This window comes from Dicentrarchus labrax, unplaced genomic scaffold (genome assembly GCF_905237075.1).
Source record: "Dicentrarchus labrax unplaced genomic scaffold, dlabrax2021, whole genome shotgun sequence".
In the NCBI taxonomy this organism is placed as follows: domain Eukaryota; kingdom Metazoa; phylum Chordata; class Actinopteri; family Moronidae; genus Dicentrarchus; species Dicentrarchus labrax.
Genome location: NW_026136719.1, coordinates 31,240,346 through 31,528,703, shown reverse-complemented (window position 1 = coordinate 31,528,703; position 288,358 = coordinate 31,240,346). Strand labels below are relative to the sequence as shown.

The following is a 288,358-nucleotide window of genomic DNA, read 5'->3' as shown; positions in this document are numbered from 1 at the left end:
CAGTCAGCTCACCTGCAGACATTTTTGCAGTTTGTGTGACCTCCTGGATCTGGATTCCTCTGCTTTATACACAAAAGACAAAAGAAAAACCAGGGAAAAGAATGTGTAATTTCATAGTGTCCTGCTCAGAACGTGCATATGTGTTATCACTAAGCCAAACATGTCTGATTTTAGCCCCACGGAGCGCTAACCCGTGCGAGGCTATCTACCTGATGAGGAGGACATCACAAAAGGAGGGACGGCGAGATGGGGAGATCAACCGTCCCCGGCAGACGGACAGAGAGGAAGAGCGAGGCAAAGACGGAGAGAAGTTATAGATAATCTTTTTACTTGCTGTTGAGTAAACATACAGTGTTTGTTAAGTCTGTTGCCAGGGCCGAGCCAAGTGGCGAATGACGGATGCAACAGCGTTAGCTGGCTGATTAAAGCCCTATCTTCTTCAAAGTAGGGGGGATTTTCACTCTGACATTTAAAGAACAAACACAATGCTCAGTTGGGTGGCATATTTGCCTTTTGTTCCTTTTTAAGATAAAACTTCTGTCCATGTGGAAGTTTAAATCTTCTCGGGTAGCTGTTGTATCTGAGTGTTTTTCTTTATGTCTGGGCGGCTCAGCGCCTCTGCTCGCGTGCATGCGTTTCTATATAGTTCTTCATGGCTGTGTGTGTGTGTGTGTGTGTGTGTGTGTGTGTGTGTGTGTGTGCGTGCCCGTGTGTGTTCCCGCGCATAAACCCTCATTCAGATAGACCTCGGTCCAACTTCGGCGGTGGCCCGCGGCCACATGGAGTGGTCTGATAGAGCACTGGAGTCTACGGGAGTCACACACACTGCTGTCGTATGGCGGGGCCTCTCTTATCGGAGCCGCCAGCACGGTAAGCTAGGATTAGCATCTAGATCTGCGAAGACTGGACGTCAGCACAGGGGACAATGGTGACAGAAGAGAGGAGGTAGCAGGACGAGAAGATGGAGATAGGGGGTGGGGGGTGGGGGTTGGGGTGTGAGAGGAGATAGAGGGATGTCATACTCACCAGTAGAGCAAAGAGCAAAATGTCTGCCATCCTCCCACTCACTGGTACAAGCTCTGTAGAGCTCCTGCTCTTTTAATTGTTCCCATTTCTTTCACTTCTTTTGTCCCCGTGGACAGAGTGCACGAGAGCAGCATGTGCGTGTCCATGCCGAATTTTTTGGTGGTCTGATGTGGAGGATGTACTTCAAAACCACAGAAACATCACACTCATGGAGCAGGCTAAGTGGGCCCTGTTTTTGAAGTCTTTCTTTGAAATAAGCGAGGCAATCCCTTGGCCCAGGGATCATATTCTATTTACGTTCCCTTTGCCAACGACACAGGCGACGCTGGCCAAATTCACAAAAGAAGATCCACATTGGAAAATCCGGCTAATCCCTGATTGAAAGTTCATGTGTTGGCTTCGATGGATAAGCTCTGGCAGATTTTCCCAGGAAAGTGGAGTAAAGGAAAAAAAAAAAAGGCAACAAAACTGGGATCCTTTTTGGTTAAAAAGTGGAGTCAGTGTCAGTGGCAGTCGAGCAAGGCTCATGTCCGCTTGTCAAGAGCTGCCTTTCATGCTCGAGGCCGCAGTGAGTTCCCTCTTCTCGACCTGAAGGGAGAGGTTATGTCGTCGTCTTCAGAAGTGGTCGGGGTTGGTGGGTTGTTCCAAAGGTCGAGCTCAGACAAGGCAGCCAGGAATGACGCTACCTTGGTTTATTTACCTCTTCGTTTTCCTCCTTTTCTTTGTCCATTTATTGCATCCTCGATTTTGCATCTACTCCTTCCTCTCTCATGTTCCCAGTCTGTCTCTCTTTCTTTTTCCTCCATCCTTCCCTCCCTCCCTCCTTCCCTCCTTCCCTGGCTGCCTCTTCCCGTTCTGCCTCTCTCCTCTCTCTCTTCCAGGGGTGGTGGCTATGGCTAGAGAGCCTGCACAGATGGCAGGCCAGCTTGCCTTCAGGGGAAGGGCTCCACAGCTTAAACTTCCTCCATTTTTCCTCTTTTCTTCTGCTCTTTTCTTCAGCTCAAACTTTTGGCCTGCAACTTTTCACGTCTGGCGAGCCTTTATCTCGGCGTGCACGATGTGAGGGGGAAGGCAGGGTCCTCGAAGGGGGCGGGCTATCTCCAACGCCTGAGCTGTCCTCGGATCAATAGGGGCCATCAGTATCAGTGGAAACCCAACGGAGAGGCCAGTGAGAGTGTCAGCGGCGGCTCTGCGAGGCCATTGACTAGCCGATAATCTGACACTTGAAATTGTCACATTTCAAACCTAAATCCCATCATTCTGCAGAAAGCGATGCATCTTTCACTCTGAGTCGCGTTGATTGATAAATAGTACAGGCGCTGGCGAGGGCTTTCTGCTCAGATTCTCACATCCAGTGATTTTTGCTGCTTCTTAACTCACAAAAGCTTCACTTAGTCAGACAATGGCAGCATTAACAAGCACAAGTATTATCACAAGTCAGAGTTTCCTACTTTGTGTTAACAAGAATCCTCTAGATCAATGTCTTCCTGAGATGACCCTGTGATAATGGTAATATTACCTCTCGCTATCTCTCCACACATCATTTCACACTTGAGTCAATGTGAACAATGTTCCTCTAATGGCTTGCTATACTTAAAGCTGTCACCACCATAAGTGGTCTTGTTAGCAGTGGCCCCTTGCCTCTTCATGGGATCAGCCCAACAACTTGACCTGTGTCAAGTGATCACCTGATAGCCACCCCTCTGCTTTAGGCCTCCTCCCATTTGTCACAGCAGTACTCTCAGACCTCCTGACAATGTACAGCAAGTCATTTTAATTTAGTCCTACCTAAGATACTGTAATACTCCGCTAATTGTATGCAGAAAGACATTACGGAATATACAAAAGGTTGGTCAGATAGTGTAGTGGTTCCCAATATGGGTGCCCAATAAGGACAGGCCAAGGGTGCTGCAAGATTTGTTAACAATTTTTTACTCTACATATATTTTAGTAAAATTTCTTAAAATGAAGCAAATTTTACATTTGCACAGAATGAATGCACATTAACAAACTGCTAGCCTACATTTTCACTTAATGTTGACTTTAACTCATGTATGTCATATGAGACGTGTATTAGCTTTGAGGATGTGATAAAGGTACAATGTGTGGCAAACAGCATTACAAAGAAGTACTGTTGTGCTGCAGAGATTCCCTCTTTTTGTCAGTGAAAATTAAAATTGTGATGCAAAAGTGATCATTCTCACTAATGGTAAATCATATCGCAGTTGCAGTATTTGTCAAAATAATCGCAATATGATTCTTTTTTACCACATCGTGCAGCCCTAATATATATAAAGAGGTGTCTTATGTGTTTTAAAAAAAAAAGTTAGATAACCATCTAATAATTAAACACTGTAAAACAGTATGTTATTGGGGAGGGTCATCCAATGTCTATCCAGTAGTAAAAAAGAGAAACAATCTAAAAGAATCATGTGATGGATAAATTAAATGTAAGGGCATACATTTGATCCCTAATTGTTTTAAAAAGCAGGGGAAAAAACAAATTAATGTTTGTTCTCCTACTTGTCTCTAGTGCTATCTTACCACACAGATAGTTTTGGTTAATTTGTCCAGTTTTTGAGCTGTTTGTCCCAGTTTCTGCCTCCACTGCTGTACAATGGATTTGAGTGAAATTTCATTTGTGGTTCTTGCAGCATTGAAAAACAACATTTTAAAAACTGATTGGCAGCATGTCGGTCAACACACACACACACACACACACACACACACACACACACACACACACAATTTGGCTGAATTGACCGCATTAATATTAAAACTGAGTATTAGAACTCTAAAGCCATGCCTTGTTCTCTGAGAGCGAGGTGTTATTTCTGCTCTATAGATGGTTTTCTATTTCTTTTTTTTTTTTTTCAGAGCTGTTTTGATCAATACAGTAGCTGTGTAAAAATGGATGTTATGGGCTATTAGCTGTGGGGTGAATGTGAGAATAAAGCCCTGTAAAGGAAACCAACATATAAGGAGATTTAGTTTCAGCCGTCCTGTTTTTGCAGGGGAACATCTTAGGCCTAATAATAATAATAGTACTTTTTAGCAGTTTTCATTAATCTAACTGTGGTAGTGTTGTCATTATGCTGCAGATGAGGTTTTGTGTGAGAATTAACACTCACCTTGACCTGTGACTCGCACTCTCAATTACGCATAAAATTCTAATTATATAGAGAGATTATAACGTTTTTAAATATGATTGCAGCATTTAATACACTTTAAAAGTTGTACGTGCCGGTAGACTGGCTGTTTTTTTTTTTTTTAACACGGTTCCTAATTAAAGCTTAGAGAGGATTTGTCATCAGTGTGCTTCAAGCATGTCCTAATTCTCATTTTCATAAAACATCTGTGAAATAGTCTATATTTAACGCATGTGATGGTTATTTAATGCACTTTTTATGCTTGTCTCACGGACATCTTCATGTGCTGAGTATGTACCATCAGCACAGCCGAGGGACTCAAGCACCCTTTTCAAACATCGATGAGAGAAGAAAGGTATAGCGTGTGTGCTGATATATGAGAGAAAGGCAGACAGAGAGAGAGAGAGAGAGAGATAAAGGAAGAGACAGACAGGGACGGGAGAGGAAGGGGATGAAGGAGAGTTGAAAAATGATTCCGGACTTTGTCAGAGAAATCAATTGAGAAACACATAGACACGGGCAGCAAATTGGGTGATAAGGCCCCCGTGTCCTCCCCCTTCTTAACGAGAAGCACTGAAGCATGAGGGTAAATAAAAGAGACATCTCTCTCTTTCTATCTTTCTTCCGTTTTCTCTCTTACACATACTCCCATTCCTCTGGCTGTTCTGTTGCTCCCTCTTCTTGTCATTATCCGAGTCTGTTGGTTTCATTACATTCTTTTCCATCTCTTTCTCCCTGCGTATCGATACATTTATGCATGTTAATAACAGCTGACAGGATGACAGGACGCTGCTGTGATTCCAGTCGCTGCATGTGCACACATTGTGCATGTGTGTGCAAGGATATAATGTAATCTGAGAGGCCTATCCTCTGTTTCCAGGTTTGGGCGAGGGCGAGCAGAGGTTGTGGCGGCATATGCCCGTACTTTGTGTAGAACAATGCGAGCAGGCAGGCAGTCGGAGCTCGGAGGTATTCTGCAGGTGTCGCAGAGAAGGACCCTTCTGTAGCAGTGTGTCTTGGACCCGATCTCCACAAAGCTGCCTCTCCCTCTGCCAGATGGACCCATGCTTTTCCCCACACTCTTGCTCTCACAGCTAAGACCTAGGCTTTTCTCCCTCCTTTTTTTCTCCCCCCCCTACAAAAGAAAAGCGCTTTGGCTGAAAGAAAACCACAGCTGAATTTTATGGTGCCGCTTCTTTTGCCAAGCTGATTTTACAATTCAAAGGGACAGAGTGCATGGAAATGCTGTTTTCGAGCTGCGTCGTCGCTACGCCTTTTTAGATGCAAGTTTGCATTGGCAGATACGTTTGCCACACTAATATTTCCCTTCCCAGTGTGAAATCTTGATAATATCCGGAGTTGCGGAGAAACACAGCTCAGAGTATGTTTAGAGTGTGCTCGGAGCAGATCTTCTGGGGTGTAATTCCTACAAGGCCTCAATAAGGTGACAGCAGTGTCAGCGCTAAACGTGATCACACCGTCTATAGACATCATGAGCTGCACATCGGCGTGTGTTCGTTCAGTGGTGTGTTTGTATGTGCCAGCGAATATGCGCCAGCACACACTAAAATACTGGCACACATTCTTTGGCACATATATCACCAAGCACAAAATTCATTAAGTTTTAACAACGCCCTCCCCTTACCTTAAATAACTGAACGAGGTGCAACACAGCTTCAATCGCACGACCCCGATACAGCTACACCTCGCACTGAGCAGAGGGAGCACTCACTTACTCCGGGGACGGAATTAACATCCAATTTCCCACTTCTCATTACAATTCAATAAAAGCCAATCTGCTTTTACCTTTAGAGCACTGTTTTGGGTGGATGCTTTCAGGGGGCCCCACTCCACTCTGAGCCCAATTAAGAACATTTAAACATATTAAAATCTCCCAAGCTCTTCACTGTCCTGATTACTGCTTAAATATAATCTGCTTTTATATCCTCTCTCTGCCTCTTTGACTCATTTTTCCTCTAAAATTATATCCGTCAGTGATGATTTTTTTTTTTCCTCTAGAGGGGATTCAGGGTCAGGCGAGCAAGTATCTCTACCTTTCATGCAAAGATATTGAATTGCCAAGTGGAGAGTGAAGTCTGCCTGTCTCACACTTTCTCACACTTACTCTGCCTTTCCTTTACAATCAGCCACTTACTGCGCAGGACACTGATACACATTAACTTAACATCATTTAACATCCACCATCAGCATCTCGCCCTGTTATTCCTAGCCTTGATGAGGATATATAGTGTGTTTAGAGAGGTGCGTGGATGAATATTGATGTGTATAAATGTTTCTGCTAAAAAGGGCCCACAATCGCTCAGACGTTCTGTCACATCCATCACGGCAAATCCACTTTGCTCATCTCCATCACTAGTATGCCATCTGATGGGCATGGCTAAATGGGCCACGAGTCACATTCAAGTGTGGAGTCAAACTGAGTGCTCACACAAACGCATGTTAACCCCTTATTTACATGATACTGATAGTAGCTGTGGACATACTGTCATTTATTCAGCCCCTGAAAGCCTTCCTGATAATAGGCCTATTAAGCCTGTGCTGAGAAAATACAGGCTTGTTGTTCAAGTTTATCTTGTTTTAATGGCTTAATGAATTAGCAGGAAATAATTCTGTAATATACTTAATTCATGAAGCAAACATGCCCTATAGTGGTGTATTCCAGCAAAGACACATAATACTATGATTGAAAACCATGATTTTGTAGCCTTTATAAAAATATCTTCTTCTAGATCAACTCTTACTATCAAAAGGGAATTTTTTCCCACCTAATAATGCTAATTTCTCACCACAGATCGAGCCTAGGCCTACTGGTAAGCCAGCAGTGTTGGAGCAAACAAATCTGTCCACACACTATTAAATTCTATATTTTCCTCCGAGACTTTTCTTGTTTTGAATTTAAATCAGAATCAGAAATACTTTATTGATACCCAGGGGGAAATTGGTTGCGTCACAGTTGCCCAAGTTGCTAAGCAAAACATTATAAGAAATAGAAATTGTAATACAAATGTTAAAATATGTGCATTAAATTACAATATATAACAACAATATATATAGAAGATAGAAAAATAAAAAATAAGAGTAAAAATATGTACATCATATTAGAGTAGAATATATATAGATATAGAAAATAAGACATTCAAAATATGCAGAGTACAGTATATAACAGAAATGAATAAATGCCAATGATGAGTACTATAAATGCTGAGAACTAGAACCTGGATAGGTGTGCTAAAAAACAGTATACAGTATAATTGCAGTATTAATGACAGTAAACCAGTGTATTGCACATTTCAAGGGCACGTTTAATGACTAATGACTCAGTGTCTGACACTTTGGAATCCATAACTCGCCTAGCTACGAAGACTCAAGACTAGTTGCCACCATTATTGAGGTCCAGCAAAATATAGAGGAAAAGGCGCTAAGTCAGGACTTACTGTATGACAGTGAATAAAAACATTGTTTTTGTATGGTGGCTACGCATTTTTACAATTTGTCAATCACTAGAAAGGCAAACGTAAATGTTAAAAAATAACTGTTATTCACTGCAGAGGGGCTACAGAGCTGCATGCGGTTGCCTGTCCCTGTTCTAGATGTACTGTAGTGGTGAACTATAGTAGTTGGCAAACTGACGGTTAACATGCTAGCAAGCCAGAAACATGTTAGTGCGTGAGCTGGCAGTTTGCTCTGAGGATTACACATCATTTCATTCAGAATTGTTTACGGGGTTACGAAGTTCTTGTTAGCAAGCTGGTTGGCGCGTCTGCTATTGGGATAAAAAGTTTACCTAATTTATTAAAAAAGATGCATTTAACTATCTGAAAACTTTTCTTTGGTAGAGTTTATACAACTCCTAACAGAGAAGATTCTTTTGGATTCTATGGCGGTCTGTTCCCTCAAAGGTTAGCACTGTTGAGACGGCTTGCCATTGATCAGTGTCATCAATTTGCATGTCAGAGTAAATCTGAAAATGCGTACAATTTACTTCACCACGGTGATTCCAATAAAATGGAATGGACATTTTGACAACTCAGATGTAACTAATACCCTTCATTACGGTATTTTTTGTTCCATGCCCCTTGATTTGTGAAAGACAGTTTTATTGGTCCACCTGAATGGAATGGAGCCACCATTAATGTTGTTAGCAACAGCTGGGCTTTTCCTGCTATGACAAGACAAAATGTCGTCTGTAAAACAGGCCTATAGAGGAAGGTTTTGACTGTGTTTTCAGGTGCGAGGTGCAGATGTATTTTACGACACACGTTGGGAGAGATCCATAAATTACAATGAGTCCTTGTATAACACTAGCCCCATATGCATGGGGTTTTAGTTGACAAAGGATTTGAGGCTGTTTTATGTATTAAGATGAACATGTTGATTGCCTGTGTGCGTTCCCACTTAATGCCATTCACTGAAGTGTAAGTAAGCACACAGTGTGAGATTTCAGACAACAGTCTGGTGGCTGAAGAGGGGTGTATCTGCAAAATGTGCACATTGATGTGGATTGAGAAATCAAGGACATTATGATGTGGCTACAGCCTGTAAAATTTGAGCACAAAAAATAAAATGTGTACTTTTTTTTTAAAGTGACACAGATGAAATGAAAACAAATAGTTTTGGTCAAGATTACTTCTTAAACAGGGTGTTCAAAAGGTCACACTTACTGTACTGACAGATGCTGGGAAATGACCCATTATTGTAGCCCCAGTGAGACTAAAAAGAACATTCTGCAGGTACATCTGCTCACCTAAAGACAGCTGAACTCCAAATTATTCACAACGTGTAATTCAGAGCTGTGTGTAAGTCAGGCATGTAAAAAAGGCATCTTAAATTATCCCATGCAAACTCCAGCGTCTCATTAATATTACAGGGACTATTCTTTGACTTCATTTCATTTAATTTCTCCGTCTGAGTGGGGACAAACGTTGAAGCAGGGAGGAATTATAAGGTGTGCAAATCACATTTTCGGGTTCAGTGTACAAAAGAACTACTGAATTGTTTTAACCTTTCATTCTCCACTTCTTCCCCTGCCTCCTCTAAGCTTTTTGAAACTATATGTAATTTTTTTTCATGACATTCCTCTTTTATCTGGATTAATTTGTTCAGGCTTTCCAGGGTTAGACCAGGGCATGAAGACTATTTTTTTGACTGTTTTTTTCCCACAGCATACAGATCTATAATATGAAATGGGAAATTTCATATACAATTTAGATTTATGATATGTCTTTCTGTACATCTAGCAGTCAGAATTCTGTTGTCTCTGTCTACATAGACAACGAACTTCTTTGCATAAAGCCAATGAAATCATTTAACTTTAAACAGTATTACCATAAAGCAGTAATGGTAAGTAAATGGTAAATGGCTGCATTTATATAGCGCTTTTATCCAAATTGCCTTACAATTTGCCTCTCATTCACTCATTCTCACACTGGTGGCAGTAAGCTACAATACCAGGTGCTGGCCTGACCATCGGGGCCATTTAGGGTTCAGTCAGTGTCTTGCCCAAGGACACTTCAACACTGGGGATCGAACCGTCAACCCTGTGATTGGTGGATAAGCAGCAGCCGCCCCCGTAATGTTACTCTTCTATACTATACTAACGAGCAGACAGCATAACACAAGCCTCTGATTTTGATCCACAGCCAACGTCCATTTGCATGCTGTATAACTAGTTAGGTGTCAGCTGTAGCACATTAAACAGCTTACAAAATTCTAGTTGTATACCACTGGTATATTATTTTTCCAGCAAACAGACTCGTATCCATGCTTTATGTTGCCATGCCATTTTTCCAACAGCCCATTATTCCAGAACCGCAACAGTCCAAAAAATGTTCCATTGCACCAATAGTGTATAATCACCTGAATATAGAAATCTTTATGTTTTTGTTACCTTAGAATCAGATGTTTTTATCTACAGCCACGGGTCGCCTTCCATGGAGTCCACCACGTTTCTACAGTAGCCCAGAACGCTGGCTCTAGATAGGGCCTGTCATGTTTTCTGTTTTTTTTCAGTTTTGTTTCTACTACACACTTCACAGCCTGTTTTCATTCCCAGGTCGTCCAATACTGACGCAAGCAGTGTTCAGTTAGTTGCAATATGAAACTTCACCATTAGATGCCACTAAATCCTACACATTGGTTCTTTAATTAACGTACTTATTTAAACCCAAACAATTACATTTTCCTAAACCTAAACAAGTAGTTTTGGTACCTAAACCTAACCAAACTGTGACTGTTTCACGTTAACCATGTGTTTATTATTGTTACCATGATGACGAAGGTAAAAATAATGTCCAAAACTCCAGGGAGAGATTTTTTTCTGAGAAGCACGGCTTTAGGGCAGTGGGCTTTTGTTTTCAGGAAAACAGGCAGTCCAATGGAATATTTTTTTGGACTATTTGGACTTTGGAATTATGGGTTGTCAGATGAATGGGAAGACCCTGTTTTAACATGACAGCAAAATATGAACTGGTGTCTCAAAGTGTTAAAATAAATACTGCAGCAGTGAGTCTCGCCAAATTCTATAGGCAGCCAGAAGTAGTATCCACCAGCTCACAGGCAAGTTTTGGTATCAGAACCATGGGGTAGTCCCCTGGAGGCTAAGGAGAACTTTTGATGCCACACAGTAAAGTACCCTTTATAAACAATTTTGGAATTGTGCTGTAGATTCCCTTTCTGCGAACGAATACTTAGATTTGTGTTTATTTCGGATCATTTGTGGGAAATCAAAAATTTTTATTCAGTATAAGCAAGATCATTGAAAACAAAGCAATAAAAATGACCACAAAAGCCAATAAACTGACAAACGACTCCAAGGGGGCAGCTTGTGTCTAAACATTTTACTCATCATTATAAAAGGCTTTTATTTCCTTGTGGCTTTTACTCTATATATCAAGACCGGGGTCATTGGCTCTCACATTAAAGATTCATAAAACCAGTACTAGGGATATGGAGAATTTATGAAACACTCGCTCTGCCTGCTTATTACTGTAAAATTGCTGATATGCCAGTGGGTGACAGTATAAGAAAACTATGATACATTTTTCTGCATACAGACGCCACCGGAGATGCAAAAGAGTTGTGTGGAGCACTCGGTAATGGAGGGCATCAGAGTAAGCGGATAAGTATTTCGATGCTAATATCGCCAACCTGACGATCTCTCACATACAATACCAGTTTTGCACTCCCCTACCACCACCACTGTCTACGGAGGATCATTATGCATGGAAATGACTGGTGTCTGAGAGAGCTTGTTTAAACTGAGAGAAAACAGAGGCGAGGCTGTGCTGAGGAGAGATGGAAGGATGGAATAGATGAAAAGACTTAACTGTTTACTGTCAATGAGGTGAGATAAATCCAGAGCGATTTTGAAGGAGATGGCTATATGGATGAATGTAGGGAGGGAGGACGGGGGGGGGCAGATAAGTTAAATGACCTATATATATGTGTAGTCTTACTGTTTATAAAATGAAACTAATGGTGTCAGAGGTGGGATATTCTTTCTTCTCCTCAATATGGGAAATCTCTTCTTCTGTTCGTGTGAAGATGGCCTGATGGGGTGTGCGTGTGTCCATCTCTATGTACTCTTACACACTTGTGTGTCCGTGGATACTGTAGGTGTGTGTCCATCTTTGTTTCTGCATGTATTTGTGCCCATTGTGTGCAAGTGTGTGTGTGTGTGTGTGTAAAAATTAATCAAAGCGGGGGCGATGATGAACAGTTTCTGTAGAATTCTGTCAAAGGTTAAGAGCTAGTTATTTTTAAGAATGACATGAATCTCGGGGAGACAGTGATTGCCTAAATGACCACTGTAATTACCAATTACTTCTTGAAGCAGAGAATATATTCACGGCATGTAGCCAGCTAAATACAGACAGGCATTAGCCCATTTACGTACTAATGCACATAATTTAGATCCTGAAAAGGGCAGATGGGAACACAATGGAAGATATAATAGATACGGTCTAATATCATTCCAAAAAGAATATTCGATTCATAGGAGATGAATATTACTTTGTGTCAGATTGTTTTTCCATAAAACATTCAAAATATATTCCATCTTTCTTGCTCTTGTTCTTGCTTTTCTCCCTCCCTCTCGTTCCCTTTTGTATGCCGCCACCGCCATGCTGTGATCGTTAACGAAGGGTACTGCAAAGGAGACTTGTGTGGAGACACTTGCCTGTTTGGCAGCCTGTTATCCCCCCTTCTGCATTAAATGACAATGAGGGTCTTGACACATTTCACACAACTAGCCTGGCAACAGGCACTAGTTACCTGGCCTTGTCTGTGGCGCACAGTTCAGAAGTTAAACTTTCACAGTGACGCCCACAAACAACAAAAGGGGCGCGAATCAGAGAGAATCGACTTGATTTCTATCTGTCACCCAGCGACCGGAGACGGCGGAGACGAGGGAAGTCTAGGAGGAGACGGGGACGGGGGAGAACACAGGGAAGAGAGAAAAACAATGGCTGACAGGCCTGACTGGCGAAAGGATATTTACTAAATTAGACATAAACTGCAACGCTCTGCATCTCCGTCAAGGAACTTGTAAAGTCTCATAAATAAGTAAAGCAAAATGACAGAGACGGAGCACGCAAACAAAAGTGGTGTACAAAATCCGACTGCAAGTGTTGAGTGCATACTGTGTGCTTGGGATGTTTTTGGGTTTGGGATAATGAGTTGTCGTTTTGCCGCTCTTCTCCACTCAACAACAACCTTTTCCCCCCTCTCTCTTACACTACATATTGCTCTCTTCCTCTCCACCCTCGTTCCTAACTCTCACTCTGTCACCTCTGCTATTGTCAGTCTTGCGAGTCCCTCTTTGGCAGGATAATAGGGACACATATTTGCTCTCGACGTAATCTTGTCTGTGTTCTATCTGATAAATACTTGGAGGAGAAGCTGATTATTATAGTTGGCGGTGGGGATCAAAGGGAGACGCGCCGAGAGAGGGGCGAGTGTTTTGAATCCAAACTTTGAGCATATGACTTCACCCTCCTCCTCCTCATGCTCCCCTCGCCACACTGCTCACTCGTTGCAAAGTCATGTCCGCGCCGGCCGCGACCCGTTTGAAAAGGATTAGCTTATTCCATGTGGGGTTTTTCTTTAGCAAGTGCTGGCACTACATAGAAAGCAAATCCATAGGGGCCCTGGGATTCACATTGTAATGGTAGTAATAGCTATGGGGAAAAAACACACTCTCTGCCTCTGAGCCGTTTGAAAAGCTAGCCCTCTCTCCGCCAATATATTATCTCACACCCTTCATCCATACACAGCCCCATCACAGAATGTGTCAGGATTTAAAACGGGACAGGATATTTTTAAGTAGCAGAAACAAAGTGTGTTGACTGTTTATTTCTTTCACTTGCTTCCTGTCATCTCTTGCCAAAGCTGTTTAGCAGCAGCATTGTCACTCCTCTCTTCGCCACCGGCTCCATACTCTCACTTCTTCTTCCTCCTTTTTTTTCTTTATCTTTAAACAATACCTGCGTTTTACAGTAGCAGCACTTTTTTTTAGCTGTGTCTTTATTTTTCCCTCTCTTTTTTTTGGCATCATCACTTTTGTTGGCAGTTGTCTTCAATAGTTAATGCCTCAATGAAAAGGGGTGACAAACAGCAAACCATTGCAAAAGAGACGTTTATTTGTTGCATTTTGGGAGTGAATTTGTCTGTGTACACTATGTGCATTAACCCTATGTTAGATGCCCCTTGGCAAACAAAAGTCTACCGCAGTGATTGATATTAGTGATCGTATCAACCCATAAAGATCTAATGCAACATATGTGTCATACAAGAGATTTTCTTAGTGCCTTTCAAGGCCTTGATCTTGCATTTCCAGGCACTGGGCTGGGCCTTTTTTGTTATTTTTTAAATACTTTTGTTGAATGAAATAGCACATTTTTCTTCTTACAAATTGAAAGTGGAGTTCATAAGCAGTAAATACTCCTTTTATCTGTTCAACACACTTTTACGGTTACAGTTTTGTCTGGAATGACCAGTGGCATATTGTGGCTAATGTTAGAAAATATTCTCACTTGAAGTACTTGTGTTAATATTTTATGATATATTTACCATTTACAATTACATACAGGTAACAAAATAAAGGAAAAACCTGAATGAATGAGTGGAAACAAACCCAGATGCTTTCATACGAGGGTCACTAAATGGTTTGATGAGAATGAAAATATGTGAATCAACTTAACACCTACAGGAGACAGGAGAGGATTCAAGAGATTAGGAGGGTCGTGTCGGGTTTTCCTTCCTTTTCCTTTCCCTAAATAATCATCTCTCTGTATCATGTAATTGTTTCTTGTGGCTACAGTTGCCATATAGCAAAAGTTACATAGTTTTGCATCTGTAAACTTTACTCTTTCTTACAGAAAATTAGCATGTGAAACAAACGCTATCTAGGGGGATCTCTTGGACCAGATGACAAAACTGTCGGTGTTGTGCTCCGTCTGTGAGAACATTGTACTTCCTGCATCTCAGAACAAATTCCTTACTCTATAATTTAGTAGCAAGGCAGACTCACTCGCTCTTGTGTTCACTTTATCTTCAGATTAACTCAATAGCACAAAGAAATAAAATGTTTTTCCTAGCACCCGGAATGATGCGAGCCCTCTTGCACCCTTGAACCTTTTGCTCTGTGTTGCTAACAGCTTCATTTATGCATTTAAAACAGCAGACAACATGTCTCGTCTGATCGTAGCCTAAAGCCTTGTTTGTACAGGATTTGCCTTACAAGGGAAGGTGGACTAAAATGATAGTTACTACATTGTGTCATTTCAGTCCCCTGTGCAAAAAACTAAAACTGTTTGATGTACCAGCATCAGTAAAACTTCTGGGACACCATTTCCCAGTGACAATCAGTCACAAAGGTGAAGTGCAGGATTCTGTGGATCATTTCAAAATGTGTTTGCCTCCCAAAACAAATAAAAAAAATTGCCATGTCCTGCCTTATAAAAAAAACACATGCAATAAATTAGAAGGTTCATCAGCAACAGTTTTGATAATTGAGTGATCATTGTAGGAATTTTTAAAGCAAGAATTCTCTGGTTCTGCCTCATTAAAAATGTGAATATTTTCTGATTTTCCATTATCTTCTATTATACTTCATTAAATATATTTCAGGTTTAGATTTTTGGTAACAAAACATTTGGAAACATCACTTTTGGGACTTGTGAGGGACATTTCTCTCAAATCTTATAGACCAAATTATTTATTAAGAAAACAATAATCAGATTAATTAACAGCAGCCTTACTGTTGTTATCAAATCAGGTTACGAATGACACATCATACATTTAGATGTGATGACAATATCTTAATTGAGTAAACTGTTTGCCGACTGATTACAGAGACCTCATTAACCATTAATATCCCAGATGAAATGAGAAAATCCTAAAATATGACTCACACAGTCACAACAAATAAATTAATTAAAACACTAATATGGCATCGGATTGGTTAGTAGAAAATATCAATACTTTCTGCCCCTTTTGCCCATTTATAATAATCCAGTAGTTATCTGTGGTGCTGGCGATCTAGGATTTGAAGCTGAATATTTTTTATCTATGATACAAGAATGTCTAGTAGATGGATCTAAAGCGACCGGAAATTGAGTTAAAGATCTTTTTAGTACAAATCATCTAGAAATCAGTAAAAGTGAGAACACTGTTACCACCGGAGATAAGCGCGAGTACAAAATACTAACCCTGATATCCATGAGCACAGAAGTAAGTGGTGGCTGTGAAGCCATGGCATTTGAATGACACATTGATGGCCACGGCTCGTACGTGGCATGCCAAGAGTCCAGAAGATAGAACCAGTCTGGATCGGAGCGGGCCAAGAGCTTAGTGGGGAGTCCACAAACTGCTCAAAGCTGACATTTGTGCCTCCAGGAGGTACGCAAACAGGGATAGACAGACAGTCAGATCCAACTACCCTCCAACACCCCCCCGTTCCCCCCTCCCCCCAACCCACCCAGTTGTCTTCATCTCTCCATCAATCTCATTTAATTGTTTTTCCATTGGAGATGTTGTACATAAATAACTCACTGTACATTATTCCTACCTCCTCCGTTCTCTCCAGCAGAAGTGCCATTTTGAGAGCCGGCCCTGTCTTTGGCTGTCTGGGGGGACGGTGGGGAAACTGCTGATGTACTGTGGATCGTTTTTTCCTCCAATAGCGCTAGCGAGTTCATTTAATGGGCTCAGGTTCTTGTTAAATCACACAGACTGATTGCTTTTATGTACTACCGCACTGACTTTTCTATTTCCCCACAAAATATACAAAGTGTTTAAATATGGAGTAATATTGAGGGGTGAAAGTTGTGTCTGAATGTTAGAACAAGGACAACCATAAAATGAAATTCTCTGAGAAGAACAAAACGAATCACATGTATATTTGATGATAGCAACATATCTTCAAACCCCAAACTAATATCTTTTGTGAGTGCAGGACACAGGGAGTAATGAAAAGGATTACGTCTTACTCTGGATGCTCAAGGTTTCTGCCGTTACTTCCAGCCAATTCATAGAACATGAACAACACAATCAAAAACACTATGGCTCGTCTGCTACCAAGTGCTAACTACAGATGACAGTCAGGAGACAGTACTTAAGTATCTTAAGTATGTTAGGCAGTAGTTTTCTAACAACCATCTGTTATCAAGGAATAAGAAAAGCCCTCCTGTTGAAGCATCAAATTATCACTGATAATATACAGTACACTGATGTTCAAAGCTCTGAAATAAAAGCATTTGACACAGCCCCTGCTAATGCCACTCATCACTCTGAAACAGTATTAGCAAGACAAATGCAAGCCCTCCTCAAGAAAGAGCAGCTCTAATATTAATAATGTAAAGTAGGCTATATCTTTACCTACTTAAATATGGATGGACGTCATTAAGAATCATCCATCATCCATCACTGCTCAAAAGGTTTGACCATACCTCAGAGATGTATTTTTCCCGACAAACACAATGAAGTTTGAAAGCAGTCTGGAAAAGGGAAGGCACTTTCAAGAAATACTCGGCAGGTGATTGGATCTGTTTGTCACCGTCTATTATGAGCAAACTTCAACCAATCAGATCAATAAACCATATAACATAGTCGAAACTGTTGACGAAGTCAGGCGGGAGAAGACACAAACATATTTCCCATCAAGAAAAGTCTTCAGTGCCGTTCTTTGCTCTTCTTTCAATGACGACATACTCTGAAGTTCTGATAGAACTGCTAGCAGCATCTACGCTAATCTCTTTAGCAGCCACCATTGTTGTTTAACGTTGTTGTCTTCTTGATGCGTCACCCCGGTTGTGGTTTGGCCACAAGCACTTGAAGCCTGGCAAGATGGATCCTCGCATTTTGAGTCCAGCTGCCTAGCAAGGTTAGCGTTTCTGAAATAAGTTTAGATGAGAAATAGGCAATGCAGTTACAGAATCTTGATTCATATTTGATCAGCACTGCCTACTAACCCCTGCTTGCCATTACATAGAATGCATGTTCAAGGAATTTCCGTGTCGGCTTCACTTGACAGACCCGGAAGCTCCATTCATTATATATACTGTCAATGGTTGCAGCTGAAAATGTTTCAACTTGCATATCCCACATACAGAGGCAAGAGGAAAAAAACCTAAAGAATCAGAGTTCCTGGTGAGTTCTGAGATCAGTCGGAGGCTGAGCTATGTTACAAACACACAGATTTTCCATTAAGTTGCCTTTGAGTCAGTAAAGCTGTTTTTGTCAGGGGGCCCTATGTACAAAAATACATTTCAAATGAAGCCATACACAGTCATCATATCTCATATGACTGTGTGCTGCATGTAAAAGCCTAAGGTATGATCAGTATAGTTTATTTTCAAATTCAGTCCAATTCATTTCATAGTTAGTGAGAGGAATACTTAAACAGCAACAGAGCTGAAATAAATTCCTTATTCCACATCACCTACACTCTTTATTGCTCCTAATTCCTAGTCATTGTGCACTCATAGCATTGTGTATTTCCACTGTCCTGACTTAATACAGTCTAACTATGGACTCAGTGAGGGTTCAACAGAGTGGGATCTGTGTGATCAACAAAACTGTTCTGCATGGTGCCAACCAGCACTGATGACTTTCATAAGGATGCTTTCCAACAAAATTATGCAGTGCGCCATGAAAGTGGTATGCATCCGCTTTATCAAGGACTCTTTGTTTTATGCTGTTTTATGCTGTTGCTCGCCATGTGTCATTGACTTTAATGCCTTATAAATACCATTGATATATTAAATTGGTATTACGCTGCCATATTTTTATCATCTCTGAGCTTGTTTCTGGCACTTTTATATCAAGAGGGAATGAGGGAAAAGAAGAAAAGATGAAAAAGGCTCTGCCAGTTTTTTTCTTCTTTTTTTTTGGAGAAGGCTGATGGTGAGTTCTGTTCATTTCACTCAGGGCACTTTGTGTTGATAGCTTACTGTGCACATAAGAAGCGTGCGGTGCTAGAAATAATTGTTCTTTTCATGGTAAGAAAGGCCATATCAATTAAGGGTAAATAGTCTCCTTAGTTATTACAGTACAGCTCAGTGGTGTGCCGTCAATTGTACTCTGTTCCCCTGCTTTTTTTTCTCCACCGTCTGTGCACAAACTGTATTTAAGCCTTGTGATGTTGTTACCAGCATTTAACATGAAATGTACTCACAATATGTGCTTATTTGAGAGTCATGGTGTAATGGCCGCGTATGGAAAAGGAGGAGATGACAGTTTGTTCAAAGAAACGATTCATTTTCTACTTTTAACAATTCTTTGTGGATGGCATGCTTTAACCAATTACACAACAGTAACAGTTGGTCTCTCTATTGAAGGTTGAGTCTGGCTCTTTGTTTTTCATTTTGCTCTGAAGCTTAGGGGTACATACTGTAGGCCTATTATTCCTCATTGCCTGGGGAATTGATCTTGAAAGGAAACAGTCATTTTGTATAGAATATAAGCAGCGAGAAATCATCAGGGAATACAGGGATATGTTTGAAATATCCACAAGTAGGTTCCCTCATTAACATAATGCCAGTGTATTACGTTCTCAAACATTTGCTGCAAAAATAGATGTGTGTGTTACTACCTGGCAGATCATTTTTTTAATCTCTGCCTTTCACATTAAGGATGATAGTGTACATTTGTATCTTATGTATTTCATAATGCATATGCATCGCCACCATTCCTCAGGCCATTGTTTGATATGCTACAATATGTTTAATGCATGTGCAGAGTGCCTTAGCTAACGCCGTATCATAACTAAGACATCAGCAACCTGAACCAAACTCAACCCACTGTATAATTGAGTCTCAACAGACGTAACATTAAACAAGTTGAAACGATACAACTCATAGGGCAAATAAGCTCTCATCTAATTGTTAGATTTGGGTCATATATCAGTCAGAGCACTGATCTCAGGAGCAGTGAGATGATCATTATTACCTGTATTAATGGATGAAGAGGAGTGATAGTGTTTCATGATGGTAATGGCCTTTGACCCCACTTGTGCGTTCCTGTATGGAGCTGGATCAAGATGAGTGGTTTGACGGCCGAGAGTGGGAGGAGGAGAATCTGAGAGATAATTAGAGGACAGATAAAGAGAGTGGTTCCAAAATGCTATGTCATACAGTATGTCATTTTAGCTTTACTTTTAAGTTATGATTCATGAATCTTTCTGCAACAATTCAGTTTTCTTATTAGTGTCTATTTTGCACTGATTCTGATGCTTTACTTAGAATGACAATATGAAACTTTTGAAAAAAGAAATTATCTTACAAATAAGGAATTTACAGCTAATAAAACACACCCTTATTAAATTCAATACCACCTCAGTGTATTGAATTTAGTTTAGTTGGCTGGTGCAACCTTATTTGGTCCGTCATTTCTCAGTCAGTTGAGTGACTTTATGACTCTTCTTTAGCGGTGCTAATCTTATACCTCTTTTTCCACCAAGGCAGTTTGAGGGCCGGTCTGGAGCCAGTGCCTTATCTCAAACCAATTATTTGCCTTTTGACAGCCAAAGAACTGTCTCTCAGCCAGGAGAACTGGTTCCAGCGCAGCACCAACACTTTGCTGGTCTAGAACCAAGAACCACTCACAGCAGGGGCCTGCTATGCATTTATTAGCTGTTTAGCAAGCTATAAACATAACATTGAGCTAGCTGGCTAGCTAGCTGTTAGAGGGCTAACATTACTAACGTCAAACCTAACTGGTGTGAGAAATGTTTGCTTTTTTGGGTCTTGTAATGCAAAATAGTTAGCTAGCCGTAGCATAATCTTGGTAATAATAGCTGACGTTTGAGATGTATACAGTGACCTAATGACGTGACTCTATGGTGGCTCTCTAGTCTATGGAAAAGCAAACTGGTTCTTAGAAGGTTCTCAAGTTGAACCAACTCTGAACTGGCCCAAGCACAAGCACCAGCCCAGAACCAGCACTAAGTTCGCGTTGATTGAAAGGATGTATTGGACTGTCAATTAGCATTGGCCATATCCTATAAATCCCACTTGTGATTCCAATAGCTGCTGATTTGTTCAAAGTAAAAGTGTCAATACTACAGCAGAAGTATTAATGAAAAGAAAATGTTTAAAGTATTTCTACTATTTCCATTTTATAGTCCCATACACTTGTGCTGCGCTGCATTTCAGAGGTTATTATTACGCTGTTTACTCCATTACATTGATTTGACAACTGTTTTCAAGATATGATGCATTGTTATAGGTGAAACTACTGACCCTTTTATGACAGGACCCCCTGCAGTTTGCCTACTGGCCAAACAGGTCGGCGGTTGATGCAGTAAGCATAGGATCACACTACATACCGCAACATCCTGACACACCGGGGACATATGCAAAGATCCTGTATGTGGACTTCAGCTTGGCATTCAACACATCATCCCAGGGGTCCTGCTGCAGGTGAGGCTGCGGACAATTACAATATTGTATTAAAATGTTGGTATTGCGACAACCTTAGTTTTGAGTGAGTGTTTTTTACTTTTATATCATAAAATATATATTGGTAAAACAACAAACACTGCACACCTACCTGCCTTTTAAAGGTCTGTTAACTAATGACTCTCTTGGACCTTCTCCACACATATTTGGCGACATTAGATGCATACAGTATGTGAAAGATGAGGTAGAGTATTTTATACACAGTGGGACTGAAGTTCCAAGTGTCCAAGGGGAAAGAAGGTCAGGGATTAGAAGTGAACAAGACCTAGCTCTCATCACTACATTTCTGTCCAACTATTCATGCTGTAAGCATATGATTGACTGGTGCCAAGTCTGGCCTTATGCTTTTTGTCGTCGTGCCAGCTGCAACATCCCCTGGTAGGCCCCAAAATGATGCATCTTCTTTGATACATTCTTAAGTACACATCAGACACAGTCAAATATTAATCTGCCATGCTCGCCGGCCAAACAACATCTGTCTCAAAACATGAACTAACATTCCCAGTTTTTCTTTTTTGGCTCGCAAGAATGTGCCCCTCCAACTTCAGAACATCCATCTGCACAGCAATGCGTACGTTTGTGCATTTATTTACCAATTCATAAAAATTCAAATACTCAGAATAAAATGTAGCAAACACAAGAGCAACCATAAGCATGAAAACACATCAGATTTATTCTGCCTGCCTTGTTTACCGGTTCACGGAACACTGCATGCAAACAGAATGCAAATGCATTTGATTGAATCAGGTGATGCTGAGGTAATTGTATTTGGAGAAATGTCCAAGATTTTTTTTCATCATTATCAGTGGGGGGTTTTCTTTATGAAATCCATCTTAAACAAAAGCTATCATCACTCCCGAGCCTTGTGATCTTCCTTTGTCACATGCGGATGTGGATGCGTCTTTAATTTCCTTTCAATTAAAAGTAAATATACGCCTTTATTTTTTTCCCCCACTGTGAAATCCAAACAAGAGGAGTCAACATGAGCAGACAGGTGAGGAATATTCATTTATATCTGCCTGCCGTTTTTTCCTTTTTTTTCATTGTTGATGCTGATGATGTGATTCAACAGGCAACGCTGTGCCTGCATGCCTTCTATCAAACACACCCATGAGTTTGTAACCAAAAAAAAAGAAAAACCCCTCTCTGCCGGCTTGTCTTGTTCAGAGCTGGATGGGAAAGACAAACAAACACCAAACAAGTGCAACACAACACAAACTTTACTTCATCATTAAATGGCTGTTAATCCATGTCTCCTGTAGCTACAGTTGCTTTGATCAGAGCAAAATTGTCACAAAGACGCAGCTTTCTCCTTTCTTATTGTCGAGTTGCTCGTCATTGTAGATATAATGCAGTGACAGCAGTATTGCTTATTGACAGCCACTGCTGTGAATTAGTTTAAAACCCATGTTACTTTCCATCAGCCCAGTGTACTGGATGATATCTCTGATAATGGATAGGAAGGGTTTTTATGTTGTGAACAAAATCCCCTTATATGGGATTTACACAACATTATGCTAACAGTACTAATAGTAATATATCTATTAGCTACTAGCAGTGCCAGGCTGTAAAAGAGTATTGTGTAATGTGTTACTCTAATATAATGAGTTTTTAGTAATAGATTGAATAAAGTACAATAACTAATTACAGTAACTAATTACAGCAGCGCTTTGACATGTTTGGGTGTCTACATGTTTACTGTCTTACCAAGAGTTAGATGAAGGGTTGATATCAGTTCTGTACAGTCAGCCAAGACTGTTAGCTTGGTGCTAAGGGCCATTCAGTATCTCCAGAGTTGTCACATGTTGTGTCTTAATGGCTGGTTAGCTATAGGGGTTTGAGAAAACTTCAAAGGTTTTGTCATATTTTATCAATTCTTAAAAATACTACATAGATTTTTTGTGTTTAAACCGCTAGATAGCAGTGTTGTAAACGTAAACAGAGGGCAATGATTTTGGACGTTACAGCGGCTGTGATAAATACAAATGCAGATCCCATTGTTCTTCTTGCATAAATAAACATTGTTTAACTTACCGTGATACATAACTTTTCACTAGATTCTTACATGCAATACACAGCCCTTGTTAGCCACTTCAGGAATCACTGGGGTTCTGCTCAGCGTTGGAGGGTGTGTGACGAAACAGGTTAAGCTAGCGGTTGATGGCGGCAAATAGCCTTCTTCCAAACTCTAGGTAGACCCCTCATTAAACCGGGGTTCCCAAACTTTGCCATGCCTACGACAGGGGCCCCCCTTTTGTAAAATGTCAACCCCTTTAACAATACTACAGAAAACGTCTGAATATATTTCCATACTTTATTAATGCCATAATAATGTGTATAGGGGTATCTGGAAGGGACATGTGCCCATCGGGTCCTTTCCTTTTCAGAAACATGTCAATTTATGTATGATAGATATGTACTTAGAGTCAGTTAGAAGGATGGGCATGGCAAATAACATTTTGATTGTATTATTACCAATGATGTTTTATAATAATACATATAATATTAAGATAATAACTCAATATTATTTTTTTAAATATTTTTTTTTTTCTCCACCATAACCCAGCAAATTGTCTAAGGCATGGTGAATATTGTATTTCCATTCATCAGGTCACCAAAAACACAACTTCAAATGAATTGTGCCAATTGTGCTAATTCATTGAATTTATTATCATATTGACTCTTTTTATTTTATTACACAATGTTGACTTTTTTGTATTCTGTGTTCTGATTGTTTTTTTGTGTGTGTGTGTTCCTGCCCAGGGACAACAGATGCAAATTAGTTGTTAGCTAACTCTGCTGCAATTACTTTTAATTGTGTGCCGACCTTGCAAAAATAAACAAGTAAAGTTACAATAATAATAATATGTTGCTTTGGGTCTGCTCAATGTGTAAATAGGCAGTTTATGCTAACAACATTAGCCACAATAACTTAATAAGGTGATAATATATCAGTTCTGTGCTGCTGTGCTTAGTGTTCCACTACCCACAATTGGCAAAGAAAAAAATGAAAAGATTAATTATTATTAATGAACGTATCAAGGTTCATTTATTTGTTTGCCACACAGGGTTGCACAAATAAATATTGTAGTAAAAGTTGTATCCCTTTAATGCTACACCCACATAGAACAAATTAAAATTAGAATACAATAAAATAGATAAATTAAAATGAAAACAAAATAATATATACAGTTACTTATATACATACCTATACCAATATACACCCACAGAGCATGTTCAATGTCATTTTTTCTGTTGGCTTGGGGAGGATGGGTTGAGGAGTCTCACAGCCTGAGGAAAGAAGCTGCTGGTAAGTCTGCTGGTAAGGCAGCGGATACTTCTGTATCTCTGGCCAGATGGCAGCAGGGTGAGCAGGCTGTGGCTGGGTTGGGCACTGTCCTTTAGGATCCTTTGGGCTCTGCGCAACATCTCACCTCACTGATATCACTGATGCTGGGGTAGATAGGTACCAGTGATGTTCTGGGTAGTTTTTAATCACCTAGTTCAGAGTGCTCTTGTCTGGCCGTGCACATCCCATTCCAGTTTGTGATATTTCCAGTCAGGATACTTTATAGTAATTTAAGTTTACTTAAGAAATACAGTTGTTTCTAACTACTTAATAACTAAGTAATTTGCTAAGTATTGTAATTGCTTTTTAAATAGATTATTATTATTAATATTAACTAAATTATTCTAGACTATCAACCCCAACACTGACTACTGGTACAGTTACTGCTAGTATTATCATTGCTATTGATTAATCCTACCATAACCACTGCTAATACTACGTTGGGGTTAAAACTACTACTGCTCCTGCTGGAATTACTGCAACTACTAATATCTTTACTACAACAGTTCGATAGCAAGTACGTTTACTTTGGTTAAATCCCTTTTCACATTTAGCTTCCGTCACACAAACTGCATCCACGGTTGAAGCCGTAAGTAGAAAACAACAACGCTGTATTCAATTTTCTCATTTCACATGAGGAAGGACACTGGTTTACCTTAAGTAATACTGAGTCAAGGACTTGATTGAATTTCACTGATGTCATTACGAGGTCACATTTCAGTGTGTAATATGATATAAATTTAGTTATCCCACCCCTCCTCTCTGTCTCTCCCTGCCCTGTGCGGGGGGACTCTTATTTGTGCTTTTAAGCTAGCCTGGTTCCTTGTGCCCTGCACAACATGATGGATGGTCCCATCCTTTACAAATGTTTTATTGCATCTGTCATTAGCCAAAGGTGGCGCAGGCATACTGTAAGAATATGCACCGTGTGTGAACCCACCATGCTGCATGAAATCAGTTATATACGCACACACACACAATTCAATCTCTTCTCTCTCTCTTGTCCTTCTACAGGTATGCAGCCTTTTGTGCAGACACACTCAAAGCTATATGCCTTTAATCTCTACACTGTGCTCAGCCGCTGAGAGATGAGGGCTGCTCTATGCATTATAAAAGGTGAGGTATAATATATCTGGATTCACACAGATGTTCACCCCCTCTTTCTGCACTGGGCTTTCCCAACGGTTCTTTAATGGGGAACTCCACTGATTTTACACATGAATTTCAGTTCACTCATCATGGGGAGTCTTGCTCGGTCTGTGTAAAAAAACCAGTATAATGTCCTCTGTGGCTCTGTAGGAGCTTTATCGACTCTGAGAAAATAACCCAGATGATGTCATCAGCTTGAGCTTGAAGGCCACAAATTTATAACAGAAAGACAGCGTTATACACTGGGGGTGTGGAGTCTGAGAGACATGGAGGGTCCAACTAAAAGCTGCTATTTAGTTAAGCATTATGGGAAATGTAGGATCCAGTGTTTTTGGGGCTTTGAAGGTTTTAATGTTAGGATATCTCAGGCCTCTACTGCAATCATTTAAACCATTCAGTATTTTGCTCGCCACCCGTTTCTATGTAATTGCAATACTGAATTGTTGAAGAGCCCCTCCCATACAGAATGATTACTGTGTGCTGTATTAAGTAATGCATTGTGCATTGATTGTCACAAACACCCCAAAGGAACTCTTTATTTTATTGAGTCATTAGGTCCAATAAAAATGAACAGGACAAAGAGTCTACAGCCAACCTAGTGGCTCAGTGAAGCACTTCGGCACAGTGGATAGTGGTGGACTGACAATGTTATTCTTAGAGTCACGCTGCCAACATGGCTGTGTCAGAAAGGGACTATTAAATCATGGAAGCCTGGAGAACTTTGTTCCAGCCTCTACAGTCTTGGAACTGGTATCCAGTCCTCTTAACACATCCATGACCTTGATTCAGTGGGGTTAAAAATCACAGAGATAAAATAAATGCACCTTTACAGGTGCGGCTTTGGCTTTTGAGTTCACAAATCTAATCAAGCACTTAGACCGGCTTCATGTCCATCCAGAGGTCCATCCTGAGGTCACAGCAGTGGCCTTGTGAAAGACTAATAGACGTGTGAAAGGAGAAACAAGAGGCTGGCGAGAGAGATTTAGCTAATCAAGATGAGTTGGGGTGGCGGCTTGTCTTTCCTCTGCCAACCTTTTTCTCTCCCTCCCTGTCTTTCTGTCTCTCTAAGGCTGCTGCAGTAGCCCAAGGTGAGTTATAGAGTTACAGGAGCCGCCGCTTCTTCCTTGCTACTGTTTTGTTGTTTTGACCCTGCACCGTCTGAAGAATTTCTGAATAAGAGAGCCTGCTGTCCTGGGTGTTTTTCAGGGAGGCCTCATGCAAAATGAATAGGGGTGGCACACATTTTATTGAAGTTTGATTTAGGGGGGGGGGGGGGTGTAGAAATGGAGGACAGAGAGAGAAAGAAGAGACAGGAGAGAAAGAGAAGGATCTTGTCATAAATTATTTTACTCATATCCAGCCCTGCGATGTATGTTGGATTGGTAAATAATGCATTGTCCCGGCGCATAATTAGGACAACAACGCTATTCTTTTCCCTCACTCACGCTTTCACATAACTATGAAGCTCTTGTTTGATTCTTCCTCCTCTTTAATGGACACAGAGGCCACATGATTGATCTGTGAAAAAAGCTCACTAAATGGCCTTTAAGTGTTGCACACGCGAGCATCGCTCCCTTTTCTTTTCTTTTTTTAAAATTCATGTTCAGATCTAAATGATATAGGTTATCATGTGAATGCTCATTATCATTTAGACACCAAATAAGCGAAGGTAATGTCTCCTAGAACACAGGAGGCGCCCCAGTAATGTTTGTCGGCGGTGATGTACATGTACATTGGCTTTGCAGATTCATTACAACCCGAATGCTGCTGCCGTTGATTCTAACGCAATGTGACAAAATGCAAAGCGCCGTTAAAAGAAAGGCGGGAAAGAAAAGACAGGAAAGAAGAGGAGGTTATTATTTAATATATGTGTCTGGGTGTGTGTGTGTGTGTGTGTATGTATGTGTGTGCGTGTCCTCCTCTCTCGTCTTTCTTCGGCAGGAGATAACACCTTTTGGAGGAACTGCCTTGAAGCATTATCCCCTAGACAGGATACATGGCTAATCTTCGGCTTTGAGCCATTACGCTACATTTATCTGTGACCCCCTCTCTCTTTATATCATTACAGTTAAAGTCCATAAAAGTGTGTTTAGACAAAGATGAAGGCATTACCTGCTCAGAAACCCCAAGTGCTATTAGAGGCTTAGGCCCCTGCCGATGTGCACTGGATATTAAATATCCTTTATCTTAAACTCTCTCTCTCTCACAGCTCTCTGGGTAAGCTGATATCTCACCCTGCCCTGCCTTATATTGCCATAGGCGTAATAAATACACAGATATCAATGGGCCAAGTTTGTCCCGGTCTGAAACGATTATGTGAGGCATGCCTCCCCTTTATGTAGTGGGAGTAGCAGGAGAGCTTTTATTTATTTACACGGGGGAGGGAGGGAGGGAGGGAGGGTAAGGACAGACATAGTAACAAAGTCAGACAGAGTGGAGGAGCAGAGCAGGTTATCTGCTGAACTGAGGGGGCAGGCCGAACCACCCAGAGCTTGGGCGCACACACACATACACACACACATACACGCATGCAGACAGCTGACAAACACCCACGCACATTTATAAATGCACACTATATTCTGTGTCATAAAGAGATGCGCATACACACAGATTGCGTGTCATATCATGTGCTTGTCGTAATGACCCCACACACACACACACACACACACATATGCACAACTACCATCAGATGAGTATCTTAGAAAGGGAGGGACACAGGGTATGGTATCTCTACAGAGGACAAAGAGTTGACTTTATTGTCTTAAGGACATTTGTAATATACACCAAATCCTCCCCGGTTAATGTCATATTCTTTGAAAAGCACACTTCTCTCCAGGGCGGAGAAACTTGAGAACCGAGTCTTTAACCTGTGATGCTATCCAACTGGAGCACTTGAGACTGCATGGGGACCAAAGTTATCAGATTAAAAATAACATTAAGGTTTCTAGTTTTAGGGCAGTAAGATAGTGCACCTGGCTGATAACTCGAGTATACCATCGCTGTGGAATTCTTTATGTGGATGTGTCCCGTTTCCTACCAACAGATTGAATTTTTCCAACAGTGATTTGTAGCACACAAAAATGTTCCCCACATCATTCTTACCTTTAATTTGGGGAACACAGGACTGAAAAGAAAAGGTAAGATTAAAAGGCAATACACTGAAATGATGTATGAAAGACAAAACATCTACTTCTATAATTTTCTGTGTAAGCTCACGCATTGTCTTGGTGTCAAGACGCACAACTGTCCTCTTTGTTAGCTTTGGCACACGTTCATTACATGCACTCCTCAGATTGGCACACCTGTGCTACTGTACCTTGACTACTTCTTCTGTCTGCATGCTGCGTCCAGTTTGTGCTATGGCTGTCAAATGACAACCTTCAAATGTTGTCACACTAGGTGATGTGGCTGGCGTGTGTACATGTCATCTCTGTTGGCATAGCTCATGTTGAACACTGTCCAGAGCTTGCAGTTATGTGATGCTGTGCTTATACAGTAGGGGTGGCGGTGCTTTTAGCTAAGTGCTAACATCAGCATGCCAACATGTTCTCAATGGAAATGCCATAACATAGTGATTTTAAGCATTAATTAGCACTGAACTCATAGTACAGCTAAAGCTTACGGGGTGGTATTTATTTTTCAGGTATTTTCATTTGGTCATAAACTAAAGTATAGGTGAATTAAAAATTTGACCTGATGGTGGCGCTAGATGAAAAGTTAAGGAATCAACAAAGTTATTAAAGTTTACCCTGAGGGAGACATGAACATGTCTATACCAAATTAAAACTTTACAAAAAAAAATACTCTTATAGTTAGTCAATACTTATTGATACGATGGATGATGTATAACGTTAACAGTTTCTTAGAAATTAACTCACTACAAACTCGCTCCTCTTTCTCCGTTTCATGCCTCTCCTGTCGCTGCCTGAACCCGCCATGCCCACCAGAGTCCTGGTTGGAGCCGCTGGAAAAACGCTGGCCTTCATTGAGGCTTTTGAGCCCAGTTCAGCTGCTCCTTGGCAGTATTCCCTGCTGGGTCACCCGCTCCTACGGAATTTGATGATGTTCTTGTTTTTCTGTGACTGTTGACTAATGAAAAGTGTCTTGACTAAGACTCGTCACACTGACTTGCAGTTAAGTCGACAGGGCAGCCCTACAAATTATACAATAGATAGGCACTGTCTAGGGACCATGGATGTCTTTACCACATTTGGTAGAAATCCATCCGGTAGATGCTGAGATATATCACATTATAAGTGTGCTGAAATAGAGACTAATGTAATGTAATATAGTGTTTGAGATATTAGTGTAATTCATCATCTACTAAAAAGAATTACAGTAATACATACAATCTGTCATCCAACTAAGTGTAAAGGTAAAAGTGTTGCCTGCTCTGAATGACCACACTCGAAGGCCATGCAAAAAGCCAGCCGTCATAGCCTCGTGGCTGCATTTCACTGCCTCGCTGATCTCTCTCCAAGTATTCGAGTCTTTTCAGAATCTTTCTCGTCTCGACAAGATGAATCATACAAATGGAGATAGCAGTGCACACTTCAGGGCAGCCTCTCCTCGAAGGCATTCATATAAACATTAACAGTGAATGAAGTAATTGTGTGCAGAATGAAAGAGAGCTTTAGAGTGAAGTTCAAACCCTGCTTACTTTCATACTGACACACACCTGTCCAATGGCTGCTGTTGGAAAGAGGGTTGCAGCCAAAGCATACTGAGGAGTTCAATGTAGAAAGCTGTTGCAGAATGAATTCCTTTATTGTCCAAAGGAAATTCAAGTTGGATTCTGCCACTTGCTTGTCCTCCTGTATCGCTGCTTGCAGCTTTCTTGATATCATCTACCTGCAGAAGTGGAGAGACCTCACAGTTTCAGACCTTTTGCACCACAACTTCTTTTATTCCTTTTTAAAACGTATTATTTATTTTTTTTTATTAATAACACAACAATATTACTGTATGCCACCAGTTTTAGACGATTTATTGAAATGTTCCCAAACTGTTATTGTTAATAATAATTTATTAATTATTATGAACGTTCTGTCCTAAAGAACATTTAATTGACTTAATGTAGACCAAAGACACTGCACACACAAAAATCGAAATGTACAATTGTTGTCACAAAAAATACGCAATTCAAAAATGTGATCATAGACTGATGTTATTAGGATTTGGAGGAGATACTAAAAGTACAGCCCTGCCACTGAAATCTAACTAGAAGTTTTTCATCCAGGAAATAACGGAATTAAATCTTTACTGCTGTATCATCACTATTGATACAATTCATGATTTAATGCTTAAGGTAGCCAGCTACCCCAAGTTACAGCTGGTTCCCAGGGCGTTACAAAAGATAGGTTAACATTATTAATTGAAGGTAGCTAGCTAACGTTAGCTCAAAGGACCAGTTTGTAGGATTAAGTGGCTTCTGGCAGTATAGTTGCAGATTACAACCCCCTCGCCTCACACCATCCCGTTCCAAATGTGTAGGATAAACTAAAGTGGCCATGAAACACGCGAAAGGCCCTGTCTAGAGAGGTTTGTCCCTTCTGCAGAAACATGAGTTCCACATGGCGGACTCCTTAAAGAGGACCTGCTCCCTCTGTAGATAAAATCGGTTCAGTTCTTATTTTCAGGTGATTATGCACTAATGAAAACATACCTATGAATATTATATTCTATTTCTGCCAATAAAGCCTTTAAAATTCAAATTCAAATGAGCCGATACTTGGTTTGGTATCACCAGTGCCAGGGTTAACCCCAACCCTCTCTCTATATGGCTCTGGGTATAACATAGTCACTGACTGTGGTTCTCCAGAACCGCTCATCCTAACTACCTGACACTCGACACTGTTCTTCCTTGGGTCCTTAGCAGTACACTCACCAAGTGTGAAGTCGATGGGATGAGCAGTTGTCAATAAAATTGAAGGACAGACAGACATCTCTTCCATTTTAGTTAGATGGAGCAGCTTCAGACTGTTGCTAACTGCAGTCACATATCTTATCCAGGATCATTATGTAAATTCTGTTTTAGGGTGGGTGTTCATTATGCCATAACACTAAAACCACTGTCTTTCTTTCACTCTAATAAGGCTAACAAAGTAGACCCACTTTCTTCATGTTTCCCGTTCTTTTTTCTCTTTCTCTCTTGCGCTCACGTATGCTCCCACTCCCCGTCGTGCACCGAGTCACTTTCACAACTTTCATTACCTCTCTGAGGGCTGGCTGAGTTATCTGGCAGGGGAGACGGGTGTATATCTCCTAGCTATAACCCACCATCCCCAGAGTGTGGAGGTCAATGAGATTAACCTATAGCTCCTTTTTTCCTTCATTACACACTCCAAATTACACCCACTTACAGACGAGCGAAAGAAAGAGGGAATCATATATGGGCTGATATCTATTTAAAATCTAATCCCTTTGGGTGAATTGCTCAGCCTTTCCATTTCTCTTATGTTTCTGCCTATTGCCTCTGGGCTCCGCTGCGCCGTGGTGCGCTGCGGAGCCGTTCAGGAAGGTGCTATAACCTCGCCCCTGTTCGTATTAACTTTAGATTCATCTGCGCTAATATAGGAGACACTTAAGATTATAACTCCCTCTTTTCTGTTGTTATTGCTCAGTTAAACGTTACAGACTCACAGCCCATTGCTCCGTTGCCACGAAGCCAACTGCTCAACTTACTCTGATTATTTATTGTGGATTCCTTTGGTTGTACCTTGAGGCACATCATCTCTTTCGAAAAAAAAAAACCATCATCAGTGTCCAGGCTCTCTTTTTTCTTACTCAATTTGCCTTTCTGTGTTTAGTGATTTTGCAATTGCCAAAATAATTAATAGAAATGTATAGACTGTAGGGGGAGGCGTATTTGAGAGATATTTTTGTGTTTCCTCTCCGTGTAACTGAGGTTTGAACAGCCTTTGTTCCTGCATAGGCCACCACACATAGACATTTTATTATTGTTGACCTATTCTCTGTGTACATGTATTATAGCATGCAGTACATCTGACTCTCACAGCCTTTCACCACACCATTTGTTCTTCTGTTTAACTCCAGTGTGATGCATTAAAGGGCCCCATACTAATCAGATTTGATGATTTTGATTTTGAATGTGGCCCAGCGTAAGAATAATGTTCTTCATGATGTAATACATATACACTGTTGGGACAAAAAGGTAAACATGCGCTTTAAACAAGGTCTGGCAAACAGGCCTTTGATATGCAACGTTTCAAAGCGACGCGTGGCGGCTAACAGAGCTTTGACCAAATCATCCGTGGCCAAACTGCAGGTGCACTGGTCAACAAGTATTTCATATGTCATTGGCAGCAGTCTGGAAAATGACAGCATATACAAAACACAGGGAAACTGCTTAGATAAAGAGGAAGTTGAAGCTAACCAACAGGGATATGACAGATGTGCAGTACATAAACAGTGGATAAAGGAATGACAACTACTGCTAGCTGGTGTGTAACCTTGTGTATAATCCACCTTTGTTCTGCAGCTCTTGCAGGGATGATTCACATACTTCAAAGTCCATTTTCCAAGTGTTTACATTAATTTGTCTACCTCCTGTAGTTCAGTTAAAAGAATGCATTTGAGCATACTCACTGGCAGAACAGCCACAACACTGCACTCTGATTGGCTGATGGCACCAGCTCGTCTAATTCAAAGGAAACAAACCTGCTGACGGGAGGCTTTCCAGATCAAATGCTCTGAACTAGCTTGATTCAGTGTGGAGGTTCTTTAGTGGCCAAACCCAACTGTGATCAGGGGCTGATCTAGAGGGGTGCTAGAGTTTGGTGTCAAATACTGTCAAATTTAACACATTAATTAGGTGATTTAAAAAATAATACAGTTAATTTAGCGATCTGTTATGGCCACAATTACACTGAGGCTTAAATTCAATGAAGGCACACATATATTGCGGCATGGGACTCTCTGGCCACCCCATGAATATTTCTCTAGATCCACCCCTAGTTGTGCAGGTGTCTTGAATATACAGATGCAGTTTGTAAAAGCAATCCTTTTAATCTTAGAGCTATGCACTAATTGATATGTTCATCTTAAAATTATGAACTGAAGCAGTGTTTCCATTAATGGACTTATGTGTACGGTGAAAGGGGTCACTTGTAGTCGACCTAGCCACAGGGATATTTTGGCTCTACAGAGCATTTAGTGTATATCAGGTCATTGTTTTGGTTTTCCAGCCTGCAACTCTGCTCTTAACTCACTTAAAGCAAGCTGTACGCTACCTGCATAGTACCAAACAGCAGGCAGAAAATGTTAACAACTAGCTAGCGAAATACCTTCATCACTTCAACATGCTTATGTTGGTCTGTGTCTGTTGAATCTTTAAGAAAGCTGTAAGACGCTCGCCATATCAACCTTACAATAGGATAATATGTTATGTCAGCGTTGTGTTTATTAGGTTGAGCTGCCCCAGTAGCAGAAAAAAAGAAAATCAGATAATGCACCTTTCTCTCTTTGTGACCCCATTCTTAATATGCATTTGCATTTTTTTCAACTTAATGTGTTTGGATTCTGTAATTGCCTCTTTATATAGTAGTTTTAATTGTTACTGGTGGAGTCCGCCTTTCCCATTGGGAATTCAAATTGCTTACACATGCACAAGAGATTCAAAGGAAACAATGCATGGGAGTGACTGGATACAAACTGGAAGACAAAGCCAGCACAAGCACAAACAAAGTGACAGGATGCATCGTGGGTTTTTTTTTATTGTACCATAAACAGAAGTACTAACTGCTCTTCTTCTGTTGCATTTCAGACAGAGTAGCGGCTCAAGCCGTATTTGCTGCCACCAGTGGTCATTTTGTTTCAAATGGACCCCTTAGACCTCTAACTAGTAATCACCAGTGTCACCAGATCAACCAGAACTGAAATATAACTTTAAAGATCCCCCACAGACATGATCAGACATGTCAAATCAGTTTTTTTCAGCAAAAAAAGTTTAATTTCTACTTAAAATCCTTAAAAGACATCTTTCTACCTCATGAACAATTCCAGAATCTGTGAATATGCCACCCTTTAAAGTGTCCCAGCCACCCTCTTGCCACCCCATAAATATTTCTCTAGATCTGTCTCTGTCAAACTCTGCACATACATCATTCTGCACAGTGAAGCTCGTCCAACTGTAAGAGCAAGAAGAAAAACACATTTTTGAATGGAGGGGGATTTTAAATTGGACGTCTTGTATAAAAACAAGCCAAATTTGATTATGGGGACTTTTAACTAAGGGAAAGGGTTGTCATGAGCTGTGGCACCCTGCATACCTCGGCCTAAATTCATATTTTCAATTATGTTAGGCCCTAATCTATTCTTCCTCTAAGATGATAGTTTGAGGACCTAAAATAAATTTTTCACGTTGACCAAATATCTTGTCCTCCATCTGTCATCGCTTAACTTGCAGGGATTTTTCCACTGCTTTTACTGAATTAAATCCCCTGGGCTCCATGCTCTTTGGGGCCACTCATATTAAAGCTGCACCCACGTGTAGCATATATAGGACAGCAGCTTCCACTAACAGCACGTACAGTAATTATCATTAACGGTACAGTCAAGAGATCAACCCAAATCGGAAGATGCCGTGAAACAATAGGAAGCAACGTTCAATATTATCTTAACATTAGCGACCATGAGCAAATTTGTTTATCGGTGAGCACGTCTTTATCAGCCGGATGATAGCGTGACAGATAGAGCGTCATTGTGGTGGGTGTGACGGAGTAGGCAGCAACCCGGCTCATGTAACTTCCTGGTTATGAATAGCCTCTGTGGAAAGGTCAACGCCATGACAACCCTGTGATGGATGTCACTGACGTCCAATTAAATTCTTCTAAAAAAGGCGCCTTGGAGGCTCTTGTGTGTCCTTATTAAATATAAAACAGCTAAATCAAAAGTCTGAGGGCCTGCTTCTCTGCGCTTAATGCCGACTAGGACAACCAAGAGCATTTTTTATTCCTCAATTATTCATGTTTTTGATGAGGGGGTCAATAAGGGGAAGAGCACTCATTATGAATGTTTGGAGCTAAGCGCAAAGGTCACAACACACAAACACACACAAATACACATTTTTTCAGATATTTCTAACTTTTTTCCCCCGTCGCTCTTTCTCTCTGGATAAATAGGAGAGAGCAAAGAACAGTACTCCCGTGCTTTGAGGAATGCAAATATTTGTCGCCAGGTTGTTGAAGCTTTCTTTCTCTGATCTATCTCTCTTTCTCGTTTGGTCCCCCGCTCTTACTCACACACACACACACACACACACACACACACACACACACACACACACACACACACACACACACACACACACACACACACGCACACAAGCTGCTTTGAGGAAACTGGGACAGACAGTCAAGCCATGAATAAGAGGATGCACGTTTTTATTTGTGTACTATTTGGCCCTTTGAAACTTCCAGCACTTCCACTTGTGCACATGCATAGGCGGACACGCACATGCCCACACACTCGAATCGGCCATTCAACCTCAGTTTCCTTCCTTCGAGCCCAACAGTAAAAGTCCTCTCACTTTTTAAGCCTACCTTTGGTTGAACTTATACTTCTCTTTTTTTCCCATGTCTTGTGTATCCACTCTGAAATTATAGATGGGGATAATAATAATAATGTCATTTTGTACCGGAATCTTAGTCATTACCTGCAGTAAAGTGCTTCTAATTGATACCACCAGAGAGATAATGATTACAATGCCCTCCAGGAACATATTATTGCAATATTAACCTTTGTATATACTTTTATGCAGAAGACTCTGGCACATTAAGGGATCTCTAAATCTTACTTGTGCGCTGTAATGCCATTACAAAAGAATGGATACTCGGAGGTGTGCCCTTTTCCTGATTAAGTGTGTCCAGGGGTTTGCAGCCATCTCCCGGAGATGGATGACATGGGAGTGCAATTTCCAATGTCTCTCTCTTCTTTTACTGGCTAAAGCTTTCTTTCCTTCACATGCATCTCTTTATAGTTGTGCACTAGAGATAACCTTTTCCTAATTCCTCTGCGTGTGTGCATTAGCATCCAAGTGTGTTTGTGTTTATATGTGCATATGAATAGGTGTTTGCATGTCTTGACCGTCATATCTGCCCGTGCATGAGTCTGCTGATTTCTGTGAGCATCCCCAACATTTGACCGGCACTCGCACAGCTGCTGTGCCACACTCAGCTGGACTCCCCCCGAAACAAGACAGCATCCAAACCAAAGGCTATTTTTGGATACAGTGCCTTCACCACGATAATTGGCCCTCACTGAGGCCGTGACCCCTACCATCAACCACACTGCAACATTCCTCTCTTAATATTGCTGCATGGGGTACCGCTGTACATGTGAAATTTTGTGCCAAAGATAAAGAATGTATCCACTGCGTGATTCCTTAATACACAGTGGTTTGTGGCTGTTTGACCTGATATCTTTTTAAAAAAGCAAGAAAGGCAGCCCCAGTGAGCTGATTTGGAAGATGAAGCCCTATGAGCAGATAAAGGGACCTCTGCTTAAGAGAGCCTTAACGCAGCAAAGACCAGAGTACTGCTGACAGAGGGCAAATGAAAACAAATTAATTCAGTGAGGACTGTGGTTATATGTCTGTCTTTGTGTTGTTTTTTGTGTGTGTGTGTGTGTGTGTGTGTGTGTGTGTGTGTGTGTGTGTGAGTGGGCGGCATTGGTGCGTGTGTCTAACTCATGACACAGTCCAAAACGGCTTCTTAAGACCTGATGACACAGGACAGGAAATTGGGATATTTGAATACTCTGGAGACCTCTTGGCTTGGTCTCAAACAGACTCCCACCCCCGCACGACACCCACCTGCAGTAGCAGGCTTCAGCCTCTGGTGGGCATTGTGTAGAGCACAGGACTGACCCTGAGAGGATCACAGTGATGTAGACCTGGTGGAGGAGCTTCTTATCTATGTTGAGACACTGTAGGAGTTACCCCAGATGCAAGTGGTGGCACTTGACTGTATCATATATTCATGTGGCCTGTTTAAGGGATTAGAACAAAAATGCATGTCGTGGACATGAAAGACTTTTGTCATGAAGAGAAAGTAGATAAAAGCATTTCACCAAACTGCCATATAGAGACTGTCCTCTGTCCAATACAAGAAGAACAACACAATCAGTCATTTCACCATGTACTTCAAAACAACATATGTTCATGTTCAAGTGACAAAGCCCTCTAGCAGCCATAGGAATTATGATTATTGTCCCTAGGGGGTAAATGAAGCTTTCTGAATTGAACTGAGAGAGACAAAGGGTCACATTTTAATATGGAGTACTTGTTGGCCAAACAACACTACACATGGTCTTTTTGTCTTAGTTAAAACCTCCATGTGTAGAATGCTTAAGTGATTTTAGCATTGAAATAATTTAATTCTGTCTTGTTTTTTAAAACATTTTGAATAATCCCACTGAAAACTGGTTCGGTGTACTTGCTGCTTCCAGCTCATTCTCTCTGTCTTTCTTTAGTCGGACCTGTTGAGAGGATTGCTGACGGTGTCTTTTTTGATGGTGCTACCAGATGGCGCTGTTGTCCGAAATAGCTTAAATATCGGTAGTAGCTTAATATTGGTCCAGGACTTAAGAAATACTCCAAGTTTGAAGGATTTCCATTAGACCAGTGGTTTACAACCTTTTAGAGTTGCGCCCCGCCCAGAATAATCAGGTCGGTGTTTGGTGAATGTGGCATGTAGCGTAAAAGCGCTTTGAGTGGTTTGGAAGACTAGAAAGGCGCTATACAAGTACAGTCCATTTACCATATACAAAAATTGACTATATAGTCACCTGTGTTGAAAGTCTTTAATTCCATGCTGCTTTTTATTCTCCACAACCATTTGCATTAGTCGACTGTGAAAGGTGATAAACATGTCCTAAGAAAATGACTGCTGCTAGTCTAAGCAAGGAGTTTAAGCAACATGTGCATATTCAATATATGCATATTAAAGCACCATTATGTAACTTTTCTACTTTAAAATAACAGCTTTAAAATCATTTTGATTGGCTAAATGCCACTAAATGGCAAAAAGACCAAGTTAGCAACTAGCTGGTGAATACAGTGTAGGATTTAGCAGCCTAAAAACCAGCTATTTCCTTCAGGAGTTGGTAGAGACCAAAACAGAGGTAAAAAGAGAGAGAATATTGATCAGTAACATGACCAGTAAATGCTAATGTTGCTCTGTGTTTGCTCGATGTGTAAACAGGAAACTGTTAGCCATATCAACTTTACAAGGTAATAATATGTCAGTGTTGTGTTAACTGCCAGATGTGCTGCCCCCAAGTGGCTAAAAAATAAACAAATGCAGGTTTACAAACAATTATTGTAGCCATGACTGCTTTTATTTTAAAGAATATATATTTTTATTCACATTCCGCAGCAATTACAGGGCATTACAAACAACAATAACCCCACCCAACCCCCCTCCTACAACCTGTAACAACAGGGGAAAATAAATAAACAAATAATTAATTCAGAAGTAAACATATTACAAAGCCGTCACACATATGATACACAGTGTCACAACTAATTATGAGAGTGACATAACAAATAAGTAAGCCATGACGGTGTCTATATCTGTTTTAAATCAGACGCCAACTAGCCCAGCTGGACCCTTAGTAAATAAGATGTCAATTGACTGGAATCCTAAACACATAATAAAAAGTTATGGGCGCTGGTAGATAAACAAAGCTACCTTTGAGTCTGTTATCTTGTCCTGCTGCAAACCAGCTGTGAAAAGGAACTGGCTCTTTACTGGTGCTGCACATGACATACACAGGATAACCAGGTACAGATAATGGATGGATGAACCAGACAAACTTCCATTGCCTGGTTCACTTAAGCATTGTGTTTTGTCTATAGGAATATAGATTTTTTTTTGTCAGGAAGCAACACACATAAAGAATTGACAACTATGTAAAAAGGGGCTAAAGCAAACCTTGTCGAGTCTGGCTAACTTTGAGAAACCCAGGTTTCTGGAACAGTTGCCTCCTGAGCTACATTCAACTCACTAATTTGCTGTGTTTGTATTGCATGCCTAAAGACGCTTGTTATGTTTTCTTACATGCCTTTGTGCGTCATCAGGTCTAATCAGCAGAAATCTGCAGCAGTTTCAGTGAGACATAACCTTGAAATAGGTATGGATCCTTGACCTGCTTTGGGTCCAGTCGGGTCCTCTGGGTCTGTGCCTGAAGACCTTGACTGTACGGCTTTCACAACAGACTGACTGAGCACCACTGCTCCTTTTTCAGCATTACCATACTGCGCTACTGTGCCAAGCCAGTGACATGGTCAAGGGTACAACAGCTGTATTTATTGTGTCGGTGGTAGTGCCAGTAGCATTTGTCCAGCAGTGTTTACTCTCTGCTATATGTCCTCACCAGCTTCGCTCATCTTCGCCTCAGTTGAGCAAATGTACCTGTTTCTTATTTCCAAGGCTAGAAGATGGCCTGGAAAGATAAATAGTTGGCCAGGAATTTTTTTGTGTTTAGTATTCATCTCATAGTTGTAACACAAGGCCCACTTGTCCTTGAATGCTTGTTACAAATAACCCACATAATTCCCACAGGCTCAGAGATAATTCACTGATAATTTAAGGCACTAGTACTGTGTAGCATTTTCCCCTAACACACACAAAAAAATCCAGCACATTCCTTTGTTGTTCTCTCATTGTTTCCCTGCTGCTCCTGAGCTGACACTAACCTAGTAAAGCGTCTCTTTTGTTCTGAGTAACGGGAGACTGTTTCTGAAGTGTACACAGAGGTTAGTGTGACTGAGCCCTTTTGTGGTGTGGCAGCACCTTGCACTTTATCTGCCGTTTAGCTTCTCTTTTCACTGCCTGGCTGCATTATCTGCTGATTTAAGGAAGTGCTGCTGAATCAGGTCAAGGAGGTGCTGGCAATTGTCAGCAAGGTAAAAGGGGCCTTAAGCAGCAACGCTCGCAAGCTTTTAAAAAATGATTAAATTTACTCTGACACTGAAACCGTTTTTATTCCAATAATCAGACCTCGTATGAATGTAGCAATGAATATTCTCTCTTAATGCAGTTTCCCAGGACCTACAGTATGGTGGAGTATTTTTGTACTGGGGCACCATAAAGAGATTAATTTTAGTGGTAGTCTTCCCACCAGGGAGTCAATGTAATCCTACAGAGCATTAGAGAAAAGGAGACGAGGAGGAGGAGGAATGGCCAAGAAAGATGAGACAGATGAGCGTAGGAAAGGGAAAGTGAAGAAGAAAGGAAAGGAAAGGAGGAGAGTACAGGAGTGTATGGGAGAACACAGGGGGAGAGGAGTAATCACGTGTGTCCGGCGGAGGTCACCACTGGTCTGCAGGTTCTAATTATGTGCTAATAGCCACTGAGGAGGTCATTTGGAGCCATTAGCCAGCGCCTGTAGGTAGTTAACGGCCCACAGCATAACCCAGCCTCCTTAATGTTCCCTGCGAGGCCGTTAGCGCTCTGTCACCAGCCAGCTCGCTGCCTCGTTACTGCGATTAGAAACCAATTGATAGGTAATAGTAAAATATGATCGCACACTATCCTGGAAATATGGACTCTGGTGGAAAGGTGAGAGGACAAGAGACAGCGAGTGGTAGTGCATGAGAGCACCTACCCATTCCGGAGGGGAAAAGCAGACCCCGCTCTGGAGCTAAGGGGAACAGCTGACTGATGAATTGAAAAGTTGAGTCAAATCTGGACCTGCACTTAGATCCCCCAAAACATGAGAACGTTGTCACTGTGGGTGAGTTGAATACATGGTGGGGTGAGTCCTTGCGAAGATGAAGTATTTTACTGCTGGGCGGGTTAGTTTTAGAGCTTTGAGTGCTGTCCTAATTGTCAACTCATGGCTCTAACTAAGGAGGTAATCCATCATCAATAACTTTCTCATTTGGTGTCCTGCACTTTTGGCTCTGATTGGTTTTATGTTATCCGGGTACAATGAAGCAACACACATGTACGTGAGTAACCATCAGCTCCAGTTTGTACGTCAAATGTGTTACTTGATTTGGTTGTGTTGTTACTTTATTTGACTCACAGAGCTACGCAAATATCTTGTGATCTTTGAAAGGCCCAGAATGTCCAGTGTGTAGAATTTAGGTAGCAACTAGCGGAGTAGTTGCAGATCACAACCCCTTCGCCTCACCCTCCTGTTCCAAGCAGAGATGGGCAATAAATGATACATTGATTAATTTGAATTTTAGTTTTAAAACGATGCGAAAAACACCTAAGCAAAATATTCCTGCGTTATTGAAAATATAAAATATTGGACAGTAAGGCCCTTGTCCGTTCTGGGCTACCGTAGAAACACGACAAACTCCGTAGAAGAGGACCCGCTCTCTCTGTAGATAAAAACGTGTCATTTGAAAGGTAACAAAAACAATGAATGTTATTTACAGCTGATTATACACTGATGAAAACATACCTATGAATATTATATTCCATTTCTGACAACAGATCTCTTCTGGGGTTTTTAAAGAATGCTGGGTAATTATTATTTGCTTCGCGCTGTGACGAGAGGCACAAACTGGGGCTAAGTAAAGATATACGAACACGTCCACGAGCAGTTCTTTTTCCCTAAGTCATGGATGAAAGAGAAATCGAATCAGTATCAAAACAAGGATATTCTAGACCTACTATGCAGAACATTGTTCTTAATCAATTAGAGTCAGATGTTTTCATTTAGATTATTTCATTTCTGCTCTGGGCAGATGTTGATTCATATGATTTAAATTAAAATCACACTGGTTATAGGTCAAAGGCAGTATACTTCCTGCTGCTCCACATTCATCAAGCCCGGACAAGTTTGATCTTGAGTTTACGCTCTGTCCTGGCAAATAAAGAAATACAGCGCTTCCTGAAGAATCACAGATTTGTCCGTGATGAAATCTCCAGGCTGCGCTGTAAATATTTGCCCGTGCTGTATTTGTGTGAGCGTTTCATTAACGATCAGAGCTGACAAACATGCACACTCATTGACCCCAGCCATCGGGGGAGAGCCCGAGACAGTAGTGTGTGTTTAGTGTGTATTTGTTGAAAACGTAAATGCCTCACATGAGGGATTGATGTCACCAATGGAGGAGACGACTGCAGTGGAAATGAATCTGGTGTGGTAAACGTTTTCCATAGCCAGCGCTCCTGGCTCTTATTTAAGGCCCTGTCAGAACTTGAAAGTGTAATTGATACAAATTCTAAAGTTTAATTTTTAAAGTTTATAGTCACAGAGGGTTCAGGGCCTCAGATTGTTTAAAATTGCACTCACTCCCTTTTCATTAAAGCAGGATAGTCTGAAAACATTTGTTCATCAAAGGGTTGCTACAAATTAGACTTTGAGAAACTCAATTTGAAGTAAAGAAAAGCATTTCTTTTCCTCGGGGGGGAAGCCAAAGTCTCGGCTGTGTTTGCATTTAAATATAAACAGGGCACAATATCTGGCTTTAAAGATGCATGCAGTCATCATACAGACACAAACACGGAGACACAAGCTACACTTGCCATATGCACATACTCGCCCACGACTATATAATTTGGTAGTTTGCTCTAAACTGGTGCAGACAACAGCATGAAAACCTCGCTATCATGTTGCGCCCATGCTCTTAGATTGTTGTGTCTACACGCTAATAGTTGAAATTAGCAATAAGGCCTCTGGAGACACTGAGGAACAGGCTGGCATGTTGTAAATTCGGGTCTGCCGAGGGGGGAAGAGAGACAGAGAGTCAGATAGAGATGGCCAGAGCAGTGGAATAACATCTTAATCTATCTGAGAAGTGAACAGTGGCTGGTCTGTTTTTGGAGCACGCTGTCTTGGATGACTCCCAAGCAGAGGGGCAAGGAGCAGAGCCATCTTCAGCTGCTAGTCACTAACATGGCAGTAATAAGGCAGTGATGACCCTCCCAGGACTGCCGGCCAACACTCCCTCTGCCTCCTATCCCTTCAGCACAAACACACACACACACAAACACAGGCCGTGCACTTGAACAGATATGCAGTACAGCACCAAATTTTCTCTCTCTGTGATATATTGACTTCCCTTCCCGCTGACCAATTCCCATTCATCTTGAATGCAACTTAATAGCACGATGAAAAGCACAGCAAGACATGCAGTAGGTTAAAACTGCTACTGTATTATTGCGCTACATTGTATAAAGCAAAATTTGTATTATAGGTCCTTAAACTATCATTTTAGAGGAAGAATAGATTAGGGCCTAACATAATTAAATGCATGAACTTAGGCTGAGGTATGCACGGTGCAACAACTCACAACAGAACCCTTTCCCTCAGTTAAAAGTCCCCATAATCAAATTTGGCTTGTTTTCATACACATTTATGGTCAGAAATCTTTATTGACGTCCTATTCAAAGCCCCCGTCCACCCAGAATTCAGTGTTTCTTCTCATTCCTACAGTGTGCTGTTTGAATGCTGTCCATGCAGTTTGACACTAGAAGGATGTTTTCACATTCATCTGATGAAAGTGGAAAGTTTCTCTGTGCTCATTGAAAATCAGATTTTAAGGGGCGGGGCCTACCAGCATGATTTGTGACATCACCACAAATAGTTAGGAAGTCAATCCTGGTCCAGTATGTACAGTGTGATGTAGGAACTTGAAGCCACCAGTGCACATCCACTGAGAATGGACTTTGAAGTGAAGTAGGAGACATCTTGTGTCCAGCAGGAAAACGTAGAAATTAGAAAAATTTGCATATTCTGAGATTCTGGAATTTTTAATGCGGTAGAAGGATGTCTTTTTAAGGATTTTAATGTCGAAATTATACTTTTTTTAGCTGAAAAAACATATCAGACACACATTACTGTTTCAAGTAAACGTCTTAATTTTGTCTCGAGGGGATCTTTAAAGTGTGTGACATTAATTTACTCACTGAAGCATAATCAATGAGAGTAACACAGAAGCATGGGACTAGTCATCATAGTCTATAAGGCTTAATGCAAATGGAGAAGTAAAACAGCACTCAGGGCTAAGAGAATGAATGTGATGCCGTTGCACCTGTTGCAACAGACCTCTTCCTGTCTGTCTTGACTGTGCACATCACTCACATACAGTACTCTAAAATCAAAAATTCATTAATGTGCTTTCTCACAATTAGGTTACACCCTAAAGCACTTTAGGATTTAGACTTAGATTAAGTTTTATTAACATGTTAAACGGCAGATAAAGCTGCACACTTGCCACAAACACAAATAAATATCATTAGTTTGTATAAAACTGATGCTGAAAATCACTTATATCCCCTTACTGAGTATAAAGGTGGGTTAGCCATCATTAGAAGATTCATAAATATCAATTAGATTACCATAAAATGCACTTATATTTGTATTTTATCTCTGTATCCTTATGTAGCTTAAATTAGTTTCACTTACTCTTGCACACAAGTAGTTTTAAGCCACTGAGATCCGTGTTAGCCTGTACAACACAGCCTGTGCGTGGCTACTTACACATATATGGTGAGAGTACAACCCTCGGTGCCATGCATTGTTAGAAATTTGCATGCTTAAGTCCATATGGCAACTTCCTTTTGACCTGCTTTCCCATCCCAGATGCATTGTCAGGGCTGTCAGCCGATAAAGAATCACTTGACTTGCTATAACAAGTTCAAAAGGAGCTGATGACGCGCTGTTGATCCATGGAGAATCGGCAAAAGGAACACCCCTACTGCTTGCTGCTATCACTCCCATAGAGATAGCCATATTATTGATGGGGAATGGTTATGCTAATTTCTTTAGGGGAGGAAAAGTTTTTTTTTTATTTTGGAAAACGCTCAAAAAAAGAGAGAAGGAAAGAAAAAAAATTTCATACGCATCAAACTGAATTCCATATAACCATTTAAAGGAGCAGCATGAGAATCTGATTTTCATAGTGCATAATGAATGTGGGGTATCTTTTAAAGAGGGAGATGTGTTTTGTCTGGGAAGGGGAAGAAAGCAGATATTTAGGCTGTCTATTAACATCTCACCGAACACACACACACACACACACACACACACACACAAACACACACACACACACACACAGACTCAAAAGCATAAATATTATTAATATAGTATTATAATAGTATTATTATAAGAGCAAAAAGAAAAAAGATACAGATAATATTTAAACATCTTTTGTCTTAATATGCCTGAACATGACTTTCTTTACATGTGTAAAAATGCAAAAAAAGAGCAAACATTTTCTTTGAAAAGCAGTTTTTGATTAAAAAAAAGTTTTCTGCAATGCATTCAGATGTGATTGAAATAATAATCGTTCTAATATGCTGCAAGGTGCGGATTATTTTCACCCACAGATGGAGTGTCATGTGCTCTCTGTCAGAGTGACCATTCACATGTGTGTATCTGCCTCTCTCTCTCTCTCTCTCTCTCTCTCTCTCTGACACATACAGCATGGCACACTGAGGGGGGAGAGGATGATCAGTGTGTGTATGTGTGTTTGGGATTGTGGGTGGGGGTGGCGGGGGGGATTACGCAGGGGGCTGCTTCTATGAATATGACCCCGAGATATTCCATTGTGGGCCCATGTCCGGTTCTGAGGACATCTGATAGCATCTCAGTCAGTGGCATTAATGTGTCTCTCGGTTCGACATTTTGAATAATCGGAGCTGTCTGCCGTCATCCTGCCACTAGCTGTCAGCAGCACCGTCTGTCTGTCTGTCTGTCCGTCTTATCACACTCCTCTACTCATGCACTTACATTATAGAAAACAAGCTGTCCGTGCAAGAGAGCACTTGATACTTTTTTATTATTACCAAACCGTTCCCATAATTACCCCATAATCATTATATAATCCTATAACAAAGCCTCTATTGAAGCCCTGTCTTTTGTCAACGCTGGGACACTGAATCTATAATTGCATTATTCAGTCTCTTCCACCCCCCTATAGAAGCATAATATATCAAAACCATCCCGCAAGGAAGGTTTTAGTTGCAGGGAATGGTTCGGCCTATGCGGGACATCTTTTTGTCGTGTGTGTTTTTTTTTTACGCGTCGCAAAAAAAAAAAGTTGTGCCAACTTAAAGTTTAAGGCTCCTGCTGGAAATATCAAAAAAAAAAAAAAAAAAAAAAAGTATTTGCTTCTTTTGCAGACAGAGTGGGCTCTTTAAAAAAAATCTTCAGAGACGTGTGTAGAAATGCATCCATTCACAAACTGGACCAGTCGCATTATTGATATATCATATTTTCAAATAATTATGCTCATTCCCTATTGCGCTCCCAGGCAGTAAGAATAAATCGTCAATACACTGAGAAAAAAGAGGCAAAAGCGAGTCCCCGAGGAGCGGTTTTGCGTTTGTATGCATGGGGATTGGCAACACAACGGGGCTTATTTACATTAAATACGCCACAAGGTTACAGTGCAGATAGATGAGCGTCATTTTTATCACTCATTACTTCTCTTAAGCGGTGACTGACGCTCAGGACGCACAAGAGGCAACACTCATTTATCCTGGAGTTTTTTTAAGGCGAAGAGAAGAGGAAAGAGACTCGAAACAGTTCACTTGAAAGGTAAGGAATTCTACTTTTTGGAGTAATTTTGTGACCTGGGTGTCTTTACGCCGAGCCAGCGTTTAACGCACGGTGCCCGAGCGGCGAGGCTGTCTGTGTGTGAACGGTTATACAGGGGGCAGATTTCTTGAAATAAAAGAGTGTTTGTGGGCAGTTCAAGGTCAGAAACAAACTAAGGTGGCTGTGAATCGGCTTTTTTCTCTTGCCACGGCACCAGGGGGAATGTAACGACGAGGGGATTATTTCTTTAAACGAGGTTCTGTGCACCGCTGGGCTCACCAGCTGATTTTTTTTTATCCCCGTCAACGACGAATACCGCTAGACCCGGGCTGCATGCAGCCAGTCGGCTCTGCTCTCTACAATGGAGTGCCTTTTTAACGGTACAATGCATTTCACCTACCAGATAGGGGGAGTCCAAGCTGAAAGATGAAGGGAATATGCTGATGCCTGGCGATCGGCATCAATGCAAACGTTCACCTTTTAGCGGGCAGCCACAGGAAGGCAAGAAGAGAGACAAGTAATAAAGCCGTATTTTTTCGTTTCAAACTCAGGATGCGCGGCAGGGAGCAGCTGTAGGGACAGGATCGAGGAGTGGACAGTCTTTAACAGGTCCGAAGCGCACTTTTCAGCCACCCCCCGTCATCCGACAAGAATATGATCCGCTCAAATCATATGGACATGCCTCATTATTCAATGAACACTATCTCTCACAACGCATCGTTTACGCGCAGGAGTTAGCCGGCGCTTCGCCAAATTTAAAAGGTAAGAAGAAAGTGTGGAGCTTATAGCACACTAGTGGGGTTTTACTGGGGGGCTTGGAGTGTGTTACTCGCTGGGAAGTCAGTTTTTTGGGGGAGGATTGGGGTTGTTTGTGCGGGTGCATCGCAGCGGGGGCCCCTGATGTCTCCCCAATCATGATTAGAAAATAACAGTGCAATTATCCGTAGCGAGTGACGATCGTAAAAAAACGGCGACGAAATAGCAGCTGGGACCAAAAGACACAGGGCTGCGATGCTCGGCACCTTGCAACTCAACGCGCACACACTAAAAAACTATTTTTATTCCAGCGGAGAATAAACGATAAGTTTTGTTTACCGTTGCATGTTTTACTCTGCGCTGCTTATGCGTAAAAAGGCGTTCGGGACGCACGGCTTTTGCAATATTGCGCATGATACAGATCAGCGGCGCAGTGTGAGACTTTTCGAAAAGTCCAGCCGTGTTCCCGATAAAAGTGCACACACGGGAAACTTTCCACCGGCACTTGCTGCCGACCGAGTGCCGGGAAGGCGACTCAAGTTTACCGGTGCGTTTGCCACTATGTGTCAAAACTTGTGAGATGGAAGAAGAGCCGGTGAGACCTGCCATTTTGTGCAGTGATCGACCTCTCTTATGAATAAGCAGCCCCTGCACCGTGCTTTGAGGAGACGTTACGATGGCATTCAGACGAGGGGGGTAAATGTCATTATGTGGAGACGAACGCACACATTAGCAGCGGTGAAATTGACATTTTTGGGAACCGCGGTGTCACCTTTGCTGAGGTGGGGGGTGTGAGGGTTTTTTTTTTTTTCTTTAAGAGAGGGGGCAGAAAGTTAGGGCGAGTCGCTGAAAGGCTACAGGAGGCTGATAGACAGCCGTTCCCGTGGAAATATAAAATGACGGAGAGCCCATAAGCCGCTAATATTTTTTTCCAGGGGATGGAAGAGTTCGTGTGTGTGACATGTCATTGCACTCGTGCTCTCAGGAGTTTCCGCGTTATCCTCTTTTAATTTACCACAAGCTGTTTATTTTTAGGATATCCGAAAAGACCCAGCGCGTTTTCGTGCGCTAAAAAATCTCCAACCGGCTGCCCGAATTCCCACACCGAGGCTCACATGTCCGAATTTGCGCTTACATGATGGGGTAGTATTGAATTATCAGTAATATGTGGCAGGGATGAGGCTTGTAATCCCATTTAAAGCCTCTGTCTCACCCGCACGTCTTGGGTGGGGAGGACCTTTTCTTGGAAGTGGAGTTGACCCCTGAGTGATCTGACCTGGGTTATCCAGCCACTTCCAGCAGCCACCAAGCACTGCACAATGGCTGTGAAGACACATGTCATCCTTCTGAAAATACTCAACAATGTCCATCACGTTGTTTCCCACTGTTTCTCTAACCTTCCCTGAAGTTGTCTTGAGCCAAAAAAAAAAATATCTTGCCTCTTCCTCAGATTCATTGTGTAAGGGAAAGGGATAAATAGATGTACTGTGCGAGTTGAGATGCTGTCATTGTTTAATGGTATGCACAGGGCGGATATTATGTCTGAAATAGTGTCTGGGCGTAAACCCTTTTTGTCAGCTCCTTAGGTTCCCTTATTGGAGATGAAATAGCAAATGGATAACTGTCCCCGCTCCTCTGACAGTTGAGGCTGCCTCGCAGACCTGTTTGCCCTCGGTTGCACCTCTCTGCGCTGCTACAAGTTGAAGTGTTGTCATTCTCTCCGGGTGAAAATATTTGGGAAGAGACGCTGTGTTTAAGAAAAAGGCCTCGCTTTGCTGACTGGCCTGTTGGAGGAATTTATGGAGGGAATTTGGTGCCAAGGCCTCAGTGGTTTGTGTTGGCAATTTATTTCATATTCATTAGGCCTACTTGTTATTTTTTTTATATTTGTCTACTAGTCAGGTTACATTTTAATATTACATACTACCCACTGATGAATTATTGAATTAATTATCAGTGTTGTTGTCATTAAAATAATTATTCTTATAAAATATGCTGCATTATTTATCTTCACTTCATGGCAAGTCAAACAGATAAATTCACAACGTTTATGGATGGGATGTTTTATTTTGGAGTCAGTGTGAGATTTATTGCAGGAAAAAAAAAACACACACACACACAGAGCACAGCAAGGATTTTGACATTTTCTTATGGTGCAACTTTCTGACCGACGGAGCTCAAAATCTGCTCCTGGGAGCCAGTCTGTAGCAGTCGCCGCTGATCTTGTATTAGTTGCTCTCCCACCTGTGCCCGTGTCAGCGTTGCTAAGGGGGGGCCGCGGGCCGTGACTGACTGCGGCGATACACATCTCTCAGCTGAAAACGAGGGAGAAAGGAGTGATGAGGGAGACAGGGGGGAGAGAGAGGGAGAGGGAGAGAGCATGGCATGCAAAGGATGGCATCAAATCAGTCCTCTTTTCACCAGGCTGTCAGTCAGTCAGTCAGCCACTCGGTTCACCGTGGAGTAGACCCACTCGACTGAAGCCGCCGCGTTGTCAGTCCGACGCACGTTGAATTATTTGCACGTTGACATGTACACAATCAAGATTTAAAAAAAAAAAGAAAAAAAGAAAAGAAAAAACCACACACTTGTTTAACAAATGAAAGAGAGCAGCACGTGAGCTGGCGCCCCAGTGCCACCACAAAAACCCACAAACCCACAAATGGCCGCACAAATTACATAATCTAGCAGCACGGGAAGATGTGTGTGTATGATCGAAGGGACGACGCGTAATTTGAGTTATCCTGCGATACATACATCTGCAACCCAGTGCAGTCCACAGTCAGATAGGCAGCCTCATTGTGGCGAGTTGATCCCCTTCTCATGTAATTATAGGGGAGAGGGCTCCAGCTGTACAGGCTGCGAGGCCAGGGCTCCCAGTCCGCTGGGATCAGGGCGGTGGTGGGCAGGCCAGATCAGGCCAGCTCTGCTCATCAGCCAGCCATTAATTGATATGTGCAGTCATTGTGAAAGCAGGCCTCCCCCTCTCCTCCACCCCTCCCTCCGTTACCTACTGGGTAAAGGCTGTGGATACTGGCTGTGTCATTTCTTCATTTCCATTCTGGTTCTAATCTGCTCTGTCTTCTTCACACTGGCAACAGGGCAAGGCGGCAGCCTACATGTGCTCCTGCTCATCTGTGTATATGTGTGTGTGTGTGTGTGTGTGTGTGTGTGTGTGTGTGTGTGTGTCTGTGTCCCACAGGGGGTGAGGAGGGGTGTTGAAGGGGCTGTAACACACAGGCGTTAGTCTAGGTTGAGCCTTGTAGCTTCATGACCTTGATCTCCGGAGTTCAAGCCGGAGAGGGGAAGATGTTGGCGAGCTGGGCTCGCAGTAGCAGTTAGAGGCTAATAATGACAAGCACACACACACACACACACACACACACACACACACACACACACTCTCTCACAAGGGAAGGCATTGAATCGAATGTGGGATGTGCATTCAAGAAGAGGTCGCCCTGACCACAAAACATGGCCCGCTAGATTACACACATTAGATGGAAATCTCAAACGATGAGATTTTTATCACATTTGTTTGAATTTCTGTCATCGAAAATGTTAGATTAGATTTTTTTTTTGCCCCAGGGTGTGATGCCGATCTCATATAAGGACGAGCAATTATGATTTATTCCGCCGTGGTGATAAATCGAAAGGGGCATGAGTGACCTCAAAGTTTTATGAAGTTAGGGCCGCTGACCTTTCCTCATTATTAGGCCTTTACAGGATCTCATTTTGTGGAATGAATTTGTAAACTGATGACTGTCATTTCTTCATCCTTTACATGACGTGTTGATGTGCGAAAACCTGTTGTGTTCGAGTTATTTTTTAAAAATGCAACTTTAAACCAAACATGTCACTTTTCTTAGAAATTAGAAAGTAAAAGTGAAAGAATGTAAAGAAAGTGCTTTATCTCTGACTCGGTTATTGAATAATACAAAAAGCAATGGGAAATATGAAAGATGCCATTAGCCAGAAATGAATACGCTATCAATTAAAATCTAGCTGTATGAATGATCAGCTTTACTGAATCACTCTTTAAATGAGAGTTTATGTTCAGTTTCCCTGTTGTGTGCGTGCTGTGCTGCTCTGTGCGAATGCCTCATCCTTTACTTATGAGTTGGAGTGTATATTTTCCCCAGTAAGTTCTGCCCTGAGAGCTTGATAACGATTAGGGGTTGGAGGGTTAGAGGAGCAGTGGGGTGGATGGGTTGGGGTGGCGGCGGTTGTGGTGGGGGTAATCACGGACGTCATTTTGATCTAAGAATAAAGAGTGTAGGGCAGATGAGGTGCTGACAGATAGGCTCGACTCCGGCTCTCGAGTCCTTTCATGCCGGGGTGCCATCACAAGGAGCGTCTGCCTGTCTGGGCAGCCGGGGGGGAGATGGGGTGGGGAGGGGGTGAGGGCGGGTGAGGTCTAGATGGTAAGAGAGGAAAGGAAGAAATCGAAGTGGTCTCAGAGGGAGAGGTGGGAATGGAAGTGGGCGCGAGGAGGATCTATTTTTTTTTTTTTTCTTTTCACAACCTCCTCGCTGTTTTCGGTAGCAGACTTTGTTAACTGAGCCTGAGAGCGTGCGTGCACACAGGTCAGTGCGCGTGGGAGGTAGCATTTGTGACAGTTTTGCAACAGTGTGTATATCTGCACATACTGTGTGCGTGTGTGTTTTCAGTGCTAGTTGAGCCGCTCAGCCTTGAGAAAGTCCTGTGTCCAGGCGATGCTCTGGCCTTGCGCTCTCCCTCTGTGTCTGTCTGTGGAATCAGCTGGCACTCACATAACACCAACAAGGAATGTGTCCTGAAAAAATGTAAAACACCTTATCCTCACAACCCGTGATATTCCTCCTTTGTTTGCCCCCGGCTTCCCTGCTGAGCCCCCCTTGGCATTAAGGCATTATTGAGTTTGGCTTTTAGTTTGGTGTTTTTTTTTTCTTTCCTCGAAGTTCATTACCATTTTGGATTTAGGGATGCGTCATGCGATGTCAGGACCGCTTTCTCTTTTGATGTGTCGAACGTTGCTGCGTTTTTCGGCTGTGTCATTCCTGCAGACAACAGCTTAACACAAACGGGCAAGCACACATCAATCAGAGGTCCTGAAGCAGAGAATTGTTACTGCTTAACATTCAGTCACGCTCAGCTAAGGCTGTGGTAAATACCTCCAGTGTTGATGAGATGGAAGGTTATATGTGTGTGGGGCAGGTTATGTCTATTACCTACTTCACATACCATCGCCGGCCGCATCGCATGTCTTTTCTGCTCTTTAGCTGGTCTACCTCTTGGATGTGACCTCTGTAAACTTCCCGGACCTCTGCTAATGAGCGCACCAGAGTAAGCACAAGATGGAGGGAGGGAGAAGGGAGGGTGTGAGGATGCTGGAGAGAACTCCTGCACCTTTAATTATGATCAAGAGGTTTTCACCAAAGGATGGAGGCGTTGCAGTTCTGTTGCGCTCGTAAATCTGGCCCCGGATGCCGTATATTGTGTCGAACGATTACTGTACACCATTATAGTGCATATTCAACTGCCTCTCCAGCACCTGATTTGCATAATTGGATCTTTAATGAAACTTGCCTTGTGGAACAAAAAAATACAAAAAAGTGAGAGGAAATACAGTGGTTTGGCGTGAGGGCCGTGGGGGGAGGGGGTGTGGGTGTGGGTGTGGGTGGAGAAAATAACACGATGTAGATGAATGCCCCCTCAAATATTTATTGGACTCGGGGAAAGGTGGTGGTCGATGTATAAGGAAGACAGAGAGATAAAAGAGTAAAGTGGAGGGTGGGGGTGTGTGTGGCGGGGGGGGGGGGGGGTGACCTGTTCTGGCCCAGGCGCTCGCACATCAGCGGCAGTGCTACAAATAGGATGAGAAGTGACTGTGAAAGCTGTACATTCCCCGCCAGGTCTCGCGGGTTAAGACTACAATAGCGGGATATTCTCTAGCCCGGGGGGGATTTCAGCTCCTCTTCTGTCGACACTCATTGCACCAACTTGTTACTCAGGGAAGATGGCTCTTTTGTAGAGGAGCCGATTCTGCGCTCGCCTGGTGGAATTCCTCAGTCACAAATATTTTGACAATGCCTAATCAGGAGCTGTCGTCTTTTTTTTTCCTACACTTTTTCTAGAGGTGGTGGTTGGAGGGGGGGTTGCTTGGAGCTGTCTTGCAGTAACTGTGGTACATGTGATTTAGGAACTTCTGGTAATGATTTGTCTGATTCACAGCTTCTTTTTTTTTCCTCATGTGCTACCCCTAAAAGTTACCGTTCTCCTTCCCCCGCCACTTGTTTGTGGCTGTGGCGAGGCGTCCATCTAATTGCTTAATTAAATTCCAACGTGTCCTGTTTCCCCTCGGCCTTCAGGAGGTGAAGGTTAAACTCCTCCTAGTGCCACTTTCACGCCAACGCGAGGGCCGCCGATAATAATAGCGCGTTATTTTCCCCTGTCTCGCCGAAGGATTCGTCGCTTCAAAGTGACAGTGAGAGACGGATAAAAAAAAGGAGGAGAAAAAAACAAATTTTATTTAATCAACGTGTCATGAGAGAGACTATTAGGTAGCTCTCTCATTCCTGCCGTGAGTGCCCCTCCATTCAAAAGTGGGACAGCCAGTTGTTAATCGAGTGCTAATGTTAAAAAACAACCAAACGTTGATGGTGCGTTAAAGCATTTGTGTGCGCTCAGCTGCCTGCAAGCAGCGGTTTCTCTCTCTCTCTCTCTCTCTCTCTCTCTCTCTCTCTCTGTGTGTGTGTGTTTCCACTCTACATCCGTGGGAGTGGATCATGTGTCAAAGCGGTTTACAGGTGGCCTGCAGGGCAGCAGCTCTACAGAGAGGTGGAGGAAAGGCAGGCAAGGTTCAAGTACCTCAGAGGCTCTAACGGCGCTGAACTGAGCAATCCCAGCATCTGAGAGGACCCTTCAAAGGCCTCCTTATCACACTCCTCTCCACCATTTCACTCTTCCTCCTGCCGTCTCTCTGCCGCAGCCTCTCCATCCTCTCTCTCCCCGCTCTCGTCTCTGGTTTGTCCTATCTTATCGATTCTTTTTCTCTCTTATCCCCCCCCCACATCTGTACCATCCACTCAGGATTCTTTACCATCGCTGGACCTGTTGCCGAAAATGCCTTTAAGTTATTAACGATTATTTTTAGTCCTTCAAGCTGTGATCCTTTGCTCACACTTGTCCTTTAACTGGGTGGAATTAAAGAAGAGGAAATAATTCAGAGAGAGACAACTTTTCTGCCATTTCCAGTAATCAGCAGCCTAATAGTCAGATCAAGTAATACAAATAAATCAAATTTGTAAGATTTAAAAAGCGTTTTCTTTAACTTATTCTTATAAAACTCCTTTAGCTGACCTCGTGGTGGTCAGAACTGTGCATTTTCCTCCCAGTCAGGGCGGGATTGGAGCAAACATAAACCCTGTTTCAAGCAGGAAGCTGGTGAGATCTTTCTTTACAATCCTACAGGCGTCTCCTTTTAGCACAAGTGAATTAACTCCTGGAATTATCTCCAAGCTGGTTAGGATGATACCTGCTCACATATCTCAACTTTGTATTAAAAATCAGACAATGATGACGTCTATTCTGGCCTGACAAGATGCTGTTTTGATGGCTTCAATAGAGTTTCAGTGGTTTCACTGCTTTGAGACCTTTACACCTTGAGTCATTTGGGATGTTTTTGTTCTTCTAATTGGACAAATTTAAAAACTAAATTTGACAATTGGCAGTCAGAAAACATTCATATTAAGCCTACAAAGCACTGCATTCATGGAACGGTAGATCCAGAGAGAAAGGAGATAAATACACAGTAGGCAGAGTGATGACAGGACAGAGCGGGAGGAAACACTCAGAGAGAGACGCAGCGAGCAGAAGGGGAGAAGGAGTGAGACAGAGAGGAGGGATGATGTACTTAACGGTATCTGTAGGCTTCCTTCTGAACAAGCTGCTGCCACAGATCCTGGGAGCCCGCACTGATAAATTCGGTTTGATAAAAGTCACTGAAATGCCGGCCTGTCTGCACACCTCTATTAAGCGCTGGTACATTTGTCACAGCCAGTGGAAGTCAACCAAAGGGTTTTAATGTCACATCAGGCTGAATTAAAGACTCAATCGAAAGCCCTGAAAGGTTTAGGTTTTTATTTCAAGTGACAGAAGTGGTGGTACAGCTGTGGCTGGTGCTAAAGATTACCGGGCTCTAGTTGATCAAGGCAGTCGTTTTACATTTTATATTTGGCTATTGGGAATTTTGTGATTATTTGTTGCTCATTTTAGCCTGGATGCTCATTTTGTATCTGATGACTTTGAGCGAGGGAGGGGGGAGGGGGGCGGTGTGTGTATGTGTGTGTTGAGTGGGGGGTGAGGGGTGGTGGTTGGGATTGAGCTCATCTCAAGTCTGGCATTATGTTTTTCTAATTCATGTTTTTTAATCAAGAGAAATTAGATCTATGCTGCATTAATCATCAACCTTCCTTAATATAGCAAACTGAGGGAGCATTTAAAGAAGCCCGCATTTCAAAAACACACAACTTTCCCCCTGAGAAGCCCCTTAATACCACAGTACTGTTCTCCATTTATGCAAAAGTAAATAAGAAAACCCAAAAGGCAAATGAGCATTCCAGGCGTTTAAACACACAGCCTTCTGTAAACGCCTGGTGCAGCCGCGACCACATCTCCAAGGCATAGCTGCCATGAGACGCAAAGTCAGGGTTGCTACTGTGCTTTAAAAAAAAAAAAAAAAAAAGTAAATATATGTCTACTTGTTTATTCTTGCCTGTATTTGAGGACAGGGTATACAAAAAACAAGTCTTTTTTTATGCTTTTTATTTTCCGGAACATCATTACCGTAAGACAGCAAAAGGCCTCTGTTAAACATTGGAGAGTGTTAGACAATTTAGGGACTGTACACAAATTATTTGGGTAGGGAGGGGGTGCTAAATCTCTTATTCATTTTATGAAAAACTAAATACAAGACCCTTCCTCCCAATATCTCAAAACAATATATTTGTGTTTATTATGTCAAAATGGTGGAAATAGAGCCACTCTGTTTTTGATTATTAAAGAGCTGGTAAAAAAAAAAACTTGTTAAAGACCCAGAATGTGTGAACCAGGAACAGGTTACAGCTTTGTAGGTGCGAATATTACCTTCCCAAAACATGTCATTTTTTATGTTTTTTATTTTCCAGAACATTACCATAGGACAAGAAAAGGCCTCTGTTAAACATAAGATGGTTAGTCAATCTTAGGGACTGTACACATATTATTTATGGGGTGGCAACAATATTTTAATGTCACCACGGATTATAAATGATCAAAAATTGCTGAACTTGTGATGCCAAACTTCAACCATATGATAAGCTAAGTTTATACAAAACATTTAGCTTTACTGCACTTACTGTGCTTGCTGTTATGATGCAGAAAGGAACAATTGTGTAGGCTTCTGAAAAAATTAAACACTCTTTTCTTTCAGAAACCACCAATTATCACTACATGTATTGTGTTGCGCAAAACAAACATATTGGTTGTGCTAGCTGCAGCTCCTTACTGTTCTGCACCTAAACCAACCATCAGTCGCTGATGAAACCACTAATGATAAACGTGAACATAATGAAATTCATCCAAAATATTTGATCTTTCCTTTTCCTCATTGCGTCTCCTTTTTCTGTCCGTGCACACACACACGCACACACTCACAAACAATCAGTCGATCCCACCTGGTGTTTTATTTAATTAGGTAAAATACACATTACATGTACACGTGCATGCTTGTGTGTGTCTGTGCGAGTGCATTTGCTCGCCAAGAGCTGTCAGTCTTTCATGAACTACTTTAAAAAGTGTTGTTCAAGGTGGGAGCTAAATACTATTTATCTATTATTTATCTGCGTTATTACCGGGGTTGAATTTAAAAAGAGAGTTCTCAGACGTGGGAGAATTCCCCCGGCGCCTGGCTCCTTCCTTTAATACCTCTTTTTAAGTCATAAGATGCGCTGCCACCCCTGCTGAAAAAGAAACCTTTAACAGATCTCCCGCAATTTCCGACAGTTTTCTCAAATCATCTTTTTTATTTTTATTTTCAAAGGGCCTACCTCATCATCTTCTCTCCCTCCAGCCCACACCGCCCCCCTCCTCGTCTGCCTCTTCCTCTTTTGTTTTCGTCCTTGTCTTGTTTTTTTTAAATTATTATTATTCTTGATCGTGAGCTGCACTTGTTTTCTTCGGCTCAGAACTGCATTTTATCTCTTTTGTTGTGTCGTTCACACCAATCGTTGTAATGGGGAAAGAGTTAAGTGGAAGTGCCCGGGCCCTTGTTCGGCCTGTCTGTCGGCTGCTTTGGTAAACAGGACTGTCAGATCTGCACAGAGACAGAGGGGGGGGCGTTTGCATCCATGGTGTGGTTGATGACACTGATAGGCTCCAATGGTGGGAGTGAGTTCACCCGTTCACAATGTGTGTCCTAAAAACTGAGGGGGTCACTTCTACCCTTCTGTCACTCTATGACACCCATTAAAGAACTAATAGGGAAAGGACATGGAGGAATGAGTTTATTTCTCAGTTTGGACTGTGCAGTGTATAATGGTAACTCAGTGTTGTAACAGACATTTTGTGCCAAATCACAGGTAGTCACATGTTAAAGAATGGTTCAGGTTTATACAACTTGGATCTTATTTTGGTAGGTTTGGACATTTCTTTAAGCTTTTATAATTATATATTGTCCTCCCCAAAGAAATTGCTTAGATCTTGGAATGAGGTGACATTATGACAAAGGGGTGAACACATTCATGTTCCCCTTACGATGAATTATAATAACTTTAGATGGTGAACCTCTAATAAACATTATACCTTCTTAACACTGACATGTTAAGAACTTGGAAATATGTACCTAGGCACTGTTGGGCCTATCTGCTAGCCAGGCTGTAGCCTTTTAGCCTTGTTAAATCATAGAGGTCCAATATTTGTAAAACTTCCCTAGAGCCTAGAAAAGTTATTTTCATGTGTTGCTGTCAGTTTTCGTTGGAATGAATGAACCGACTTCTAGATCTCAGCAATTAGTTTCCTGAGTAAAATCTTACCGTAACCAATTGAAATAAAGGCCAAAATTATGAAAATGAGATCCAGGTTTTGATATTTATCCTTTCAGCCAGAACGTTAACCTGTCGGAGGAGTTGTTAAGTCGTTGCAATTGCCCGATGAAAAGCCACACACATCGTGAGCTCATTTTGTGTCAGAGCACAGTAACTTGTGCACTTATTGGCCTCTTCCTGTCCTGACGGAGCGCCTGCACACTTCACCCTCCCTGTGACCCCTTCAGCAGAACTTGCTCTGTCACAGGAAGTCCTTCAACTGTGCGCTCATATCCTCGCATGTCCCGCCTACGCGCCAACAGGACAATCTCATGGCAGAGCTGCTTCGTATTAGGGATCGGAGAGGTTTGCTCCACAAATCTGATGTTGAGGTAGAGTTTATTTCTCTCCCTCTCCCTCGTAGCCTCCGTCTCTCTGATTGCCGATCAGCCCCCGAGGGCTTTGAGGCGCTCTTGCTGGATCCCTGTGATTAGAGTAAATGGCCTCCCCTCTGCTCGCCGGAGATCAGGGTTGGTTTGCGGGGTGGGAGTGAGGTGGACTGAGTGAGGGCGAGGTGAACGGCGCAGAAGAACACTGAGGGTGAGGATGTGGAAATTGATGTGGAGGGGGAAGGCAAAGAATACAGAGAGTAAAAGTGGAGAAAAAAAATATCTTAAGTGTTGGTTTGACAGCTGGTCAGTGTGGAAGCCCATGGGTAACAGGATCCCATAATACCATGTTTGTATCATATCAGATTTACAGTAAAAAACGGCTTTTCAAATAAGGAAAAAAAATCATATCAGCCTCCTAGTGGTAATTTTAAATAGGGCATTTGGGATTTTTGTAGCTCCACAGTCTCCCGTAGCGTTACAAATGCTGTGTCCCACAAGAATCAAACATGCCAGCAAATACACCAATTTCAACATATAAGGTGCAGGTGGTTATTGTCAAATATTCCAATAAATACCAACTGATTGCTATCTTGGCAGTCATGTCTTTCTCTCAAAATAAAGGTGGCATCATACTCGAAGGAGTTTTTTCAGACTTCGGCTCAGGGGAGTTATGGTCCACACCAGAGGATGGATCTCCTCTCCAGGCAGTGTACTTAGCTCTGTGTGTTTTCTGGTATGTGGCCTGTAATAAAATGTAAGTCCTCAGGTGCTGAGTCCTCCATGTGTGAGTATGTGTGCCTCTGCCTGTACAAAGTGTGCTTTTCCTCAGTCTCTCTGACTCTACAGTGTGTGTCTGGTACCTGTGTGTGTGTGTGTGTGTGTGTGTGTGTGTGTGTGTGTGTGTGTGTGTGTCTATGTGTGTTGGTTACTGCTGGGAGGGGCATTTGATCCAGCCGTGGCTCGTGTTCGCGTGGAGCCCGGCGGAGAGCGGCGGAGGTCAGTCTCCTCCTCAACACCCCTTTTTCATCCAATTTCTGTGGCTGCGGGCGGCCGCTTGCCGTGCTTTTGTTGCCGGAGGTAATCTGTGAAGTGATCTTAATTATGGAGGTTCGGCCTGTTCCTCTCTTCCCCCCCACCTCTTCCTCCTCTCTCTCTCCCTCTCTTTTCATTCTTTCCCTCTCTCTGTCTTCCTCTCTGTACACGCTTTTAATCTAACAGCGTAGTTAGCTCGTAATGAGGGCGAGGGGAGCACGTGCGCTTCTGCTTACACATGCTGCGAGGCTTCGAGGAGGAGGAGGAGGAGGAGGATGAAGAGGGTGAGGAAGGATGGGAAGGGTGGAAAGACAAACGATTATACAGTTTCCATGACAGGTTTGTCAAGAAAATTATACGGCGGACCAGAAATCTGAAATTTATTTTGAATTCTGTCATACCCAAAACTGAGTGGTATGAAAAGTAGGGTTTGACTTCCTGTACCACAATAACAATAATAACAATATCAGTATTTCAGGTTCAAGCCCAAAAGGATAGACATGTAGTATGTATACAAATTTCATTGAGAAAGAATTAAATCTAATTGAGCTTGACAAGTGGACCTAAATATACACCTTCCAACTGAAAACATTACTTTTCAGTCGGTTTTGAATATAGAATATTGCAGATATACTGACGGATACAGTGTGTATCTGTATCCCTTTGTGTTTATAATTATATACAGTTTCCCTTTGTAGCTCTGACACCACACGTAACATTAAATGCAGAGATGAATCTGCTGCGTTTCTTCCCAGTGCATCCAGATCAGTGCAGCTTATTTATAAAAAAAAAAATGAAATAAGGAAATAAAAAAGTTGGTGTATTCCTTTGAGGAGCAGTGAGAACGGTTATGACGGGTGGGAGGAGGGGGATGTCGAGAGACCTGGAGGGAGGCAGGGAGGGAGCAAAGGGGAGCACTAAGGGGGGAGAGAGAGGGAGTTAGATGGGATCCATTACACATAAACAGCCTAGGCATTGATGAGATGATCCGACGAGGATTAGGCCGACAATCCTGATGGACACTGAAAAGGTGACCACACGGGGAGGGGCGTGTGCGTCTGTATGCACATGTGGAAATGTGTGTGTGTGTGTGTGTGTGTTGCTTGGAGCACAATATGCCGTATGGCCTCATTATGATACCCCCCCCCCGCCACCACCCATCCCCTCCTTCCATCGCTGCCGCCGTAGCTATTTAAGGTCACGCTGGGAGCCACTTCCAGGTCACAGCGAGGCCAAAGGGCAGCAGCTGGGGCACGGATGCCAATCAAGTCAGAGCCACGTCGCTTTGAGACGTTCTTGTTCTTCATGTGTGAAATGTGTTATGGTATCACTTAGCTGGTGTCAGTTGGTTCCTTGCCTTTTAATTCTTCTTGATGGCTTGCATTGGAATTTAGGGGTAGAATTAAGGATTTCAACATGCTTATTTCCCTCTGAACAACAGCTACAACTAATGCTGATACAAATAAAGCGACAGCTATTTTAATGATCAATAATTAAGGTATTTGTCAAGTAAAAATGCCAAACTTGCTGGGTTTAGTTTCTCAAATTTTAGAATTTGTTGCTTTTATGTGTTTTAAATAATTGTAGATTAAATGTCTTTGGGACTATTGGTCATAAAAAGCAGGCACTTTGAAGACATCAACTTTGGCCCTGGGAATTATTTGGGAGTATTCTTCACTTTTTATAGAAAAAAACTTAATAAATAAAAAAATCAATCAATCATAATAATCATAAGTTGACAATGAAATAATTTAGAGTTAACTTTATTAATGGATTTGTTGATTGTCTGAAATCTGCTACAATTCTGATGATTTGAAACAAAAATGCCCAAAAGTCGCTGATTCCAGCTCCTCAGACGTAATTATTTGCTTGCGTTCTGACGAGCAGTTTGAATATGCCAAGTTGGACTGTGGAAACTTGTGACCAAATGATTAATCGGTTGATAATCATGTAAAAATCATATACAAGATATTTCTTTGATTTATTCTAAAAATCATAGAGTTCTCATGGAAACAGGTAGCAAACTCTTTGTGTAGTTGTAGAGAAGAGAGGGAGTTTTTCTCTGTCTGTAAGGGAGTCTGTGACTTGTATGCAAGTGTGTGTGTGTGTGTGTGTGTGTGTGTGTGTGTGTGTGTGTGTGTGTGTGTTACAGTGAGGCTGCTAATTCCTTCAGGGTCAAGGGGAGGGGCCGGGGTTAAATGGTGTGACAGGGGAGGTCAACAGTGATTAGCTGCCATCTGAACTAATGGCTGGATGCTGAAGAGGAGAGGAGACAGGAAGAAGAAGAGAGAGAGAGGGGTTCTTGCATTTGGGTTGTTGAAATCATTGTGTGTGTGTGTGTGTGTCATTGTTTGTACTCGCTTGTGCTCACCCCCTCCCCTCCCCGCCATCCCCTCATTTCCTCATGTCCTTATATTATTAAAGGTTGCCTCCGTGCTTAAGTAAGGCAAAGCAGATGGCCCTTTTCATAAATCATGCTTATAAGATGATTATAGGCGTCGCCGCCCACCATTCTCCCCTTCACTTACGGTACAGTAGTGCTTACAGTTCTCCTCGAGGCCTGTTAATCTGGCTGTATTTTTAAAAGCACAAAGCCACTGTTGAAGCTAAACTCTGATTATTTCGGCGGCCAGGGTGAAGGAGACGCCACAGTTTGAACCCCTGAGAGGGCCAAAAAGCCCGCAAAAGGTGACACGTCAGGAAAAAGAAAAATGCAAAGATAAGATCCCTTGCCCTGCCTGTGCCGCCTCCTCTCTCTCCTCCAGACTCTCAGCGTTACCCCCCACTTGTTATGTTCCCGAGCTTGGCGCAAAGTTGCTCAGAACAGGATGTTAAATATATAGCACAGGGAGAGAGAGATGGAGAGGAAGAGAGATGGAAAAGGAGTAAAAGGAGGGGTGTGCGTGCACGGTTGTGTGTTGGATTATGTCTGTGCCGTTGCACTATTCCTTGATGTATGCACCATGTCAGGCAGTCATTGTCTCCTGGGTAAAGAATGATAGTTCAAATACCTAGCATCTCTCCCCTGGTGCTCCAAATGCTCGCCTTTGAAGTTTTTATAATCCATCTGTCATCTGCGAGCAGGGAGGGCACATGTTCTGTACCACTCAATTACCAAATTCTCTTTTTGCCAGCTACAATGAGACAGGAAGCAAATAATATGGGCGACCCTGAAAAAAAAAGAGAGAGAGGGGTGGGGGGGTATAGAAAGAGAGAAAGAGGGAGGAATTGCTTGAAATCCTGCGTTCCTGGCTTTCTCACGCACTTGATTGTGTCCCCTCGCTGCCTCTCATAACAGGAGAACAAAGCCTGTTTGTTGTGGGTGGAATGCCTAAAATGTTTCCTACTGTTACAATTATGAAGAATTTGATTGAATGTGTATTGTTTCAAGGGCTTGGTGATTTTGATCATTTTTTAAAGTGCCTTAGATTGTTATTCTGCTTCCCTACCAGCAATAATAACCTACTAGCAATAGTCACCTAATCAAATTCCATTTGATATAAACATTTAATTTGTTATAAGGGCTGGTGGATGTTGTGACTGGCTAGTGTGAGACAGGAAAAAAAAGTGTGTTTTGATTATACATTATTCATTACCAACACTTAAAGATGCATTCTGATAGGCTTTTTGTCAGCGGCTGGATGGAGAATCTAATGAAGTTTGCTGCAGTTCTTGGTGTAAAAATCGTCTTTAATTGGTGAGCGCTTTGTTGTGCGTCGCTTTAAAGCGGCGCTGAGGCGACCAGAGAAACTTCAGATAACCGTCTGAAAAATAACAACAGCAGCAGTTGCAAATTACGGCTCTGAAACATATTTCATTTACATACGCCACAGGCCCCTTTTAAGGCGTCTACCTTTTAATTCTTTTTCATATTTAACACTCAACACAAAACAATAAAAAGCCTCAGATCTCTGTGTCTGTATCCTCGTTTACATTGAAATATCCCCCCAGCCCGCCCCTCCTCAGCCCCCATCCACAAGCATCCTCACTGGGAAGGAGATGAAAAGATTGTTTTGAGAAACTCGAAAAGAAATTTGACATTCTTTGGTTGCTTCTGAAACTTCCAATATTCTGCCGTAATTGTTTCATACACGTTATATATCTTCATTTGGGGGGAATGGGGGAGATGAAGAACACGTCGGCCTCTTTCTTCCTGAATAAAAGGCAGCAGAACCCATCTGGTTGGGTGAAACACGGCTGGCCCTCTCGCGCTCATCGCTGAAATAATACTCCCTCTAATGACTCCCACATATTCTGAAATCTCCCTTTTGAAATTGGTCTTGGCAGATTATTTGCAGGTACTTGAGTTGCATCTGTTTGCAATTTTGCAAATGTGGAAGACTTTAATGCTGGGCAGGGGCGGGTAGCAGAGAAAAGTCTATTTTAATCCCTGGGATAACACCGGCTGCCAGTGTGAACGGGCCTGAGTAGCGGCCTGCACCTTAACCCGAATTGTGACTCGTCTTTAGCCAGGTGACAATATGTTTGTCTATACTGACGCTACGCTTTTCCTCATAGTTGCTGTCTAGACATTGGACTGGTGTTTGGTTTCCAGGGTAGTGTGTAAGCAGGTGGTCATACTGTGCACTAAGAATGCAAAAATATTCAAATAGAAGTGTAAATGCATTGGATCAAGTCATAACAGATGTGATGGAAAGTAACCAAGTACATTTCCTGAAGTACTGCATGTATGTAGCATTGTATGAGAATATTACCTCTAGTGCGCGGCATTACAGAGATTTTACTCCACTACATTGGTGTGACAGCTGTTATCACTGCTGTCGTATGAAATCCATGCATCTCCAAATTTGATTGTGATTTTAGATTTTTTAGAAAAACTAAAGGATTGAGTGTTCCTTCATGGATTAAGACGTTTCTCCTACTTCTGAAGTTGATTATTTAAACAATCCTTTCACACATGGACCCAACAGGCCTGTTTTTCACAGCTCATGAAAAGTCGACATTTTGGAGATACGTGCTTTTTCACAGGTTAGCGATGGAACTAGGATTTGAAATGAAAAAATGTGATCTGTTTATAACATAGAACCCAGTACTGCAGATTCAACTGTATATAAAGTAGTTAACATTGGCTTCCCTGTGACCAACTATAACCATAAAATGCTCCTTGGTCATTAATGCATAAGCAGGATTAATCTAAAGTATGCTAGTGTAATATTTAGAGGAGGAATCTTTCTGCTTCAAGTTCTTCAACTTTTGATACTTTCAGTACATTTTGCAGATAATACCAACACGCTTTAAGTAACATTTTCAATGCAGGACTTTTACTTGTAGGCTGCATGTGGCTCAGAAACCCCCTGGATGCCCAGGAGTCTGTCAGGTATTTGCATTGTCCGGTATAAAGTGCAGTGATCAGCGAAGCTAAACCAAAGCTGAAATGATTGTGACTTCAGTCCTTATTATTTCTACCATGTGGTGAGCAGCTGACCAGCTTAAGCCTCCCCAGTTTTTTTCACCCTCCCTCCCCCTTTTAAAACTGTAATAAGGTGCCCTATTGTCCTATGGCAGGGTGTACCGGGGCCACAGCCGAGCCCACCCGGCTGACTGTAATTGCATAGGTGGTTACAATTACATTAATTACATATTTCATCAACACTGTTTATCCAGCCGCACGGTAAATGAAGACGCCAAACTTTTAACTCTGTCTTTTGTTTTTGCATTTCTTGCCCCCCACCCCAACCCTTTCTCTTCCCTGCTTTTTTTTTTTTTTTTTTTGTGTGTGGTTGTTTTATTAGGAGCGAGGGGAGGGGAGGTGCCAGAGGAGGAATTATGCTGAAAGTGTATGCCTTGCAACTTTTCCCCTCCCTGTTGGAAATGTTTATTTGAACAGTAAGCTCATGATTTGAATATTTGTAATCCATGCTTAAATTTACAGGCCAGATGAACTTTTTGGCACAGAATGGCAACCATAAGTAGGATTTTGAGAAAAGCTTTACAAAATTTTAAGCCATGTGCAAGGCTTATATAATTTAGATGGGGGGAAATATGCACAAATAAAACAGGCTCTGTCTTATTTACTTTACACACGCAGAAAAAAACTGCATCATATGGCGCCTGACGTATATATGCGTTAGTTATGTCCTTCTGTCCACACTTTTAGAAAACAGAATCTAAAGCTAACAAGCAGTTGTCTGTGAATACTTGAAGGAATAAAATAGCTCCAGAGGCACAGGCACTTGAGTCGTTCTCCTGTGTTAGATGTAAATGAGTGTACTCCATATTGACTTGTGCTGGCGGGGATGCCACCCATATTGTAGGCTGGGAGGTGGGTGGGTCGCCCCGGCGAGTGGCAGAGAGTGATAGAAAGAGCGAGTGGGAGAGAGAGAGAGGTCGCTGAGGCGGCCAGAAAAAAGGAAGGCTTTCTTAAATGATGCTAATCAGTCCGGAGGGGCCTGGCCCTCTCTCCCTCATCAGCCTGCTGTAATTCAGATGTGCTGAGAACCTGGAATTAAATGTGTCACTGTGAGGCGTGTGCGTGCGTGCTCTTGTGTGTGTCAGCCTCTGTTTGCCTTGTGTCCACTTCTGTGTGTGTGTGTGTGCGCGCGCGGGGTGTTTAGGGGTTAAGTAGAACCAAATTAGTCGATGGGAGAACTAACAGCAGCAGTAGCTTTCTGTGTGGCTACTTCTTGGTGAATGTCAAGATGATTTAGCTGCTCTTCTGCTCGCCGTCTGTCTCTGAGCACTGGCCCTCCAATCACCGCTCCGAGCTGTCTGTTTTGTGGCCCTCCGTGCAACAAATGAATATTAAATCTGCACTGGAGCAACTTCACACACTGGCAAGAGGTTACAGTCTGAAATATGAGGACGGTGAAGCCCAGAAATCCTGCAAGGTAACAGCAGTAAACCGTCCTCTCCTGTAGCGTCTGCTGGTGGTGGACGAGGTGCTGTAGCTTCTTCTGCATTTATTTGGTCTGATTTCTGAATTTTATGGTCAAATCGGAGAAATTCCTTGGGGGACGCTCTTGACTTTTGCAGCTTCTGTACACACTTTTATATTTAGAATCGAAATCATGGAGCTCAACTCATACAGGCAACACCAGATGCCAATATTATACCTGAGTTTAAATACCAAAACAATACGTGTTTCAGAACAACAACAAAAAATCATTTTTCCAAGCAGCTGCACAAGAAATGGAAAAAAAATAGTCAAAATTCAGATTTAAATCAGGAAGTACCTGATCAAGAGGAGCATGAATCTGAGCCAGTTTTTGACACGCTTCCTTCTTTACCAAAAAGCTTATTGCAGTTCGATACCCGACTCTAGTGTTGATGAGCTCACAAAGGTGTCTGTGTTGTCTTTTGTTTTTTCTTTTTTTGCCATCGAAGGGTGTATGTGTGTATTCTTGCTAACATATTGTGTGTGTGTGTGTTGGGAGGGGTGTGCGGGGGTGCGAGTGCGCGTGTGTGCGCAGGGACGCCAGTTGGGCTAACAGCTGAATCATGGCTCAGCCGCTGCCCCTCGTAGTCCTTGGCAGTTAGCGGTGTGAAAAAGCCTTCTCTTTGAGGGCATTATATAGATTAATGTGCTGTGCCTCAGGCAGAGACACACACACCTCGCCAGGGAGGGATCCTGACCGTGTGTGTGCGTGCGTGTGTGTGTGTGCGTGTGTCTGAGTGTGTGTATTGTGAGCATTGGGGGGGTGTTAACAAGAGACTAGGGGAAGGTACCGTGAGTAAGCTGTGCGTGTGCGAGTGAGCAAAAGGGAGAGAGGCAGAGAAAGAGGCTTGGGTGGCATTTGGATTTATTCGTGGTGAATTTTTGAAATATGATATATTTTTAATGATTTTACACTTGTTTGCGGTGGAAAAGTTATTCAGTGATAATAGAAATTATGCAATAAATAACACATCTGATCATAAATAAGTAATGGCAGGGTGTGAAGTAAAAGATTTTACTTGTAGCCTGGGTTTCTAATGTGGCTCTACCTGTTTATTTCACCCAGAAATGTAGCTAAATTCACAGATATTAGAGTGCATCCTTGCTTTATGCTTGATTAAACTGTGAGTCTGTGGGTAAGAAACACACCGGAATACTTAAAAAATTGAGGTGAAATCACTTTTCACCTCATTTTTTAAAAGTATTCCAGCGTATTAAGCCTGCTGCTGGGTGTCTGCAGGGGCATCTGGGTAGTCGATAGCTTTCCATCAAGGTATTTTTATGTGAATCAGAGGGGTGTTTATGAGGCCCGGGTGACCTGAGAGGGGCAATCGTCTGGCCCCAGTGACTCACTCTCTTCTCCTTCTCTCTATCCCACACTGTCTCAACCTCGGAGCCCAATTAGCTCTTAGCTTAGCCGAGCCGAGATCAGGGTGTAGCCGAGCTGATATACAGTATCACAACAAACACACACAAACGCCACAGCTGCTGGAGACGGCAGATGCAAATGGAAAAGTACAACACCGCTCCAGCTGACGTTAAAGCGAAAACCTTGTAGGGGTAAACAGGATACTTTTAAGGCTTCTCCCTGTTTCTTTCGCTCCCTTGGGTTTCATGTTTACTCATATTTTTTTATGTTTCCCCTCTCCTCATTTTCCTCAATTTACCCCCTTTTACTGAGCAATATGGGGGGCGGGGGGGGTTTCCTTATCAGGATTTTAGCACATTCCATTCAAGGTTAGGCACATCTGTTGTTTTGTGCATGTGCTGGTGCGTGAAAGTGTGTGCATGTGACTATAAGTTCTGAGATTGCCCATGTGTGGTTTTTTTGGCCTCTGACATGTACTGTAGCTGTGTGTATACCTGCACATGTATGTACATATATGTCCATGTACATTTGAGTATGCTTGTCTGTGTGTGTACTCATGCAGCTCTCTCCAGCCAGCGGTCTAAATAACCTACTTTTGTCTGACAACGGCATCAAGTCGTGGAGGTGCACATATGCAGAAAGCTACTTGGAAAGGCCTCCTCGTAGCTGTCAGCTTTTATTATGCGCTGAGGTGTCATGTTTGTTAGGAAGCTGAGTGCAGATGGCAGAGTGGAAGAAATGGATCACTAATTTTAACAATGATTAATGAACAGAGATGGAAAATGAATTACATCGGACTATTGGAGGCAAGGAATATTTTCTCTGAAAATGTTAACTTCGGCTGCCAGGCAGCCGGCCGTGTTGTGGGAGTATATTGAGGAGGGGTAGGGAATGTGTGTGTATGTGCATATGTGTGTGTGTGTGTTTTCTTGTGTGTGTGTGCATGTGCACTAAGGTGCAATTTTCCCCCCGCATCTTTTGTAGAATCAACACTTCACTGCTCTTGCCTATTACTTTACTGTTCGCCTGCTTAAACACTGCCGGCTTTATACACATTGTTTTTCCCCCTATGTGTATTGCACTACCAGTTAAGGTACACACTCTTTAATAAGGTAAACACAGGAAAGGTTAGACTGTCTTAAAATGTTAGCTATTTCCATTACTCTGCGCTGTGCTTTGATATCAAATCATAGATGTAGCAGATTCGATCAAGTGTCAGCAGCTCTTGCTGTGGTATTCCACTCTGCTGGAACAATAACCTGTCTCTATCTGCCTTTGAATGTAGTTTGCAAGCTATTTTCATGACTCCATGTTTAATTTTAATCATGAAAACAGCAATAAAGTACAATTAGAAAATATTTTTCGGAATTTTTAAGGCAAAACAGGCCCTGCACCGTGTCCAGAAAACCAACGTAAGAGTTTTTTGATTGATTGATTGACAGACACCTCACCAACTGCATTTTGTCAGGTAAACATGACAGAGAGAATCAGTGTTTACCTTTCATACATCAGTATCACAATATTGTACGGCGGTATAAAAAGCAGACCTGACATTCCTCATTGCTTGTGATCTGAGAAGAGTTCCTTATAGTTTCTCACACTCTTTCTTTCTAAAAGACAACCTGTCTCTCTCTTTCCCCTCTCCACCCCACCCCCCCACCCCATGCCTGCCTGTATTTGTGTCTCTTTCAAGGTTTGACTGGTGGGCGGCTGGTGCAACATGGTTTAATAGGTAGATGTGAACTATTTTGAATTTAATTAAGGGCCTGATGGGAAATACGTAAAGGGAGAAAACAGAGCAACTTCTTGCAACATTGCGTGTTTGTGTATGTGTGTGTGTGTGCGAGGGAGACAGACCGAGAGAGAGAGAGAGAGAGAGAGAGAGAGAGAGAGAGATCTCAGGTTACGGCAGCATATGCTAAGCACTCAGAAAACATACACAATGCCTTTGGTGAACAAGGTAGTCGGTATGCCCTTGGGAGCCAATTTAGATTGTGACTTAAGGCAATGTCGTGGCTTTGTGTGTGTGTGTGTGTGTGTGTGTGTGTGTGTGTGTGAGTGTGTGTGTGTGTGTGTGTGTGTGTGTTCTCTGTATGTGAGTTGTGAGTTTTACTCTTGACGCTCCATTGAAACAGTAGTGGTGGGTAGGCCTGGGTGGCCCTCCTGCAGACCCTCCACATCTGTGTTCCTCCTCTCCCCCCCCACCGCCACTCCCCCTCCACCCGTTGCAGACTGAGCCAGCTTCTCCATGCCTGGCTGCCTCTTCACATCCAGAATAGTCATGAGGATTTGCTGGACTCCTTTGCCAGTCCAAAAAATTTTAAGTAATAATGTTTAACGAAACAGAGCGCCACCTGCAGAAAGACAAGAAAAGGTGTTGCTCACCCTGTGACTGACAGGTGATCTTTGGGTGGCGGCGTACAGAAACAACACGGCATCGAACGTTTAGCGCTAAAGATTGAAAGTAAATGTACAAAAACCAAGATCTTGCACATTACCGTCTAAGCAAACTCCTGCAGATTTAAGCAAACATTGGAAATGTCACAAAAAATGAAAGGTAAATCAGAAGCAGTTTAGTCAGCTGTGTAGAAATGGATAAATTAAGTTATTCAACAAAGAATAGCTATATAACTTTTTCAGGCTTTCCACCCTAATCGAGCGTGAAAACTTTCTGCAGGGTTTTGTAAATATCTGCTCTATAATTTTATAAATCATGACTGGTATTGAAAGTCAAAGCCGGTTGCTGTCAGTTTCTTTATGTCTCTCTGTCAGCTCAAATGCCACTCACTGAGTTACATGCTACTTTAAAGGGGAGTGGCAGTCTTTGACTTCACATACTTTGGGTTGGCTTGATTATTTTTCTGGCGTTAAGCGGCTGGGCTTCAAGGCTGGATCAGATAACATCCTCTGCTGTGCTGCGTAGGCTCCTCTCACAGTTTTTTGCTTATGAGAACAAAGCTTTTTTCAACATTGTATTTTAACTCTCAAACGATAAACCTTGCACATCTTGTCCCAGTATGATTCTCTCGTCTCGGACTGGATATTATAGTGTCAAATTAAAAAGTAATAATAATAAGAAAATGAAAACAGCAAAAGATTGATATACACAAGCAATTACAGTTCATATATTTGTTAGATTACTCAGGGATGTGTAAATGACATCACGTCCTCACAGGAAGTCCTGAAGAAAAACAAAGATGTGTGTGTGTGTGTGTTGGGGGGGGGAACAGTGCACAGTATTTTAATGGGTATTTCTCTTCTGTCTGTGTGGCACACTTGTCAAGCTTCAAATGTGGGTGACTGTGAATTTCCTGGTGTGTGTGCTTTGTTTACAGGCTCTTGTCGTCCCACCTTCTGTGGAGCTGTCGGCACTCTTCCTGACATCCGGCATTCGTTGGAGCGGCGGCAGTCGCGCAGGTACGATCACACCGATTGATCACGGGAAAAGGGGAGGATATTAAAGGTGCCTGTCACACTTACACACCCGCGCAAGCATCTTTTGTTTTCATTCAAATCTTTGTTTATCCGGGGAAAGTCAATTGAGCGTGCACTTGTTAAGCAGTGCCATGCTTCTTAGTCACACTGCTGAGACATTCGTAGCTCGGAGCTGCCCGTTACAGCGTCTGTTGGTGGGTCAGTGAGGGTTTCGCTCTGTAGTACCACAAAGTTATAGAAGAGTTACTCACAATCATAGCCCCCTTCTAGCAACACATCCTTCAGGCTTCCATTATACAATGCAGGAATGTATGCTCATATACATACACACAATATGGAAATATGACAACCTGGTCTCACTCCCAAGTCATCAACCACTGCTGTAGGTATCCCTCTAGTGCCATTTCTGGATGTGTCCACCATGGAAGACAGGTGACATAGTAAGAAGAGCCAGAAAGTCCCTATATGGGTGGGTGGGTGGCGCAAACAAACAGGAAAAGAAAACTCAAAGTAAATCATTTCTTTTAGAGGTCCAGAATGTAAGGTTTAGTGGCATCTAGAAGTGTTGTTGCAGATTGCAACTCCCTCGTAATGCATAAACAACACAAATGCCCCTATCTAGAGCCAGTATTTGGTTTGTCCCTTCTGGGCTACTGTAGAAACATAGCTGACTGCATGGAAGGTCTCTATAAAAACAGCTCATTCTAAGATAACAAAAACACAGTGATTCTTATTTTCAGGTGATTATACATTAATGAAAACATACCTATGAATATTATATTCTATTTCTGACAATAGATCCTCCTAAATGTTACACACTGGACTGTAACTCAGGTAACATAGTTACGTTAGGTAAGTTATGTTTTATTCATGTACTTAAGTTATGTCAGGTAAGTTACATCTTTCCTTAAACATAACCAAACTGCAACCCTTTCACAAAGTTAACCACACAAGCTTTATTTTGAACATCTAACTTAACATTACATATTTATTTATTATTTTATCTTTAAGGCGGAGGGCCACTGACCAAGCTGCAGTATTTAATGAGTTGGGAGTGAGAATGTGTTGAATATGACTCACTGATTGTATGCGCAGTGGGGTGGATGTAGGGTGAATGTCACCTTGTTGACCTGAACTTTGCAAGTGGATATGAACTGTGTTTGTCTAAGTGAACATGCCTCATCTACCTTGCATTAGCCCCTTTGCATCTCAGTTTTATCAAGCACAATTTGCAGACTTGCACCATTATTTGGAAATGTTTGCCTATGTTGTCAAGTTGGTAGTATTCTATATGTGGCAAACAGTGGTATAACATACTGTACAATATGTTAAAGATCCCATGAAATTGCTTCATGGTTTTTTGTGGTTTCACCTATTTTCACAATAGACATCATGTTGGGACATCCAATGGAATGTGATTAGACAGTTAAACAGCATTTGGGAAAAAGACTGCAAAGGTTTTTATCCTGGTGTTCAGGACACATATGTTTGCACCTCTGGTAGCAGAAAGACGGATATGTTGCTGATGGCACAAACTGACACCCAAATAGACACCTCTAACTCGTGTTACTGCTGCCAGTGCCAGTTAAGGTTGGAGCCTTTTTAAAGCTTTTTGTCGGAAACGAACCCAGTGTCAAATTTACCTTTCAAACCTGAATTCTTTTGAATCTACTATTGAATCTGATTATGTTTAGCTTTTAATATTTTCAAGTAACTACATTTATAAAAAAAAAAAAACTCAAAAACTCAGTTCAGACCTGTGATCACCCTATGTCAGCTGTAAAAGGTAACACTACAGTTTGCAGCGGCAGCCTAATTAATGTTGACAACCTGTAGCTACAACCTGAAAATGAGATGAGCAGCGGAAGATATGAAATGTTGATTAAATGTATCTGACACATTGAAATAACAGCTGTGGCCTACTTAGTTTTACAACCTTATTTTCACAAGCTACTTGCTCCAAATACTGCATGTCCAGATGCAGAACTATTGAGATGATAAGCGTAAAATATTAATTTGATATTCATTAAAGATTAACTGGGAAATTCTCCTGAAATTGACATGATAGTCAGCAAGACAATTCCTCTAAAATGTTTGTCATTTTGATTGCAAAAGTGACGGTCTTAGCAAACTGGTGTGTATTGGCAATGGAAAACAGTGTAAAATCATAACTGTTGAGACGATGTTGCCCCTACCTTGGTCACATGTCATTTTTCAGTAAATATCTCAGCTTTGTGAGCTATTGTAAGAACTTCAGGCATCCAACCCAAAGTGTCTGTTTCTGTCTTTCTCAGCTCTGATTGGTTGTTTTCATCCAGGTCCGGTTGATTCTTGCAAATCCCTTTAGGAACACTAAAACGAGCCAGAGGAACCAGATTTTTTCCACAGATGTCTGGCTCATATACTACTAGCACACAGTCAAAATTTTAGCAAATATGACAAAAAGTTATTTCTATAAAAGTTACCTACTGCAGCTTTAACACGATATCAGTATTACATTTTTAAATATGACAATTATCGTACATGGTGACACTCCTAATCCAGAGATATATCGACACATAAAGATGGATTTGGTTATTCTTTACATTTCTTATTACATCTAGCCTTCATTATACAGCAACAGCATGAACAAAGAAATACTTTCCCTCTACTCTAAATTTCCTAAACACTTAACACAGATTTTTGTTTTTAAAAACTATTGGCAGGGTTAGCATTAGCAGGTTAAAATGAAATAAACACAGTGATGGAGCTGCTCAGAGTTCTTCTTTGGTCACTTTTTGGATGATGCTAATCACCTAAGCTATTAGCACGCAAAACCGGACAGAGCTACGTAACATAAAATACATTTGGTGCCTTTTCATCACATGACATCATCAAATCAATGGGACACCCACGCCACAAACACACACACGTGCACCCGCCTGTCAAAAAGCCACAACGCCGTCAATTCCTCTCTATGGAGCTCAAGGAGACAATTAGCAAACAGAGGTGACATGGTAAACAGGTGCAAGCCATTATTCCTGGAGCTGGAGGAGCGTGGCCACCCCATCTCTCATGGTGATGGGCTGTTATAGTGTGTGTACTGTACGCGCGTGTCACTGAGTGATTGGAGATCATATGACAAGAACAAGTGAGGGATATGTCTGCTTTGTGGGGTTAGGATGCTTCATCCCGCCTAGTTGTCTGTAATCAGGTTGTTGCTGCTCATGCAACAGGAATAAGACTTTCTCACATTCGTCTTTGTCCCCCTTAAATCTAGACACGTATCTCAAACATTCCTCCTCTCCTCCTCTCTCCAATAACTACTCTTACCGCCCTCACTTCACTGTTTTATTTTAATTCGCAAAAGACCGTCATCCTGAGAGTTGGCTTCCTGAGAAACAGAGAAAGAGATGAGGGGGTCAAGCGGGTTTGTAGAAATTGATTGCTTGCAAAGTGCTAATCAATGGAAACCTTTTCTCTTGAAGCTGGAAAATTCGTGTTATAACATTTATTATAAGATTCAGAGCAGCGGGGTTTAAACATATATGGCAGCTGTCCTCTGAGGGACAAGCAGAGACAGCGGCCTGCATTCACACACGCCTCACTAAAGTGCAAAATGAAGACATATTTATCTGCTAATGTAACATTCAGATGATATCATTTTTGATCAGATTTCACACACACACACACACACACACACACACACACACACACACACACACACACACATACACACACACACTCCATACCTTAATGATAATAATATGATTCTACATTTCTCCAGTCGATCCGTGCCTCGGTGATGGTCTGTTGTTTTGAAACACATTTCGTCGGCTGTAGTTTTATTAATCAAATATAGCATGGGTGAGTCATGTCGTTTTGGCTTGTGTCATATCGGAGGTATGTGCCACAGATTTCCCTCATATTGGAAGCAGAGCTAACACATGCTCCCCTTGATGCATTCTCACACCATTTCTCACACAGAGCACTCACACACAAACTTGCAGATGCACACAAACACACACACACACCGATGACTTATATAGAAAGAGATTCGTAAACAGACCTGCTCATACATATACACAACCACACACGGATGAGCATTTACAGACACACACATAAGACGTTGACATACCAAAGCTGCTGCAGAAAAAAAGGGAAACGGCAGTTGGTTCCAATGAATGTGTATGTATAGCTGTGGTGTAAAAGTACATTTAGTTTGAGGTACTTTACTTGAATAGCTCCATTTTATGTCATTTACTTTTATTCCACTACTTATAATAGGTAAATATATTACTCCACTGCATTTATTTGACAGTTATAGTTAGTAGTTACTGTGCATATTATGATTTTACAGACAAAACACATGATCCGCATGTCAAATATCATTCATTTATATCGATTGAACTACTACATTTGTTAGGGAAGTTGAATGATCTCCACATTGACCAGCTACAACAGTTGTGTACACTGTATATTATGATATAACACTGACACTGACAGGGGTCATTCTGCAGCACGGTGTACACTTTTGAAACTATAAGTAGTAAAATGATCTTTTTTGATTTAAGAAAAATTCTGAATGCTTTTACTTGTAACAATGTATTTCTATATTGTGTTATTGCTGCTCAAATCTGAAGACTTCTTCCTCTCTTCTACCTCTGACCTATACAAAATAGAAATTCTAAACTTTGAAGCACGTTTTAAATGGTTTTACCCTATATAAAATATGTTTAGACACTATTATTATTGCCACATACCATCAATCTCTGATGTTTTTATTGTGCATTCCAGGAATGATTAAGAGTAAAATACTACTTTGATGTACCCACATAGCCTCAGCCTGGCTTCTATTTCTTTGCAGTGATTTCTTACATTTCCCAGAATGCCTTTTAATATACCCCAAAGAATGGTTCTGAACTTGTCTGAACTCTTGTCTGTAGGTAGTCAGATCATTTGTGGATTTGTGTTTGTGGTCACAGCTTTTACTGGAACACAGCTCTTCCTCTGGCTGCAATGCATTTTGGAATTTTGAGGCCGCTGACAGTGGGGAAACAGGTGTCACATTCACTTTCACTAAAATTGATTTCTTCCTTTACAACAAACAAAATGGGTTTAGACAGAATTCTTTTTTTTTTTATTATTCCGAGTGATGCACACCAAAACCTGTCATTGATATCACTGCTGGAAGTATCAAACTACAAACTGTAAGCTACACTCCATTTTAGGATGTGTTTTTTTTTCGGTAAGAAGACATAAAAAGAACAACATAAGGTGCAGGGGTGGTGGGTAGAGAGGGGTCAATTTTCCCACAGTTTCCTCCTCAGTGTTGTTGGGTTAAGATTGTCACTGCTGTGTGGTACTCTACCCCGCTGGTATAAATAAGACATGATTGGCATCACAGCAGAGGAGAAACTCTCTCTCTCTCTCTCTCTCTCTCTCACTCCGTCTCTCTCTTTATCTCTGTCTCTCTCTCTGACAGCCTTCATTTGCTGGAGGAGTGGCAGACTTGGTGGGAGTTAATGATTATAATTATTTCGCTTTTTTTATTTTTTTTTTTACATTGTGGGATAATTATTTAAGAGGTTCGTGTAGTCATTGTTGTAATCAGTAAAGAGAGATTACAGAAAATCCGCATGCCAACAGATGGCACTTCGCTGTTGTTGTTGCTTCATATTAAACCCAGTGCAGCACACTCGGTAGCAGGCAGGCAAGAGTGAGGGGACAATCAGAAAGGGGCCAAATTATAAAACAATTTGTCCTTCATCATAAATCAATTTATCATATCACTCCACCCCAGAGAAGAAAAGGAATCAGAAGTGGTTAGCGTCGTGTGTGTGTTCAATCCCAAACCAGCTATCCCACTAACACACTCATCTTCCCACAATGCTGGGGTTTTGGGGCATGATGGGAGTTGGTACAGAAAAGCCCTTCAACGCAACAAACAGTATTTGACCAGAGAGCCCCAACCCCATGACTTTATCTATTAGCACTGCAGTGCGCTGCCATGGTGGTTCACACGCAACCCAATTCACAAAGAAGGTCAGCGCTTGTTAGCTTCGCTCCTCTGGGACAGCGGCTGCCTCAACCACCTCCTGGCCTGCGAGCTGGTGCCACTTTCACTTTACGCCCACATTTGCATGTTATTTCTGTTTTTACCTCTATTTATGTATTTCTTGACAAGTGAGAGAGAAAGAGATAAATACAAAGTGAGGCGAGGGCACTTGCTATCCAGGGTCGGGGAGCAGGAGGAGCACCAAGGCCGCTGGCCTACATTCCTGACTAATTGTATAATTGGAAAAGCTCTCCAAATGAGCAAGCGAGCACCCCTCCCCACCCCCCTCAAACCCCCCTCACCGACCACCTCACCCCTACTCACTTAACACCCCCCCACCCACACACACACGCACGGCCTTCAAAGCAAATCACAAAAGAGCATTTTGGGAATAATAATAATTTCAAAAAGCGTCCATTATTAATCCCACACACCAGCATCCCTGGCAGCAGCAGCTAGGCTGGTTAGCAACCCCCCTCTCATTATGGCATACAGTAGTTAGCTATCTGTTGGTGTCGCACTGGTGTTAAATAAAGTTAAAAGGTGGGTAAACAATGAGGCCCATTGTTAACCTGTTAATGTACACACTATAATTTTATCATTTCCTTTACAGCACTCAAAGTACTAGCTGAGCAGAGCACAAACCCATTGAAACTGTCCAGATTGTCTGTCAAAGTATGAGGCTACAGAGTGAGTTTTTCTTAACATACTTTTCATACTTTTACACTCTTTTAATCTTTTAATAGTTAGTCACTAGGGGTAGCTTGTTTTTTTTTTTTTTTTTTCCAGGAAACAGCTCTTGAGCAATAGGTTAGGAATTTCATATCTTCATATTTTTTGACACACACATATTCTGGACTGTTACAATATAGATTCATTAAGAAAGATGGCAATCTGTTGCTTTTTCTTGGTCCAATAATTCCATTGTGTAGACCTGAGAGACATTTTATAATCTTATGGGATAAACCCTTAGTGACTAAATCTAGTATGATACAGAAATGGCTGCATCTCAAAAAGTATAATATCAAAGGCTTGGTAACATTGGATTCAGAACAACTTCAATTTCAGTAACTTGTGCTTTGGGGAAATCGGTTAAATGAATGTTGAACTTATTTATTTTCTTTATTTTTGCATTTTTAAAACAAATTATGCTTGGTCTACCAATTAAAGCATGATAAATATGTGGAATAAAAAATGCTGATTTGTTATGTACAGCCACATGTTTCCAGTAGATTTTGTGTTTCCATCTCAAACAGAAAAAACCTCTGCAATGCTTTTCCCTTAATATATGAAATATTGTTAATTGGGTTAATTCAAACTTTATTTCTTAAAGTACTCAATGAAAGATTTTTTCACACTTTGGAAAGTTCCTCCAGAGCTGCAGAAAGCATATTTCAACTGTTTATACTAGTCATGATGAGTAAACTGAATTTCATGTGTAAAATCGAGTTCGCTAATTTTGTGACCGCTGCAAATTTGATTGAAGAAGTACTCATGTAAACTTTTTTTTCATAAATAATATTATGCCAAATATGGGCTGACCTACCTGTGTGCTGTGTTGGCGCTCCTATTTTACTGTTAGTACTAGAGCTCATGGTCAAATTGGATTTCCTGATTTATGGCCCCTGCCACGCGCCGTTCATTTCCATGGCTACTGAGGGAGGGGGGGGGTTGGGTGGCAGGGGGTGCGAGGGGGAATGATTTCTGAGGTCGACAGTGGTGTCTAACAGGATTGCGGGGTGCCGTTAAAACGAAGCCGTTAATTAATGCTATTGATCAGCAAAAAATAGAGGCAAATGTGATTTGCATACAGCCAAAGTGATCAATGCATTAACCGATTTTTTTTTCTCCCCCCTTCTGAAATCTGATTTCCTGAGTTTTCAAAGTGAAAGAGAGAGAGTTCAGACTAATGTGGATCGATCGGGCTTCTCTCAGACAAGAATACAAAGCATTTTATTAGCCGGTGAAGGGTGAAACATACCAGGAGAGAAGACGCAGTTTGAAGTTGGGTTATGTATTTATGTCTCACTTCAACAAGGAGACAGAGAAGTGCCATCTTCTGCCTTTACATATCTGTTAAAACTATTATCGACATTGTCACACACCCCGCCTCCCATAGTGTACAGAAAACATGGTAATAAGGTGATATTTCTGCAGGGCCAAACTAAATCTGTTTTTTAAAAGGCAACAATGTAAAAAGAAAAAAGAAAAACATCAATGACAATAACAACAGGGGCATGAAAAAAAAAAAAACACAAGAGGTGTTAAAAAAGCAATATGTTGTTTTTTTTGCCTCCTTTCTCTCCCTCTCTGTCAAGAGCAGCTTATTATAGCGTATTGATTTATAAAGCTTTAAATGTGATCCTTCATGTCCAAGTCAAGGGCAGGGAGTGAAAGAGAAAGGGAGAAGAGAGGGGAGGGAGGGCAAAAGAAAGGGAGAGGGAGAAGGAAAGAAAGAAAGAAAGACAGACGAAGGCGAAGGGAAAAAGGCGTCTGGAGACGGATAGAGATAGAAAGAGAGCGTCCACGACATGGGGAAGTGACAGCAAGGCATTTTCAGAGCCGCTCTGGAACACAAAAGGGTAATTGTTTTAGCCCAGATGTTGCTTTCGCACAACAAGCAGGATACAATGTTCCTACTGAGCTGATGAGCCCAATCAGTGAAATGATTAAAAATTGATTTTGTCCCTGTAATTACAGTATGTAAACTACTTAGCCGGGATTGCAAAGGAAGTGATTTTCTAATTACGTATATACTCTGGTGTCTAATGATTGGTTTTTTGAAGTAATGAAGAGAGGGTCCTAACGACTCCACTGTGTTCTGTTGTTGAAGGGAGAAGGCTAGAGAAGGGGAGTTGGGGGGGTGGGTTGGCGGTGGTGGGTAGGTGGGGAGCATCGTTAGGGCAAGACAGCAGGCTTGGATACAAAAGGGGGATGAAAATTGAATTTTTGCCAGCCAGTGCTAGCACGCTAACACGGGGGCCCTGTGTTCGTTTGCATGGGATCTGGAAGCTAAATGGAGGCTGTGACTTCTCATGGGGGTCGCCAGGCCCTAACCAGCCCCGGCAATCTGGACCCTGCAATTATAACCTCAGGGGGGTTAGGGATTCAGGACATCACACATGCACAGGAGAATTAGCACTCGTGCTGGACTCAAGCACACAGACATATAGCGAGTCCCTTCTGCTCTGTATATGTTCCACCAAGCCTCACTTAAACAACTAACTTTTGATAGAAGCTGGCTCTTTAGGATTAGAGCCCCCGACTGAAGTAAACTCAGAAGGATCCAGCAGTTGGACCTGTGATCCTGTGATGGAATATGCACAGCAATGGTCTTATTTTAATATATTGTCATTTACATGGCTGTTAGTCTGAGCTGAATCTAACCACCTACTGGCTCCAGTGTTATATTTAGCATACAGACATGAGAGTGGTATCAATCATCTAATCTAACTCTTGCCAAGAAAGCAAACAAGCTTATTTCCCCAAATGTTGAACTATTCCCTTAAGTACTGAATTGAACCCTTGCCCATATCAATTTTGCAGCAACATCCTTACTTGGTCTCGTGTGACAAGCACCTGACAGTGGCTAATCTTAGCTAATATTAACATACTTCATACAAATGTAGCTGTGTAATTGGCATTACTGAGTCTCCTACTACATTATAGCATTCACCATTATTCCATAACATTGGCTGTTCAGCAAGTTATATAGGCTCTATGACAAAATGAAATCTCAAGTCAGCAAGTGGACCATGACTTTAGATTGCTGTTTTCAAGGCCAGGATAGAGCTTTAACTCCCTTACATAGGCGTACTTTAAAGGTCCAGTACGTAGGATTTATTGGCACTTCTTTTCCTAGGATGGCAAATAGTCTGGACCTGATATTCTCAGCCTAACCCTAACCAATCTCACTCATCATGCCTAAACCTAACCATCCCAAATAATCATTGTAACCAGTGCTAGCCAGTCAGAGGCAGAATAGGGTGGGTCATTCCTCTGCCGTCCTCGTAAAAGAAAATGACCATAGAAACATGGTGGGTCAACATGGCAGACTCAATCTAAGGTAACAAAAACACAATTCTTATATTCAGGTGATTATACACTAATAAAAACATACCTATGAATATTATATTCCATTTCTGACAATAGATCATCCTAAATGTTACACACTGTAAACCTCCTTTTCAAAATTGAGAAATTTAAAAATGGTCTGAAATTAGGAAACCAAGCAGCAGTACGTTCTAGAATTTTTGAACGTATTAGCATGCTCGCTGCCTCCCTCTACCACATATTTTGGGTGAAGAGTAAATAGGAAAGAGCATATATGTCACAATATAAATTTATTCAGTTTCACTTTCATTAGAATGTGGCTTAAACTGGTGTAAAAAAACAAAAAGATTATGTTTATATCCCCTTAATTTTTAACCAAAATAAGGATGGGTTTAATTTTTATTTTAGACTTGGAATGACATCAGGTAAAATCCTGACTGACCTCTGACAAACTATACATTGCTTGAAATGTTGCTTTCTGTGCCAACCTCTTTGGCATTCTCAGATCACTCTGACAACAGTTGGTTATTTTGTAACAGGACAGAAAAATATTTGTCCCCCATGTCTGTGTCTCTAGATGTGGTTCAGTATGACTCAGTCTAATTCTTAGATTTTGATAATAAACTCCAAGCAAAAGAGAGCAGAGCCCAGTTTCCCAATAATGATCGATCTTAGAAGTTAAGAGCGTTTTCTAAGAGTGTTTCTGCAATTGCTCTTAAATTTCTTGATATATTTCCCCAGGCAGTGCTTAGGAATGAGTGCATGTGCATGCCGCCAAGAGCTTCTTAATGTTGGCTGTCCGTGGTGCTGAAGATGATAGTGAATACACTATAAAGTAACTTCACATACATAACTGCCTGTATCCATCTTAAAAATGCATATACACAAAGTGTAAGTGTTACACAAAAAAAATGATTTACATATATGAAAACTAAATGTGCAGCAAACAGTTTACAGCTTTCAGCTTGCTGCCCAGGGTGGAACTAAGAAAGCCAACCGATTTTGCTGCTGCTCGAGGCAGACGTTCCTCTTAAGCTCATATGAAACCTAAAACAAAGCAGTGGTGCTTCCTGTAGGTTTCATAGATACAGTATGCAGGTCATATTGTGGATGTCATTTTCAGATAATTTCTGTATCAAACCTGCTGTATGTCAATGTAAGGCAAATAACATTTGGAGATGAAATGAAAAGAACCTCCAAGAATATCTATATATATCAGGAAAGTGGCGCTTCAGCCAAAACGCCAGAGGGGCATGATGATGACATAAATTGTGCAACAATCAATTGTTGATAGTATGTGTGTGTAAATGTAATGTAAAATTTAATTCAATCAGATGTCACTTAACAAAGAACATCAGTGCTCATAATAAAAGCCTTAAAAGGTGAACTAAAAAAAAGAAAAGTTAAAAGAAAACGTGCCATCTTTAGTTCCTCTTCTTAGAGTGGGTATGATCATTTTTAGAGTGTCTTCAGTCATGAGGCTTTTGGGAAATACCTCTTAAGCTTAAGAAGGTTCATAAGATGGATTCTTACGATCATCTTAGCATTAAGATGCTTTTGGGAAACTGGGGCCCGGGATAATGACTGAAATCAAGATTTCAAGAACAGTAACCATTTTAATTAAGGCGTGTCATTTTCAGGCCGGTGCACAAAAAGTGGGTGCATATTGAATCTGCTCGCTCATGTAGGAAAGCGTCTCTTTCTCTCTCCTAGTTTCTCCTCTGTTGCCCTCTCTTTCCCTGTCAACCACAACTTGATGGGGCGTCAGAGATGCAACCTTTGACTTGGGTTGTAAATAAGAATCAAGCGTCGAGTCCGGCGCACAGTGTTATTGTGGCGAGGCATGGAGACAACCAAGGAGTCACTCTATCAGACAGGGAATATAGAGATAAACTTACAGGGTCGCAGAGCACATAAAGAGCACATAAATCATATCACACAGAATGAGTCACTGCCTCAACCATGGCTGTGCTTCCTTCTCCTCTGCTCTTAACATATCCAACAAAGCCTGAACACATTTCCTTATCCTTATCTTCTGCTCAATATTCAATATTTAATTGTGACTTTGTTCATTTATTTTTTTTTAAGAATTCTTATGGAGAAATAAAAGGACCTGAGTTAAGCCTCTGATTATTGGGAGGGAAAGATCTGTGGTTTTTAGTTCCTTGGGAACATTAATAAGTGACAGAAAGCTAGATTAAGAAAGCTGGGATGCGGCTAGAAAGAAAAACGACAAAGCTTTGAAATGCTGCCAGTATCACCAACTGCACTCTTCTGACACAGCTGATTGTAAGAGAAGCCGATAGCGCAGACGGCGTAGGCCTTTAATAATTCATTTAGTTAGGCTATGATCTATCATTTTGTACCTTTTGACATGCGATATTGAAATTTAATATTGCATCAATACAAATGATATATTGCCAGTCGTCAGAAGAAAGGATGTGGATTGCAAAAAGATCTCTGCAAATGTCTTTTCACTCCTCTCTCTCTTCCCTCTCCAAAGCTTCATTGTACTCTAGTAGAAAGGCATAAGAGAAACATCTGTCTTTTTTCTCCCCCCTTTACTCCCGGCTTTGATATGTGTGTTTAAAAAAAATGACAACTTAAAATGCTCAGGGAGAAAGTCTCCTGCTCAAACCAGAGTCAAGAGAGGCTTGGAAAGAAAAAAAGAAGAAGAGGGGGGGTGGGTGAGAAGCAGACGGAACATGACAGCAGTGGCTGAGGGAGACGTCACACGTTGTCAAGGTCTTTGACATGACTCTTTAGTGCGGTGAAATCCCACAGGCGATATTCGGGCTGCGAGCGGAGCGTTAGGTGCTGGGAACCAAAGGCTGCTGTTGTGGTGTCAGTCTAGCCTGGCTCCCAGACTGCTTCATGTGTGCAGTCTGCTCAGCGAGATAGGGATGCATCGATAGCAACACTGGCTGATGTCAGTCTGAAGTAGATTATATGTGTCAGAGGATTTCCTCTCCACTAAATGCTGCTACCAAGGGAGACATGGCAAAAAAAATTTTTTAAAAAAATTCCTAATGCAAAATTTTCTGCATTTTCTGCCTTTTCACATATAGACGCTAAAACAGTTCAGATTTCCATCTTTTTAAAATAATGCCACACGAATAAAAGAAGCTAATATCAGTGCTGCTCAAGACAGGTCATCACACTGGATACAGTATTTGGTCTCAGACAGTTCAATATTTGCAGCACCGTTTATATTAAGTTAAGTTATCCTTTATTGATCCCCGTAGGGAAATTCGTTCTCTGCATTTAAGTGAGTAGCCACTGTGCGCCCGACGCCAGGGCACTGACAGGAGACTATAATATATATGTTTTTGATAATGGGAGAAAACAGAGATCTACAGAAATCCACACAAACACTGAAATCCAACAATCCAATCACATTCCCAGAAACGCTTAGATTCAGTGAATGGAAATATTCCATCACTTTTATTTTAACAAACCAAACTGGATTTTAAGTTGTAAGTCTGAATTTCGGGGAGAAGGAGCACAACTACCAATTTTGCGGGGATTAGCAGAAAAGTAATGTAACTAGTATTGTAGTAAATGCTGTTGGCAGGAAGTAAATAAATATTAATACTAATAATTATTATTATTCTTCTGAAAAGAGTAATGAGTTATAAATTACATTTGGTGAGGGATCACTTTCTTTATCATGAACCACAGTGAAAAGCTAACAGTTAGGTTTAAAGGAAGAGAAAGGTGTTTGCTAATCTATCATCTTGGCAGTTAAGAGAGAGAGAGCTGGCTAGCAACTACACTATGGTTAAGGTTAAGGAAAGGATATGGTTATGGTAGATAAACTAAAGTTAGGGTTAGGCAACTTAAACATGTGGTTAGTGTTAGGGAAAGATCATGGTTACGGTCAACTGTGAATCAGATCCACCACCTTGACCTCCACACCACCACTTTCCCCCTGTTAGGCACACTTCCTGTTTTGGCATTGAACGCTGGCATTGGAATGTAAACCTTAAAGGTCCAGTGTGTAACATTTAGGAGGATCTATTAGCAGAAATGTTTTTTTTTAGTGTATAATCACCTTAAAATAAGCATCTCTTCTATGGAGTCATGTTTCTACAGTCGCTCAGAATGTACAAACCAACATGGCTCTAAGTAGGGCCTTATGCATTTTTTGAGAGTTTTGCAGCCACCGGAAGGCTGAGCTGTATTCAGATGGTTGCAATCTGCAGTGTCATTGCTAGATGCCACTAAACCCCATATACTGGTCCTTTAAACAGCGTGGTTCAGACCCTGCTGGGCCCCTTTCAGGTTTGTTGTGTTGTGTCTAGGTGAAATTTGATTTGTTTCTCCCAGAAAAGCCACTGGGTTTACCAGTTTGAAAACCTGAAGCACAATCTACTGGCAGCCCAGAGAGTGGCGACATCCTCCGATCAGGTGCAGCAATGGTTAATGGATCACCTATATTATATTCAGATATATTCAGATCACCTATATATTTATTGTATTGCAGTTTTACCAAAATCACATTTAACTAACCTTTTAGAAAAAGGAGAAAATATATGTATGTATATATATCACATATAGCACTAGCAGTAAGGTTACGCTTTGGTGTTTTGAAGTCTGGTGACACCAAATAATCTTGCAAATGTAGTTTGGTTTCATCAGAGTTTGAAATGGCGTTTGACTGCATATATCCCTGCTGTATGCAAAGAAAAACATGAACTGAAGCTCTTCATGCTCTAGAGCTCAACTAAACTGCTGCAGACATGCTTGGTGTGAACGTATCCTAACACCGCTTCATCACCATCCACTGACTGCCCATGTCGCACTCATTGTAAAAAGAAAAAAATATGGCTTGTGATGGGCTTGATGATTACAGATGACGGCGTTGATGATGATAGTGATGCTGTCGTGGCAATAATGATTACAACAGTATAGAAGGTTGTCATGACGGTGATGCTCGAAATCATTCTTCACTAGTGAATTATTACATATTCAGCTAAGATGCACCTAACTTTTACAGCTCTGACGCGTTTCCTCTGTAGGTGCAAATATATTTCATCAGACAGATCAAAGTGAGTGTGTGTAATGTGTGTTTCGCCGTCGACTACGACATCTTTTCACGCAACTTTGTGGGTGAATCAGAGACGCTGACCTGTTATTATGTGTGTTTGTGCACACCCGTGTCACTCTTGTTCCAGAGAACGGATGAGTGTGTGCAGCTGTGTCATTAACACCACGTTTGTCTCCATATATTTGCATTTCTACCACTGATATACGGATGTCAATTAAACAGGGGAAGGAAAAAACAGTTTAGGTGACGATCCCTGCATGCATTTCTGCCCTATTTATAACAGCCCCTCCCTGATTTCCTCATGGCCTGCTCACAATAGTGTCAACAACACTTGACACTATTTCCCAGCGAGGCTGCCTGTTTCACGCACTGCATTTGCTTTGTTGATAGCACTCAAAAAGGATGTTTTATAAAAATGCGTAGTGTAAAAACAGCACATTGTTGCTAATTTCTTCATCTTCGTCTTCCAGGAATGTTGACCTTTAGCTGTGCCCTGACACTGCTCTGAACATCTAGGAAGTCTGCCATGGTTGTAGGTGTCTGGGTATGTTAACAGTGGGGAAGAAAGGCACAGTGAGAGAGAGAATTAGGTGCAGTTAGGAGGTGCCTTGGGTCGTGGTGTGCCTCCCCGCTCTCTGCCTTATGTCAAGGCTTTATTATTTCACGTGCCAAGGTCCTGACCTGATGTACCCGGGATCTGCCTTCCTCGCACTTTCCAGAAAGCAGATTTTGACACAACAGCTTGTTGAAAACCTGCGCAAATGCAAGACACCCCCAAAAATTGGAGCATCACTGACGGTTGCTATGCGAATGGTAGTGTTGAAAGAATTAATTGAACAGTGTACCAACAGAGATAATTGATTAATTGTTTAAGCCATTCATGGAAAAGTGAAAATTGCCAAGTGTTTCCTCTCCGTGGTTTTGAATTGAATATCTTTGTACTGTTGATTGGACAAAACTGGAAACTTTAAGACAAGGCATGTTTATTTGTGATTTTATCATAACCTTTAGAAACAACAAAAGAAAAATCTATTAAAAATAATAAAATACATTTTAATACATTATCTTGGGCTGTGGGAAATTTATAATTTCTTTTCCAATATCGCGTAAACCAAATAAGTAATTGATTATTTGAATTACTATTGAAAGATTTATCAAAACTGAAATGAATATATCATGAATGAATACACTCATTGCTGCAACCCTCTTGCATTGCTTGGTGAAATTGGGAATCAGTTGAAAAACCTTCCTGATGTCACTTTTCAAGAGGTTCCAAAGCTAATATGACTTTTTGATTACCCATAATATCGCACTTGGACAGGTTTTCTGCTTATTTTGGTGCATATTTCTCATTTTTTCTTGGTTGCTGCTTCGGGTTGTCTTTAAGTCTTTGCTTGCAAAATCTTTCTTACTATCTGGTTCCTTCCTTTCTTCCTCTTGCCTCAGGGGTGCGTTCGGCAGGTCAACACCTCAGCGGGTGGGTCGTTGTGGGCCAGGTGACCTTTGTCTGTCATTGTTTTGCTCCTCACACCTCACCCAGGGAGAAGGGGAAGGAGCTTAGTGCCTTACACCTGCCACTGGCTTTACTGTCATAGTGCGCTTGATTTTGGTGTGCCAAGGGCAGCAGAGAGGGTCCCAAATGATTTACATACATAGCCAACCAACAGTTGGTAGATATTAGACACCTTTGGAGAGCGAACACTGTGGGTACAGTGACTTGAACCTCTGATGGCCCTTGTGTTAGCTCTGAGCCACGCGCAACCATGTTGAAAAGAACCAAAACAAGCAGCTGCTATGTAGATAACCGTAACGAAAGTGACGTTAGATTCCAAATGCGATTTACACTCCTGCGCGCGAGATAAATCAAACGCACCTCAAGTGAATAAGGGGATGGAGATGAAATGAAATACCCAAATGCTGCCTCCACTGGGGCCTGATTGAGTTCAGGTGGCTGGAAAGTGTCTCACCCAGGGCTAGTTGTCAGTGAAGGATCTGCTGTCTTCTCATCTGTCTGTGCTGCAGGGCTAACTGGTGAACATCGGGTGTGTTGCTTTGACGGATGTTTGTGTGCCTCCTGTGTTGCGGGGGGACGGGCCGTTGACACACTTCATATTTCAAAGGCAAGGTCTGAGGAAGAAATGAAGATTGATGCGGAAAAATGGCGCGGCAACTCATCGCCCATTCGATACATATATTATCATTTACACATACGTGACACCTTTGAGCATGTCTGTGTATCTATATATACATATGCATGGGCGTGATCCAAGGCGCCACACATATTCACGTGGGGGTGAGTGGGGGGGTTTCCTCTGTTATTAGAGCCATGTGATATAATTGCATTTGATCTCCAAATAAACAGGGAATCAGTCCATCTCCTTGGTGGAGATGGCAGATGTGATGGACGAGCACATTAGCGGCGAGGACAACATTAGATTTGCTCAAAATTATTGATCTTTTGTTTGTGAGCCAAGTCGGCGATAAATAACAGTGCATGGGAGATGTGACTCATTATCACCGTGCCAAAAGCCCGACAGACCTCTGTCAAAACACACTCTCCTTCCCCCCTCTCTTCCTCCTTCCTTTCATCTCCGTCACTACAAACCAATTTAATCTGTTTTTAATCCTTCCCTCTTTTCTGTCGCCGGTGCCTTTAATGCGAGGCCTCACTGTCACTATCTGATTCCCTTAAAATTTTAATCCCGCACTGATAACCCTGTATTATTACATATTACACACACACACACAGGCGGCAGGACACTCACACATACATACACATATACACATGCAAATATGTACACACAGCGTTTAGTGGCTCTCTCAGTGTTTTTATTCCTTTTTACCTTCTTAGTGAAGAAAAAATCCTTTTATCACACAATGGGTAATTTATATCCATTACCAGCGTTTTCAATCCTTTTCAGCGCGGCTGTCACTGCCTTTGGCACACTCGTGATTAATGTGATCTAATAATAGTCTGCCATTATATTTCCTTTAGTAAAACATGTACCAACATCCTATTCAGCTCCACGAAATTCATTGCCCCTTAAAATATTTTTCCCCTTTTCGTTTGAAAGACAAGATTGCTGTTTTTTTTTTTTTCCCCTCCATCTCGTTGCCTCCCAGGAGGTGATTATTTGTTGGGGGGGTGAGGAGGGGTAGGACATGAGAATGATGAGAGGTGCCGTGATTCAAAGTGGTTTGTATGGATGCGTTTGTGTGTGTGTGTGTGTGTGTGTGTGTGTGTGTGTGTGTGTGTGTGTGTGTGTGTGTGTGTGTGCAGGTCGGTATCAGTGTGTGGTCCTCACACTGGTAGCGTAACATGGCCGCATTGTTGAGATTGAGAACAGTAGCTTACGTAAGCCTACACTGATTTCATTTTCACATTGTTTTGCACATTATTTTAGTTTTTCTTTTAATCAAAAAAAGTTATTTAGAAGGAAAAAACATACATTTTAATTGATAATATTTCAAGTCAGCCTGAGTTAGTCATAAAATTAGCTGTTAATGTTGTCCATAATCACAGATTTTAAAGACAGCTATATTTATATGGCTGCCCAAACCCCTGATCACAATTAAATCAATTTTCTTTCTTTTGTCTTTATCTCATTTTCTTCTTTTAGAGCAGGTAGTTTGAATGGGTGATAGAGAGGAAAGATGCTCCCCATGGAATGTGCATAGGATTAGGTGTGTGTGTGTGTGTGTGTGTGTGTGTGTTTGTGTGTGTTGCCGGGGAGGTGGTCCAGCAATGGGCTCTGTTCCCTCCCAGCCGGACAGCCTGAGCCAGTCTGCCACTCATGGGGCACGTTTCAGACGGGGCGGTGCCAACATCACACACACACACACACACACACACACACACACACACACACACACACACACACGCATGTATGAAGTCGTGCACACACACACACACACACAATCCTGGCTCCCTCCCACAAAGAGGGTTAACCCTTACTGGGTTCTTAGACTTGTATCCAGGATGAACAGGTGGTCCCACAAAACATGGGCATCCATTTCCTCATGACTTATCCCAGTGTGTGTGTGTGTGTGTGTGTGTGTGTGTGAGGAGGGAGGGGTAGACATGGGAGGAAGAAGAGATGAAAAAGAGCACACATGACTGTGGAGCTTTAGTACACCTTTTGTATGTGTGCTGGTTTTTGCATGGTACCAGGGTGCTGCTGTACGGAGCAGCTTGTGGAGGGTCCCGCCGCTGTGTGAAATTGACATCAGATGGCCGTCGTGACAAGAACAATATTACATCCAGCTTCCATTTAGCAAGGGACAGCTAATATATGTGTGCCGTTTGAACATTTGTTTGTGTGTGTGTTCCTCGGTACCTGACCCTGAGTCTGACCGCACCAAACACAGCTGTCAACACTTTACATCTATGTTGTTTTTCTCCCCTCCGTCCCTCTCTCTGCGTTTTTCCCCTCATTTTTTTTTCTCTTGAATCCCTCCATCCAGGATCCTTCCATTAAAGATAACTTGTATTGAGCCACATCTTATTCACTTCGGTCCGCCTTCCCCCTCCTGTCTCAAGTGATCCCTTCCCAGCAGAGAAAATCGAAGGTAAACCACTTCTAAGGCAAAAACTGTGCGCTCCACTTTGGATGTTTTAAATATCACCCTCTGACGGATGAGGAGATGCAGGGTTTTGATAGTTCCTTTGGTAAAACACGTCAAAATCACAAACTTACATTTGGCACCTGACCCCCTGCGATAATGTAAGTTACACTCTGCATCTGGCTGCTGTAACTCATAGCTGAGACCTTCTCTGCCTTTGATAACCGTAGTCTTTCATCTGGGAGGAAAACGCTCTGCTTTACTCCACTTGAATTTGTTCTTTTGTGATTTTTCTTGCGGCTCAGCCCCTCCGAACCTCAGACACATGTGAAATAGACGTTTTGGAAAATATGAGTAAGTAAGCAAAGAGAAAAGAGAGAAAAGCGGAGAGCAGAATGGAGCTGAGGAGATAAACATAAACAGAGCAGAGAGAAAGAAGGTTGTTCTCTGAGTCAGCAGGTTTTACTAAAGTCTGATTAAACGAGGTGGGAAACCGGTTGGGGTAGTAAATAACAGAGGTGTCAGAATGTTGCTTAATGACCTGGATATCTATTGCATGAAATATGTAGCTGCAGATCTAAGCAGGAGCTGTAGTTTTTTTTCTTTTGCCTTTAATGCCTTAATGTGCAGGGGGAGTTCAGATGTTTAAAACAGCTCGCTGTGAGTGGAAAGCAAGTTGGCTTTAAAGGCGTTCAGATAGGAATTTAACAGTATTAACACTATGTCTGTTCTTAAAATACTTTTTGAAGCATTAACCTGCAGCTGAAGGAGCATTTGTGAGAACTTTCACATAACTGATCAATCAAAACCCACCAGCATTCAGTGGATTTCAGTGTGTGGATGATGGTGGGTGCAGTCTTAAAATACTCCACAGTGTGATTTTATTATTATTCTTTATGTCAATCTGTACATACTGCTTCCTTTGCAAGGAGCTTCCATGGATGCTTTCTTTTCATCACTGATTTATTTTTTATTTTTAGATTTTTAGATTTTTTCTTCATCATTGAGGATAGAGACTGTTGTAAGCCGTAAAAATTGGTGATTTGTGCTTTTGGACTATATAAATAAACTAAACTTGACTTTTTATTTGGTCATCAGACATTTTAAACACATCATTTACTATGGATGACTAGTCAGAGTCATTGCAATAACTAATTATTTACTTTGCATTTTTTAATTTGCAATTTACTATGGATTTGTAACATTCAATATAGCGTGGGGCGGGCTAGTTATATAATATGATCATTTATTGACTTTCAATAAAGTCATTCAATTCATATCATATCATCATATTATCATTTATTAAATTTCAACTGTCCAAATGAATGTTTCAAAATTAATTATAAGTTACTCCAGTTTGTGATTTGCACGTGTGAAGAGCAATGAAAGCCATCTTATTGCATTGGACCAATTTGATCAATTTGACCATTTTATTTGGAATTTTTCACACACTTACCGTATTATATTGTGATATGGCAAATGTATGAAACAATATCAGTATCAGAAATATTCATCTGTATCATAAAGTTTATTTCAACCATATTGCTAGCCCTAACAACATGCAAACGTTTCAAATAAAAACAAATGTTGCCCTGCTAAGTGTAATATTGAAACTATGGAATATCAGACTTTTTATGCTAAATGTTAGTAAAAACGGCACGATTTGTTGTTTGGAGGCTTACATGTCATAGTAGCCTAATGTTAAAAGAATACTGGGCACAAATGATAAAATGGCCAATAACAAAAAAAAAAACACAAAAAAGTTAAAGAAATGTTGAAAGGCTTGGAGATGATGAATAAAAGTTGGTGGATGAGCAGCAGAGAGCTGGAGGTATTCAGAGGTTATTGCGGCGCAGTCAGCAGTGCAGCAGTGCAGCAGTCGATTCACCTTCCCCTCCTCTTTCCAGGGGGGGAAACCCCTTCCCGAGGAGGGGATGCTCGAAGCAAAGAGAGAAGGGGAGGGGAGGGAAGGGGAGCGGTGGTGGCGGTGAACTCAGCACTTTCCTTATCTCCTCCCTCTCTCTCTCTATCCCTCCCTCTCTCCCTGTCTGTCTCTCTCTCTCTCCCAGGGCTCCCTGATCAGTGCCGACCAGAAGCGAAGCTGAAGCTGAGGCTGGCTTAACGGGGCTAAGCACACCATCACGCTGTCTAAGAAACTACCCCCACCCACCGTCTGAGGTGACTAAGGGCTTTCAGGGAAGAGGAAGGGAGGGAGGGAGGGAGGGAAGTAGGGTGGGAGAGGGTGGCGAGAGGTTGAGAGTAAGGAAGGTGTAGGGGATAATAACTGTGGACACGTTCAGGTGTTTATTGGTGACAGTAGTCTTACATGAATGAGTGAAGCTCAAGTGGAGGAGAAAGGAAGAAAGGAGAGAAAAGAGGTCTGATGGGCCAGCTATCTACACTATGATGCAATCTGTGTGGAGTGGTGATGACGATAACTATGATGATGAGGATGATCATGATAATGAGACACTGATACACACACACACGCACACACACACAGCAGTTGGCTGGGACGTCCGTTGTATGTGGACGTACAGAGGGCCTGCATGGGCATATGAACAGATAATTCCTATTTAATCCCATCAGTTATCCGCCGTAGTAGCGTTACCCTGTCTGCCTTTACGTCCAAGCTGCCAGTCTCTTATCTCTTTTGTCATTCCTCTCTCCAGTGTCCAGACCAGAAGGTGTGTGCTGAGCACGGCCTAGGTTATGTAATATAGGTATGTGTGTGACTTGACCTGCGTTTGGGGTCCTCAGGTGTAGGGAGAGGGATTGCAAAAAGTGCAACTGAAGCCTAGCGAGGTGTGAGGAGGAGAATTTCGATTCTGAGAAAGCACTACAGCGTTGTCTGTCTGACAGACTGAAGTGGAGAACCCTGCAGGCCTGTGTGACCCAGGCCTGACGCTCTGGCGTGCTCCGAGGACGCGAGGTTAGTTCACCTTGCAGCTATTTCTTGTCCAGCTGTGGAAATGCCTTTGCCATCATATCAAGAATATCTAGCCAAGGTGTGGATGAACATGTCACATTTATCTGTTAATAGCAGGGCCTAATACTGTACATGCAGCCTTGGTAGTGATTTATTTCAGTTGATATTAAAAGTGGGGATTGACTGCGATGCCAGTTTGGCATCTTAATGCAGAAGCATGACAGAGTTAGTGAACTCTTCTCCGCTCACAGCACCTTCTCTCATCCTTTCCTTTGCCAAATTTGGACGCTGACACTAAATGGATCTGCCATAATTCAGATGTGAGTGGGAGGATATATATATATGCGTGTGTCTGTGTGTTAGTGTGTGTGCAGCTGTGTGTGGTTGTAAAGTGAGGCATTATGGCAAAAAAAAAGCCTGAATAATTTAGCACTCACATTATTTTCTAATGCCATTCTTTAGAATCTGACTGCGTCACTCTAACAAATGCGCATGTCGGAAAGTTCAGGGGATTTTGTAGGGCGCCTGTGAACAGTGAGTGATGGCAACCAGCCGACTCTCAGCTCCCTCTTGTCTACCAACAGCTCCATGTGAGCCGCGTGCACCATATTCCTTTCTCAAAACTAACGCCATGGCGAATCGAAACAAAAAGGCCACATATTTTATTTATGTGTCAAAAGTGCGGTGAAAGGAGGGTAAGGAAGGAGGGAGCGGGGCATATCACTCTATCTGTTGGTTGATATCATTCCATCCTTGCGGATCAATTCTCCCAGACAGAGGGAGATGAGAAAGGAGCAAGCACGAGGAGGGGGGTGGGAGGGAAGGAAGGAGAGCTGAAATGGTGGTCGTATTGATTTGTCAAAGAAATACAGCGTTGCGTGTTTTGCTTAAACGTCCACATAAACCTGAGCTGTCAGAGGTGGGCGGGCATATGCTGACATTTGGCCACATGGACATGGATTGTGGATTTTCTGCTTGGCTTAGCTGTACACAGTCTTACCCATCAACTTCTTGTAGAAACAAGTGCTGCCTGCTTGCTCAAAACTGTGCTTTGTGGTATACTTTGTCCCCAGTCTTATACAAAAAATCTCCCTTAATTAGTCACATAGCCCAATTGATTTAAACTTACAGTTTTGTGAGAAAAAAATCTTAACTCAAGAAGTCCACTTAGTAGCCTTCCCTGGAGCTTTCAATTGCATCTGGCAATATTCCCCAGCAGACTTTGCTTAGACATGGACTGTGGATTTTATGTTAGATGCTAAATTCTCTTTTATATGATCATGCTAGTAGCCTACTGTCACTATAAAAATGGTATACTAATGCTCAGTAGGCCTACATGATGCATGAGTATAGAGCACTGAGTAATGATCAAATTCCAAGAATCATGTTGCATTCCTGTAACACCTTCCTTTTCCACTCACTTTTCAAGCTTCAATGACAATCACAACTTGACAACAATCTAACCACCATATCCCTTACAATATCCAGGCCGTAAAACCATGATCCACCCTTAAGTCTGTTTTTTAAACATGGCCATGCATCTGCAGCTGCTCAGGCCTTTAAAATTCCTGAACAACCTTGGTAAGAGTGGAAAGAAAAACACACTGACGCTATATTTTACACATTTTGTTAAGATCTAACCTCAATTAAGACCACCCACGCAAATTTAGCTGATCATGGTGAAACACTCGCATCCAGAAACGACTAAGACAGCAACTTTGTGCCTAATTGGTTCAAGGAATTTGCCAGTGATCCTATCGTGTTTATCCAGTCCCAAAAGTCAGTCCGATATTTGACCATGGGGCAATAGAGAAAGGCCCTCTTCCACTCTGTGACTACATACCTGGCACAAGGACAAGAGTGGAGGGGGGAGATGAAATTAAAGAGCAGTTAAAGAAAACTGGAGAAAAGAGCAGAGAGTGTGCACAGGGCCATAAAAGGGATAGTTTAACCATTGATCGAGAGGAGTGGTGGAAATGGCAGCTGTAAATCAATTTTATCTTGGAGCAGCTAAAGAGTGTTTTCTAATGAGGTTAATGCCACATAATGGCTAAATTCCTCTGCTTAAAAGATGCCCTCAAGGTGGTGGCGAGAGATAGATGTCACCATGGAAAGCTTAACACCTCGCCATTCAACACCAAGCAGCAGAGGGATGCCTTTTTCTTTCAGGGAGACTGTATCCTAAATGATGTTAAACCTTCATTCATTAGAAGGTTTCAAAGGGTCATTATATTACCCAGAACACCTTTGTCTAGACAGCTTGTTTTACCAATACACAGATACATCTGTGGCTGAGATTGGGCATTTAGTAAACTATTCAGGTTATGTTGTCCACTTCCAACACAATGATAAGTTCCTCCCTGATCACATTTTAAAAAAACTGTATCAATCAAATTTGAACAACGATGGCAGGTCACCACCGAATACCACTCATCATCTCAGTGCTAGGCAGCAGGCAGGCTAGCATGTCAAACTGGAACAGGCTGGGTACTGCCACTGAAAGGACAAAATGACCCAGCACTAATAGATTATGAATCAAGTTGACCTCTGGCAAATACGAGTGTTTATGACATCATGGGGGATGAACAGTGTGACAGCAAGTACTGCATCTACACACAGTGTGTTTTCTCAAAAGTGCATTAGGGTTAAGCTAAAATGGTTTGTGAAGGCCAATATAGATTTTTCTTTGAGAGATACTGGTAGCCAATTTCTTGCCAATATTTTCATCCATCCATCTATTTAACAAAGTCAGCCTGGGTCTTGGTCAAGTCAAAGTGGCAACAGGCTAAGCAAAGTAGCCGTTGTCCTTGTTCTTGGACACATCATTCAAATCCCATTGGGATAGCCATTCCCAGATAAGATATTTAATCCCTCAAGTATGTTTTTGGTCTGTCTTCCCTGGGGATCTATTCCGATATGGATATACTTGGAATACCTCCACAACCTGATTAGATACCCAAAACAACCCAGCTGACTCTTTCTGAAACTCCTTCGGGACATCTGGCCTTCCCAGTCCGATGACATCAACATGCCACTGTCGGCAACAAACCTGAGGTCAGCAAAGTGGCATTGGCACTGTCAATGCTGAACTTAAAATGGACAATTTAGTCTATTAGGGCCCCATGCAGGTCTGAATAAAAAGAGCATCTGAATCTGCCTTTAGACCATTTGATCAAAACTTCAAATTAAAATCAAATTTTCTCAAAAACAAAAAGAAAACGATAACCCAGTCCTGACCAACGGGTAAAGCACTACTTTGTGCATTCAATGACAATGAATGTCAATGTTTTTTGTGTGTCTTGACCAGACACACATATAAAGTCTTTCAGTGAGTGCATACCAGCCTGAACAGTTGACAGTTGTGGAATTAAATGGGTGGGTGAGTTTTTGAAAAGCCAAGAATGTTGGTTCCAAACCAGAGCTTGTCCAAAGGTAATTACAGTGTGCAAAACACCAACATGATACAAGCAAACGTCAGCTACTGTTGCTTGGTCAGCCAGCATCTTTATTTTTACAGTTTCGTCTCTTGAATGTGCTCCTCTGCACCTTTTGCTGAGTTGGGATAGGGAGAAATAGGCAAAAGGAGAAAGCTCTGAGAGTCAACAACCAGTACAACCACAACCGATACGTGCAGGGATTCCCAAAGCATCCAGTATCAAGACTAATCACAAGTTAGCTAGCTAGCATGTCAGCAGACGCAGACGTGTTGAAATATTACATTACACAAATTACATTAGATAGTAATGGAAGCATAAGGAATCCTCTTTGTCTTCAGCGAGAGTGATCCGAGGAGTCTCTAAGCTGTAAACTAGACTCCACCATAAGGTTGTTGACGGAAAGCAGCTCGCAATCAGCAAGTGTCTCTTAGTGATGTGGAGACACTGTGGGTGCATTGCATTATGGCAGAGGCTTGGAGAACTTGGGCTTTATGAATTTCCAGTTCTCAACTCTGATATCTATCATATTGTTGGTGGATGTAGCACTGATGCAGGCTATTTAAATTTGTATTTAGTGCAACACTGACCATATATATCTGTCTAACCATATTGTGCTCATTCACAACCAACACCAGAATGGCAAACTGATGAAAAAGACTGAGGATATGCAGGAACATATTTAAGATAATGCTATCATATAACACAGTGCCTTTGATGTGTGTGTGTGTGTGTGTGTGTGAAAAGAAATTGAGTACAACCAGCGTGCAGCATGAAACTTAAGGAAAGTTCATCTCCACAGACCTCTAGCATTGATCACTGGGGCCCTAAAGCTATTATCATGATCTAATTAGGTTTAACATAAGTCTGTGTCACGGCCCGGTGCAAGGCTCCCTTGTCCCCAATTCCACACTTTCACAGCATCCCTATATAAAAATAGCACACATGTGCCACACATACATGCGGTGAATACTAATACTTTTTTTCTTCAGTTATTTTAATGTCAGACTGAGGTCTAAACAGGGGGAAATGATGCAATTCACAACAATGAACAAGTGTTGGGTAATCTCCCAAGTTTCTCTCTCACGTAGATGCATGTTAGTACAATCTATCAAAGAGAATTTGGTGTAATTTGTGAAAAAAAAAAAAATACAGCCTCTAGTTTAAAAATGATAATTTAGAAGAATCCTCTTTTCCCATACTTTACTGCACGTACAGGCATATTGTTACTCCAGGAAATACAAAAGCTTTGGCGAACTGGCTTCAGAGACATATCGAGGGGTGAGAACCAGAGGGGCGTAAGTGACATTTGACCAACTTTACAGGAGAGCTAAACCAAAAATAGACCACTGTTTTGTTTATTAAATTCAATCTTTCATATTACAACTTAATAAACATGGATGACAATATACTTAATGAAAAATATTATGACATGTTTAAAAAAACATTTTTTGTCGCCCCTTTAACCCCAAATAGTACAGTGTGTTCTGTGTTAGGTCTTTTGGTTCTTGATTAATAACACTGGATCGGTTTAGAATTCATATATGCCCTTTTGGCAGAGCTCATTGATTAGATTAGATTAGATTTTTACAGCTTTACATCTGATATGTTGTCTGTTTCTTTCTGTTCTGAAAATGGCTCATAATTGTAATGCAGCTTGAACACTAAACAGAATTTTAGCGAGTTCCCTTCCACTCTTCTCTCTCTGCATTCCTCTGAAAAAGTGTAGAAGGTGAAACATGCAGCCAGTGACCTAATAAGAAGACCTTTGAGGTTTGCCCATTAATACGGCTGTCAGAAATATTCTATAATAGAATATTATATATAATTTAATTTGTTTTATGTACCTTATATCTAGGCTGAGGTGCTTTAATACAGCTGTGAATTACCTACTCTGACACCTTATTCATTTTCAACACGATTAGCAGCAGTGGTGTGCATGGCTGGCGCAGTGGGTGGCTGTGGCCCAGTGCACACACTCATGGGCTCATTATGCCATCGCACAGGTGTAATGGAATGCCCCCCCCTCCACCACACACACACACACACACACACACTCACACACACACACGCAGACAGGCGCACATACGAGCCCTCGCATGTACAAACTCAAGAACATGAAAGCTTGCACACAGACTGAATACTGTGGGCCCTCTTGGCCTCTTCACAAAGCAACTTTTATTTTCAGTGTTGTACAATCCAGGCATCCGCCACCGTTTTATTATTTCAGGCCCAGGCTGAGGAACCATGCTTCAGTCCCCATATAAGGGAAGACAAGTCGGGAAAAAAAGGTGTTCAGAGGACTCCCCTCCCTCTCCACTACTCCTGTGTCCTCTGCTATTATGAATAGTGGCGGTAAGAGAGAAAAGCATATACTCCATTCGAATCTGTTCATGGTTCCTGAAGGACCACTCTCACCAGACGAGGGCCCTTTTTCTCCCCCCTCCCTCCCTCTTTTGATTGATATGTGAAATCCGTCTCTCTCCGCAGCTCTAAAGGCAGTCCCTGTGTGTGTCTGAAAGGTGCTCATTGTTGAGTCGAGACCACTTTGTCAAGAAACAATCCTGTTCCCAAGGAAGCTGAGAATGTCTTAAAAAAGATACAGGCCCTTATTGTGTACATTGGGGAACTTTAATTTTGTGTGTGAGGTCATTTTAATCCTGATGAATTTTTATAGTAGCGGTTGTAGTTCAATGGCTAGTCGCCCTAATGCTCTAAAGAAGGAGCAAAATAAAGGAAGAATGGGAAAGAATGAAAAACCCACCCACAGGCCTGTTGAAGAATCCTAAACTTAAAGTGTCACAGAGAGTGAGGAGGAAGGGTAGAGGCCTTTGTTTGTGGACACATTGGGATGTATTTAAGTTCTACAAAGGAGATTCCCTGAATGGAGGCTTGATTTCTGCTACAAGGTTTAAAAATGCGTGGTCTAAGGATAGATTTGCCACGGGATAAAGTTTGTGTAGGGTAATCTCTTAGGCTACAGAAGCTGATGTGAGCAAACCACCCAACATCGCCTCTGAACTGATGCCAAAGAGGAAAGGCAACGAGCTTCCGCGCAGGCATGCATCCATGACGCTGCTAATGGTATGATTGAGCATTCTTAATTGGCATATTGGATTTTTCCGACCCCATTTTTATCACATTTGACCTGGGTAAACTTTCACAGTGAAAGATTTGTCATGTCAGAGTCTTATTCTTTCTGATAATAGATGGCTAACCTCTCAGACTTCTTCTTTTGTGCAAACTAATGGTCCTGTTTGAGCAGCAGTTTGTCTTTTCATCTGAGCTGCGTGGCTGTTTTGTTGCCGGCTCGCCCTCTGGCCTCGTGTAGGTTTAGACTGGATGTGAGCCTATTAGGCGGACGAGTTGAAAAGTAAATACCAAGCAGCTGAAAATGTGATCGTTCGAACTGGATAAAGTCACTAGATTTTGTACATTATAGCAAATTAAGGCACTAGATAAACACATAACTTGTTTTCTTTTGTTGCATTTTTTTTTTTTTTTTTAAATGTGCCATCGCAGGAGGCTTGCTCATCACCATTGTGGCTAAATGGAAACTGGATCTTGTTTGAGAAACGGCAGGGTGAGACCAAACAGCGTGATTCATAATGGTTATTTATGTACCATGTAGCTGAGACTCAGCAGGGGGCAAAGGCATGGTCTTTACTAAGTACATCTCTTTCTGCTTAGTTTCTCCTCAGTTGGGCTCGCGGCCTGTCATCCTGATAAATGTTTTTCATATGGATACCGAAAATACATCATCTCGATGTTTTTGATCATCCCAAAAATAACGAGTGTAGGAGTCGGCGTTCTTGAGCAACGAAACGAGGTGCATTCAAACAAGTTTTGGCTGGTGCGTCAGACTGCACATAGTTTGGGTTACCTCTAGTTCCATCCTCATATTGCCTCCAAAATTTCAGCAGCCAGCAAACATACACATAAAAAACACCAGCACTGACACTTGTTCCCTCTCTTTCCTCTAACTGTCCTTTATTTCTTCCTCTGCTTCTCCCTCCCTCCCTCTTTTCCCTCTGTTCTGAGATGCAGAGTTCCAAGAGCGCGATGGTGCATTACTAAGGACACCTGCTCTGTTGATGTGGCCAGGCAGATTGACTGTGTGCTTGTGAGTGTGTGTTTGTGTGCAAGCGTGCATTTATTCATTCATCAATTTTTAGGCTGAGGCTGGGACCAAACCTATCAAAATGGTTCTAAAGTGAGTCTGTCCATTTCTGCACCAAATTATGCATAATGGGCTTTTAATTCACTGCCCTGCAACATAGCCCGAACAGTGCCCTTCTCAAGGTTTCTTTGTACAAAAATAGTAAGAAACTCAAAGCATGCAGTCGCAGTGTTAAATAGTGATTTATGATCAAAACACAAATTATATTAATGTTAGTAAAGATTGCATTTATGTAGTATTTTTCTATAAAATATCCTGCAATCATATTCATTTAGATCACCTTCAAATTAGAATTGAAAAGGGATTTATAGAGTGGACACTGTTCTTTCTGTGAAAACATTGATGGAGTTTGATAGCTTCAACCTCTGCTACATCCCTGAGACAGATGCTTTAACCTCTTGTATCCCCCTGAAAAAAAAAAAAAATCGTGGCACCTCCCTCCACTTGTCATTTCATTAATTCTTCTAAAAAGGGAGAAAGTCCTCTCTCCAGAGGGTAAAAATGAACAAAGGAGGGAGAGTTCAATGCCTCGGAGGGCACAATATGTTCTGTTACATTATACTGTACTTTCTCCTTTTGCTCCGGCAGGAGAAAAAGAATTCTGTTCCCATAAACCCCCACCCCGTGCCCTGTACCCCTGCCGCACCCCAACCGACATACAAAAAAATTCTTATTCACTTAGTATGTAGGTCACATTACAGTGATGTCTAGCTATTGGACATGGGCTTAGATAACTGTTTGTCGAGTATTAAATGCTTTCGCTGCCTCAGCAGCCTCTGCCACTGGTATTTCTCACACAGCTGTGCAACTGAAAGGAGGCAGCGCCGCAGCAAAAATCATGTCACATATATACACACATGCACACACACGCTTTCAACCTCTGACTTTCTTTGTGTACACTTTAAAAAAAAATTCTTGTTTGCATAAAACATTCACTTTTCTCATAGAAAAATGCCTTATGTGAAGTTGAAAACAGGTCCTGAAAGGGAGTTAAAGCAGCATCTGTAAATGAGGACTGTGCTGCGGTGAATGGGAGGTAAACCCATTGACCTGAGGTGCTAACTCAAGCAGATGAATCTTTGCTTTTCTTTCCTCTTATCCCTGTTTGCTTTGGGTGACCTTGCACACCAGCCTCGATGCAGTATGTTCACATAGCACAGGCCTAATGGCTTAGATAGGCCCCAGCGTGGCCAGTACTTTCCACTAAACAACACCCCTCCGCGCTCGACCCTTCCCTCCCCAATTGTACGCTCGCCGTTCACCACAACCGCCGCAAACCTCCGATTTGAAAATGGCCCGGCGGAGGTGCCGGCCAGAGAAGGAAATTGCACCTGCTTTTATACCAGCAGGATCCAGGTGAGGAGTGTTTCTGAGTGTTCACTTTAAAACAGAAAGGCAGGAGACAAGAGGGGGCACCTCGCTGCTGTACATTTTTGCCCTCTGTTGTCTTTGCATGAAATGAAAGATGCAAGAATGTGTGTGTGTGTGTGTGTGTGTGTGTGTGTGTGTGTGTGTGTGTGTGTGTGTGTTTGTGTGTGTGTTTGTGAGTTATCCTCCCCTCCCTCTGTCCTTTGTATGAAATGAGCCCAGATGGTGATTGATTTTTCAAGTGCTGACATCCCTGCTTGAGAAGCACCCCTCCTTTCTACATGCACGCGCACGCACACATACATACACACACACACACACACACACACACACACACACACGCACACAAACACACACCCAGACACACACTCTTCTTTGTGCCGAGCAAGTGAGGCACACTAACATCTCGGTGCCATCATCATCTTTGTGACTGCCAGCAACCACCATTGATTGACAAAAGTATGCATGCAAACAAACAGAAACACGCGCACACACAAGCACAAAACAAATAGATAGAACAGATAGAAGATAAACTATTAAAAATCGTAAAGAAAATATCCCTTGACTCAAAAACTGCAGAAACTATTACTTGATAAATTGTTTAGTTGACCGACAAAAATTATTCAACAGCCTTGAAAAATAATTTAGAGTATTTTTCAAGTAAGAACGGACTCTGACATCTTCTCTCTGTTTATATCGCTGTACGTTAAATAGATTGACCATTGTTGGCTGGACAAAACAAGTCTGGGCTCTGGGAAACTGTCATGGGCATTTTCCCGAACTTTCTGACATGTTTTAAAAACACTTTAACCGAGCAGTTCATCAATTAATCAAAGAGATAATTGCCAGATTAATCGACAGTGGAAATAATTGCTATTTGCAGCCCTATAGACTCAAAACACTGGCCTTTAAAACATTAAATATTAATCTTCTATGTTTGAAGAAGACAAAAGGAGACACAAGTCTTTTTTTATGATAGGCATTTACAATAAATTACATTTTATTGTAGCTTAAATGTGCAACAGCTGAATAAACTTCAGTTTCTGCTAGACCAAAGGGTGTGCAAAAGGTCAGGGAACGACCATGCGAAAGAAGAGAAAAAAACAACAAAAAAGATAGCAACTGGAGAGATTTTAGGGGAATCTTTCGACAGTGAAAGGCTGATAGAGAGACAGAGCGATGGAAGGCAGGGACAGGGGGAAGTGACAGAGAGCTGTGCACCACAGCAGCCCCATTGAGTTAAAGTGGCTGTGTGGCTAAATGATGTCATTGGCTAACTAGGCGTTCTCAGGCCATTGCCTCTGTTTGCGTGACTAAATACATACAATTAAGGCCTAGGCACTTCTCAATCTCTGTGAACTCATTGTTATCCCCGGGTTCAAGTGCACTGATAATGGGGGCCAGAGGAAAACAGGCGTAGCAGCGAGAGAGACAGAGAGCTGGTGGGTAAAATAGACATCTCATTATTAGTGGCATTCTCTTTCACCCCAACAGCGCTACTAAAGCCTTGCTCACTCATCTGTCCCCTTTTTTCTGCCTGTTTTCTCTTTTTCCCGTGGCTCTTTTTCTTTGTCTCACTTTTCTTTTTTTTTTGTACCTTTTTTCTGTGATTTGCAAACATTTTTTTCTTTTCCTCCTTTCGGTTTCTGTGTCTCTCACCACCGCTCAGCCGCTTTGTTATGTGAGGATGCTTTGTATAAGCGATGTTTGCTCCCGTACAGTGGGTCGCATTCACATAGGGGCTGAGCATGACACACACCTTTAACCAGTGCAGTCCCCCACACGCTCCCACCCCCCCCTTAATGTCGCCTCTAAATGCATCATTAGTCAGTTAGGCGGCTGTGAAAGTGGTAGGACAGTGGACGGGCAGACAAGCCAAGAGGAAATAACTTCTTCTAAAGCAAGGGAGATTGTGATTTTTTTCTATTTGTGGCTGAAAGCTTTAAGGGGTTAGCTACTGATGATGTTAAATTTCAGTTAATGACTGCACTGCACTGGGCCCTTATTATTTTTGACTTCAGTTTCTGCTTCTATTGACTGTAATTTGACCTGAAACTGAGTTTTTTAAATCTCAAACACAAAGAAACTACAAAATCACTCATAAAGGAAATAGCTAACCCCTCAGTGTAGTCCATCTAGAGCACTGGAGGTCACATTATGTTCCCCCTCCCATGACACACACACACACACACACACACACATACACACACAAACCAGATTGAGTGTAATCGTCTAAAGCGAGACTTCCCTGATGGCCCCGACACTTGACAGTGATGCCCTCAAGTCTCGGAGAAAACTCTGTAACTGGAGAACGATTGCTTCTGTCTGTCTTGAGTAACTGGATCACCATGCCGTCCTCCCTGCCCACAGGCACACACACACACACACACACACACACACACACACACACAATCACGGTTACACACTAACGCACACACAGACAGCACAAACACATAGATATCCTTTCACTGAGACACACACAGGCAGATTTACAGATAGATACTGCTAAGAGAGGAGCGGAAGTCAGCTCACACGCACACAGAAACTGCTGGCGCGCACGAGTGTGTCTGACAAGAGGTGTGTCTGAGGCGCGGTGCGTTCTCCTCCAGTCGTCGGCGGGGCGCGGCGGCGGTAGCCTAGGTAAATGGATCTTATTTAGCGACGCGTCAACACGTGTAAGGGGGCTTACGGCTCATTACTCTGGGCCCGATCCTCTCTGCTCACCCACTGATGGATGGCAGGGGCTGTTGGGAGGAGGAGGAGAAGGAGAGCAGGATGGACACCGACCCTTCCTGCCTCCCTTCCTCCCTCCTTGGCCCCTTGCTTTTTTGGTTCCCCTCCTCACTTCGCTCCGGCTACTTTTTCTTATCTTGCTATGAAACATAATTTTCGTTGTCAGGTATGATCAAATGAATGACTGAATTCAGTTTAACTGTTTCAGTTTCAGGGTCTGTGCAGGCTGGCTTACTGTTCACACACCGTTTTTTTTTGTTTATATGTGACTCAGATTGTGACCTTGTGAACGTCACAAATTAACTGGAATCTTCATATGTGATCCAAATCAGGTACAGGTCTGAAGTGTGAACAGTCATATCAGAATTCATGTAGCCTTGATGTTACTCTACATCTACGTTTGTCATGTGGGTCACTTCAGGACCGTGACCTGTTCACACTAGAATCTGATATGAAGCCACATTAAACAGATAATATGAGCAACAAACCAGAATTGAGCGTAAATGCTTGCAGTGTGTACGCAGCCGTTGTCATGACTATGAATACTGACGTCTAAGGATAGAGGTTGTCATAAATTGTACTCTGAGGCCAATTTTGTGGTTTAGGGCTGTTTAAATACAAATTGACTCTAGGGCTGTACGATATGGTAGAAAAGCATATTGTGATTTTTTTTGACAGATACTGTGATTGGCTACCTGTTGTGAACCAAATTGCCCCTTGGGGACATTAAAGACATTTCAATTCAATTCAATGTGATTCATGATTAGTGGGAATAATAATTTTTGTAATCGCAATTTTAATTTTCACCTTAAAAAACCTAAAGTTGAGATTTTTGGGGGTCTGTACCAAACAAACAAGATTTGTAGGCCAGGAAACTTCTGCAGCACTACAGTGCCTCATTATAACGCTGTTTGTCACACATTTTACATTTGATTCAGATATTGCACTTGGCCATATTGCGATTCATTTTACAGCCCTGCTTGACTCTGTTGAAGGGTTCGTGCTGAAACACAGCAGATTTTTCAGCCCTTTACTTGTAAATAAAATGATCAAATATGATCAAGACACAAGGTAACTGTTTGCCTTACTCTTCTTTGCTATTGGCAGTTTAATGCTAATTTTCCACAGATTAATACAAAAAGCCATCATAAACTCCAAAAGTCCACAAAATGAATCCACCCTGAGCATATATAGGTATAAAATGTGATTCCAGATCACCAACAAGAGGAAAGTGGCTCCCTAAATATTAATTACACGTTCCTCATGACCTTAAGATCCAACTAAAAATAAAAGATCAGGGTGTCCATGGGGTCTTTAAAAGTCTAAAATCCAATAATCTGAATATTAAGACAGGTCTCAAAAGTTTCTTGTAAAGTTGCATTTTCAGTCTCATTTTTAAATGTGTTTTGGGGAGAAATTTGCATTTATCATGCTGTAACAACTACAAAAAGAAACCGACATGGAACCAATACAGGTTTCCCTTCATATCCTTAGTACATTTTGAAAAGTATGACGTGAAACCAGAAACATTTCTTTGATAGATAAGTAGTGAGCGCAGAACCTTTTTTCCTGAATATCATTCAGTAGGAAACAAACACTGATGCACATTATAGTTAACTTTCACTCTCCATACCTGATGTTCTTTAGAGGTTTGGGGGTGTGTGATTGCCTCAGTAGGTGGTAAATTAGGTCAGGACTGCTGCTTTCAAGTTCTCTACCCTGTTTGAAACCAGTCTTCTGTATGTGGTGAACTTTTAAACCCTTACATTAGCTCCCTGACACCTAATTGTTACCAGCACACAAACGAGCACACAAACGTCTCAACCATGACACAGAGCTACCACACACACACATACACTCACACACACACACACACACATATACTGCTGCTTCCAAAGCACTGAGTCAAGTCCCTCTCTCTTAAGCTCGTAGAGCATTCCTCTCATTCATGGAAGCAGGGCCCTCCTAGTGAAGCGCTTAATTGGCTGCAGATTGCTCTTTAACCTCAGGGTTACACCGCGCACACACACAAACACGGTGTGTGCACGTATACAGAGGCAAGCACACATGCACACACACGTACCATTTGTGCAGGCTGTTAAAGTCTTAAGGGAAATGGAGTGTGGTTTTTACAACTCAGTGGGGAGGTCAAAGGTCAACAGATTTGTAACAATCTCCAAGGATCTGTCAGTCAAGGCTAAGATGCCAAGACAACTACCGCACACACACACACACACACACACACACACACACACACACACACACACACATATTTGGAAGAAACTCTGTTGTCTCAAAGTGCGTCTTTGCTGGTTTTCTTCTGCTACTTACTGTGTTCGGCTGAATTAGATAATAAATGGGAGAATTTTGAATACAGTCTGGTCAAACATGCTGGGTTGATCAGCTGCAGCCCACATGACTTCAGAGTTGGTTCACCCGGTTTTGGTCTTCCCAGTCACCTCTGTGCGTTTAGCCCAAATGGGACACCTCAGTCCCACAGCTATCTATTTTACCCCTCCGCCCCAACCGGGGTGGCTGTGACAGTCAGGTCCTTGAGTTCGCTGCCCGACGGGGTTATGAGCGTCTGTATGCCTACTGGGACAACTGTCCTCTTGTCTTACTGTCATTGAGATTAAACTCTGGCTTGAGAGGGAGGAATTTGTGGTTTTGCAGGCCTTGTGAAATTGGTCTCATCAGCGTTAAGAGAATTTTGAATCAGCATAATGCAGATTCTAGGCTTTGTTTGGACGTATAATTACATTCTGCATTTGTATAATAAAATGGTAATGGTATTGGACATTTCTGACATAATCATGTTCTTATTTACAATTTATTTATTTTATTTTTTTTACATTTTCCCGTTTCTGTACGCATGCATGCGTGGGTGTTTTATTCTCTTCTCTCACAACACCCTATTGTTTATGATACATGGTGCATATGCTTTTCTACATGACTCACTCTCCTCTTCCAAAGGAATTAAGATCTGTGTGTTTCTCTCCCCAAATTAGCTTTTACACTTTCATCCCGGCGCATGAAGTAACTTACTGCTAATATGATTGTGTTCGACGGGGAAAGAATGAGAGGGAGAGACAGAGGGGAAGGAACAAGAGGGGACATTAGTTATTTGAAGCAGTCAGCTAACATTTAAATGCTGTTTTCTTATCAGCGTATAACGGCTGAAAAAAACAACAACAACAAACAATTTACGACATTCAGACATCAGATTTAATGAACGATAGGTTGGGGGGAAAACAGTTAAGAATAATTTTTGAAAAGGAACAAAGGACCCTGGTAGAGACTCAGTATTGCCTGCCAGTCTTTCCATTGTACAGGCTTATGAATGATTAAGCTACTGTAGCAACAAGGGCAGATCACATTACAGACGCCATTTTGTTAGTTCCCCTTGCAATCTTTCATATCTCCACCAGTCGTTTACCAGGTTTATTCCAAACAGGATGATGGTGCTGTGTGTGTTTATGTGTGTAAGGTGGGGGTGGGGTGGGGGAGGGGGGGTGCAGGCAGGGTGGCATGCTCAGAGTCAATGCCACAAATTGTTGTTAGATGCAGGTCTCCGTCTGCCATGCGTTTTGGACAGGAAGGTAACGTGATTGGCTTTGTTCAGTCTTCCTGGCAGCCAACACCAGCTGACATCTGTTCCCTCCTAACCACTCAGACTTATCTCCATCAGGGAACACACACACACACACACACACACACACCCACACACACGTATACACGCATGCACACACTGTCACACAGAAACGACACGTGCACACACCAATTCACACGGTCGTGCACACAACCAGACTTGTGCTCGTGAGGAGGGGAAAAAAAAGCACACACAGGCGCTCACATACACACACTCGCACTTTTACGCACGTGGGCTAATTTTGTGATAATGGAGAGTTCAGTGTGCCAGTTGTATGTGGGTAGCAAATAAATGCATTCACATATGTGTAAAATACTAGAAAATGGACTATGAACAGATCGAAAAGCAATACAAAAACGTCATAATACACTATACAGACACACAAGTACAGTCTATATAAAGCCTGCCTGCATTGTCACACGTACAAAATCTACATTGTATTGAAATTATTCTGACAAAACCCCGACTGGCATTAGTCAGAAAAGAAGGGAGAAAGAGGCTGATTTGCTTATGCATTGAGGGCTGATTGTGGCGGCGTTGCAAATCTTATTGCATTGCTAATTTATATTATTGGCGGCTGAGTCCCTGGCACAGAGGCCTGGGCGTATATCTTAGACATGTGGAATCTGAAGGCAGAGTGGCATGAACACTTTCTGGGTAGACGAATTAGGAATTTCTGCCTCTCTAAAGCAAATAACCGTCTGCGAAACTTGCCGGTGTATAAAAGACGGCCTTTTTTTTCCTCCCCTCTGAGATGACAGGGGGAAAAAAAAGAAGAAGGGCGGGCGGAGAAAAAAGGACAGAGGTCTGCGTGTGAGAGGGGGAGGCTGTTAGAAATTAGCCCTCCACTCTGGGGTCCTGGGAAATGAATGTGACACGTCCAAATTTGGTGTTTTTGTTGCAATTACCAGAAAACACCAGATGAATTCTTTGCAAGCCATGTGTGCTGGTTTGTGTATGCATGAGTGTGTGTATGGTGAACGTGTACACATATGGATGTGTGAGCATGCATGTGCTTGCATGTTCATGTGTGTAGCCGTGTGTGTGCGTGTGTGTGTGAGCAGGTGGCGGGCATATTTGAAGATGACAGTAGGGGTCTGACCCATGCCAGGCCCAATAAAGCGGCCTTGTGATGGAGCTTATGTGACACACTATCCCTAGGGCTCTGAGGTCTTTCTCTCCCTCACACACATGTGCACAACACACACTCATACACACAGCGCCTCATTTCCCTAGCGGTGCTCCCCGTCAGATAGCGAAGGCAGCACTCTGATTGCTGCGGCTACGTGTGAGGCCTGTGTGTGGTCCTATGACGACACACCGTATACTCAGTGCTGGCGCTATTGATCCAAGTCGTCGCCTCTGCGTTTGGTACATCAACTCATATTTCCAGTTGTAACAGCCACCTACGTCTGTTTTGAGCGCTGCTTTCACTTGTAAAGTCGAAGCTGAATCATGTGGAGTCAAGCAGTGCTGTGCGTCACGCTAAGCAAGAAAACCACAGCAGAATACACAAAAGACTTGTATGCACAATCATACGATAATGAAATTTGAAAACGCCGTCTCTGAAAAGTTTAACCAGACTCATATTCTTGGTTTGGAGTTCAGAAATCGGCCGCTCTGGGTTGTTTCCACAAATCAATCATTTGATTGAGCGATACTTACCAAATTTTTCCTCTATATTATAATGCTTTTCATCTGTCTGCACATGCTAACCTTATGCTAACCTTTTCTAAAACCATAATCTGCTTCCTCTTCAACTGAGAACCAATGGAACATATCCTTGATTTTATCACTATAGCTTTAACTACTTTGCAACACTTGTCCCCAGAACTCAAACAGGTTTAAAATTGGGCCTGCTCCAAGTGTTGAACATGCTGTCTGTGAACACAGCCATAAGGCTAACATGAGGAAGGGAAGTTAGAGTGGATCCATCATAGATCAGCTTGACAGTAATGCTGTGAGGCAGACACAACTGCCTCGGAGACAGAGAAGAAAACAGGTTGGGTGTTACCTGTCAGACAGACAAAAATCTATCTCATCTCACAACTCTTACATTCTCTCTGATGCTCTGTCTCACTCTCTTCCCCTGTTGCGCAGTTTGGGAGTGTTTCATCATGGCAAGCTCAGAGGATTGGCTTTTTGTGAGTGTGCGGTTACATTAAATAGAGAGACCTCGACTTACAGGAGGTAGTTGTCAAGAGGACTGCTTTAGTCCCCAGAATACCTGTAAACTCATGTCACTAAACTGCTTAATGTACAGTACAACTACAAGGAGACAAGGAAAAATACCAAAAGATACAGAAATGTGGAGTGTGTCACAGGTCAGTGAAGTCAGGTTTCTTTGGACATTTTGTGGTGATTCTGGCAGCCCCTGTGGACAAAACAGGTAGTGTTTCTACCACCTTGTTTAATTTATTTCAAGAGGAATCTGACCTGATGTCAGGCTTTAAGAATACTATATAGAAATAGCCTCTTCTCGCTGATGGTCTTGTTTATTTGTGTAGGTAATATAGAGACATCAGCATGACATTAATTAATAACCAGTTGTAAACTCTTTGTAGTACCTTTAATATTAATGTGTTTTGTTGTCGTCTTTTTTTAATAAAATTCATAATTACTTTATCCTAGAGCCAGAACACATTTACCTGAGGATCTGGTTGCTGCATTGTCCAATTTAAGTCACCTAATCACCTAATTAACAATAATTATTGCTTTCTTTATATTTCAGTACACTCTCTGATACTGTAGTCATGATACATTTTTAAAGTTCTGCTTGTACAATAAGTCATGTTTGAGTTTTAAGGTAATTTGATTACTTGTTTTGAGCATTTGTTGTTTCAGTTGTTTCATTCACTTCATTACAATTTTGGTAATTTGGCCTGGATGAAATTTTTTCTGTGTTCATCAGTTGTCGAAGTTTTTGTATGGCCAGACTTGGCCTAATTTTCCTTTTTTCCCTCTTTCTAATTCTCTTACATTTGGTCAAGAGATTTGGCATTTTCCATCACCATTTGGCTAGCTTACATGAATTTGATTGTTGTTGTTGATTTCAAAGCTTCAAAGCTTTGTTTTTTTCAAAATTACTCAAACTCTTACTGAAAGTAAATTAAGTCTTGAAAGTGCCTTTAAAAAAGATGGGGAAAGAAAGAGTGGAGGAAGGACGGAACATTTTTTTCTGCTGATCTTGCCTTTCATTTTTGGCTACCAATTATTCCACATCTCATTTGCTACCAGTATAAACCAGACTGAAAACAAGTGACCTGGTGTATTTGCATACATTTTTTCAGCAGCGCAAGTTGCTCGAAAACAAGACCTGCAAGATAACATCAACTGACTGACTGTGTGTGGTATGCATGCATGCACGCATTGCTGTTGCAATCAGCCATTTTCTCATTATTCATTTTTAGATGGCTAAAACATGGCTTATGTTATTTCATACCCGAAACTCCGGGTTGAGCGCAATGTCAGATTTCTCCCTTGCTTCTTTCACTCATTGTCTGTAATGCTCATGCCCTTTGCTGCTGTTCATGTTGTCATGATGATAGGATTCTTTAGAAGGATTATCATGTTCTTTCAGCAGTTTATTTAATTGCAATATAAGTTGCTGTGTGTGGATTTTTGGGACCACTTGTCATAGGTTTAACACAACCTGTGAATTAGAGACATTTGTACTTCTACGTTTGTCTCCAAGCACTTCATATGGTAAAATAATGTTAATTTGAAATTTACCAAACTAATGAAGCCAAATGATGAGGGTGTGAATGTGAGGATCTCATGTGGCTAAAAAAAGATCTTGCCTGATTATGGCATTTACGGATCAATACACACTGTGTAGAGTAAACATCAGATGAGGAATAAAATCTGAGTATTCCACAAATAACAATTAGTAGTCATTGTTCCTGATAAGATGAAAGGTACCTGGTCACATGACATAAATCACCATTTCCATGGCGTATGATTGAAATAGAGGTAACACAGAGAGAAAGGGACAGGGAGAGACAAAGAGAGAGCAGCCAGACATTAGCAATCAGGTAACAATCTGGCATCTGTGTCACAGCAAAATGGGAGAGAACGTATCCAATCACAGCAAATATACATCTCAGATTGGAAATGTGTGTACAACCTATTTGTTATCTATTCTGATTTGCTTAAGTCTACATTTATATGTTATTTATAAAGGTTATACAATGAATTCCCTGGTACTAGATGTTGTACTAGAGCACAGCATCTCAGACTATTGGGCACTACGGCCAAACCAGTAATTTGCAGATAATCGTAAAACACACTTCCATCTTTGTTTGTCTTTCCAGTCTTTCCAACAATCACCAACACTGGTTTGGTCAAAGTTAGATGTAAATGGCAGCAGCATAGCTAATTCTTGGGTAAAATGTGCCTGTAAAGTATGTCAGCTAAAAGTGCATGTTTTTGCCACTGCGCAGGCTGTTATTCTAAATGTCTGACAACATTATGGAAAGGATTCCTACCTTTTGTTTAACCAGAAACAGCCGTTAGCCAGACCAGAAATTACTATTGTTCGCCACCTGACTCCATTGAAAAAAACGGTAATTTTACCTCAACATCATTGTAACATCATAATTACTCCACTATATCTTTACAGAGCAAGTAGTTGTTTGCTGCTATATTAAAACTTTATATCTCATATATATATATATATATATATATATATATATATATAACCTTTAAAGAAGAGCAGTGATTTGGGACTAATTGGCATCCAAAACCACAGAAATACCAATAAGTCATTGTCTGCTTTGTTTGTATTCTCTCTTTGTGTATCTCTCTTTTGCTTTCTGCTCCCCTTTTTCTCAATATCAATAAAATAATTCTTTAAACATAAATCCTATATTCATCTTTACTCAGTGTGTGGAAAGGGTAAAAGTAGAAACTAAAGCAGAGAGAAAGATAGGTAGTGTAGTGTAGAAGTTGTAAGAGAAACCCATGTCTGCTGCTTTGGCCCAGTTTGAATTGAACTCCGCTTTTCTTTTTTGATTTTCATTTTGTGCATAAAGCTCAGTCACTCAGCATGTTTAAAGTTATATTAGGATCTCTCAAGATCATTTCTTTTCTGTTCTTTTTTCCTCCTCTCCCTTTTTTTCCTGAAGGATTTATTCGCTTTAATTTATTAGAGTTCAGCAACTGGTAAGTGATCTTTAGAGTCAGCCTTGCACTCAGAGTATTTGGATAGTAATTTTACATTTTAATATTACGTAAAGACTTGCACAAAACCACAATTTGACACCTAAAAATGTTCAAGAAGGATTACAAAATGAGAACCACACTTTGCAACGTCTGAAACAAGCTCAAGGTGATAAAAGTATAAATGCCTATCGCTCTTTCTCCCCCTCTAAGCTCTCTCGGTGAAAAAGTGTGAACTAACAAGCGTCCAGCAGCTTGTAACACAAAGGGCCATCTACACATGTTATTCAAGAGAAGCAGTGGAGTCTGGCCAGGCACTGCTGTTAAAAAGAGTGAGGGAGAGGGGGAGAGTGAGTAAGCAAAGCTGTATAGTGATTTGCCATTTATAATTGGCCTGCAATGGTAGATGGTGGCTGGCTGGCAAGGACTGTTTTTTTTTTTTTTTTTTAAACACAATCTGTGCCTGCGGTCGGGGCGATGCATCGCTAATGACAGAAAGCCAGAGTGGTGTGGAAGCACAACAGTGCCTGGTGGCTACAAGGCCAGCACTCGCAAATATGTTCACAATCCGATTTCAGATAGATGATGTTTCATGGTGACGGATCATAGAATTGTGGGTGCTTTCTATTTCAAACGTTATTTTCACCAGTGAAAATTTGTGGGCAAAAGTCACGTTGCACGTTGAGCTCCTTGCTCTTTACCAGTAACACTCTGCTCATACTCCACACAGTTACACACAGTCTGACTGGGGGCTGCCCATTAAAAACACTGAGGCAGCTGGGGGTGAATGTCTTAGAGAAGCAACCCGAAATCAACATGCAGAAATACATTTTTGACAATAGAGGTCTTATCCAAAAGGGACCCGAGGACACTTAGAAATCGACCAGAGGATAATTACACCCAATTCAAAATGTGGTTGCGACCCCAACAGATGCGTGATACAGCCTTTTTCTATTTTAGACAGCCCTTTTCCAAACGGTTTGCAACAGTGACTTTTCAGATAGTTCAAACCGGATCGGACACAGTCGGGTTACTTTGTTACTTTTCTTGGGAGGACAGACTCAGCAGCACATGTCCTACAAATCAGGATCACAGTGTACACCCTTGCCTTAAAAAAAACGTTTTACTTTCCCTGCCATGAGTATGCTGCACCACATTATTAGAGCTGATAGTGAGACTGCTTGGATCCATTTGGATATTGTACATATTAACCGAAGATCCAAAGCCTGCATTGACTTGGTCATAAGTGGACTTGTGGCTTCCAGTTGGTGGTTGAGGTAGCTACCATGTTCAAGGCCACTCAGGCAGTATTTGTAGAGGGAGAGCAGAGTGTTCTTCCTGTAATTTCCCCACCCGTTTTTCCCAGTCTTTCAGTTTGGAGAATCAAACTAGCACCCATACACAAAACCTCCTGTCTAATCTCTAGATTACACCCCCCTCCCCCCACACTGCAGAGGAGGGACTCTTGGGCAGGAGGAGCAGGGCCCAGATGCCCAGCCATGGATAAGGTATTTTGATAAAGAGCCCTCACCACCACCACACCCCATCTCCTTCCCGATGCCTCCTCCATAAACAATGAAAAGTTAATGAAGAGGTAACTTAATGATGTAATGAATATAGCGGAGCCCAAGGTCAAAGCTGGCTACAGTCTGGGCACAAGACAGGGCCAGGTGATAACACATGGTTTTATATGCCTCTCTCTCTCACACTCACACACAATCACAGACACACACAGTCTAACAGATCTAAATATTATTAGTCAGCCGGCACTGAGAGAACAATCCCTGCTTTTGAATTGTTGTCTGCAGAAAAATGCTTTATAGCTTACATGTGTGCATCTGTAAATGGTAAATTGCTGCATTTATATAGTGCTTTTATCCAAAGCTCTTTACAAGATTTTTTTGCCCGCCCATTTACTGGCACACCGATGGCAGCAAGCTACCGCTCAAGGGTGCTGCTCTGACCAGGGGTTCAGTATCTTGTCCAAGGACACTTCGACATGTGGACAGGAGAAGGGTCGTCCAGAAGGAGGTGGTTTGATTCCCACCTCCTTCTGGACGACCCACTCTTGAGCCTTTTGTATTCTTTGTGTGCGATAGATGGGGGTACATGCACTTTTGTGTGTATGGATGGAGGGATAAGGGCGTTTGAAGTACTGTGGGTAGTAAAAGCAGAGGGGTGTTTATGCATGTTTTTAAGTTTCTCTGTGTACTTGCAGCTGTGTGTGTTTGTGGCTTTTGCATTCTTTCCTTTGTGCGTACAGTACACGTGTGTGTGTGTGTGTGTGTGTGTGTGTGTGTGTGTGTGTGTGTGTGGACTTGACAGCACAGGGACTTGTTCTGATGTTGAAGCTGGTGATTAAAAATTGAATAGGTTTGAAAGACACAGTAGAGAGTTTGGCGGAGCCAGGTACGATCGATAGAGCTCTGGTGAACGGCCACTACCCCTACTCGTTGGGCTGGAGAGCACTTGGGAATGTGTTTGTGTGTGTCTAGGGCAGAAAGTGTGCTAGGGTGTGTACGTTATGCCTTCAAATATTCAGTAAACCAATTACACTTTAAAAATACACTATTTTCCTCATAGCGCAGCATTTTGAGTTTTTTTTAGACCAGCTCCACCACACCAGAGATAAAAACAGCCACTATGAGACAGATGCTTACGCAAATCCAGACATTGTCTAACAGTAAAGAAAATGCCAAACCAACACATCCAAATGATTGGGAAAAAAAGCAGATGAATAAAATCATAATAAGAAGAGGCAAGGACAGGAGAAGGGAAGATGGTAAGAAAGGAAGGAGAGGATAGTTCTTAGCCCACGGCTTACCCAGCAGCCAGGTGCTCTCTGTCTTCGATCTGTTTGGCCTCCACTGGGCTAAAGAAGTGTCTACACCTCACTTTATCCCCTTATAGTCTCTCACACCACAACATATGGGGGAGGGGAGGAAGGGAGCAAGGGCTGAATGAAGAGGATGGAGAGGGAGGAAAGGCAAGGAAAGGAAAAGGATGGCAAGGAGGACAGAAGAAGGAATGGAGATGGATGAAGACATCTGATGCACACTGGGATTTTAGTTGTCATCAACTAGTCCTATCCTTCTAAAAAGTGGTTGATTAATGGTGGGAGATAGATTGCATTCTTTTCACCCAATAACTATGATCAAATCTTGTCAAAAAGGTCTCAAATACAACCAGGAAAGGGTTAACTTAATTGGACTAAACCCCCAGCAAGTTAGTGAATTAGAGACTCACAAGCCAGTCTAAACGTTTCACTCTACAGAGTGACAGGTTTTGTTGCTAAAGACCCAATTCAAAGGCAGCGATATGGTGGTGAAATGCAACTACTTTGCATTTAGAAATCCCCAGATGATTGGTGGGCGCTGGGATTTCCAATCGTCTGATCTCCATCAACTATGTCTAGGTTGGAGAAACTGTTAGACTGCAGTGACAACAAAATTGATTTCTTGTAGGGATGGTGGGAGTCTTTCCTTCTCTAAAAAACTCAAATTCTGTTTATTTATTATGGCAATATCAATTAAACTTCAATGCCAATGAACTCCATTGCAAATTGAAATGATCAACAGGCTAACTAACAAGCTTTGATAACTTACGGTCCAGTGGAAATGTGTTTTTTTTTTTGGTTCTACCTGTTAAACTCTAATGAGATTACCTGCTTTGGTCTATTTGGTCAGAGGCTATGTAAAATGTAGTACTGCGTCTAGGTATCACAGGGAATAGATGTAGCTTGTTGCAGCAGCACAGACATCACGCTGCTACAGTGAGTGTGCAGTCTAAAGGCCAGCATGGGTCATGCTGGTGGCTTCCTTTCAGAATAAAACAGTTTTGCAGATTCCTCCGTTCTCACTTGAATCCACAGGGAAAATAAGAATGTTTTTGCATATGCATTTCTCATCATGGTGATATTGCCAAGCTTTTAATACAGTGCAGCTTTCTCTGGTGGCAGTGTTAAGTCTTGTCTCCTCTCTGTGTATACATTTTCACAACCATTATGGTTGGTTTTGTGAAGAGATTATTTGCCTTTAAATTTTTGAAAGGCAAGAACATATTTTCTTTGTCATTTTTCCTTTTTAAGTACATGTTGCACATTGATTAGATGCAAGAATTGTTCACTGTCAGCCAACTTGCTCTGTTATTTCATGAATGAATGCTAACAAAGCTAAAAGGGCATTTAAGAACAATTCCTCCAACATGACATGAAAAAATGCAGACATCAGATCTGCACTTTAAGGCAGCACACAATGTAGCTTATGGGGATCAAGAGTAGTCCTTGAAGAACTTTCATGTTAAAAATGGGTAGTTCGCTATTTTTACTTCAGGAATTACCATTGCTTTACTCCCTAGATGTCAATGCAAGCCTAAAATGATTATTTTTGTGTTGTTCTGTCTAAACTTAATCAACTAAATTAAAAACAGCCATGTGATAAAATGTTTTCACGTGGGGTGCTTTTGGACAAATTGTTTTAAATTGAGGCAGTATGGTCCAGTAAGAATCTGGTTTGGGATTGCTATGGAAAGTTGGCTGACATTAAGAGTTAAAAGGTCATATTTCATGTTCCTGTGTAAATGAGACACGAGGGCACCAACAACCACTAGCCAGCATTAAAATATGGATGATCTTCACTACTGCAGCTTGTAGTCAGATAATTTGACCACAACCAGCTATCTACAGGTAATTAGATTTGAGATAATCAGGTTTTATTCCTATCTTTGTTCTGTATTAGAAAGTGGTACTTGAGGTGAGGGACTGACCTCTGACCTCCATAGGTCAGCTGTCTCAACCACAACATTGCTTATCTACAAGTAACGCAAGAAATATTTTATCTCCTAAAAATTACTGTATGTAATTATTTAGTATTGGCAAAACATTCTAGTGATCATCTAATCATTTCTTCCATCCAATCCAGTGAATATCTCCTCGTGGTCTACTAGCTTCCCGCTCTTTATGTCCGCTAAAAAAACTATCCGACGGTTGTAGCCCTGGCTCAGACCAAACCACACACCACTATTCCAGCTAAGATTTGTGCATCAAGTAAAGTTAAATAATTTATAGTTACATTACTTGCTGTGTTGTTCTTAGCTCTATATCATGGTATTTGTTCGTACAACATTTGCAAATGGTTAAATAGCTAAAACGTTTGCTTTGTTACCTTCCTTGTTAGGTCTTTTTTTTGTTACCTGTCTTGTTAGGTCATTTTGATCACTGACTCTAAATAATTATAACTCTTACTAGTTTTTTTTAACTGTGTTTGGATGCTTCATATGGACTTTGTTTATTTGATGACGTTTTATATTGTAACGTTTTAACCATTGACATATGTAAAGATGGACGACATGACAACTCTCCAAAAGTGAAGCCAAAACAAAAAAACATGTTAATATATTTAAATATATATATAAATCTTTTATATGTCGATGGTTTCAACATTTACTCTCTAGAATTGCAGTGTGGCCAACCCTTCCAATGTACCTCATTGATTCTTGGGCACTGTTTTTTTCCAGGATATGTATTAAAAAGGAAAGTTGTAGTCGAATGTCAGAAGGCACAAAATCCATTTCTTAAAGTGTTTTTGGTGGCTCAGCAGCTTGCAGCAGTGCAGCTTTATGCTCACAACCTTTGTCATGAGTCATTCTCTCCCTCTCACACGTTTTTCCTGTCAATCTCCTCTGTGTGCTAAAAGAAGAATATACTAAACTTAGCTTCCCCAAGGCAATCTGTGATCCATCTGATCTGCTGGACAGCAGGCATGGTAATGCACTGGCACTGTACGGCACTGTAAGACATTATATATATATTATATTATTATATCTGCTGTAAGTGTTTTATGAAGGTCAACGAATTGAATCAAAAATATTTCAACACTGACCTAGACTGTTTTGCATATTTTATATATTTTCACGGGTTGCATTCTCATTCTAAAACCCATAATGTAGCCTGAATGTGGGTTTAATATGCATTTATGGTTTGTGTTTATGAGGGACACTTTAACTAAAATCTTCATAAGACCTCACAGTGAAGATAAGATACACATGCACTTTCGCCTTCCTTCCAGTGTCCAACTGCAGTTGCAGTCACATGTACAAAGAACAACTAAGGCAAATCAGAAGTGCTGGGATGTGTGGAAACGTAGCTGCTAATGTGCTGACAGCTCACACCATGTTGGCCGTCCACATTTAAAACTCAAGTGCGGCCTCCTGTCTACCAAGTTATCAAATCCATTGCTTTATAAGGAAATGTTATACACTGTGAAACCACTGTAGAACATGATCATATGTCCACCACAAGAAATTTGCTCTAGAAATAGACAATCGCAAAATGCAAAGGCATGCTCAACACATGTGGGTTTCAATAGGATGCTTATATCGCACAGTTTGATCTTTGCATTGATAGCCTGCGAGAAGACGCCGGTGTATGTTGAGCGTTGTGTTAACTCCCGGTCATTTTGACAAGTGTAAACAGTCAATCTCCCCATCAAATTCCATTAAACCCTGTAAGAACACAAACACACACTCCAAAAAGAAGCCCCCAAGCAGCGGCATTAAACAAGTGCTCTCATTTGGACATAAATAGTGTGATCTTACTCTCATAAATCACTCTGAGATTGTACATTTGGCCCAGGCAAGGGCTTCAGGTTTGCACACCCCTTCTGTAAACAGGTTCTCTTTCAGCCTCTCACAACTTCAGTACGAGTCGGTAGACGTGTGAGACTCTGTTTGTGTGTGTATATGTGTGTGTGCAAGGTTACCGGGCTTGATCCATTTTAAAAAGAGTCTTGCTGTAATCAAAAATAATAACCGCTCAAAGCGTAAACTCTTCCAAAGCCCCCTCCGCACTCCCCCAACCTCCCCTTGAAGTATGAAATAATATTCTGTGTGTGGGCTCTGGCCGAACGCTGAGAACGCAAACATTTCACAATAAAGTTGTTTAAATAAAGGCCTTGGCATAGATGGCTGGGAGATAGAGGACATGCTGCGTTAATTACAAGCGCCCGTTAAAATAAACCGCCGGCATAAAATATGACTCTCTCCCTCTCCCATTCTTGGGGATTTGAACCTATAAAATGTCAGCGAGGTGTGTACCTCAGATGTGCTGTTTGGAGACCAAACACAACAGCAGCCCTTCTGGTTGGAGATTGGAAAAGAGAGATAGACAGACAAAGAAAGAGAAAGAAAGGGAAGGGGGGCAAGATCCGCAAAAAAACACAACAGAGCTCTACAATCAACAAAGAAAGCAGTGTTTACTCTGCATTTAAAGACTTATGAATTCTTCTCGCCCCCGCCTTGCCGTTGCGTGGCGTTAACTGAAAGGGAAAATAGCCCAGTTAAGCACTCGGTTTATTATTCTTCAAACTCTTGTCTGAAAAGTAATATGCTTTAAAGGCACAGTAAATGTACTGGTGCTCTCCCCTCTGTATCTGTTTCAGCCTTTCCCTTACCAAGCGGTATGTGTGTGTGTGTGTGTGTGTGTGTGTGTGTGTAAGTGAGTAAAGTTACATTGCAAAGAGAGAGGCAGAGAGATGGATTATTTTTCCTGAAGCGTGGACTTAAGTTTCTGCTCTCTGCTGCTGGGTGGCCCACTCCTCTTTAGCCGTGTTAACATAAGAATAGAGGGGTGGCCAGGGGGTGAGGGAGGGGTGGGGTAGCCGGGTAGCTGGTTTAAATTATTCTGCGCCTCCGCTGCTGCATAGCAGGAGCTGTTGTTATCCACTTAGAACATCAGACGATTTGTTCCTTCTCCCTCTCTCTTCTCTCCCTCTCTCAACCCTGTGGGCGTCTTTATTCGGGACCCTTTGTACCAGTGTTATGTTATAACGCCTGTCCCGGCCAGGGTGCTCCTCATTCCCTGCCACTTGTGGGCTTTTTCTCTGCTGCATTTTTGAAAATTCAGATAAAAATGTTTTTAAAAAACGCTTTGAGATCCATTTTTGCCTCGCAAAAGCTCCATATCTGGTTTTAACCCCTTAAAAAAGTCAGGGGTGGCAGGGTGATGTGTTTTACCTCCAACTGAGCTAAACTAATCAAGCCCCTTTTCCAGTGAAAGATTCTGCCCCTGTAAGGGTTACCTCAAAAATCTAAATATGAAATGTTAACTCTCCCTACCGCGGGCTGTCATCCAAGCTCAGTGACGAGTGCTGTGACGCTTGCAGGCCCAGATGAGGAATGCAGTTATGAGGAGATATTTGTATACATTCAGCCTGCGCCTTGGAAAGCGGAGATGGTGGTTGAGCACAGCTTAAAGACATCTGGATGCGATGAAATGCCATTTGTCTAAACAATCAAGAGTCTTACCAAAGCCACCCAACGTGCGCTGTGCTTTTAGTACATACTTGTGCAATGTGCTTCAACAGAAAGCGTTATTGACAAATATTTCATTGCGACAGCCTCATGAGATCTCAAAACGAGATTTTTTTTTCCTTTTGCATCATTCCAGCTCTCTGCTGTAAACATAAAGCATTTGTGACGGCTGTGTACTTGAGGATAGATGAGATGCGCTGAAGTTCATTTTGGAGGGGGGGGTGGGAATAAAGAGAGTCATAAAACCATGGTGGCATTTCATTATAAATAAGACTGAGGCAAATCAGTGAGATCGTAATCTAAATACTTAAATTTAATGCTCATTCTTCTTACTGAAAAAAAAAAGAAACATGGTGAATAATAACCGCTCATATTTTGCGGTTGACCACCGGCCATCACTGCAGCACAGCATTCGAGAGAGCTTAAATGAACGTGACTTTCGAAGGTACAATATAAACATGTTGGGAAGGATGTCCGTGCAGGCTGAAGACACAAAATCACAAGTCAAACACAAAGACAGAGAATGAGGCATCATCTGTCAAAAGAAATGCCACACCTATAGATTTATTTTCTCCTTAATTCCATTTAAACAAATGGTCTGGGCAGTCATGGCAGGCAGGGCTCTGACTATGCCAATGTGTGTGTGTGTGTGTGTGTGTGTGTGTGTGTGTGTGTGTGTGTGTGCGCATAGTGGTGGTGGTGGAAGTGAAGGGGGCAGGCAGACATGACTGGGATAATAAGCGTCATGGAATCTAATCAGATTTCTAAGAGGAATTGATTGTTGTGAGGCAGCCGGTGCAGGAGTGGGGTTGACAATAAGCTGAAATTTAAGTGTTAATTTTTATGCTAATCCTCTGGCATCTCTGTGTGATGCAATTTGGTCCAGCAGCCCCTCGACTTTGCGCCGCAGATATGAAATTGTCCCGTGCACAGAGAAAATGTCAGCTTGCCAGACCCTGAAAGCTCGTAATTTATTAGGTATGTTTCTATTAGTATGTGTCACAGTTGTTAGGGAGCCACATGCGCAGGCAGGCAGCCACACCACCTTGCTCTCTCCCTCCCTTCCCCTCGCTTTCTCTATATCTCACTCTTTCTATCCCTCTACCCCAACTTGTCTGATCCTCCTTTCTCCATCTTATTTTCTCCCCCGTGTTGCCATCCACTTTTTTTAGCACACATGCACAATCACGCACACACACACACACAATGGCACACACCATGCTTGTTCTTAAGATGGTCTCGGCTCAGTGGCTGCTACACTGGGGCCTTAATGTATTATCATATATCGGGTGGTCCTTGCCCCCTGGACAAAAGGCTATTTAATACAATTTAATGACATTCCCAAGATTGGGGGTGAAGGGGGGAGGAGGGGATAGAGGGATAGAGAGGAGAGAATAAAAGAGAGAGGGAGGGAAGGGGGAAAGAGAAGAATAAAAAAAGAAAGGCAGAGGCCCAGATGAAAATAGCATCTGTGTTTTTCATGGCTCACCCATGCAAACATTGCAGTGTAAAATGCGTGACTTTCCCTTCACGTCTGTCTCTACCTGCAGAATAAAATGTATTTGGGGGCTTGATAGGGCTAAGTATGAGCAAACTTTCAAAATCACTTTCATCTGGCCCTTGGCAGTTTGCCTAAGATGTTATAAGTTGTGGAGGAAATACTCCATTTTTTTTACTTACAAGAATGTAAATACTCCATTATACTGCTAGTAGAAGTCAGAGATCCTTAACCTTTAAGTGTTTAAGATATCAAACCTCATTTGATACTATTTATGGTCATTTTCTTCAGCAATAACCATATAATGCATTTACAATATATATATAGTATTTTTAATTGTGAACCACAATGTCTCCAAAAATGTATGTTCATATATTTACAAATTTGCAGCAAATTTGCTTCGCCACCAATTTTACATAACAAAATGCTCATGTAGCTCACCTGGTAAAGCTAAGCTATCATCCATATACCAAGGCTAAATCCTTGCTGCAGCAACCATGGATTTGATTCTGACTCTCTCTCTCTCTCTCTCTCTCTTTCACTTTCCTGTCACTCTTCAGCTGTCACTATTGATTAAAGGCAATAGAAGCCCCAATATACAACATAATCAATGAACACGTCTGCAAAGTCGAAAAATGCCCATATTGAATGCATCTATGAATCTATCTAGTTCTTCTGGATATCATGGAGGCGGCTCAATAGCGGGCACAAGTATGGTACCCAAAGACTTAATTCAGAGTCAGCAAGTTTAAAAGTAAACTTCTGTATGTATCAACTGCCCTTTATATTGCTCTGTTCACAGCCACCAGACTTCATTGACAAAAACACTAATTTTGCCTCACAGAGCAGCACTGCCTCAGTCAGTTAGTTTGTTGTCTTATTGTGTGACTTTAGTATGTTTAACCCTTTGAAACACTAAAGTCACACAAGCACTTTTATTAGAAGTACAATGGTGCAATGCTGTGCAATTTCTTTGTTATGTAACGTTATGTTTTGATTTCAAATTGGACATTAACGTAATAATTTTAATCCAAAATATGATCTTTTCTTAAACCTAACCCAGTGGTTTTTGGTGTTAACCTAACCAAACTGCAACCAAGGCCCTGTACTATGGAGGTCATAGTACAGGGCACATTTGTTGATACTCTCCAGTGGTCATATATGTTGTTTTGGGATTCATTGGCCTATTCAGCCAGTCAGGTATAAGGATGTGTTGGATGAACATAGTTCTCTGATACCAAATTCCTATGAGATCTAAGAATATAACATGGATTAGAAAAGAGGTTGCAAGTGAACATGCTTAATTTTCACAGTTTTAGCTATTTTATAGACTGTTGGGTAGTTAAGTCTATAACAATATGTATATATTTTTTCACTAATGATATCTTATCTAGGTAAAATATGAATCTCCAAAGTAACTAGTAAGTATAGTAGCTATCAAATAAATGTAGTAAAGCATACACAAGTACAGTATTTGAGTAAATGTACTTAGTTACTTTCCACCTACACCTGTTAGTGAGCAAATTACAATCCATTTAGGTAGAGATGTCATCAGTGAGGGATAACAGAAAAGAAAAAACAGGGATAAACAATGACTTTTCCAGTTTTTCAGCAGACACTTTTCCTGCATAGAATTCTATTTTCTTCTGTTTTATTCTATCTTTAGTCATCTCTCTCTTTATGTTTAAACACTGCTAAAATGGCTGTGCTCCCTGCTCATATGTTGAGTGGTACTAGAAAGCCAGTCAAAACTGTACTCAGTGGGCCCAGAAAACACACTGAAAGGTTTGGATGCAATTCACATATAGGTCAATTAAATGCAACAACATCTGCTCTCTCCCTACCATTTGCATATGGCATTCATATGTTAATGATGTCCCTTGTTTTTTTTTCTGCATGTGTGTGTGTGTGTGTGTGCATTTGTGTTTATGTGTGCTATTTGTTTCTCTCTGTGTGTATTTTTTTTCCTGTACTTCCTCCCCTCCTCCCATTCTCTTTGTATCGCCAAACAAAAAGAGATGCAGAAAATTTGGATTCATACTTCCCTTTTCGAAAAAAAAAAAAGCCAGATACGCCCGTCCTATTTTCACTTCCTCTCGTCTGACGATTAAAGGGGAGGTTAGACGAGTGCCACAGTTGTTCCATTGCAGTGCCCCTGATTTCAACAAGAAGCCCCTTTAACAGCAGAAAAGGCAAGGCCCTCTCTCTTCCCCAAGCAGCTTAATGCCTTATAAATCAATGATGACACAGATGGACTAGCGATAATCTATTTAGAATGCCTCACAGCAAATATTGTTGTGCAGATGATTAGACAGCCAGTTATTTTAACTCAGACCCCTAAACCCAATCTTCCGCTTATCATAATGCTCCTCAGATTTATAGTGGCAATTTGGGATTTGATATTTTTGTTATTTGAAATGAATTTGGCAACAAAGAGACATACAAAATGGTCAAAATCAAAAGTGAAATCAGGTTGTGCGGGGCAGTGTGTGTCTACATGTTAGTGCGTGTGTGTGTTTGTAAAGACAGTGTGTGTGTCTTGGGTGGCATGGGCAGCTTGAGAAACAAAAGACATGAAGAGGTGCTGGTGTCTGTGCCAAGGCCATAATGATAAGGCATGTTTCTTTAAAGCAGGAGGGGGTGGGGGGCAGACCTTTAGCAGAATTGTATCTCCAGGGCATTTTTGTGTGTGTGTGTGTGTGTGTGTGTGTGTGTGTGTGTGTGTGTGTGTTAGACAGTCTAGTGACACGAGGGGGGTTAATGGCAATCCAGGGTCTTTGCCCCTTTTCATGGTCGATGGGTCTCAATTTAGCGTGCAAGGGTGAGGAGGAGGAGGAAGAGAAGAAGAGGAGGAGGAGGAGGAGGAGGAGGAGGAGAAAAGAGCAGAGGAGGAGTGCAAAAATGAAGTGGAGGTTGTCAGACGTGGCAGCTGCTCGGAGGCCCTGATAAATATAAGCCCTTATTGATCGGTTGAAAATGAAAGATCCCCGAGTGGCGTGCAGTATTTAGCTTCTTGTCTGCCTCGCGTCAGCGGTGGCCTTGCCCTGGAGGGATAGATTTTCAGCTGTGCCTCCGGGCACCGCAGCGCGCTGGCTTTGATTTCATCTTTAACCTTTTTCGGCTGCGTTCCCTTGACCTCTGCTGCGTCGCACGCTGAATTTGTTAGATTTTCATCTTGACATCGACCCCCCCCTCCTCCCCTCCCACCTCATCTTTGTCTTCCTTTCCACCCATCACTGTCTTCTTCTTCATGCTGTATCCCCTGTCCGTCTTCCTCTCTGCCTCTCCAGGTCTATATTTCATTATCACCTCCTCTTCTAATCTTTCCCCTCCTCTGTTTCTCTCTCTAGGTGGCCATTCCAGCAAGCAGCAGTCAGTCAGGAGTGACAGTGAGAGGCCACTTGATCCTAACAGACAGGTTGCACTCCAGTATGCAGTTGGAGTGTTAAGGTAAGCTCACACACGATTCACACCTTAGCCTGTGGCAAAATGTCCCTCATCTTGAAGATTTTCCCATCTTTCCAAACCCTGTATGATATTTTCCTCTCACACTGTAATGATAAAAGAACAAGACACATACACACGAATAAACGCACACGTACACTCACACACTCCAACTGTTCGTCATTCACTCACCATTTAGTCTTATCCCCAAAGGCACTCTGTCTTAAACCAAAACACACACACACACGCACACAGAGACAGTCACACAGCTACAGTACACTGCTGCTATGTGCGCAGACAGAACTTGTAACAATCTGGATTGTGATAATCTATGATAATCATCCACCACATGCCACCTAAAAACGCACATGGGTGGCATTCAACACCCACACTGGCACATTGCTTCAGTGCATCTCGTCTCCCTCTGCCGCTCTCCCCAATGTCACTACCTCCAGCGTCAATGTCACCACTCTGCTCCTTATTTCTCTTTTATGTATGAGGAGGCTTGTGCTATAACACACGGCGGAGGGGGGAAAAAAGGAAGGAATCTTGAACAATTTATGTTTGGCATTAGTGTAATTGAATCCCACTCGTATATCAAAGTAAGAAAGTTGTGAGGTGTAGGTGATATAAATGCAAGGTAGGGATCCATGAAAACACAGATCTGTCCCTCCCCTTTTCCTTGTCTTCTGAACAATGTCTCCCATCTCTTTTTTTATTCTCTCCCTCTCTCCCCTCCTTTAGCTAGATGGACGATAAATTCCCAGCCAGAGAGCCAGCAACAGCTGTTGGCAGACAGGCCTGATATGAGAATAGCAGCATAGGATGAGCAGGCATTAAAAATTAATATGCTATTTAGCCTAGGTGTATTTTAGGTATTTGACATTTTCATGTCCGGGACAGACTAAATTTATTCATAGTACAGAAAAAAAATAAAAAAATAAAAAAAATAAGAAGAGAGGAATGGGTGTAGGGAGCGGGAGGAGGAGTGGTGGGGGTTGGGGGACAGAAAAGGGGATGCAGGGAACACTAAGTGACGGCCATTCTGATTTTATGGTCACCCTGTTTCACCTTGCCTCCCACCACAGCGATGAGTGGGGGGGGGTTTGACTACACCTTTTATTTCTGCTTCACAGTGGAATATGACAAGGCTGGTAGTAATAATCACACTACACATGGAAACTGATGTCCAGCATAACCTCTTTCCTTTTACGAAAGATTAGTGTATAGGAAAGCAGTACAGTAGCCGGGCTAACATTTAGATGTTGAAGAGATGTTGATACGACAACCTGTACAAGCGTTTAAAACCTGTGTAGTCCTCTCTCACTACACTACCCTGCACTGTTTTGATATCCATTACAACAACATTCAAAGCTGATTATATAATGTGTTTTCCACGTAACAGAAAAACAGCAGCATTGTTCTGTGTTCACTTGAAACAACCTATATCCCATTCTTAACCTCTTAAACAGCAGTTTAGCTAGAAATCATCACAAAGTCTGCTGATGTTGTATTTCTTAAGCTTTCAGACACAATTTCATGGCCTTTCTCGGTGGATGGAGTTGCTCAGTTGTCACAGAGATGGTTTAGTTGTTATCATGTGACCAACAGTAAGTGGTTACAGTCTCCCCCATAGGTTACTGTATTACCGTAGGCAAACCCGAAAGTTAGCTTTGCCCTGGTTCCTTCGACAAAAAGCCAATGGGATTTTTCCATTGGACTTTGGATTGCGGCAGGAAATAAGTGCTGAGGTGACTTTTATAGCGTAAATTGCCAGAAGTAAGAAAGTGTAAGTAGTGGGACTTTACACCACAAAACCTTTTTGGAAGGAGGTCGGGTAAATGGTTTTGTCAACCAAGCATGTGACTTTGACCCAGGAGACTGCAGTACCATTTTGTATTGCTTTCATGACCATGTTCTTTTCCTAACCCTAGCCAAGTCATTTTTATGCCCAACCAAACCTTAACTGTAGTCACGGCAGATCAGAAGATTGTCATATGAATCTGTTTTGTAACAGGTTTGGAAGCCCTGGTGAAAAGTGAGACCAGTACGAATTGTTATATAACGTAATGACAAACAACTTATTTTGTCTTTTAGGTTGTATAACTTGTGAAAAATAATTAGAAGTTTGTAAAATAGTTCAAGATGATTTATCAAGTCTTTGGAGAGTGGTCATTAGGACAACACTTTTCCCAGACTTCTCATTTTAATTTCAGGAGGACACCAAGTCAACACTTTATGTAAATTTGGGTTGACATTGAACCTCCTGCAAGTTGACAAAATGGTTGCTACTATGGGAACAGTCACTTTGACAGGTGACAGTAAATGTGTCAAAGAGCCGAGAGCCTAACACTTAAACTCGAATTTGGAGTCAGAGATTTGGATCAGTTTGGCTCTTTTTGAAAGTCAATAAAGCTTTAGAAAAAACCAAGATGTACACAGTTGAGTTGCATGTTGATGAGGAACAAAAAAAGAAATACTGTAGATTTAGAGTAGCAGTATCCAGTATTGTCATCTATCCAGATTAGAAACTTAAACGCCAGCTGTCATTACAGACAAAATACTGAGCAATGTAAACTTTACATTCTGTTCAATTATAAACATGATTAAATGCAATTCCACTGCAAAATACACCATACCCACAGAAATGTGTTAGAATTTGATCATAAATTGATACAATGCATTGTTATGTCATATATGTTCCCCTTCCAATGGCCCAGGATTAGAGAACTCCTCTACTGCCACTGAGCCACTGTTCCGCAGTCAAACACGAGACCCCTGGAGGTCCAGACAGCAAAAGTACAAGTCCCATGCTGAGCCATGCTAGGACAGTCCTCTCTCTTTATCACTCCCTCTCTCCGTCTCTCTCTCCCCCTCCCTCCATGGTGATTAATGGCTAATGCTGCTCTAGTACATCTCTATATCCCTCCTCATCCCTCCCTCGCTAATCGTTGTGAAATCTTAGACATGGCCTGGATTTGGCTTCCTGGAGAAAAAGGGGGGTTCGATTGGATTGGGGAGGGGACCAATTTCCACCTCCTTCAGCATCAATGTCTTCTGTTTTTTTCATTGTTGGCTGTCTTCTTCTTTAATAACCATTGTTTTCCTGTCTTCTTATACTGAACCTTAGTAATAGCACATTCTTTTTTTTTTTTTTTACCAAATTTAGTAATGGGAGAGCTTACAGTACCTGTCTTAGTATTACTTCAGAAAACTATTTTCTACAAATCACAATTCATGTCTTGTCTGTTTGGAGCAGCATGTAATGAATAGATTGTAAAATGTTTTCTCGTGAAACTACCACAACTCACTAGTCATTCAAAAATTATGACATCACGTAATGGAAGAAATACAGCTTGGCTCTGTGTGAGTTTGAATGGACTCCTGCCACATACTAATCTAGGGTATAGGACCGCAATAAGAGGAGCTCAAAGAATTTAAGTATTCCTGGCACCTGATTTATAACATATACTTGCAATCAAACTACATTCTGAGGGGCCAATCAGACAGAGACGCACTGCAACAGGCTTGACTGGTTCAAAAATGCCTTGGCAAACAGCTGGTGCACCTGTGGAGCGAACTGCATGTGCAACCGGGTGATCAAATATGATAAATGGGAAAAAAATGGATTCAGGCAGCCATCGAGTTCTTATCGTTGAGCTCTATCTCTATCAAAGACAAGTAACCCACATGAAACTATTACGATGATGCAACCCAACGCCGAAATGTTGAGGATATTTTAGCTTTTAAGCAAACCTAAAAGCCACTTAGAAATGCAATCTAAACTTTAAAACCTATGTTCGTGTTTGACTTGGCTTCTGTGCCACATCAAAAGCATGGAGGTGAGGGTGGATGGCTAGGCATACAAGAAGTGGACCACCTTGACCACAATCTTCCTTTAACACTGTTCAAGCAATTTAGTTGCCTAAAGTTGACCAAACTGTATACATAGAAATGGTAATTTTAATTCAGTATTCAGTATAATTTTACAAAAATACAGCATTTTAACTTAAGCCCATTTACAAGCTATTTCCAGAGCTTTTAACCATGATCCCTGTTTCTGTTCAAGGATGGGTTTAGATGTTGTGAATGTGAATGGCCTCCATGATCTTTCTCCGGTTGTCCACTTGCTCCTGGTCAATGACGTCAGTGAACAGTTGGAGAGACTCCATGACAACTCTAACCCCATGAGCCAACTCCCGTTTGCTGATGAAGATCCTAAGAGGCAGTTGAAAAGCTTCAGAAAAGCTAGTAGCAAACTGGAAATTTAGTTAAGGTTACTTTGTCAAAGTGCAGTTTTGATGGTCAAGAATGAAATTTGTCGTGATATTCAAGAGAAAACAAAATAATGGAAAGCCGGCTCATTAAAGGACCAGTGTGTAGGATTTAGTGGCATCTAGAAGTGAAGTTGTAAATTGCAACTGTGGTGGACACGACACTTAGATAGGGCGCAAGGCCCTATCTACAGCCAGTGTTTGGTTGGTCAAAACATGGCGGACTCTGTGGAAGGCAACTTGCAGCGTCTGTAGATAACAACGGCTCGTTCTTATTTTCAGGTGAGTATACACTAATGAAAACATACCTATGAATATTATATTCCATTTCTGACAATAGATCCTCCTAAATGTTACACACTGAACCTTTAAGTGAATGATGATCACAAGAAATCAGTAACAAAGGGTAGGACCACAAGCCGAGTATCAGCATTTTTTAAAACACATAAATAATGGAAGAAACAACTGTGAACTGTTCATTTTCTAGTTCCAAATTCAACATTGTGAACTACGAACATGAGCGAGTTCATTTGAATGCGTGTGAACTGAACTTTGAGCGAGCTCTTGTGAAGTGTGAACTTGCACAACACTGTGGATAAATAGATGAAAGGGCTGACATGACTAAAAACTGGATTCAAACCCACGTAATCACAACCACAGAGCGTGCACCTGTGCTCGCTCACCAACCAGCATGTAACAGTGTCACAACAGTGCAACATCAGTAACACTTCTCGTTGCCTTTATTTATACCTCTGGTTCAGCAATTACTCACCTTCCACCTCTTTCCTAATTGTACCATGCGTTTCTCTCTTTTTCACCTCTTTGTCTGCTAATTATTTCATTTCCTTTCCTCTTGTCTACTTCCACCCTCTCGCCTCTTTTTTTTCCGTCTCCGTTCCCTCCACACTTGGCAGCAACTTCCCGTCACCATACAGCGCAGTACTGTATATACACTGACTGTTATTACCTTGGGGAACGTTTAGCAGCTCTGTGTTTAACACCATATAACCTCCGCTACATCAGCAGCGGCAATAGAGAGAAAAACCTAGGAGGTGGAAACCAGAGACGGCTTGTGTTAGGCAAGTGTTCGACTGATCACCACAATAAAGACGACAAGCGAGAGAGAGAGAGGGAGAGGGAAAGGGGGCATGTGACAAGCCTGCTTTATTTCAACCTATTGGATGATCAGTGATTCTTAAGGGGAGGGATAATTTCTTGCGATATCTCTCACTACAAAGTAAACAGAAATCAAAGCACTTCACGCTCCGAGACAGAAGCACTATATGAAAGAAACTATCTTAACAGCCTCCTTCATTTCTGCTCTTTCTTCCTTCTGTACTTCCCATTGATTTCACGTAACTGGTGTTAAGTGAAACTATTTGAGAAGCAATGAATCCACTTGACTTCCTGTCTCGGAGGTAGGGGGTGATTGGCTCACAGTATGGTCAAATAAAGCTTCTGGTAAATCGACATGTGTTTTTATTATTCCTAATTATGTGATCAGACTTTGTTTGATATCCATTCAACAAATTGAAAGTTAAAGTGAGACATCAAGTTAAGTTTTCTCTTTTTTTTATTCCCTGCGAGTTGTTCACAGTTTGTGTGGCGGTGGTGAGGTTTTCAAAGTCTCACAATGGCCAATGTGCCTTTGAGTCTGCAGCCTCTTGGCAGATTACTGTCACTCCCTATCATTCAAACACCTCACCCTCCCCTGACTAACATATTGTACACATCAGCCCCCACTCCTTACTTCCCCGCTGCACCCCGCTCATTCCCTCTTCTCCCTGATGGGGATCTGTGGGCGTTGATGTCTGTCTCATAGGACTTTAGAGGGGTAGGGGTGCAACTTGACAGATAACACGACTACCAAAGGAGTCAAAACCTAGTCATGTCCATGTCCATCAACGTGTTTGTCCACGAGCACGGGGGGAGAAAAGTCTTTGCACGTACACCAAACATCGACAGCAGCTCAGGGAGAGACGTAGAGGGACTGTCAGGTGATTATAAAAAGAAAAAATAAAAGATTTAAAGAGTGTTCAGGGGGATTGGGCGCTCAGACAGGAGCCCGCACACACTCACACACACACACACATCTGCTCAGGGGTTTCTCTCTCCGTCCCATCATCCTCCCAGGATATCAGGTTGTAATTGATATATGGGCTTGGCTGTCTCTCCCCCACCTCACTCTCTTACGTGTGTGTGCGTGTGTGTGTGTGTGTGTTAAAGTCGACTTATCTAGATTTCACTCGTGATTCTCCGTATTGCCCTCTCTCTATGGGCTGACCCGCCACTTCCCCGTGCGGGATGGACAGAGATGGATGAGCGGATGAAAACAACCCCCCCCCAGAAAAAAGGAAGAAGAAGGTGCGTCATTGCACAATTCCACAAAAGGCCTAATGTGTTATCAAAGTAACTTCCAGCATATTAGTGACAAGAAGCCCAAACCCCCTCATATCCTTTGTCCCCCCCCCCCCCCCCTCCCCCCCAGCACCCGCCGCCTCCCTCTCTCCTTTGTGGCATTGCTCGCTCGCCTCGGCAAGCTTCCTGAATTAAACTGCCGGCTTCCTGTTCTTTTATATGCACGGCCACATCTGGGGCGCCCGCTCGCAGGGCCCCGCCGCTTAATAACAATCACCTTCCCTTTCACTCGGCCCTGATTGTTTCTAATTCGCCCTGACAGATAGTAGCTGACAAGCCGCCCGCGCCTCCCTCCCTCCGTGACCCGAGCTCACTCAGCACACTTATAAGGCCTGTCATTTTTAATATTTGATTTTCACTTCGTAAAAAGTTATGTGTTTTAGAGCTGCCACAACCACAGCCACCATCGCCTCCCCCCCAGACCCCCCCACCCCCACCCCCCCACCCCAATCTTATGATGAAATCAGTATTTAACTGAAACCATGTCGAATGGCCGTCCCTCCCTTCCCTTCTCCCTTCTTGGCCCTTTCACTTCATCCCTTTTTTTTTAAAGCCTCCTGCTCTCCATCCCTTCCTCCTCCCCTTTCATTAATTGTCTTTCTCTCTTTCTGCCTTCATCTTTTCCACCTTCTCCTTTCTTTCTGTCTCTTTCACTCAATCTCTTCCTTAGTTTATGAAGACAAAGCAAGCGGGAGAATGTAGCAGCGGGATTGTACAGACTCATATGTAAGCCAGTCTCTAACCCACAGTGAGCCACCTTTGCAGCCACAGTCATCCAGGCGTATACAGTACAAAGCCAGGCGGCTAAGAACAGAGCCGTGTGTATTGACAAATAACCGGCATCCACATCCGTCCGTCAGACATGCAGCTTACTGGCTTCCAGCGTTATTTGCTTTCCATTGATTCCCATTAAAGGTATATGGAGCCATGTAAAATGCATATTAGGTAGGCTGATCATTAAATGAAAGGATAGATTCATCGACAGCTTGACGGATGACATTTTGCAGAGCGATCCATATAGACCTTCAATAAAAACACAATTTGGAGCTTAAGACAAAGGGGGGCAAAAAGAAAAAGAAGGCATTTAAGATGGGGAATGATAGAAAGACGATGATTAAAAGATGGATTCGCAAATGGACAGAAGTATACTAAAGCCATCTTCACTACTGTTGTGCATTAACACAACACTGACACAATTTTATAAATCATTTTGACTGATGTTGATCACTGAAAGCTAGTAGAAATACAGCACCAAAGGGATTTTAAGTCAAAATGCACAGGTATTTGTGGCTCTTTTTCCTGCAATATCTTTTGTCTTTAAAGTCTACTTGTTGGTATTTTGACTTCATTTGACAGTTAATTTTAGAAAATAGACAAGACACATGGTTTGCATTTGGCCAAGAGTCAAACCTGTCATGTGCACTTTTTGTAGTGAGGTCAAAAGTAAGGTTGTCGAGAGTTTACCTCCCGTCATAGACCTGTAGTTAAAGGTCCAGTGTGTAACATATAGGAGGAGCTATTGGCAGAAATGGAATATAATATTCATAAGTAAGTTTTCATTAGTGTATAATCACCTGAATATAAGCATTGTTGTGTTTTTGTTACCTTAGAATGAGCTGTTGTTATCTACAGAGTACACCATGTTGAACCGTCCTGCGGCCGGTGTACTTTGTCCTACGCTTGTAATCAGTGAGCGAGGTGAGGATGTTGCAATCAGCAACTACACTGCTAGATGCCACTAAATCCTATACACGGAACCATATGCACCTTTAGTGACCTATACCCACAATTTTCATTCAATCATTGTTTTTGTTACCTAACGCTGTTATTGTTACTAAGCCTGCAACCCGCCACAAATCCGAGTTTAGTGGCAGTAAGCTTAATACCTTATTGTCAAACAGTTGAAATGAGCAAATGAAAGTGTTTTTTTTAGTTTTTAAGCATGAACATTAATTCAAATGAAGTTGCACGGTGTGACAAATGCAAAAATGTGTCTAGTTTATATTCTCTTTTAGAATGGCCAGCCATGTGATACACGTGATAAACTGACTCAACACACAAATTGGTGTAAAAAGTGCTCAGAATACTGCCCTGTAAAACCAATAAAACAGTGGGTTTCATGAGTGGTTGGCTGTGTAGCCAATCAAAATCTCACACAAGGGAGGCTGTCCCTGTTTGCGTTTCTAGCGCTATCAATAACTGGTCAATGCTTAGTGAGAAAAGATAAAGTTAGAGTTAGTGGCCACGATGAGCTGTTGAGGGGAGTGTTTGCTTTCCTGATTTAATTGTTGAGTCAAAGCAACAAAACTAAAGCTTAGTGCACCATGCTAGATGAGAACATTGCTTCTGTGTAAGCAGAAGTCCTCAGTAACGAGTAGCCCTATCACCAGACAACATTTTTTGCACCATGGTTTATTTGCCATGACCACAATCTTTTCCTAATCTTAATCATACCATCTGCAAATATTGTAGAAAGCGTGAATTTTAAATGTTGGCAATGGATAAAAAAAAAAGACAACCTTGTTACTGAACTTGGATGTTCTTATCTGGCAGTAGAGTTCGGCAGGACAATGTTTGCCAGTGGCTTCCAAAAGTGTTACAAATGATCTGTAACAAATATGACTTCCTCATCTTTAACTTTAAACAGGGAAAGATGGAAGGAAACAAGTGAATTTACTTGTAATTTTACAATGCAGGATTGTATAATGAAATTAAGGTTCTAATTCACTTTATGGTTAGTCGGGTTGTGTAAATTGTGGTTTGGGTGAAACTACTTTAGTGTATAGGGATTTAGGGGGCTGGCCTTTCTCCCCTGATTAGGTCTCTACTGTTCACTGTCAAGGGACAAAAGGTGCCCCCAAAATACTTGTGGTTAAAAGGATCCAACACTGCTGATATTTAAGCACTCAAAAAACTTCTGCGTCCAGGACAGTCACAAGGATGTATCTCATCTCCAAGTCCCTCCATATCACTATTCATCAAGGCAGTAATACAACAACAAACAAAATATCATCAGATCACTAAATCATCCACCAACTCTGCAAACACTCCTTTTTTTCCCTGTCATTGCAGTCAGCCTTGTGCACCCAAACATTGTCTAACAAACCCTCCCACCCCCTACCCCCCACCCACCCACCAAGACATACTATTTCGGGACCCCGAGGTGCCCGGGGCGCACCCACTGCCATTCTCCGTCTTTACCCAACGACAAAAACACAACTAATTGGAGTACCACTGCATGTTTTCACTAAAGGCACAATTTAATTACATTTGAGCTGGGAATGAGTATTTTGGGAATGTCTGTATGTTCATTCAAACAAATCGAGCGAATGAAAAGCAATATTTGTTTTGCTTTGATTAGCAAACGGGCAGGGTAATTTGTTAAGGAGAAAGAGTGAGGGCAGAAAATATTTAACCCCCAGCTTTCCAGTGGTGGGCCACTCTCACTCTGTTTCACTCACACACACACACACACACACACACACACACACACACACACACACACACACAGTTCATCCCCTCCCTAAACGTTTGTTCCCCTTCCATCCTAAACATTAATGAACTTATGCTCCTGGCTTTGACCTCCCTCTTCTGCTGCCTTTTTCTTGTTTCTTCCCCCTTTCTTTTTGTCTGCCTTTCTCTCTCCAAGATCCCCAGTCTCTGTCCTGTGGTCCTCCTGTTCATAAATCCTTTATTAATAACTCAGTGAATAATGTAAAGAGTATTGTTTTCTCCAAGGTTGTATTAATAAACATGAATGAATTTATTTGTCTTCACCAAAGCATGATTAATGCACATTAATGCCTGGATATTGCTCACTCTGCCCTGCATCACCAAGCACATATCACCCCCACCCTCATGCCGTCTCTCTCCCCAAAAAATAGGAAAAAAAAGACCTATCAACATTAAATATTTATGGCATAATATTAATGGTTTTGTAAAGAAAATAACAAGTTATTAATCCTCTGATTAACAACTGATTAACCTTTTTTATTAAACACGTGATCCGTGCATCATCGACTCAGGATATGTCGACTGACTGCGCTGCAGAATAATTATTTTTGTGTCTTTTCTAATTGCAAAAATCGCATGGCTGAACTATATGTGTGTGTATGTGTTTTCCTTTCTTTTGCCTTGACACATGCACAGATACGCCACTCGCACTTGTTCAAACAACACGAGATGTATGTAGCCCCGAGATTACAATAAGGGATAAAGGAAAGGGAGAAAATAAAACACACAAACATAACATAACTGGCACATTCTTTCACATGGAGGGGGGGAACAAGAGCAGCGCCTAAATTTAGCAGCAGATCTCTTTTAAAACAATGGGGTTTAATTCACATATCCGTTTATTCTGCAGTCACTGGCATGGGGTGGGAAAGTGGAGTGAAAACATGGCTGAAGGACAAAACATTTTCTCTCCTTTTTTGTGCCTCTGCTCATCTCAAAGCTATTGTCTGTGTATTTTTAGTTCTTGTCAACTGAAAGACAATTATGTTGTGTTTTCTGACATAATGGCACTGACTTCAGATTGGAGAAGACTGAATTAGACACAATTTGAATCTTTAGTTCAAATCCACCTAGTGTTTTATTTATTAATTTGTTTAGTAGTGTTCTAGAAACGCTTCTGTGTTGGTCCAGTCAAAAGTAAAAGTACTCATTATGCAGATTTATGTCATATAGTATTATTTTACTGATGTCTTACTGTGCAACATGTTTCAGTGTTGAGGTGGAGCTATTTTTAACTGGCTACTTTTAATCTGTAAGAATGTTTAAAAAAAAATTACAGCACCTACTTGCTGTCATCTTCAACCTTTGTTGGAACTGTGTTAAGCTCGCTGCATAGCTGTGCACCTACACACATTGTGTAAAGAGTTTATCATCTAAAATATATTTTTGTTCTGATTTGGCAGAACAGCGAAGGTAACATATGAGCGACAACAGAAGGTATCTCAACTTTATTTCTGATGCTTAGTCGGCGTTGTATTTATGCAATTTGTTAAACAATCAGACACATTAATGAATGTATTTTGACTTTTAGAGGGAGCTGTTTTAACATGTACAGTGCAGACAGTATGTATCCACATAGGTCTTATCTTGTCTTTGTGTAAAGGAAAGCAATACAGCTTCATTTCCTGCCACCTGATTGTCCTCACATTAACTCACCTCTTTAACTTAAGACACATCTCTGTTTGGAGGCCAGTTGTTTTGATGCTTTTCGTCCCATGCCGTATTTCTGATCCAAACTGGGTTTTCTTTGATTTTTTCCCCTTCCCCTTTCTTTTTTTTGCTCTCCCCTGCTGTTCTAACCATCAGCAGCAGGCTTCACCTTGTCTACTTCCTCTAAACCGTTGAACCTCGCACAGGTGACTTTCTCACCCTTTCTCTCTCTTTCTCAGATCTCACCATTAAAATGTCTCAGTTCTGCCTCCTAAAGAACACACCGTCTTTTCCTTCTCCTATTCTTTCTCTCTTTCGTCCTGTCTTTTAACTCGCGCCATCCTGGGAATCCACACAAACCAGCACCCAAACCGAAAAACAATTATCTTTGAACTTGCTTTTAGTGCTGTTTGTCCTAATTACAGATCATTGTATCCCTGTCAAGAATTTCTACTTTTATTGTACTGTTGCCCTGGATGCTGATCCTATTGAGGTTCAACCTTATTTTACTCTCCTGGAACTCCCCCTATAAGACCTGGATTCATCACACGTATTCCCCACGGGCTTTCCTCCTGTGCTAGCTTTCAGTTTTTTCTCTCTGTCTCTTACCAGCTCTGTCTGTTCATGCTGTCTTCGAAATTCCTCATTTTTTCTTTTTATGTTGTTGTTGAAGATATCATTTTCATGCTTCCATGCATCAAAAAAATCACCAATCATCAATTAGTCTGATCCCAAAATATGCAAGAAGGCATATGGCGTGGCCCAGTTTCTGAGAAGTGCCGGGTTCAGTTCTTGGTCATTCTGTGTGAATGAAAGAGTGTGTGTTTGTGTGCTTGTGTGTGTGTGTTCGTTCATTTACAAGTTGGATTTTCAGGGCCTCTTGGGAGTTGGAGGGTATTTAAAGTGCTGCTCACACAGAGGTGGACTTCACAGTAATTAAGAAAGCAGTAAAGGTGGTTAATTCTACTTTTCCGATCACTTTTTTAATCTTCTGTCCCTCTGTTCTTGAAACACACACACACGCACGCACACACAGAGCAGCAGGTACATGAGCCTTAAGCCTCTTATGACTCCTTGTCTCCATGCAGCGCAGACACAACACTGTGTCAGGGAGAGGTTTAGGCATGGTGCGGGCCTTCCTTAATTACTGGGGGATTGCTAAGCAGATACGACTGTGCTTTCACTGAAGTAGGTGCTGGGTCAGTGGCGGCCTATGGGATTAGCTGTGCACACTCGCTTCAGACAGAGAAAAAGTGAGAAACATGTTCCAAAAGAAGTTGAAGAGCTTCAGTAAAGTGCAAGACAACAGGATATGGTTATCGGAATGCACCATGCTACTGATTGATTGCCACTCATTTCCCATTTATCCAGTTTCCACATCCAAGTTTGGTATGAGAAGCACACTATATTTCTGCTATGAAAAGGGTCAATATGTTTAAAGGCCTGTGATCCAAAGTTGCTTCCAATATCTACAAAAACTTTCTGTCTGCAGTGCACACTGTAACACTTTTATTGGCTGTCGTAAAGAAACTCTTATGCACTTTGTGGGTATAGCAGCCTCTTATTTTCCAAGAGGCTTTTTGGATGTAAGACACACGGGACTTCATTATTTAAAAGAATAGTAGAGAGAGTGTGTGTGTGTGAGAGAGAGAGAGTGCTGTCACAGTACGCACAGATCCAGCACATGCTTCTGGAAACTTGAAACGTCGCAGTCAGAGGCCGTGTTGCCTGTGACTACTTGCTTATGACTGGCTTGCTGGTCTGTGGTGACCCGCCGCCCAGTCAGTTCTTCTTCTGCCTCCTTCCGAAACACACCACCTACCGGATAGCCAGTGTATTTTTAAAGATGAGAAGAAATAGGAAGATAAAAACACACATGCAATTTAATGGCGTGGTAGTTTTTAAAAAAGTAACATCACTTTCAGCCTCTGGGTGGGGCGGTCATGTTGAACCCTTTAGACAGCTCTCTCCACCGCCATCGACAAAGACCTAATGAGGGAACATCCCTTGGAGGTGTTAATCCCTCCTGCAGAGTTTTAACACATTGAGAATCTTGAGGTTCCTGGTGGACCAAAAGCATACTGCAAAACTTTATGTAGGTTTTTGTCTTCAACTTGTCACCATTTGTATGTAAAAACTTCAGTTGAGTCCTCGACCCTTAACCCAAACTTCAGATTTTTACTATACTCCTAAACCCCTAAGTTCAAGCTAAACAAGCTTAACCTTAACTTACCCTGACTCTAACACTAATAAGTCTAGCTCCCTGTGGAAGTGGGACATTTTTGCTTATACTTGAGTCATACCTCTTGAATTACACCTCCCCTCTAAGGAAGTAGAGAAAAAGAGGGTGAACACACACTTTTCTCATCTCTCTGGAGCACAGTGGTCTGTCACTCTGCTGTGCACACATTGGATTTGTCACTGAACAAATACAGAGACACGTCAAGCGCAGTCAAAACACTCCAAACCATCGCAAGTTTCGGTGGGAGGAAGACATTTTCGCCTCCTTGTCACCAGCGTGAGTTTGGACGTACCATCACAGGAGTTTCGGTGACAGCCCAGTGAAGGCTGCTTTGTTTGCCTAAGTCGTCTCCATTCCTTTTAATGAGCCATTATGGTTATGTTTTGTCTCAGTCGTGTTCGTTGGCTGGCTGAGTTTCTGAGACGGCAAGACAGAGGATAAATGGGTAGGGGGCGGTGGTGGTGGGGGGGAGGCCCCCTGTCTTCAAACCCCCTCGCAGTGTTTCAGGAAAGAGAAGCTATTGGAGACAGACATTGTCAATGAGGGAACAAATTTGAAAAAGTTTGTATTGTATTGAATTTTTATCAAAAACTGGATTCTTTCTGGAGCAGTTAATGTTGTCCACTTTTGATATTGGCTCCTTTTTTTATGACAATGCTGACACAGAAATCTTTAATCACAGCTATATTACACTGGTAAGATAAAAGTGAAACAATTTCAATCGCTCTTAGCTTCAAAGGAGGGTATTAGGTCTCTAACAATGCACCGAAAATGATGTATGGTGTAGGCTTATATAGTAATACTGCAGTAAAAATAAAGTTTGTGGTCGGGGTTAGGTTAGGTTCAAGTCTTTTTAACTTTGACGAAATATTGGCAACAAAGTTACAACTGGCCCTCAAAAACTTGTGCTGCCAAAAAGCAGTAGATAGCTCCCTCAACTCCTCACCTTAACGCTGATAACCTTTTCATCATCTGTCTTGTCGCTCTTAAATTTTTCCGAAATCAAAGCCTGAGTCTTGAAGCCAAACTCTCCATGATCTTCCTCCATATCCTCTTTATCCTCCTTTTCTTTTGTCTTCTCTGTTTGCCTGGAGGTGCGAGGAGCTTCCTCTCCACAGCACCTGGTAAACTGCAACAGAGCAGGATGGAAAGTGATGGGATGTTGATGGGGGGAAGATGAGGGGAGTTGGGTGGCTAAGCAGACACTGTGACAACCCACCTGTCAGCAGGTACTCAGTATAATTGGTAAACGAAGGCCGCGGGATAGTAGCGGGGCCCCTTCTCTTCTCTCTGTCTTCTGCTCTGTTCTTTGTTTGACAAGTATTTGAAGTCGCCAGGCAGTCGTTGGAAGCTCGCTCCTTCCTTGTTTGGTTCAGAGCAAGACAGAGGCCAACCAGGAGAAAAGAAAAAAGGAAAGAAGTGAAAAGAACACATGTTAAATATGAATCGCTATCCTGGTAAGTTCACTGACGGTGATTAGCCAAGGAGTGGACAGCTATGCCTGTATATTTCATTGTGGATTGTGAATGGATAAATGTGTGTTTCATCCATATTAGACCCTTCCTCCTTTCTCAATGCCAATTCCAGCCATCAGGCTCTGTTTGCCCTCTAATGAAACATATTCATCTTCATCGCGCTCTCTCGCGGCTCTCAAACTCACTTTACAGCATAGTCAATTAAACCCTTAGGGGCCACTCTGTGCGGAAAAGGATATATAATGCTTTGACATTTCAGTGAGTCCACATTAGGCCCACCCATAGAGCATTCTGCTTTGAGCTGGATGAGGAAGAGTCATAACCAAGCCTAGAGGTAGAGGAAAGCCAGTCAGAGGGATTGGGTCTCTTATAAGCTAGTTAGCTCTTTGGATTCAGTTACTTATGCTGATGTAATAGGGCAATTGTAAGCTGATACTGAAGTCTCTCTGTGACCCCTACACTGGCTCTTGTTCTCATATTAGGCTACCTAATATATACTTATGCGTATATACTGTAACGATAGACTAACTAATAAATAACTAAAATGGACTGAACTCAATAGAGGAGTGTATTAGTGTTGTGGATCACCATTTAGGCTTCTTTAATTTTCTGAATGTCCTTCTGGGTACTTTTGTTTTCTTCTGTCTTATCTACTGTAAATCTATGATTGTCTGCCTTGTTTGCTTGACTTGGTCCCTCCTAGACATTCATAGTCATCGGAACAACTGGGGTCAGCAGTGTAACGATGCAAAGCAAGTCTCATAACAAGCCTCCTGCTCCAGGGCTCTGTATGTTTGTGTGTGTGAGAGTGTGTCTCCTAGGCTCGTAGTTGATCCTGCATCTCGATGGCATGAAACAGCTTGACAGAGCCAGCTTCTCCTTGAGGCTCAACATCACCCTTTTCCCCCCTCATAACCCCTCTGACTTGGGGGCTCTTACTTGGATGTGTGTGTGTGTGTGTGTGTGTGTGTGTGTGTGTGAAGGAGCATACTTCACATGCTTATCATGAAGACAACTTCGTACCCAGTCAGGTCAAAAGTGTTTACTAGAGTCAGTGGTTTTGATTTCACTGTTTTATTTTGGCATCATATCACATTGAAGGATTTGTCATTTTAAGAGGATGATGATGACACAGTTTGTTTTCCTTCAAACCACAGATAAAAGTTTTACTTTGGTGTATTTTTTTATATTGACTTCAGTAAAATCTGTAAATACATAACATGGAATAATTTTGACCAAAAAATAGTCTTAATTCAAGGTCTAACTACAAGCATTTTCAAGAGCTTTCAACCACATCTTCCTCAGTGTACAGGCAGAACTGTTACGGGTCAAAGATCCAGGAGACTGTCCACATCCGACACCTTCAACATAGACAGTATCACTATGAATTCATGGTAATGATTCAACGACCTGTCCAACATTCAGTGCCAACCCTGCCTCATTTAAATGACGTTTACATGATACAAATTTGTTTTCCCAATTATGTTGTGAGAAAAGTAATCACTGCCAGGACCATGCTGGTTAGATTTAGGCAATAAAAGCACTTTAGTTAAAGTTAACAAAAGATATTGTTAACACAATAAACATGTTACTTTTGATTTTTCAGTATTTAAAAAATACAAGGATGTTTCTTTAATCTTAACTAAGTGCAGTGAGTGCCTAAATAAAATAATAAAAAATTGTTAATTCTTTGGTAACACTTTATAATAAGTACACACTATTAAGCATTAGTTAAGCATGAATAAATAATGAATTCATAATTTATAACGCATGAATACACATTAGTATGTAGTTTATAAACACAGTTAAAAATGTTTTATTCATCATTGATAAGCACATTAGTTATGGATTAGTAAATACTGAATTCATCATTTATAAAGCATGATTCTGCTGTAAATACTCATTACTATGTGGTTTATAATCACAGTTATAAATGTTTTACTCTTCATTGTACTGTACATTTCTGCATGCATTGTCAGCCTTTATATCTCATTTGTAAATGCTTAATAAGCCATAGATAGTGCTCACTTTAGATGAGCTCGTGCAAAATACTTAATTAACGAGTAGTAAGTGCTTTGTAACTGTGAATTCCTGCATTAATAACTGTTTATAGGCCAGCAGAATCATGCTTTATAAATGATGAATTCAGTATTTACTAATCCATAACTAATGTGCTTATCAATTATGAATAAAACATTTTTAACTGTGTTTATAAACTACATACTAATGTGTATTCATGCGTTATAAATTATGAATTCATTATTTATTCATGCTTAACTAATGCTTTATAGTGTTTACTCATTATAAAGTGTTACCAATTCGGTAGTTACTATGACTATCTAAGACCATCTTTGAACCAAACTACCACAGCTTAAACTCCCTGCGCACATAGACCTGTTGAAGGAAGATGACTCCCTAAAACAGAGCTTTTACTCAACCGTGACAGCACAACTAAAACCTGACATAAGAACAAGAGCTCCTGTACCACAGCCACTCAGGTCCTGTACCTATTCCTCAAGGTCTGGGAAAATAAGATCTTACCTCAGACCTCAAGGATGCTCTAATAGTGACCATATTCAAGAAGGGGGACGAGGCTAAATGTGGAAACTTCAGGGAAATCTCATTCCTGAACAACAGGAAAAGTTCTCTTGTGTTTCCTCGCAAAACCAACTACCTGCTACCACTGTCTGAGGAAGTACTCCCAGAATCGCAGTGTCGCTTCCGCCCATCCAGAGGCACAGCAGACATGATAGTCACAGCATGCCAAGTCCAGAAAAAAATCTACGAACAGAGGCAGCCTCTGTACATGGCCTTCAAACCGCACTGTCAAGGAGTGCCTGCCATGATAAGTCCATCAGAATGTTGAGGCTTCTGCATGACGGTGTGTCAGTCACAGTGCTCAGCTCTGAGTCTGAGCCATTTACTATGGAAACAGGGGTCAAACAGGGGTGCAACATCGCACCCACCCTGTTTGCTATCTTCATTGATGCCATAACTACACCTAATTGACAAAGAGCTGCCACAGGGAATCACAATCCTGTACAGAACTGAAAGCAGGCTTTAATAGGTTCAAGGCCAAACAAACACACAGAGCCTCAGTACATGGGCGACAACACCATGGTAGTCAAGTCTGCAGAAGCCTTTCAGGGCATCCTGTATGCCTTTGCCTTTAACATAAAAAATCAAGAAGACCTGCAAGATGACCCAGGTTCTACATCAACCTCCACCCAAGTAGCCATCTACCCAGCCCACCATTAGATGGATTTCTGCCATGCCACAGATACAAAGTGACGGCACTACAAGAGAGAGAGAGAGAAAGGCTCAACCACCACCACTCTCCCCCGCCCACACTACGCCAAAGTATGTGGATCACGGATTGGCCTCTGTAACATTTTAAGACCCACAAGTTGATGACCCAACAGAGAGGACATAGTTATACTCGCCTCAACTGACCACCAGTGATGTAGAAAAACAAATAAAATGCTTTGTCATTACCAATATGTTTAGCATCAAGTCAACATTTTGTAACTTGGTAGATAGGTTTATAAACAATGTTTCCCCGTTATGTTGATAAATTGTAATCCAGATGGCATTACATTTCATTTAGTAAATTAGTAGCGTAATTTCTGCGCATACCTCAAACCTTAACCCTAGTTTAGTTTCTGTAACCAGAATATTTTGCTAATTTGAACCATGGCATAATTAAAATGAATAGATATTTAGAAATGAAATTGCTCAAAAACTTTTGCAATAAACGTTAAAAAAAATGTTTTCGATGAATGTAACCTGGGGTTTTATAGAATCATCAATTAACAATAGCTGACAAAAGGGTTTTATGTTTTTTCTCATTCTTTGTGAGCTGTACCACAGAGGCCTGAGAATGGGATCATGTGGTGCCACCAGACTTTTATTAATCATAATGACCTGGCCGATTAAATCAAACCAATGCAGTTTTTATCCATTTTGGGAAGTCAAGCAATGTACTTGGAAGGTCTTAGAATTTCGGTTCATAGTTAAAACTCAAGAGGTGTCGTGACTTTTAGAAAAGTTTGAATATTTTTTTTTTCAATACCGGGATTCAAGCCATGGTTCTTAACTTTACTAATATTGCATTCCTTCAATTATGTCCAGCTGTCACGTCCAACGGATCAAGCTTTAAATTCATAGCAAGACGTCTCAGATTTCCTATTGAAATAGGGATAATACAGTTGTAATTTTGTCGAGGATACTAATGTCGACTGTTTTTTGGTGGACTGTACGTGATTCCTATTTGTTAATTGTGTTTGTTTCTATCAATAGATCTGTGTGAGTGAGTGTGTGTGTGTGTAAGATGGGTAAACTCTATTTGGTATGCCCAGCCACCAATATGTGGAACAACAATGCTAGGCTTCTATTGTCTTGTGCTGCTCTATAGGGGTTAGCTGGCACTGCATATGAACAGATGTGTTTCAAATCATTGTTGTTATTTACCAGTGATAGGCTAGAGCTAAAGAAAATGTCCCCCTGTTCTGATTTATTCATTCGGACAGTGGATTTATGCAGAGATTCTGAAAACCTGGATCTTTTCTGCACGGATAGACGGGCAGATTTATTATTCATGAAGCTAATGCATTGTTTCTGTTGCTTTATATCTCTTTTTTTGTTCTCTCATCCTGTTTTTTTCCTTCCCCCCCTTCCACTGGATGATGCACTGAATTCTCTCAGGCAAAGGTTGGCAGTTAAATGTCTGTGTTGAAATGAGAAGTTTGAAAGACGAAACGCTATCTCTGTATATATATGTGTGTGTGTGTAAACTGATTTAAATCGCTCTTTGAGCCCTACAGAATGGCGCTTTAAATGTTAAATGGGGGTTGAAGCCTGCCTGAACTAATTTGTAGGGCTTTGCACCGTGTTGACATTTAAATGTGATAAGAATAGCAAACTGTACCGCCGACCTATTTTGAAGATGCTTTCGGAATACATTCACATCATCTGCGGCCTATAATTAATAAAAAAAGACAGGCCTCCCTCGCTCCAGATTTGATTATAATACAACCTTATAAACACACCAGGGATAGATGAGAGGAGACGAAGAAGAAGAAGAACTAGGGGAGGGAAGAAAAGAGAAGAATTACAGGAATAAAAACAAGAGAAATGATGGGGGCAGGAATTAAGAGGGAGGTGGATTGCGAACACCTGGTCTTTGAGGCAGATTGCGTTGGCTGGCTGCTGTGCTATCACATTACTCTGATCCTGCCTCTCTTGTTTGTCAGAGAATTGAGGAGAGAGAGAGAGAGAGAGAGGCAGAGGGAAAGAGAGGGAGAGAGCGGGTGGCGGCGTTGGGGGGGCGGGGTCGGGGTCTGCAAAATCAGCATGCAAATAACACCACATTGTTAACTTAATCAGATACAGGGGGAGAAAATATGGAGAGGGATGGGAGGAGTGTGGCGGGGGTGAGGGGGAGAGTGGGGATTGCCAAGGAGGTGAGGCAGAAAGGAAGAAGGGTTTTTGCGGTGATGGGAGACGGCAGAGGGCGCGCAGATTATAACCACCCACACCCCAGCTCCACCTCCCACCACTGTCCACATCCAACACCCTGGGGCTGCTCTGGAACTCATGGAGGAGCTGCTTGTGTGTGTGTGTGTGTGTGTGTGTGTGTGTGTGTGTGTGTGGAGGGGGAATTTGAAAGAAACTGATGCCTCTTCAGTGCTCCATCAAGTGCCAGGTACAAGCAGTTAGCACCCGGCTAGTGAGCTAGCTCGTCTTGGCCAGACCGCCGGTCACAGACATTTTCATAATGCTACTGTAAATGTCAAGATATTTCTGTCATAAACAATAAAAGTGGCAAGGTCCAAGCAACCCTTAGCAACCACTTAGACACTCATGACAGCAGTTGTGTCTCTTATAAATATAAATCACTCCCCCCTAAAGGCCACAGCTTAACTGTTTTGGATTTTTAGTAATGTATTGTTTTAGATTAGCACCTAATCAGATGGAAGACAGCGTATCTCCCCTGCACAGTATTTCCATGTGTTTGTTTTGCATATTCTGATACATAGAATTAACAGGAGTCCAAGTGTATGCCCGTGTTTATGTGTAGTAGAGTGTAAAGGGACAGTTACAGGAGAGCCTCTTTTGTGTAAGTTTGAATACAGAAGGTTTGTGTGTGTCTCGAGGGAAAAAGTTCATACAGTGTGCTACGGAGAGGTCATTTTTCATTATAAACATTCACTGCCTTAATGAACTTAGCCCCCCCGCCGGAGCACGCACTTGCAGAAATGTGTGCGTGTGTATGTGCTGTGTCTTTTTAATGAGTGTGTGTACTGTAGCCTTTGTAGTGGAAGATAAGTCGGTGACGATGCTGAAGGTCAGGCAGGGCAGAGAAGAATGAGAGAAATGCAGTGTTGGCTGGGACAGACAGCTCTGAGCTGAAGCTCTGGTGTAGACAGATGCAAGGAATTCTGGGACATGGCCAGAGCATACCTGATACTGAGACTGATACAGACACACACACACGCACACACACACAGACTCTACTTGTGAGCATCTTTATTGGTTATTGACTAGATTTATTTAGCATAAAAGTCAATGTAAATAATCTTAATCATGAATCTTAACTTGCAGTAAGTGAGGGCTGGCAGACTGTCCTCGCTTCAAGTGTTGTGAGGACAAAATGTTCATACACACACAGACTTGGCTTTAGCTCTCGGCTCTAATTTTCTGTACTTTTTGCACATGTATGAATTGCGTGCATACATTTTTTTCGCTCTTGCAAGCGCCCACGTTTGTCTGCATGAGTTCTGCACTGACAGTACTCTGAACATATGTGTGTGTGTGTGTGTGTGTGTGTGTGTGTGTGTGTGTGTGTGTGTGTAACGGTGTGTTTTGTAGTCCGGTTCACAGAGAAGCCCGCAGAAAAAAAACACTCCTCTGAGGTTTCACCCAACTTCTCCTTCCTGCTTTAATCACGGCTGCTTTTCACCGAGGCGTTGGCATCGATGCCAAAGCTGCCTCACTGGCATGTCTCTTCCTCTCTCACTCTTTTTCCCCCTTATCCATCTTTCATTTCTTTTATTTCCCCCTGTAAACCTTTTCATCCTCCTCCACTCCTCCCAAACCCCATCTCTGATCTTAAGAGCAGTCACCACAGTGTTGTTCTGATAAAGCCTGATAGATAAACATGCTCTCTTATGTCCCTGAGGCCCTCCGCCCTCTCTCCCGAGAGCACACCCCTCCAAAGCACTTCCTCTGCTACAATTAGTCTGTAATAAATACACCCTGGCCTTAAAGTAGATAATGCTCTCTCTCTCACTTTGTCTCTCTTTCTTTCGTTTCATATTAAGTGCCACATTAGCTCGCCACACATATCTGACTTTGAGGTGAAAAGGAGAGAAACAAGACAGTGTGGTGTTGTTGTTTTTTTCGTTCTCTTCTTCCCTAGTCATGCCAAAAGCTCGTGAGAACAATAGTGGTTAAAACCCCACTAAGAGATATTGTAACATATGCAGAGAATCGCAAGCATTTCCACTCAAGTCTGAGCTGATGGCTTTGATAAGATTAGTTTGCTTTCTTAAACAGGAAGTGTGCTGCTTAAAGCAAAAAAAAAAAAAAAAAAAAAAACAGACACAGCATGGTTGCATAATAAGTTTAACTACTTCTCAGAGAGCTAAAGTTCCCTTCAAACTCTTCAGATTAACAAGAAAAAAGGGAAGAGACACTGAAAGTGGGAGAAGAGAGAGATAGAAAGGGGGGAGTTTATCAAAGTGATGGAATAAAGAGAGATTTAACACGGTCATATTAAAAAGACATGCAGCAGTTTCAATATTTAAAAATCCCATTTGCTTCGACAGAAGAGCTTTTTCATTCAAGAGCATATGGCAGCAGTACCTGTATCCAGCCTCTCTCTTATCTCCCTCAAAGACAAAGAGAAAGAAGGAGTAAAGGGGTGGAGGGGGGTTTGGGTGAGGGGGTGGGTGGGGGGTGTAGCTGAAGAAAAAGAGATACTTTCAAACAGACATTCAGACATTGAAGAATCATTCAATTATCGGCAGCATGATGTAAAATAATTACCTGACTCGCTTCCTGTAATGAGTGCTGCTAATTAGCCATAGACTTTTGTTTTAGTTGAAAAAAGAAGGAGAAAGTCCCAAACTCCCAACAGCAGAAAAGCTGTGAAAGGATATGTTGTATGTTGAGGTAGTACCTCATCCCCACACACACACACATACCCCACACACACACACACACACACACACACACACACACACACACACACACACACACACACACATTGTGTCTCTTTACCATAGGCTCACTTGGCTTGAAGGCACAATTTACCTCTCAATGTATGCACACACAGCTCGCAGTAAATAGTCGAGAGTCAAAAAAAGATCCTTCTTCTCTTAATTAGCTGTGTAACAATTAAAGTCTCCTCTTAGTAAATTGAACCTTTGTCTCCCTTGCCTCCCTAGTTTGATTTCAGCACCTGTCACAACAACCCCTCCCTTTACCACCACCGCCGCCACACACCCACCACTATTACCTCCACCGCCACCCCCCCTCGACTGTAGTCATTATGCAAAACTCTACCAGAATGCGCCCAGCATGAGCGGAAGAAAACAGCAATTATTTCTGATATTCTGTTATTTAGGCCGTATTGACATTCAACTACTTTCTCTTTCTCTCGGTTTGTCTCCTCCTCGCTGCCACCACCTGAGAAACGGAGTGAGACTGAACTCGACTTTGTTTTAGCCTCAATCTTGAATCTTGCATGTCATCACTGTAGTCACTCTGCAAGAGGCATAAAGGCAGCGCTGGCCCATAATGTGACCTACAGATTTGTGTGTGTGTGTGTGTGTGTGTGTTTGCTGCATTGACATGCAGCGCAGAGGGTGACCAGTGATGTAAGCTATGACAGATACACTGTGGTCATTGTCTCTCTGGCCTCTTTCTTCCCGCAGTCTAACCATGCGTGAGCGCTCTACACTGCCATGTTTGTTGTCTAACACACACACACACTCATACACACAGTATTGTGTCCCGGTTTTCTGACTGATTTGATAGGAAGAAGAGTTTAGTCACCAGACACAGCAGGTTTTTGAAAGTGCAAATTAAGAGTCATACTTGGTGGAAATAAAACCATAAATGGATTTGTATAGAACCTTATGAGCAGTAAAAAAAAACATGTCTAAATAGAAGCAATAAAAGTTGAATTCTGAGCCTGTAAAGATTACATTTAAGCTGTCATGAGCAAACAATGGATTACTGTATCTCTTATTGCCCATGCTAGGGCATGTGAAGGACCATGCTGGTGTTTTTTGCATTATTTACATCTATTAGGTTATACTGTTTAGTACCTTATGTAGTGATTCAGATTACTGCAGGTGTATCAAATGTCATTTTTCATATTCCTGGTAGCATTTGGTTTCAATTCATTTTACAATACTGTGGAAATGATTCAGTGTGCAAAGACTCAAAACTATGTCCCGTCTGTGCTCTGTTTTTGCCGCCATAACTGTATTGTTTAAGCAAATTTTTACAAGTGAATTTGTATTATGTAGGGAAATAATGCAACTAATGAAAAAAAAAACATAACTACAAAATTCAACTCTTGACTCAAGGACCACTGACAATCATTTTTAAGAATTTTCAGTGGCATTTCATGGTCTTCTTCATTGAATTGAGGTGCTATTTGTATGTATTTATGTATGTATGTATATATATTTTGTATCTGGGCAACATATTAAAAAAATATATATATATATATATATATATATATATAATATATATATTGATGCTTTCTGCTTTTAAAGGCTGACAATGAATGTTTCCCAAAAGGACAGTATCAGTAAACTGATAAATATCTGTTTAATACCTAATGTCATTGCCAGTTAAGTGGCACACAATACAGTAACAACTGAAGAAGCTGCAGTAGTTACAGTATTAAAGCAGCAAGTATAAGATGAGGCACATTCACTATCATTATCATGTCAATTACTCTAATTTTTATTTATTTTTTGGCTTTGGCTCCTGTCACTGTACTTCACTAAACAGAGGCTGCTTAACAAATGTTTGGCGCTATTAATCCCGCGCTCATCGCTGCGCTTTATTCGCTGCTGCAGGGGTCCGTCCACGCCGCTGTGACCACTATTGTAGCACACTCAGGAGGGGAGAGGTGCTCACAGATGTACATGCATACACACACACACACACACACACACACACACACACACACACACACACACACACACACACACACACACACACACACAGACACAGAGACATCTGCAGGTCACCATCATCATAGTGGGAATAATACCAGGGATGGTTATCATAAAGGGAAGCTTTGAGCTCCCGGCCGTCTTGGGAAGATGATTTGGCTGGCCCGGAACAATGAACTGTGGGAATCCGCTTGTCCTGCATTGATCTTCCTCCCATGGCATCCCCTGCAAGGCTGTCAGAGCGACGGACAGATAAAAAGAGCCACAACATTTTTCTTTCTCTCTCTCTCACTCCCTCCCGGTGTCTTTCTTTTCTCTCTGTCAGGAGGGCTCCCACTGATCAGCGGGGATGAGCTGAAAGTTGAACTACCTGTTGACAGGACCTCTTAAACAGCCCTCAATGACATATTGTGCAAGAGAAAGAGGGAGAGGCGCAGGCTCCTGTTCATTCATATTTCTCACTGATCTATTGAATCCGTGCTCTCATCAAATCCTTGCTCCACTGCTGTTATTTTCTCAACGTTAAAGCGGTGCAGGGGGTTATGTTAATCCAATGTTAGTCATACGTTTTAAATAAATGGATGCTCTGTGTTCATGTAAAAAAAAAAAAAAGCCTCTTTCTGTTTTTCCAGTGTTGTGTTTTAGAAGTTGTCTGCTACATGAGAATGCGACTGGTGTGTGATTGGTATTTTTGGCCAGGCAAATCAGGCTCTGGCTCTTTTCAAGCCACTGGAAAGACCTTCCCAATGATCCAAAATCCCTTTGCGAGAGGGGGGACAAGGCACATATTATATACAAAGTATTGTAAATATATATATATTTTTATTTTCACCCAAAATAAATGTTTACAGGGGCGTCGGAATTGGGGGAAAGGGGGATTGAGTATACAGGGCCCTAATGTGAGGACGGCCCACAAAAATACTATGAATAGACGTGGATGCAGGGAGGAGCCCATATAAAATGCCTATGTGCAGGGTCCAGAATTTTGTACTACGCCCCTTTGTTTGCTCATATTTGTAAGACAAAAATACCCATTTAAAGTGAAAACTAGATGGGGCCTGGTCTTGGCCATGTCTGTAAGTCAACATGTTTTTCCTCATTTAAGATAGAACAATCCACCTCTGAAGCCTCTTTTTGATAGTGCTGTTATGAGTTTTGATCAAGAGGCTCTAGGCATGGGATGGAGTTAGGATTGAATCTGGCAGGGCTTGTGTGACTGTCTTCCATGTGCAGTTCAGAGTGTTTTCGCCTCATTACAGAAAGTAATAATGCAGTGAAGTCAAAGAGCGGGAGAGAGAGAGAGAGAGAGAGAGAGAGAGAGAGAGAGAGAGAGAGAGAGAGGGAAGGAAAACAAGGCAGGTTTTTTATTGGATTAATTAGACGCCTTGCAAAGACCACCTGCAATAGAAACAAAACACAAGCCAGGAAGAAAAACTCATATCTGGGTCTGTTCTACCTACCAAAGCACTAACTCTAACTAAACCAACCTTTACCCAGAGGTAATTGATCTTTGGAATGACGAGGAAGCTCTGTTTGTACTTTGAAAACATACTTGCAGCTTTTGAATAGATCTGAATGTCCCTGGCGCTTGTGTAATCACAAAATATTTAGCATTCAACTCCCAGTACGGGTAACATATGGTAAATACCCACATTGTCCCTTCAACATCAGATTGCTAGCTGCACCCCCACTCGTCTCATTAATGATTTGGTGCAAATATGATGGAATTCAGCACATTGTGAATAATGATTGATTTGTTTAATGCAATGAATTTGTTCATTAGGACTTAATGAGGTATTGCTTTGTGATTAGTCGATGGGTTTTGTGTCGATACATGTCAAAATAACAAAGTAAAGTTCAACTAATGGCTTTTCGATCCTTTAGTTTCTCTCCATCTTGTCTTAAATGTCAGAGGAAAGTTTTATGACAAAACACAGGCCTGACAGTAAATTCAAGAAGTGGGCTCAGAAGTTTGCTTGAAATTGTTTATTTTAATACGAATGTATAATAGGTAGCCATTCCTAATATTGACACCGCGTTTCGTATACTTCAATAATTTATATGATTACAATTAGAGAGAAACACATATAAATCCCTTTTGCATTTATGATGCATAGTGCTATTGATAAGACAGAAATGAACTGAGCACATTCAGACGCTGACTGAAATACACTTCCATTGTGCTACAGATACCACTTATAATTAAGCTGAGGCTTGAAGAGAAAAAAGAGCAGAGAAGAAAAAATGCATTTCGAGAAACTGAGTGAAATCAGTTTCTGTGTGTGTGTGCATGAATGTGAGGATTTGGTGTGTTTACGGGTGCACGTGGTGCTTTGCTGAATATTAAACCACACACTATAAAGACAACAACTGAACCGTCGTGAGAAAATGCTAAAGGAAGTCTTTGTGGTTTTAGAGGTATCAGAAGAGCCAATAGTTTTAATGAGGCAGCAATGCTGCACATGCCAGGAAATGATAAGGTTATACAGGTTAGAATAACGGCAGATAGATACTGTACCAGTATCTAAAGCTACAGAGTGTTGTTCATATCGGAGGCTACACAGGCTGCACAGCCATGGCAGAGACAGTGACACATAAAAGGGACAAAGTGACACCAAGACTTTCCTTAATACAACTGGTAAGAATGACTAACCTGAGCCTTGATCTTCTAAAAGCATAGTACTTTTTTCTTCTTTCTTCTTCTTCTGTACATTTGATGGATATTTTGCAAAAGATTTGTAACAGTAACAGTTAGAATGATGTGATTTCTGTGGGCAGCCATTTGATAGTGCTGTGAGTTGCAACATACTCACCGTGTCTGTTAGAGGGCACGCGCATACTGAATTGTTGTCTCTAGTGAAAGGGTTGTGTTCGAGTGCATGTCTTTTCCTGTGTGTGTATGTGTTCCTACTTGTAAGCCACCCTCACATTCCCTTGCATGTGTGTTGATATGAGCAGAGGGGGGATGTCACATAAGAAATGTCCTTTTTAATCAGGGGAAAAAATATAAAATGACTCGGGAGCAAGGCAAGCATATTAATGTGCCTCATTTGCATACGCTCGTCAGCCAGGATACGTTTATAAAAAACACAAACTGGATTCGTCAGTTCATTTCACATTATTCCATTGTCTATCTGCCTTTGTTATATGTTAAAGATAAAGGCAGAAATCAAATTGAAGAAAAGGGCAAGCTGCTATCTCCCCAAATGAGCAACAGCTCATCAGCCTAGTTTAAATCACAGATTTCTATTCCAAAAGGCAGCCGCCTCTGTAAAAAGGGCCCATTCAAATAAGGTCTTCTCCGATATAAGCACGCCTGGTGATGGAAGCTGGGGTGTCACATAAATACAATTTAAAACCTAAGCCATTTAAAGCAGTCCAACAAAGTTTTATCTTTCCTAGCAATTCTCTCACAATATAATTCTCACAATAAATGTACACATATACAGTATGTATATATATTTTTCAAGTATAAACTTTTGTTATGTGGCTGTTACTGTGAGTTGCTTTATTTCTCAGATGAGTGTGGCATTATTCAAGTCACATGACAACATGATCATAAGATCTGTCGTAAATTTAAGTAGGCTTTGACGGAAGCATTTCTAGCTGTTACACATAAGCCTGCGGAACATAGCATGCTCATTATATTCTTAATGAATTCAATTGAATTGCTTAAGATACTTGTGGGGAGAAATAAGGAGAATTCAAAGGGCAGCCCACAAGTGTCACATTCCTTTAAACACAAGTGGAGACCGGTCACAGTGTCTAATTCATGTCCACAAGATAAGAATCCACCATCGACAGTGTGTTGGAGGGGCCAGTGGCTAAAAGAACAGGCACCCCTTATGTCTACCGACCTCCTACTGATGGGAGAGAGAGGGAAAAAGAGTGGAAAAATTCAAATGAATTAGAAAACAAATGAGCCACAATCGAGAGTCCCCCCAGCTTTAGAAACATACTGTAGGTGGAGAGAGGAAGAGAACGACAGAAGCAGAGCCTTAGTTGCCCTTCATGCCTGTAAAATGTATATTGAACATGTGTGCACATATTTAATGTGGGTGTGCCCCGTTGCTGCCAGATTGGGTCCATAAGCTGTCTAAAATGATTCCACTTTCTCTTAAAAGTGAACTCACCTAATGCCAGTGCTTTACACTGCCTCTCCATTAAAGGATTTTTTGATGATTAAAATCATGCGTTATAACACAGTGGCTGCCACTGTTACCGGGCAGCATACTAATCAGCTTAATGAGATATTATACAATATTTTGTTGACCAAAGCAGAACCGTGGTTATTGTTTCTGAAGGTTTGACCCCTGCCAGCAGCCAGAGGAAGTGTGCAGATAGATGTTTATACCTCTCCATCTGGAGAGCAGATGGATCTGCATTAAAACCAGTGTTATTCTTTTTTGTTATTTATTCACTGATGTTATACATATGAATACTTTCACTGACAGTACAACATTCTCAGAACATTGTGATATATTTCGGTAGCATTACAGCAGCCCAGGACTACAGCATTAGTCTGTGTCATACAGTTGGTAGAACAAATACCACAAAGTAACTGCTACCTGCTTATTCCTCTCAGACTTGAGGGTGTGTTTATCTGTTATCTACTTTTTTCATCAACCAATGCATCTTTGGCTGCATAGGGAACCCTTTCAACGCGACCAACTGTTCTTTTCTCCGTCCTAGAAACTGTCAAAGAGTTATGTAGAGAGAAGAAGACAGACAGAGAGAGAATTGGGGGAATAGAAAGAAGCAGAGGGAGAGCAAAGTGATTCACATCAAATGTAGTGCAGCTCTTTAATGGAATTTTGCGCCAAGACAAGTGTCGTGGCAACAAGATAAGAGTGTTGTGTTTACTGGAATAACCCCTTGGTTTTAAGTGCTATTGTTAATATCATAATTGTAGTATTGCGGTGGCTTCCCGACAATGCCGTTGCTCCGTTTCATTAAGGCGTGTAATTGGTGGAATTCTGATAGGATGGGCACAAGTAGCTTAATTATACACTGCTCACTGTGTTTACAGAGTAATTATTCCATCCAAAATGGTGTTACATTTTGAAAAAGTTCTAAGGAGTCACAGCATTTCTCCAGGCCCTTGGTGCTGACAATTCATGCAGTTCTCTGTGCATCAAAGACGTACGTTTTATTTCCCAGTACTGGGTGACACAACACAGGTGTTCCAGTAACACACTAGGCTAGAGCATGATGTGGTTTGATAATATTTGTAATCTGGAAAGCAAACACCAAGAGAACATCAACACCCACTATGGCATAGTATCTTTAAAATGCAATTTTTGTTTTCTAAAACCTTGTTAGGATTTATAATTCAATAGAAAAATATTAAATTATTTCTAATACGTATCCTTATTTCTGTCTGCTTTTACAGGATGGAGGACTCTAGTTTGTGTCTTGGTGTGTCGTCAGCGGTGCCCGACACTGATGCCCATCTGAGCAGTGCAGTGTTAAATGGCCGCTACCCCATCAGTCAAAAGCTTCATCAGCTTACTGCCCAGCTAGGACACGCCTTTCCTGACCTACACCGCCCACAACAGATCCCTGAAGAGAAAGCAGCCACGCCTTTGGACGAGAAGACCCACCACGCAGCCCTGGCCAGTCAACCTATTAGCAGTCAGATGGCCCTGCTAGCCAATCAGCTCAACCGAGATATTGATGCAGGGGCACTAAGTGGGTTGAACGGGCGTGTTGACCTGCAGCAGTTTCTCAATGGCCAGAACTTGGGCATCATGTCCCAGATGAATGATATAGAAGATGACGCCCGCAAGAATAGGAAGTATCCCTGTCCATTGTGTGGCAAGCGTTTCCGCTTTAACAGCATCCTGTCACTGCACATGCGCACACACACAGGAGAGAAGCCCTTCAAGTGCCCCTACTGTGACCACCGAGCGGCTCAAAAAGGCAACTTGAAGATCCACCTCCGGACCCACAAGTTGGGGAATCTTGGTAAGGGCCGCGGCCGTGTCAGAGAGGAGAATAGGCTGCTGCATGAGCTGGAGGAGAGGGCCATCCTGAGAGACAAGCAGATGAGAGGGAGCAGCAGTCTCCAGACAGCTCAAACACCCCATCTGGGCATCAGCAGCAGCAGCTCTAACACTCATCAGCAACAACTAGGCTCAGCCTGTGGCCTCCTTCCCCCCTCTGGCCTTGCCACTCCAGAGACTATTTCCCAGCCTTCTTCATCACCCAAGCCGGCTGGCACCCAGGATGAACAGTCCCTGAACCCAGCCACAGGGTTCCGCTGCACCTTCTGCAAAGGGAAGTTCAAGAAGCGTGAGGAGCTTGACCGCCACATCCGCATACTCCACAAGCCCTACAAATGTACTCTGTGTGAGTTTGCTGCATCCCATGAAGAAGAGCTGATAAGTCATGTGGAGAAGGCCCACATCACAGCTGAGACCACACAGGGCCAAGGTGCTGGTGGTGCCGGTGGCACGCAGATGGCCACTGAATTCCGCTGTGACGTGTGTGGCCAGGTATTCAGCCAAGCTTGGTTCCTCAAGGGTCACATGCGCAAGCACAAGGACTCCTTTGAACACTGCTGCCAAATCTGTGGCCGTCGCTTCAAGGAACCCTGGTTTCTCAAGAATCATATGAAGGTGCATCTCAACAAGCTGGCTATCAAGAGCAAGCCGCCCCAGCCTAGTGAGCAGGACATGGCTGCCGTCAACAGCATGAGCAATCTGGCTCAGGAAGCTCATGCCAACCTTTATTCCCGCTACATCTCCTGTCTACAGGGAGGCTTCCTTTCACCAGACAAACAAGGCCTGAGTGAGCAGCACCAAATGTTGGCTAAAGCAGGGATAGCAATGAAGGAAAAGGAGATGCTAGGGAAGCTGCTGGGACCCATGGCAGGAGGCATGGGCCATGGGCTGGGCGAAAATGAGAAGCGCTCACTCCTGGGTTGTCTCAACCTCGTGCCACCACTCAAATCGAGCTGCATGGAGCGCCTCCAGGCAGCTGCAAAAGTGGCTGAGATGGACTCCCTCAATAGCTACCAAGCCTGGCAGATAATGGCTCGTGGCATGGCTATGGACAGGGCTTTCATGCCGAAAGAGCAGCAACAGCACCAGCACCAGCACCATATACCTCCAGGGCAGGAAGATGAGATGGGTGGTGCTGGAGCCTTGGCTTCCTTCTCAAAGGATAAACAAGACTACTCCTTGATTGCTTCCAATGATAGCTCCAAGCAGAAGCAGCTCTCTGAAGCTTTGCAGGGATCCAAGGCTGCTGGCGGAGCCATGATGTCCATGAAGGAGGATGGAAGAGGCTTTGACAGTCACCGTGACTTAATGTCTCACCACGGTAATGCTGAGGCTCCTGGAGCCCTGGCAGGCTTGGGAAGCCCTAACATCGACTACAGCCTCTCCAGCCTCTCCAGCCTGAAGGAGAAGCCTTCAGAGTGCCCTGACTGTGGCCGTGTCTTCAGAACCTACCATCAGATGGTTGTCCACTCCCGCATCCATGGGAAAGACAGGAGAGGCATTGAGGAAGCGTTCCAGCAACAGGGTTTGGACGAGCGCCGTGGATCAGCAAGTGACCCCGAGTCCCAGTCCATCAGCCGCTCCACCACTCCTGGTTCATCCAACGTGACAGAAGAGAGCGGAGCAGGAGGAGGACACTCCCAGACGGGAAGCGTCCAGGATGACAGCCCTCATCCCTCCTCACCATCTTCAGGTAAGAAAAAAAAATTGACAATGAATGACAACCACTTGTATTATTTAGTCAGTTTATGGATAAAGGGATCAAAATGTATCGTGTTGACTTCCTTATACTTGGGAATTACATTTCCTTCTTTAATTCAGTGCTTTTCTCTTACTGTACTACAATTTTTACCTATATAGTTTCCACTAAGAATTACTTTAAGTATATGTTTGTGTATATATCAGTCTTTAAAATCTATCTCTTTAAAAGGGAATGAAAAATAACCCAAATACCCACTGATGAACCAGGGCCACACATTCCTCACATAACTCAAATGTCTTTGTTCAAATACTCACACACCCTCACAGAGTGGTTTGCTTTTATAGGATACTTTACACACACAAACACCCACACAGATACAGAGTATAATAAATACATACACATACGGAAGTATGTACACATTGCACCGTGTATGTCATTTAAACTCAGGTAAGGACAGGTATAAGCTGTCTTATTTGCAAGTTCCTTTTCTGGACATGGTAACAGTTGTCCCCTGACACTGCTGTGTTTTTGCTAGCACTCACATTAAGCCAAACAGAAGACTCCAGAGAACACAGTCCAGGAAGAGACCTTCACCATTGCATTCACATTTGCAGGTTAGCACTCTAGATCCCTGTGGAACATGAGTAAAGACTGGGAGCGTAGGGACGAACTCGTTTTAACCACAGCGATTAATAAATGTCTTTAATAAACACGTTAGAGACAACCATACCCCTCCCTTCCCCCTACCCAGCAAACACAGGCCGGCCGGGGCTAGATAAGTGTATGTTTAGTGGGATTAAGGGAGGCTCGTTGCTAATGATTACACAAGTTTTTAAAGGTAACTTTCGCTTGCTCCTCAGGGCACTATGCTGGCGTTAAGAAGCGCGTGCCGTAATTAGGTCACGACTATGCGATAATCAGTCGGTTTAAGCTAAACAAGGCACTAATTAAAGATATACATATAAAGCAGGTCAAAAAAATTGTGAACTTCATTTGCAAAAGCGAGGATGTGCTTTTAAGTCTTTTGAGAAAATATATAAATAAATAGAAATATAAATCAGAGTGGCTTAGCTTAAGGCTGTAAGCAACTTAATTCCACCAGTGGAGACGAAATTGTTTATTTATTCACAGAGGCATGAAGTCCTTATCATGCCCGTGTAGTGTGATGGGTTTGAACATGGGACAGGCTATGTTTATTTTAATCTAAGAAATAATAACAGACAACCCCCCACCCCAATTAGGAATTAATGAAAATGAGAGTGAGATAAAAACCTATTTTCTTTATAGAGACTATTAAACATAACACTTTCTCAACAGGGTGGGGGTGTAGCCGATGTAATTATCTTCTGAATTTTAATGCTGGAAGTTTCTCTCTCCATCTCTCTCTTTCTCTCTCTCTCTCTCTCTCTCTCTGTCTGTCTCTGCATCTCTCTCTCTGTCTGTCTCTTTTGACTCAAGCACTTTGAATCTGATGGGTTCAGCTTGTGGCGTTTCAACAATTTCAGAAGTACTGTATTAACATCCAGTGTTTGGTATACAAAAAAAAGGACAAGAAAAGCAAATTAAAATAATAACTGACAAATAAAACCAATAGTATTTACCACCAAATGCTAACAAAGCAAAGAGAAATGCATTAGATTTAGTTGAGTGGTTAAATCTAACCCCTAGGCACAATCTGTGGAGAAGGAGGGTATGATTAAAGACACAAATGTAAATACAAAAATAAATTAAAATAGTGTATCGGCAACTTTTCACAAGAAAAAAAAAAGGCTGCTGGTTCTCACAAGGCCTTGATGTTGCCCTTCCTGCTGCCTTTGTCTAACTGTTTGTGTGTTTGTGTGGTTTGTGTTCAGGTAGTGTGTTTCACCCTTAGCCGAGTGCTCAGTCAGAGGCTGCACTGCTTGATACATTGGCACTATTCAAGCTCTTTGTCAATCTGCCACTGTCATATCTGAAAGGCTGTCCTCACATTGTTATTGTAGAGCTTTGTGAGTGTATGTGCCAAAATCGGATGTCAAACGGGAGACTAACTGCTGGAGAGCATGGCAAAGGTGGAAATAGATTTGTAGGGAAGAATAGACTAAAATGATTAGGCGTCTGAACAGACTGAGGTGCGGTTTTACTGAAAAAAAAGAAATAATAATGTGAGAAGTAAACAGATTTGACAATTAAATATGCTGGTTTTGCTACTTCCTGTTTTTTAATCAGAAGTAGCGAAACCTGTCTTTCTTCACGGCTTACACAATGTGATTCACATTTGGAGCTCAGGGACTCTCAAATTAGAAACTTTGATGTGTGAGAAAAAAATGTGTCTGAGTCTCATGTGGAGAAAGGTGTCATGCTTCTCCTCTGCATGCATGTTTATTGTGTGCGTGTCTGGGTGTGTGTGTGTGTGGTCTGTGTGTATGTAGGGTGGTATATGCTTTACAGTATGTGTGCATATCACTCTCCTCTATAGTGAACAGGATGTGGCCACTGTACCATTGTCTTTATCTTAATATCTCAGGTTTTAAAAAGACAGGGCTTGTAATTCTCTCCAAGTGTGCGTGCACTCTCAGGCGTATGTGTGAGCCTCTGCCCCGCCACCTACCCACAGCAATTTTGAGTTAAACTTGAATTATAGTAATCAAAAATAACATCTCAACTGTGAAAGAAGGTCAACTTTTGCGCTTTTGTCTTTGAGACGGCACTTGTTTAAAAGCAATGAGTGAAAAAAGGGAGAAGTGAGGGGAAAAGAAGAGCAGAAAAACAAAGCCCTCTGTCAGAGATGTCCTTTGAAGACCTTCCTTATTACAATATAGCTCAGCAGCTAACCTTGAGCATACAGTTCTTTATTTCTTTACAACAAAGAGGTAATTACATTTATGCCCATCACCATCTTTTTTTTTTTTGTTTGGTTATCCTTGGGCTGACTTCACTTCAGTATTATTGTTTCCTGTGATGATCAGGCCTCAAAGAAGCTGTGTTGAGAGAAAACACACTGTGCAGCAGTGTACTCGTCACATTATGAAGGTTCAGCAACAGGTGGACTTGAATGCAACTTATCACATCCAATAGGCTCTGGTGCCTTGGAAAGCATTGGCTTTTTTTTTGCCAGCACTTACATGCAAATAACCCACCATTGAAAATTCTCATTTTGCACGATAGCGTCTCCCCATTCTGCTGCCACAGTACAGGCAAAATGCAGCTGAATGTGTAAAAAATAGGCTTTGCTGCACGCATGTAAGGCCTAAAGCAGCACAAGTCCTCCTTATGTGTACCTCCCCAACCTTCCCAATACGCCTAAACCCCACTCCCACCTCTTGGCTCCTGGCTGTAAAAGACTCTATACACTCCCCCTGGCTCTCTCTTTCTCTTTCTTTCTCTCCAGAGAATCCCCCATGTCTACATTTTTTTAAGAGGAACAGCGTTTTAACATGGCAAGGATTAGCCTGCATATCCCTGGTCTTTACCGCGGCTCAAACAAGCAGGCAAAATGCTCGCTCCATACAAATTGAAATTGGATTTGCCAACTTGACGCCTTAGGTTATAAAGCGTGGATATTCATCTAATTGCAACGGTACAATGGGGGCGTAATTACACATGCGGACAAACTGTTACAGTGTAATTACTGTGTCATTAACAGGAATAAAGTAGAGTTGAACAAAATCTACTATGAATATACATGGTGACAAACCTGATATTGCTAGCTATTCTCAGATCATTTTAGTGAATGAGTCATCAATACTGGCAATATTAATGAGAAGTTACCATTTATGGAATTTTATTGCTATTCTTTTATTATCTATGACTAAAAAATACTGAAGATATCTGTAGATCAACCAAAGCCAGAATACTAAGACAATGAATATACCTACATCCTAAATGAACACATTCTTGGCCAAAAAGAGTGTACCATTCAGGCCAGTTTATTCATATTCTGGATCGTTTTGAGACAATAAAATGCAATTATTAATGAACCAGGGGAGTACATACACACTATACTTTCAACTGAGGCAGAACTTAAATATCATAAACATACTGAGACCCTGGCCGGATTAAACTGATAGGTTGTGCCTTTATCAAGTACAGTGCACAAAGCGGACTATACATGCCCCAGAGAGTGACCTGTACTTCTGGTGGAGAAATACAATAAGGCAGCAGATTTTTGAGTGTCAGTTAGCTGGATGTAATAGAGGTAACTTTGTTAAGGAAAATGTACTTTGTGTCAGCAAAATAACTACAATACTAAAGGTGGTAAAACAAGATTTTGACACAGAAGCCTTCCACAAGACAGAGCCACAACCTCATAATGCAGGGCTCGTTTTAGATATTGTACTTAAGTGAAGCAAATTACTACAATCAACTTGCATGCAGTTATTCTTGGGCTTACAGGGCCACTGAGATTGCATACACATAGCAATCTTGATTCAACTTCTTTTAGTCTGGTAAAATGTCCTGAAGCCAAGCCTGCTCTGAATGCAGTCAGTCTCAGCTGCTGCTGAAGATCTATAATATTTGACAGTCCAGTCAAAATTACTTTTGAGCCTTTTCACTTTGCGGATAGTCTCCCCTTATCCCTTTAGGTTGGAAGGAGGGCTTGGCAATTCACACAGTGTGATCAACTCATTAAACTTATCTGGGTTGTTTTCAGTGCATTAGCTACAAACTGAGAAAATAAAGAAAATCAAGAATAAAGGAACAGACTATATCCTTATCTAGATTGGATGATTCGCCTAGCTGATGTTCTAAGTTCATGGTCATAAATGAATTACAAGTGTGTACAATGAAAAACTCACTTTGTTTCTCTGTAGTTATTTACAGTGGCAGCTGCCCTGGCCCTGGGGGCCCCGGGTTCACTGCATGGTGATTACTTTCTTCAGTTGCATTTTGGGACATTAGCTGTATAAGCTGAAACGGTAAGGTCCTCAGGGTGGCTGCTGCCTTTTAGAGGGTACCTGTGACAAAATCTACTTTTACCTTTAATATTTCAATCAATTACATCCATCTACATGCATATTCCTCAATTAATACTGTTTATTCAGATCAACACAAACTAACTGACACAGAGCAAACCAAGAGCAGTGTAATAGTCCACCACTGCTTGGTTTGTGGAGCTTTGGGCGGAATGGATTAAGGGAATGAGGGTGGCATGGCTCAATAGGGGCCCAGACCTCATTCCCCCTCCCCCCCTGGGGCCCCCGAGTAGATTAATCCGGCCCTGGTTATGTCTGTGAATAAAAAGATAAAAAAAAAAACCACACACACACATTTGTTATAAAAAAGTAAATCAGGTGCTAGACTGAGTAGAACAACTGAATATGCACTGAAATCTTAGTGAAATAACAGATCAGCCAGGGAGGATAAAGCTAGTTGTCAAAGTCAGCTCACTATAAAAATAATAATCTCTAGAATAGCTAACATATACCTCCTTACTGTATGCTACATTGCTCCTACAGCACCTCACACTGCAGCCAACACTTTGAAATGAGGCCAGTGTGTGTGTGCCATAATATATGAGTGTGAAACTATGTGCATTAAAAAATAATGAATTATGTCTCTCATTTTTTCCGTTTCTTCCCTCTGCATAAATTACTTTTTCTTTGTAATTGACATCCGTTCCTCTACTACTTCCCCCCTCGCACTATTCTTCTTTTCTCTATAATCAGAGAACTCACTGGTTACAAAACCTGAGCTTTCTACCCCCCACTCATTTGAAGGAGTCTGGCCTGTCATATCTGTATTTTTTATGTGTCACCAAACTTAAATAGACAGTCATTGTGTTACAGGCACATTCATTCCCCGAGCTGTATTTTTGTACAGTAGGTCAGGACTCTGGTGTCTGGTAAATGATAAAAGTTCTATTCAAACGCACTAATTGTCAGTGTGCTGCGCTGATTGACATGTCTCGGATAAATGCAGACTTAGTATTTTTGTACACGCTTGCACAATATAAAAGGCCAATTTATTTCTCTGTTCTTCTTTCTCTTATTTCTTGCACAGTTCATTTGATTTCTCTCTTCCTTTCTTGCTCTCTCCCTCTCTCTCCAAGCCAGTCTCTCAGACTCAATTTGTAAATATTACCCATGGTGGGAATTAGCCCAGGCTTTTTAGATATTTTAAAATTCCAATTTTATTCCGACGAGTGTGTTTGATCGAGGGAAGGACTGCGAGCCCCCGGTTTGCTCCTCAGTATTCCTGGGTGGCTATCAGTGGCTAGCCTTGTCCTTATGAAACATTTATCAGCCTGTTTTATGTCTTAATGATCACGTTAGGATTCCCCGCTTGGTTATGAAGCCGGGACAGGAAAAAAAAAAAAAAAAATGGACTGTTGAGAGAGCGAAGGAAAGGCGATGAGAAAATGACACGGGCAATCCAGAAGGGAGAGACTGAGTGGAGTGAGAAAAAGGGAGAGATGACAGGGCATCACATTCCTCAGTAAACAGCATCGCATTATGCCATCCACTCTTTTCAACTCCAAATCTTTGCCAAAACATAGCTTACCTTTCTCCTGGAACAAGCCTCCTTGGCTCTCTCACACACACACACACACAAACACACACACACACACACACACACACACACACACACACACACACACACACCCTCCCTCTTCTTCTGTCTTCCCCATTCCTTTTTATGTTTTTATAATTAAAACATAATATTTATCTTTCCATAACAGAAGGCTGCCTTACTCTGTCAGGTAGACTGTTTGCATATTAATATTCTTAATACATCAACAAGCTATCTTCTCCAGTGTCACTGCTAAAACTGAGCAAGAATAGAGAAAGAGAAGGTGACTCACAAATACGGCACTCTTACTACAGTTTTGAAATGCCGGGGAAACTTAACTTGACTGAACATGCAGGAGAAGAGACTCAAAAGTAGCGGGGAAAGCCTTAAAAAAAGAGAAAGCGGCAGAGGAAGAAAGACATAAATCAACATCACAGTCACAAGTTGTGCTGGTATTGGAAGTGTGTTTACCCAGTCTCAACCTCAGGATGCACATATGAATGCACAAATCCAAACTAAATAAGTGTCTGTTCCTCTTTCAGTCAAAACTACTAGGAGAAAAACTCCACACTTCACACTAAAATGTTTCTATTCTTTTGATTGTTTATGTGTGTGCTTAACGGAGGGAAGGAGGGATGGAGGGATGGAGGGGAGGGCAAAGCTGAATGAGGGTGAACGCCAAGTTCCTTTTCTCTGTCTGGTGACAGCTGTCTGACTCCATCAATGTGGGATTCCTGTGAAATGAGGCAGGGCTCTCGGTCAGAGAATGCAAATGGACGGCACTGGGTGGTGGGCGGCCGAGCCGAGCCGGGTCGGGCAGCAGAGGATGGGGCTGTGGAGCGGGGTGGTTGGTGGGGCGGCGGGGGGGGCAGGGGGGTGTTGTTTGAACAAGTTAACTTGGGCATGATTGGGGTTCCTCCTGTGTGTGAAAGAGCAAGAGAATACATTGACCTTTGTCTCATTAAAAATGGAGGGCCAGGCATGTGATACCATGACTGAGGAATCTCTTGCTTGCTCTTTTTTCTCCCCCTCATCCTCCCCATTTTTTTCCCCTTCTCCCTCTTTCTCTTTTCCTCTCTCTCTTTCCCCCCTCGCTCTGTCATTCTTCAATTTTTGCCGCCCTTCCTCCCCCCTCCCATCTCAATCTCCTCCTCTTAACCCCATTGACAGGTCACATAAAAAACCTTTTGTATCAACATCAGGGTGCTGACATGAGAGCAGAAAGCGACACGAAAAATGTGCTTCTTTCTTAGTTGTAGCTATCTGCTCATCACAAAAGAGACAGCGAGGGAGAGAGGGAGAGAGGGGGTGAGAGGGAGAGAGGGAGAAGGGAAAGGGGAGAAAGAGAGGGAGAAGCAAAAAGGGTGGAAAAGTGAGGGAGGGATTAAATCCAGGGATTAAGATCTCTGAGCTTTCGTTTTTTTTCACTCTCTCCCCCTGCCACATTCCAATTGTTCTTAAAATATTTGGCAATGTCAATTAGTAAGTGAGCAGAGCTAGCTGATGAACACAATTTTCCAGGCGACTGAGCACCCTATTGTTGTGGAGCGAACAGCAGATTTCTGAGGTCATTATCATTCCCTGTTAGCCGTGCCCAGCTGCTCTCCTCTTGGCTCCAGCCAAACTCTCCTCTCTCCTTTTTCCTCCTGCTCTTATACATCATCTCTCCTCTCCTCTCCTCTCCCCTCCTTTCCTCTCCTCTCCTCTCCTCTCCTCTCCCCCCGCTTCCTGCACCATGCTCACCAGTTCAGAGCTGGTTGATAGCAGGCAGCAACAGGGGGCCTTCAACAAGAGGAGGGATGGGAGGAGCTGGCTGGGGGAAAGAAGGGAGGAGTAGAGTGAGATGGATATAGCGCAAGAGTGGGGGAATACAGTAAAGGAAAATGAGTAGGGGGCGAGGGGGGGAAAAAAAACCCCAGAGAAGGGCATGGGGGCAAGCGGCGCGAAGGAGTGGGCAGGCTTGGATCAGGCGGCGACTGAACGCAAGAGGGAGCATGAAAAGAGTGAAAGAGGAAGGGAGGATAGAGAGATAAAGAGAAGATTATCAGATATTGTAGTTTAGACATGTAGTTTGAGAGATGATGCTTTAGAGATGGTGCCTTTGAAAGTGGAGAGCACAGACCGGAGAAAGGGAGGGGGAACCTTTCAGGAAAAAGCATTTATTTTAAAGGAGAGGCTTACTGATACCACTGACACTTTGCATAACGGTTATCAAACCTATTTGAGGTTTACAGTTACATGCTACATTGCATTTTACCCTTTTGTGCAGTACTTAGCGCAAGTGAATTAAAACACTTTGGCAGGAGTGCAGAGAAAAGTTGGTATAAACAATGTTATTGTACTTAGAAATGTTCTTTCTTTCAAAGAAAGACTAATGTCTACAGTGACCTCTATTAAAAACATCATACACTCTGTATTTAAGGCTATTTTCATTAAAGAAAAATGTTCTGCTAAAACATATTGCTGTACCTTATGAGATTTAAGATTAAAAACAAAACCCGCCTGCTGTTATACTTTTGTTGGAAAAAGCACAAAGCATCCAGGTATCTGCATCTAAACACCCAGAGCACTCTTTCTTTTTTCTGTATAAGAAATAATGAAAGATCCCTTTTAGTCAAAGTACAAAAAGGAGAAAAAAAAACACGATTGGAGGAAATCAAAAATCCTTGACTTTTTTGTACTTGCCAGTTGTACGGCTTACTGTAATGTGTTCCCAGAGGCTATTTTGCCTCCCACCTCTTCTCCCTCTTCTCCCTTCCACCTTATTGCAGCCCTAACACTACCAACACCTCCCAGCTATGGGTGCACTCCCTGCTCCCCACCACCATCTTTTCAGCAGAAGATTTACACATCTTGGAAAGCAGAAAACTTTTTTCTTTCAATCACTGTCATTCTATATAATGCAGCACGTTTATTATTTCTTTTTATTCTGAAGCTTTTAAGCTTGAACTTTTCTTGTTCCACTAAGTCAGAGTCCTGTGTTTGGTGAAAGAGATTCTGATTCTGATGATTTATTACAGTTTACAAGTGAGACATTTAAAAACCTTCCCCCGCCAAACTAGTAAACTAGTAAGCAATTAAAAAAATACTAATCTACCAGAAATCCACATACACACCAGCAGGATTCAGCCAGGACTCTTGACTACACGCTCAGTTCGTTTCTCTCGTCTCTCTTGTCCAACCTGTAGAAAGTTTGCGTAAGTTAACACTGGCTGGTAGTGGGTGTCTGGGTTCTTCTGAGTGTGTGTGTGTGTGTGTGTGTGTGTGTGTGTGTGTGTGTGTGTGTGAGAGAGAGAGAGAGAGAGAGAGAGAGAGAGAGAGAGAAGGAGGAGGAAGACAGCGAGAGAGAGAGAAGTGAAAAAGGGTGAGCGGCATCAAAGCGTTGCTCTCAGCTGCAGCTGCCAAGCTTCCTCGTCCCCAGTTAGCAGCCATCCAGCTGTCAGGCTGCGCGAAGAGGAAGAGAGGGGGGAAATCTCTCACCAGCCATATGGTCCCCAGTTCTGTCGGAGACACTCCACGCTCCGTGGGCAAATGGCAAACTCATATATCTAATCAACACTCTTAATATCCAGACCTGAGACCAAGGATATTTTCAGAGTCTTGCCTTTCAACAACATAGCAAAAGGGAGTATATGGAATATGACCAGGCACTTAGAGTATGTGTTTATGGTGTTATGTGAGCACTGCACACAGGTTACAGGGGTTACAGGGGAGTACTGTGTTTGTGAAGGCCTGTTTATGTTGATATTGCTGGGGTCATTCTTTCATTAAAAAAATAGTTTTCTAAAACAACTGGGTACTGTAGTTTTTGGCAACTATCTCTCAAACAGGAGTGAATAGTGTATTTGTTGGTGACTATTTTCAGCTTTGGATTAATACTTAAATTGGTGTTTATGAAAGCAGGTGGATTTTTGGCATAAAGTATAATACAAAAAATCTTTTGTTGTTTCTAACTGCAGTCTCCAGCTCCATCTGATTGGCCTTCTCTACTCATATACTAACACGTGTAACAAAGTGTCTTTAAGTAGGTGATTCAAGTATGTCATTTCCAGTAATAATGCCGTGGTAAAATGGTGGTTACTGTTGATGGGTTTGTTGTAGTCATCCTTGCTGCGATGTGACAGACAATCAGATGCTAACCCTCGAAAGAACTTGGAACGTCCATTTAACCTTCTGAGCAGTGCCCAGCTTTCCAGGACATTACAGATTACAATGCCAATGTAATAATACTTGGTTTGGGTTTTTCATTCTATTTGTCTACAATGAGAAAAATACAAAATTATTCCTCCAGCGGGATATTTTTTCTGGTATGGAACAAAAGATTCAATTTTCAATTCAATTTTATTTGTATAGCGCCAATTCATAACAGAAGTTATCTCAGGACACTTTTCAAATAGAGCAGGGCTAGACCGAACTCTTTATAACATTATTTACAGAGACCCAACAGTACCACCATGAGCAAGCACTTGGCGACAAGGGCAAGGAAAAACTGTCTGTTAAAAGGCAGAAACCTAGGACAGACCCTCCGGCTCCAGGTGGGTGGTCGTCTGTCTCGACCAGTTGGTGTAAGATCATGTTGATGTAATAGCACATAGACTTCCCTTATGAAACTAATTCTCTGAACGCTTGTCTGGTCTTCTTCCATGTGAAACATTACCATGACAGTAATACGCGTAGTGGATTGACTTGAGCCCTTCTTTTAGTTGAGCAGAAGCTGTTAGCTGTAGCACAGCTAGCCCCAGAGAGCATGGGCTTGAATATGGCTTTGTGCTGTATCTGTTAGCGGGATGCTACACCTGCTCATCTAATCCTGGCAGGCCTCTGCCTCCAGTCTCTCCGGCTGCAGAGTAACGGGCGCCTTATTGCACTGAATCATGGGGAGGTTTGTCGGTATTACAGCGACATTGCTGTGTAAAGCTTGGAAACAACCGTCGCCCCCTCCTCATCAGGACTGAAGAGCGCAAATCCCTCCCCAGTTCAGCAAACAGCTATTAGTGTATGGATGGAGCATGTAGCCTGCAGTGGAGGTTGTGGATGTAGTAATTGGTATGTGTGGGAGAGCAAGATAGACAGAGGCAAAGACAGAGAGTGTTGTGGAGGAAGAGAGACAGCGTGAGAAGGGGAAGTGGAGAGAGATTTAAATAGAATCAAGAGGTATGGACGGGGGGCAGCTGGGCTAAGACGGGAAGAAGGGGAGTTATCCAAGTCCCACAAATCTTTGCTCAACCCAACAACCTGAAGCAGAGGCCATTAAAGCAGGGAGAGCTGGGTGAGATAGCAACCTAGATGGATACGGTGGCAGCAATGGTTTGGAGGGACAGTAACTTTAATGGCCCCACTGGGTTTTTAATGAGTGTTGTGCCCCAAACAAAACGAGCTAATTAGTGTTATCATCCATATATCAGACCCTACACACACCCATGCGTTCTCAGGCAGACAAATACACAGTCTGCTGCACACACTCGCAAAAACACGCTCAAACTATTCAGAGCTTCTTTATTATTTTATTTACATGTTTCACATGTGACATTTCCACACATAAACTTAATAAAACTGCTATCAAAAGTAGAAATTGAAGCATCACTGTGTCACTTCATTCCTTTTTGAATTTGATTGTCTCAACCTATGCAGTCGCACTCTCTATTCACTTTCTATTTCATCCTGAAGTGAGACCCCCCTTCCCGCCACCCTCTTCCTCCTACACACAAACACAGACTTTCAAGCCCATAAGGCCGTGCCCTGTTTGTGAGAGGAGCGATTATGTCTACACTGGTTTAAAAGCAGGATAACAATGCCACGAACAGGCATTTGGAAAAACTGAAAAAAAAAGGGCTCAAGCCAATATCCCGGCATTTGGACTCAAGCCGCTGTTACCTGCGCATAAGCCGCGTGTTTGTCACGCCATCGCCTCTGGTTGACCACACCGCCCCACCAACCCCACACTTTATTTCTCTTGCACTAAGCCTATTATAAAATCAATAAACAATTGAGCTTTTTTTCCCAGTCCTTTTAAATCTTTTTCTCCTCTATATATCCTCTGAGATGAAGGGGAGGCATGCAGGCAGCGGCAGTGTGGAGAGCGCAGGGGGTAAAAGAAAAGGGTGAAGGAAAAAAAGGAGAAACAAATACAGCTCAGTAACCCCTTGCTTTCACAATCTTGAAGTCAAGTGTGTTTTTAACCAACTGACGTCCATGTCAGAGTTATTATCCAATTGCATCCAATCCAGCAATGAGCTTCCTAGACCTGGTTCTGACCCTCAGATCTATCATTTGCACACAGTCATGGGAAAGGGAGCACATGAGAGTGTGTACTAAAAGAAGCTTTGTGTACAGACAGAGAAATAATTTCCCTGCGTGATCTGACATTTGTGATGTGTATACACGGTTTGTTGTAACTCAGAATCAAATTTCCCATTCGTACTTTGACCCAATGCAACCAGATTTTCAACCGGTGCTCCATCTACTTTCATCACATCACTCTATATAACTTTTGGAGTTGGTGTGGTTATAGAAAGCTCATGGGAATGATTGAGGGATTTTTAATTGTCACATTCTCGAAATGTAATAACCCTTGAGTTGATAAAAATCAACAAACACCAACTCTGACAGCTGATTTTCAAATTAGGCATCAAAAAATGTTGCGTTTACAGATTTTAATTCCCTCTGTCAGTTTAAACTCATATTTCAAACTCAGCGGTGGGGAGATGACAATATAAACTTCTTTTTATTCCACCAGTCACAGAGAAGTTGGAAATTAGAATGTCTGCTACAAAGCTGTGCAACCCCCCCCCATCCTCCCTTCTTTTTTTTCTCCCCCGTTTTCCAACTTCTCACTTTGTTTACTCCTCGAGTCTTCTTGGAGTGCAGATACAGTAATTACCAGTGATCAAAAACAGCGCAGGTTTTTCTGCTGATGCTTTTGATGTATGCATGACATCGTGTGTCGCCACATCATCAGTAACACAGAAAGCAAGCAATTTGTGGGAAATAAGCTTTTGCCAAGTATGCTTTAGTAGATCCTTTGTAGAGAGGATACAGTATATTCCACAGATTGTGACTAAAAGTAATGATCATCTTTACAACAGCTGCAGATGATGATATATTGTCGCAGCAGTGTTTTATTAATGTAAGATGGTGCAGCCTATTTAAACATTCTTGCTCGGCTCGTTGTTCTCTAGGCGTCGGGCCTACACTCATCCACCATGCTTGCTGTATACAGTGGCCGGACTTTTGACTGCAACAGATTTCAGCAAGCTGTTGATTGCGTCATCTTGGACTTTAGTCTTCTAGAGAGCCTCCATCTTGGCTGACCCTTCTTTCAACATGCCTGCTATTGGCTGACCCCCTGCTTAACCAAGTTCTCATTGGCCAGCAACTCCGCCCCCCCTGCCTTGAGCCAAGCCTTGATTGGATGACTCAAAAGATCTCTGGAAAGCTCTCATCAGGATGGTATAAATGAGTATAGATGTGGACCATCGTGGTAAATCGTCCGCGCCTTCCCTGGCTGCCATTTGGTCCTCGGAGACGGGGCCGGCAATACACCCAGGGTGTGTCGATGCTGGACGAGCATTTGGCTATTCCCAGGGTTTGTCCCCCACAGAGACCCTGTGTGGGCCGCTGGTGGTGACTGTGCTTCAGGCAGCATGGTGTGGCCATGTGTGTCACATCCCCCCTTGTCATCCCACCAGACGGAGGGCTGCATCATGGCTACCGTCCTGTCACACTTGGATGATGCCTCTTCGCCTCAGAGTTTGACAGTGACTTGCCTTAGTGACAATTACCATCAGAACCAGCTTTCTTATCCACCTGGTTCAAAAGGTCTGTGTGCTGGAGATTGGCAGGCATTTAATTTTGCCTCTCCCACTGCTGTCATGCTGTGCCATTTATTTCACTGCTCCGTTTATGTTTCTCTCTGCTCTTCTTTGGTTATGGCATGTTAACCATTTAGTCCTTTTCACATCATGATATTTCTATGCATGTACAGATAGCAGACAACTGCAGTCCTGGTTTGCGGGGCCTCTTGCCACCATATCACACCTTTATTCACCAGGAGAGCTGGAGAGAAAGAAAGCCACTCTGTAAGCATCCGCGGTCCCTCCCTTTACTCCCTGTGTTTTGCTCCTTCTTCTCCTTATTTCCACTGGGAGGAACACTGACCTCATTTGTGAGGACAATAACCCCCTTGACTTTGGGGATTAAGACATGAAACCTTTGTGGATTAATTAGGTTCAGAGCTGAATTCATTTTGTCGCCATGGAAGGCAAAGAGAGAAAGAGGAAAGAGGAGGATATGGGCTGTAGGCTCCATTATGAATTTGCTGTTTGCCCAGATAGATATATTAAAAACAAATGTTGGGGCTGATCACATTTAAATCCTCCAACAGAATGGAACTGCATTTGTTCACTGGGCTAAGCATTAGCATGGGAAGTAACAGTAACACAAACTGTCAAATCACAGCAAGCATTATAGAGTCTTATACATCAGTGCTGACTTCAAACCAGGATTTTGCAAGCGTGGAGACAATGTTAGCCCGCTGAGCTTAACTCTTTGGCAAGGTTACGCATGCAAATATGGTTTGCCGGACTATCTTCAATCCGCAATGGGCTGGAGCCTGAATCTGTGCATTCACGCCTCTAGATCTACTCTTAAGCTTGTCACACATAATGTAGCAAGTAGCAGTCCTGACAATGCTGCAGGAATCACATTATCTCAGTTGTCGTGGAAACAAAGCAAAGTGTTTGTTTTCCAAGATGCGGTGCAATTGCAATTTAGACGGTTTACACCTATTGTGCTTTTTTTTCTTTTTTTCAGTCAAGAGCATATGTTGTTTGAATGTATCTTTAGCTCGCAAAAGGGGCTGTTAGTTAGATGTTTTGTTTACAAAATAACAAAGGTGTTTTTTTCACCAAAGGCACAACAGAAGATGTGTTAATGCATGTTTCATGTCATCTTGTGCTCGCTGTAAATAAAAGCGACTGTTGTCTTATTAGAGTAACACCTTCTGAATGCGACAGCCTCAGGTATAGCTCCCTTATGGACCAAGTGTTGAACATGTGCTTGATGAGATGCCTTCCTCACTTTCATTTACAGCTCTTCTAATGAACCTCCATCTCGTCATGTCTGCCGACTCCCTTATATTTTTTTATCTGCCCTCAAGTTAACATCGCCCGACGGCCCACACAGTGAGCATATGTTTATGTTGATGATAAGGTTGTTATAGCAAGTGAATGTCTCTCTTATCCTCTCGGTGTTGGCTTGTAAAGCATAAACCTCCGTGTGAGGATCTTAGACGGAGTCATTCCCAGGCCTAGATTAGGCCTCGGATTGCTGCACATAATACACGTGGAGATTCTTGATCTTCCTAAATCAGAAGGCACTTAAAGAATGGGTTTTACAAGAGCACACACTTCAAGGACATTCAAACAAACCTCATATGTAGATATAACACTGAGGACATTTAGGTCACGCAGTTCACAGTATCTTGCCTCACCTAATGTATTAACCAAGACCACAAAGGTTCCCTGGTTAAGACTTTCCTGAGACTTGAGTGTAGCCACATTTCAAGGTAACATCTTTTAACCCCTGGGCTGCCATCCAGCTCTGAAAAGTTAGCTCCTTCCCTCCTGAGGACACAGGTTTATCCTGGGCTTTCATAGAGAGAGACTCACATTCCTCCCCAGTGGTCCTCCTCATTCCTCCTATCCTCCGTCTTAAGACGTGGAGCTAAGTCGAGGCTAAGCCACAAGTCACCCTCATGGGGGGACGGATCGGCCAAATGCCACCTCTCCTGGCAGGGCTTGCAGGTAGGGTGTAATCGTGCCGGCACAGTACTCTCAGGACCAGAATCAGGTATTTCCTATTAGACACAGAGATGAGGAGTGGATTTTCAGGAGGAGGATGGGAAAGCTGTTTTGGTCAATCCTCCCTCCGTCTCAATACATCAGTCCTTTTCACTCATGCCTCTTTTGTCCCTCCTCCCTTGCCTCTTGATCCTTGAGCCCTTCCCCCTACTTGACATATTTCCTACCTGTTTTTGCTGGTACTTGACAAGACAGGATTTTGTCTTCCCTGGCATCCCCTCTTTTCATCTTTTGGAGAGAAGGGCAAAAAGAGGATGAGGGATTGAAAGTTTGTGGAGGAAAGTTTTTGGAGGACGTTTCTGGATTATGTTCACAAGGCACAAGCTGCTCACAGTGTGAACATGGCACGTTGTCAATGAGATCTATTTCCATGACGATTATTTTTATACTCCAACAATCAGGGAGCCGACAGCACAGTACCACAGGAGGAAAAAAAAAGTCTTTCTTCCAATTCGATACACCCTCTGTAACATTTTAGCTGTAAATACTAACAAAGCCATGAGGGAGAAGATAATGACAAGATATCAACCTTCTTCTGGCGTCACAAATTCCCATTCTAGTTTAACTAAGTGTCCTGTTGAGTTGTCAAGTGCACCGAACCTCGGGCTGCGTACGTCTTCTGATCGGATGCTCTCCACTGCTCAGTGTTGCGGTAAATGCAACATCTGATGGCTTTCTGAAATCCAGCGTGTTGGACAGGTGAGATGCTGCAGCGAGCGTCACTTTTGAGATGCGAGTTAGCACCATGTCACCCATCCCCATCTGTAAGCTTTCAAGATTGCATGTTCGGTGTGTGCGCGTATGTGTGTGAGCGCATGGTTTCGGGGAAGTAATTCAAACTGATTTTTATACACTGTGTGTCCAAGAATTGTAATGAAAACTCTTGTAAAAAAAGAACATTTGTACAGTCTATCAAGAATATGGCAACTAAACAACTGATTTGGAATTCACTGCCATATTCAGTGTCACTATTTGACTTGGTGTTTGGCAGACTAAAACAGGGTGCAGATTGAGAGACAGTGTCACAGGGAGAAGGAAATGTCTTGCCTCCTTCATCTGCCATTTAGATTGCTTCCATTTATTGCTTTCCTAAGCCTTCCCCTGTTATTCAGACCTGAAAGAAACGATCCGTCACATTCACCTCCTACTTTACATGAAGTCAATGACAACTGACAGGACATGTCAGATGCGTCAGTACATCTCAATGCGTGTATATGACTCCTCTCCCAAAGTCTTGCGTGCTCAGTGGGCTGTTGGAGGGCTTTCTGCAAGACAGAAGGGCTTGGCTGCAGAGTGGGGCGAGAGCCAGCCATCTTGATGATTTTTTCGGGGTGCATCACCATCTCTCTGGCGGTGCCAAGTGTGCACCAAGGCCATGCCATTCACTGTAGAGAGTGTGTGATAGGGGCACGCCATCTCCCATCTCTTCCAGACATCTCTCCGTCTCTGAAACAAAGATGAATCTGGTTGCCACATTAAAGACAAACGCTGTGATTTCTGCGAGCAATAGAATTGTAATTCAGTGAAGCTGTAATGAATGCAGTGAAATGGTTGTCTAGTGAAACATTTTGTGAACTCGATTAGAGGTGCTAAACCATTTATTTGTGAAGTCTGTTATTGCAGACATAATTTGTGGTGGCAGCACAGTTTACCTAATTTTATTTATGTATTCCCTTGGTCAATGTTGTTTCTAAATGAATGTGAGATTTTCGTCTTATTGTCGAGCACTAATGCCGGGATGTAGTTTGTAACAAAAAGAGAGTTACACGCGACTGTCTGCTGTGTATTAACTAATCCATTCAGGTTACTGTTCCCATGAATACTAGTCAAATAAAAACATGCATAGATTTAAATAAGTGCAAATTAAGCTGTCTGCTCAAATTTCCCATATTGATAAATTGTCCAAAAAAACCAAATCTTAATTTAAAATGTCTTACATGAACAGCTTTGTTCTCCTATGCTTTGAGCTGTAAAGCACATGCAAAGCTTACAGTATTTCACCTCTTTTTTTCCTCTTTTTCTCTCCTCCTCCTTCCCCCTCTCCCCAGTCTAAATTAACGCCACATAACACCGATCGATGGATCCCTGCTAATCGCGTTAGACGTTTTGTTTTAAAATACCAGCGCCCAGCTGGTGACTCCTAGCACTCATCTGTTTGTCTCTGTCTCTCTTTCTCCCTTCTCCTTTCTCCCTCTCTCTGTTGCTCATTTTCTACCTCTGTCCATCCATCCCCTCCCTCCCTTCCTCCCCTCCCTCCTTTTCTCTCTCTGCATCTCTATCGCTCCACAGTGTGTTTGCTTTACAGGCTGGAGGGAAGGGTGGGTGCAAATTTGGCCCACATCCTAGGTATCACATATCTGACCATATTTCAAGCCCAAATGAAGCATGTTAAAAAAAAAATCCCTTTTTCGCTTTAAAGGTCAGACATTAGTGCTGGTAAAAATTGATCTGTGGATTTATGAATTTAGCCCTGTTGTTGGGGCTCCTTTGTAATGGAAGATTCAGTGGGGGAAGCTTAACATTGCATTGTTTTGCTTTGACAACGCAGCCACGAGAGCCCGTGCAGCTGTTCCCCATGCTCACAATGGCAGATTAATTAACACAATCATGTGGCGCTGGCTCGGGCTCAACAGCCAGGTCTGCTCAGGGATAGATAGGTAAATCCTATACATGCATTTCCAGACTACCACTGAACATTCTTGTGATGCCGCGCCATAACTAGATAGATTTGGTCGCTGACTGGTCAGCTGTAGGCATATAAAATTAAGGTTGAACAGGGGGATCTGTCGCTAATTGCACTGATGTTGATGTCTGTTGTTGAAATTGTGGTGCGTGTGTGTGTGTGTGTGTGTGTGTGTGTGTGTGTGTGTGTGTGTGTGTGTGTATGTGTGTTTTCAGATATTTTCTTTAATGCAATTGGAATGATTTAAATGTATCTGTGTGCGTTTGTGGCATCTGTAAGTGGCTGGGTAGGAGTGTGTGCCTATTTGTCTGCTGAACTAACAGTATGCCAATAAACCTGTGTGCATACATATGTGTTTCTGTCAGTATAGGTGTGTATGTGTGTGCGTGTATTCCTGCTAGACACCCATCATCAGCCGGTCTAAAGCCGTTGCCATTAGACAGAGCCCCTCTAATTAAGATTCTGCCGGTCGACCCGTCTCTCTTACTTACTTAGTTCCCTGACATTTTAAACTGTCTATTATGCCGCCTGGCTTTCAGGTGCAATGCTGTGTAAATGGCAAGTCAAAAAATTATGTATCTTTTACATACAGTTATCCATCAGGGACGGGGAGGAGGTGGTGGGTGACGGATCGGACCCGGTGTTTAAATTATTACCGGACTCTGTGATCTTTCCCGATTGATCATATCACTTTGCGTCCTCCCGTCACTCTATTAGCACCTTTCTTTCTTCCTCACCAATACTTCCCTCCCCTCGTTCTCCTCCTCTCCCCCTTCACTCTTGTTATTTTTAATATTTCATCACATTCTACCACACACAAACACACACCTCTCCTCACTGTTTTGCATGAACATGACCGCAGTTTGTCAATATTTTACCCTTGGCCCATCCCCTGTGTTGATATAATGATCACTTAACAGTCAAGAGTAAGGCGAGGAGGAAATTAGGGCGTCGGCAGCAGAGAGGACAACAACACTGAAGCAATTATGTTTCTTTCAGCCCAAGCATTCTCACGTTAATGAAATCCCTTATCGTAAGGGGAAGAGGAAGGTGGGGAGGGGAGGACAGGTGCACGAAATGTACGTCGTTCATTTATCTTATTCTCTGAAATGAACGGAAGGAGCGGCGAGAATAATGTAGAGATAAAGTCCGGGCAACAAGTGTGTGTAGTATTTTTTTTTTTTTTTTTTTTTTCATATCGCTGGCCCTGCATTTTGCAATGACAGAGGAAGAAAAGGGAGATGAGTTTGTGAAGCCGATGAATGAGAGAGGAGGAGGAGGGGAGGGGAGAAGGGAGGGCATGGTGTATCACACGTTAGCATCTTCCTAAAGGACAAATCGAAGACACTCCCCATGCTAACATTTGCAGTATTTACCTTCCTGCAAAATGTCTGCCCTTTTCCTTTATAGATGAGATCAGTCACAGTCTTAGAAAGACACAGAGATCCAACTGAAGACCTTATGACAAAATGGGAGTGATCAGGGTCTGTATAATGAGTTTTTTTGTCTGTGGCTGACTAAGGACTTGTAGCAGAAATGGTAGGACAGGGTAGTTTTCTCACTTCAGCTGAAACCTATTGCGGAACTTAAGAGTGGTGAGCCACTTCCTCTGTGTGGCCTAAGAATGTTTTTATTCATTTTTTACTTTACCTTTATTTACCCAGATAAGTCAGTTGAGAACCAAGACTCATTTACAATTATAACCTGACCAAGAGGCAGCGACAGGAGGCCAGCAACCATTAAATCATAGATACAGCTAAACAATAGCCTTATAGACAAAATTAGAACATTGAACAGAGATCAGAGAAGCCAAATTCAAAAGCAGGTACAGTCATCAGGAACTAATGCTTGTCATGTGTTATTAAAGGAGGGTAACGGAATGAAGGTGTGCAGTTTTAGCATCTTTCACAACTTCTTCCAGTTGCTAGAAGTGGCAAACTAGAATGAGTAACAGCTAAATGATGTGCAGACTTTACCAATGACCATACCAATGAACTGCAAGAATGTGAAATTCCAAAACATTATTGTACATTTTACAATCTAATACAAACCTTGGATAGCCTGTATATTTTTCAGCAGCAATTAATTTGTGTGTGTGACTCATGGTCAAGTGCATACTTTAAAGTATTTTTAGGGACTGTGCATGAAAACAGGTGTGGAGCGAATTTTCCGTGGAATCCGCAGAGGGACAGAGATGATCTCACCGCTAGGATACTTTTGGGATGACAATTCATAAATAAATAAATGCCCCAGTCCTTGTTAGCTGCTGCTATTAGTAGTGTTGGGCTGCAATGACACTAATGTCTGCTTTGGGCTGCTGTGCTTGGCTTCTTTCTGTCTCTCCTGTAAAAGAAGGCTATCTGATTGGAAACAGATCTGGGGCACTGGGGGGGCTTGCCCCAGCTCGTTGGATTTAATGACCCATTTCCTCAGCTGCCTCGTGCCACAAGCAGTTAAACGACAGTCAAGGTGCCCAGAGGTTCCCTACCATGGGACCGGGGGGAGTACAGAGTACACTTGCTGTAGAGACAGAGTGAGTAATAGAGAGCGACATACCCCGGCTACCAGGCAGCAAATCAAAGCCCATTTCCCCAGCAGGAAGTTAACTAGCACCCACCACAGTCACGAGTGAGATGTTCAGTGCATTCCAGGAGTTATTCTGTAATCTAGTGTTGGAATTTACTTCTTTTGGTGTAGCCATGCTTTAAACAGCCACCAGAGAAAGTGGATACACTTGTTGCATATCATCCAGTGCGTGTAGAGGAGCTTGGCCAACAGCAAGTTTTTTGCAGTCAATAAACTCAAGGACTGCATGGCATTATTGTCTACTGAGGCTATTCCCAGTGAGGACATGCTTTTTCTATGACAGATTTATCCTAGTCCTGATCAATGGAAATTAATAGGAATGTTTCCCAAAAGCATCTTAAGGTTAAGATGATCTTAAATCCATTTTTACCAATCTTCTTAAGCTCAAGAGATGTTTCCCAAAAGCATTGTAAGAGAACTCCAGTCTTTTCTAGTCTCTCTTAAGTGTATACTTTTCTCATGAAAACTGATGTTCTTTGTTAAGTGATGTTTGATGTAAAATGAGTGATGTTTGAAGTTACCAGAAAATAAGTAAAAAACTAAACTAACACACACAAATTAATTCAACCATAGATTTATGCCTCTGATCTGTCAGGACCTGTCATCATCGTCTTCCTCTCCCTCGTCTATTTCATATCTCTTCTTGCTGAAATGCCACTTTGACATATTTTCAGATTCCATATTTTCTCTTTTATATTTATTGATGGTGTGAATGTTGTTTGCCACGTGCTTATGGGTCTAATACAGAACTGATGAAAGTATGACATTCACAATAGATGACGTCCCTGGGAATACTTGTAGAAAACACCTAAGATTGACTGTTATCGTGAGACGTGATTTACTCCGACATAGTGAGAAAGCTATATAAATGAGACTTCCATTTTAATCAGTACTACTGCTGCATATTGCCTCTGGTCACTAGTGGCAGCACTGAGCACACTGCGTTGGGTGAGGAAGACATGTGCCATCTTCGAGTACATCATGTTTTTCTTTCCTTATGATTTAGCATCTGCCTTTTGATTTTTTTTTAAATGCGTGTGACTGAAATGTTCGGGTTATCTCTGACAATGTGGCAGTTCAACTCGTATGGCTGTTGGACATCATCTGTACAGAAGCCCTTGTTCTTTCAAACCTGACATTTATCATTGATTTTTTTGAAAGTTAAATGAGCCAGAAATCACTTAATGTGGGAATTTGGCCAGCACCATACAGCCCTGGACCCGCACACTGACACAGTGTGTGTCTTAGAGTTGTGCAAATGATGTGAGCCTTACTCTCCACTGATCTTGTCTCACATAACATTAAAAGAGACTCCGCCAATTTAGCATTGCACTCCTGTAACACTGTTGGACTCACAATGGACAATTAAACAAAAAAAAGGATCACAATCGATGCAGCAGAACTACAGATATAATCTTTTTTATTCTATGCATCATTTTTCTTGTCAAACCTTCACTACCCACAATGCAACTGGACTGCCAACAGTTTGATTTTAGATTTGGTTGTGTTATGCTAGCAGCAGCTACTGCAGCCTTCGAGCAGCAAGCTTCAAGCAGAGATGAGGAGTGGGCTAAAGAGATCTGGTAACCTGACTTGGTTTTAACTCCACACCCACAAGGTTTTGGGGATTTTCAAACTTGTAGGCCTCTGTCCCAACCTGCATTTTTACATATGTGATCATCCCTGAGACCTGTAAATAAACTTTGATATGTAAAACTGGTGGATTCCCCTTTAAATGTGCCATAAGGAGTTTTTCAGATTCCCCTTGAAACCCATTAAATGAGGTGGTGGAAACTGCTTTTGGCCATTGGGGCCGCCAAAATCAACACAAAATGTTCCTTGTAGGGGCTTTAACATCTGAGTTGATCATGCAAAACATGATGTTGCATTGGGAGAAGTTCCAAGCAGCTATGATAAAGAACAATGATGACAGTTGCCGAATGTTTGACACATTCTGCATTTGGATTCATCATGTAGAATTTTGTTACTAAAATGTCCCTGCAGGCTCTTAAAAAACAAAACAAAAAAACAACTTTGCAAGAGAAAACAACACAATGCAGTTAAATAGACAACAGATTATATTTATATGACCTCCTTTTGTTTAGGGCAATAATGTTCCATTTATAACAATGAGCCCACTTGACCTTCTCTACAAGTACAGCGACAGTGCTCGAGACCCTGAGGAGAGACCTAAAACGGCCATCAAACTTCCACCACTAAAAACTTGAGCACGCTCTGCCCTATCAAGCTAATGATCAATTATTAATATCCACAATCCTCAGCCTTGATGTGGCTGCTTGGATATAGAAAGCAGGCAATTATGTGCTACTCTCTTATTTGGGTTTTGGCCGCCTCCATCTCCGGCCTGCCTCTCCCTCTCCATGCGTTGAGCTCCCCTATAAATATATAACAGATAGTTCCTCTTAGCACACCACAAGTTCTTATTAGGGCCCTCTCATTGCAGATATCCAGATCCAGATTAATTTGTAATTAGTCTTGAGTTGTTGAGCCTCTGAAAGATAAAGGATTCCAACTCCCATTCTATTCGCCCCAAACACTGACGATCACTTAAAAAGAACAAACGCTCTCGTGCTTGATAAAAATAGCTTAAGCTCGGACTTATTTGTTTGGCGACAAATGCCAGACACATATGTCTGAATGGCTTGGGTGATGCTAAAGCAGAGAATAAATGAGTTGGTCTATAATAAAACTTGTCATTGTGTCTCTCTGCGTGTTTGTTTGTGGGAAAAAAGGGGGGAAAAATTGCTTAACAATTCATCAGCGCAGCACAGGCAGCCCTGGCGTTTTCTCGGCGCAAGACGTCACCGCGAAAGCGTAAACTAAAAAAACAAGAAGGAGAATTAAAAAGCTATCTGTTTTACTTCTTTTTTTCTACAATGTAATTCTCTTTCCAGGAGGCACCCCCTCGGCGGGTTTCTTTCAGGCTTCCCATTAATTTGCCTCCAAATTTCATACATCCCTCCACAGATAAAAAAAAAGATAAATGGGATATAGACATATGGGCTTTTTTTTAGGCAGTGTGTGTGTGAGAGTGTGTAAAAAATACTGGAATAGTTTTTAGTCATTTAAGAGGACAGGGGGTGTAGAGGCAAGGGGGGGGGCGAGGGTGGGCTGGGGTGGGGGGCTTCAGTCTATTAATAGTTGAGTCATCAGTGCCTCAATGTTCTGAAATGGCAAATTGTTAGATCCCCAATGGTGATTATTACTTGCTGTCAATGACCTTCATAACAAATTAAAATTATGCGACTGGGACAGAGCGTGCTCTTTAATAGGCGTTATGCATGGGATTGTGTGTGTGCACGCATTACTTTGTGCATGTAGATGTGTGTGTGTGTGTGTGTGTGTGTGTGTGTGTTTGCGTGCGGGTGGCCAGAGGGTGAAGGCCTCTAGCATTTAAAAAGTCCCCTCCCCTTGCTAAAATTGGGGGCTTTCTCTCATTTATTCTTAAAGTGTGGCGCTATCGCTTGTGGTCATTGTCTCATGTCCATACACAAACACACACGCACACACATGCACACACTCGGGCGAGATGTTTGCAGCTACAGTATAAATCTTTTTATTTCATTTTCCGAGACACTGGACAAGTTCATAGAAGAGGAAAACGGGACACGTCCTTGGTCCCTGGATTTACTGCCTGACCACACTATGGCGGGAGCAATAGTCTCTCTTTCTCAGCCACAAACACACACACACACACACACACACACACACACACACACACACACACACACACACACACACAGTATGTATGCATGACGTGAAGCAGATTTACCCACTTTAGCTCCCCCTCCACTGTGGCCTTGTTAAAAGTGCTCATCGCCCCTTGTGGTAATATATGTCTTTAAGTGCACATTTATGCTCCTGAGCTATTGATCACTGCATATTCCCCACCCGATAATTACTCCACCTTAATATGCACCCTTAATGAGGCTTAATTGATTCATTTTCATTGATGAAGAATAACGCCACTAATGGCTGTGGTGTGCAGAGCATCGATGCCACGTACAGTATAGACTCCGACCAGTGCCAGGTGGATGGAGGGTGGGATAGAAGCCGTGTCGCTGGGTTTGATGATTGGCCTATTGTGCTTGCTGTTGATTTAGCATGCACGGGAATGAATAGAAAATCAATGGCAGCTTAGGGAGGAGTTCTACTTTATTAAAGGGGCAGTGCAACAGGGTGGCTGTCATCTGTAGGTGACTGTCCATACGTACAGTAGCTGGAGAGGAATTAGGGCTTTTGCTCGTTCCGTTCCCTTTCCTTTCTTCTGCTTATATCCTGTCATGTCCTATCCCCTTTTTCTCTTTCGTCCCTTTCCTCTTTTCACTTTTCTTTTAAAGTAATTGTATTAGTGTTGCTTCCTACTATTTCCTTCTTTCATTTACTTCCTTTGGTTTATTTTCCTTTCTGTTGTTTTCTCCTTTTCCATTCCTTCCCTTTCTTCCTTTCTCATCTTCTCACCTTTTCTAAACTTCTTACATTTGTCTTTTTTTCCTCTCCCATCTTTTCTTTTTGTTCCACTATCCTGTCATGTCCTATCATCGTTTTCCTTTTCTCCTCTTTTCTAATTTTCCCATCCTTTTTCCTTCCGCTTCCTATTGTTTGATTGCCTTGTTTTTGTCCTTTTCCATTGATTGGTTGGTTCCTTACTCCTCATTTCCTTTTCTTTTCCAATATCCTGTAATGTCCTTTCCGCCTTTCCTTCATTTCTTTTTTCCCTCTCTTCACCTTTCCACTTAAGTCCTTTCCCTTCATTTTCTTGCGTTTCTCTATCCATAGAAAGCCAGCAGTATCCCAGTAAAGAGACAGCGACCTAGTCATCCTTCACTAATGGTAACCACACCACTTCCTGCCAACACAGACTGAGAGGGGGCATGATGAATATACACCCTGATTATTATAGCACTACACACACAAGCACACGCACACACACATTGGCAAGTGTGTGTGTATACAAACACACAAACACATTAGTAATTGCTCTTGTCTTCGTGTCCTAAAAGACACCCACCTCTGTCCCCATCTGCCTTTTGTGCTCTCATGCATACGTGCAGACAGTGGTGGACAACACACATAAACGTACACACACACACACACACACACATATGCACACATATGCACACACACACACACACACACACACACACACACTCATACACCCTCAAGCATCATCCACAGCCTCTCAACGGGGCTATGATCACCCTGCTAGAATGATAAAGTTAGTGAGACATCAGTGCTCCCTCAGACATTTGTATGTGCATGTGTGTGTCTGTGTGTGTTTGTGTGTGTGTATGTCTTTTTCCAATGCTCTTTGAAGCCTGAAACAGACTTGAGGAGGGGGGGGAACAAAGGTGGGCCGGTGCCAGGGAGAAACTTATGGCACCATTCCTCTTCCCCTAGCTGGGCAGAGGCATAGCCTTTACTGAGGGAGAGAGCCACCTTCTGTCAGTCTGTGAGGGGGGAGGAGGGGAGAAAGAGGGGTGTGTGTGTGTGTGGGGGGGGGGATGAGAGCGAGAGAAGTGGAAAGAGAGGAATGGAGGGGGGCGAGAGCATCCTAAACAGTAGCAGTGGCATTGGTCAAGACTGTCCATCATTTCCACCTGTGCAGTGATAGGGAGTGAGGTTTGGCCCCTTTAGAAGTTAAATTACTCCTGCAGATTGTGTTAGGCATCAGCTACTATTTTAGGCTGTATCTTTAGAAAAGTGTTTTTTTTATTTTTTATTCTGCAGCAATGCCCTTCACCCAATAGTTTTTGGAGAAATAATCTTCACAGCATGAAGATCACACTCCCTGAATAGATATCCTGCACTTCCACACCCCCTTCATTCAAGAAAGTGCTTCAAACAAATAGCTTTAACACAATTCTGCACAACGGAAACCACTACCCTTTCATTACCCAGGTTGAAAAAAGGGAACTATTTCTCCTCCTCCTCCTCCTCCTCCTCCTCCTCCTCCTGTTTTCCCCTCATCCTCTCTTCTTTTTTTTTCCTCCTCCACAACTCCAGTTTTAGTGCGGGCGTTCACTAATAAATATAAATGTTTGTGATTAGCATCTCTGCAGCACAGGTGCATGTTTGTTGCGAGGGGAGGCTTGTTCATTAATTTTCAGCCATGAAAAGTGCAGCGCGCCATGAACGGAGAGTCCAAATCACACACACTGATAAATGAACGCACAGATTGTTAATGTACCATTGTAAGGCTGCTGCCTCCACCAGCTTTGAAAAAAAAGGGCCTGCTGCCAAAAGCAGGGCTATGAGCGCGCGCACACACACACACACACACACACACACACACACACACACACACACACACACACACACACACACACACACACACACACACACACACACACACACACATAAACACACACTGGGTCCGAGAGGTGTGGCAGGACGCTATTCAGAGGTCTAGATTAAACTGAATAGAGCTTTAGAATGGGTGTGTTTTTTATTCTTACACATATAGCCAGGGATTATTTAGATTATATAGACAGGACACCCCCTGGTGTGAGGCCCCTGGCTTGTGTTGTCTAATTAGATTTGGTAGAACTGGTATCTACTGCTAACATCGGCACTAGGAACCTTGTGTCCCGGTATAAGGGTGTATTGGCGTGCTTGACTATGCGGATTGGGCCTTTCAGATAAAAACATTTGGCGCTAAAAGCGAATTTATTTGGGTTTGTCCCGAGAATGCACACCCTGCGTGAAGCGGCGATTTGGAAAACTGTGGTTAATCCTCGAAGCATTATTATTTTTTTATTATCACCATGATGGTCATAATCATGATTTCATATCTGGATTAACGCCCTCCGCCACCCCTCAGTCTGGGCTGACATGTTTGCTCTGGCGTGGACACAACACGTGTGTGCATTATCAGAATCACCACATACTGTATGTATTAATTAGATAATGCATGCTAAATCTAGAACCGATCCTCAATATGCTTTTTTTGAGATACGGTCGAGACTGGAACGCTCACAACAGGAGAGAGCAATGCTGAGGAAGAGTAAACAAAAGAGAAAATAAATAAAATCTGCTTCAAAATGGGCTGTTTTTCAGGAGCTGCAAAAATGTTTTAATAGGGGACTGCCGAGCACCTGCCTTAAAATGTCGTTTCAACATCTCCCGAATGCCATTTTGCTTAATTGACTTGGAAATGGCCCAAATGTATTGCTGAATGCGATCTAATTAATATTAATAATAAATGCCATTATTAACATCAAAGAACATCTGGTGCCCCTGTTTACCCCACCGCCTTATATGTAACACATTCTGCTGCTGTTTTCATCTCACAAGCATTGCGCGGGTAAACAACAACTTGCATTTCCTTTATTTTTATTTTTGTTGTTTTTTTCCCCGCAATTCATTTGGTCTTTGGTTTTATTTCTGTCGCTCGATAGGGTCAGTGGTAAAACAGCAAGTATGAGGTGAGGATGCTGTGTAAAATTTGGAGCACAGTTGCTCTTTTCTGGTCCCCCCCCCTTCCTCTTTTCTTCTGCTTGTTCTTCTCGGTCTAGACCTGGTTGTTGTAATACCTTAGAGACTTCTCAGATCCCTGGTGTGCTCCCTCAGAAAAAAATATATGAAAAAAAAACAAAAAAAAAAGCATCTGCACGCTAAGAGAGCCTTGCATTAGGACTTTCTCAATGCCCATAAATCATGGACCAAATAACTTTAATCTAAAATTTCATTAAGTAGTCCTTGTCAGGTAGTAAAAGGAGGGGGATAATGCAGTGGTGTTTAATGATAATTGGTGTTTGGTTAATAAATTCTGCGAGTTCAGATTACGTTTTAGCAGTGGCTGGAATGCTAGCATCAGCAGTGTAACTAAACCTCAAATTGATTAACTCGCATGAACCAGACGCTCACAAAGATGGCAGTGGTCCAAATCAAAAAAAGAACGAGAGGGGAAGGGGGTGTGTGTGTGTGTGTGTGTGTGTGTGTGTGTGTGTGTGTGTGTGTGTGTGTGTGAGTGTGTATGAGAGGGAGAGAGAGAGAGAGGGAGAGCAAGCGAGCATCAGGCCGGATGGTGTTGTGTTGCTCTGGTGTAAGGAAATCAAGTCCCCCGGGCGCCATTTTTAAAAGCCTAATGCCTTTCAAATGATGTCATCACATTTTACTCTTTCTCTCTTTCCCCTCCCTCCCTCCCTCCCTCCCTCACCCAATCTCTCTTAATATCTTTCCCCTTTTCAAACTGTTTCCGTCAATCACCCCCCCCAACCCACCGCCACCCCACCACAGCCACCGCCACCTCCACTCCCCTCGCTCCCTCCCTCCCACCACCACCACCCCCCAGTTATTTGGCTACGGGGAGAGGCCGGCGGGCTTCGACGGGAGTCACGTGACGCATTAGAATAATGGCCGGGCAAGAAGCAAAACATCTTGTGTTTTTATGACTGATGTGCTTTTTTCCCCCTAGTTTTATTTCCTGAAAGTGATATCATACTAATCAAAACCACAGAACGTTTAGAGTGCAAAGTGTGATTGAAAGAGCACCATTAAGGAACTGGCAAACCCCCCCCTGCCTTCCACCCTCTCCCACCATCTCCCCCCACCAAGCCGCACCCCCCCGGCATCCGTATACGCACACACAATCATTGGCTTTGCTGTTTATTTTTTGCTGTTGTTGATGATTTTTTTTTCCCCTTTTTTTTTTTTTTTTTTTGTCCTCCAAACTGGGTGTGGTTGCTGTAAAGGAGTAGGCACCGTGCCCCATCCCAGGGGTACCCACATGAGCACTGGCACACACACACACACACACACACACCTACACACACACACACACTCACAGATCCTTATCAATTTATATATTTGTCAGTCAGTCGTGGAGGCTGCCCTGGTGGCGTATCCCCGCGGTGGCGATGCATCGGTCGATCCGTTGCGAGATCCTGGTGACGTGCGGTCGGAAGGGAGTGAGGTGTCTCACACACACACACACACACACACACACACACACACAGACACAGACACAGACACGCACACTTACACACACAGTTGCACTTTCGCACACAGTTTCTCAGAGGGGAGTGTGAGTGCAGCAGACAGCAGGCAGAGTGACTGATACTCAGCCTGCCTCCCAGATGGCCTGCTCAACTCTGCTCCAATCTGATCTCAGAGCCTTTGTTCTGGCATGTTCCATTACGCCGCCGTGACACCAGTAAAGGCAGAGGGGAGAGGAGCTGGTCTCAGATCAGATATAGCTGAATTATACATGTATTTCTCTTTTTTCCCCCCTCCCTCTGTGATATTCTTGTACTAGCGCAGTCACAGTTCTGCGTATGTCATGTTTTTCCTGGGGTAGAGGTGAGTGAGGGGTTTCGTAGACGACAGATTCAAACTGTTTGGATGTTTGAGTTGATGGGAGGATTTAGGGGGGAAAAAGAAGGAGCAGTGGCTCGAATGTTTCATCAGAAGGCATTCTTTAGTGATTTTATTCTTGATATGAATTATGATCTTTTGTGGGGATCAATGAGGAAATAAAACATGTCAACCCACCTTTGACACATGCAACAAATTTAGATGAGAGAGATGCATTGGCTTGTAAATATTACATATCAAATATTAAGTATCAAATTACTAATCAGTGAAAGTGTTTTATTCCTAAAGAATCCTTCTCTGCCGCATTTACAGAAAAATCAACATCTGGAGAACCTGTAATGATTTTCTTAGTTTTTTTGTGTTCTTTTCGTCAATTCATTTAACTGTAGATATGTTTTCATAAAGCATTCTTCTTTTATTGACTTTATTGGCCATTGTATAGATATGGAGCAAACCTGCCAGCCCTGTACAATTTTTATTAGTGTGTTTTTTAGTGCCCTCAATGATGGCCTAATGCCAGTTTTTCTTTCCTCAAATGCAGAATTCTAGCAACTCTATCAAAATGGTTTAACGGAAAGATTTTGAATGCAAGTACAAAAAAAACATCAGGTCCTCTTAATTGTACGATAGTGTGAGCAAAGTGAAAGCATAATAGTAGGTGGCCTTTACAGGCTTTTACATAAAAAGCCAAAGGCTCACCTGTGACAATCACTTTAATGTTGCGTGTCCTACAGTGAATCTCCTTTGCATGAAAAAAAACGATGAAAGATGGAGAGCGAAAATCAATACTCGGAGGATAGTTACGGCTGGGTGTCAACAAGCGATCGAGAGTCTTTCCCCACATTGCACACCCAGCTGTGAACGATGATGCCTAATATACGGGGTGACCTTCAAAATGTCATAAATGTGTTGTGCAATAAAGTGTCAATATTTGTGGTTATATGGAGCAGGATGACTTTTACAGTAATTGGAACAGCCGCATTAAAAGCTGCGGATCAGTCAACTGATTAAAGACAAGCACGCTGGACACCCGGCCGGTGACGTGCAGTCTCAGACATATGCGTACCTATAGGTGCACGTGTGCATAGGTTCACATCACGTGCGTACACACTCAGAGGAGCAAGGAAGTACGTCCCAAAGTTCTGTTTTACCTTTCTTTTGTAGTGTGTACTGTGTGTGTGTGTGGGAATGTGTGAAGCCCATTTATTATTGAAGGGCTGTTATATGCCAGGAGAGCACACTCTCATCCTCTCAGTAGTGTGTCTTCCTCTTACAGGAGCACTATTAACCCTGACACACAAGGACGTGTGTCTGTGTGTGTGTGTGTGTGTGTGACAGAGAGAGACAGACATGCAGAGCTTGTGTGTGTGTTGTGTGTGTGTGTGTGTGTGTGTGTGTGTGTGTGTACTCGTTTGGAAGTGTGGTCTGGTGTTTGTCCTGCTTCTAATCTGTGTTTTGGATTTTTTAATTTTAGCCCCATCTGGGGTGGGCAGGTGGGCCACTGTCTGTTACACGATCTGGGGAATCTTTGCCAAAAAGGGATCTGTACAGTAGACCGCTCGAAATATGTTTATGAGGAGGCGACTATGGCTACAGTATGGTGCAGTCCTGGACCAAGCACTGGGGGAATTGTACTTGCTTTTATTTATTTATTTTCTGTCTACAGGCCGTCTTTTAAATGCATTCAAATGAAAATGCAAAAGAGGGGGGGCGGGTAGGTGCAGCTGATGTGTTCACATAGTGCTGAAATTATGCAGGAAATTATATTTTCACCTGTGATATTTTACATACAATTTGTGTTTAGTGCAATTTGCATCAGGCTATGCAATATGTCGTAACTTGCAGGCCAATACTACAGAATACAGAATTTCCATGAAAATGTTGCAGTTTTTGAGTGGATTTAAGTAGATATAATGAAACACAGAACCATTTTCAATGTTCCATTTTAACAACTCAATAAATTTTATTAGTTGTCATTTAATTCAATTTCTGGAGGGTCAATCCCCGCTCCCTGTCACAGGTGAAAATAATGGACAACCTTGTTAAATGTCCCTCTGTTTAGGATTTTTTTCTCCACCTCTCTTACTCTCTCACACACACATCATTTAAAATCATGCAAAAAGTGAGATCATTTTAAACCAAGATCCACAGTTTAACATCTGCTTTTAAAAGCCTAACCGGCTTCTTTCTCCTCCCTAGTACACAGAATTAAACCACACAGTTGCCAAGCCCAAGTAGAAGCAGCTGGTATTTAGTATCTGCACATTGTCACTGACTTACATTTAGGTTGCCTTTCAGTTTCAGTTGTGATAAATAGCCTTCAGCCTGATAGCGGCGTTGCTGAATGGAGTTGTGTGTTTAGTGTCAGTGTGGAAGAGGACTTGCTGACTTGGGTCTTTCCATTCTGTAAACCTTATTTGACTCCCCGACAGAGGAGGGGTGGAATGGGGTGGGGTGGGGGGGGGGGGGGTGGTTGGCGACAGAAAAGAAAAGATTAGGCTACTGTTAAAAAATGCTCCGTATTGTGCGGCGTGGTTGCCTAAGTGGGTTGCTCGATTTTGATTCTTTTTCTGGCCTCCAACCCCTCCTCCCTACGCACATACCAAATCATGCGCCAGATTAGAAAATAAATAACATTTTTTAACTGTATTTGTGCTTCTTTGACTCACGTGCACACTGGCATGCAAAATAATTTTTCACAGCGGAGGCCACAGACTGTGTTTGTGTGTGTTTATGATGAAATGATGTAGCCATCAGTCATGGCTATATTTCATCTGTACATCTGTTTTTTCTTTTCTTTCACCTCAGCAAAGAAGAGATAAGTGTCACTGTTGTTCTCGACCTCAAAGTTCATCACTTCTCCAGTTCCTTCCTGCCAGTATACTTAGATGAATAAATGTTGATGCACAAAAAAAGAAAAAAAACCCAGCGTTTTATATGATTCTTTTACTGCAATAAAATCCGTAAAATCTGTCGTGACAGTTCGGCATTGTTGAACCTCCTGCACGGCGACGTCCATCAAATGCTATTGGAACTGGTACAGATATTTTTAATTTAACAGCTACAAGATACAAGACATATCAAGCATCTGTTGTGTATTCCTTTTTGTTTCTTTCAAGTTTTTTTCTCCCCCCTTTGTTTTGAACTAAACTGTGTCGCTCGGGCCTTTAAATTCTGCACTCATGACTGTCAGCACATCACAGGCTCTTAACCACCCGTACAGCAAGGCCAGTGTGTACAATCTGAGGATGACACCCTCACCTCAGATTATGCTGCTGTCAACACATTCCCAGGTTGTCGTCAGTCATTTTAGATTCATATTCGGGAGGTGATTGTGTTGATAACAGACTGCTGTTGCACTAAACTGTGCATCATCGTTTTTTGGCGTGCGGAGGAAGCGGCGGAGGGCGGGGTCAAAACCGTTATCACCCTATCATATCTCTGACAGCTACCTGTCAAAATCAGGTCGCAGGAGGAGATGCGAGGAGATCCTGCGATGCTGACATAGCCAAATCTATCTCTCTCTTTCTTCCTGTCTTATTTTGCATTGTTAATTTCCACTGCAATCCAGCATATGCTTAATAGGAATGATGATGATAGAGAGGATAAAAAAAGAAAAACAGGAGGAGAAAGGAGAGGCGGTGGTGGTGCAGGTGGCGGTGGTGTTGAGGGTGTGTGTGTTTGGGGGGAGGGGGGGTGTATCTCAGGACTATGGTGTTTCTAAAGAAACTGAAAAGCTTATGAACTGTCAGCGTTCTGTCAGGGAGGAAAATAGCGCGGCCCGTGAACCCGTTTGATGCGTTTGACTTTGTGTGGTGTTCGCACATTTGAGAGAGGGAAAAACGGGGGACAATGAGAGACAGACAGAGGAGAAAGAAAGGAAAGGGGAAAAAAAGAACGTGTTGTTTTGTGATGTGTGGAGGGCTGGTTTGAAGTGGCACTCAACACACCTTCCATTTGTCTCTCCCTCCTTGTGCTGTCTCTCCAGATGTCGGGGAGGACTTGGGGAAGGCGGCGGGGAGCATTCAGCCGTCTCTGTCCCAGCATCGCGAGCGGAGTCTGGGCTCGTCCTCCAAGGATTGCCCCTACTGTGGCAAGTCCTTCCGCACCTCCCATCATCTCAAAGTCCACCTGCGGATACACACAGGTCAGTACATCCACCGATATCACTTCTGCAATGCACGGACCGCATTTCTCCAGCAATTAAACATTTATTGTACTTCATGCAAAATTTACTCCACTGCTTGTACTGACATTCCTTCTGGGGTTAGCCTGACATATTGGTTTATGAATATTGCCCTAATCAGATATTGGAGTCTATCTGCCTCTGATATGATGGATATGATGCAAATGAATTGATTGCATATTACTTTTGTAACTGACACTGCATTTGTTGTCTCTGGGAAGCCCTTCATCTGGATTTGTTTTAATGCCAGACTAAAAAGCAGTATGTTAAGATACATTTCAAGATTAAAAACAAAACTAGAAAGAAAGACACACAAAGAAAGAAAAGAAAATGGAATGAGAAACCTACTTACAGTACAGACTACCTCTATCAAAATTAAGTGCACAGATGGTCACAGTTTCCAAATCACAGTATCACAAAGTTCTGAAAATAAGCAGTACCATAAGAACCCAGTGATCCCAGTTCATCACTAACACATACTGTAATTCTCACCTAAATCATTACCCTGTTTAGTCCACAGATATTTTCTGTGCAGTCTCATCAGAAGTCAGATTGTAAAGCATGCTCTTCAAATTGACATAAAGACAAATAAATACAACTATTTACATGTAGGAATATGCGTTTTCCAACAGTGTCCCTCATTGAGGCTTATGGCCCTGTTATTATTCAGTTTTTTTTCATACTCATCATTTCATTGAGCTCTAATTAACACAACAAGGGTTCAGTGTCCTCCGATGACATCACTCGGAGGGCAATTTCACACTCGCTAACTCTCAATAACTTTCTAGCCAAAACAAAGCCGGCCTGTCCACAGTTTAGGGATATGCGTGAGAGGATGTGTCTAATAGATTTAGCTTTATTTTTCAGTCAAGCATCCTAACCCTCTGAGCTCTGCCCATACATCTCACCAACCAGGGCTCAGGCAGTTTGTGACAGTCTGTCCGCTGGTTGTTACTGGGAGGTTAAGGCTGCAGTCAGAGTAATGATGTGGACTGTGGACAGTAGCCAGGGTTCTAACCCTCTGCAAGGTACAAACGCCCCACTGACTATCCAGGTTAAAGTCACAATTAGACCACGCGGAGGTCACCTTACAGCAAGGACGCCTGGTTCTAGCTGGTGGGCCTCGTGTGTAAAGTGTAAGTTTGTAAGGTGATTTTCCACCTCTCAGTTTGTCTCGCAGGGAGTTTCCAAACTGGAATGAGTGAATTGTGATATTTGGGAACCTTCCAATCCAAGTGCTGGAAATGCTAATAATAAAGGGAGGGTTATATTTATTTATTATTAATTCTGCAAAACCCTGGATTATGTTCAACGCGAATGTTTTTCATATTCTTGATTTCTGTAACATCTAACATGGTAGGTTAGACTCCCACACCATTGTTTTCCACCTCGCTACACACTGAAGGTTGGCATTGGACATATTGTTGATAAGATAGTATAGACTTTTGTCACTGGACCCAACACAATCATATGAACTGGGAAAAATTTATGTATTTTATACATAGGTGTCGTGTCGTGACCTTTTTGTTAAGTTTCTACACAGCTTTCCTTAATAAGAAACACATACTATACCCTAGATCTTGAGAAGAATCAGAGCAAGAGCTTTGTACTGTAGAATGCTAATACGTCTGGTGTAGACTCACATAATTAGCGTCCCTATGTTAAATAGTGCATCCAGGTCACAGCCAGGCATGATGGTGGTTTTCAGGAAGAGGCATCTGCTATCAGATGGTGAGAGAGGTGAGTTATGTCTGCTTTGAGTAGTACAGTAAGGATACCCATGAGGGCCATATTTCATCATGGAGGAAGCAGAGACCTCAACCAACCCAGGCCTGGCGTTTACTCATTTGGCAAAACACACACAGACAAGTGAGCCCATCTAATTTCATCCACACAGTGTATTTTACATGTATCCATTCATATCTCAAAATTACAATAAAATAAAAGGCTTAATCTTTAGCCCTGGAGTAAAAGTGAGAAAGGTTATTGAGGATGTTGTCTTTTGGAATGGAATGCATCTCTGGATGTGGGCCCCTCTAAGCACAGCCTCAGCATAGTCTCCTGCACGTGGAGAGAAAAACAGCTTGATGCATCCCCAACATGTGGCCTTTAAATCATTCCTATAACCTAATCATACCAGCTCCACTGTGACATCCTGATTACATCCACGAGATGACTTTTACAGTGGCTAAAGATCCTCTCTGTGCTCTGGCGACAATGCAGAGAAATTCACAGATGACAGCCAAGCTCCCCTTCATCCTAATGCAATGTGAGTGACACAATGGAGTTGCGGTCGAGGCAGCATTGTGCAACGCAACGCAGAGATTAATGAGCGGCTAACACCAGCTTGAAAGGAATGAAGTGAATTTAAATTTCTCCAAAAGTTAAAGAGCTAATGTTACAGTATTAATTTCCTCTTGAACAGTGAGTGGGAAAATATCCATTAGCAAAATTAACCACAGTTTTCTAGGTAGCTAACATTGTGCGGCTGTGGTGCTACAGTGTGGGGCCACAGCTAATGAACACACTGCAGAGGGTGATATTTCATTATACAAATTAATGCTCACATTTTAATGGGAAAGTCACATAATGAATCTAGGCTTCAGTGACAGCAATTAGAGGCCCAGATTGTCCCCTTCTGGACAAGGCACTATTTAGCAGTAAGCAGCTGTGTGTAAAAAATAAAAAGGTCCTCGCTCTTGACAATAGCCACACATAACTTCAGGCAGGGCCGCATAACCAATAAGAGTCCCCGCTCACCTTTAAACGAGGAGAGGGGGGGAGACAAAGAGAGGGAGGAAGAGAAAGGGGAGAGGCAGGACTTGCCCATGTCACTTAACCTTAACCTAACCTTGTAATCAGGATGAATCAAGAGGGACCTGTGATCTCCCTCTCCATTCCTCTCACTCCTTCGCCTCCTCCTTCCTCCCTTTTCTCCTCTTTATTTGAGTATCTCCCTCCTAATGCATTTCTTCTCAGTGCTTTCTTTTTTCAAATTCATACAGTATCTTCAGGACAATGACACTGCTAAATTTAATATATTTTTGCCATTTGGTGCACGCTGATACACAAAGTTCATGCATATATCACGCATTTATGGTGTGAGTCGCCCCTCTGTGGCAATGGAACTGTTAATCCTGACAGTATTAGCAGCATGCTCGACTCACCACTAACCTCTTACTTAAAGGATAAGGCTGGCAATATTCAACATATATTTTTCATTGTCAACAAATCCCATGAAAGGACCAAAACCAACAATGAATTGATCCCACTACCAAGTAGTCAAAGCCTGATATATCTTATTCCTCAGTGCACAGAGCTCTATTGTTGTCCAAACACTATTAAAAACACATCAATGAGACACACTCTAGCACTGGGTGACATGTTAATTCATTACAAGGAACACAGTCTTTGTAATATGTTTTGAGTCAATCCCACATACACCATCCTAGTGCTGTAAATACTCACCAGAGAACCAAATGGGGATTAATCCGCAGGTAAAAAGAGCCCCCAACACATTTACTCCTGTTTGAGTAACATTTGCCAAAAACTACCAGCTGTTTTAGGATTTTATTTCAAAGGGACAATATATTTGTGAGCTGTTTTCAAAGATTTATCTTGATCCTCTTTAATAGGCTTGGATGGATATTGTTGTTCTATTCATGGGATTCATTGATAATAAGAAAAAATATTGAAAATGCCAGCCTTATCCTTTGATGTATCATATTTGCCATTGAGTGGATACATTTATATAAAGTTCCTGAGTGCATCTATGGTGTCGCTTTTCCCTCTGAGGCAATTGAACTGTTAACCTTGACAGTATTAGAGGCATTCTCAATTCACCACTAACCATGAAGCAGATATACTTAAAACAGATGTAAAACAGCTTCTATCCATTATTCATTCCCTCAAACATCCAACTGGTGTGTTTTTTTTCCATCCTTCCGGCCAAATGGAAATTCATCTTCCAGTATGTCATATCTATTAAGCCATTTTAATTGCCCCTCTGTACAGGTTTGGGGTATTTATCTTTACTTGTTTCTATGGCACTGTCACAATTCACACAAAGCCAGATGAAATCAGTACATGCAACATGAAGTGCAAACATACTGCGGAGGAGCAGATCCCAGTGCAGCAATCAGGAGGAGGATGATTTATAGCCACAAAGGTGTCACTTAGATGTTTATGAGCTCTAGTTTTTCACGTCAAAGCTAAGAAAGCTGCAGTGGTGGATTTCTTGCCCTTCTATCATTCAATTTGTCGGGAACAGAATGTCCAAAGTAGTTCAACAAAGCCAAGACGGACACAAGCAAAAAAGTTTACCGTTCTATTTTTAACTCCCAAATAGCAATTTTCTGGCTTTGTGGCGGCAGTGATCTGTCATGTGGCTGGGAGGTTGTGCTGTTTGCGCTGATATCAATTAAAAGTGGATTAACGGGTACATAATGACCTTTAGCAGTAAATTGTGTGTAATGTTGCAAGGCAGGATACAGTATATTCCCCAGATGTCACACCAGGCCCCTGACGTATGATGGAGCAGATGTCTTAGCCAGTCCAAATGGCCCTCTAAGACACAAACACACACACGTACATACACACAGCTCAGGCCCTCACAAGCATGCATAAACATGTGTTCACACACATTCCAAATGGTGTACACACACGTACGTAAACACGAGTACATGCAGAAAATGTACTTGTCGTCTGTCTCCCTCGCTCCGGATATATTTAAATGCTTAATTCTAATGCAAAACTGTAATAAACTGATAACTCTCTGAGTGCGTTTGTATTTATTTTCAGTTTGCCATACCCTGTAAACATCAAAGGAGTGTCAAACATACAATATTCTGTGCTTTTCATTCTCATTTTAGATATGTAGATGGTACATTAACCCCCCCTCATGAACATTAACAACCTCGTATAAGGGAAGAAAAGACAGAGGAGGAAAAAAAAAGATCAGATCAGTCTAATTTCTGTCTAATTTGGCTCCTAGAATATCATTTTGTCCAGTTAGAGGAATTGAGAATGATCATTTGCATCAGGGACGTTTCCTTATTAAATCAGCACTGAGCCTCTGTTCGGCAGCTCACAGGAGAAGCACTTATTGGGTTAAAAGCTCATCTCGTATGGTTTATTTTAAATATACTCTATGCCTCATAGCCACTCTAGCGTAAGAGAAAAGATATCAAATCACTGTCTTTCTATCTATAGTCAGGGCTATCTGTCTCTCTGCATGCTCCTTTTCCTTTTTTTTTGGTCTCTCTTATTCTTTCTCTCTGCTCTCTTCAACATTTCCACCTTCAATTTTCTTTTGTATACCCTCCTATCCGTTTCTCTCCTGTATCAATATTGTATTGAGTTGGTGTTTGTGGCCCTGTATTTGAGAACTCTGCAGTAGGTCTGCAGATCGCAGAGTCTTTTTCTGGAATGGTGCCCTCTAAATAATGATAAATTACTTGAGCAGTATGCCATTTGCTAATTATATCCATGATTTACTACACAGCCCGACTTAAATCATTCAAACCAGCCTTGCGTAACAATGCCTTTTTTTTCCCTTTTATAAAATGGTTTCCATGTGTATAATCTAAACATTTTATGGCCATATACTGTATATATAGAAATGTGCATACACAAAACAATACAAGCATGCCCTTTTATTTCTTTTTCCACACACCCCCTCTCTTTTCCCACACTCACTGTTATCCCTATAACAGAAATTCTACTCTGGTAACTTTTTATATGTATATATTAAAAAAAAAAAAAAAAATCAAGCTTAGCATTTTTTTCCTCTCTGTTCATTGTTTAATGAATCCAAATCTGGCTCAGACTCCAAGCCTATTATAATTGCTAGCAGGATGTGTTCTATTTCAACATAAGTATCATTCCAATGGAAGATCCACTTCTGGAATAATTCAGAATAATGCTGGTGTTATACCATTATCAAGAATATTCATGAATATGGATGCGCAGCATAAATAAATATATGTAAATGTTACACGACAGATTCACCCCTCTTTTACCACAATATAAATCTCTTTGATCTGTGTGTCCTGTAGTGAATCATATTGTTCTTTATCATAGGGCTTCACTGCAACAAGCATGTGGTTCACATATGTTTCCTGCACATTTCTTTTCTTATTTTTTTTGAATACTCATTGACTTATTTTTGCATCGTAGTGTATCATCCATATTTTGCTCTCAGTGCACCGCAGTGTGGCAGTCATCGGGGAGATCTCATGGCGCGGCTGATTTATGCTTCTCAAGATAAACTGCAAATAGGGAATGTCCGAGAAATTGCACTCTCATCGCCAAGGCACAGGACAGACAGCAAACAAGGCCAGAAAAGAGGCATGATGACCCCACTGCAGGCACACACACACATCCATGCACAGATGCACAGAAACACACACAAACACAGACCCAGCAGCCGCACCCTCAGCCCCAGCCCTTACCCGTGCAAACACAGATAGCATCGTGTTGTCAGTTGAAAATATTATCTCTTGTAGTGGACTGAAAGCACCATATGGTGAAATGTTTTTTATGGTGTTGATGTGAGTGATGGCTCACTTGGCGGGGCTGGATCGAGCTGGATCGACCCATATTCAGATGCCTACTCCATACCCCCACCCTCGTCCCAGTACACACACACACACACAACAACACATGCGCACGTATGAGTGGAGCAGAGCCGATGTCTGTGGAAGAGGAAAGACATGGGATTGTTGGTTGAATGCAGGATCCTGTTCATTATCACTTTGTGTTTATTTATTTATATATTTATTTAGTGTGTATTTAATTCTGTGATTATTCTTTTCTTTTTAAACTTCTACTTACTAAATTTTTTCACTTTCTTCCCTCATCATTTTTTCAGGAGTTAGAAATTGCATATGTTTTGATGCCAGAAAAAAGCGAGGCAATTGCTAAATATTCTCTATTTCATATTAGTTAATGAAATGCATATCTTTTTTGTGAGCTCTACTCATTTGACCTAATTTTCTTTGTTCAGGGAGGTTACATGACCCTAGGGTCCACATTCCCTGCTCCAATAAATAGATTTTGATATCCAGTCAATCTAATAATCAGGTTAATTATTCACTGTTTTCCCTGTCTTTCCCATTCTGTTTCTCTGTCTCTTTCTTGGCCTCTCAGGAGAGAAACCCTACCGGTGCCCTCATTGTGACTATGCCGGCACCCAGTCTGCCAGTCTGAAGTACCACCTGGAGCGCCATCACCGTGAGCGCCAAAATGGCTCCACCACCTCAGGCCCATCCTCTGGCCACACCCCCTCTTCTGACCACAAAGAGGATCACGGGAAGACAGCCAGTGGCGGAATCTTTGCCCGACCAGACGTCCTCCGTAATGTTTTCAAGGGCATGCCTCCCAACCTAGACTTCAGGGCAGGTCCATTGCTGCCACATCAGTGGGCGTCTGCTGGCATGATGTCACCGCATGACCGAGATCGTGAGCGGGAGCGTGGAGACCGCCGATTTGACTCTGCCGTCTCAGCTGAGAACATGAAGACCGCAGATGGCCCCTCCTCCCTGGTCTCAACAGCGACAGATAGCTTCTCCGATCTAAGCAGGGCCTACCAAAGCATGATGGGAAACGGAGCCCACTTTCAAGGTTCTCTCCAGGCCTTCATGGACAACTTCGTCCTCAGCTCCATGAAGAAAGATATGAAGGACAACCAGAGTCCAGTCCAGCTCCAGGCCCATTGCTACCATGATAATGGTGAGCCCAAAGCAAAGCGGGCTGTTTCAGCTGAGCAGGAAAGAGAGGAAAAGGCTGAAGCCAAACAGAACTCAGAGCCTGGCAAACCTGGGTCCCAGTATGAACCCCTTGATCTGTCTGTGTCAGTCCGGCCTGAGTCTGCATCTGGTTCTCTCCCTGGCTCTTCAGTCACCATCCACGATAATGTGGCATGGCATGGCTGCCTCTTCTGTTCCTTCTCCACCTCCTCATTGGAGCTCATGGCTCTGCACCTCCAGGCCAACCACCTGGGCAAGGCCCAACCGCAGCGGTCTGATACAGGCAAGGAGCTTCATGGAGAGGCTTCTCCAACAACCTCCTCCATTCACTCCTCCAACACCAAGACCTCTGGTGTGGCTCTTGACAAAGATGGAGACAGAGATGGAGAGAAAACCCAGGGAGGCTGGAACAACCACATGGACCAGCCCTATAACCCTTTCCAGAGTGACTTCTACAGGCGGTTTGGTGGTTTGTATGATGGATCCCCGAGGGCAAACCAGGGCCTTCAAGGGTATATAGCCCCAATAGAGCAGAGCCTGGACCTACCTAGCCAGGCTTTTGGAGGAGCATCTTCAGCCGGTGATGACCAGATCGGTGAGAGGGGCTCCTGTGGAGACACTGAAGAGGATCAGGTTGGATCAGAAGATGAGGTTGTAAAGGCTGGGGTGCGCAGTGCCAGTGATACCCCCTCAACCACCCCGAAGAGACAGCAGCAACAGAATCACTCTGATGAAGAGGAAGAGGAAGGAGGAGTGGCTGAAGAGGAAGAAGAAAGAGATGAGCATGGGCCAATGGACATGGAGAGAGAAGAAGAAGAAAGCCCAGTTTCAGACCACCTCCAGAACCACCCCAAACAACTCCAAGATGACTCCTCTCTGCCCCCAAGGAGCGGAGCTGGTTTGCCGGCATCTTCCTCTGCCATGAAACCACTTTCTCTGGTTCCGCAACCCAAGAACCAAGCTCTGGCGCTGGAGAAGCAGTGGCAGCAGGGCCTTGGCCTCCTGTCTCCTGGAGGTCCTCCAGGACTGTTGAAGGCCGAGCAGCAGACCCACCTAGAGCAGCAGATGAACATGCTGTCTGTCCTCAGAGCCTACAGCAATGACAACCTCCCCGCATTCAATGGCCTGGGAGGTGGAGCATCCACAGGGGGCATGAAGAGGCCAGATGCACCTGGTGAGTGTATTAACCCCCCATTGGCACTGAAACTGCTGTAAAGCACAAAAAACAGACACCTATACCAGCAGAAAACCACACACATAAAAACTCATGAATGCACACGTGTTTGAAACATAAATTAAATTTTCCCAGCACTGCATAGACATAAACACCAGACACACAAGACAAACACATATACATTTTTTTTCCTGACACCCACAAAGGAATCTCAGACACTCACTAAAGGTCTCGAGATTGGCTCTGAAGTGATTTCAGCCTTATTTCAAGCAAGTTTAGAAGCTATCAGCCTGGCGACTAGCAACAGATTAATCTTTATTACACGTTTATATTACTGGGAGTGCAGCGCCTCCCTCCCGCTCCACAGCATGGAGGGAATAACCCTAGATGAGTCAGAGCAGGACCTCAGCTCCCCGTGCCACCTCCTGCACATGTCTCTTAACTATCTTAGCTCTCATAAAGCTGGCTCCCAAAAGCCCATTACTTTATAAGACTCGTCGATCTATGACCCTGTGAAAAATGAACTGTCAACTTTCATGATTCTGCTAAGGTTACAGCCGCTCCTTGAGACTGAAGAAGGAAGTCCTTTTTCTTTTTTTCTCGTTTTTACAATGCTCTTTCACTGTTTAGGGGTGGTTGCTAAAGTGTCTCTATAGAAACAAAGTAAAAACCCGAAGTTGGATTTGAGCTTTGAAACACTGATTTATACACACTACAGAGGCAGAAAATGCATAAAAGAGAAATATAGTTATCTCTGGCAGTGTTAGCTGAGCTCAGTGACAACTCCATCAGATTGGAAATGTAGACATATAAGTAGGCAATTTCCCACATTTCATTCAAACTAGCAAAGATAATGAAATAAATGGTTAAATTATTTAAGTGTTATATTTTGTAGTTACCTGGATTGATGTACAATGTTTAGTCAACTGCTGTCTCTTAGCTTGGATTTGGGCAATTTTGCCAGATGTAATCTAGAAATCCTACTTTTTTAAATTAAAAAAAAATTAAATTTTTTCTCCCAGCATCAATATGGTGCAATAGATAATTCACAATCGTAAATATAATTTATTTTTGTGGAAAATAAAATAATTGGACATCTTGGACACACTTGCCTATGAAATGTACAGCTCATGTTTACAGGCATACATTCATAAAGATATACATTAACCTATAATAACAGTGACCCCTTTGTTAATGAAGCAGTGCTGCTACATATGTTCATCTGACCTTTCCATCTGACAAAATATTATCCGTTGTCATGGAGCCAGGCTCTCTGCATATCTTAACATCATGAAAGCATTTTAACCATACAAGATTGATATATGTTTCATTTAATAGAGAAATGCCTTTGTGTGAGAATGCCCTACTTACTGTCTAATCAGAAAGCCAGTGAAAGCAAGCTATGCCATGTGGGCAGTTCCCTTTGCAACTAGGAATGCTTGACCTTTATAGATAAGGCTTTCTCTATGGAACAAAAGCCTTTCTTACATGTTGTTAGTTTGTCCTAGTCTGAGCCAGGCCTTCATTGTAATTAGAAAACCCACCGCGTTATTATGTATCCAACTTCCTAGAAATAGATATTCGCCATTCAGATCTCTAGGATGGCACTGACGATAGCATGGAGAAAGATATAAGAGACGACTGGAAACACAAGTAAAATCAAGACATGCTGTGGTGTGTTTGCATATGAATATGAGTGAGCTGTTGTACTTAGTGTGACTTTACCTTAGGTGACTTGCCCTGCCAAACTGCACTCCCATCCCACTCACCAGCTATCTGTGTGTACTGCTACAATGATATACTATATGTATCAGATGATACAACACTGTATCCTATCCTGTATGCCAAGCAAAGCTCTTACAGCTCCTGTTACCGATTTCAAAAGCTTTATGTATTCGTATCTGAGTAGCAAAGGGCAAGTTTAATTCACTATGAACCAGAATGATACTTTGAAAGGAAGATGCTAGAGTGGTGTGAGGGGTCATTCTCAACACACGCCTCCTATGGAAGCTCAGGTTTCTTCACAGTCCATGCAAGTAAATGAACTGGAGGCGATTGGTTTCCTATATGTATGAGTGTGAGTGTGTTTGTCAGTGTTAACCCCGTGTTAGACTGCATGCTGTAGCTTCCATGTAAACCCATAGCAATAATTTGTAGTAGTATTATTATGAAGGTTGCTGCTATTGCAGTCTCTCCACTGCATCCACAAGTACTGTTGCTAAGACTGTTACAAAAACAACTTTACTTTTGCTGTTACTTTAATTGCATTCACAACTGCTAGTAAAACTACAATGGCTACTGTTATGAATATTGTCAAAGCTCATATTATTATATTATATTATAATTTATCATATTATATTATAATTTATTATATTGTATTATGTTATATCAGGGCTGCACAATTTGTCAAAATATTGAAATCGCAATATGGCATTTTTGTGATGCAGAAATGATCATGCCCACAAAAACAAAAACATATCCCAATATCTGTCAAAATAATCATAATATGATGTTTTTACCATATCGTGGAGTCATATTATTAATACTAATGCATTCATGTGTAAGCAGTATTATAATGATCTAGCTGGCCAAGGTAGATATTTAAGTACTTAATTATGTGGAGTAGTTTGTTGGTATTGTAAATAATGTATTTGTCCCTGAAATGCATGAAGTAGAATTATAAAGTATCATTAGATGGAAATGGTATCTCAAACTTCAGTACTTGGGTAAATTTACTTCTAGCACTGTTGTTGATGCTGCCATTGTTACTACTGGCACTACTACTATTGTGACTGCTGCCAGCTCTGCTACACACACTACAGTTGCATGATAAAGCCTGGATGAGAAAATAGACACACTTGGTAAAATGCACTTTTACAGTCCCTCTTTATGTGTCCACTTGTAAACCCCTTGTGTTGGGGGTCACCCGCAGCGTGAAGAGCAACAGCCACACATTCCACCGTTATTTGGTGGGTGGAGAAGGTGGGGGTAGCAAAGACGTCCGGAAAACTCAATTCAGACCTGGCAAAATGTGATTATCTGGAGTGGGTTTGCATTAGGTTTGTATGCAAATACAGCATAAATCATTAATATCGAAATTCTCCCCTGAATCTGTGGGAGCTGTTGTAGGGCACGCGCTGCACGTCTGGAGTGGCCGTCTCTTCATTAGTATGCCCAGAGGAGGGGAAAAGGGTTACAATGCGCATGAATCTACTTGCACTCTGACACATAACAGATACACACATATACGGATCCACACACACATATTCACACGTCTGTAGTATTAAACCACACCTCCCTAAATTGGCCCAGGAATTGGATTTATCAATAAATGTCATTAACAGCAGCAGTGGCCCTGAGGTCTCTGTAATCAGACAAGGTATCTGGTTACTGAGGTACAGTACGCTGTGTAAAGATTGATATGAACCCGCACCATTTGCTGTACTGTAGATGTGCTTAACGCAATCAATACTTGGCTGCAGTGGAGACCTATCTATAGCCATGCATTATCAAACATGAAGTATTACATTATTCAAACAGTGCTGTACATGCCATGACTGCTTGCGAACATTGCTCCTCACATCGTATTACTTACATTACCTCAACCCCCCTCGTTCATTTAATATATTAAATGTGGACCAGGACTTTAGAAGGTTGAGATTGACAAGCTGGAGAGGAAGTGTTGATAGAAGTGTGGGACTTAGACGAGCGCGTCGAGGATTTCAGAGGAGAAAATGGCAGAGCTCATAGCCGAGCACCTCTCGCAATTTGAGAAGTAGGCTACATAAACAGAGAGTTAGTGGATAGGAGAGAGAAAGGAGAGAGGGAAATGCTGTATGTTCTCACATCAATTAGACCCATCACTTCCAATTTACAAGTACTCTCACACTGTGCTCTATAGTTCTCCTCACAAGTGCTGTTGTTTGTTGGTGTTTGTTGCCGATGAAAACTCTCTGAGAGAGTCACCTCCTGTACACACATTAGATGACAGAAAAAAGAGTCTATTTTTGAAGACTTGAGAGAATGAACATGTATGACAGTGCTTTAGTGTCACTATGTAGCAGCAAGGAGCACAGCAAAAATGTCTCAGCGGGTCTCTCAAACTGTTTGTAAAGACTGAAAGTTAGCTCTTGTTAATAATTTAAGAACTAAATAAGGTCCAGGTGTGAGTTTAATAATATTAATCGATTGGAATACAAAATCACATTAATCACTTCAGTATAACACTGAAAACAGCTGTTTGACATGTACTCTACCTTTCATCATCATCATGTCTACTTTCTTTTTGGTGTGTTTTAGTATGTAGATTTTTTTGGTGACCCAGAAATCCACTGCGCAAATATATTTGCAAAGCAAACAAAACAACAGAGCCAAACTATATTGACTTGAAGCCTTCATACAAGAAACGTTTGTGGCAAAGAAAGTGACAGAGGGGTTAGTTGATAGCAGGACACTGAGCACACCACGGCATGTGGCTGAAAACTCTTAAAGAAGTCTAGTGAGTGGACCTTAGGTTTAGATTTTTGCATGTTTAAATTGTCTATTTGCAATGACATCCTACAACTCTGCAGGGAGAAATCCATCAAATACCAGGTTTTCCACAGACCCTTACTTCAATAAACTGCAATGCACTTCAGTTACAAGCCTTTTTTGATTTAAGCAAGGGTGTGGCTATAATTAACACGCACCAATGATCCTGACTACATTTCTAGCTAGTTGCTTTGACATAACCATGCCCACTTTGGTTGAAAGCAAAAAGTTGTCTAGAGGTTGCTGAGTGATGTTGGGAATGCAGATCAAATGAACTGAAAAAAAGGTAAAAGCAGCTTGAGTCAAGAAAAATCTAAAACAGACTAACTCCTGGAAGGCTGCAGAAGAAAGGGATCATGATTTGAATGTTAGAACGTCCACGGGTGTTTTTTAACTCTAGTAAAAGGGAAAACTGGCAAAACCGTTTCCTCAAGGCAGGATAGCTCTCAAGAATGCAAAGAAATCTGCAAAAACTATGGGGTTGAGGCACAGACACAATGAAAGGATGATTGACACGCACATATCACAAGTAATAATGAATCACATAATGTCTGCTTCTTGTCTGCAGACATTTTAGATTTGATGTTGGGCCTTTACTGGAGCTCTAAATCTAAAACCCTACACATTTAAAATAGAAATAATGAGTTCTGAAAGATTTTATTTTACTTTCTCCCCGATGTCGTCTTGCTGTGACGTCACTGTTCTTTTAGTTCTACAATCCTAAAATTTCTGCAACTGCGTGTGTGTGTCTGTAAGCGTGTGTGCACCGGGTTAAGGAAGTTTGCCTTTTATCTTAAATACAGCACTAGTTGTGTCACTAGTGGCCAATTACCTCTGTCGGAGGGAGTGTGCTCCAGCCTGCCTTCACTGCGCGGCATTTGAACCCACGAGTGCTGAGGTCATATCAGAACAACGTGCAAGAAATGTACAGCTCATACACACACACACACACACACACACACACACACACCTATACATCTGTATGTTCATGGAGGATGAGGCAAACACACGCTCGCAGAGTGAAGCATAGGCCGTTTTAATAAAAGGCTGATATGTGGTGTGTGTGTGTGTTTGTGTGTTTGTGTGTGTGTGTATGTGTGTGAAGTTCTGTAAAGCACTGATTGTAATTAAAGACATATGGTGGGATTGGTTGGCTTGCTGTGAAGCGCAGATGTAGTGGATCACAGTTGGCATTACTGGTGTAATTCTCACTTTCTCTGGTTTAAGTGGAAGAAAGGTAGGCATAACAAATGAAGCTCTGCGCGCGCACACACACACACGCGCGCGATACCAGATGCACATATGCTGGTGTCAGCATAACACAGATACAGTAACCGAGATCGTCTCTTTACGTATACACAGAGTCCTGAGCCTGTATTTCTCAAACTGCTAAAAGTGAATATTCAGATTTAAAATAGAAGTAAAGGCTTGTTGTTTTTACTCCAGATCACAGACAAATAAAAGCTATTTGTCAGATTTATTTTGACTTAAAAAATTTAAGAGAGCTCCAGAGATAGTCGAAACAATATGTTTGCAATAATTCAGAATAGTTTATTTTTAGCATACATTTGATAGGATGTGACAGCACTTTTTATCAGGGGTGTAAACAGCAATAATATCATGTTTTGACACTGATTTTGTTTGCAAACATTTTCTGTGCTTCCCCAACCTTTTTCAACCACTTTTCTTTTACATGACACCTATTTATTAAACCCTATTTATATATTATAAATACAGGAAAATGTATTATGTTCATTTTATATTTGAGTTATTAAGGATATTTTGAAAAATGAAAGTGCAGTGTTTTGCGGAAGAACATATCACTGAGTAAAACACAAGGATGTGTTTTGAAAGAATGAATAGTAGGGCATACTTAGGGTAAACCCATGTCCCTCACTGCCTATTCTCACTCTCAGTATACGATTAAAATTGTGATCGCATAAAGTTGCTCCTGTATGTTACCCTTACACTCAACTTTACTCCCAAGTTGGGTCTTTAGAGCATCCTTAAATTCAGTCTTCATAGTTTAATACATTTTGTCCCTAAAATCTTGTTTTTTTGGGAAAATGTTAACGTAACAATGTCCCTTTTTGGAATGTTGCTTTTTGAAATATATTCCAGAAAGACATGAAACCAACAGTGCCAGTTGCAAACAGTGTCAGCGATACTGACCATCACTTTCTCCACACAGCTAGACTGCATTCTTAGATTACATCCCTTTTATCTCTGCTCTGTCTGTCCGATCTCAGCTCACACACCTGCATGTGTGCGCTCACGCTCACAAACACACACATTTAAAAACTTGTGATAATGCAAAACCTGGTAATTGCCAATAATACTGTCCTCATCAGGTGGTTAATTACCATGAATTTGGTTGCTGTTTGTCTCTAGCAAACATGCGCACACACACATAAACACTCACACAAAATGCTTTGACAAGTGCAAAAGAGCTCGGGTACTTATTGCTCCCAGACACCCCTGTGTTTACTAATGAGCCAGACAGATAGCTCACCTGCATTGCAGAAATGATTCTGTATGCTTAAAAGTAGGTCTGAAAGTTCAGAAAGGTGACACCCGAGGACCCTGGGGGGGACAGGTGATGTTTATGGTCCAATTTACAAGACAAGATCTATATTGAGGATAGATAAAGGCCGCGGATAGATAGGTTTCAAAGTTGTCATCGTACAGATATTCAGTAGACTCCATCACGTATGCTCTTTGTCGTACTTTTGTCCTTTCATTGTGGCTGCACCATTATTTCCTTCCCACGTTCCCACAGTGTAGACAGTTCTACAATACAGCACTGCATCAAAAGCAACAAGGACATACTATATATCTGTATCTTTGGAAACATCTGAAAATCTTTTGTTGCTCACTGTCAAATCCTGTGACTTCAGTAAGCTTCAATGGGTTAGACTGTTCAGTGATTCTTCCAGCAACCAGTCATCATCGAAAGTACGGTGACACCCACGCAAAGAGCAGGATTGTCATCTCTAAGTTAAAGGATCATTGTGATTTATTACAACTTGGTTCTTAATTTTGTTGTTTTGTCCTCACCAAAGTGACTGCTAAGAGCTGGGAGCACTGGTACAACACAGTCCGGCGGGGCAAGAAAACACAAGCCGATGTACAATTTATGCAGGTTAGGAAGAACGTCAATAGTTTTGGAGGTAAATCTGAAAGTGAGTGCACGCAAAATGTGGATAATTTTATATTGCACAGGAAAATGATGTGAGTGCACAACTAAAGCAAATATGGAAGGTCATTGAAACAGCAAGTCGTAGATATTCACAACGGACAGTGTGAATAATTTTTTCTTTCCAAAAAGCAACATATTGGCAAATGCCAAAAAGAAGTGAAGCACAAGAAAAGTCATTAAATTAGCAAACTTACTCTGTAATGTCAGTGACATAACAATATCTATTTAAAGTCTGATAACATGAAATATCATTAGCAAACTTGTCGTACCAGACCAAGTAAGGCTGTAGCAGCTAAACTCTGTTTGATTCTTTTTGACATTTAATGTGCAAAAAGATGATTTTGTGTCATTTCATCTTGAAAACGATACGTAGTGCTTGTTTAAAACCTGCCCAGTCGCCTGACTGTGGGTTCAGTTGGTATTATCATATTATTCCGATAGAAATATTGTTAAAAAATACAAAAATAAGTTGAAATAAAGCATAACTATCTTTTGAAGTTCCAGTTTGGTAGTAATGGAATGTAATATTTATATTCAAGAATTTTTGTTTCTATAGTAGCCCAGAACAGACAAACCAAACACTGGCTCTAGACAGGGCCTTTCACATTTTCCATGAGTTTTGCGGCCACCTTAGTTTCTCCTTTGTGTTTGGAATGGGAGGATGAGGCCGGCAGCATTTAGTCGGTTGCAGTCTGAAACCTCACTAAACAATGGTCCTTTAAGAAATTTTTAATGTGTTTTCTTGCAAAGTTCCCTCCATGATCAGATAGCTATAGTAAGTGACGTCCTCTGACCCACAGCACTTACTTTGGGTCAGAGGATGTCGGTGTCAGGTCATACTTCTCCCTCAAACTCTCGGCTGTGTCAGTGGACCAGACTGTCCAGTTAAATCATTTATTCGCGGCAAATTCAATTGCAGGCTTTGGAAAAGGTTCTTGTAAACAGCCTAACCTGATTAAAACTTCAACCAGAGTTTGACCAGTATCTGACTGACAGTACGCGGAAACTCAGCCGCTGATGTTTCTCCGCTCAGACCAAAGCGAGTCCATTAGCACTTCTTCCTCTCCTCTCGGATCTCTGCATTTCACTTTCCCACACTCCAGGATCCTCCCTGTTCTTTATCTCTCGCTCCCCGTCTTTCTTTCTCTCCTTGTTGCTGGAGGGCACGGGCTCCTCCAGTGATTAAGCCGTCTGGAGGCCTGTCTGTCTGTCTTTTACTGAGAAGAAGAAGACGACTGTTGGTGAAACACTTCCCCAGGCTCTCATTGTGTGCCTCTGCCATGCCGAGATGACAGCTTTGACGGCTGGTGGAGGCGAGGTGCTATTTCACATGTGCAACAATATTACCACTTTAACTTGTGCAGAGGTGAATTATCACCTTGTCACCCAAAAGTGCAAATAGTGTAGTTTGCAAAGAGCAATTAAGTGTAATAGCTGCTGTCAAGCCCTAAGGAGGGTACCTGTTGCTCGCTCCCTCTGTCTCTCTTTTCTCCTCGGCAGATGTGATAACTCTAAAAATATTTTGACCTCGCTAATTCCCCAGATATCAACTGCTGTGCCTGCTGAAAGGTCCTTTCTGAAAAGGCTTCATAGTTCTTTTTTTCACATTCTCGCTCTCAGCCGTAGTCACTAATACCGACGATGATATTGGCCACATCACGTTTCCTGGAAGTACAGTACAGTGAATGAAGGGCAGTATCGAGTTGCCCTTGAAAAGGAAATGGAGACGAATGCTGGATGATTGCAAAGTTACATGACAATTATTCTATTCATTATTTTAGAACCAGGATGGGGAAACAGGAGTGGAGACAGCGTGGGAGCTGGGAGGTTACTGGGAGCTGGAGATCGCATTAATACACTGTGTATGTGTGTGTTCACGTGCAAATCAAGTGCTTTTATGTATATATGCACACCCTTTCCCCCCGTGCACACTCATAGCCACGTTAGTGCGCATTGCATTCGATATTGCAAAACATGAAACAATGGGTTATAAATTGGCCTTCCAACCCGATATATTTGACATGATCTCTGCTTCCCATCTCGTTAGTTTGCTGTTTGTTTCTTTTCTTCCCTGACTCCTGTAGACTTTGTTCAGTTTGAGTTGCTCCTCTTAAGAATGCAACGTTCCCTTCCCCAGGCGCCCCGGAGATGTGAGGAGGACGCCTCAGAGGAGTTGTACTCAAAAAGCTCCTCATCCTCCGAGAGAGAGACAGAGAGAGACAGTAGAGACACGGCGAGAGAGAGGGAGGGAAAGAGAGAGAGAGAGAGAGAGAGAGAACAGTACCGCCAGGCAAAGACACACAGGCATAATAACTACACTTACACAGCTAGTCGACACATAATGAGACAATGCCGCAGCAACTTCAAGGAAAAACACAGATATATAAAAAACAACAGAGAGTATGGCAGAGGGAGAGGGAAACGGGGTTGTTGGGGGGGTATAAAAAAAAATAAAAAATGAAGAAACTATGTCAACTTTTATTTCCTCTGTTATTCCACATCAATGGAGGCATGCAGTGATACTAATAAAAACAAAAAATATACACAGGTATAGACACATAGGCAGCAAGTCGGCGTGTTTGAAAAGCTCTGAGGCAATTAAAGACAAATAACTTGCATTATTTCCCGTAGTGAAGGATGATCCCGACCACTCGCTAAAAACATGTTTGATTTAAACATCAAAAAGCGCCAAGAAACAAATAAATAAGACTCAAATAAACAAAGTTGCGCTAGGAAAAAAAACCAACACAGAGACACAGAGAGAGAACACAAACCGCGGGGGGAATGAGAAAAAGAATAGCGAGCATCGAGACAAATAAGCCAGCAACATTATAACATTAGCAGTTAGAAAATACACTTAATTCCTCGGCAGAGATGGATATAAACTGCATTGTTGCGTTGCAAATCCCAGCGACCGGATTTAAACTGCTGCATTGTTTTATTAGGGAAATATGGGGGTGGAGGAACACTGCTTGTTCTAATTACAGTGATTTAATCAGGATTAGAGAGGTTACCTGGATGAAGCTAGGGGGCATCCGTGGCAAGGGCACATGCTTTTAGACAGACTGGTTACATGCAGTGGGATGTTTCACAGAGCTGGCCCTTATCAGAACTCATCTGCGACAATGACTTCAGCTTCTAAAACAATGACTTCCTTTGCTCTTGCATGAGTAAACACTGGCCTATTGTTCTGCTTCTCTTTCCCTCCTCTCTCCGTCTTTATTTCTTTTCCTTTTTTTTTCTCCCCCTTTTCCTCCCGCCTAGTTAAACAGCAGGCAGAGGGAATCCATTTTAATCTGATTAATAACTTGGTTGATCACATATAACCCAATTTTCATTCAGTGCCGCCCTTGTCTGCCCGGCCACACCCACGCTGACCTTTGGAGTCGCCACGGCAACAATAAAGCACAATAAGCACCATTGTGCTGTCAAAAAAAGCTGAAGATGTTTTACATCATTACAAAAATTTTATGTCCCCATCTTTTTAAATGGGATGCTTTGCACAAAAGGCCAGGCCTGCAATTGAGTGAGTGTGTGTGTGTGTGTGTGTGTGTGTGTGTGTGTGTGTGTGTGGTGTGAGGGGGTTATTACAAGTGGGATTCGAGTTTCCTGGGTCGCAGGGATGGGAACAACTTTTCTCATGCATTCACAGTAATATGAATCGTCCTTTTAAAACAGATATGGTTACATATTAGTTTTGAAAGGTACAGTAACTGGCTCAGCGTTAAGCTGCCCTCCAACACTGGGGCTCTTTGTTCCCCGGCCCAGCTAATAACTGGCCCCTGATCCTCATCTCTTACTGGTTGCGGAAGAACACTCTCAACTTTTTTTTTTCTCTCTCCTCTCCATCTTTTTCCCCCTGAATGTATCTTTGATTACACCGTTATATGAGCTTCGTTTTGTCATTTCAATTTCACTCGATGTGTTTAGCGCTGAGAGATTTGTATTCAGGATTGGCAATTATGATTAGAATGCCACAAAGTAAGCCTTGTGAGTTTTTGCAATGACAAGTGAAAGAGAGAGAGAGAGAAAAATACCCTTCCTCCCTTTCTCTCCTTCCTTTTTCTCTCACACACACATACACACACACACACACACAGGAAATATGAATCAAATATTCATGAAGTGGGCTGAGGTTCTCATACACCCATATGCTTCCTCATTCAAGCAGCTTGCAGTGGACAGAGGCATCCATCCAGCTTGTATGACACAGCCGAGTGTGACAGAGAGCATGACAACACCCCTCCGCCACCTATCACCACTACCGCTGCCATCACGATAATCATCAAATAGGTCATAGCAAACATGCACTCCTCTCCTCCTCGCCTCTCTTTTTTCCCTTTTGTCCTTGCTGCCCTCCGCTGTACCCCACGACTTCCTCTTTCGGTTAATAATCTGTTGTGAGAGAGATGAGTCCTCCTAGTTCCGTGATTCACTGGCCAGGAATCCTTGTAAAATCAGGGCGCCGTGCATTTGCCAGTTTCCAGAAATTGTAAGAACTTTATGGTTTATAGTTTTTTATTATCCCTCGGCAGGAATGAAAAGGGTGCCGGGAGGGGAGGGTCCGGGGGTGAGGGAGGGGTGGATTAAAACTGGAGGGATTAGCACCATACTTTAAGATAAATCTTTTTTAATGTGAAACCTCATCCCCGCTCATTCTGGGGTAACCACTCTTATTAACTGCTTTTCTATCGCTCGCCTTTGTGCGGCCTGTTTCTTTTCTTTTTTTTCCGCGCCGAGCAACTTTAAGCACAGGCTTTTGGACACGGACCGCGCACCGCCAACTCTGCCAGTTACACAAACAACGTCCCTTTTTAAGCTTTTAAACACAGAACAATGGCAAAGCACATAGCTGCGCACATTAATGCTTTTGTATATGGGAGGGAAAGAGAGAAAAAAAAAAAGCAAGAAAGCAGAGAAGAAAAGAGATAAGCAGAGCTTGGCTGCGCTGCCCCTCCATCCCTCCGTTTCTCTCACTCTCTCTCTCTCTCTTTCCCTCTTTCTCCCTCTCTCCGTCTCTGTGAAAAAAAAATCTCTTTCCATCATCAAATCCAGGCTGATCTGTATGTGTCGGGGGCTAAACAGACAAACATCATATTCTCAGTCTCCAGACTCTAATTGACTGAACAAGGATTGGTCACACTTTTAAGAAGCGTTCCATAATGGATTTCCATGTTTGTGCCTCTTTTAACTGGCAGCGCGAATGGAAGGCATAAATGTTGTCTTTATTACCGAAAACAACAGCCCTCTCTCTTTCTGTCTCTCCTTCCATCTCTTGCTATCTATTTTCTCTCTCTCTCTCTTTCTCTCTCTCTCTCTCTCTCTCTCTCTCTCTCTCTCTCTCTCTTGCCGTAAAAGATGATTTCAGTGCGACGGATGGTCGGCATTCATTGCAAGGTCAACGCTGCCTGACAGATGACAAACGATCTCAAGATGGCCACATCATCTGTCCTGTAGTTGTTGGGCGCAAAAGAGATGAATGCATCTTATTTTTTTTTCCCCCTTCTTTTTCTTCTTCTCCTTTATTCTTCTCCACTTCTTTAATTTCATTATCACGTCATGGGTGTTTGGGGGGGGAGTGGCGGCGGGGAGGGCAGAGCAGCAAAAACAGCCACCTGATTTTCCGTGGCACCGGGTAGGAGTGCTTCCAGGCCAAAAGCAAATGAGGAGTGAGTCGGGGAGGGGGTTGCGGGTTGGGGGGTTCGGGGTGGCGGGGGGGGCAAATGAACAAGAAGGGAATCTTTTCAAAAAATCTGCACTTATCGTGTTTCTGTATCAAGAAGCAGACTTGGCAAGAGATGGGGATTCAGTATTATGGACAAGCTGCTCATCAGATGGGAGTTGGGTTTATTTCTGTGGCCCACCCCTCCCTCCCCCCGCGACTCCCCTCTATCCATCCATCCCTCCCTCCTTCCCATCCTCTGCCACCCCTCTTGTTTGCTTCCCATCCAAGATGTGTCTCATTTTCCCTGACTGGACAGCCACATCAGAAACTGCCCAAAAGAACTTGGCATCCTCGTGTGGACAGAACGCAACTTTTCATTTAAATTATTTGATTGATTTTTCTCGCTGTTTATTGTTTTTTTTCTCTTCTCCTTCTTCTCCTTCCCTTCATCTTTTTTTTTTTTCTTTTCCCGGGCTCATTATCTGCAGTATGGAACACGGGATAAACACACACACACACACACACACACACACACACACACACACACACACACACACACACACACAGCTAAACTCCCATCTCCGCCAGTGACGGCCACTTTTGACAAAACACTAAGTGCATTTCTTAATTATCTGACTTCTCTCTAATACTGTTGTCATCTCGCAGACAATCCCTCTTCTCGCTCTCTGATGTTGTTATTATGTTCTCATTTGGACGCTGGCTCTCTGCAGGTAGTCATCCCCCGCCACCCCTCATCATATCCCTCCTCCTCCTCTCACACACACGCTACTCCTCATCCTCCTCACTCACTGGTCCTTGTTAAACTTTGCTTCGTCCTCTTGTGTGGCGTTAAAAACAATGTTAGGAATCACCGGTATGAAGGGGCGTTGTGTCTCCAGAATTCCAAAGATTTCTTTTGAATTTCGTGCTCAAAATGAACTTCTGTAAGATTACACGCAAATACGATACGATCAGTGGATTAGCAGACTGTACAGCAGATAGAGGGAGAGAAGGATGAAGAGGAAAAGCATGGGAGGGGGGGGTCTTTCTCCTCCTTTGCTAATGAATCCATCCTGTGATCAACCACCATCCGTCCATCACTGAAACCCCCTCTCTTTTCTCTTCCTCCCTTCATCATCTGACAAAAAGAGCAGCTTAGCTTGTTAATTAAGGAAACAAATATTCAGCAACTTTATCAGAAGTGAGGCAGCAGGCGCAACTTTTCTATACGTGATTTCCCTTTTTACTCTTTGCTTTTTGTTTTCCTCTTCATGAAAGAGTTCCGTCAGCTCACTGGAACTTTTATACGAACGTATCTTTCTCCCAGGCTGTTGTTGCATTGCATGAGGAATGAAAAGTTTCCCTCCATTCCACACGATTTCAGACCCTTTTTCAGTGTTTCCAGTGACTCAGGTATGTTTAATCTATCCAGCGTGGTCCTACAGTAGATTCCCCCACACAATAAAGTGAGCCACACTACTCTATTGGCTTTTTGGGGGGGCTTGAATGCAGAGGTTGCAGTATTGGATCTTACACCTATTGAAGCTGACGCAGTATAACAAAGCGTGCAGGGCCAAAAGTAATGATCATATACAAATATCAATATGAGAAAGAGTGTGTGCTAAAGAAGACGCATTGCTATTGATGTTTAAATAACTGTAGTGTCAGAGAGATGGAGAGAGGGGGGAAAAATGTGAATCATATTTTCTCACTGTGTCTTGTGGGGTGGAAAGGGAAGAAAAAAAGAAGTAGAAGCACTTAATCGAACACACCTCTCGAGGTGCAAACAGTGAAGCCAAGGGCAAGATAAAAACAGCACCTCTCTGTCTTTTCTCTTTCTCTCTGCTGGCTGGATAAAACTACAAACAAATATATAACCAGTCAGTTTGCTGTTTTTTGCTGTGGCGCATTATCTGCCGGTGTTGCTGAAAAGAGACAAAGAAGGGAGTGTTTGACGACGCAAACTCAGATGATAAAAAACCAGTAAAAATGTATGTCTTCAAAGGTGTTTTTTTTTTCTCTCCTCTGTGTGTCTTTTAATTTGTCTGGGCAAACGCAGCTGTATTTGCATTTCAAATACTCATATTTGAAGAGGGTGGTTTAAATGCCAAGACGCGAATTGATGACAATCACCTCGACTCAAAAGCATCGGCACAAACCCCTCTCTCCGCGCCGCTGACATTAAAACTAAACCAACGGCCGCAACGCAAACACAATACAAATATATATTTATCTTCACTTCCTCTTCCTCCATCAACCTTTCTCCTGCTCTTTCTCTCCCTCCGTCTCATTATTTTAGTATCACTTTACATTTGAATATCACTTCCCAAATTCGCAGGGCAACAGTGTGTGAGCCGCCTCTAACAAACTAAAATAAGAGAATAATCAGCGTGGGTTCGGAATGAGGAGGAATGGATTCAACGGCAAACAGTCGGGGTGCATACACACATTCACACACACATACGCACAGCCTCCCCCCCCTTTCGCTGCCTTTTCATCACTTTTCCATATTCATTTCTGTAATTTACAGTAAATCCAATAGCTGTCAGTCACACACACACACACACACACAGGCACACACAAACACAAAAGAAAAAAAATGATGTAAATTTACAGCTTTGGGAAACAGCTGCTGCAACATTTACAGCAAAGACCACTCTAAAATATTAAAGATGTGTCATCACCGGCGCTCGGCCCCTGCATCTATAACCATCTGCTTTCTATTAAAACATTACACCCAAAAAAAGCACATGCAGCCCGCTCGCTCTGCGATGCTATTTCCAGCCTTTTTTTTCCTTTTCTGTTTTTTTTTTTTTTTTCCCAGATCTGCTCGATCTGGGGAAAACTGCACTGGCACAGACAAACAACCTTTTGAGTCCTGCCAAACTCAAAAAAACAAGTTCCTGAGTATCTGCAGGAGCCTCTTCTATCAAACAGGATACTGACAGATCAAAAAATACCTGACTTATACAGGTCACAGGTTCATAAGTTTAAGGCAGGACTGTCTTCTGTGCAGCAACAGAGTTCGCACAATACAGTTTGCCACCTGTTTAGACTGAGATAGATTGTCCTGGCCAAAATCAATAGTGCACCATAGTGATGTTTGTTAGCATGTTTTAAGGGCCTTTTCTCTGAAATTGTTATTCTACTTTCACAATTATATTTTCCTCCTGATGAATAATAACCGGAGGTCGCACACCCAACCCTCCTTTTGATTTATTTCTTAACATTACTGGTAAAGCCACTCGTGTGGCCTTGAGCAAGACACCGAACCCTCGAGTTGCCATGACTGAGAGCATCAGCTAAATGTCTAAGATGTAAAATTACAGTCCTCCCTTCCCTGATGTCCTTGGGTTACTCAGGGGTGTGGAGGCGTACAATGACTCAGACTGTTTGGGGCGATGACATCTGTCCTGTTAGAACAGATAGAGAGGGAGGGAAAAAAAGAGGAGAGTGAGAGCTGGGCTTCTGAAAACAGCGTCGCAAAATATTATGTTACAACTGAACAGAGAGAGATGGGAGGAGAGACTTATGGGCCGAGTCAAAGGTAAACAATTACAACATCGTGACTCACTTTTTTGGAGCACGGCTAAAGGAAGATCATCTCTCCCGCTTAATAGGTAATTTCCTTTGTCTCCCGAGGATCGTATCACATGTTGCTGCCTTCGACGGGGTGGTCCACCGAGGTACACGGCGAACGAGAGACAGACAGACAGAGAGAGAGAGTGGGGGGAAAAAATTACAGATTGAAACTTGGCTGGAAAACTTTCACAACAGCGTTCCTTGAGAAACATTCTGTTCAAATTAGACAAGTGCCTGTTTGTGAGGAATGCAACAACAGATTCAGAGGGACATTTCCCAGTTTCTGTCTTCTGTTTTTTTTTTTCAAATATATTTCATGCTTTCTGTCATCTTGTCTGTGCAAAACTAGCTGTCCATTTTAGGCTGATCTCTTCGTTCATTTGCAACCACTTCCCCCTCTCGTTCTCCCTGTACGTCTCTCCGTTACTCTCCCTTGTGATGTCACTATCTCGGCGTGAATCATTAGGATATCAGTGTTCAGCCAGTGACAGAAAGCGCATGATTAACAAGCTCTCTTGTTTTTCCTCTCCTCTTTATCCTCCTCCCTTTTTTCTGAAACGAGGACTCCCGCTGCTCCCAACGACATTTCTCCTCATTCCACCCCCCTCCACATCCCCCCACCCCCCCTCATCATCCCTCCTTCCCTCTTCTTCTTCCCTGTCGTGGATGGCAGGGAGTCACAGGTGTGTGACAATAATTACACATACACTCAGAAAAAAATAATGTCGTTTCCTCCATTTAATAAGTTTGCAGTAAAATAGGCAGGGAGATAGAGAGAGAGGCAGAGAGCTCAAATCTTATCGGATACCCCAACCTCTAACTTAATCATATGGCTCTTAAGAGCAGCCTGCCACCAGCTGGGGCTCCGTAATATGCATGCAATGTGTGTGTAAAACGATACGCTTTAATTTTGAGCCCACTTTAAGCAGCAACAAAATCTGTTTATATGGGAGACATTTAAAAAGAAGAGAGGGATGGAGGGAGGGCGAACAGAGGATTGGGTTAACTCTTGCTCTCCAGGCCTGACAAAAGCCATCTGTCGGGTGTCAGCTAGTATCACTGTACACTGTAATGTACAGAGCAAGGAGAACAAATGGGGGGAAAAGTTTACTTACTTTTTATACAAAATGTAAACTGAGTCAGAGGTGGCTCGCCGTCCGTGTGGTGTCCTGTTTTAAAATCCAGTTCTTCCCTTTTATGTCCACTATAGTTGCTTTAAAGCCAGACTTAAAGATCCAGTGTGTAACATTTAGGATTTATTGGCAACTATGGAATATAAGATTCATAGGTATGTTTTGGTTAGTGTATAATCACCTGAAAATAAGAATCATTATGTTTTTGTTACCTTAAAGTGAGCGATTTTTTTATCTAGTGAGTGAGTGGGTCCTCTTCTATGGAGTCTGCCATATTGAACTGCCATTGTTGTTGTTTAGAGTCAAGCTGATTACTGAGTCAATTTAGTAACTTAATGACTCTTCAATGCTTATACTACTCATACCCAAATGTGATAGCCAACAAGTCCTCCAAACTAAACTGCAAAAGGTTTGAAATGACCATTTAAAATGATCCTTTGTGCATTTTTAATTACAGTCTGTTTGAAAAATGCTATAGACTCTCCCACCTGTCCCACAAAGCAACCAAGTCTTTAATTATGCATATACAACTTTAAGCCTTACTATAATTTAGGCTGTAATATGGGGTCCTTATGGAAATTGACTCACTTTTGGAGCCAGCCTCAAGTGGCCGCTCTAGGAAGTGCTGTTTTTGTTAATTAGGCGCTGGCTTCATTTTTCAGCCACATAGGATTGCGCTTGATTTTCTCATCTTACAGGGACATCACATGACATAATTTGCCTTCCAAAACGGTTACAAATTAATTTTACATAATTATATAATTTGGTTTGGTTCAGGCACATGAAGATCATGGTTTAGGGTAAGGTTGTGCTTTGGGTTAAAAAGAAAGTACTTCAATAAGGTTAGGTGACCTTCTTCGTCATGGTTAAAAGTATAGATACTTGGTTAAGTTTGAGGAATGCTTATGGTCCTGGTTTAAAAAAAACAAAAGCTCTGCAGATAACCGCGCTTTCCAGTGTCAAAGTTACATGCTTTTTCACCCCAACCACTCCAGACCTTATGAGGGTTTTGAGGCAATATAACAATATCATGCTAGTTGTGCCTTTGCAGATGACCACATCGTAGCATTTACTGCATTCATCCCGAAGGTAGCTGTCACCAATGGCCACAGTTCAGTGCAACTTACATCAGCTAACATCTTTTTATTGCTGCACAGTTCCATCAAATAGAAGTTTTTCTTTTTATTTGGTATCTTGGAAACTTTGGGATTTAATTTAAGTATTGTGGCTAACCCACTGGTGTGTCATTGGGCTAGAAGATGTTAAAAATAACGTACTTTTTTCTTCTGACTAGCATGTATTTACATTGATTTGGGGGTTTTCCGAAGAGTTACAAATGTTAGACAGAAGCTTGCCTTACCCTTTGAAACCAAGTTGATGATGGTTAATGACATGGGTTTTGGGAATCTCCAGGGGATGGAAGTGGGATAGACAAACTGAACTGCCGTTTGCTGGAGTCGCACCATCTAGTGTGCAGACTTGGGGTATCACCAAAGGGCAAGAAAGAGAGGACAGAAGAAAGCAAAAGCGAGGCATTCAAGGACAAGGGAAGCAGAAGGCTTTCGGGGAAGGAAGGAGTGGAAGGGGAGAAAAGAGGAAGCGAAATGGAGGGGAGGGCCGTGTGTAAACTTCAAAAAGCCTCTGACGGCTGCTGCTGCTGCCGCCGCCAGCCCTGACCACTCTACAGATGCTTTTGTTCCCCGCTCTCTCTCTCGCTCTCTGTTGCGCCCTTCTCTCCTTAACCCCCCACCCTCCCCCTCCTCCTTCTTCTCCTCTCTTTTTGCCTGGTGTCTTTGGTGATCCAGTGTGAGAGGAGCGGGGGCTATCAAAGCCACCGCTGTCTGTTACAGACTTCAAAACCCGGGGCCCCCATCCGTCCGTCAGCCCCAATCATCATATCTGCGAGGCCCCAGCGGAAAGTCTCGTACACTGGAGGAGAAATATTTGATCTGTCCTCTTTGCAAGGATCAACAGTCACACAAACGACAGGAGCGCCCCGGCGTTGCAAAAGGAGGAGGAGGAGGAGGAGGGAGAAAGAGGAAGTGGGAGGAGTGGAGGAGGGCAGCAGGGGGCAGGGGAAGTGAGGAAGGGTATCATAGGGGAGTAAAGAGATAAAACTAGAAAAAATACATCTCCACTTGACTTCATAAAGTGAACCCCTGTTCTTCAACCTTAACCCCCCTGCAAGGATTGCTTTCATATTACATATGTATACTTTAATTTTATTAAAGAGCAAGGCCCACATCTGAGGCTAATAGTAAAGAGAACAATGTCTTTTTATTTTCATCATTTACCACCATTTGCTTTTAATTTATCCTTCATTAGTCCATATATCCTATGCACAGTAATATGAAACTAAATTAGTGAGATATAGTGGAGAGTAAAGCTACCTAATCTTATTGTATAGGTGTAGCACTGAGCTAACATAAACAGATTAAAAATCCCACCGTCCAAAACTGCCCTGTTCCTTCTATCAGACTTTTTTAATATTAAAATTCATGAAATTGCTAAACAAAGCCAAAAAGTGCTCCTCAAGGTGTGAATATAAATATCAATTAAAGCATTTTATTTGCGTGAATTTAGTGAAGAAATAATGTTTTAAACTATAATTATTTGTAAAGGATATAAGTTATTTATCAATCATAAATACCCGGACATCATTGGTTCCAGCTCCTCTTTGTCCGGAATTTGTTATTTTTCTCTGTTTTTTATGACTCTAAATTGAATTTATTTGGGTTCTGGGAATTATGACGAGCACTTTCACAAATTTCTAATATTTTAAAAACTAATTGATTAATTGAAAGAATAATGGAGAGATAAATTGATGATGAAAATATCTGTCACATAGTTGTTCTCCTATGTATGCTGACATTTTTGAGTGTGTCGTTGTTTACCCAGATATTTGTCACTACGTGGTGACATATTAGCGCTCAGAATATACTAATAGGCCTGTATCTATCCATGTTCCTATCAATCTATTTAGCCATCTATCTGTCCATCTTACTGTCATATGACAGTTATTTATAGACATCACTGTGTGTGTCTCCAGGAGGCGGCTGGTATAGTTAGCTCTTAAATCCTGTATGTGAGATCAGACTACATAATTACCTATCACATTAAGCCCTTTATGTCCAGCAGACTTAGGCCTCTCTCTCTCTCTCTCTTGCTGTCTGTCTCTCTCCCTCGCTCTCTCTCTCTCTCTCTCTCTCTCTCTCTCTCTCTCTCTCTCTCTCACACACACTCACACACACAGAGCAGCAGCAGTGGAGCAGCTGGTAGCATTATTGACACACAGTGTGCCTGGGGGGGGAGGAGGCAGAGAGAATGAGAGAGAAAATCAAATGGGGAGAAGACGAATATGTGATTGGAAGGAGAGTCTACGTTAGCGTAGATGACTAACTTCAAAGCATTTTGTGTTTAATTGACCCACACACACATAGCGCATGCCACAACTTCCTACACACACACACGCCCATTTGGAGGGAATCTATTCAGACAGAATGCTATCACTGATGCAGGCATGTCACTCATCACCCCATTGCATCCAACAGAAGAATCAGCAGGACATCGTGTCAGGCTTCATGGAACACACACACACATGCACACAGTACCAGACATTCACGCACGTGCCAAGCTGCAAGTCCGAGGTTCATAAGGTTGAATGTTTCCAGAGCTAATCAGTATACGTCTTATGTCTTAGTAGGGTACATAGTGTGATGGAAGATTGTCCCAGAGTGGACAGTGCTAATCTGACAGTGTATGTGTGTTGTAAAATCAAGCACATAAGGGATGATCCACACATGGTGTACTCTGGATTAAACGGACATGAAGGCACATTCGTCACACACTCGCGCGCACACACACACTCATAGGAAAATGTTTCATATTATCGGACACACAGTAGCTTTAAAAGGACAAAATTGGAAGCAAAAAAAGTCTGCTCATTCGATTCTGTTTGGTTCTGTTTTATTCTCTAGATTGCTCCCATTGTTTATGCTCATCATGCGCTCCATTTCCAAGTCCATGAATTTATCATGTTTTACTAGAAGCAAATTTTGGCAATGAAATTCCGCCCTTAAGTTCAATATAAAAAATGCATGTCCATATGAATATCACAACAACAGTTATGGTTTTTTTAATTGTGAACGAGCAGAATTATTTACCCATCAAAATTCAAAACTGCCATGATGAAAACAGTTGAGAAATTCTTTTATTTTCCTGTATTTGGAATCTTTCATAATTCCCTGGTTGTCATGTCAGGTCTCCAGTCAGAGCTGCGAGGGTCGGTGGGGATGTTATCGGGTTGAGGAAGTGCAAGTTGTAGTAACCTGCTCAGCTGCAGGGATGCAAAAGGGAGAGAGAGAGAGAGAGAGAGAAACGCATGTTCATTTTGACAAGTAGAGACAAGTCCAAATCTCAGTGTTACAGTCTCGGGGGAACCGGGTAAGGATGGCAGGTGATGCGCACTGTGTGTGCATATACGTGGGCATGTGTGTGTGCCATTGTCATCGCTTTCAGCAACAATAAACATTCTTTTCTTCTTTGAATGTAGAAATTTGGGGTGTCACTGTGCAAATGTGTGTGTGTGTGTGTGTGTGTGTGTGCCCGTGTCTGTGAGTGCGTGGTAACAGATGTCCACCCAGTGGCTGCTGGGACGGCACTTCACATTCGACATGTGTTAAGTGACAGTGATGGACAGCAGGTAGTCCTTTTAATAATTCAATATATTTTAATCTTCTCTCCTCTCTCTCTCACCATATCTGTCTCTCTGTCAGAAGCCAAATAACACTGTTGACAGGGATATGATTACACAAATTGGGCAAATGTGAAAACAACGACACATTGTATTTTTTTTTTTTTTTTTCCTCACATACTTTGATCAATCCCATTCTTTTATTTGATTATCTCGGAGCTTATTATAAACAGAACACAGACACACAAATTCGTACCGGCCACTGAGCTGTATTTTCAGGCCTCCTCGCATGTATTCTAAACATCACTCCATTTTAGAAAAGACCAACGAAAAGACAAAAAACAGGCAGTGGCAGAGAGAATGAGCCAGATCCAGCCAGCCAGCCAGCCAGCCAGCCACTCAGTCAGTCAGTCAGCCAGAGACATAGACATTTCCCCAACACCAGGATGCGGGTAAGTGAGCCTCAACTGACCAGAAATGATTTGCCTCTGTCTGTTAGACACGTAATGGAGTCATTTAACTAGTCAAATTAGGAGCCGGCGAGATGCCGCATGCTTCATTACTGGGTTCCAATGGGCACCGCTCTACATTTACGTCAGAAATGATTTCAGGGCAAATTAATGTTTTTATTGTCTTGCGAAACAAAATAAAAAAATAAATAAAATACACCCGCATACACAGACACAGACACAGACAGAGGACGTCTCTTACACATGTATGTCTACATTCTTGTGCACACACAGCTCCGAGATCAAAATGCAATGCCACAAACACACACACACACACACACACACACACACACACACACACAGGTTGTTTGCACATACACTGCTCTGTCTGTCACACCAGTGCCTCTGTGCAGACACATCTGAGAACTAAAAGATCAGCACCATCTAGAGGTCAAAACCAGACATTGTCCTTGCCTCACTGAGACATTCAAGCTCCTATTTGTCTCCCCCTCTTTGGAAAAAAGCATTGAGAAATATTTCCCGCAGCATGATTTCTTACACCAAACGATTGTTTCCTTGAAGCCATTTATTGAGAAAAAGGGCATTTGCGGCCCCACAAGTGTGCAGAGCCATGGATTACGAGTTGGGGCTTAACATTTGTCAAACAATTGCACCATTTTTTGATGGGAAAGAACTCATTCAGTGTAGGTGGAAAAATGAGCTGGAGAAGAGGGAAAAAGAAGAGAAGGGTAGGGGGTGTTTAAAAGAAATTTCAGCAGCAGAAAGGCCGATAGTTAGCAGCGCTGATGATGTGAGTGACAGCTATTTAGCCTGGCTTGATCCAGCACTCCCTTTCCTGACCTCTAAATCAGAACCAGGTGATGACGGAAATAGGAAATAGAATATATCCACTGGGGAGAGATCAAAGACTGAGTGTGTGTGTGCGGGAGATGAAGGGTGGGTTGGCGTGGGGGGGGGGGGGCGTACATGTAGAACTGCTCCTTGTCGACAGGGAGGTCTGACAACTGGGATTATTGATGAGAGGCAGAGCCCTGTTAGACTGAGCGGAGTGCAGGCCTCTGGGATTTGGAGTCCTCGCGGTGTTTACATGTCTGGGGGTCTCGCAGGCCGACCGGCTCTTATCAGCTGAAGCCGAATGAGACTTCAACTTTTCCTCGGCCTTCCAAACTTCACTCGGATCTCGGTTTCGGTGCATTTGGGGACGTTGCCTTTAATGGTCAGAACAAGTCCAGGTTCACTCGTCGCTCTTTACTGTGGCAGTTTTTTCAGGCCGCCCGCAGCTGCTTGTATTTATGTTATCATAGATTACAGCTGCATTGTTTGAAGTTGACTGACAGCCAGTGATATTTATGCTTATGCGCGAGTGTGTATTTGGATTCCTTTGTTTTTGACGAGACACACACACACACACACACACACACACATAAACACACCAAGATGCACCGGTGTAATCATGCTGCACACATACCCAGCTGTGCAGACACACACAGACACACACTCCCTGTCAGTTGCTGTTGTTCTTGACATTCTGTCGATATCATTGTGTCCAAAAGCTCGGTTTGTTTGATGCGGGCTCTTGACTGACGCTGGCCGCCGCTCTTTGACCGACACACACACACACACACACACACACACACACACACACACACACACACAGACACTTTGTTCTAAGACCTGTGCAACCATCTCTTTGCCTCTCTCGCTCTCGTTCCCCGTCTCGCTTTGTTTCCATCCCTCTTGCTCGCCGTCCTCTTTCAGACTTCATCGCTGTCCGTCTGTGATAACAGGCAGCCCAGCCACAAGGACAGATCGGTTTCATACACAGCCAGGGAAGCATGTCAACAAGGCAGTGTCAGGCTGAAATGCAAACATAGTACTATATACTAAAGTGAGAGTGGTGCTTATGGAAGTATAACACTATATTTGATTAGAAAAACTGAATATATTGTTGAATATACTGTAAAAGTCAACCATTGATATGTGAGCATCCCCAAAAATCCCCATTCTTGTCTCTGGTGTAGCTAACTCTAATCACACTACTTAACTACAGACTAACACTGGCCTATAATATTGGCCAGATTAACTATTTTCAAATTTAGTTAGTAGTAGTAGTTTAGTGGAAAATCTTTAAAAATTAATTTAAAGATCCCCTCTAGACATGTATTCAGACATACATATGAATAGTCTGCTTGGAACAATAAAAATCCCTAAAAATAAATCTACTCCTTCTGCCTCATTAAATTCCAGTATCTAGGAATATTTTTGAAATGTTGGACAAATGTCTCCTACCAGGACCAGATTTGTCTTCCTAACTATTTGTGATGTCACAAATCATGTTGGTAGGCCCCGCCCCTTAAAATCTAATTTTCAATGATCACAGAGAAACTTTCCACTCTCAGCAGATGAATGTGAAAACATCCTTCCAGTGCCAAACTCTGCACAGACAGCATTCAAACAGCACACTGTAGGGACAAGAAGAAACACTGATTAAAGAGTGGACGGGGGCTTTAAACTTCCAAAGAAGTCATAATCCAGTACCACAGCACCAAGCGACACACTGTCCTTGCAGGTGCATGTAAGATATGCATGCGTTCATGTCTCTGTGTTAAGAAAGGCCAATTTGTCTCAATACATGTCTTATTTGTTTGAATGCAGAGATGCATAGATTGATTTCTTCATCTATCTTTGGTAAAGCAGGCCCAGTCTCTCACTCTCCATCTCTCTTGCTTTTCCTCTCCCCCCTCCCCTCAGCATCCTTCCTATCGAATAAACGCAGGCATTTTATAGACACAGGCCCTGATGCTGCGATATTGTTTTTGACTCTCTCTGTTATGTATTGATCACTGGCTCGCCTGTTTATCTGCACCGTTTGGACACTTATAGATGAATACATACACACGCGCTCTCTCACACATGAACATCGAGGCACTTTCATTTGGACCAGTCGCCGCCACATTGCAGTGAAAGAAGAGGTGTGTGTGTGTATGTGTGCGACATTCAAACATTGATGTCTGACTACTGATTCCTTGTTATCTTATTATTACCCCTCCATTCTACATGGAGGCACCACTTTGTTGTTGCATGTTTTTGTGCATAGTTGAACTGCTCGGGCAGCAACTCCATCGCTAATTATAGCTTTCCACTTGAGCGGCGACAAGGAGACATGGGCCCTTGTGTTAACTTCTCTGGAACTCAAGAGTGTTGTGGTTTTCAGATATATGCATTATTGTGTTCAACCATGTAATTTTAGTTTTTCACTCACTTGGAAGTGGAGTTTATATTATCTTTCTTTATGTGTTGTGTAAGTGCTGCCTTATGAGGGCAGGTGTGGAGGGGGGAGGGTCTCGTAGAGCTTCATATTGAACTTTGCAACTTGCGATGTACAAGGATGCAAGGTTATATAATGAAATTCAGGTCGTAGATCGTGAAATATATAAACAAAAGTAAAATTGATTAATAGGTTTAATAAAACTGCACTTACCCATGTGTTTGTGTGTTAGCTAACATCTCTAACAAATTCTTTCCTCTTCGTTTTAACTTGCAGTCATGCAGATTAATGCGTAACACATTGGAAACATATCATTACATATAATTAACATATTGGTAACATATTATTAAAATATTGGTCCTCCATATGTCTTCAGGGACTTTTATTGTACCAGCAACCAAAAAAAACTATTTTAGATACTCGCATGCAGTAACCACTGGTCAGCATTGAATGTTATAGCTGTCGGCAAAGGTACTTAAAATATACTGATGAGTGTATAAAGTAGTTTTATAAGTGATCTGAAAATAACTACAACTTTAAAAAAGTACAACATTTCCCTCTTAAAAGTGAAGTATAAAGTACAACATGTATCTCTAACAAGTATCTCAAAAGTGGAAGTCCAAAGGTGGACCCTGATGTTTCTTGACACAAATACGATACTTCCTCCCCTTCTGCTTTGTCTTATTTTTATGCGTTTTATTTTTTGCTTCTTACACTATCTGCCTGCCAGAAACTCTGAAAGCTTTACCTCAGTTCGGACTGGAGGAGCGGCCCTTTTATAGCTGTTTTGTGTTCTAAAGAAATCTCTTTTTGTGCCATAAAGCAGTCTGGCACACAATGTAAAACACATTATAAATGCCAGTAAAAGCTGCCAGTCTTCTTGGTCGGTTGTTTGTGGTAATTACACTAATGTCTACAAATGAAGGTGGTAATGATTTATTGATGTTACAGTGCTACATGTAGTACATTTAACAATCAGAGGTTTGCTGTAGTTATTACAATTCGATATAGAACCACCACCCTAACCAAAGAACCTTTGAAGATCCCTCTTTTTTCTGGGTGTAGCAGTGGCTGAATACATGGTTGAGTCCGAGCACCGATCGAGTCCTGGCTCGGTTGTCCGCTCTGTCCAGAAGGCAACTCCGCAGGACGTTAGCCGGCTCAGCATTCTGGGATAGCTGCCCAGGGGTCCCGGATGACCTCAAGAGTTAAAAGCAAACAGCGGGAGAGATAGACGAAGGCATGGAGGAAGCATGGAAACTGACAGAGAGACAGAGAAAGGAGGGATGGAGGTATGTGGATGAAGGCAGGGAGGGGGAAGGAGACGGGAGAGATGGAGGGGTGGGAGGTTTTTGAGAGAGAGGCAGAAACAGAGAGAGAGAGAGAAAAAAGACACAGTGATGAAGAGAAAGACACAAGTAGGATAAAATCATCAAAAGATTGCATGCAGGAAGGAATGAAAAGATGTACAGGAGACAGACAGAGAGTGGGAAGTACGCTACATTACCAGAAGAATGTGGACACCCCTGTCTGTCTTTTGTGGTTCAAATATTAATGCTACAACATAGTGTGATATTTTAGGGCGTCCAACTTTGTGGCAACAGTTTGTCCCGTTCATGTTTCAACATGGTAATGCCTCTGTGCACAAAACGAGGTCAGTAAAGAAATGGTATACTGAGTTTAGTGTGGAGGAACTGGATATCAAACCCATACAGCACATGTGGGATGAAATAAAAAGGTACGCTATTTGTACTGTGTGTTGTCTGACCACGCTGGAAGGCAAAAGTGTTTATAGTCACAGTTGAAAGTGGGGTGAAAAGGCCTGAATAATTGTTTAAATATGGGGATAACAGCAGCTCCCCTGGAGGGCATTCAGAGTTATATTGTTATAAGGAAATAGATGTGGAACGAATGAAAGAAGAACACTTGAGAGAAGTTCAAACCGTTCTTACTTCTACACCTCCACACAGCTGGCCCGTTGCTGCGTGAAATGGTCATAATTTGTCAGATTGTCAGAAAGTCACAGAAATTGTCAGATGTCGGAAAAGTGTCTGGGGAGCAGAGGTGGCAAGTGGAAGTCCAGATTCAACTTCTTTACTTAAGTAGAAATGAAAAAGTACAGGCTCTGAAATGTACTCAAAGCATAAAAGAAAGAAGTACTGTTTCTCTTAGTACTTATTGCATTTTTTATTTCATTTTTGTCTTGTTAGGTCTGTCATGCATGGAATTCACTGGGTCTTGATGTTGAAAAGGAATGCTGTGATATAAAAAATAATGCATAAATTCCCTCAGATGCATTAAAACTAAAGTAATGTTTTGTTACAAGTTTTGTAAATGTAGTAAGCGGAAAATACAGATATTTAAGTAAAAAGTTGTTAGAAAAATAAATAACAGCATTGATTACTATTAAAGCTCGTGGTTTGGGAATGAGGTGTCCGTATGGGTGTAACGTCTGTGTGTCCACATACTTTTGTACACTTTTAAAAGAGACATAACCAGTATTTTGTCTTTTTTTAAAACTCACCCCTGATGAAACAGTAAAACCAGAAACCTAAAAAAAGCTGAGAAGTAATGCAAGATGAATGAGTGAACCAGAGGTTTACAAGACATGAAAGGCAGCGTGTGTGTGTGTGTGTGTGTGTGTGTGTGTGTGTGAAGTAGAGAGAGAGAGAGAGAGAGAGAGAGAGAGAGAGAGAGAGAGAGAGAGAGAGAGAGAGAAAGAGAAGAATTGAGAATGTCACCCCTCAGATGGACCTCGTGAGCGACATGTCAGATCTGTCATTTCACTCGCTGGCCGCCCCACCCGCTTTCCCACAGTCGTCTTCTCCTTGGCCTGATAATGACGCTTAAGAAGGTAATGGTGTAAATGAAAGCTGCCCCCCCCCCCTTACACACACACACACACACACCACACACACACACACACACACACACATACACATTTCTATCTGCATGTCTCTCTACCTCTCTCGCTCTCTGGGGAACAAAGAGGCCTTATTATACCTCCCTGTCAGCGTCGCTCTGTGTCTCACCACTGTACAATCACTGTTTTCAGCAGCACTATCAGCATGGGGTAAATGGAGAGAGAGAGTGGGCGAGACAGGTAGAGGGAGAATGGGAGCGTCTGTCTCCAGTGGCAGTATTCAACACTAGTTATCTAGAAGTGCTTTTTTAGTTTGAAGCGCACCGCTCGTTTGTTGAAAATGTCTTTGTGTGGATTTTTTTTCCCCCCCTTCCTTTCCTTAAAGCTTGAACAGGCAGTGTAATTTATTTGAGGCGCGCGTTCACATGACACACATAGGAACACACACACTCCTTAAGTCGAGAGATATCTTCTTATTGGGGAATCTTTCAATAAATCAATGTGACTTTAAACACATTTCCCAGGCGACGCGGCTGACCTGATAAGAAGTTAACTAATCTCTTTTGAGGCTGCCGGGAGAGCTTTGAACCAAATCTACTGTGCATCTATCACCAAGGTTATTTGTCAATGGCTGCTAATCCCAGGTAAATTTCCCTGGTTTTATATCAGGGGTTCTCATGCCTGAAGTTTCTCGGCCTTGGGAAAATAAGAGAGTAGGCTTACAGAAAGTAGGGGAACAAAAGAAATGTTATGGATTTCAGCAGCAAAACAATGGATGAAGGAGGGAGAGGGAGCAGAGAGGCAGGGAGGCACAGAGAGAGAATGTCTATAAATTTTTTTTTTGGAGTGGATTGCAACGCATGTATCTCTATAAAATGCTTTGTTATTGGAGTGTTCATACAAGTTCAAAAGTGATATCGCTCTTTTTAAAGAATACACTGTTTGAACCCTATATGGGTCCCATCCAGGAGGAAATAGTATGGGAAGTTTTTTTTTCTTTCTTTGGATTTTTTAGTTCCTTTGGGCACTAACAACAACAACAACAAAATCATTCTTTTTTTTTCAACTGACCACAGTGTTTAAATTAATTTAAAGTACATAGAGATTCAGCTTTTTTTCATTTCTTAGACACAGGAGCAACACATAAACCTGAGAGTAATATATTCGATATATAACATTAAAATAACAGATTTATTTAAAGATTAATAATAATAATAGATTAAAGGTCACAAAAAGCCTTGCTCATCTCTCTTGCACCCCCTCCAGATCAGAGGGGAGTTTGTCCACAGTTGTTATTGTTTTTAAATGTGATTTTCTTGCCAAATTATTACCAATATCATAAGTATTGCCCTAGATTTACCTAATTATCAGTGTGTTTCCATTTATTACATATTAAAAACGTCAGTGAAACTCATACTGATTTTATCATTTCATGAAATATAAAATGGAATAATGTTAGATTAATCATAGAGACAGCAATTTATAATCAGTAAACTTTCTTTTATGGCAGTTCTTGTTAAAAACAACACTGAACTAAACTCTTTAAACTTCAACAAAATCCCCCCCAAATTACAAGTACCTCCATTACAAATATTTTGGGCCTATCATGCTTTGGTCGAGCCCTAGAGATGGCTTAATCCAGTTGTTCCCAACCTGGGGGTCGGGACTCTCACCAGGGGTCACCAAAGCTTCACAGGGATTCATGAGGCCTTCTTGATTTTAAGGGGTGGACGAAAACTTTGAACAGATACACAGTAGGCCTATATGTCATCACCAGAACAGTGTGCAGCTATAACAACCAAGGAGCTAATAGCGTCAGGGAGAAGGAAAACACTGAATTTATCTAAAAAGAAGCCCATTAAGTCTGTATGATTTTTAAATAAATAAGTAAAAATATAAAGCAGTTCTCAAAAATATCAGAAAAACTTATCTCTTTTCAGTATTCACAGGAAATAATGAGATTGCAAATCGCTCACTTTACACAAACTTCCTGCAGTTTATCAGTTGTTCTGTACTGCTCTGTATTGAATATAATATGAAATATCCATAAAATATGTAATTTAGTTAGGGGTCAGCAGGTTAGTCAATGATAAAAAAGTGGGTCCCTTAAAGTCCATAAAGGGGTTAAATACATCACTGGCCTCTATGCTCACAGCGTTTTAATGTCATCTGTCATGTCTGCGCCCACTCAAGGTCAGAGCAGAGACCCAGGAAGCCAGGCTTTGGTTACATCTGTGTAATTTATGAGCACCCAATTAGCCGAACACACAAACTAATGATTGTGACCAACGTCTGGTCCACAATGTGGAAAATAACGTCCCGCCTTCACTTATTACAGGCAGCATCGTCCCACCACACACACTGTTTGGCAATAAATAATTGATCGGGAGCATTATTCAAAGTGGGAAGTTTCTGTTTTTGCCATTTCTTGTGCTGCTGCACTACCTCATGTCTTTGATTTTTCTTCTTTTTTCATTTTCATCCTCTTTTTTTCCTCTCCGTCCCTTGAAGCCCACCCCCATGTGCGCAGAAGATCATGGAAAATCGCTTGCCATATCTGTCATCTGTCACGCTCTCTGATGAACAGTTTTGATCTCTCGCTCCTCTGTTTATGGCCGTTGTCAAGCGAAAAAGAGTCGTAGCCGTAAGTGCTTACACCAGCGCGTAAATAGTTTGACGTGTGGCTCTGTAACAAAGTTGTAGGAGTAAATAAGGAACCAAACAACCACGCAGAATTGCAATTAAGTTGTACGTCTGCGTTATGAAATGTTTGGAGCAGCGTGATTTCTGCCCGCGCTTTTACATTTCCGAGTCGTGATATCAAAAGTGTGTATTTCTTTGTTGCAGAAAGACTCTTTGGCTGCGAGAGATCAAAGGCTAAGCACAGTATATTATGGATAGCACTCAGCTACACACATGCAGACACACCACACAGAGGGATAGCAGAGGGATATGTGGAATATAATGTGATTGCTGCTCAATTCTTCCATTGTGAGGTCATGGTGTAAAGGTCCAAGTGAGGTGGAGGAAGAAGACTTTCACAGCTGAATGGGACAGGTTTTAAACATTAACATTAAAGTCCAGACGGGACGACAAATCTCCCACAAAACATGTCCCCGTTTACCCCCCTTAAGTGGCAATGGCAGTAGTTTTCTCCAGTTGAAATTTTTTAGATGTCGGCTGCATTGTTTTATACGCATTTCACTAAAATTCAGCCTGACGTTTCTGGCATCTTTGGACACTTGGAGATCTTCACTAGGATTTAAACTAAAGTTTATTTTCAGAATTCAGAATACAAAAACAATTTGCTGACAGGAAGAGATGTCTCCAGTGCCATGACTTCCTTTAAGAGAGGGTTTTTAATCTTAGTGAGGCCTTGCGTGATTAAATAAATTTAAGTGTAATAAGGTTTGCAGTGGGAGGCAAAGAAAGCAGATGTTTCCAGAGTATATTTCACTGTTTCTGGTGGAATATAATCACTACAAAGTGCAGTTAATAAGTATTTGATAGGACCTTTAAAAAGAGACAGGCAGATCTGTTTCTTTGCTTAAATAAAAAGTTAAACTGACATTTTTGTAAATCACAGTTTTAATATGATTAAACTAAATTATCTTCCAAAAAACAAGCTAGAAAAAGACATCAATTTTCCTGCACATCTTTTTTCACTTTAAGGTAATAATACATAATACATACATTTTTGCCATTGGGTAAATAGCATATAATACCACTTTTAGAGCCTAAAAGGATTTCATTATTTTTAGTCTCAAATACATTTGACTGATGACCTAAATGCAGTCAATCGACAGCTTCAAACCATAAATAGGGGTGTCAGTGTTGACCATAAAAATCCCGTATCAGACTAAGTGATAGGAACCGAAATTTGTGGTTATTCGGACGGCTCAGATCAAATCAGTGTTACTGCCCAGGAAGGCAGCGGAGAGGCCCTGAGAGGAAATGGCACAGAGTGAGAGACACAGAAAAAGAGAAATGGAGAGAGAGAGAGAGAGAGAGAGAGAGAGAGAGAGAGAGAGAGAGAGAGTGAGCGATTCGGGTGGAAGGCAAAGACGTGATGGAAGAGGAGGGGTGCAAAGAGGGAGTGGGGAGGGGGGGCTGATCTTGGAAAGGTTTAGTATATCATAATTATCCCGTTAAGTAACGGCGGAGCAGCCTCCCCGGGGGAATTCGTCTTAAATGGAAGATTTGCAAGGAGAACGGGTCAGAGAGAAAAACGGCTTCCAGTCGGCAGGAAATCCTGTTTACATTTACATAATCATATCAACACTCACTCCTTCTTCTTCTTTGTCTCTTTCTTTTGGATGCCTTTTCAAAAAAAAAGGAAAAATACAGGGGAAAGAGACAAACGAGGGAGGGCTTTAGGCTGCTGCTTGTTGAAGTTTGTTGTCCCCGCTTCTTTTTTTTTTTTTTTTTTGCTTGCTCTTATTTTCTTAAAAGTGCTGCCAGTGTTGGCAAGAAAGCCTCTTTTTTTGAAATCTCTTGCCAACACCTCCAACCTCTTCTTAACATCTCTGTTTTCCACCTTGTAATGTCCCCTTTGAGTGGGGTTTGTCAGACCTTTTGGCCTCTTTCCCTTGTTTGGCACATCGGAGGGAAAAAAAGCGAAGAAAAAAAATAAAAGCTTTAAGCATAAATAAGGTATGGCGTGCCCGGCTGTGTGAGTCTTAATTGAGATCTGCTAAGAGCAGGCAGCAGATGTTTGTAGCAGCAACTGTTGAATCATCAGAGACCACTGAGAGCCTGTGAAACCACGTTAAAAAGAAGCCAGGTGCTCCACATTTTTCATTTCTCGCTCTCTCTGCCTTTTTTCTCTCTTTACATCATGGAAAAGCTGATGTGAAAGTGTGTGTGTGGGGAGTCTGTAGGAGGGGAAAAAAAGAGAGAAATGAGAAAAACAAATATACGGGTTATTAGCAATGCTAAATTATTGTAAAGTGCCTGCATCTTCATGTATCCGTTGAAAAGAGAAAAAAGAAATGAGAAAAAACCTGACTTGGAACTAAAACATGGAGCAAAAGACTGATTGCTAACAAGATATTATAAGGTGATGGATGATATAAATAGCCATATTGTAGGTCATCAAACTGCAGGGAGCATTTCTCATTACCCATTGATTTACTTCAAATGTATTGTATAATATAGAACTACTTTTTTAAAATGCATCTTTAATTTAACACATTTAGAATTGATGTAGAAATGTATATAAAAAATTATATTATATATATTATATATTATATTATGTACAGTATTGATATATTTATCTGTAGATGTGAAAGCATCACACGGATACTGAAAGTAACTCACATCAAGAGTCATGAAAGGACAATAACCAACCACTCTGCTGCATGCATGGCAGATTCAGGTTTGCAAGATTCCTCACTTGTATCTGTGAGATAGTTTAACTATCAGTTTAGCTGGTATTTTTTTTCTTTTTTCTTTGGCTTCCAAAGGGGGTCAAGATAGCAAAAGTTAGATAGAAACCGATGGATTAACATGTTCTCGGGACCTATAGGGCAAAAAATGGTTGTTGGGACTGCACTGACCACCATCCCTGCATCCTGCAGCTCCCACCAATTCAACCACAGTGCAGAAAGAGACCTTGAATAACACCTGTGCCCAGGTTTTTTATGTGTCAGTTGCGCTGTGTTCAGACTGCAGGCCAAATCAGATATGTTTTCATATTTGACTCAGATCTGACTTTTTCATGACAGTGTAAACAGCACAGATCACATGGAACATGAATCAGATTGGAAATCAGATCATCCAAATCAGATACAGGTCTGATCAGAATTCACGTGACTTTTACGTCACTATAGACTGAGATTCGTCATGTGGGTCACTTTAGGACTGTGGCCTCTTCACTCCAGAATCTGATAAGGACTTCATTTAAAAAGTAAACAGCCAAACAAAATTAAAAAAACTCCTATCAGAAAAAAATCTGAATTGAGCGCTACGGTTTGCAGTGTGAACATAGCCTTAGTTTCAGGCAATGTGATAAGCCCAATGTGAGCACAAAATAAACTAGTATAAATTCCCCAAATTAGATTTTGACACAGGACCCCTCTTCACTTTATGTAATAAAGTCCTTAACAAATGTGCAGTTAATCACATTTTCTACAACTGGTTGATATGCAGTAAACCTGGGACTTTCAGGGCCCATGGGATCTTAGGGCCCTGGGGCAGTCGCCTGTTTTGTAATCCAGTCTTGGTATTCATTCAGTCAGTCATTCATTCATTCATCCATTTCCTGACAGTTTGCCCTCCGAGCCCTTAGTGGCTGTAAGGAGACAGTGTCCACACACACACACACACGCACTGATCTAGAATCAGTACCCCCCTCTGAACTTAAAGGACATGTGTTCTTATTTAGATATACATTTCAGATTATTTATTTATTGATCAAGTGTTCTTTTTAATCAATCGTTCTCAACTGGTCTCACCTTGGGTCCCACATTTTCCCATGGTCATTAAGTCGCGACCCACTTTTATAGAATTCACACTAGTAAACATATATTCATTCAGTCATCATGACTGTTTTTTAACATAAAATACACAGATTTTCATCCCTGCAATCAGAGCCCATTACTCCCATAACAAACTGAACATCATAACAGCGTGCTGCTGATTCTTATGAATATGAATAAAGTAAACATCATAACTGCAAAACTGTGCTTACACATAAGTAATGCCTACAAAATCGGCTGTTTTCACTGAACAGACATTTGTGGAAGCATTTCTGTCAAAATAAAAGTCAGATATTAGATAGCTAAGCATTTGAAACAGAATTTTTTTTTTTTACAACCCACTCCGGGACCCATTCAGACTCTTGAGTCGCCACGCAGCAGTTGAAAAAGCCTGTTTTAAATGATCAAATAGAATGATGATGAATGATGAAGTTAACATCGCTCCAAGAAATTCTGCACTCGCATGTAAGAGGTTATCGAGAACTGTTTCAGCTCCCACCAGGTTGACAGCGTTGCCTTTAGAAGAACTTTAACATATGGCGAGTGGCCGTACCTTGATGTACTAAATTGATGCCCGTGTTACAGTTCCTTTCTGCAGACTCCAACCAACCATCCGGTCCCTGGAGCTTTCTCCATCCTCACATTCAAAACTGCTGGCATTTATTTATCTGTAACATTTGGCAGCTAGGGAGAACTCCCCCCTCCCTCCAATGCCATGGGAACGCAGGGAACCAGCGACAGGTTCTCTGTGATTATAAATGATAACTATGATAGCTGGGGCTGGGTTGCTATTACTCTCCTGTCTGTCAGTCTTGTTAATCTCCTTCTGTAGAGACCCGACTTCTTTTCATCTCAGTATCTGAATCCTTTATTCCTCTGTGATTCTGTCCTGGTCTCTGTCTTTTTCTTTACTTTTTTGACTTTGGCCGTTTTACTAGAGTTTAGCTAATGTAAATATTTGAAATGGCACCTTTGTAGTGAAGCCAGTGATTGTTGAGATTTAAAGAAGAGCCTCCGGAGGTGGAGGACACTGACTCACCAGTATCCATATTTAATGAAAGGCCTGATATATTGGCTTCATTATTTGAGGTTGAGATGTATCACTTGACTCATATTCTCTATTTTCCTGTCTGTCTTTATGAGTGAGTATTATAGACTTTAGCAAAGGCAACACACTTACTGTTGCCCTATATATGCATATTGCCCTATATAATATTGCCCTATTTGCTGCTGTGTCTCTGGTTCATTCTCTCCTCCTCCTGTGATCTACAGCACATACATCCTCCATACTGTGTCATCCCACTTCTTTTGTATGTCCTCTTCTTCTTCCTCTTCTTCTTCTTCTTCTTCTTTTGTAGTCAAATGGATGGGTAAGACTCCTTCTTACTTCCCATCTCCCATCTGGCCTCATGCCACACCGAATTAGTAACCAGATATGTCACCACCACCGTGCGGGTGCGGATAACACCGTACGCTTCTGGGAGGGCCGTGGTTTGCAGATTAGCACCTACAATTAATACAATTGACTCGTAGGAAGGCCATCTGCTCTCTTGTGTTTGGTAGTTTATTGGTGGTGCGCTTTAAAGCTAAAGCAAGGGCCAGGAAGTTTGCAAGGCCCAATAAAGGAAACAGTTTGTGTTAAGATTGGTCATTGCCAAGGACCTCATGATGGAAATTGAATTTCAGCTCTGAAGGTCATGTCAGGGCACCACTTAATTAAACAGCGTATCATTCGACAGTTATACATATTTATAGTTGGGTAAAAGCCTCTCTAAAATATCAACTTTTCACTGACTAAAAAAAGTTTGTTGTTCAACACTGTGCTTCTCATGGGTTTAAATGGGTTCATAACTATTTCTTTTTGTCTGTTTAGTAGTAAAGAATTTGTAGTTCCAAGCAGTTTTTTAAACAGAGCTATTAAAGTGTGTCCAGTGTGTAACATTTAGGAGGATTTATTGGTAGAAATGGAATATTATAATCATAGATATGTTTTCATTAGTGTATAATCACATGAATATAAGAATTGTGTTTTTGTTTCCTTAGAATGAGCTGTTTTTATCTACAGAATGAGCAGGTCCTCTTCTACGGAGTCCACCATGTTGAACTGCCATGTTTCTACAGTAGCCCAGAATGGACAAACCAAATATTCTCTAGATAGGGCCTTTTGCATATTTCACAGCCTCTGTGGTTTTTTCCTTTGCGCTTTGAAGGGGAGGGTGAAGTGAGGGAGTTGCAATCTGCAACAATACCACAGATATTCACTAAATCCTACACACTGGTCGTCTAAAAAGGAAGTGGATATTATAGCTAAGCCACAGTGAAGTACTGCTCTGTAGATTGAAACACATTTAAGAACGAATAAATACATTAAAGAAACTGAAGTGAGATTTAAAAGGTAGCTGAAGCCATATATGCTGCTCAGACAGGGTTTTTTTCAAAGCCTGCGAGCCCTGATGGAAAAGACAAACCCAATTTGTTACAGTACACTAATACAAACATCCACTGGCGTGGCCTTTAGCCCCTGTCCGTATCTCAAAGAATGGGGAAAGGATGTTAGTTCATGTAAGCATAAAGCTTTCCAAAAGAAAAAAAAGCGAATAGTGGCTGCAATCTGTGGAGATGAGATGACCTCACCTATCCCCCCCCCCAAGCAAAAGCTTCCTTTTCAGAAAAGGATGGATAGGAGTGATGGTTAGGAAACTCGAGAGCTCAAATCCTTCATGTCCTTGTGAGAACATGAAGGCAACATGAAGTAAGGGAATGACAGACTCACACCAAGTTGTGAATGGACATGGCAAAAAAAAAAGAAACAAAGAAAATAAGTTCTCCAATATAACAGCCTTCATTTGACCATGATAGAACCAGGGCACATGGGTAATCTGGCACTTTCATGATTTCTTTCTTCCCCCCTTTTTTTGCCCTTTCCCTCTCTTTCTCTCTCTTTCTCTCTCTCTCTCTCTCTCTCTCTCTCTCTCTTTTACATTAGACTACAGGCTTTTTCAAAGCACAGTGTGTCACAAGCATTTAAGATGTGGCCTTTTTTCCCCTGCACATTCCAACGCCATTATGTTACATTGTTGCTGAATAAAAGGCTGTATTATGTTCCAGCCCCCCCAGTAAAAGGGCAGAAGTGGACCCAGTTTTTATCTGCTGAACGAATCAATCAGGATTATGTCAGCTGAAAAGAATCACAGACAGCAGTCGCCAGGCACTGTGTCTCTGTGTGTCTGAATGTGTGTTAGTGTGTATATCCCCCCCCTCTCTGTGTGTAAAGGATGGGAAATTTGCGAAGGAGGAAAGCACTTGTTGGTTATGAACATGCCCGGCTTGGTGACAACGATGTCATACGGGGTCTAAAAAGCAAGAGGATTTTTTTTTTCTATTTATGTATTTACCCACTCCCCCCTCAACCCACCCCTTTCTCCTCCTCTGTGGGAGGATTGGAAGGGCACTAATTATCATTTCAGCAGAAATGATTAGGAGATCAAACAGGGATCGAATGCCATTTCCTTCCATTAATGCTGGGGGTTTAGAGTGCCTGTCATGGCTTGGCTTGTCCTAGGGCCTGTGGAGAGAAAAAAAAATAACAGAGGGGGGAGAGAGAAAGGAAGGGAAGAATGGAGGATGGAGAGGCTTAAGAGGAAGGGAGCGAGGGAGGGACAGGACGGGACAGGGGTTTGGCAACGGAGAGAGAGAAGAGCAATTCAGTTAAAAGGCCAGTGGATTTTGCAAGTATAAGTTGAAGACCATTTGAACAGGGAACAATCATTAGACCTACTATTTATCTTGTATGATTTTGTGAAAAATCTTAGAAAGTGAACTCCACTGCCACATTGAACACTGCTAGATATTGTGAAAATTCAATCTACAGCCTGGCCCTGGAAGTGTTACTGCAGAAGGCTGGCCTGGCTGGTCCCCTCAAAACCCAAGACATTAGCTTTGGGAGACTCGCATGAGGCATCCTCCACACCACAACAGACGAGACCATATGAACAAGACAGAAATGACTGAGGGGATACAAATTTGACCATATAGTCATTTTTATAGATACTCCAAACAGAACTAAATCAATGCAGCGGAAGCTGATATACCCTCACTTTTAGCCTGTTGTGTGGGACAAAGGGGGTCCCCCAGCTATAGTAGCTAGCATTCCCACCCTTCCTCCTTTTGCCTTGGTTACTAATTGGACCATAAGTTCACATAGTTTATTCAAAAGACGTGTTTGTACTCTTGTTTCATAACTGCCTCTCCATTCCTGTTCTGTGGAACAGTTTATACAGGCAGAGAAAGTTAAATGAAAGTGGATGGTGCAACGCAGGCTAACTCCATTTTGGACTCGTCTGCTCTCTCTTATGATATCATCAGGCTTAATTTCAGACTAGATAAAGCTCCTCAAGAGCCACAGAAGACAGTATTTCCCATGACTAGTAAACTGACCTTTATTGAGTGCCCCTTTAAACATAGGCCTCCAAACCATCCATATAAGAAAAGATCTTCCAGTCGTATGACTTTTTGTTGGTATCTGTGATATTTCGTCCATCAAAGCCTCATCTTAAGATTCAACTTTGAAAGTTTTTGGGCTAAACGCAAAACCAGGCCATAAACAAGTGACACCAAATTGCCACCTAACAAAGTTCGGTGCTTCCATTATAAGATCAAAGAGACTCGAGGTGGATATCTAGAAGATTACCGAGAAACAGCGAAGCAAAGGGGCAAGAATGGAGAATGTGGATGAGGTTGTGATTGTTTCAGCACGTCAGATGAGAGAAATGTCAAAGAGAATGTGAGAGATGACCTCTGCGCTCATCGCCCATTAATGACCCTGCAGCTCCCAGCTTCATTTTCCCTCTCATCAAAAACATTAAAAAAAACATTTCCTCCTGTCTCCAATAGTCATTTCCCCCCGCATTGTATTTATGTATTGAAAAAAAAGGTAATAGATCAAGCACATTCCATTATTCTCTTATAAGATCATTAGCAAATATAATTAGATATGAAAGAAAGTAATTTGGAGAGGAGAGGGGAGAAAAGCGCTATCAGGCAGAGAAGACAGATTGTAGCATCAGAGTGTTTGGGCTTAAATTGCTCAGCGGAGGTATTATCAAGCCGGCAATCTTTTAGCCTCAGAAATAGTTTTGGAGTCAGAGAGCGAACGATAGAAAGAGGCCACTAACATTCACTTCATTGTGTTTCCCCAGCTGCAATCTGCATTCTCTTTTACATTTTACTCGCTCTCCCTTTTCTCTCCGCTCAATCCTTCCGTCCTGTCATACGCATCACCTCGCACTAGACCTGAGAGCTTGCAGCGAAAACAAAAACCGAGTTTATAAAAAGAAAACAAGTTGACATGGAGTCATCACGCGCACAAAAAACACATTATCACAGACAACAGAAGGCAGGTATTCTTTTTTACCCACTTCTTGCACATATTGACTCGGCTTTTGTATTATTTTTGCAACTTTAAAAAACCGAAATAACACACAAATTGCATTCCGCCTTGAAGTCGCTTCGTGAGGAACCTTTCCTGCTGCACACCTTGTCTCTTTCTCTCTCTCTCTCTCTCTCTCTCTCGCACGCTCGCACCCACACTCCCCCCCACTCCCCACCTGCGCACAGGAGTTTTTGTCACTCTTTGTTGCACCTTAACACCATACTATGTTTGTCTAATAGGGATCTGAGCAGAAAGCAGACTGAGAGCACAACAATCCTGCTGCGTTTCACCACAAATTTGCTTTTTTTTTTCCCTCTCTCTCTCTCTCTCCCTCACCCCTTCTTCTTCTTTAGTAGTGCTTTGAGGGATTGGGGGGAGGGAGGAGGGGTGGGGAGGAGAGTGTGGGAAGGGTGCAGTGGAGGGGTGGCAGGGTGGATGTGGATTTTTCTAGTCTTTTGTGCGAATCACAGGGAATGGTAACTATAAACATCCTGTATTCATTAAAACCATCTAAAAATACAATTTTGGGGGGGGTTGGGATGGGGGGGGTGTGCTCACTTCCTCGCCGCTCCTCCTCGGTGTATACAAGCGGGCCGTGTTATGCCTGGTGCCGCTCATATTTACATATTTATAAATACTGGGCTGTACAATGAGACGGGGCTGTGCCAAGAACAACACTTTCTGCTAGTGGGGCTCGGATGCCTGAGAGAGGGAACAAAGGAGCCACAGCCACCTTCAGTGGCTCGACTCTACACCCTTGTTGAAGTCCATATGGATAAAGATGATGACAGATGATGAACTGCAATTTTTTTTTCTCTCGCTCTTTTGCATGAGACTGCCATTTAACACAACTTTTAATAAATATCTGCTGCTCCTTATTCAGTGGAGGAGAGAGTTTCCTCTGCAGCTTCAGGACAGAGCAACCTGCCTCAACCTGCCTCAGCCTGCCTTCAGTAGCTTTATTTTACCACCAGTAGGGGTTCCTGACCTTCATGACTCTTGACCCGCTTGTCACCAGTTGCATATGCTTAACAGTTGTCACCAGTGCCTTCCAAGAATTATAGTCTTCCCACTTCTCGTACATAATTTTAAAGATTTGAAGAGGTCAAACATTCACAAGGGGAAAAAAAGCAGATATAAATGTGAAAAATCAACAAACAGAGGAATTTTAGTTTTTATGCTTTTTCTGCTGATCCTCAAATGTATCATGTGGCCCTTTATGGGGTCCTGACCCCAGGTCAGGAACCACTTCTCTAGTGGTCTCTATCCAAGCAGTTATCAGAGATATCTGTGTCTGAAATTTCTGCCTCCAGAGCTGAATAGAACTGAAGTTGTGGTGATTACAGCACTGACAAAAAGAAGAATTCAGCACCACTGTGTCTTTCCAAAAACAATATTCTTATTACTCTGGATAATCCACAGAACTCGCTTTGAAGAGTTTTCACAGAACTATTTTCTGGAACTAAAGATATGATAATAAACGGTTGACAGTGTGTTTCGTGGATTATCCGGAGTAACAGGAACACTGTTTTAACAATGCTGTGAGCACCACAAACAAAATTCTATTGTATCCGAGTGGAGACAGAAATCTCAAAGACAGATTCCTCAAAACTTTCAGCATCTTACTGTATGATGCTGTTTCCAAAAGCTTGAATTGCAGCTGAGCATAAAATGTCCGCTGAGGGTAAGTTTGGTCCATTTCAAAATACCTATCAGCCTTCGAAAATCTATATTAGTTTAACCCTAATGTGCATCAAAAATAGAACAAATAAAGTGGGAAACTGCTGAGACATAAGCACCACAATCCTAAGTCATTTGTTAGAGCTTCAGTATCGACAAATGCTGCACAAATGTGCCACAGTATCCGTCTCAAGAATCGCAGGGTGTTGCGCTGCAAAATGCCAGCTTCCACTTGGTGAGTGCCTGTTGTGTGATGTTTTCACAGACTGCTATTAATGTGAGGTGATGCCTCTGAGACCACACACTCACACTTACTCACGCACACACACACAGTCCACCGTATCCCAAGGCGGTCTCCGACACATGCTCAGAGTGCAGTGTTATGCCATTGTTCCATCCTCCTTCCCATTTATCCATTCTGTTAAGCATGACACATGTATTAACAGTGGATGGATCCTGGAGCTGTGTGTCCTCACACCATATGTTTTCTTTTCCCGGGCCCTCTCCTCTCCAACAACCACCACTGTCTCCGTCTGCCGTCTCGCAACGCACCACAAGAGGGCACGCTTGCTCTTTCATGCAGTGTTGGAAGAGTGTTGTAGAGATAATGGGCTTGTACTGTAGATTGCCATACTGCTGTTCCTTAGCTTGAATATGAGTGAATAATGGTGAGACTACATAGATTGAGACAGATTTTTATCAATATCATTCTGCCATCTTGTTGCACACTGTCTGCATCGACCCCTAAGAAGGGCAGAATCTTTGAAGGAAACAAATAAATAAGCCTTGCATGCAGCCTCCCTGTGATAAATGAATGCCAGGCAGGTTTTCTGTGTCTGTGAGGTGCATCTGCCGCCTGCCCGAATGGGAAATTAAAAACTGCGAGCGGAAGTTATGCTAAATCTATAAAGTTGGCCGGGAAATTTCTCCCCCTTCGCAGCGGCAGTTGTTTGGGGAGAAGGAGCACCGTGCTTAAATAATAACATTCCAGGTGGCTTAGTTAATGAACAGTGAAAATCAAATATGGAGCCTAATCTGGAGCTCGTTACAGGAAGTTTCTTTACAGGGAAGTCAAAGGCAGGAAGTGCCCTCGGGGAGAGACGAGACACTTTTTGAAGCTTCAAAACAAGGAAACTTTTATCTTTGATGTATTTTAGTTGTGGTGGCTTTTGTACATAGAAATAAAAAAAGTCATAGTATATGTTTGGGACATGGACTAAAGAGTGGTGTTTAATGGTGGCTTCTTACACTTTTTCAGTAAGAGTATTTAGGTAAATTATCATCTCATTCAGTTATGACTTTTTATAAAGAAATTCTGAATCTCCACCAGAGGACACGATTGGTCCAAATGTGTGCAGAGGAATGCTCAGATATCTATACATAAGCCTCAATATCTTATTTACTGTCTTAGCTTGCCATCTTGTGGTGAAAGTTGGTTATGGAATCCTATCGTTCACTGGTAAAGAATTAGAATCTGAGATGTACTGCAAATTTGATAGTTAATTAAGCAAAAAGAGACTAACCCTTCAATGTACATAGCTGCACGCTCACACCTCGTCATGTTAATGTTGCTTTGTGTGATCTAGGATACTATGAGTGTACATTAGGAATTAGATTTGATCTTATATGTTCCAGTTTTTCAATCCACATTTCTACCAACATCATTAGAATGAAATAAAGCTATTTGTAATTATTCTCTGGTGTCAGTGGAACCATCTGAAGCGAGCAACCTGGAGCATTAAAAGCATTTGAGACATACAGTAAAGTAAATGTTGGTTGCAGGGATGCAGGGACTGTTCACTTCATGCACAGACAGCAAGAGAATTATTACTCAGTGCTGAATCTAAGAGATGTTTTATCATGTTATTAGCTCTTTATTTTCCCTCTGTTACGGCGGCACTTCCTTTCATTTCGATATCCATTTCCGTCCTTGCGAAAGCACAGCTCAAATAAACCCGTGTTTTAATTTGGTTTTGTCAGATTCATAACGCCACTTTAAAAGAACATGACATGCAAATGTGTTCGGCGGTGTTTTATTGCAAAATAATTTTCTAAGAAGTTGCTGAGGGAATGAAAGTGGAGAAAAAGGAGGGGGGGTTGGGGGATGGGGACAAGTTGTATTATTTAGTGGCCGCTGCTGTGGGACCTAATTACAGTTATGCATTTGTTACTGTCTCACCGAGTCTTAAAACTTTTTTTATTAGAATTGCTCACTTCACTTCTCACCCACTGTCACACTTTCCCCGTCACACTTACTGAGCCGACCAACTTGCTTGTAACAAGTATGAAACTACTCCACTTGCCATAACCATAATGTGTTACAGTGACGTCTCATATCGTTTCAGAAACGGTCGTTTTCACTGAGCACCCTATCACAGTCTTGTGATCGTAAGTGCCGGTGTACAGGAGATACAAAAATAAACTGATGAAGAAATAAATGGCAGATTTGTACAGTGGATGTAGCGATTTAATGAAAGCTCTGCTGACCTTGCTTACATGAAGACCAACGTTTTCGTTGATAATACCATACTTAAGGTGATAGGGTGTAAGAAAATATCAATACACTTCACGACATTATTATGTTTTCTGATATCTGTATCGATTCTCAAAAACACAGTATGGATTTTGAATTAATAGTTTACATGCAAATATTTGTGGCAGTTCCCTAAAATATAATTTTTTAAACAGGCAATATATCACAGTATCGCAATATATTGAATCATAACTCGGTATCGTGATAGATATCATATTTCCAGATTCATTTCCAGCCCTGGCGTAGATAGTAGACAGGGTGGATTGAATAACAGGAAAACCCTTGAATGCAACGCAAACTAAAATAATTCTGCAATAAGAAGGTTACACAAGATGTGAATTTATGGACATGGGAATTGTGGTAATTATTGTATATGAATGTATTTAATTTGAAGGTGTTCCTGTTATTTTGTCCTGTATGTTTGGATACTAACATCAGTATATTCATTAACAACACAACAGATGACAGTAAAACTCTGTAAAAGGAAAAAGGTTTTTCTGTTGCTAGTCCTAGTTTTTTCTGTTTTTTCGTAAAAATTGATACAGCTCAAACATTTTAAAGGGTCAGCTCACTGAAATACATTTTTTTTGCCTATCTCTAGCAGTGCCTAGCCATGCTGATACTTTTGGTTTCATTTGTCCAGGATTAGAGTTATCCATCTTTGATATTTCAGCCACCACAGCAATACAAAGGACATTTAATTAATTTTGTTTGTGGGAAACTTGTCTTTAAAAACCAAAACAGTGTCCCTGTAAATCTGGATAATCCAAAGACTTGTCGCTAAGGTAGTTTTGACTGGGACCACTTTATACCAAAGAAATAGTCCCTATGAAAACTGTTGACAGTGAGGTCTTTGGATAATCTAGTGTACATTTTAAATTATTTATTTTTTTTAGCTGTGAGCACCACAAACAAAATTCTATTCACCTCAGACACCCAGAACCTGGACAAATTAAATCAAAACTATCTTTCAGATTAAGTGCAGGTAAGTGAGAAAATACATTTCCTTCTATAATTTGAGTGAAATGACCCTTTAAAGTAAAAAAAAGCTGGCAGTCCTCCATCCATCCATTTGGCCATTTGGCTATCCCACTATGATGCAATGATGCCAAGGTTTCTGTGTGTGTGTGTGTGTGTGTGTGTGTGTGTGTGTGTGTGTGTGTGTGTGTGTGTGTGTGTGCTGCAGGGTGGGTGTTGGGTCCGTGGTGCTAATCTGCCTCTTGTTCTCTCATTGGCCGTAGTGCATCTCTGGGTAGGAGAGGAGGACCAGCCCATGACCCATGACCCCGCGCTGACCCACGACCCCAACCATCTTAACAACGACCTTAACCACCCTAACAACCATAACCTAGGCGACCCCGAGGGGCTGGACGCCCACGCTGTAAACAAAGACTAACGGCCAGCACCGGAGCAAGGCAGGATGATGAGGATGATGGTGAAGGCGATGATGATGATGATGATGAGGAGGATGAAGGATAAATGAAGGAATACACTATAACAAAGACTTTATTTAAGATGAAAAAAAAAAACACATACTACCGTCAGAGTCAAGAGAAGGCGAGAACTATATGAAGGAAAGTTCGGGACAGTTTTCCTTTGGGGACGGATTTTGCGAGATGGACCTAATGACTTTTGCAAGCGTCCTCGGACGCTAAACAAAGTGACGGCAACTTTCCTGTGTTGTCTCCTGTGGTCTGAATGCCCCTTGTCTTCGTTGTCTTTTCTCTTATACAATGTTTATTTTGTTTTTGGTTTTCTTTTGATGAAACTACCTGTCTGATTAGCACTTCCTGTAACTGGCACCGCAATCTCTGATACATTCCTTGAGCTAGAAAGGTGTGTCTTTTTTTAAATTAGGACTGAAGTGTAGTACTTAATCAAATGCTTTCAAAAAGACTTTTTCTCTCCTGTTAAATGAAGAAGACAGTTATTTCCACGTCCACGGACCACCATTGTATTGTACCTGGAATGTATTCTACTGTAGAATAGAAACTCAACTTTACCGGACTGTTGACAGAGACCAAGCACACTACCTGTCACAACAGCCACTTCTGGCTCTCCTATCAGCTGTCATAGACTCACTATTTATGTCCCATGACCATGCATCACACTGATTATGGTTGATAAAGGACAGGGCACCATATGACAATCTGCAACACAAGTTGGTTTCCAGAAATAATGTGGTATCGCTGGTAGAAAAACAGTTGACTCTCGATGATGGTGGTGCTAATGATGATTGTGAAGGAGGCCGAATAATCAAACTGCCCTAAATGTACTTATAATACTATATCCCCCCTCCATAACCAGGTCGGTACAGGCCTTCACCCTGCTATATGGCTCCCTTTGTCTTTTTTTCTTCTTCTGTATCATTCAACACGGCGCCCATAGACGCTTAATGTACATAGAGAGATATACAGTAGTCAAAAAAACAGTGAAAACTAAAGTTTTAAAGCGTTTGTGACGAGGAGAAGCAAAGACAGTAGTTTACACGGCCACGGAAAGGTAGGCATTCTTCTAGAGTTTGACAGAGAAGAATTAAAAAAAAAAAAACAGATCTCAAAAACAAAAAAGAGGGGGGGGGACAGTTTCTTTCTTTATCGCCCTCCACTCGTTTCTCTTCATCGCTCATGTCAACCTCAAGGACTTCTAGTGTTGCAGATGTTTCTGAAATACTGCCACTGATCATTGTTGCACAGTGTTACTGACTACTGAAAATGGTTTGATGTATTTACTTTAAGATGAGAAAAAAAAAAGAACAAAAAACTGGAAAAAAGACATATTGTGTATAGCCTTAGATACAAGTCATCTGTTATTGCTTCTACAAAGCTATGTAGCTGTGCTAGACCGTAGGACGTAGGGTTGATTTTATTTTGGATTTTTATATGTACTGTACATTAATGCCTTCTCCATTTACTGATCAAAAAAAAGAGGAAAAAGATGACAATCGTCTCCTGTGCTGAAAACATATTTGCCCCCATATATACAGAATCCATTATGCATAGAGGGACTTTATCCTTTCTTATTTCTTTCATTTGTTTTGGTTCTCAGAAGTATTTTGCACTGTGATAGTATTATAAATCCAACCTATACAGTACAAAACTAGCTAACTAACTAAACTGAAGGTGTGTGTCTGTGTGTCCCTTGGCATTGTGAAATGTTTCTACGTCATTTTTTGTGAACCCAGAGAAAAATTCTAATGCGGTATGTACAGTTCAAATATAATACTTCTTTATTTCAGTTCGATCAACCTCTATACTGTATGTGGCTTTGACAAATTGTTACCCAGATTTCTTTTGTATGCTAATGCCCCCTTTGACCTGCAGCGTAGGCCTGTCACTGCTTCAGCCTGAGTGATTTCCAGTGCTCAAATTCCAACTTGAGGAGATTTTGCCGCAGTACAGCCTCTGATTTTTGTTTCCCCCCATTTTAATTTGATTTATGTAGATTACAATTAACCATTCTTTCAATTTCAATATGCCAGGAAAAGAGGGGATTCAAAAGTAAAATAACAAGAGTGAGACATGAAAAGTGAGAAGTAATGGTTGTAGGGAAATATAACAGGGTGTCTGAAGGGAGGAATTCTGGAAATGGGGTCTGAGTAAACCAATCAGACGTATCCTGCCGGAGGCACTGACCGATGGCTTTGACCTCTGACCCTATCTGTTTTCCAGGGGTGCAAAGATGAGAGATTAATGGCGAGAGTCTCGCTTGGGCTCTCTCCATCTCTGAACCAGCTATAATGAGCATTCCACTCCACATATTATGTACAAAACCTGTCTTGTGAGCTGAACACTCTTTATGTTTCGCTGTACCCTCATGGCAGATGCTTCGTTTTGTAACTACTGAACTGTACTTATAGTAAAAATAAAATGTATTCAAACTAAAAAAAAAAAGGATTGTCACAGAGCAACGGCCTGTTTCATGTTTTTAATTTCTTCATTTCTGACAGAGCGAGACTCAGGAGGGCGTGTCGGCAAGCGTCGCTGTGTGATCAGAAGTGGGTAGACTATTTGGAGAAGTAGTCCATCAGCCCAACACAAGCTATTATCTCTGTCAATGTGATGGCAAAGCTTCACGGGCTGTGATCATGATGTCGAATACACACAACTAAATAACTGCCTGCACCACTTTGTCTCCCAAAGGTGCTCTTATAGTAGCTGTAGTTGAACAATATGGATGATGAGAAACACGTGAGCATGCTCAGAGCGTCAGACATGGCAAAATGCAGGCAGGGAAGATTCAGTAATTTCAATGACAGAATATGACATACGTATATGACATACATGATCAGAAACGTGTGCAGGGTGTATGATGCATATTTGTCTCTTCCCTCATCTCCATCTCCCCATCCAGTTTCTGTGTTTCCAGGTTTTCTTTTTGACATTGAGTGCCTGCATCTGCCGTCTCTGTCTGTTCTGGTCCATGCAACTTTGGACCAGTCCTCCCTTGTATACCACTCTTTCAAAACATATTGTTTAAACTAACAACAGCTATAATTCATCTATCAAGACTAAAAACCAGTTGTAGATAAAATGGACTACTACTCAGTGGACTGTTACTAGCAGATGCACATTAGGTTGTTGCACACAGGTTGCAAATATACAGAGATCAAGGAAATATTTACTGGTGGAAGTAAAATGTTGATCTTAAACTAAATTAGCAATATAACAATGGAAAAAAAGTATAGCTATATTATCAACAACAGGGCTTGTACCTTTGTAACTTTTTTCACCACTGTCCCAAAGTAAATGCTGGCAGCCCTACTTAAAGTATAAAAGGCTTTTGTTTCAAATTATTTTGATAATTAAAAGTGATGCATAACAAAAACTAAAATACCATGAAAATGATTCAATCATAAATTGCAAAATTAATTGCATTCATTCAATTGATAAACATTTTTTTTGTAGCAGTGTGTGTGTCACAGTAGTGTAGCGCCCCAACATTCATTTTTACATTGTCTCTGATCCTTTTATTCCCATCTACGAGATGTAGAGATACCCTTGAGTTAGGGGCCTGAATAGGCACAAAAAAGTCGTAGAAGTAAACACATTCATTATGCAGAAAATTAGTGTGCATGTATCTTACCTGGGAACTACCATAGTCAGGGGTTTGCTCGGCTTACTCAGTTTACAGCGGAACATTGGCTGCCACATGCTCTTCAGCCTGAAGCTGAACTAAATTTAAAGCTGCAGTAAGTAACTTTTGTAAGAATAACTTTTTGTCATATTTGCTGAAACTTTGACTATATCCTGACTGTAGTACATGAGACAGACAGTCTGTGAAAAAATAAGGTTCCTCTGGCTCCTCCTAGTGCTCCTAATGACATTTGCAAGAATCTACCAGGCCTGAACGAAAACAACCAATCAGAGCTGAGAAAGATACAGAGAAACCTGATTTTTTCATAGATTATCTGTCTCATGTACTAGAATGACTAAAAATAGTGACCCTTTTGTTTTTATTTTTCACTACATATACAGTATATTGCATATCCACTACTTACTTTAAACACAGGTTAGTATCAATGTGTTGCTATGTTTTTGATGTGTGTTCAGTACTGCTGTAGCGAAGATCAATACGATACAGCCCTTCTTTACTTTTTTTCATACTGTAATAAACCGGTCAGTGAGAGTGGCAGTTGTTATTTCCTTGACTTTTTAAAATCAATTTAATATCTGAGTCCAGAGGCACCTTTTTAAACATGCGCTGTTATGGTATTTACAATAAAAGAAACAAAGTGATTACAAACTACAGCCAAGATTCTCACATGTTTAAACCTTTTAACAAAGTTCAAATGGTCACTGAGGACTTCATTTTGAAATGCAATTATGAAAAATATTTGTCAGGCAATAATTAGTATTGAAGGCAGCAATATAATATAATCCTGTTTATCTGGGTTGGGAGGGTTACTTTAAAAATGTAATCTGATACAGTTAGTAATTACATGTTCCAAAATGGAGTCAGTAACCTAATGCAAGTATCACAATATTAAAGTAATGGAACTTCATTACTTTCTGTTACTTTTGGATTATCTCAACCAAATATGTAACAAAAAAAAAGAAGAAGAAAAAAGTAATGTCAATAAGAAGTAGCCTATTTTATATATCACTTATACTTATTCTATAAGAAAACAGAACAGTGTAACCTTAGGAAAGAAATGCAAATGGAAAAATTGGAAATACTTTCAGCAGGAAACATGTTTCCTCTGTTCAGTGTGCTTAAAAGAAAAACTGATGTATTTGAAAATTGTAGTCTGCTTAGAATCCCTATTTTTACTAAATGTAACTGTAATCAAATTACTTTGTTTTTCTGTAACTGTAATGGATTACAGTTACACTTTTTTGTATCCTGATTACATAACTCAACTCATAAGTTGTAATCAGTTACTTCCCTGACCTGCTGTTGATGCCACAGACCATGATAATCAGGGTCTATGGACGCAGTTTACACTTAGTTGTACAAAATGTCTTCATACACTGTGTTGCTTTTCCTTTGTTTTTTGTACTTACATAATTGAAAATGTATATTGTCAAAAGAAGCACAATCAGCAATAATCAGAGATTTCAGGCAGTAAATCACTTCTTTTGGCCTTAAGAGTTTGTTAAACTGGGTTTATCAAAGTGTTCAAGGACAGGCAGAAATCAGTGTCAGTTGATTGTGGGTCAGAGTTGAAGGAATCTCCTCAAAACTGTTATAAGGTGTGTGTGTGTGTGTGTGTGTGTGTGTGTGTGTGTGTGTGTGTGTGTGTGAGGATATGTACTGTGGGTGCAAAACATCATAAACTCTCATAACAAAAAACACCAACAAATCTTCCACACATCAAAAGTTTCCTCCCGCGCTGCTTTTCAAAAGAAGAAATATCAGCCAGTCTCATTGACCCCCCTCCTCTGCTGTCTGAAACCTGATCCCGCGCCGCACTGATGGAATCCGTATTTGGGTTAACCTAACGCCAGGACCCCAACGGCTGCTGAGCCACTGGGAGGCTGCCCAGGTCAATGCCTGACTAATTTTTAAACGGATCAGCTGCACCGCACCAGATGTGGGGGGCCTCCTGCCACGAAGTCTGTTCCCAATAAAAATCACATCCGGAGAAAGTAACTGTTCGACTGGTTTATATCTACAAACACACACACACACACACACACACACACACACACATACTCACCGCCAAGGATGTTTCAGATGGCTGGATGTGAGACTCAGTAGTAACAATCAGGATATTACTTGCTCTGCCTGTTTGTGTGTGTGTGTGTGTGTGTGTGTGTGTGTGTGTGTGTGTGTGTGTGTGTGTGTGCGTGTGTGTGTACAGTGTGTGGATCATGTACTGTACATTTTGGGTGCATGTGTGTGTTTGTGTTGGTATGTATGTCATTCCTACATTTGAGTAGGTGTGTGTCTCTGTGTTACAGTGCACATGTGTCTGATTAAAGAACACATTAGGTCATCTTTCATTCCATCCGGCCTGTCGTGTGTGTAGGTGTGTGTGTGTGTGTGTGTGTGTGTGTTGCTGTTCAGCTGAGCAATTTCTACATTTGAAGCGACCTCTTTCACAGTGTGATGAACACCGCTCTTTGCCCTTCATTTAACTTCCTCTATTGTCATTGTCTCTGTCTCTCTCCCTGTCTTTCAACTCTCTCCTCTCTCTCTCTCTCTCTCTCTCTCTCTCTCTCTCTCAGTATCCATTTCCTCTCATTTCCCTCCATGGCGTGTCATGCAGCCGTGTGCGTGAGTGCATGTTTGTGCATGCATGCTGGCGTGTCGTGCTATCGTCTGCATGCCCGCGCGCCTGCGTGTGGATTGATATGTTTAAGATGACGCTCTGCAGCGGTTGCAGTGGTGCCAGCGTTCGGTTGGTCGCTGGGCAGATGGTGACCTGCAGATGAACTTGTCTTTCTGCTCATTTGTTCAGCTGCCTCTAATTTCCCCTCCTCCTTTACATTAGAACTGGCTGAGGTCTTGTGTTGCAGCTCTCGGGCTGGACCACCAGAGGGCACAGCAGACCAGGTTTTGGCGCCTGGCTGGCAGCGGGGTATGGCCCTCCTCTGAGGAAGTTGCATGTTGCATTGCAGAAAGAGACAGTGAATGTCATTGAGTGTGTTAAGGGAATGTGGGGGTTTTACCAACCTTGTGTTGTTAAAATTGAATTACTTTCAGGCAAAGTTGCAAATAAACAGATAATTTATCATTTCCCCATCAGAATGTTATTCGAGGATGTGTGTTGAGGGCTTTGAAGCAGCATTTAATCCTTCATTCAAAGACAAAATAACTGATCAGTTAACTGGGTTATTTAAATAAACTCACCACAAACTCAATAATAAAAATATTTTAAAAAGTCCAACAATATAATACAGTTTGAGACTTTATTTTTGGCTACAAGGGACTTGGACTTTCAGAATCCTGGCTCTGCCTTCCTCCTCAGAGGGTCAGAGAAACACTCCAGCAGCTAGCAGGGACTTGGCTTCTTGCTCATGGGCACTTAACAAACTACATTATGTGTTGTGGTTTTGTGCATGTGATGGTTCCAAAACTAATTCTAAAATAAATGATGCTATAATAAATAAATATGCGCTGTCACATGCATTAAACTACTGATTTGTACAACTTTTTTGCTTCATACACAATACAGCCCTGACACTAGACTATGTTGTATAGTACAGAGTACAGAGTAAGTGGTGCTGACACAATTTGTTAATCAAAAGAAAATGTAATGCCAAATTGTGTCTGATTCTAGCATCTTAAATGTGAGAATATTCTGCTTTTCTATTTTTATATCACAATAATTTGATTATCCTTAGGTTTTGGACTGCTGGTTGGAGTCTGCGAATATGTAATCACTATTTTTTGACATGTCATTAACCAAACAATTAATGAATTAAGAAAAGAACTGGTAGAATGATCGATAAAAAAGCAACTGTCAGCCGCAGCCCTGATTTTAAGCACAACATAAACTAACAAATGCTAATGTAACAGCTTGTCCCCTCATTCTCATGCATCCTTCTGTTTCCTGCTAAGCATCTGTGCTTATGTATGTGGGTGTGTTAACGTCTGCGTGTGTGTGTGTGTCGGGCTCTGAAAGTGTGTTTGTGAGCGCGCACTTTACACGCAGGGCTAGTGTGCTACGGCCTCCCTCTTTCCTCTCTCCTCAGCTCTTATGAATCGATGATCATGTGGTGTAAGGGAGATAGATGGCCCCCAGCTCCATCTTGTCTCCTCTAATTGTAAAATATTAGTTACATTAGACTCTGGCCCATGATTAATGGAACTTATTTGGAGGGTGGACTGTCGCACACACACACACACACACACACATACTTTCTTCTTTCTTTCTTCCTGTCTCCCGCTCTTGGTTACCGGGGGCCTCCAAAGTCTCTTCCTGAAAGAATTGAGTGATTTCACTTAAGGCGGACAAAATAGGCTTCCCCCCCTTCTCCGATAGGAGGAAGGAGAGAAGGAGAGGAATTGAGGGAGGGAGATAAGAAAGAGGGGAGAGCTTATGAAAGGGGGTAAATAACAGCTCTACCGGGAGAGGTTTTAAAAAGTTATGGTGTCGGTTGGATCCAAAGGGGATTTAAGCTCCTCTGTGGATAATTCTGTATGCGGGATCACATTCGTAACGTGCAAAACATGATCAAGTCCTGATCGTGTTTACAAGCTGATCTCTGTGAAAAGGGGATATTTTTGTCTAACGCTAATATTACCTGCCTCGTAAAATGCATCCAGAGAGGAGTTGATAAGTTCAGACAATGGAAATGTTGAACTTCAGTTTTTCTTCAGCATGTGAGAGAAACGCGCGCACGAAATAGCTCCTCTCCTCTTGTTTTGCACAAATTAGATGCAAGTCCTTGAGGAGCACCTGGTCAGAGCAACATGACCCACACTAACACACACACACACACACACACACACACACACACACAGAGCACTTCAGTCTGTGTGTTGATAACACTTGCTGTTCTTCAGCTGCAGCTTCTCTCACTTACACCTGCTTCCAGCAAACAGTGTCATCACTGTGAAAATTGCCGTATTATACATTCGCATTTTAGGTGAAAATATGAACAGCTCTCCAGCACAGGCCGGCAATCGTTCATCATTTGGGGAACACACGACTTGCAGTTTTATCATTTTATTAAGTCGGATGTTCCCATTGTCACAAGAGGAGGGAAAGTCACAAGGGGGCAGATTTTTGAGTTTCACAAAGTACCTCCCTTTACTTTATTTGAATACGGGGTGTGTTATAAGCAGACATATAATTGTGGTGCATTTCATGCCAGCAGTTTCCCCGACTCACCAATGAAGTGGAGTAATTTGACTAAAGCCTGTATGGCAAAAATAAATCCAATTGATATTGATTTTTCCAATATAATATATATTATATATATATATATATATATATATATATATATATATATATATATATATATATATAATAATACCATAAAACTTCAATTAATAGCCCAGACTTTTATTTGCTTCAATGACTGAACACTGCCTTTATTTGGGAGAGGCCTCTATATGGGACAGGCCTTTAATTCCTTTGGAACAAAACTCTTGCTCAGTAAAGATGGGAATCAAATTGTTTATTTAAACCAGTATGAATATGACTTGTATAATAATTAGGCTATTGAATAACATATCAATTCATATAAAAAAAAATACCTGTAGCCTACCTTGGATTTTGTAGCCAGCAAGGGAATGAAAACAAGCACACCCAGCAACACGGTGCAGGAAGAAGGGAAAGTTAGCAGTGGACTTCCCAGGACAGCATTCAGGACTCGACCCAGTGGTCTTTAATTGGTTTTATACATCTGAAGAATTTCTATAAAACTCAGACCAGGTGTCTAACTTGGACCCTGCTTGTTTGTTTGTATTACTTTATTAATCCCACTACGGGGAAATTCCCTTGTCACAGCAGCATTTACGTGAAATAAATAAATACAGTTTTAATGTTTGTTGTAACGGATGTTTTAAGGTACATACAGTTACAGTAATGCTGTAGTTGGATGCTTGTGTTTTGACACATTCCAAATATTTTCACTGATATATTAAAGTAATAGGAAACACATTGGAAATCAAAGATAATTTACAGCACATTTTGCATCACATTCATTTTGACTTTACCTTCTTTTTTCTCCTCAAAACAAACAAATCAACAAATACATTTTAAATGTGATGTACAAAGATACTTATCTGTGAAGCAGTCTATTATTTGACATATTATATTAACATATGGTGAGCAGGTAAATGCTTAAATTACTTCAACCTTAGGGGCTTTTATAAGGGCAGTATGTTGTCTCAAAAGTTTTCTTTTTAAATGCTGCACTCATTTTTATCAAACCTGATAACTTTGCTTGAGCACAAAGGATGGCTCCTCTGTCTACCTATCTAACCCACATGTGCTAGGCAGAGAGTAAATACAAACAAACCCCCTACTAGCGAGGCACTAATATTGGTGGAATTCACATATTTTATTTAAGTGAAAGTAGCAAACCACAATGCAGAAATATCCAATTAAGGTCAAGGTTTAATTCAAAGCTATATTTAAAACCTATATTTAAGTAAAACTACAAAGATATTATCAACACGTACTAAAGTGTTTTTAGGCAGCAGACCCTATTATTTGCTGCATTTTAATGTTACAACCACACAACCATCAATACAACAGACCACATCAGATACATTACAAGCTTCATAAACAGTCTAAAGCATATTGATGCTATAATAACCATATCCATGAAGTCCAGTGCCAGAAGAATGTCACTCTCAGAGGACATTAGCTCTTGATGCTTTTGCAGATGCAGAGGTGAATGTGCCGTCTGAGGCACCATGCTAACATTAGCGCTAGCTGCAGCAGAGTTGACGGGTAACTGAGTCACATGAACGGACCTGTTGCTTTGTTGTTTTAAAAAAATTATAATTTTAATCAAGAGGTCGTAAGAGCATCTCATAACATTTCAACACTCTAAACTCTTATTACTATTTTTATTGTTTAATTAATTGAACCCAGTAAAAGCCTGTGCATTAAATCAGCTATGGTCAAGGTGAAGGTAATTATTATTACCTTAATGAATGTAGGAGAATATTTCCTTGGTGGATCAGAAGTGTAATATTGCAGAAAACTAAAAATATTTTTTCCATCATTGGGCACAAAATTATAAAATTACAAAGCGTTTATGAACATGGATTTTTTTTTTTTTTTTTAAAAGCAAGTAACCAAATATAACGTTGCATGCTTTGATGCTGATTCATTATGATCATCTGAAATATTAGAAAACATATCTTTTAGCTTTTGTCCCTTTGTATGTTCACATCATGCACACTAATGAGGGTGTAATGGATTGGGGCTGCGATGCAGTAGCTGAGATGAGCTTTGTTCCCTTTTATTTACCACCACAGCCCTGACTGCCGGCCACTGAGCAGCTCCTCTGAGCAGTTTGGCATCAGTGCTTAACTCAGTGGCAACTCAACAGTGGCTGAGCCTGTAAGGGAAGAGTGTAAAGCATTTAGTTTCATCACCCGGGTCTCCCAGCTGCTCAGACCCTCCAGCCACAATGTGATGGGATCCTGGGACACACAGGGGTCCTTGAGGGGGATTCGTTGAAGTCCTCAGAGTGTTTGATTCATTTAATTTAATTTTCTACAGATATATACAATATAAAAAGTTCTAAAGTTAAATGCTAAACCTGCAATAACCAAACCGACCCTGTCTTGGATTGTTTCAATGTGTTTTTTTTTTTTTACTGTTTCCCTAACTTGAAGCTGTTATTGCAGTGTGTCGAGGTCAAAGGAAGTTCATGATGATTAATGCAGCAGAGCAGCCGATGCTCTTTGTGTCAGAATGTGAGTGAGAAGCAGGTGGCCGGCATATCTATCAACCCCCACTGCCCTCCATTTTATTTTTATTTTTTTTTCTCTCTTTATTGCTGAGAGACATGGATGACAGCCTACACACACTCACACAAACACACACACACACACACACACACACACACACACACACACACACACACACACACACTCACAGACACACATGCAGTTGGGCATCCATTATCTGTGAACAGTGACAGGTCAGCAGCAGATTGTGCCTCCCTCAGTTCAGCAGGGACTCTGACTGAGGAAAAATAAGGCGAGGTTGGGCATCTAGTCTGCAGACACACACACACACACACACACACACACAAACACCCCTCTCCAAAACTGGAAAAAAAAATGATACAAATGTCTCGCTGAATGAGTGAGTGAGTAAGCAAATGGATGAGTGAAGGAAAACGATCAATGTAAGTTGTTTTTCTGTTCAAAACCACATCGGAAAAACACAACAACAACCCTGTTTCAAAAAAAGAAAGGAAGAACAGAAAAAATGAATAAACAAAAAAGAAAATATTTTTTCTGTTTAAGTCAGAAACAGAAAAAAATCTATTCTTTAAAAATGTAATTTGTGCACCTGGAGATGGGCGGCAAAAACAACTCCAGTTTTTGTTTTCTGATTTGTTTTTTTAACAGTAAAACCAAAGAATGACTGATACACGGAGTGAAAATGGGACTGATAGAGTGATTGCTTTTTTGGTTTGACTGATAAAATAAGTGAATGTGTGACCAAGAGTATGAACCATACTCATTCACTTAAAACGAGTGAACAACTGAATAAAAGGAAATATGAGGGTGAGTGAGTGGGTGAAGGAAAGAAAATATGAGTGTGAGTTAATACATGCAGTGAGTGACTGGCTGAAAGAATGTGTGAGTGAAAGAGTGACTGAGTGAGTGAATGAGAGAACTGTGAGTCACAATGTCGGCGAGTGAGTGAATGAAGCAAACTTTGAGCACAATCATAAAACGGAAACAGCAGTAGACTCCAGCAAAGAGGCATAAAAAGTGGAAATAGAGCGAGAGATGAAGACAGAAAGGAAGCAGCTGCTATTTTGGGTTCTTATTAACAGGTCCTACTGGTAGAGCAATTAATAATCTAGTTCAGTATTTAACATGGGACCTAGTCCCTGGTGGGGACGTTTTAGCTAGCTTTGATGCTGAAAGAGCTCCTTCCCCTACACCCCTCTCTCCCCCCACGGTTCCTCTTCTCTCCTTAAGTGCCTCCCCTGGTGTTATTTGCGTGTTGGTTTTCTCTAGTTAAGCTAGGAAACAGACCAAATCACTATTCCCCAAACTTCAGGCCAATTTTCTATCAACACGGCAGCTCGTTGAGGGAAATGTTCTTAATTCATCAGAGGGAATGTAGAGGAGGATAAATTCCCTTCAGGCTGTTTGAAGTAATGTAAATATATTTATTTTTGGAGGGGGTTGAGGGCGTGGGAGGAATTAAAAAAAACAATATATATATATATTATATATATATATTATAAAAAAGCAATGGCCAAACCCACGCAGTCATGCAGGCCACATTTATGAAGTCATTAACATGAAAGACAAGCATGCTGCATTCTCTTATACTTTTACTTCTTTATCTTTCAGTTATTAAATATTTGATGGGCAAAAAACTCAGGTGAAAACGAATATGAATACTCAGTCAAAGTGAAATACACCTGCGTCATGCACACACTGCTACAATCATCAGAATGGAGGAGGAGCACAGGGGTTACATTTACCTTATCATAAGCTAATGAAGCCTTGCACCTTCTGCATATTGACAGTATATGGAAATTGACAAGCCTAAGGGATCGGCTCTGCATGTTAATATCTATGTGCAAGTAAAACTGTAAAATGGCCAAAAGAGCTTTTCAGATTTTTGTCAATAGCTATCTGTTTTTGTTTGTTTAGTTTCTTTTCCATTCAAATTTCAAATCAATTGATTCTAATGGACCCCTGTTTTAAATGTGGACATGATATATCATAACACATTATTGTTCCAAGCAGACTATTTTTATGTCTCGAGGGGATCTTTATGGCCATGTGAGCTGCTTGGATTTATTTTCTGTCGACAGTTTTCTCATTCTCTATTTAGTTCAACATTCATCTTTGCCTGTTACCACTATTACACAACATATTTCTAAAGCCAAAACATGCAATATAGCATTATGGTTCAATGCATTTATGACCTGTATTTTCCCACCATTAAACTAAGTTTAAAGTTTTTTGAAGGTGGGGTTCAAGTAGAAATTAGGGCTGTCCCCGACTAGTTTTTGAATGTTTATGATATTTACGTAATTATTCAAATATATATATGAACAGCTGTTAAATAATAAAAGAAAAAAGTGGTAATTAATCTAAATGTGTCAGAACAACCAGCGAGGACACTGAACATTTAGTTCATTAATTTCATCGCAGCGTAACATTACACAAGTCTTGTTGTTCAAAATACGGTATAAATAACTTCCAACTTCACAAACAACAAACACTTATTGATACAATGGATGATGTTTAACATTGCAAGTTAACTTGCAACAAACTTGCTTCTCTGCCTTCAGGCCTTTCCCCCTCTCCCTCCTACACCGGTTCGCTGTGTCTAGTCCTGGTCAGATCCGCTGCATTATCAGAGTAAGCCCCGCCCACGTCAGGCATAAATCTAGATACAGATAGTTATTTGTGAAATAGAGTGATACATATGCACAGCCAATTTGATTTCGGCAGTGAAACATCTCTGGTGGGAGGCTGCATGGCTCAGTAGGTAGAGTGGTCGTCTAGTGATCAGATGGCTCCTGAATCGATCCACTGAACCCCTTACCAGCTCCTGATGGGCGGGTTGGCACCTTGCAGGGCACCCTCTGCCTTCGCTGTATGAATGTGCGTGTGAATGTTGGCATGTGTTGTTAAGTGCTTTAAGTGTCGGAGCGCTATATGAATGCAGTCCATTACCATTTACTCTGAAAACTGTTTTTCACTGTATATGTGTTGGCATTCATATGTCTGTATATGTGTGTGTGAGGGTGTTGCTGCAGTTTGCTGAGTAATCTGGGAGCCGCAGCGTGCATGCAGGTTATTGGACAGATGGTTTAGCACATTTAATTGCTCACACCTTCTGTGTGTCTCTGTCTCTCTGCCTACAAACTCTCTGTCCGTATCTCAGTCTATCTCTTATTCTCTCTGTCTTTTCACACTAATAGCTTCCTTTAATAGTCATGGACTTGTATTTCATTTATACGTTTCTACTCTACACTTGGTTTACACTGTATTATTTAATTCTTATCTCACTCTCTAATATGCAGTATGGACGCATGGATCGTATTTGTGTATCTATCAAATGTTGGCGTGTGTCACTAATTCAGAGGACACAGAAAAAGACGCCCTCCTGCACACACACAACCCCCCCATTTCCCCAGGTTTCCCCCTCTTCTTCTCTCTTACGTGTTTCACTAACACATACACAGACTGTGCATATGATCACAAACATTTACCCAAACACACACCGCAAAAGCATGAACGCACATACAGAAACACACTCCCGCGTACACACACACAGAGGCACATAAAGACCAGGAACAGCGTGTTGGCATCCAACCAAAAGCTTCCGTCCTTAAATGCCATTTGATGCCAGCACTGCCATCTGTTGCCGTCTTAAGATAGCTCTTCTCACAAGGCGCAGGCGAGACGACACTCTTCTGAGAGCTGTGGTGTACTTTTCACATATGGCCACAAAACGTTCAATATAAGGACAGTTTGGGTAAGTTTACAACCTTCCTGTCGCTCCTCACTGTCACTTCAAATCAAAAGAAGAGCAGAAAAAAGATGACTCGATCAGCGGCTGAACTGCAAGTAATCAACATGTCTGAATGCAATAAGCTGATAATAATACAAATACAGAATTACTGAATTTTCTTTTGGAAGCTACATGTTTCTGAAATTATTGTCAGGCTTTTGATGTGGACATCCTACACTGTCAGATGAACATATTGTTAAAAAACGTGGAACCAAAAAGTAATGCAAATATGAGGGAAAAAGAAAGTAAAAAAGACAGAACAGAGAACAGGAGGAAGAAAAGGAGCAAGACCTGGAGGGAATATAGACGGGAGATCGAGACCATCCTTACTTTACCTCCAGTGGGGTGTGCGAGTGTGTGTTTGTCTGTATGTGTGTTTGTGAGTAGAGATAAAATAATTACAGCGGGATGGGGGGGTGACTGAGGAGTAGAGTGGGGGCGTGCATGTGTGGCAGGTGAATCATGGGCATGTTTGTGGCAGCAGTGTGATACAGCTTCCCACACACACACACACACACACACACACACCCTCCACCCACTGAATCCTTTCCTCCTGCCCTCCTCTTCACTTCCTCTCCCCCTTTTCCTCTGATCTCCATGCACAGGGCCTTAGGGGGTTAATTAACAGGCTTAGATAATGCCACACTAATGAAAACAAGACCACTGTTTCTCCTCTCTCTCTCTCTCTCTCTCTCTCTCTCTCTGTCTGTCTCTCTATGTCTCTTTTTTTATCGCTCTTTATTCCTCTATCTATGTATCTCTTTCCTTTCCTTCTTTCATTCTTTAAGGCTTTTGGCAAGGCAACCAACTCAGTGTCTGGGCACTTAAAAACAAAAAAGGACAAATTACTTAAATAAAGCAAAGTAAAAATGCAGTGCACAGATTGTACAATGTCACTGGTGAAAAAGGGAAATTCATTAGTTTGAAAAGGTCTGTGGAATCCTATTGCCAGAAGACTAGGGTTAGCCCAGCTTATATTACTTACATGTGAAGTCCAACATGAGACATGTACAGAGTGTATGCTGAAATATCCATTATAGAGAAAAACCGACAGTGAGCAGCAAAATCAGAACCAACAGAAATAACTTTATTGACCAAAAGCCAGTGGACTCAAAGAAAGATCTAGAAGGCTGTTCACATCCTAGAGGCCAAACACCATCCTTGAACAGAGGCAGGCGTTATCCATCCATATTTGACCATCAGCTCTATGTGCTGTTAAAAAGATGAGAGACACCTTGAGCTTGGATTGCTGGCACCATCTAACATGGTGGGTTGACGTGCTTGCAAAAGTCAGTAAAGTGACATGTAATTCCAAGAAACACATTCACAACTCTTATTTTGCTTGTAGTTGTGTTAAACCAAAGCATTCAAATACAAAAAAGTCAACCTCTCAACTATAGTTTGAAGCAAGAAATTGTATAAGTTCTTTGTGAATTAACCGGTACTGTCAAAGAACCGTCAACTCGGACAGTGTTGCTGCTGTGAGCTTGGCAGACCAGTTGGCCATTACTGATTTGGACAAATTATGACATTTTCAATATATATTGTGGCTATAGGAAGAAAAGCTAAGGGTGGAGAAAGATATGGGAGGAGGGGGAGTAGCAGATGCTGGAGGAAAGAAGGATCAAAGATTATTCTTTCTGTATGTAACTAAAGAAAGTAATTACAACTAACTAATCTGTCTGTGATTCATTGTGATATCAGTGTCGGTCACTCACATTTATTACATTTGTATTTGTCCAAATATTCGGTGCAGAATTGTGTAACTAAAGAAAGTGAAAATTACTTCTTCTTTTACTATTGTGTCTTCACTATTTGTGTTGCTAAGCACTTAGGGCTAATGTGTTTATTATGTCTTTACACTGATCAGCAATAACATTATTTTTCCTGCTTCGAACACATCAACTTTGAGGACAAAATGTTCACTTGCTGCCTGATATATCCCACCCACTGACAGGAGCCATGATAACATAGTGTCAGTGTTATTGACTTTACCTGTCAGTGCTCATAATGTTATGGAGACCGTGGTTTGCATCCTGCGTCCCATGTGTGGTTAGGTTTAGGCAATAAAAAATTCTAGAGATGAGAGTTTGCATTTTTCATGCATTTTGCAGCCACCATAGTATGTACTTCGCTCCTGAAAACGAAGGAGAAGCGACGGAGTTGCAATCTGCAATTACACCGCTACCTGCCACTAAGACCACAGAGAGTGATATAGTGCAAGTGCCGAAAATGGGTCGGCATTGCATTTTTATTTTGCTTTTGCTAATCAGTAGTATATAAATGTTGGTTGCCAAATCTCTAAATTTCTGTTCTTGGCTATCTTGTCGTTGTCTGTTTAATTACGGTTGTAATGCTGTTTAGCTACTCTTTTATTAACTTACAAAATGCATGACTTCTTTTGTGCCAGTTGGGTACAAGCTGGATCAAAACTGTGTGATAGCGAATAGCAAATCAGATCTTGATTGCCAAAACTGGAAATGAAACAATAAATCATCATAGCACTCATTACGGGGAAATCATTTTGATGCTCAATAACACATTACAGCTTTACGGCAGTTGTGACTAATGTGACCAGAGTGACAGGGAGAAGTGCGACAGTGATCAGATGGACAAAACAAGAAAGAAAATGGTGGTTAGTGTGGTGCTGCCGGGCCTTTGTGGGTAGCTTTGGTTATACTGGCATAGAACAGAGGACACGGAATAATGATGGCAACTTTGGATGTTCACAGTAGCTGGGTATGTGGATTATTGAATGCCTGTGTGTGTGTGTGTGTGTGTGTGTGTGTGTGTGTGTGTGTGTGTGTGTGTGTGTGTGTGTGTGTGTGAAAGTGAGTGCAAGAGAGACAGAGCCTCTCTTTAATTTTTAATCCATAACAAAGTGTAGCCTGTGTGTCTCTAAGTTGCTCAGCAGAAGTCAATTTCAATTTCGACCCTAACTCAAGTTTATACATCCTATCCAAACTTTTTTCAAGCCACACAATTCAAACCACAATCTCTCTCTTTTTTTACCTAAACATCTCCCCGGGGATAAAACCGAGCTTGATTTGTATTTATTTTTAAAGTCCATGGAGACAAACAGTAAGCAAGCAGAGAGAGAGAAAGAAAAAAAAAACGAGTTGAGTTGTTTGGGGGCATAACTCGCTCTCTCTCTCTAAGTGTAAAATGGGATGGGATATTCTGCCTCTCGGACTTAACGTAATGTAAGAGAGTGTGAAATTAAACTGCACACGAATAAAAGGGACCCTTCATTGTGTGCCGCCGACTAGCTTATCTGGAAATTCAGACAACTGGAACATCCAAAGCCTCCAAACTTGTAGCAATCCCCTTTGTGTGGCTCCAGAGCAAACAATGTAATATCAGAAAGCCGGAGAGGCTCCAAATCCTGTGTCAGATTGCCAAACACAAAGTAGCTGCCGCCGTCCGTGCATTCCTGCGTTGCGTCCTTGCATCGTGTGTGTGTATACTTTAGCGTGCATGTGTCCATCTTTATACAATATAAGTAGACTGTGCACTCACTCCCTCTAACCCCATGTGTATGCCAGTGAGTGCTTCAAATAGATTGTTTCCTCTTTAATTCCTGGCCTTTTACCTATTGATATTCCTTGCACCTATCCCCACGCCTCTTTTAAAGCCCATATGTTAATTTGATTTAGAGCATCTCAAATTGAATAAGAGATAAAGAGAAAAAAAAAAAGGAAAGAAAGAAAATGAGGGTAACGGCAAATGTACTGTTATTAATAACCTAAAGTACCAGAGAGGGCTCAAACTCTCTCCCTTCATTCTGCCCCCCCTCTTCCTTCCTCCCTCCCTCTCCATTTTGTTTTGTCCTCTCTGTCTGTCTGTGAGTGAGTGAGCTAAGTGAAGTGGGTTATGATGGCGGTGTAATCGGCATCCCTCAAAGAAACGGCTGGTGCTATTAAGGGCCATTGTGTTTGCTGCAGTGATGATCAGATTCAATCTAGGGAGAACATTCTGTGCTGGAGCCGTGGCAAGGGGGGGAGATAGAGAAAAATACCTTGCCTCGTTCCGCTCTGCTATTGTGTTCAGGGGACTAGATGTATGCACACTCTTCAAAAGATGCATATCGACTCAGGGAGCTGCAAAAGTTTAGTTCAGATGAATTTGTGGGAGCTCTCTCACTGCACAAAGTGAGGCGAGTATTAAGTGTTGGGTAATGCTTTGAGGATATATTTGTTTCAATAAGGAGCTCTTGGATGTGTTGCTGGGGTGGCGCAGATGAGAAAATCACTTTTCTTCTCCTCTTTGTCCTCAAGTCTACCCTCTCCTACCAGTCTTTGTTTCTCAGTCTAATTTTTCATGTTGTAAACACACCTTTATAAGGGCCAGTGGAAGCCTGAAGGCCTGAGAAGTGGAGTTTGGTTCAAGTAAGGGTTACAGGCCAATATATCAGTCATTTAATACACTGTTGATATGATGGAGTGGTAGCAAGGAGGCGAGGTGAGTGAAAGTTTAAATTCATCAGCTGACTAATACCTTTTCATATGGAATTTGCATGTTCTCCCCATGTCTGTGTTTGCTTCCCCCTCCTCAGTCCAAAATCATGCAGGTTTGGTAAACAAGTGACTAATTTGCCATTAGGTCATAATTTGCCATTTTTGTTCCCTATTGTTGTTGATGGTCCTACAATGACATGTCATTTTCTTACTGGCTTCAAAAATAATTTAAATTTATATATTTTATATGTTACTTTGAAGGCAATTCAGTGCGGTGTCCCTTCTACATCAGTAAGGGGCCTGCAACAGCCACCACTTTGGAAGAATTTAAATACACAGGGCATCAATAAAAAGTTTTACTGTCACATGATGGTCAATGCTACTGTAGAGGGGCTCAGAATAACGGTACCAAAAGACTGCTGTCAGCCCTTTGAAACTGAAAGGTACCCTATGGAATTTCTGACCACTCATGGAACAATGTTTTGATGGTGTTGATTTCCCTGTTTGTATCTAGAGTTTGTATCTTGTATTTAGAGAACAGACCACCAATGGCTGTCATATAATGCTCATATCAAAACAAAGAAATGTAATGTATAATTCTATTCTATTCAATGAAACAAATTCAGGTATATTTTTTACAGCAGGGTGCATGAGGAATGTAGTATAGGGACCACCAACCACAGACATTGGCCGATGCCACTTTTCTCAAAATGCTAGATACAAGGCCTGATGACCGATTAATTGGTCTATCACTATTAAGGATACACACTAAACTTTTGGAGCAAACAACAGTAAACAAGACAACAGTCAAACTGAAACTGGCCAGGCACTGCTGATGCATGGCTGTAACACCAATATGCCCATTTACAAGGCATGTAAATATCTAGTAGTAGTAGTAGTAGTAAAACAAATTGTCAATATTGGTTAGATACCAGCGCCCTTAAAAGGGGAACTTGGCAACTCTAGCCATTTCTTCGCTGGTTTTCACTTTTGTCATCGCATGTTTTCTCAACGAGCTCCCCCTACAGCTCTGGGACGTATATTTCAAAACACTGTCGTAAAAAAAACTGACTTGCGGCACCCTCCTCCCCCTTTCTACTGCTGCTGATGTGCATATGTTGCCGGGCAACTTTTTTGTGTGGAGCAATGTCTACCGAGGTGGTAATACATTCATCGTCGCTTGTTCTTATAGCTGGCGTGGCTAACTGGTATAGAGGGGGGCGTGTGCGTTTATGTGGAATTGCCGTAAAGCAGTTCGTGTTTCTCGCTCTTTCTCGCTTCTCACGATACTTCCTATTTCCAACTTAACGGGACGGTAGTCCCAAAGTTGCAAGCTTGGTTTTCCGCCTGGGGACGCTAGGGGGAGCGGGGAAAGTCACCATTAACACCGGAACAGGCCATTTAACCATCCAAATGATTTGTAAACTGGTTTATTAAGTTGAAATAGTTGCCAAATTCCCCTTTAACTCCAGTTGTTAGCATTTGTTAACCCCAGTGGTAGCTATATAATATGAAGCTGTATATTTGGATCAGTGCTTCTCCAATCTCTGAACCTATCGGCTATCATCGTACAAGGATGCTCTGGGGCAACGGCCAATGTTTCAGGAGAGATTTGGAAAACAACAACGGATATCCGGGCCAAGTCCGATAAGCAACTTGATGATAATGACATATATCTGCAATGAACGCAGATAAATAAAAAAAAGCTATATCATTGTCAGACAGTAGATGATGGGTTGTGAAATAACATTTTGGCCAGTGCATTCTGCCTTTTTTGTTCTTCACATGGTTTACCTCCATGCAACCAATGCCCACTCAAATGTTATTGGTCAATACTACTGAGACTACAAAAGGAAACCAGATAGCAAAATCTTGGTCCCTTGCCTACAGATTCTGCATTCATATGAAGTTATCTGTTTATAGAAATCACTGTTTCTCATATTGTATATATATATAATATGTCACAAACCTGTAACCCACAAACACATAAGCCCCCCAAACTATTGATCAGTGGCCAAGGTGGGGGGGACGGGGTGTTCCTCTGCCTACACTGTAAGGCTTCCTATGTTGAGAGAGAAGCATCTGATTGGAAGAATCACTCTTATACATCTTATAATAGAAGTAAATCTCTGGTAAATTAGATTATAGAGACATAGGGACCCCCAAGGCCTACTGGTTTAGATTAAAATGCTTACAATATTCTCTTGTTCTGTTTCTCTCTTCAGGCCAGAGACCATTCAAGTGCAGTTACTGCCCCTACAGTGCCTCCCAGAAGGGCAACCTGAAGACCCATGTGTTGTGCGTGCACCGCATGCCCTTCGACAACAGCCAGTACCCTGACCGCCGCTTCAAACGCTCCCGTCCCGAGTCTGACATCCTGGAGAAGAACCCCGATGATGCCGTTGGTGTTGCTACATCCAATCAACCAATGACAGGAGCAGATGGAAGCCATTAGCGTAGCATTGTGTTGTTTACAGGGGTTATCCCTATCTCGGCACCAGGAGTGAAGCTGCCGTGAGCTGGGTTGGATAATTACATCCAGGAGGGGGGTTTGGGTCTGTGTTGGCCAATCTGAAATGCCATAGACTTGTACCATCAGATACTTCGAGATGCACTTGAATGTTGGTCGCTCTAAGGCTCATTTCCAACAGACCTATGCTGAGGACCCTGACCAAACAACAACAAGACAATGAGATCAACACAAGTGCTGACGGATAGCGCTATGAATAGACCACATTTCCTATATTATAAACACAAAGTAAACATACTCCATGTGTGTTATTAGAAGTCTGTGAACATTTACTAAGAAAACATTATAATCTATGTATTTGTGATGAGGTGATTCAGCGTGTTTTGCTTTTTAACTGAGCACAGTGGATTATGTGTAAGAATGTAAAGGAGACAAACTGTTAATGATAGACAAATCACAGAGGACGGAGGCTATAAAGCAAGAGGGAAGCCAGATGAAGCAATCTAAAATCATTGAAGAGACTTTTCTCCAAAAATAATGCTTTTATCAGAAAAATGATCTGTGCAAACGATTTAGCAGAACAGTTACTGTAGGAAAGATGAAGGAGGCAGAGGATGGCTTCTGAATGCACACAACCACTTCCACCACCACCACCACAGCCACCCCAGAACATAACACCAGTGGCTGCCATTTTCCCAGTGCGAGTAATGAGCACTGTATGTGTGTGTACGGTCAGTGGCGGCAATGGTGGCGTGTGTGTGTGTCAGGGATAGAGGGGAAAAGGGTGGAGGGTGAGGGGTGTGGGTCGGGGGGGGCATTGGTGCCAGCCTGACTGGAGCTGTCATCGCAGAGGAAATCAATTCAACAATACACACACACACAAACACACACTCAGAGTCCTGCATTGGTAACCCGACTCTGGACGGTACACCAGGGGGTCAAGTTGAGTCCCATCAGCTGGCCGGAGCCCCTGAAGTCACCTCCTTCTCTTCTCCACCCTTCCCTCCACTCTCGCTCTCTCTAATACAAGCCCAATCCATTAGAATGGGCCTGGAAAATACAATACAAATCAATCAGCGTATTTAAAGCATCCATTAGCCGACGTTAAGGGTTGTTTTGCTCCAGTTTTGGCAATTCAACGTCTGGAGGTCACCTTACAGGCTCCACGTCAGAGGAGGACGAGGAGCTTTAACTGATTGTGTTTTAGCTCGGGCCGCTTTACAGTGACAGATACATGATGGCGTGACACACACACGCGCCACCACCGCTGCCGCTGACCCTACAACACATACACACACACACACATGCACAGTGCTCATCACTGGTGTTATGTTCCGTGGTGGTTTGTGCGCATTCAGAAGCCCTCTTCTTCCTCCTCCATCTTCCCTACAGTAACTGTCTGACTAAATCGTTTGCACAGATCATTTTTCTGATAAAAGCATTATTTTTGGAGAAAAGTCTTTTTAATGATTTTAGATTACTTCATCTTGCTTCCCTTTTGCTTTATAGCCTCCTTTCTCTGTCTGAAAACTACAATTTCATTAACAGCTTGGCACTTTGGCAAAGTGTGGGGGATTTTTTTTCATGTGCTTCAGAAGGAAAGATCAGATACTACATTCTGTACATAGAAAAATAGTGTGTGACATCCCGCTAAAACTTCTCTTCACATGAGGAGTTTGACATTCTGGCATCAACTCAGACAAAAGCAGGATTAATCTCCTCTGGTAACCTCCTTAAAGGTGCTGCACAGGGGGGACAAGATGAAAAACTTGATAATCATTCACTTGACCCTGTTTTATGTCTTAACCATATTACCTTTTCTATATATATATATATATATATATATATATATATATATATATAAATAAAATACACAAGTTGTTTTTTATTTTCAATGGAGGCATTCTGTGTATAAGTAGTGTTTTATTTTTTATTCGTAGGGGTATTATTCCAGAGGGGAAAAAAGCAACATAAAACATTGAACACAGAATGTTTTGATCTTGTAAAAGCTACATTGTTTTAAGGGAAAAAAACCAAAAAACTTTGATTGTACTTTGTTGAGCCGACAGCTGTTGGTTACTACTGTGCGAGGTGAATAAGGAAGTATGGCACTTTGTGTTTGGTATTGGTGGTAGGGGGGTTGGGGTGGCTGGGGGTTGTTAATGTATTTCTGATAAATAGAAATGATCCGGACTTCAAGAAAGTCAATATCTTGCCGCACAAACACACATGCAGTGGCGGGGAGGGCTAAACTCTTAAAACCCCAGGGCCACAGCTCTGCCTAAAGGAGTTTACAGTCCAACACGACACTCACACACACACGCACGCACACACACACACACACACACACACACACACACACACACACACACGCACGCATGCAACAACAACAGGGTGAAAAATACAATCCCTTGCATGCATGGAGAGATGGAGGGGAAAGGAGGGAGAAAGAAGGAGTGCGGAAGTGTAGAGGGGAAAAAGTAAGAAGACTGCTGTAATTGTGGTTTAAATTGTGTCACTACAATTTTAGCTTTTTGGCCTTACAGAAAACTCAATACAGGAAATACTGCATTTTATTTCCATTTTTTAAACATTTTGTTTGGTAGCCAGCAGGACAGTAGTTCTCACTGCCGTATAACTGAGTGTGTAGGTTCTTCTCCACTGAGCTTCACCTTATGATATAACTTAATGTAGTATAAGCTTTAGGTTTCAATGCACTTCTGTGTTCTTGGTGGCTGTAGCTTGCTTTTCTGAATGTGTGTGTACATTAAATATACATTTACGAATATTAGCAAAAACTCAATAGAGGGGGAATAAAAGTTTTCAGAAAAAGTACACATTCCAAGTTCTTGGCACCAGTAACCCTGGATCCTTTGGCTAAAGCATGTGAATCAGTATGGTTTCATCATCTTGTTCAGATGAGGCAATAATTTTTTGTTTCGACACTAGAGAACGGCATTTGTTGTGATTCCTCTGCGACTTGTACTCTTTGTCCATCCCTGAGAATGATACGCCATTTCCCCCCTGCTGTAATCCCAAAATAATCCATTCCATTGTCCCTGTGCTGTTTGATCTCCGTCAAGCTCCCTATTGAAGTAGCACATGCAGTTTGTTCAATTATAATCACTGGTGCTAGAAGAGAGGAAAAAGAAAACCCCTGAAACCATGCCCATTTATTTCAGCCTGCAATGGATTCTGTAGTATGCAATCCTAGTCCGAATACTATCCACATTCCTAAATGAAGAAGATTTCTATAGCCTGAGAGGAGAAGTGAGGAGAGGGGTTTTGTTGCAAACTATAAGCTTATATTAACAGTAGATAACTTTGTATTTAAAAGAGAAATATCCTTGATCATTATTTATTACACATCTGTTTGACAGAAGACAAAATCTTTCACTGAAGAAGTGTATCAAACATGGACTGTTTGCCGCGGTCTAGACGTTCTGGTGTACTTTGAAGCAGTGAGATTTATCCAGTGTTTTTTCTGCAATAAAATCTCTGACAAACACTGTCTCTGCATCTGGATCCCTTCACACCATTCACGTCAATCACTCCTCTGAAGAATATGAACCATTCTGACTGAAAAGATGCCTGGCACCAAGTACTGAAATGTTTCACTCAAATCAAAGTGTTAATTCCTAACAGGGAGTAAATAAGCAACCCATGGGATCTAAAAACAGAGTGGAGAGATGGTGCTGAGAAAACTGAAACAAGTCTACAGCAATGCTCTTTGAGCATACACTTTTAGGTACAGTGGTGCTTTGAGTTCAATGCTAGCACCGGAATGCTAACATGCTCAGAAGGACAGACTGATTATCAGGGAATGTTACCATGTTCACCATCCTAGTTTAGCATGTTAGCATGCAAATATAACTCAGGCTGATGGGAATGGCATTACCTTTGCAGGTAACTGAATATTTGTATGACAAATTTACTGTATTTCATTATACAAGTCTGTATTGTAAAATTACAATTAAATTACCTAGTGTAAACCAGGATGGAATGAATGCCCTATCCAGAGCCAGTTTTTGAAACCTGGTGGTTCAACGTGGCAGCCTCCATGGAAGGTGACCCGAGATGTCTTTAGATAAAAAGGTAAAAACATAACAATTCTTTTTTTAAGGTGATTATACACTAATAAAAAAACAAACCTATGTATATTATGTTCCTGTCAATAGATCATCCTAAATGTTACACACTAGACATTTAAGCCTGAGATATACTTGCTTTTTAACCACCACGACGTGTTGTTGAGGATGTGCGCAACAAATTGTCCAAACGGACACATGAGGCAGCCATCAGGCACACGTGAACGTGTAGTTAAAAGTTTATATCTCCGACCTTAACCACAATGTCAACCTCACGGTTGTAAGGAAAAGTCAGGGGATTACCACGTCAGTAGATCTGAGGCTGGAGCAAGAGGCACCCAGGCTCCAGTCTTTTCAAGTTCATTTCTAATATTTCAAGTTTTAATGAAGTGTCAATGTGTGTTAATATCCAGGGGTGACCCCACAAATGTACAGACATGGCACTTGAGGGGGCTCCCTATCATTTGATCAAAGACTGACATTTAATATTAATCTAAAACCTTCTTTCCCTAAATTCCTTTGGTATCCGTGTTTTCCAATACAGATACAAATTTTGACATCTGTATGGGAGAAAGTATTGTTTGAGACCAACAAAGCAAATATATCTTCTTTATATAAATAGATTTATACATTTATAAATTATAAATTAAATTTCAATCGCTGATTTCTCTTTCCAGAATAACCTATGATCATTATTCTTTAACAAAAAGAATAATATGACCAAGAGACCTGCAGCTGCCATTAACTGCATGTGGTACTGTAGCCTATCTTTGTTTTCCTTGTATTTAAATGATATTCAAAATCTTCACTTGAAAACTTGCTAACTGACTGATGTATTTAATCAGTTAAGTCATCTTTTACAACAGTGTCAATTCATCTTCACCAGAGCCAACCAAACTCACAGATGTCTGCTAACCAAAATATCAGAAATATCAAAATGTGTTGTGCAGAGCTGCTGTTTGTAATAGACACCTTGCATCCTTTTAAAAAATAGTGAATGCTCACATCAAATTGTAAGATCTGAGGAGTAATGTAAATGCAAAGCGAGGGAAAATGGGAAAAAAAAATCTGCAATGAAAGGATAAAAAAAGGGGGGAAAAAGCCAAACCAGCAGCTGAATTTGAAATGTTGTCCCCAGGATGAGCGCTTTTTACTGTTAATGGAGAAATAGAGTGCGTGGCATATTTAATGGGTTTTGTTTTTATTGTACAGCACTGAATAATTAACTGGGAAGCAGCATGTCACATAGATTTATCTTTTAATTAAAATAACGTGTTTCACGCATATTTGAGTGGTAGTCCAAATAAATGCAATATCCAAATTTATGTTTTGTTTATCTTCCTGTTAATTATCCGGAGATTGTTCACTGTACAGCCCTTCATATTCCTTCTCTCTGCATCTTTCTCTCCCCCTCTCTCTCCCTCTTTCTCCTAGTAATAACCAGTCAGGTTTTATTAATTTATGGATAATTGTGGCTACATGAATAAGGTGCATGGCATGAAACCAGCTCATTCTTATAAAGTGAGACATGACAGCAATAAAGAGAGGAACATTTTTTGTCCTTGTCTGAAGAATCAGACTAATTTCCAATATCTGTTTTCCCATTAGAGCGGAGACAAGTGGAAACAAAGCAGCGACTCCTCAAATGCATATTACATGCAGTGGAATAACCTGAAAATAATGACATGGTTTAACTTTTATTAATATGCTTCAAGATATTGGCTGGCAATCTGTCCAGCAGTTGTTTGACATTTCATTGTGAAACTATCGATAACCTTGTTCTGGCTTTAGAGGAAAAAACATGGGTCAAAGTCATTAAGGATCAATCCTCATGGAACAATGAATGTCTGGAGCAAATTTTAGAGATATTTCACTGAATATATGAAAACTTTGACCAACTGGTGGCACAAGAGCAAAGGTTAAGGGATCGCCAGTGTCTTGAGAATTCACCCTCTGCGCACCATGAATGTCTGTGAAAATTGAATAACAATCCATTGAACAGTTGGTGAGATATTTCCGTCTGGACAAAAAGGACCGTCTGGCAGATTGACATTGAAATCCAGTGAGCCAAAACATAAAGAGAGTAGAGGGAAAATGTAAGGAGAGATTTAACTACCACTCCCAAGGGATTCCAAGCGGAATCTAAAGATGAAAATTCACTACTGCTATGTACTACCGCTACATAGCAACAGTGGCTGAGGCTCATGTGTATCATAGTATTTAAAGCTATCCACCACACCAAACTGCTGGGAGACTTGCAGTGAAAAGATCATGTAGGCAATCTGAGTGAGGGGCTAAAATACAAACATTTCCAGGACAACAGAAATAATTTCCAGGACATTTGATCATTTTAATCCAGATATTTCTATGACTAGAAAACTAATCTAAAAATGTTTCAGGTTTTCCAGGTTTTCTAAGACCTGTGGTAACCCTGCTCTGTAGATAAAAACGGCTTCTAAGGTAATGAAAACACAATTCTTCTTTTCAGGTGATTGTACACTAATAAAAACATACCTATGAATATTATATTCAGTACTTTTATATGAACAATTGCTCCGAAGCCTGTGTGTAATAAACAGGCAGAGTAGAGCTTTTTTTTCTCACAGCTTTTAAGTGTCTGTATTTAACAAATAGTCACATGTTTAGTGATGGAAAACGATTTCTGTAGGATACTTTGTCTTAGATTCAGTTTTTTTCACCTGGATGGAATTATTTAAAATACAAGGACGCATTGCTCCGTGTAATGATGTCCTCTTTCCATCCACCCACTCCTCTGACTGAAGCCTTTAGCACCTTTCAGATTTTACTTTTTTTAAATGTAAAAGTCACAATGGCAAACATGTTGGCTCAGACCTAGTGGTGTTTCTGTATCACTTTAAACATGGCACAAGTCTGAAGTGAACGTAGTCAGATTAATGCAGAGCCTGCATCAGCACACAAGTTCAACATGCAGAGAGAGAGAGAGATAAATGCATACCCTTACCCTTACCACCCTCTAAAATCACTCTCAATCCTAATCCCGTATGCACAAAATCAGTTTAATAATCTAGGAAACACTCTGAAAGAGAATATTTTAAATTGTAGAGGAGATTCTTCTCAGATCAGATAAGTTAAAAAAGACCTCCCCCCACAATGCAATCGTGGCAAAATAAGTGTAAAAACCCTCATACGACCACAGTAATAATCTTAAGAGCATTCTCTCCCTATATTTTCACTTTTCATGCAAGGCAACTGAATAAATTAATATCTAGCAAAACGCTGTAGGCTACATACAGCATGTGAGCTAACGGTAATTAAACAAGAGTCCCAACTTAACGTCCTGTCAGTCAATGCTTGTGCACTGTGGATATTATAACAGGCAGCAGAGTTTGGTATCTAATGACGTTAAAGGATGAAATCGATGCAAAACATGTATCAGTGGATTCACTGGCAGAAGCTGGGCGAGCGTCCCTCATGCTCACAATAATCGTTAATTAAGGCTTCAACAGTAAGGTGAGTTTTACAATCCATCAGTGATGCAGCAACCCTCTTGCACGAGCACTGTGGCTCTTTCTGTAAAACTCACCTGCGTCTGAATGACAAAAAAAAAATCACTGTAGCAGACAGATGAAACCAGCAATGTTATGTATTCCATGTCTGAAAAGGGGTTTTTATCCACATTCATACTTAAAAGGCTGATTATAAACCCATGGCCAAGAAATCAACATTCTTTTGGACTTCCGGTTGAAACCAGGTTTCTCTAATCCCAGACACTGATAACGAACACCCCCTTTCTTGTTTAAATGTAAGTGGTTTTTAACTGGTTATGATACAATCTCAATTTAATACTGACGCCTTTATATGAACTGCACAAACAAACAAGACCATCAGCAAGAAGATTGGCTGTTTATAGTTATTCTTAATGTCTTCCACTGAGTCCGATTCCCCTTGAAATCAATGAAACACTACAGCTTTTGTCCACAGGGGCAGTCACAATCAACACAAAATGAAAGTTCCTTTTAGGGGCTTTAAAAAAGAAGCTTACTGGAGAAAGCAGACTGTACTTTAGTGCATGTAAATGTATTGAATCTGTTAACAGCTTGTTCCACTGCCACATACTGGCCAGAAAATCAATTATTGCTGCTTTGAAACTGATAGTCATAACATGAACCTTTAGGATTGTAAAATTCTCCTGGAGGTGTTTCTTTGTTGACGAAGATTGAGGGCATCATTCAAGCTGCAGTAGGTTACTTTTTATAGTTTTAGTCATATTTGCTAAAACTTTCACTTTATCCTGACAGGAGTACATGGAAATGTATGGTTCCTCTGACTCCCGCTAGTGCTCCTAATGGCTACCAAAGAAAGAGAGCTGATTGTTGTTTGTCAAATACTTATACTATATCAACTTTCTTTCTTAGACATTTTTATAAAAAATGTAAAAAGAAAAATACCTATGGAACCAGCAGCTATAGATAGATAGATAGATAGATAGATAGATATATGTACACACACACTCTATCCAGTGAGGCATTTCCTACACAGCGCTGTGTCTCTTTGCAGATAACACCATCAAAAGGCTGAGTGGTCCTGCAAATGGAATCACCTCCACCATGAATGGGGATTATACTCATCTAATACGCTGCCTATGTGCATGTCAGGCTCTGCTGGTGTGTGTGTGCCAGTGGGAGTGTGTGTGTGTGTGTGTGTGTGTCCAGCCTGACTATAGGATGTGATGTTGCGTCTGTCTGAGAGGATGACTGTCAGCACTACCGGCTCTGTTATCCTGCTGACGTCTCCATTACTGTCGTCTGAGGTGGGACTTTAGTCACGTCTGCTGTCACTCTGCTGTCACACACACACACACACACACACTGCACTCATAGGCAAGAAAAGAAATATATGTCAATACGCCCGTGTTCAAACGGACAAATCAGTACAACATGCTTGGACACCGTCACACGCATACACACACGCACATACTCAGGTTGTCAACACAAACATGAATCATTCTACAAAGAAAAGTTTTCTCTCTCCAGTGTTACGTTACAGACTCTTTGACATACAGCCCGGAGCTGAGGACGCAGTCATGTGTTTCCGTCAGAGAACATTAGACAGCAGATCACTCATATTCAAAGACAAAGAGCCCTGCCATCACCTCATGGCTCACAGCTCCCGCCCGGTGCTTTGAACTGCTTCCTCTGTCATTTCCTGTCCACCAATCGGGGGTCAGGAAAGGTCAGTGTGAGGTAACCTGAGTGTGTGAGAACAAAATGTATGTTTCTGTATGATGACATCAGCCTCAGCAATATAATATGACCACTTCTGACATACAGGTCATTTTAACATTTTAATTATAAAGGATAAAATTGAACTTGGATCAGCTTGGGGTTGGGGATTGGGCTTAAGAGGGTATCTTTCGCAGGCTTCAGGCCTTTTGTCAGAGGAGATCAGTAAGATAAAAAACAAGGTAAGTGTTACTTGCTAATTAAAGAACCATGTGGCAGAATGTTGTAAATTGTTTGCACCCAAGTTCCATTGTGAACAAAAACGTATACGTGTGCTGTTTTGGGAACAAAGTTAGTAAAAATGTGCTCAAACATAAGAAGAAGAAATACTGACACAGGCTGGCAGCAGGCGACGTGGCCACCAAAATGGTGTTCACAGCCATGACGTTGTCCACCTCTGTTAAACACTGTGAGGTCTCTGAAGTGTGATAGCACAGGTTGGAAGTTTGCAAGTGGACCTTTGAGCTTATATTCATTTGTTACATATACTGTCCCCAAAGGTCAAGAATGAGTGTCCGATTTATGAATGCCTTCCATTTCAGATAATGAACTTTTAAATCATATTCTAAGACACACTGGAATAATCTGCAAATGTTATGTCTGACATTCACTGTAGCCAGTTTCACTTTGTGTTTTAAACTTTAGTGTCAGTGTGTTTCTTAGAATCTACACAGGTTTTCCCCACACTTTTTAGATCAAATCCAAAAGTATCTGTCAAAGCCAGCTATGGATGGCAATCTCTGCCAATCATAAATTGAAAGAATTTTCCTGCTTGAGCTCACTGGCGTGGACCGAGGAGGCATCATTATCAGCATGACAGGTTTGTCAACCATTGAGAGGATAAGAACATTGTAATTCTGGGACATTAAGATCAATGAAGGTGCAATCATACCTTATACTGTGTGATCTGAAAGAAGGTAACCATTTAATTCAATGTAATAGCCAGGTTTAAGTGACTTTGCCCTGTAAGGTGAATCATTATTGTTGCAGTGAAGATGTGCTGTTGTAGAACTAGAAAATTCTCCACTCATCCAGTCTCCACGTCTTGTGGGACTGTGTTAAACTAAATATCTGCTAACATATGTAACCGTGGTGGAAAAATAAAAAGTATGCAGAAAGTTGTGATGTATTTATGGTTAAACAGCTTAGTAAGGCTTTGACTTAGCACCGTAGGTGGCACTTTATTGTGTTTTGTCCACTGGAAAGGAACCATAGAGGGCATTCTATCATGTTTTATCAACCATAGCGGCAGGCTGCTGAAGCTAGCTCTGCTAACGTTATCCAGCCTCAGCAAACCCAGATGACATTAGGCTCGTTCGAGATTGACTGTGCCTTGGCTGTACCGTCAACGAGATCAGGTGGCAGCAGCAGGAGGCGGTGACAGAACGCTAGGAAAAGGTGGTGTTTGTTGTTAAAATATGAGTAAGTGCCAACCAATTAAATGATCTGTATTTGTATCCGTACTCTGAATGAGCGTGGCTTACATCGGAAGTGGGTGGTGCTTAAACCCAAAATGGGCTGGGCCAACCTGAAGTTGTTCATTTAAGCCTGAAACTGATATGGGTTGATTTGAAGTTGCTATATTCATACAAAATCTAAATATACAGAATTTAGCTTCAGAGCAACATTTATTTTATCTCAATATATATATATAAGCACATTTTACTTGGTTTAGTAGTCGTACCCTGCAGTATTCAGTCACAACAGACTGTGGTAAAATGATTAGATAGAGGAGCGACATTAGGTGTTTTCATCTTGATACTCTATTTAGCAAGTTCAGATCCAATTGGCCATCTACTGTGTTGACCTTCTTTGCATCTAGCTCTTCATCAGTTGTGTTGATGTCAGTCTTTTTTCGATCTTCCCGCGTGAGTCAGTCCTCAGCCTCCTCCAGCCATCACCCAATCCTACTCCACCTCCTCCTCACTGACACCGTGAGGACCTTTTTTTTCTCCATCATAATTAAACAAGTTTCCGCCTTTATTCCATGTCCATTAGCAGAGCCCATAGCACTGCTTGGGAAATGGTCATTATCGCAGACAGAAATAGGAACATAAATTTGCTGTTAATGAAAATGTCAATTAGTGGTCTACTGTGTTAGAAGGGGGCTGATTGCGGCCCCACTGTGAATTAAGCATCCACATGCTCGCCAGGGTGCCGCACATACACATATGTATATGCATTCACACACCGTCAAGACACACACATCCAAATATAAAACCATAATGCCATACCAGTATACTTTTAATTGAACAAAACCCAGAACAACACGCATCCTTTTTTATAACTCACATCTCATATTATCTGATATCAAGTGCCGACTCATTTCCTGTAATGGCCACACATCTGGGTAGAAGAATAAATAAGTTAATCAAAGATGGAAATTAAAAAATAAGCCCAAAAAAGTCGTGTTTGCTAAAAAAAAAGAAAATGTTCCCCTCGTTAGTCTGTAGTTTCATCCTTAAGCTGTTTCGTCTCTGGAACCCCTAGGTTTGACGAGTTGTTTTGATATTTTTATTCACATATTTGGATCATTAATCAAATGGCGGCATGGAGGGAGGGCAAGCAGAGGGGGATGGATGCGATCCATATAGCATATCTTCTTCAGGGCTTGTGTGTGCATGTGTATGTGTGCGCATGTTGCAAGATCAATCTAAAAGTCCTCTGCAACAGCCACTTCAGACCCTGGGCGCAGTCACAAAAAAATGATTACCATTACACTCCCACCCTCCCCACACCTCCCCTCTCACTCTCAACAGACGATGAGGGGAAATAAATGTTGCCACACACACGTACACCAGCACACACACACACACTCACAAGTATGCCAATGGCTGCAGCGCTAGAAATGACAGAAATAAAAAAGACGGATTCCCACCTAAACGTCAATATGAGGGGGATGTATTAAAAGTGCATTTGAAATTCTTAGCAGCGTTCCACTTCATTTCTGAATGTCTGGGTCTTGCACCCTTAAAAGCAGAGGGAAATAAATCAAGTTGTTGCTCGCGCCGAGACCCCTATAAAAATAAATAGATGAACGCTGGTCACCTCAGAACCATTTTTAAAATGTCCCCCTAGCTGCACTGTATCCATAATTATGATTTTGATTGTCTGTGACCACATCCTCCAAGATCAAATGTGAAGTGGAATAACAGCAACGCGGATGAAGAGATTTATTTGTCGCCTGCCGGGGCTAAGGTTGTGCATGTCAAACAGATAGCTATACCTTGGGGTATAAAGTGCTATTGCTTAGGCTTCAGCAACCTCTGACGTTACAAACATTAGACTAGATGTTCTGGATGTTTGGACAAGGTTTGTAGTATTAAAACCTCATTAAAAATGTTATATTGTGAGCTGCCATCCATAAAACCTAAAGGTCCAGTGTGTGACATTTAGGTGGGTCTATTGTAAGTAATGGACTATATTATTCATAGATATGTTTTCATTAGTGTATAATCACCTGACTATAGGAATTGTTTTCATTACCTTAGAATTAACCGTTTTTATCTACAGACGCTGCAAGTCTTCTTACATAGAGTCCGCCATGTTGAACCGCCATGTTTCTACAGTAGCCCCGAACAGACAAACCAAACACTGGCTGTAGATAGGCCTTATTTTTCACGAGTTCTCCACGAGTGTCATTTTTGCATTAATTGATGTATTACAATGCCAAATACTGACTGTAGAGTCCAGTAATGCCATAGGTCAAAATAGGCCAACAGTAGCATATGTGTCATGGCTTGGCATTTCTGTATTTGGTTGTGGTTTCTGCTTGTGCACTGCAGCATGTTTCTGTATTTGTTTGTGGTTAGGGCTGTACTAAATAGTTTGTAGCTTCAAAGCTTCATTCACCATGTTG

The 288,358-nt window shown here is 41.7% G+C and overlaps 1 protein-coding gene and 1 long non-coding RNA gene across 11 annotated transcripts; one reads left to right on the top strand and one right to left on the bottom strand.

Annotated features, from left to right (window-relative positions):
• Positions 1 to 46,637: 46,637 nt before the first annotated feature.
• On the top strand, positions 46,638 to 275,640 carry znf536 (zinc finger protein 536). Of its 10 annotated transcripts, none has more exons than XM_051379878.1 (8): positions 46,638 to 47,180; positions 72,002 to 72,083; positions 93,874 to 93,982; positions 128,413 to 128,512; positions 159,670 to 161,975; positions 196,933 to 197,091; positions 204,280 to 206,052; positions 274,903 to 275,640. In XM_051379878.1, the coding sequence occupies exons 5-8, from the start codon at positions 159,671 to 159,673 to the stop codon at positions 275,130 to 275,132; spliced, it is 4,467 nt and encodes a 1,488-aa protein (XP_051235838.1). In that variant the 5' UTR covers positions 46,638 to 47,180; positions 72,002 to 72,083; positions 93,874 to 93,982; positions 128,413 to 128,512; position 159,670; the 3' UTR covers positions 275,133 to 275,640. The 10 variants fall into 10 exon arrangements, with proteins under 10 accessions (XP_051235838.1, XP_051235841.1, XP_051235844.1 ...); XM_051379887.1 differs by lacking the exons at positions 46,638 to 47,180; positions 274,903 to 275,640 and adding exons at positions 47,312 to 47,942; positions 252,820 to 255,488; XM_051379881.1 differs by lacking the exon at positions 72,002 to 72,083.
• LOC127351910 (uncharacterized) lies at positions 143,404 to 157,153 on the bottom strand. The gene is made up of 3 exons (XR_007880994.1): positions 157,091 to 157,153; positions 156,931 to 156,982; positions 143,404 to 143,965 (listed from the first exon to the last, which is right to left on the bottom strand). It is a non-coding gene; the product is annotated as an uncharacterized LOC127351910 (long non-coding RNA).
• Positions 275,641 to 288,358: the final 12,718 nt, after the last annotated feature.

Excerpts from the sequence above, each read along its gene's own strand:
- znf536 (XM_051379884.1), top strand. The coding sequence starts at position 159,671 with ATGGAGGACTCTAGTTTGTGTCTTGGTGTGTCGTCAGCGGTGCCCGAC. Across the intron at positions 161,976-196,932 it reads TCCCTCCTCACCATCTTCAG|ATGTCGGGGAGGACTTGGGG; the intron begins GTAAGAAAAAAA and ends CTGTCTCTCCAG. Across the intron at positions 206,053-274,902 it reads GAAGAGGCCAGATGCACCTG|GCCAGAGACCATTCAAGTGC; the intron begins GTGAGTGTATTA and ends TTCTCTCTTCAG.